This window comes from Rattus norvegicus, chromosome X, assembly GCF_021556685.1.
Source record: "Rattus norvegicus strain SHRSP/BbbUtx chromosome X, alternate assembly SHRSP_T2T, whole genome shotgun sequence".
In the NCBI taxonomy this organism is placed as follows: Eukaryota; Metazoa; Chordata; class Mammalia; order Rodentia; family Muridae; genus Rattus; species Rattus norvegicus.
This window is the reverse complement of record NC_141554.1, coordinates 19,910,653-20,199,010: the sequence shown is the minus strand read 5'-3', so window position 1 is coordinate 20,199,010 and position 288,358 is coordinate 19,910,653. Positions and strand designations below refer to the sequence as shown.

Genomic DNA, 288,358 nt, shown 5'->3' with positions numbered 1-288,358 from the left:
GGATTATGGATTTACAGAACTTTAGGGTGTCTTTCTCCTCCAATTTATGGTTGGTTGTTTCAGAAAGACAGATTGTACAAGGATGAAAGGTCCATGAGTGTGGGTAACGCATCCTGTTATGGCCATGAACGTGTGACACAAGTCCATAGCCAGGGGTCCACACTGTGGAATGAAAAGCCTACAGATGTTTACCTATTAAGTTTTCAAGCTGTACCAGCTTGCAATCGCAACAACAATGAAGGAGTGTTCCTCGTTCTCCACATCCTCAACAGCATCTGCTGTTACCTGAGATTTTTATCTTAGCCATTCTGACTGGGGTGAGGGAGAATCTCAGGGTTGTTTTGATTTGCATTTCCCTCATGACTAAGGATGTTGAACATTTCTTTAGGTGCTTCTCAGCCATTCAATATTCCTCAGCCGAGAATTCTTTGTTTAGCTCTGAACCCCATTTTTCATAGGGTTATTTGATTCTCTGGAGTCTAATGTCTTGAGTTCTTTGTATATATTGGATATTAGCCCTCTATCAGATGTAGGATTGGTGAAGAACTTTTCTCAATCTGTTGGTTGCCAGTTCACCCTAATGACAGTATCCTTTGCCATATAGAAACCTTCCAATTTTATGAATTTTATGTGTGTTTATGATTAGTGAAGAAACTTGTCATCTTGTGTACTTTACCCAGATTGTTTCAGCAAGTGAAGAAAGTGTCTTATTAATGTTGAGGAAACATAGATATACAAAGTAGAGAAGGGACTCAAGAAGAGTTGAATCTTGTTCTTATAGCATAAGCCATTGGTTTTCTGGTCAGGAAATTTTCCCCTGTGTCCATGTGTTTGATGCCCTTCCCCACTTTCTCTTCTATTATTTTCAGAGTATCTGGTTTTATGTGGAGGTCCTGGATCCACCTGGTCTTGAGATTTGTTTAGAGTGATAAGAATGGATCAATTTGCATTCTTCCACATGCTGGCTGCCAGTTGAACCAGTACCATTTGTTGAAAATTCTGTCTTTTTCCCACTGGATGGTTTTAGCTTCTTTGTCAAAGATCAAGTGACTATAGGTGTGTGGGTTCATTTCTGGGTCTTCAGTTCTATTCCATTAATCTACTTGTTGGTGGGATTGTAAGCTAGTAAACCACTCTGGAAATCAGTCTAGCAGTTCCTCAGAAAAATGGACGTAGTACTACTTGAGGACCCAGCTATACCACTCCTGGGCATATATGCAAAAGATGCTCCAACATATAACAAGGACATATGCTCCTCTGTGTTCATAGCAGCCTTATTTATAACAGCCAGAAGTTGGAAAGAACCCAGATGTCCTTCAATAGAGGAATGGATACAGAAAATGTGATTCATTTACACAGTGGAATACTACACAGCTGTTAAAAACAATGATTTCATGAAATTCTTGGGTATATAGATGGAACTAGAAATTATCATCCTGAATGAGGTAGCTCAATCACAAAAGAATACACTTGGTATGTACTCACCGATAAGTGGATATTAGCCCAAAAATTTGGAATAGCCAAGATTCAATTCACAGACCACATGAAGCTCAGGATGAAAGAAGATCAAAGTTGGATCATTCAGTCCTTAGAAGGGGGAACAATATACTCACAGGAGAAAATATGGAGACAAAGAGCAGCATAGAGACTGAAGGAAAGGCCATCCAGAGATTGCCTGACCTGGGGAATCCTTCCCATATACAGCCACCAAACCCAAGCAATATTGTGTATGACAAGAAGGTCATGCTCCCAGGAGCCTGTCTCCTGAGAGGCTCTGACAGAACATGACAAATACAGAAGCAGATGCTCTTAGCTAACCATCAGACTGAGAACAGATTCCCCAATGTATGAGTTAGGGAAAGGACTGAAAGAGCTGAAAGGATTTGCATCCCCAAAGAAAGAACAACAGTATCAACCAACCAGACCCCGTAGAGCTTTTAGGGACTAAACCACCAACCAAAGAGGACACATGTAGCAAGCCATGGCTCCATCTGCACCTGTAGCAGATGATGGCCTTATTTAGCATCCATGGAAAGAGAGGCCCTTGATCCTGTGAAGGCTTGATGCCCCAGTGTAGGTGAAAGCCAGGGTGGGGAGTTGGGAGAGAGTGGGTTGTTGGGGGAGCACCCTCATAGAAGCAGGAGGAAGGGGGTGGGATATGTGGTTTCCTGAGGGGAAACTGGGAAAGGGATAAGATTTGAAATGTAAATTTTAAAAATTCAATAAAAGAAAAAAATTCCATGCCTTTGTTTCTGATGAGGAGGGTGAAGACGATGCCAGAGATCTTGGAATTTCAGCATCTTTGTTATCTACTGATGCTCTCCTCCTCATCTGGGTGCCTATCAGAAAATCTGTCTCACTCTTAGTTCTTGTTCTGCCTTCTCACAGGTCACCATAACTGCTGTTAGGGGTCTTGCAGCTTGTAGGCTACTCTAGTTTCAAATTGGTAAAGTATGGTGAGGTACAAGAGACAACAGCTAGAGTTCCTTGTGAGGAGGGTCTATGCAAGAGGTCATGGTAAAACTTAACAGATCTAGACAACGATCCAGAATATAAGAAGGTCTGCATCCATGGAGCATGCTCTGGGAGTGACGTAGGATCTATAACATACAACTTCTGTTTCACCTTACTAAGCAAGTTTTGTATTCATCATCCTGTTGAGAACTTCCCTCATTAGCAGACAGATTTTAAGGTACCAGTTTTCCCACAATGCTTGTCTTTGTCAAGTGCATACAGTTATTGTTGGGGTGTTGGGCTAGATGATGTTTGCTTTCCTCCTGGACACACAGTTTTCCTTATAGATCTATATGTAGCATCAGTTATGGTCAATGTTCCATCCAGAGAAACTTTGCTTACTCAGGGTATAATCTGAAACTTCAGCAGACTTGTACCCATATCACCATAGATCTCTGACCCGAAGGGTCTACCTCTGACTTATAACATTTTTTTTTAGGTTATGGAAGAATATTAGGGCAACTTAGGTGGTGGGCCAGGAAATGTCAGTATGATGATGACATTTGGGGAAGGAGCTTTGTGGAGGTGATTATGTCATGAGGGTCTCTATAAGACAGGAAAGAACTTAATTCCTTTTGCTTTATTTTCTGATATGCAAAGATAAAGCAACAGCGCTTTCTTCATCCGTCCAGGAAACAGTCTGTCTAAAAACTAAGCACCATGGCACCCTGATCTCTGACTTTTACCTTGCAGAAATGGGAACAATGATTTTCTGTTATTTAAGCCACTTATTCTATGGTAATTGGTTAGGACGTCCCTTCCCCCACATATATTCAAATGAACTGCTTTGGGCTGCCTTGTCTGCCCTCAGTGGGAAAGGATGTGCCTAGTACCACATAGAATTAATGTGCCAGGTTAGGGGTGGCACCCTCTCAGAGGAAAAGGGGAGAGGGATGAGGAAGAGGATTGTAGGAAGGGTGATGGGGATGGGGCAGTAAGCAGCATGTAAAGTGAATAAACAAAAATTTAAAAATATAAGCTACTTATATCCAAATCCTTTTCTCGATACCTATTTTTAGGATAGCTCACACTATCACATCACCCTCAGGTCTAGCAGACTCATTTTTTCTCAGGAAATGGGAAGAGCAACTGAGTCAGAGAGATAACAGACAGAAAGTCAATGTGGAGTTGAGCCATAAACTGTGGAGGTTTAGGGTGAAAAGACAGAAAGTAATAGAAATGACTTGCTCTAGGCAAGTTTTTGATAAAGGACTCCTTTCTAGCTCAAACCCCTATGAGGCCCAAGTCTTTATTTCATCTGTGAGCTCCAGTTCCACATACACAAGCTCACTCATTGCCAGTTCAAGTATGTTACTGTTGCTTGCTTTCCAACTAACTTCTATGGACTCAACCAGAAGAATGTGTTCTATAAGAATACTCTAATTTCTAATTGAGAAACTAAAGCAGCTAGTGGGTTGTTCATTAATAAAAGTCTCTTCCAATCATGACATTCTAAACTGTGTGAGGCACTCTATACCCAACAGTAATTCATCACTAAATCCCCATGAAGTTTGGAAAGCTGACCTGGAAATATTTGTAAACAGACTGCTTCCTATAATTTTACCCTATTATTCTTAGCTTTGGACCAGTTCCAAACCATCTGGAATTTCCCATTTGTTCTTATTCCCAAGGCTTTGTATGTTTTATGACTTGACCTTTCTTTTTATATTCTAGTGTTTAAAAATGAATATTCCCACCAAATCAAAGAAACTTCAAATGAACAAACAAACAAACAAACAAACAAACCTGTATTCCAGATTGGTTGGAGAAGGATCAGAGGGAAGGGGCACATGCATAGCAAGGAAGAACTCCATCGGAACAGGATGAGTTCTCTGAGGCAGAGAGCTATAGCACTGTATTTTACTTATTTGTGGTACTGGATATTGAACTCAAGACTGAGGTCAAGGAATCTAATACTAAACTATAACCCTAGTTTTATTTTAAGAAAATGTCTCACTGAGTTGCTCGCGCTGGCTTTGAACTCATTCTATAGTCCAGGCAGGACTGGAACTTGTGACCCTTCTACCTAAACCTTTCTACTAGGTGTCATTACAAGTCTGCCCATCGAGTACAACCTTGTCTTTCAACTTAAGACCTCATCTACTTAGTTACCTCAACATTAGAAAGGCCAAGACAGTGGAACCAGAGACAAAGCCTTTGGAAATAGATTCCTGGCAGTCACTATTATTGCCTGTCATATATGTTGTTGTAAAATTATAAAGAAGATTGTCTTTCCCCCCCACTAGATCCGGCACTGCAGTGGCCCAAGATATCTAGTAGATATCTTGCCAGAAGTATACATCCCAGTTCTGTGGCGGCCCAGTGTTTTTAACTGCCGCATAGTCTCTTAAACTTAAATTTCTACACGAAAGAACACACAACACAATAACTTTTGATCCAATTGATAAGATATAATAGCCCACCTAAACATACAAAGCCGTGTACACATCCATCCCTTAAGAACATTCATAACAACCTGTAAGGTACAGCGTGGAATCTTAACATCAGCCTCCATGTTCTTCTATCTCAGCAGCTATTCTGCCACCTTCTGCTGTCTTCCGTTCCTGTCTCTTCCTCTTCCTTCAAAATTTTCTCCCATCCATCCTTCCAATGACAGGCCTCGTTCTATCCTGTACCTGCCTCACCTGTTTGATGACATCATCCCACACATATAAGCAAATACCTTTGAACTTGGTAACCAACCATCCTTGAAACTTATCAATAATTATCTCTGGTTCTGATGTCATCCAACTTATGTGATTTAGTTTTTGATCTGTGAATCTTTGTAGGGGAAAGAATAACTGCATAATAATTACTTACTAAAAAAGAGAATTAGGCTCCTTCAAAAATTTATTTCATATAAATATTGCATAGTATGATATCTGAAGAGAAAAAGAGGTCTAAAGAAACTTCAAAAGCTGAGAACTAAATTACATTACATTCTATCAAAATTTTAAGCACAGTTTATGTCCAGGGTCTAGGTAGATCAGGTCCACAATAGTTGAAGCAGTCTCCATCCATATAGAATTCTTTACTTTTCATGTTCACCTGAAATTATTGTACAAAAACACCTGGAAGAGCCTACTTATACAAATGTTAAAACTATCATTACAGCTTCTAGGCAAACCAGCATGGCGCACCACCCAATGTGATGCTCTGAGACAGACACAAAGACATTTGTATCATAATTATGTCAGAAGAGTACATAATGCAAATTGAATCACAGTAAAATATAATGCAATCATACAAGAGATAGTCTACAAAACAATTGGTCTGTACTCAACAAGAACATCTATGCTACAAAAACAACAAAAAACAAAACAAAACAAAAACAAAACAACAACAACAACAAAAACCAGAAAGAAAAGAAAAAAACAGGCCAAGAACTAATCCTTATTAGAGTTGGCTAGAGAAACGTGATTACTAAGTATAATTCTTAAACATTATTTGGATCTAGGAAAAAATTCCAGAAAAAAATCCATTTTTGTGACCATTGATCCCTCAAAGTTGCTCAGTGTTCCTAGACTGTCTCTCCTTTTCTGTTAAAAATAACCTGAGTCCAGTTAGTGCTGCCCACACGTGTGGGGTCATCCACTTGGGCATGTGTAACCTACCAGCAGCCGGAGTCCCCAAATGAGAAGGACTGTCCCTATCTTGGCACCCAGCAACTGCCCATAGCTGCCCTTCCAAGGGTGGGGTTTTGAAGGTCTATCCCCACTACATGCAGGGATTTCCTTGATCTGGTGCAGACAGCCATGGATGCAGCGACTAAATGTTTACAGCTCTCACACTCGTGCCTCCCTTTTCTCAGTGTTCTCTGATCCTTGGATGACCAAGAGGAGTATAGATGATTCGCTACAGGTAAGGGCACTCACTGTTACTGTCCTAAGCACTCTGACCAGTTCTAAATCTCTGCATTAACTACAACCTGCTGTACGAAAGAAGCTTCTCTGAACAAAGTTGCGACAATGGAAACCTATGATTATAAACACAACTATTTAGAAGGCAGCTGGACAGCAAAACCATTTAGCAAAACAGCAGGAGGTTTCTCACTAGGTCTGTTACTAGTTTACAGACAATTCCACTAGGCTCCTCCCAGAAACTCTGCAAGAGCTACCTAGCAACAGCTTACATAGGAACCTGCCACTAGGTGCTAGCCAGGTGCTGAGGCAGCCTATAAAGACTGCTCTCTCTCTCTCTCTCTCTCTCTCTCTCTCTCTCTCTCTCTCTCTCTCTCTCTCTCTCTCCCTCCCCCCCCTCTCCCTCCCCCTCTCTGTCTCTCTCTGTCTCTGTGTCTCTGTGCTGCCCCCCCACCTCTCTCTCTGATATTCTGAATCTCCTTTTTTTTCTCTCTTCCTACTTGTTCCCAGATGAACTCTCTTCCTCTCTTCCTGTGCTCTCTCACCTTTCTCTGCCTGTACTCCTTATAGGCCCCACTCCACTCCTTTCCTTCATAATAAAAGTATTTTTTAAAGGTATCCTTTCTTTCTTTCTTTCTTTTTTTTCCGGAGCTGGGGATCGAACCCAGGGCCTTGCATTGCTACTAGGCAAGCGCTCTACCACTGAGCTAAATCCCCAACCCCATAAAAGTATTTTTTATACTATGTCTACCTCATGTCATGATTCTACAGGGGGACACTTGGCATAGGCCACCAGGTACCTCCTTATCTGCCTCTGCCACATTACTCTGCATTGCAAAACCTAACATTGGTGCCTAAAGACTCCACAGACTTTTCCTGTGTGGGTCTAATTCACACACACAGGAGCCCTGGGACCCTAACTCTGCCTGCCTATGACAGGATGTCTTTTTTTCCTGCTTTATGATTCCTGGGTGTCTGTTTTCTACCAACTGTCTGCTTTTCTACAACCTTGCATTTTTATTTCTATCACCACTCTCCCCTCTCCCTTCCCTCTCTCCTCTCCCTCCCCTCTCCATCCCTCTTCTCCTTCCTCTCTCCCCCTCCTTCCCCTCTCCCATGACCCTCCCCTCTCCCATCTTCCTCCAAGCTTCCCTCCCCTCTCCCCTCTCTTCCCCTCCCTTCACACTCCCTCTTCTTTCCTTTCTTCTCCTCTCCCCTCTCCCTCCTCTCTCCGCACTTTCCTTTCTCCTCTCTCCCCTCCCTGTCTTCTCTTCCTTCTCCCTCTGCTCTCTCCATTTACCTCCTTTCTCTGCACTCTCCCTCATCTCTTCCCTTTTCCCTTTCTCTTCTCTCTCCTCTCTTCCTCCACTCTCCCTCCTCTCTCTGCACTCTCTCCTCTTCCTCCTCTATCTTTACTCTCTCCCCTCTCATCTTTCCCTACTCTCTCCTCCATTCCTCCCCTTTCCCCTCTCCCTCCTCTCTCCCCTACCCCTTGCTCTGCATTCTCCTCTCTCTCCTCTCTCCCTCTTTCCCTCTACCCATCCCCTCTCCCATTTCGCTCTTTTCCCCCTCCTCTCCCTCTCCTCTCTCCTACCCATTGCTCTGCACTCTCCTCTCCTCTCTCTCCTCTACTCTCTCTGCCTTCTTCCCTTTCCCTCCCCTCACTCTCTCCTCTCTTTCCCTCTCTCCCTTCCCTCTCCCCTCTTTATCTCCTCTCCCATCTCTCTCTTTTTCCTCTCTCTCTCCTCTCTCTCCCTCTCCTCTCCCTTTCCTCTCTCTACTCTCTCTCTCTCCCTCCACTTTCCCCTCTCCATTTCCTCTCCCATCTCCCTCCCCTTTTTCCTCTCCCTCCTCTGTATACTCTCTGTCTTCTCTTCCTCACCTCTCTCTACCCCTCCCTTCCCTCTTCCTTCTATTTACCCTCCCCTCTCCCATCTCCTCCTACTCTTCCTGCCCTCTCCCCTTTCCCTCCTCTCTTCCCTCCCCTTCCTCTGCCCCATCCCTCCTCTCTTTTTTCCCCTGGCTCCCTTTGGTTTTCTCCCTCCCTCCCTCCCCCCTCTGTCTCTACCTGGTACTAGATAAATTGTCTGTGCAGGAGTCTGCCCTTGGTCCTCCCTCCACTCTAAAGAATGCCTGATTTGCAGAGCTTGCACTGCTGGCTCTAGCCACACCTGAGTCTTTCAGATGCCACAGGCATAGGCTGCTGACTCTGCTTCCAGCCCAGGGGAACTGTGGGCAATGGTTGCCATTGGACAGATAAATAAAAGTCTTTTCCCATATCCCTTTTCTCCTCACATCTATATAAGTTCTGAGCTGAGCCGCTGATCTAAGTTTTTTGGATCATTTGTCTGTGAATTCGTTCCAAATTCTAGTTAAAATCCACTCTCTCGGGCTGGGGATTTAGCTCAGTGGTAGAGCGCTTACCTAGGAAGCGCAAGGCCCGGGGTTCGGTCCCCAGCTCCGAAAAAAAGAACCAAAAAAAAAAAAATCCACTCTCTCCACAAGGCACTTGCTCTTGGTCATCCCATGTGGACCCATGTATCCCTCCCACTTCTGAAGCTCTGCAGTAGAAGGTACTTTCCAGACTTTCTGATACCAGCTTCTCACCACCACACACAAATGATTCCCAAACACCTTTTGTACTTAAATGTGCTCTGCCCTACACTTAAACATCTACCTCTCCACTCTTAAAAGTCTTTTGTCTCTGATTTCTTTATGTTCTTCTCTCCAACGAACAAACAATTTACAAAATTACTCCCATCTAAACATTTATAAGTTGCTTATTGGATAACGTCAATATAATCTGCAACAGTATTTGGCTTTATTCAGTTCTTGTTATATATATATATATATATATATATATATATATATATATATATATATATATATGGAAGAGAGCTGAACACCCAGGAATGCAGACATCCTGAGACCACAGGACAGACTGCCACCTCTGCACACCTCTGCCTACATCCCTGGTCCAAGTGAAAACTGCACAGTACCTCTTGACAGAGGGATATAGGAAGAGACAGTCGACAGTACCCGTGGAACTGGTCTGTGCCCAGGACCAAACTGAATTGGCCAAACAGCTCCCTGCAACCAAATTCCATGGGGGAGAGAGCTGGACCCTCAGAAGTGTGGATACTCCTGAGAAGTCAGAGGAGACTACCCTCTGCCCACAGTCCAGACCCAAGAGGGAATCACATAGTGCCAACTGTGCCCATGGGGTGCAAGGACTTACACAAGCAATCATGGGCAGGAGCGTTTGATTCCTGCCCGCACCTAGAGCTGTAAGACAGTCTCCAGAAGCACCTACACATCTGAAATCAGAGCACCTGTTCTCAGGAAAGGCTGACAGAAAACAGGAAAACAGTTCTACAGCAGTGCTGACGCAGAGGCCTACAGCAGGGTCAAGTCACTCTCAGAAACAGCAAGACAAGCAAACACCAGAGATAACCCAATGGCTAGAGGCAAGCGCAGGAAACTAAGCAACAGAAAGCAAGACTACATGGCATCATCAGTGCCCAGTTCTCCTACCAAAGAAAATACTGGATATCCAAACACACTAGAAAAGCAAGCTCTAGATTTAAAATCACAATTTTGATAATGATTGAGGACTTTAAGAAGGACATAAAGAAGTAAAATAAAGGAAAACACAAATAAACAGGTAGAAGCCCTTAGAGAAGAAACACAAAAATCCCTGAAAGAATTACAGGAAAACACAACCAAACAGGTGAAGGAATTGAAAATGAAAATAGAAAAAATAAAGAAAGCACAAAGGGAGACCACCCTGGAAATAGAAAACCTAAGAAAGAGACAAGGAGCTGTAGATATAAGCATCACCAACAGAATACAAGAGGTAGAAGAGAGAATCTCAGGGGCAGAGGATATCATAGAAATCATCGACTCAACTGTCAAAGATAATGTAAAATGCAAAAAGCTACTGGTCCAAAACATACAGGAAATCCAGGACACAATGAGAAGATCAAACCTAACAATAATAGGTATAGAAGAGAGTGAAGCCAGACTCCGCCCGGATCTGAAGGGACCCAATCAAACAGCTCCTTGCACCCAAATCCCGTGGGAGGGAGAGCTAGACCTTCAGAGGGGCAGACACGCCTGGGAAGCCAGAGGAGACTACTCTCTGTCCACATTTCTGACTCTAGAGGAAAACACCTAGTGCTATCTGGGCCCCCTTGCACAGAGTACCAAGAGAAGGCAGGGCAGGCACTTCTGGTTGCTACCCTCATGGAGAGCTGAGACCTGGCTGTGAGGAGCAACTTCAGGCCCGAGACCAGAAGTAAGACGAACTTTTCTATTCCTGCCTGGTGGACTCAGGACACACAAATGCAAAATTCCTCTGGGACCAGGCACTTCCGGTTTCTAGCTGGGGCCCGAACCTTGCTGATTCCGGCCTTCCGGCCTACAGCTCCCCAATCCCAAATCCCATGGTAGAGAGAGCTCATCACCAAGACAGGAGGGCACTCCTGAGACTGTAGGGCAGGAGAGACCTCCAGTACTGCCCACCCTTGCCCACATCCCTGACCGAAGAGGAAACTGTACAGAGACTCTGGGAACAGGAAGATAGGGGCACTCAAACTGCATAAACGCCGCCGTGGTCCAGACTCCACCCAGATCAGAAGGGACCCAGTCAACAGCACCCTGCACCCAAGTCCTGTGGGAGGGAGAGCTAGACCTTCAGAGGGGCAGACACGCCTGGGAAGCTAGAGGAGACTACTCTCTGCCCACATTTCTGAATCTAGAGGGAAACACCTAGCGCCATCTGGGCCCCCTGTGCACAGGGCCCCAAGAGAAGGTGGGACAGGCCCTTCTGGTTGCTGCCCTCACAGAGAGCTTGAATCTATGGCTCCTTGTCTCTTCCTTTGTTCTCTATATCCAGGGTTGTTTCCCTGGTTCCTTTCTTTATTGCTTCTATTTCCATTTTTTTTTCTTTTTTTCGGAGCTGGGGACCGAACCCAGGGCCTTGAGCTTGCTAGGCAAGCGCTCTACCACTGAGCTAAATCCCCAGCCCTTCTATTTCCATTTTTAACTCCTTCACCTGTTTTTTTTTAAATGTTTATTTTATGTTTATGAGTACACTGTAGCTGTCTTCAGACACACCAGAAGAGGGCATCGGATCCCATTACAGATGGTTGTGAGCCACCATGTGGTTGCTGGGATTTGAACTCAGGACCTCTGGAAGAGCAGTTGGTGCTCTTAACCACTGAGCCATCTCTCCAGCCCCTCCTTCACCTGTTTGATTATGTTTTCCTGGAATTCTTTCAGGGATTTTTGCGATTCCTCTCTGTAGGCTTCTACTTGTTTATTAATGTTTTCCTGTGTTTCTCTAAGGGTGTTCTTCATGTCTTTCTTGAAGTCCTCCATCATCATGATCAAATGTGATTTTAAATCTAGATCTTGCTTTTCTGGTGTGTTTGGATATTCAGTGTTTGCTTTGGTGGGAGAATTGGGCTCCGATGATGCCATGTAGTCTTGGTTTCTGTTGCTTGGGTTCCTGCACTTGCCTGTCGCCATCAGATTATCTCTAGTGTTACTTTGTTCTGCTATTTCTGACAGTGGCTAGACTGTCCTATAAGCCTGTGTGTCAGGAGTGCTGTAGACCTGTTTTCCTCTCTTTCAGCTAGTTATGGGGACAGAGTGTTCTGCTTTCAGGCGTGTAATCTTTCCTGTCTACTGGTCTTCAACTGTTCCTGTGGGCCTGTGTCCTGAGTCCATCAGGCAGGTCGCTTGGAGCAGAAAAGTTGGTCTTACCTGTGGTCCCACGGCTCAAGTTGCTAGTTGGGGGCTGCTTTTGAGCTCTCGGTGAGGGCCGCAACCAGGAGGGTCTGCACTGCCTTTTGCCGGAGCCCCCGTGCACCAGGGTCCCAGATGGGGTTAGGTGTTTTCCTCTGGATTCAGAAATGTGTGCAGAGTGTAGTCTCTTCTGGCTTCCCAGGCATGTCTGCCCCTCTGAAGTTTTAGCTCTCCCTCCCACAGGATTTGGGTGCAGAGAACTGTTGACTGTGTCCCTTCAGGTCCAGGGGTCTGCTGCGGAACTTAAATTTTAACTCTATGTAAATTTCCATGTAACTTGGGTGCAACTCTCATTTAGAAAAAAATATAAATATAGATCAACTAGAAACAATATTTTAAATATTAATAACCATGCCTTTCCCATGACTTCTAACCTGTCATGTGAATTTATCATCTTAAGATGACCCCATGGTATGAAACAACAATTATAAAAGTTGCTAATCCTAATTAACTACCTGTTTATTAGTAAAGTCTCCTTTTAGACTAAGAAAATCTGTCACCTGGCATGATTTCTTGGGGGAAGGGAGACACCTTGACATGGACCCGCCAGGTATCTTCTAACTCCCACTGCCGCTGCAATTATACTGCCTTATAAAACAACACCTATGATCTCCCCAGTTGTGAACTTTTGATCAAGTTTATAATACCAGGTATGAAATCACTTTTGTGGAGTAGGCCTTATATTTAAGCAGAAAACAGCTGTCTCCTGAGAGGCTCTGCCAGAGCCTGACAAATACAGAGAGGCAAATGCTAGCAGTCATCCATTGATCTGAGAAAGGGGTCCTCATTAGAGGAGTTAGAGAAAGGATTCAGAGCCTAAGGGGTTTGCAACCCCATAAGAACAACAATACCAACCAACCAGAGCTCCCAGGGACTAAACCACCACCTAAAGCCTACATACATGGACAGACCCATGGCTCCAGCTGCATATGTAGCAGAGGATGGCCTTTTTGGCATCAGTGGGAGGAGAGGTCCTGTTCCTGCCAAGGCTTGACACCCCCCCCAGTGTAGGAGAATGTCAGGGCTGGGAGGTGGGAAGGGGAGGTGGTTAGGGAAGGAGAGCACTCTTATAGAAGAAGAGGGAGGCTCGGGAGGGGATAGAGGGCTTATGGACAGGAAACCTGGAAAGGAAATAACATTTGGAATGTAAATAAAAAAAATAGCCAATAAAAAAAGTAAAACTAAAAACTAACTAACTAAGTAACTAAATATATAGTAGAATTGGATGAATAGAAAGCATAATTATGTCCAAAGTATTCTTTTAAATTAATCACAGCACAATGGATACAGTTTCATAAGGGACCACTGGATTATGTACCCAACAAATAAAAGGCAAAAAAAAATCACAATGAACAGTTTCAACAACAATTGTGCATAGGCTTACTTCTAGTCAAGCCCAAAAGGCTGACAGCTAGCAATGAGAATCTGATGGTGAACTGTTTTTAACTTAAACTCGGAGTCACTATCACACTGACCTAGGAGAGGTCCATGCAATAAATCACTTCAGAAGGCACAGGAATCCAGGAAAAAAAAAACCTGCTTTTAAAGGGAAAAGCATCATTTCTATTCTAAGACCTATTTTCAAATGCTAAATTAAAGATTAGATGCCCTCAGCTTTTGTTCTTTCTGTCTCTACAAGAACTAACTCACAAATTTGTCTTGCCTCTTGTTTCCTAAAGCTGGCACAGGTTATCTTCTCAGATGTATTCCAAGGCTCCGTTCAGCTTGGTTGGCTAATTATAGTCATTATCATGAAAAATACTAGGTCATATTAGTCCCCCTTTTGCAGAAGAGAATAATGTGTGAATGTTTCATCAGGTCGTTTTATATTTTGCTCTTATCACTTGGCAATGACATTGATAGAGGTCACCTGAAAAGCTGTAGGCAGGCAGGATACAATAACTTGTATCAGAATTGTAACAAGTGCATAGTGTTACAGACGTTTGCTTGTATTTCCTTCAGATACTCTAAGCTATTTTCAGTTACTAATTTTGTCATCTTGAAAAGATAACTTGGTTTCTCCCATTTCAAATAGTCTATCTGTGAAATGGGGATATAATTTTATTTCTTGAAGACCAGTGGCTAAACAAAGAGAACAAAAGGATAAGATAACACAGGAGAACACAAAGTTCCAACTTCAAAAGAAATTGTGAAGCAGGAAAGGAATGGCTTGTTTTGTTTGATTTGGTTTTATCTTTTCCAAGCTTCCTCTGAATGACAGAAAGGGTTTTTCTTTGAGATAGAAGCTTGAAAGGATAAGGAACATGAGAGATGAGGCAAAAACAACAGGATTTGGAAAGTAGAAAGCAGCAAGTAGACCAGAGGAAAAGTCACAGAATGAAAGCTGAGAAATAATCTGATGTGCATGGCAACAGGCTGGCAAGGTTTTGGAATTTTTGTCACCATGAACCTAGAAGTTGGGACGAGGGGGGAAATTGAAAGCAGAAAACATTGGTTGAAATGTAGTGTCTGAAGTCTTTACAACAACCCAGACCTCTTACCTCACTATGTTCACTGTTAGATGTTGGCTTAGATTTTTCAAATCCTATTTTGATAAGGGTTCTTAAGTGCTTCAACCTCCCCTCTAGCCCACCACCCATCAGAGATTGTGGAAAAGAAAGCAAATGGGGGTTGTGGACCTGTGTAGAAATAGTTCTTTGGGGGCTATTCTGATCTTCATTGTCTGCAATCCAGTCCTCTATCAAAATATCAATATGAATCAGCAGCTGCAGTGTGGTCCCCTTGGCAAACACCACTCATGGACCAGCAACAACAGTTCAATCCAGAAGAAAGCACAAGACTAGAATAATCAGCCCAAGTCTGTGGAGGTGGTGACAAGCCACTGGAATATCATGAGAAGGTCTTTGGCGAATTACTCCTAATGAAGTCACGAGAAGTAAAAATCAGCAATTCACTATAAGGCCAACCAATACGTGTGCATTGTCAGGGAAGACCAGCAAAACAGAGCAAGGCAAACCAATGCCAGAGCCTCTTCCCGCTGTTTGTGGGTCATATTTTTATTCTTTCTAAACACAAGTCTGCTCATGTGTCTGCTTCAGCAAAACATCCTCTCACCTGTCTGACCCAGCAACACATCGTATGACACAAATGAGTTTCTAAAGAAATCAGAAATTTCCACTTCAGTAATATTGTCCCACTATTAAAAATTGAGCATAGATCTTGGACTAAAGTAAGAGTGGGATTCTAGCAGAAAAACACCAAGCACTGTTGTGGAAAAACTACATTAAAAACAAGGGATTAGACAACATTTGAGATGATAGAGCAGCCTCTTCTTCTAATGGCCTCCTACAGAAATGTCACACTTGATTCCCGTAAACAAGGACAATCTTTCTTTTTTTTTCTTTTTGTTTCTTTTTTTTTATTAACTTGAGTATTTCTTATATACATTTCGAGTGTTATTCCCTTTCCCGGTTTCCAAGCAAACATCCCCCTCCCCCCTCCCCTTCCTTATGGGTGTTCCCCTCCCCACCCTCCCCCCATTGCCGCCCTCCCCCCAACAATCACATTCACTGGGGGTTCAGTCTTAGCAGGACCCAGGGCTTCCTCTTCCACTGGTGCTCTTACTAGGATATTCATTGCTACCTATGAGGTCAGAGTCCAGGGTCAGTCCATGTATAGTCTTTAGGTAGTGGGTTAGTCCTGGAAGCTCTGGTTGCTTGGCATTGTTGTACATATGGGGTCTCGAGCCCCTTCAAGCTCTTCCAGTCCTTTCTCTGATTCCTTCAACGGGGGCCTATTCTCAGTTCAGTGGTTTGCTGCTGGCATTCGCCTCTGTATTTGCTGTATTCTGGCTGTGTCTCTCAAGAGCGATCTACATCTGGTTCCTGTCGGCCTGCACTTCTTTGCTTCATCCATCTTGTCTAATTGGATGGCTGTATATGTATGGGCCACATGTGGGGCAGGCTCTGAATGGGTGTTCCTTCTGTGTCTGTTTTAATCTTTGCCTCTCTCTTCCCTGCCAAGGGTATTCTTGTTCCCCTTTTAAAGAAGGACTGAAGCATTAGCATTTTGGTCATCCGTCTTGAGTTTCATTTGTTCTAGGCATTTAGGGTAATTCAAGCATTTGGGCTAATAGCCACTTATCAATGAGTCCATACCATGTGAAGGACAATCTTTCTATGTGGATGCTAACATCACAGGTGAACCCTAAGGAATATGCTAGTTACATAATCACATTGCCACGTCCCCTACGCTCAACAAAACCTACCTACTCCCATATGTCATCTAGTCATATTTTAATCGCTTCTTAAATGTAGATAGACAAAGCAAAGACAGTGATCTTTTGAGGAAAGTCTGTATCTTAAAAGATAGAGACCAACACAATAACATATAAACATGCAAGGGTTGGGAAGAAAATAAAACAAGATTGTAAGGCCAAGAAAATTTTAAAGAAGAGAATTTCATTAAGATTCTCTGAGAAAAGAGAATATTTTATTTATGAAATTAGAAGATCAGAAAACGAAGGGATCAATTAACATCCAATTAAGATCTGAGGATACTAATCAGTGGTTAAGAGCACTTGAACTGCAAGCAGAAGGATCCAAGTTCAAACCCCCAGCACTCAGATAAAAAAGTGTATGTGGCAGAAAAACACACATTGATAAGTGGCTATTAGCCCAAATGCTTGAATTACCCTAGATGCCTAGAACAAATGAAACTCAAGACGGATGACCAAAATGTGAATGCTTCACTCCTTCTCTAAAAGGGGAACAAGAATACCCTTGGCAGGGAATAGGGAGGCAAAGATTAAAACAGAGACTGAAGGAACACCCATTCAGAGCCTGCCCCACATGTGGCCCATACATATACAGCCACCCAATTAGACAAGATGGATGAAGCAAAGAAGTGCAGACCGACAGGAGCCGGATGTAGATCTCTCCTGAGAGACACAGCCAGAATACAGCAAATACAGAGGCGAATGCCAGCAGCAAACCACTGAACTGAGAATAGGACCCCCGTTGAAGGAATCAGAGAAAGAACTGGAAGAGCTTGAAGGGGCCCGAGACCCCATATGTACAACAATGCCAAGCAACCAGAGCTTCCAGGGACTAAGCCACTACCTAAAGACTATTCATGGACTGACCCTGGACTCTGACCTCATAGGTAGTAATGAATAGCCTAGTAAGAGCACCAGTGGAAGGGGAAGCCCTTGGTCCTGCCAAGGCTGAACCCCCAGTGAACTAGACTATGGGGGGAGGGCGGTAATGGGGGGAGGATGGGGAGGGGAACACCCATAAGGAAGGGGAGGGGGAGGAATTAGGGGGATGTTTACCTGGAAACCGGGAAAGGGAATAACACTCGAAATGTAAATAAGAAATACCCAAGTTAATAAAGATGGAGAAAAAGTGTGTGTGGTTGTGCATCCCTGCAGCCTCCCCGCTAGGAGCTCACTGGCCAGCTAGTGTAATTGAAAGGTCAAGTCCCAGGTACAGTGAGAAACTTTATCCCAAGGGAATAAAGTGAAGATTAATTGAGGAACACAACCTTGTCTTTTTCTAGCCTCTGCTTGTACACATAGGCTCGCACTCTTACACACCCACTCACTCCCCCCACCGTATGCACACGAATGCTCATACATGTGCATACACAGAGACATACACACACACCACAAATACAAATAATACATACATCGAATTAATAAGTATAAAATGCATAATAATGAAAACATTGAGGAAGAGATTATTAAAGAATGATGAGTTTTATGTCCCATGGCTGAAGGACATGCAGTTCCAAATAGCCTACATCAAGGCATGTTATTACTAAATTTCAGAACCTTGGGAACAGACATTTGATGCACTCTAATTCTGGAGAGAGGAATAAAATGTTCATATTCAAAGGCCAGGATCTGAATGCCATCAATGCTTTTAACTGCAACCCCATAGGTCAAAGGCAATGGAATAAAGTGTTCAAAATTGCTAAGGGTAAATAAGCCCCAAGATAGACTTCTATTCAATGATAAGCTGAGGACAGGAATGGAATGAAAATGTTCTCATGCAAATTTCAAAACTTGATTTCCTTCATGTTCTTTCTCAAGTATATACAGTATGTCCTTCATCAAAATGAGGAAACAAACCAAAAAGGAAGGGGGTGAGAAGGCTAGGGATTAATATATGTTACTAAAAAGGCAACAGAAACTCATAGCCTACCACATAAGGGAAACCATAGAATGGTACTCTTATACCAAAAGACTGTGTTGTATATAGTTTGAAGACGTCAGAAAGCTTATTTAAAATTTCAAATGGTGATGACATTATACAGTACATTTCTTAAGAAGAGATGTATATAATCAATGGGGAGTTGAACATAGAGGTAATAATAAGTAGAAAATTGAGATTTAAAAAAACTCCCGTGACAAGTATGAACTCCATGTAAAATAGGAGCTAAGCAAAAATAGAATAAATAGACATAGAAATGGATGAAATTGACTTGTAAAAGATTTGAATTTGTGCTTTTGATGAGGAAAGGGAAACTTATTTGACTATGTTACGGCCTAGGTAATGTTTCTTAGCTAGTCTGCCATTATAAGAAAATTTCTCATATGTTTCTGCTGTTACTAGGAAACTTTCTAATGCCAAGATTGTTTACATATTCTGTTATGTTCTGTGCCCTTGGAAACCAATTACAATCAAAGTCAAGAGTACTGCTTTACAGTTACCCACAATAAGTTTGGACCCTGACCAACCACCCAACAGCAATTCCCACACCAGTGTATACACTTTTATGGCATAAGCTCCCCTGGAATAGACCCCAACATAAGGGACGCATGCATCAATATAAGAAACGATTTGGAATAAGACTTCCATTTTGAGTAGTGGTCCAGTAAAGTTTGAGTTCCTAAGACCTACCTAGAAATTAACAGCCTACTCGGCAGAAAGAGACATGTACATGGGAAACTGACATCCTGGTTGACAAGTTAAGCCATGAATGTTAGACAAGTCCTATCCTGGTAAACAAGTTAGGGCACAAATATTAGACAAGGCAAGTCCCCTGCCACAGCTGAACATCCTAACCAATGGGAACAGGATGAATGTACAACAAAGACATGTTCCCAAGGAAATTACTTATCCCTAGATCATGACCGATAAAATGACTTGGCACAGAGGTTGTGAATTTGAGGCTTAAAACCTCTGTAGGATCTTAACTCGGGGTCATGGTTCAGTTCCTGAATCTGGACCATGGTCTTGGTTGACCAATCCTGGTGTGTACTCTCAATAAACCATCCCTGTCTGACTGAGATCGGTGTTTGTGTGGTTTGTGAGACAATTCCTGGACCCCAGCAGACTATATTCTGTGTAAACATTGGTTTAAAATATATTTAATTATAAAATATGGTTAAATACCAATAATAACAAGTTATAACACATCAAAAATTTAAATAGCTCCCCCCCAAAACAACTAACATTTATCAAAGGCAGTGAAAGTGTTAATGAATGAAGTATTTGTCCTGACTTTGTATGTCCAAGTAGTCCAGGAAGGATTGTTAGTGTATATTGTTAGAGCTACTCCAGGACTACATAGAGAATGAATGAGTTAGAGTTCTACTATTCTTTGACCTCCCAATGGTGTAATGGATAAGATAGCAGTCATCAGGGTCATATAACTATTACAAAGGACAAGAAGGTTAGATATGATGGGTCTTGTGATGAAAACACAGGAACTATTCAAACGTACTGTTGTGGCTACAAACAGAAAGGATGACAGTTTAATAAATAGTATCTGGCAGTTGCTTAGCAACATCAGAAACAGTGACCTTTATATTATACCTCATACCATATGTTGATGCAATTTTGTCCATTCTGACTTCTAAATGTGTAAGTACAAAATTTGCCAAGTCTAGAAGTCGCCTAGAAGGTGCTCATTCCTTTCCATTCTCTTCATGATTTGAGGCCAAAAAGATGTTCTTAAAGGACTCAAGATGTTAAAGGGTGGAGCATGATACAAAAGACTGGCAAATTTAACTACAAAAGTATTAGAAGATTTGCATATCAAAAGATACCATGGAAACACCAAGACGAGATGGAGAAGATTATTGCAATACATAAAACCACCAAGGTTAATTATCAAACTATATTAAAACTTAGTATAAACCAATATAAAAACATGCAGTCAAGACCTGCAAAAAGGCAGAAAAAAGCAGTTAGTTAATGTGTGTTTTTAATAGCTATCTTAGCAACTAACTATAAGGTACTGTTTTACATCAAGCAGATTTACACAAATTGACAAGGATGTAAAGTAACTCAATCACTCTGTTACTGGTAATTAATTGTTCATTTTTTGTTAATATTGGGCATTCTATAGGAAAATGGTGTCCTTATCCTATGACCCAACATTTCTGACTTTCCCTATTTGGATCTTTTTCTTCTATAAATGTGTGTGTGTGTGTGTGTGTGTGTGTGTGTGTGTGTGTGTGTGTGTGTGTTGTATATATAAGTTCGTACATGTTTTCATGTGTGTAAGTGAGGATGTTTGCTACGGTTTGTTTGTGGAGGTCAGAGGACAACCTCAGGTGTTGGTCCTTACTTTCTCCCTTCTTTGAGGCAGTGTCTTTTGGTTTCCTTTTGCATATGCTGGATCATTAGCTTCCAGGCCTTCTCCTATCTGCCTCCAGTGTCTGCAAAGGAACACTAGAGACTAAGTTACAGCAATTTACATGAGTTCTGGGATAGGTTTAAATCTTGATCTCTAATGCAACTGTTAAAAAGTGGGAAATTCGGATCATGAATGATTGCCCTCATCAATATATTAATCTGTGAATTAATAATTTTTTCACCTGGCTCACCATCCCACCATTTATTAATTGTATATTTTTAATTTACATTTCAAATGTTATCCTGATTTCCCATCCATAAACCCCCTATCCCATCCCCCTTCCCCTTCTTCTAGGAAGGTGTTCTCCCACCCAAACACCCACCCCTTACCACCTCCCTGCCCTGACATTCCCCTACACTGGGGGTTCAAGCCTTGGCAGGACCAAGGTCTTCTCCTCCCATTGGTGTCCAACAAGGCCATCCTCTGTTTCATATACAGCTGGAGCCATGGTTCTGTCCATGTGTACTTTTTGGATGGTGGTTTAGTCCCTAGGAGCTCTGGTTGGTTGGTATTGTTGTTTTTATGGGGTTGCAAACCCCCTTCAGCAACTTGAATCCTTTCTCTAACTCCTCCAATGGGGACCCCGTTCTCAGTTCAATGGTTGGCTGCTAGCATTCACCTCTGTATTTGTCATGCTCTGGCAAAGCCTCTCAGGAGACAGCTATATCAGGCTCCAGTTAGCATGCACTTCTTGGCATCAGCAATATTGTCTGGGTTTAGTAGCTGTATGTATATGGGCTGGGTGCCCAGGTGGGGCAGGCTCTGAATGGCCATTCCTTCAGTTTCTGCTCCAAACTTTGTCTCCATATCTCCTACTATAAGTATTTTTGTTCCCCATTCTAAGAAGGACTGAAGCATCTGCATTTTGGTCATTCTTCTTCTTGAGTAATCTTGGGAAATCTGAGGTTTTGGGCTAATATTAACTTATCAGTGAGTGCATACCATGTGTTGTTTTTTTGTGATTGGATTACCTCACTCAGGATGATATTTTCTAGTTCATTCCATTTGCCTATGAATTTTATGAAGTCATTGTTTTTAATAGTTGAGTAGCACTCCATTGTGTAGATGTACCACATTTTCTGTATCCATTCCTCTGTTGAAGGGCATCTGGGTTCTTTCCAGCTTCTGGCTATTATAAATAAGGATGCTATGAACAGAGTGATGCATGTGTCCTTCTTGGAGCATCATTTAAGTATTGCTTCTTTTTGTTCTAGAGCTTTTAGGTGTGCTGTCAAGCTGGTGACATATGCTCTCTCCTGTTTCTTTCTGCAGGCACTCAGCGCTATGAGTTTTCCTCTTAGCACAGCTTTCATTGTGTCCCATAAGTTTGGGTATGTTGTACCTTCATTTTCATTAAATTCTAAAAAGTTTTTAATTTATTTCTTTATTTCTTCCTTGACCAGGTTATCATTGAGTAGAGCATTGTTTAATTTCCACGTATATGTGGGCATTCTTCCCTTATTGTTATTGAAGACCAGTTTTAGGCCGTGGTGATCTGATAGCACGCATGGGATTATTTCTATCTTTCTGTACCTGTTGAGGCCCGTTTTTTGACCAATTATATGGTCAATTTTGGAGAAAGTACCATGAGGAGCTGAGAAGAAGGTATATCCTTTTGCTTTAGGATAGAATGTTCTATAAATATCCGTTAAGTCCATTTGGCTCATGACTTCTCTTAGTCTGTCTATGTCTCTGTTTAATTTCTGTTTCCATTTTCTGTCCATTGATGAGAGTGGGGTGTTGAAATCTCCCACTATTATTGTGTGAGGTGCAATGTGTGCTTTGAGCTTTAGTAAAGTTTCTTTTATGAATGTAGGTGCCCTTGCATTTGGAGCATAGATATTCAGGATTGAGAGTTCATTTTGGTGGATTTTTCTTTTTATGAATATGAAGTGTCCTTCCTTATCTTTTTTTGATAACTTTTGGTTGTATTTTCCTGTAATTCCTTAAGGGATTTTGTATTTCCTCTTTAAGGGCGTCTACCTGTGATGTTCTGTATTTTTTTAAAGGGAGTTATTTATGTCCTTCTTAAAGTCCTCTATCACCATCAGGAGATGTGATTTTAAATCTATATCTTGCTTTTCCGGTGGGTTTGGATATCCAGTATTTGCTTTGGTGGGAGAACTGGTGTCTGATGATGCCAAGTTGTCTTGGTTTCTGTTGCTTAGGCTCCTGCGCTTGCTTCTCGTCATCCGTCTGTCTCTGATGTTAGCTGGTCTTGCTGTCTCTGACAGTGGCTTGACCCTCCTGTAAGCCTGTGTGTCAGCACTCCTGGAGACTGGCTTTTCCCAGGGGGATCTGAGTATAGAGATCTGTGTCACAGTGTCAGCTCTGGTTGCAGGCAGAGACTGGAAGGATCCTGTCCCAGACTGCTCCTCTGTTCCTGTGTCCAGAAGGTTCCAGGTGGGTCTCTTAGAGCAGAAGTGGTGGTCTTACCTCTGCTTTCAAGTGTGTCAGCACTCCTGGAGACTAGCTTTCAGCTCCATGCAAAGGCCGAGAATTAATAATTTAATGGGCTATCTGAAGACAGCAGACTCTCTCCTTCTCTTTCCTCTGTCCTCTCTCTCCTTGGATCAGCTATCACCATGTGGTGAGAAGCATCACCTTACTAACACGATGTTCTGCCTACCACAGGCAAAAATGTCTCTGAAACTTGAAACCTTTAAAGACTTAAGCCAAAAATATAACTTTCCTTTAAATTTATTTTCTCAATTTGCAAAGCTCATTAACACAGTACCTCAAGAATTTTCATGTGTAAAAATTGAGTCCATTCAGTATGAGAATAACTGCACATCTATAATATGTATCAATGTAAAATAAGTAAGTTTATTGTAGCATCATAATCTGCATATAATAACATTAGTATAATATATATGCATACTATATGAATGAATGATTTGGATCAACACATATCATTATAGATTGATCTAAAAACCTACATTGATAGAATGTACCTTGAAGAAGTTATGAACAGTATAATATAGGTTATCAACAGCAAAAATGGAGTGAGATGCAATTTTATATGTTAATGTAAATAAAGAAGCATGAAATATAGGTCAGAGCAATCTCTTGAAAGCATACAGGATATCTAATAATGTATAATTTTCAAGTTATCAAGTAAAGACCATAAATAGTAAGTGAACTATCATGCCATTTTCCCAATCTTAGCACAGATTACTTTACGCACATGAAGTATTAAGGGAGTTTTAATGAAATCGTAAAGCCACCAACTGCTATCCTGGGCACATTTTAAAAAGATGTCTCTAGGCCATCAAACTAAATAATGAAAGTCACTACTTAATTACTGCTGGCAATGAAGACTCCTTCAGACAACTTAGAGCAAGGCTGTCTGCGCTCTTCGAAAGACTCTTTTCATGGTGTGGCATAGCTATTTTTAAGAATCTGTCATGTATTGAACAATTTCTATATATCTTTTATGCATTTTGTCATATTCCAAATTAGCACCTAGATGTTTGAATAGCCAAGAAAGACATGGAATGGTTGTGTGTCTTCACTCTAAACCTCCTTTGCACAAATGAGAAGGAAAACAACCCACTACCATTTACAAAAATGTTTTAATTATAACACATTTGTAGATTCACTCAGTTTTCATCCTGAGGCTTCATCTTGAATCTTTACTTTTGTAAATGAAAAAGGTCAGCAGCGTAGAAAATGTTTGAAGTACTTTATCTGCTGTGACTTGTACTGTGATGGATCACTTCGTCAATAAATGGTGTTGGATGTTATGTACCATGGTGACTTATTAAAAGATAAAATAATTAAATTATTTTATAGCTAAATAAAAGTAATAGTATGTGACAAAATCAGTCCTCGTGGTGAAGTGTTAATTGTACAGTAGTGAACACAGCTGCCTTCCAAAATTATACCTTGAGCTATTTGTAAGAAAAAAATACAACTAGTCATAATTCAACAAAATTGAAGCAGCCTGTACAAATGTTTGGAAGAAAATATGCAAAATTGTTGATTTCTCTACGTATTGAAATTATTAACATTTTCAAACTTTTACAGTGTATGCAGATCATTTTAATACATCAAGAAGCTTCTGCTAAAGTAATATACTAACTTTTGGAAAACATACAAATCCTAATAAAACTATTAATGAAAATCCTGTGTTATTTACTATTGCAATATGAAACAGCATTAGTATGCTTTGATAATTTTCGTGAAAATCTCTTAAGTATCCTGTCTCAATCAGAAGTGATAGTTTTCCCATTTTCAAAAGTCATCTCATCAACTCCTGTCACCTTTGCCTATTTGTCATTGAGAGATACCTTTGGTCTTTTACCTCTTATTTATATCAAACCTTATTGATCCTTAATATTTGGTGCTTAACATAGTTATCTGGGGAAGTCTTTTTAAGCCCCATGTTCATGACACATCGTGATGTTAAATGAGATTTTATATGAACGGGGTCCAGGCATCAGTTTTTGAAACAGTTTCTTTAATAGGTGTGGTGTGACTTTAGTACCGAGAACTGGTGGACAGGCTTATGGGTCCTGGTGTGGCTCACATACCTGAAGCATTGACGTCATCATTCAAGAATGTATTAGAAATACAGCTTCTTTTTTTTTTTTAGTCTTTTTTTCTTTCTTTCTTTTTTTTTGGGGGGGGGGGGGGAGCTGAGAACCGAACCCAGGGCCTTGTGCTTGCTAGGCAAACGCTCTACCACTGAGCTAAATCCCCAACCCCCAAATTATTTACTTATTTATTTTATGTATATGAGTGTATCTTCAGAGGGCATCAGACCCCATTACAGATGGTTGTGAGCCACCATGTGGTTGCTGGGATTTGAACTCAGAACCTCTGGAAGAGCCGTCAGTGCTCTTAACCACTGAGCCATCTCTCCAGCCCAGAAATACAGCTTCTTAAGCCTCACTCTAAAACTCTAAATTAGAATATATATTTTAACCACATCCAAATGATTTGCCTGCATTTATAGGTTAAAAAATCACTATCTACCAAGTGTTTTTCAGATGAGTCATTAAGGTTCAACCAGTAGCTTTGCTGCCTTTGGGGCAGCACTTGATTTAATAGGACCTGGTCTTTAGGTCAGATATATGGGTAGCCTTTTGTGTGCACTGGTAGATGTGTGCTCATGATCTCCCAAAGGTAAAGGGGGCTCTGTTACTCGTTAGCAGCTCCGCATTATCCCAGGGAAGCAATCAGTTAATGTATTCATTATTAAAACACCATTTATGAACTTTAATCCCCCAAGGATTTTTACAAATTCTTTTCACAATCATAGGTTAAACCTCAGAGTTAAACCCTGTCCATGTTCATTTATAATTTGCACAGCACAGTCAGAGGAAGCCCTCTCCAGATACTAGATAGTGGATAGTATTTAAATTTGAGTGCTAGGCATTGAATCCTGGGCCTCATATATGCTGGCCATCTGCTCTATCACTAAGCTCCACTCACAGCCCAAGATTCCTGTCTGTAAATGAGAAAGCCTGGGAGTGAGAAGTCCTTTCTGTTCCTTTTTCACCTAGCAAATACAAATTTACCCTCCAAACACTGCACCCCGCTATACCCTCACTCACCCAGTGCATTCTCACACCAGAGGACCATCCTGTTTATCACCGTGTCTCACTGAAGTTCATCTTCTAGGGCAGTGTTGCTGAGTCTTTGCAACGTATTAGTCCAGGCAAGGAAAGAAATGTCTCAGAACTCCTAGGAGTTCCCATAGCCTCTGTTGTACATATGGATAAAATAAAACTTTAAAACAATGAACCATATCCTCTTGTGGATATTTGCCAGGTGCACGACAGAGGTTCTACCCAGCCAGAAGAGTAAAACCACCAGAAATAATCTGATTTTGAAAATGAAAGGGTTCATTCTGGTCAGGGAAACAGGCAGGCTAACTCCAGATTTTCACCTGTTCTACAGCTCTCTTGAACCCATCTCCCAGGCCCATCACCAGCTTTGCAGAGACCACCTGCTGAGGCCTCCCTTTCCCTCTGACCTGAAGCCTAGTGGACTACACAGATCTCCTCCTAGTCTCCTTCTGCCCACTCATTGCTTTCTCCCATCTCCCAGCTTCAGCAGGTACTACCTACTATCTACACAGGCCACTCCCATCAGGTAACTAGATAGGTGAACTATAGACCTTCCACAAGTCTCACCTCTTGTGTCTTATAGAATAGCAGCATGGGGAGGGGGTGCCTTAGCAGGCCCTGTGAAGATGTCACCCTGAACAATCAAGCCATGTGACAGGCCTAATATAAAAGGGAATTTATTTGGGACCTGGGAGAGGGGATAGATGATAGGTTATTTCTCTGAGCTGGTGAAATGATCCAATTCAAGCCAGATTAGATTATATTAAAGGCAGGTTTCTGGGGAAGCTGCTCTTGGATGGGCAAGTTTACTGGTCCCAAGGACCTAGCCCTTGGAAGTCGCCATGTGGGAAGAGGGGTAGGGGAGTAAGGAGAGAGAGAAAGAGAAAGAGTCTGCATGCAGAGATAGAAGAGGAAAAGAGATGGAGAGACCAAAATGCCTGGATGAGATAGAGAAGAGCCTCTAGGGGAAGGGGAGCCCAGCCCCTGGGCTGGAAATTCAGCGTTGGGGACAGGGTATGCCAGGCAGGGACTGAGGGCTGCTGGGAGAACCTGGAGGCCAGTTCTGCTTTGGCATGCAAAATATGCATCTCAGTCCCTCTTAGAAGTAGAGGAGGGAGGGGGACAGGAGGACAGAGAAGGTGTGTGTGTGTGTGTGTGTGTGTGTGTATGTGTGTGAGAGAGAGAGAGAGAAAGAGAGAGAGAGAGAGAGAGAGAGAGAGAGAGAGAGAGAGAGAGAGAGAGACTGAACAGTCCTTATGGATGTTGCTAGGTAAGTGTTAGGCAGAGCCTAGAGTAAATGCTAACACCACCCTATGCAGATCTTCCCCCTCCTACCTCCCTTCTCTTACTCTTTGCTCTCCTTGGACAGTCAATAGAGAAAAAGTGGGGTCGCACTTGTGGGCTGTGGGCTTAGGACTGAGAGTGTTCCTGGCAGACCAGCCTCTGCAGGCAGGTTTTGGGTCTGAGAGCTGTGGGACAGCCCCAGCTCTGGGTACAGATGGAGACCCGATTATAGTCTTCCTCATCCCAGATGCCTAGACATCAACAATAAAACACAGTAACAGCCAGGAAAATGTCCCCATTAAAGTCCAGTTTTCCTACCACAGCAGGCCCTGAGTATTCCAACATAGCAGAAGCACAAGAAAAAGATGTTAATGTAGGCTTTATGAATATGATAGAATTCATTAAAAAGGAAATAAGTCCCTTAAAGAAGTCTATGAAAATATAAAAAATGGAAGGAAATGAATGAAACCATTCAAGACCTGAAATAGGACCTAGAATCAACAGAGAAATCCCAAACTTAGGGAAATCTAGAAATGAAATTTATTTTAAATAAAGCAACTAGAAATACATGCTGGACAAAAGAAAGCGTCTTCAACAAATTGTGCTGGTTTAAATGAATGTCCGAATGGCAAAGAATGCAAATACGCCATATCTATCACCCTGAATAAACTCAAGTCCAAGTGGATCAAAGACCAACATAAATTAATACATTGAACCAGATTAGAGAAAGTGGAGAACAGCTTCGAAGGCACTGGAACAGGAGATGAATTTCTGAACCAGTGTTAACACCAATAGTGCCAGCACCAATGTCAACAATCAATAAATGGGACCTCGTGAAACTTAAAAGCTTCTGTATGGCAAAGGACACTGTCAATAGTACAAAATGGCAGCCTACAGAATGGGAAAAGATTTTGACTGACTCCATATCCTATAGGGTTAATAAATATCTAAAGTACCTTCCTTAAACCTGCTCAGCAAGACAGTTCCCAGAAGAAAAGCAGTGGTCCTTGCTGGGTCTGTTTGCTTTTACTCATGTTATCTCCAATACTTTCAGTGTTCTTCCCATTAGGCTGCTGTCTAATCAATTTCAGAAGTCAACCATAAGAGATGAAACTGATCTCCACCATCAACCAATTTCCATGCAAATTAAATTTGCTAAACACATAGCCCGGAAAAGGAAAGAAACAAGCTGTCATAAAACTTGGGAAGACCTAAAGTATTTTTCATCCCTTATAACAGAAAGAATAGTCATTTCCCCACGACCTCTGTATTATGATCTCATGCCAATCCTTCACGAAAGTGCACAGTTGGTCAATTCTTATGTTCATTCCACAGTTGCTCACTTACTGTCATGACTGGCTTATGTTGCCAATGAAGCAGGAAGTATTACTAGAGAAAAACACTTGTCCTAGCATAAGGGCATGTGTAAAGGTCTGGCTTCTTAAGTCAACGTCAAAGTATCATGATACCTGTGTGTACAGAGAAGTGCTTTTTTCCATTTTTTAAAAGAATCTTTTAAGTTAGAACCACTTTGGAAGGGCTTGTTGAAATGCAAGTTCTAGGATGTATCCTGTGAATCTACATACATGGAGATATGATCCACCTTCATATCAAGTGTCACATGATCACTGTGGACTGGCTCAGAAAGAGGCCATTTCTTAAAAATGGCCGCTGAAAGTTCGTCAAAATTTTTTTTTATAATAATTATTAGATATATTTAAATGTCATATAAATCATATATAGTATATTTATAATTATTAAATATTTTACATTTTTTTTTAGTTTTTTTTTTAATTAACTTGAGTATTTCTTATATACATTTCAAGTGTTATTCCCTTTCCCGGTTTCCGGGCAAAATCCCCCTCCCCCCTCCCCTTCCTTATGGGTGTTCCCCTCCCAACCCTCCCCCCATTGCCGCCCTCCCCCCATAGTCTAGTTCACTGGGGGTTCAGTCTTAGCAGGACCCAGGGCTTCCCCTTCCACTGGTGCTCTTACTAGGATATTCATTGCTACCTATGGGGTCAGAGTCCAGGGTCAGTCCATGTATAGTCTTTAGGTAGTGGCTTAGTCCCTGGAAGCTCTGGTTGCTTGACATTGTTGTACTTTTGGGGTCTCGAGCCCCTTCAAGCTCTTCCAGTTCTTTCTCTGATTCCTTCAACGGGGTCCTGTTCTCAGTTCAGTGGTTTGCTGCTGGCATTCGCCTCTGTATTTGCTGTATTCTGGCTGTGTCTCTCAGGAGCGATCTACATCCGGCTCCTGTCGGTCTGCACTTCTTTGCTTCATCCATCTTGTCTAATTGGGTGGCTGTATATGTATGGGCCACATGTGGGGCAGGCTCTGAATGGGTGTTCCTTCAGTCTCTGTTTTAATCTTTGCCTCTCCCTTCCCTGCCAAGGGTATTCTTTTTCCTCATTTAAAGAAGGAGTGAAGCATTCACATTTTGATCATCCGTCTTGAGTTTCCTTTGTTCTAGGGATCTAGGGTAATTCAAGCATTTGGGCTAATAGCCACTTATCAATGAGTGCATACCATGTATGTCTTTCTGTGATTGGGTTAGCTCACTCAGGATGATATTTTCCAGTTCCAACCATTTGCCTACGAATTTCATAAACTCGTTGTTTTTGATAGCTGAGTAATATTCCATTGTGTAGATGTACCACATTTTCTGTATCCATTCCTCTGTTGAAGGGCATCTGGGCTCTTTCCATTTTCTGGCTATTATAAATAAGGCTGGGATGAACATAGTGGAGCACGTGTCTCTTTTATATGTTGAGGCATCTTTTGGGTATATGCCCAAGAGAGGTATAGCTGGATCCTCAGGCAGTTCAATGTCCAATTTTCTGAGGAACCTCCAGACTGATTTCCAGAATGGTTTTACCAGTCTGCAATCCCACCAACAATGGAGGAGTGTTCCTCTTTCTCCACATCCTCGCCAGCATCTGCTGTCACCTGAGTTTTTGATCTTAGCCATTCTCACTGGTGGGAGGTGAAATCTCAGGGTTGTTTTGATTTGCATTTCCCTTATGACTAAAGATGTTGAACATTTCTTTAGGTGTTTCTCAGCCATTCGGCATTCCTCAGCTGTGAATTCTTTGTTTAGCTCTGAACCCCATTTTTTAATAGGGTTATTTGTTTCCCTGCGGTCTAACTTCTTGAGTTCTTTGTATATTTTGGATATAAGGCCTCTATCTGTTGTAGGATTGGTAAAGATCTTTTCCCAATCTGTTGGTTGCCGTTTTGTCCTAACCACCGTGTCCTTTGCCTTACAGAAGCTTTGCAGTTTTATGAGATCCCATTTGTCGATTCTTGATCTTAGAGCATAAGCCATTGGTGTTTTGTTCAGGAAATTTTTTCCAGTGCCCATGTGTTCCAGATGCTTCCCTAGTTTTTCTTCTATTAGTTTGAGTGTGTCTGGTTTGATGTGGAGGTCCTTGATCTACTTGGACTTAAGCTTTGTACAGGGTGATAAGCATGGATCGATCTGCATTCTTCTACATGTTGCCCTCCAGTTGAACCAGCACCACTTGCTGAAAATGCTATCTTTTTTCCATTGGATGGTTTTGGCTCCTTTGTCAAAAATCAAGTGACCATAGGTGTGTGGGTTCATTTCTGGGTCTTCAATTCTATTCCATTGGTCTATCTGTCTGTCTCTGTACCAATACCATGCAGTTTTTATCACTATTGCTCTGTAATACTGCTTGAGTTCAGGGATAGTGATTCCCCCTGAAGTCCTTTTATTGTTGAGGATAGCTTTAGCTATCCTGGGTTTTTTGTTATTCCAGATGAATTTGCAAATTGTTCTGTCTAACTCTTTGAAGAATTGGATTGGTATTTTGATGGGGATTGCATTGAATCTGTAGATTGCTTTTGGTAAAAGGGCCATTTTTACTATATTAATCCTGCCAATCCATGAGCATGGGAGATCTTTCCATCTTCTGAGGTCTTCTTCAATTTCTTTCCTCAGTGTCTTGAAGTTCTTATTGTACAGATCTTTTACTTGCTTGGTTAAAGTCACACCGAGGTACTTTATATTATTTGGGTCTATTATGAAGGGTGTCGTTTCCCTAATTTCTTTCTCGGCTTGTTTCTCTTTTGTATAGAGGAAGGCAACTGATTTATTTGAGTTAATTTTATACCCAGCCACTTTGCTGAAGTTGTTTATCAGCTTTAGTAGTTCTCTGGTGGAACTTTTGGGATCACTTAAATATACTATCATGTCATCTGCAAATAGTGATATTTTGACCTCTTCTTTTCCGATCTGTATCCCCTTGATCTCCTTTTGTTGTCTGATTGCTCTGGCTAGAACTTCAAGAACTATATTGAATAAGTAGGGAGAGAGTGGGCAGCCTTGTCTAGTCCCTGATTTTAGTGGGATTACTTCAAGTTTCTCTCCATTTAGTTTAATGTTAGCAACTGGTTTGCTGTATATGGCTTTTACTATGTTTAGGTATGGGCCTTGAATTCCTATTCTTTCCAGGACTTTTATCATGAAGGGGTGTTGAATTTTGTCAAATGCTTTCTCAGCGTCTAATGAAATGATCATGTGGTTTTGTTCTTTCAGTTTGTTTATATGATGGATCACGTTGATGGTTTTCCGTATATTAAACCATCCCTGCATGCCTGGCATGAAGCCTACTTGATCATGGTGGATGATTGTTTTGATGTGCTCTTGGATTCGGTTTGCCAGAATTTTATTGAGTATTTTTGCGTCGATATTCATAAGGGAAATTGGTCTGAAGTTCTCTTTCTTTGTTGTGTCTTTGTGTGATTTAGGTATAAGAGTAATTGTGGCTTCGTAGAAGGAATTCGGTAGGGCTCCATCTGTTTCAATTTTGTGGAATAGTTTGGATAATATTGGTATGAGGTCTTCTATGAAGGTTTGATAGAATTCTGCACTAAACCCGTCTGGACCTGGGCTCTTTTTGGTTGGGAGACCTTTAATGACTGCTTCTATTTCCTTAGGAGTTATGGGGTTGTTTAACTGGTTTATCTGTTCCTGATTTAACTTCGATACCTGGTAACTGTCTAGGAAATTGTCCATTTCCTGAAGATTTTCAAATTTTGTTGAATATAGGTTTTTATAGTAAGATCTGATGATTTTTTGAATTTCCTCTGAATCTGTAGTTATGTCTCCCTTTTCATTTCTAATTTTGTTAATTTGGACGCACTCTCTGTGTCCTCTCGTTAGTCTGGCTAAGGGTTTATCTATCTTGTTGATTTTCTCAAAGAACCAACTTTTGGTTCTGTTGATTCTTTCTATGGTCCTTTTTGTTTCTACTTGGTTGATTTCAGCTCTGAGTTTGATTATTTCCTGCCTTCTACTCCTCCTGGGTGTATTTGCTTCTTTTTGTTCTAGAGCTTTTAGGTGTGCTGTCAAGCTGCTGACATATGCTCTTTCCTGTTTCTTTCTGCAGGCACTCAGCGCTATGAGTTTTCCTCTTAGCACAGCTTTCATTGTGTCCCATAAGTTTGGGTATGTTGTATCTTCATTTTCATTAAATTCTAAAAAGTTTTTAATTGCTTTTTTTATTTCTTCCTTGACCAGGTTATCATTGAGTAGAGCATTGTTCAATTTCCACGTATATGTGGGCATTCTTCCCTTATTGTTATTGAAGACCAGTTTTAGGCCGTGGTGGTCCGATAGAACGCATGGGATTATCTCTATCTTTCTGTACCTGTTGAGGCCCATTTTTTGACCAATTATATGGTCAATTTTGGAGAAAGTACCATGAGGAGCTGAGAAGAAGGTATATCCTTTTGCTTTAGGATAGAATGTTCTATAAATATCCGTTAAGTCCATTTGGCTCATGACTTCTCTTAGTCTGTCGACATCACTGTTTAATTTCTGTTTCCATGATCTGTCCATTGATGAGAGTGGTGTGTTGAAATCTCCCACTATTATTGTGTGAGGTGCAATGTGTGTTTTGAGCTTTAGTAAGGTTTCTTTTACGTATGTAGGTGCCCTTGTATTTGGGGCATAGATATTTAGGATTGAGAGTTCATCTTGGTGGATTTTTCCTTTGATGAATATGAAGTGTCCTTCCTTATTTTTTTGATGACTTTTAGTTGGAAATTGATTTTATTTGATATTAGAATGGCTACTCCAGCTTGCTTCTTCTGACCATTTGCTTGGAAAGTTGTTTTCCAGCCTTTCACTCTGAGGTAGTGTCTGTCTTTGTCTCTGAGGTGTGTTTCCTGTAGGCAGCAGAATGCAGGGTCCTCATTGCGTATCCAGTTTGTTAATCTATGTCTTTTTATTGGGCAGTTGAGGACATTGATATTGAGAGATATTAAGGAATAGTGATTATTGCTTCCCTTTATATTCATATTTGGATGTGAGGTTATGTTTGTGTGCTTTCATTCTCTTTGTTTTGTTGCCAAGACGATTAGTTTCTTGCTTCTTCTAGGGTATAGCTTGCCTCCTTATGTTGGGCTTTACCATTTATTATCCTTTGTAGTGCTGGATTTGTAGAAAGATATTGTGTAAATTTGGTTTTGTCATGGAATATCTTGGTTTCTCCATCAATGTTAATTGAGAGTTTTGCTGGATACAGTAACCTGGGCTGGCATTTGTGTTCTCTTAGGGTCTGTATGACATCAGTCCAGGATCTTCTGGCCTTCATAGTTTCTGGCGAGAAGTCTGGTGTGATTCTGATAGGTCTGCCTTTATATGTTACTTGACCTTTTTCCCTTACTGCTTTTAATATTCTTTCTTTATTTTGTGCGTTTGGTGTTTTGACAATTATGTGACGGGAGGTGTTTCTTTTCTGGTCCAATCTATTTGGAGTTCTGTAGGCTTCTTGTATGTCTATGGGTATCTCTTTTTTTAGGTTAGGGAAGTTTTCTTCTATGATTTTGTTGAAGATATTTACTGGTCCTTTGAGCTGGGAGTCTTCACTCTCTTCTATACCTATTATCATTAGGTTTGATCTTCTCATTGAGTCCTGGATTTCCTGTATGTTTTGGACCAGTAGCTTTTTCCGCTTTACATTATCTTTGACAGTTGAGTCAATGATTTCTATGGAATCTTCTGCTCCTGAGATTCTCTCTTCCATCTCTTGAATTCTGTTGGTGAGGCTTGTATCTACAGCTCCTTGTCTCTTCTTTTGGTTTTCTATATCCAGGGTTGTTTCCATGTGTTCTTTCTTGATTGCTTCTATTTCCATTTTTAATTCCTTCAACTGTTTGATTGTGTTTTCCTGGAATTCTTTCAGGGATTTTTGCGATTCCTCTCTGTAGGCTTCTACTTGTTCTCTAAGGGAGTTCTTCATGTCTTTCTTGAAGTCCTCCAGCATCATGATCAAATATGATTTTGAAAATAGATCTTGCTTTTCTGGTGTGTTTGGATATTCCATGTTTGTTTTGATGGGAGAATTGGGCTCCGATGGTGCCATGTGGTCTTGGTTTCTGTTGCTTGGGTTCCTGCGCTTGCCTCTCGCCATCAGATTATCTCTAGTGTTACTTTGTTCTGCTATTTCTGACAGTGGCTAGACTGTCCTATAAGCCTGTGTGACAGGAGTGCTGTAGACCTGTTTTCCTCTCTTTCAGTCAGTTATGGGGACAGAGTGTTCTGCTTTCTGGCGTGTAGTTTTTCCTCTCTACAGGTATTCAGCTGTTCCTGTGGGCCTGTGTCTTGAGTTCACCAGGCAGCTTTCTTGCAGCAGAAAATTTGGTCTTACCTGTGGTCCCGAGGCTCAGGTTCGCTCGTGGGGTGCTGCCCACGGGCTCTCTGCAGCGGCAGCAACCAGGAAGACCTGTGCTGCCCCTTCCGGGAGCTTCAGTGCACCAGGGTTCCAGATGGTCTTTGGCTTTTTCCTCTGGCGTCTGAGATGTGTGTGCAGAGTGCAGTCACCTCTGGTTTCCCAGGCTTGTCTGCCTCTCTGAAGGTTTAGCTCTCCCTCCCACGGGATTTGGGTGCAGAGAACTGTTTATCCTGTCTGTTTCTTTCAGGTTCCGGCGGTGTCTCAGGCACAGGGGTCCTGCCGCTCCTGGGCCCTCCCCCACGGGAGCCCAGAGGCCTTATACAGTTTCCTCTTGGGCCAGGGATTTTGGCAGGGGTGAGCAGAGTTGGTGGTCTCCTCCGCTCTGCAGCCTCAGGAGTGCCCACCTGACCAGGCGGTTGGGTCTCTCTCTCACCGGAAGTTCTTCAAATTTTAAAGGCACGGCCCTTTAACTAGAAGCTACAGTAGGATCAGGAACTGTCTTTCAGAGCTCAAATAAGGATGTCTACATCGAGTTTCTGTAACTGACCTAATCTCCTGTGGGCAGAGAATCAAAAACTATGAGAAAACCCCATTCCCTTTTGTTTGGAGGAAGAATAGGATCAGGAGGCTATTCTAATAACACCCAAACCCAATTCTACTTATCTCTGAGAATTTAGCTATCTCCTCTCTGTCATGCTCTTGTTTTTGTTTTTTGTTTGTTTGGTTTTTTTTTGTTTTAAATTTAACGAATTGCCTGGATTTAATTCCTCTGATTTAGTATCTGTCCCTTGAAACTTACAGAATTCTTATAAAAACAGCCAGAATTGTATGAAATATTATTTTTAAATTATTTTCCTACCTTTATGGTCTGTTAGTCTACAACCTAACTTTTGAACTAAATTGGAAAATGAAACGTGTGCTGTGAAGAGGAAGACTTTCTGCTAACATCATACACCAGTGCTTGTAAGGACACAGACTCAATGTTCTTGATGTTTCCTTCTTAATGGAAAACATTTTCTCCTTAACAGGAAAATAAAGGATGCAACTTGCCACAGACTGAAATGCTCAAATTGTCTTTTTTTTTCCTGTTATGCTTTCTGATCAGCTTGGCCTTCGCAAAAGTGGATCAGGAGTGTGATATTTAAGCCACAAACACCTGCAGAAATCTTATTCTATTAAAGAAAGAATTATCTGCTGAAGCCTTGTCTGGCTCCAGTGAAGGAATCATCTATCAACAGAGAGGGTGGATAACAAGGGGAGCTGCTGCAGTTGACTTAAATACAGCCACAAGGGAGACTTGTGTGGTCATGAGGCTGACTCAGAAATGTTAGGGATCTGAAGGGATAATTCATTGCAATAAATATTGTCTGACTTTTACCTTGCATGCATCAAAACTCAAAATGATTTCTTTGAAATTTGGCTTAGGCATGGAAATGAGAAATAGAAAAGTCAGAAATATTTTGTTTTCCCAACATCTGTCACCTTTTACCTTGGAGTGAATCCAGTAATTTCCAATGGAGAATTATTTCTCATTCCAAAAAATATAATCAAGCATGTGCGTGTGATGAAAAGTGTGGAGGATTAGGTTAGTTTTCTAATTAGCCTGTGATTAAATCCAGGCCAAATTATCAAAATCTTCAGAGTGCCTTTTTCTTAAGATTATTAAGCTATATATAAAGCCAGCTTTGAAATGGATCAGTTGTGCCCGAGAGTGAAGAGGAGCGTGGCTGTGTGCCTACAGATTTCCCTTTAGCAAAACTCGCCTTCATGGGGGAATTTTGTTTATTATAAGAGTATCCAAAAAATTCAGTGAAATTTTAGAGAGAATTTACCAAATGACAAATGTTTTTCTTTAAAAAAAAACCATAAAGACAAGATGGGGACAACTGACAAAGTATGAATGGACAGGAATAACAAGAACTCCTGGGGTTGGGGATTTAGGTCAGGGGTAGAGCGCTTGCCTAGCAAGTGCAAAGCCCTGGGTTCGGTCCTCAGCTCCGGAAAAAAAAAAGAACTAATAGCATCAGAGGGAGCTTGGGAAAAGGCTCAGTGGGTTAAGTGCTTCCTGCAATGTAGAGTAAAAGTCAAGCACAGCAGCACATATGTGTGGCAGCAGCCCTGGTGTGTCAGGAGCCTTAATAGGACAAACTGAATACTATCAGGTGATCTTCTGAGATGGTGTGCTTGGGATTATTATGTAATCTGCGATAGATTCACTCTTATTGGGTAATGCCATAAGAGAAAGATTCCTGCTATTAAGATGCTTTCCTGTTATCAATAAGCACATATAACAATCACTAGGTATTAGCCCAGCCCTTTGGAGCAGATCTCTGCAGATCTCTGGAGATGTACTGTCTCGTAATGATGCTGTATAGACAAATAGATGACTTTTTAAGTCTTAATGATGATCCATAAGAATTCCTAACATTATATCAGTGCTTATTAAGCTCTGTTATAGTGGACTGCTATTAGTTCCTTTTCTGATGATCTAAACAGTGAGAACTCTGCCAGTCTCCCAAGTGTCACCAGTTAATTGCTCTTAGATGGTAACCAGACTTTCTCCTACTCGGAGCACATTCCAAGGGGTTGTAAAACAATTAACCAAAGGTCATAAAAAGGGAACTAATGATTTATTATAGGAGCTAGGATAGAAGATAAAATATTGACTGGGTTTATCTATACAAACTTCACTAATAACTTAGTTATGGTTTTAAACCTTCGGTGAGCCCGTGACAGGTGATGGATGTTTAGCCAGATAATTACTCCTGATGGATATGCATGTAAACTTCTATTTCAATCTATGATTTGATTTTTTTGTGTGAACGTGTGATGAACTTTTAAGCTGTAATCATGTATTTTGAAAGGTGTATGCATACTGAAGACAAAGAGATGAGAAGAAGAGAAGAAAATTTTCCCTGTCCCCACTTAGGATCTGTCTGCTTTCCCCTTAGATAGCTTTCATAGGAAACTTTTCACAACTTAGTAATAAATGCTGTAATCACTTTTCTAAGTGTCCCCTTTTCTTCCTCTGACTTCCTTCCCACTAGCAGACTGAAAGTCAGAGCAGAGCAGTTCCCGCTGAGATAGAACTAAGGTCACATTATTTAATCCCTGCTATTAGGCTACAGGTGTCAATCACCTAAGCCAGCAGCAGCCTCTGAAAGAGCAAGAAAGTTTTTAGGATTTTTTTTAGGCATTATCATCAGCATTTCAGTACAGTTACAGAGTTAGAACATCTTTCCAGAGACCCCAAGACTCTAAAGCCATCACCAGAGTCCTACTCTGTGCCCCAACACTATCCTCTCTGAACTGGGAAGCTCCTGGCACTGGTTGGAGTTTACTGAAAAGGGCAGACTTTAAATTCAATGAGAGACCCTGTCTTACAGTAAAAAGTAATAGAGCCTTGGTCTCTCCATGAGTGGACACATGGATGAACACACACACACACACACACACACACACACACACACACACACACACACAGAGAGAGAGAGAGAGAGAGAGAGAGAGAGAGAGAGAGAGAGAGAGAGAAAGAGGATCATGTCTAAAGCTCAGAGTATTTTAAATGTTAAGTAAACGGACAGCAACAAGAAATAATTTGGTTTTAGTTCATTTTATGAGAAAGAGGATATTAAAAATTATAGAAATAGTAGTTGAGCCACAACAGCTGCTTATAGTAAAGTAAAACTATTCCATGAATCACGTGTTTGTCTACTTTTGCATCGAGGAATATTGATTTTAAATAGAAAACAGTATAGCAATAAAGGTCAGAAACAGAATATTTATAGAGATCGGAGGTTATGTCAACACAAAAAACTAAGATCAACTAGAAAAGCAGAAAAAAGTAATTAGCAGGAAACTGGGTAGCTTATAGCAAGCTTGGGAGGTCTAGAATTCTGAGCATAGGCTAAGAGCCAAGAGAAATGTTCAAAATCATCTAACAGAATCATCCAATGAAGATTCAACTTCCGCTATTGAAATTAGTGCAAAACTCCCATTGTACTGGACATTATGGATACTGCCACTAAGATCCCAATTTTCCTACACTGGGAACACAATTTTGACAAAATCACCATTATCACCTATGGTGCTGTGGTAGTGTCAGTAGGAAAGGCCTCCATAAGTTCATGGATTTGAATGGTTGCTCCTTAGGGAATGGTGCCACTTGATAGGAATTAGGGGGTGTGGCCTTTCTGAAGGAAGTGTGTCACTGGTAGTAGGCTTTGAGGTTTCAAATACTCAAGCCAGGACCAGTGTTGCTCTCTCTTACTACTGCCAGTGATCCAGATGTAGAACTCTTGGTTCTTCCTGTCGCACCCTGTCTGCTTGCATGCTGCCACACTATTTGCCATGCTGATAATTGACTAGACCTCAGAACCTGCATGCGAACTCCAATTAAATGCTTTCCTTCATAAGTGTTGCTGTGGTTATGGTTTGTCTTCTCTAAGACAGAAATAGGCATCAGGGACTGGGACCTAGCTGTGACAGGATCGATGATGGTTCTTGTTTCCAAAATGTGGTCACTGGACTTTCCACTAGGCAAGGAGTTGAAAGAACTCTTTAAGTGGGGATTAGTGGGTGGTTCTAGTAGGAGTAGGGAAGACAGTGGTGCTGAGAGCAACGTAGATTATGATGACGCTGCTCAAGAGCCGTCGGAGGAGAAGAATATTAGTAAGTGGCTGAGAGATTGTTCTTGTAGTTTGAGGAAGACTGGCTGTATTTTGCTCCTGTCTGAAAAATCTGCCTGAGGCTAAATTGAAGAGTTTTTGGATTGATGGCACAGGCAGAAATAATTTTAGAGCAGTCTAGTATTGATTCTGTTGTGTGGCCATTAGTGGTGACTCCCAATGCAGATCTATAAGGAAAAGGAGCAAGCTAAGCAAGGAAAACTACAAAATGTTTGAGAAGAAAAGGAGCACAAGGAAGTGTCATAGTTCGGTGCTGAAGGAGATAAAACATTAAAGAAAAACTGAATCCTAAATGGAAAACAAAGTGTGGTTACCTTAGGGCAAGAACACACCCAGCTAAGCTTCCAGCTTATGAAGAGGAATTGAAGCAAAGCTTATGGCAGCGCGTAGTGGCACATGCCTCCAATCCCACCCCAGGTGCAGGCAGGTGGATCTCTGAGTTTGAGGCCAGGATGATCTACAGTGAGTTCTAAGACAGACAAGCTTAGCAGCCAAGGAAAGCTTATAGAAAATGTATTTGAATGAGGGGCCCTTGTTCCAGCTCTAGCAAGCAAAAGACCTTGTCAACTTTGGCCACAAGATTCTGGTTTTAGAGTCAAGGATTCAAGAAAGGCTTCTATGTGGAATCTCCCTCTACTGCTAAGGATAGCTGCTGAGGCAAGGCGACTGTCAAGGGTGTCCTTGCACAGGGGCCAAGAGAGCCCTTTGCCTGAGGCTGTGAAGGTGAGGACTGGATTGCCTTGGGAACCTCAGGATCCTGCCAATATCAGAGTCATGGGGGTTACCTGCTGTGGAAGGCTTCTAATAGAAAGCGGAAGCAGCCCAAGAGAGAAATGTGCTGTGGTCAACAAAGCTGAAAGGAATTAGAGATATAAAAAATGCTTTGACATGAGACAGACATGCAGAATTGGAGTCTGAGACCTGCTGGTTTTGGTCTTGCTTTGGTCCAGTATTTCTTCACTATGTTTCCATTCCTCCATTTTGGAATGGTAACAGATATCTTGTGCCATTATATGTTGAAAGGTATGAGATCTGCCTTTTGAATTTGGTCTTACAGGGGATTTCAGTTAAGAGATTGTATGAATCTCAGAAGACACTTTGAGCTTTGTACTTTTAAACAGTGTGGACACTGTAATAGAATAAGGGACTTTGAAGTTGGACCGAATGCATTTTTGCATTATGATATGGCTAAAAGCCTGTGGAGGCCAGGGAGTGGAAGGTGGTGGTTTCAATAGAATTGGCTTCCATGCGCTTATAGTTTTGAATGCTTTGCCATTAGGGAGCTACACTACTTGACAGAGAATAGGGGGTGTGGCCTTGCTGAAGGAGGTGTATTGCTTTATATAGATTTTAGTTTCAAGTCTCTTACCTCCTTGTTTAAATGCATTTCTAAATATATAATTATTTTTGATGCTCTTCTACATGGGATTGCTTTGATAATTTTCTCTTCAGACAGCTCAGTATTAGTATACAAAAACATAACTAATTTGCATAATTGTTTCCTGAACATTGCTGAAGTTATTAGTTTTTTTCCCCCAGTTTTGCGGAGTTTAGGTTTTTTTCTACAGATAAAATTACAAGTTCAGCAATAGTGTCTGGGTTTGATGTCTGCAGATGGGATGGATCCCTTGGTGAAGCAGTTTCTGGATGGCCTTTCCTTCAGTCTCTGCTCCACACTTTGTCCTCATCCTTCCTTTAGACAGGAGCCATTCTGGGCTAAAAATTTAGAGATATGTAGTGACCCCATCCCCCAATTGGGGGCCTTGCCTAAAGGTCTCAACATCTTCTCTCCCCTTTCTTAGATATTTCAGTTAATGTCATCCATGTTGGGTCAAACCCAGACACTATTGCTGGTGCCAAGAAGCGCTTGCTGACTGGAGTATTCTGGTATAGCTGTCCTGAGAAACTCAGCCAGAGCCTAACTGATACAGATGTGGATGCTTGTAGCTAACCATTAGACTGAGCATGGGGGGGCCCCAATGGAGGGGTTTTATATATATATATATATTTATATATATGTAGTTATATATATATTTATATATATGTAGTTATATATATATATATGTAGTTATATATATAGTTATATATACCTAAATGCTTATTTCTACATGAATGCAAGAATTAATTGAGTTGATGTGTTTGGAACCAAACTCAGGCCCCTTGCAATAGCAGTAAGCACTATTAACCATTGAGCCACCTCTCTAGCCCCTCTTTGTTTTTTGTTTTTTATTTGTTTTGAGAGAGGTTTGTTTGCCCAAGACTGGCCTTGAACTTTTCTTATAACAAAGGATTGTTGAGGGTTGGGGATTTAGCTCAGTGGTAGAGCAGAGCGCTTGCCTAGCCAGTGCAAGGCCCTGGGTCCAGTCCCCAGCTCAGATAAAAAAGAAAAGAAAAGAAAAAAAAACAAAACAAAAAAAAACCCCAAAACAAAGGATTGTTGAGGTTTGCCCTGGAGTTATCTGTATTTTGATGCTAATTCCACTGCCCCAAGGACAGCTGCCTTGTCAGTACTCAGGACTCAGGTGACTTCATCAGAACCTTCTCCCCCATTGAATTTGTAAAGTACAGGTGAGGGGCAGGTACAGGATAGAAGGAGGCCTGTCACTGGAGGAGAAGGAAGGATGGGCGGGAGAGAAGTTTGAAGGAAGAGAAGGAAACTGGAACTGAACGGAAAGGAAGAGACAGGAGATAGGAGAGAGAGAAGCCATCGCAGGACGATGGAGGCTGACATAAAGATCTTGCTCTGTGTATTTACAGGTTGTTATTAATGTTCCTAAGGGATGGATGGTTACCGGGCTTTGTATGTTTAAGTGGGCAATTATATCTTACCAATTGGGTCAAAGGTTATCGTGTTGTGTGTTCTTTTATGTGATGGTTGTGAAAGACCCCCTGAGCAGGGAGACCCTCACTCAAGTCTCGGGATGATGCGACCCCCCCAAGAACTCACGTGAGACCATCCTTGCTGTAATAAACATGAGGTTTATTGATAGGAACCAGTGCACTGGGGTCGAGACTCATATCCCACGCAGGGGCAGTGGAGTTCGACCCCCAGAAATTAAGACAAGGGGAAATTAAAGGAAGAAATCTCAACCCCAGTGGGTAGGGAGGGTGTCATTGGAAAGTGTCCAGAATACCAGTGAAAAATCACAAGGAGGAGCTTCCTGCTTCTCAAGATTGTTTACTTTATGGCCCATCAGTTCCTGGGAGAAGCTTCCTGCTTCTCAAGATTATTCTCTAAGATTTTAATCTAACTTTATGGTCAGCTAGTACAGGTAGAGGGCAGGGTCTGGAATTTGAGGTATTTAGGGCTTTTTTAAACTTCTGACTTCTTAGCTGCATTTTTTATTCTTTCAGTTGGAGTGTAGGAAAGTGTGTGGCGGCAAGAGACACTGGGCCGCCACGTAATTGGGATGTGTTTCTGCCAAGATATCTAGCAGATATCTTGGGACACTGTGGTGCGGACCTAGCGGGGTGGGGGGAAGAGACAACAATAAATCTTTTTTATTTTTATATTTTTACAACAACAAGGATAACCTTGAATTCCTAATCTTCCCGCCTCCACTTCCCAAGTGCTATGACTACAGGCCAGCATTACCATAGCAAACTGAATTCTTGTTGTATGCATGATCTTAGAGGAAAAGGTTCAGGTTTTTAACTGTTTTGTCTGACTTTAGATATGAGATTTTCGTGTATAGCTTTTTTTTTTCAGTTTAAGGACTGACTTTCCTTCTTGTCTTCATTTATTGTGTTATTATCTTGCAAAGGCATTGAATTGTGTTGTCTTCAGATTAACTGGGCTGGTTAGTTTTTGTCAACTTGATACAAGCTAGGGTCATCTGGAAAAAAGAAACATCAACTGAAGAATCACTTCTGTCACATTGAAAAATCCCACGCAGAGAGACCCTTACTCAAGTCTTGGGAAATCGTGGACCCCAGACACAGAGAGACCATTTTGGATGTAATAAGCAAAGGCGAGGTTTATTACGGAGACCTATTACAGAGATCTCTGGGCCGACACGTATCCCGTGCAGGAGACAGAGGTGTCGACCCCGAGAGGCTGGGAAAAAGAGTATTTAAAGGCAGAGGCTGTGAGCACCAGGGGATGGGGGATGTCAAAGGGGAATGCACCACAAGTTACAAGATTGTTTTATGGCTCCAGGAGATAAGGGGACGCCAGAAGGTTTTATGGCCCCCTGGTTCCTGGAACAGAGCTACTAAATCAGGAGAAGGGTAGGGTCTTCAGGTCCTCATTATTTTTAAAAGTTTGTCAAAATTGATGAAGCATCTGTATTTGAAACACCTCTGGTTAGGCTTGGGCTGCCCGGTTTCCTGGAATGCTCTCTGCAGGACACAATGGCTGAAAAGCACAAGTAGGGGCTTATCAGGGTCTGGAGGACATCTGGTTAAAGTATGACTCTGAGTAAGCTGGGGGGATGTCTTTGGATGGTTTATGGCTCAGTCCTCGATAGCCTGAGCTGGTTTTTGCATTCCTTTTCTTTATCTTTATGGCCTGTTATTTTTGGCGGCAGGGCTTAGCCCTGAGTTTGTGGCTTTTGGGGCTAACTCTTTTAATTTTATATTTCTAAACCTAGAATTCGTATAATTTTCTTTTCAACATTAGCATATAGGCAAGCGTGTGGGGACTTCTCCTTGACTGAGGATTTATGTGGGAGGGCCCAGCCCACTGTGGGTGATACAACCCCTAGCAAGGAGGTCCCGGGTTGTGTAAGAAAGCATGAGGAACAAAGCAGAGCAGGCAAATCTGTAAGCAGCATTCCTCCACGACTCCTGCCTCTATTTCTCCTTGAATTTGTCCCCTGACTTCCCACAACAATGGACTGTGATTAACATATGTAAGACAAAGAAACCCTTTTCTCCCCAAGTTGCTTTTTCCCCTCCATCTTTATTAACTTGGGTATTTCTTATTTACATTTCAATTGTTATTCCCTTTCCCGGTTTCCAGGCCAACAGCCCCCTAACCCCTTCCCCTCCCCTTCTATATGGGTGTTCCCTTCCCCATCCTTCCCCCATTACTGTCCATCCCCCAACAATCCCGTTCACTGGGGGTTCAGTCTTGGCAGGACCAAAGGCTTCTTCCCCTTCCACTGGTGCTCTTATTAGGCTGTGTTTGTAACAGCAATAGAAGCTAAACCAGGACAGTGAATTTAGCTTTTTTTCACCAATGGCTGTGGTGTAGTATTGATTAAATTGCACATGATGGACCATCTTTACACCTCAAGAATAAATCTCATTTGTCAGTGATATGTCTTCTTAATGTGTTGATTTTTAGTTTGCTATTCCTTCACTTTATGTTTTTGTATGTATTTTTCAGGAATATTCACCAGTAAATTTTCTTTTCTTTTCTTTTTTTTCTTTCTTTTTTTTTTTTTTTTTTTTTTTGGAGCTGGGGACTGAACCCAGGGCCTAGGCAAGCGCTCTACCACTGAGCTAAATCCCCAACCCCAAATTTTCTTTTCTTGTAGTGTGTTTTTTCACCTTTTCCATCAGGGTAATGTCATCCTCATAATGTTGTCCTCAGGGGTTTTTGAAGTATATAGTCAGACGTTTTATTGCTGCAACAAAATGCTCGACGGTACAAACAACTTAGGAAAGGAAAAACTGTATTTTGGTTCAGTGGTTTCAGTCCATGATCTTTGGCACTGTTGATTCTAGGTCAGCAGATTATTATGGTAGTAGGAGGCTTCTTCCCTCTTGATGGACAGGAAGGGGGAGAAATGCCTGTGCGTGGTGGGCCCAGGTATCTTTAAATACATACCTCTTATGACCTACTTCTCGCAGCTAGAACCCATTCTCTAAAGTTTTACCTTTTTCCAGAAGTTCCAGCAGCTGGCGACTAAGCATTCCACCCAAGAGCCTGTGGGGTACTTGGTCGACTTAAACTGTAACAAGGAGTTTTTTTTCAACTTCTTTTTTCAAGATTTAGGGGATCGGATTAATTCCTTTTAAATGTTTACTAGGATCAAATACAACACAATCCTCAAATGCCATAATTGTTGAAGGCCTCAAAGGTCAAAATCTCAAATAGTTTGAAATCCCAAGAGGTCAAAACCACAGTCTTCAGTGGTGGGGGCACATAATAGAAGAAAGGCAAGCTTTAAGGAAGGGAGTAGTGAGCTTTGCTTACACACCAGACAATTGCACCATGTCAGGTGGGAGGCATACCTAGAAACCTGGGAAACTATTGTTTTGTGTTTGGCTGTGAAAGCAGTTAGAATCTGAATGAACTAGTTGGAGAAAAAACATCTGCTGTGAGTTGAGGTAGGCCCCTCAGGTCAGAGGCCAGAGCAGACGATATTTGATTTAACAAAAATACATTGTCATGTTATTGACTTTACGTGTAAGAAAAATTCATGCGTGTAAACATGTTTAAGCTTTCCTAATAATTAAAGAGGTGCTCTTTCACACACCTGTATTTAGGAAAGATAAAATTTCTTTTGACTTTGATTCCTTGGCAGATGCATATGCTGTGGTAATTTATCATGGCTTTTTATTAATCTCATCAAAAGTATTTGATTTGCTCATTCCAGTATGTCAGATAACTATAGTTATACATTTAAATGTACAAAGGTATATCTGTGTTGGACACATTCACTCTTTAAAAATATTTATGAATATGCTTCATCTACTCGCAACTGTTATGTCCGTGCAACTGTCATCAAGAAACAATCGCTAGACATTAGGTGGAGTTCATGAAATCCTGTAGAAGAGGGGGAAGAAGGAGTGTAGGTGCCAGAGGGGTCAATGACTCCAGGAGAAAACCACAGGAAAATGAAATTGGGTTCACAGGGGTTCAGTGAGACTGAACCAACGATCAGGGAGTCTCTGTGGGTCTAACCTAGGTCCTCTACATAGATGATATAATTGTGTAGCTCGGTGTTCTTGTGGGATTCCTAGTACTGGGAGTGGGGGGCGGGTGTCTTCCTTTGGCCTGCTCTTGGAACTCCTTTTCTTCTACTGGGTTGCCTCATCCAAACTTAAAATGAAAGGAGGTAACTGATTTTATCACAGGTTGAAAAAACATGTTTGGTTGATATCCCTGAAAGGCCCACCCTTTTCTGAAGGGAAATGGAGGGGGAGTGGATGGGGAGGCAGGTGGTGGAGGATGAAGGGAAAAGGGGGACTGAGGTCAGGGTATAATATATGAAAGATTAACTGATAAATAAAAATGAGTGAAAACGAAACCTGAGTGTTATATAGAAACATATGTGCTTTTCAGTTTTCTTTATTTTGCAAATATTCAGTCACATTTTTATTTCTCAAATAAATACCTATTTGCAAATGCAAATATGTGCTTTGAAAGTATTGAAAAAGTATTTTTCAAGAGTAACATTTTTATACTCCCAGTCAGTACTCATGCTTTGAGCTTTCCAGAACTTTGATTTTAGGAATTTTGATGTTTCAACATTTATGAGGATAGCATCCAGGATTTTTCTTTTCAGAATTATGATCCCAGTGCAGTAGAATTCATTTCCAAAGCCATCTGGTCCTGGGCTTTACTTTGTGGGGAGAGTTTTGATTGCTTATTTAATCTCCTTAACTATTATAAATCTGGTCATATTTTATATTTCTTTGTAATTCACTCAGTGGCCTTTGTGTTTCTAGGAATTTATTCATTTCTTCCCCTTCGTGGTTTATTTTTATGAATTTTTTTTGTAGTCCCTTGTACTCTTTCACTTTTTGTGGCGTCAGTAGTAATTTATCTCCCGAATTCTTGATTTTATCTATTTTAGTCTTCTCTTTTTGTAGCCAAAAGTTTGTGCATCTATAAAAAGCAAATCTAACCCCACTGACTTATCTGCTAACTTTCACTTGTACATGCCACGTGTACCATTTCTAATCTTGAGTTTTCCTTCACATCAGCTAACTTTGGGCTTGGCTTCTCCTCTGCCTCCACCTTTTGTTGACATAGGACCTCAGGTGGTCCAGGTTAATCCAGGACTCACAAAACTCAGAATCCTCTGCCTCGGACTCCCAAACACTGGGAATATAAGCATATGTTGCCATATCGAGTTCTTCGGGGTTGAAGATTATTGTTCTCTGAGTATTTGGTTGTTTGCTATTGTGTCAATTAATCCCCACATGTTTGTTCACTTTCTTTCTACAGTTTATTTTTAATTTCCTCCTTGTGGTTTGAAAAGAGAACTTGGTGTGATTTCCAGCTCCTTAAACATTTTAAGACTTTTTCTGTGACATAGTGCATAATATATCGTACAAAACGTTCCATATGTGCCTAAGAAGAATGTATATTTTGCTATGCTTAGGTGCACTGTTCTGCAGGTTAGGCCTATTTGTTCTGTAATGTTGTTCCGGTCTTCGGTTTCCTATTGATATTCCGAAGTCTCCTGACATCCCTTATTATTATGGTATTACTGTTACTTCTTTCTTCCTTTCTTAACAAATTTAGATGCTCTGACTGTCATGCATGCATATTTATCATTGTTCAGTTTTCCTGGTTAATTCATACTGTTACTGTTGCATAACATCCTTACTCATCTATTGTGACAGCTGTGACAGCTTTTACGTCTACTCTGCTTTCCCAAATATGACCATTTCTTCTCTTTTTTCGTTGTAATTCCAATATTATTTATCTAGCCTTTTACTGCCTGTCTTTGAGTCTGAATTGGGTCTCTTGTAGACAGTCTGTAATTGGATATTGATTTTTAGAATCCATTTAGACAGCTTCTGTCACTTGATTGGCAAGCTTAATCCATTATCACTTAATGTAATTGTTGCTAGGGAACGTATTTGTTCATTATTTTCTGATTTGTAGATCTTGCCATTCTTTCCCCATGTTACTATATTCCTTCTGTTTTGTTTTGTAGTGATGTGCTTTTGGAATGTGATTTTTTTTTCATTTTATCCTAGATACATTTTCTTTGCGGTTACCATGGACTTAAATTAAACACCCATAATTATAAAAAGCTATTTTAAGCAGACTACAACTTAACTTTTATCACACACAAAATCCTCACTTTTCCATCTTGACCTCCAGACACTTTCAATGTTATTCATATTCCAAATTAAATCTGTTATATTCCTGACCATTCAGCATATTTTCTAGTTTAGATTTTTGTCTTTTAACTTCTATGCAATGGCCAAATTTGGCTTGAGCAGAACTATTATAGAATCACAGAATTATGTATTTGTCTATATAGTTTTCCTGACCATAAAACTTTGTATTCTTATGCACTCCATTTTGCTACACTCATCTTCTGTTCCTTTCAAGTCAAAGAATTCAATTTTGTGTGTCTTATCAGGAAAATGATGGTGCATGCCGCAAATTTTAATGCTTGGGATTATCCTTGTCTTCATTTCAGAATAAAAGTTCTGCCAGATATTGAATCTTGGTTAGCAGGTTTTTGTCTGTAGTGATGTCTCTGTGCGTGCGTGTGTGTGTGTGTGTGTGTGTGTGTGTGTGTGTGTGTGTGTGTATTTTTAGTCTTTTCAATTTTTTCTCATCTAAAACTACCGTGAAACATATATTTTTTCCACTTGATGGTATCACATAAGCCATTTAGACTTATTTAAAAACATTTTATTTGTTGAGAATTTCATATGTGAATGCTGTATTTACATTATTCCCTCACCCCCACATCCTTTCATCCTCCCATATGTCCTCATTTCTTCACAAATTCATGGCCTTTTATCCTTTAGTTATTATGGTTACATATTTACATAGAAATTTGTAGATATAACCTGAGATCATTTAGTGTAGCTCATATCGTGCCCATATGATGTTGCTTAGAATTGGATAACCTTTCAGGGAACTTGTTCCTGTGAAGACTGAGTCTCCTACAAGGAAAGAAATTGAGATCCTTACTTCCTACCAACAACGAAGGTATATCCTTTGATTTAGGTGCCTGCAGTCAGACACCCAGAGAAGACATATTTACACAAACATATGAAGCCTCTAGAATGTTTTACTCATGATTATTGGTTAAATTTTTGCATGCGTGAACCATGTTCATAATGACTGCGAGATGACAAAATCGTTTAGATATGTGGAGGAATATTGAAGAAAGAAGTTATTAATCGGCTGTTATAGGCATATACTTTTCACAGCCTATTTTAATAAGTGTTCAACTTCCCCTCTATCCCACCATGCACCAGAGGTGGTGGGAAAGAAAGGTTATTAGGATACAGGAGAAGCGAGCCCGTTTAGAAGTAGTTCTTTGGAGTGATTCCAATCTCCATTGTTCTCTGTCCAGTCCACTAACCAACACCAAACACAAATCAGCAGCTGCAACCCAGTCGACTAGTCAGACACCACACAGGAATCAGCAACAAGAAACCATGAGGCTCACCAAGCAGTTGGTGGTATCATTACATATATATATATATATATATATATATATATATATATATATATGTGTGTGTGTGTGTGTGTGTGTGTGTATGTGTGTGTGTGTGTGTGGTGTATATGTATGTATATATATGTACATATGTATGTGTATATATGTATGTATATATTGTATGTATGTATATATATATGTTTGTGTGTGTGGTGTGTATATGTATGTGTATATATGTACATATGTATGTGTATATATGTATGTATATATTGTATGTATGTATATATATATATATGTGTGTGTGTGTGTGTGTGTGTGTGTGTGTGTGTACACACACACACATATGGTCTCTTCCCCCCCATATAATGTTTCCTAAGCTTTCTGTGTAAGGATTATATTGTAGATGTTTTAATTAGGAGCTTTTGCATTTTGATCAGTGCATCTTTCTGTAACACTTCCTGTCTGCTACAGAAAGACTTTTCCTTGAGGAGGAGGAATAGAGAGCCATAGTTATATGTACATTTAGGTTCTGTTCACTCATTTTCATTCTCTTTTCATTTTGTTCTTATGAGACCATTTCAGAAGAGATGCATTCATCTTCAAGTTCAGAAATTCTTTGTTCTACTTGATTAAATCTGCTGACAAACTTCTTTAGTTAATTAATTTATATATTTCATATTTTGGCTATAAAATCTTTCTTTGGTTCTTTAATGTATAAATATATTTATATATATTTAATATTGCTAATTTTATGAACTCATAGATTATTTTTATGTCAGGTATAACCTTTTCATAGTTCATATACTTCTATTTTCTTTAGATTCAGGTTTCAGCATTTTGTAAAACTCCTTTTCTCAACCCTTCTACCCCTCATCTGTACATATAAGATTTTGACGATTCTGTGTTATTATTTATGTTTTGAACAGTACAGTCATCTCTCTCAGTCATTATGAACGGGGCTACAAGGATTAAAATCTTAGCCAATCATCATGGCCAAAAGATTCTAGAGGCTTCAAATCTTTGTGTGTATGAATATGTCTTCTCTAGATGTACACGTGTAAGCACCTAAGTAAAGGATTTGCCAGTTTGCTGCTGGCAGGATGTAATAATCTCAGATTCTCTTTGTGCTATATTACAGTTCATTTTAAGGTGTGCAGTATGTCTTCTAAGCCTTTTGTCTTCAGAAGCTCAAAGAATCTAAATATTGCCGGGTCCTGTCCGCTCCCAAGTCGAGCTTGGTACAAGCTCAGTTGTATCACGATATTCTTCTTTTCCCCTTGAAGGGAAAGGCCGCTTCTGAGTGTTGTTCTGTGAGTCCTATATGGCAACAGCATAATAGTTTGCTCGTTTTTGTTCTTAAGGGTGAACAGCAATTCTCCAGATCGTGATGACTTCTATCAGTGTTCTTGGTAGTCAAGAACAAGCACGTGTCCTCAGTTAAAGCCATAGAAAGTCGAAACTTTGTGTTTACAGTTCAGCCATTTCTTTCTATCTATAGGGATAAGCATGCAACTATGCTGGGGCCAGCATACCATGACAGGGACTGCCAGCAGTAGGCTGAGGCGGAGACATTTCAAAAGCCAGCTCTTTGTAAAAAGAAAAGGTTGCTCCCATTTCTCCTAACCTTAGCCCTGGACAACGGCTGTATAGAGTTCATTTGTGTGTGACTGCCTTTCAGTTGGCCTTGGTGTGCATAATTATTCTATTATATCTGACTTTCCTACTTCTTTCTTCTGCTGTGGTGAATTCTGTGAAACTAGATGTTCCTTGATGTAATGATTCTTAAACAATTGGAAATTGAGGCATAGGGGCACAGCACAGCACAGCCCTAATGGTCCAGGTATATGTTGTGTGTTCTCATCTCGGAAACAATGTAATAACTGCACAACCATAGTTCCAGATTAATGCTTGACTTGCAAAGAACGTTTGAAGAAATTATTAGACAATGAAATAGAGCCAACCCCAAGAAACAAAAAAGTTATTAAAGTTTTGAAGTAGGTTTTGCACAACATTCGAGAGTGGTTCCTGGATAAGGAAGTATAGAATCCATAAAATTATATATAGTAAAACTAAGTCAAAACACTGGAATTCTTAGGAGAATCATTGTGTGCAATATACAGAAGCAGAAAGCTAACGGAGCTGCTGAGTTAAGAGTTAACGTGACTCTTTCTGGCCACTGCCTGAAGTTTTGCCCATGTCATTTATCATTAGAGCTTCACAGGAAAAAGCAAGAAGTTGACCCTTAGAGCTCCAAGCTCCAAAGTGTAATAAGTTAAAAATTAAAGTTCAAATAATGATAAGTTTGCAATTATCATTATTTTGGCTACAGGCCTAGAAATAGGGGAAGCTTGAAACTTTGGGGGAACAATTGTAATTCTTGATTCTTTGTGTGATATGGTTATTCTTTTGAATTCGATTTGGCAATGATTATACAATGTCTTTTTTCTACCTGCTTTTGGAGTATCAATAAAAGACTGGGGCAAGAGGAAGGCAAGAGAGCAAATGAAGAGCGAGTGGAGAGCACGTGAGGTGGACGTGGGAAGAATGAGAAAGCATGAGAGGGGCATGTGAAGAGCGAGCGAAGAGAGAATGTGAGGTGTGTGTGGAGAGAGTGTGTGAGTGAAAGGAGAGTGCATGTGGTGTGTGTGAGATGTGTGTGAGGTGTGTGTGAAGAGTGTGTATGTGAAAGGGAAGTGCACAGAGGTGTGTAGGAGTGTGGGAGTTCAAGAAAAGAAAAGCAAAAAGCAAGGGGCTCCCAGACCAAACAGGGATGAGATCAGCTGAAACTCCCCACAAAGGGGAAGGAGAACCTGTAGAGACCATATCCATAGGTTAGGCAGGGCCCCCTGTTGGGGAATGGGTCTACCCACCCTTCTCAAAATTTTGACCCAGAATTGCTCCTGTCTAAAGGAAATACAGGAACAGAGAGTAGAACAGAGACTGAAGGAAAGGTCACCCAGAGACTGCCCCACCTGGGGATCCATCCCATATGCAGCCACCAAACTCAGACACTATTGCTCTTGCCAAGAAGTACTTGCTGATGGGAGCTTGATATGGTTGTCTCCTAAGAGACAGACACACAGACAGAGACAGAGACACACAGAGAGAGACAGAGACAGAGACAGAGGGAGAGAAACAGAGACAGAGACAGAGGGAGAGAAACAGAGAAACAGAGACAGAGAAAGGAGAGCAACTTTAAGCCTCACTGACACAGATGGGGATGCTTGCAGCTAACCATCAGACTGAGCATGGGGACCCCAATAGAGGAGTTAGAGAAAGGACTGTAAGAGCTGAAGGGGTTTGCAATTCATAGGAAGAACAACAGTATCAACCAACAAGACCCCTAAGAGCTCCCAGGGAGTAATCCATCAACCAAGGAGTACACTTGGAGGGACCCATGGCTCCAGGCGCATATGTAGCCGAGGATGGTCTTGTTGGGCATCAGTGGGAGGAGAAGCCCTTGGTCCTCTGAAGGCTCTTTTCCTAAGTGTAGGGGAATGCCAGGGTGTTGAGGTGGGAGTGCAATGGGTTGACGTGGGAGCATCCTCATAGAAGCAGAGGGATGGGTATGGGAGATAAGGGAAAGGGGATAACATTCCAAATGTGAATACATAAAATATCCAATAAAAATGGTCACAGGAGAAAAGCAGAGTATGCAATGTGCAGCCTCAAGTTGAGAGAGAGAGAGAGAGAGAGAGAGAGAGAGAGAGAGAGAAACAGAGAAACAGAGAAACAGAGAAACAGAGAAACAGAGAAACAGAGACAGAGAGAAGAGAGTAACTTTAAGCCTTGAAAATTTTCCTGTCCATTTGTACCAGAAAAGTAGTCTGTTTTTATTTATTATGCGCCTTCCAGATATCCTTGCTTCCAGTTGAGAATTCTGAACCTGTGTTGAGGCTGGACCCTGACAGGACTAAGAGAAATTTTCTCCCAATAGCACTGCATTGTACTGGACAGAGAGACTATGCAGTGAGGGTACCATAAAATCTCCATAGGCTTTTAATGAGGTTGGATTCAAGTTTGTAGGTCATAAAGTTAATATATCACTAATTTCAAGATGTCTCACAGATCAATATGTATCTGAATCTGTGTCTCCATATAATAACGGGTGACCCTACCAATCTGATAAATGTATTCTGTGACTTGGGGCTTCTTTAAAACAGAGCAAAATAAAATAATATTATGCTTGTGAAGTTTTGAGGATTTATTTATTTATTTAATTTATTTATATCTGAGGCAGGGTTTCACTCTGTATTCCTGACTGTCCTGGAACTCACAGAGATCCATCTGTCTCTGCCTCCTGAGTACTGGGATTAAAGTCAGGGGCACTACACCTGGCTGGAATTTTTACTTTTTTATGCTGTTGCTTCTGTCTCCGACCCGCAGAAAAGAGCGACAACACAGCGTTCTTCTCAAAGCAGTTTATTCAGGAACCTTACAGCATGCAAGCAAGAATCTTTCTTTTTTCTTTTCTTCTCTCTCCACACCCGCTCCCCACATTATGCAGCAAAACCTTATCCTAATGGTTAAAAAGAGAAGCTTTCTTTGTATAGTAGATAAAACCACAAAGTCCTTAAAACTTTACAAATCTCAAATATATAAATCCAATATTCAACGTTTTCTTCTTCAAATGTTTTGCAAGGGAAAATTTTCAAATCATATTCTTGACCAAAATGGGGAACTAAATGATATTTTTATTATGAGAGTATATAAAATACGATTCTTAGGAAAGCAAACCCTACTATTATTTATTAATTTATTTATTTACCCATAGCAAAACCATGTTTTTTTCTCTTTTATTTTGCGAAAAAGGACAAATGAGAGATCCAGGTGTTGATTCATTAGTCTACCTCAAATTGTATATCTTCCTTTGGGCTGCATACGAGTCCACAGCAGAAACTAGAATTATCTTGTAGTAAATAAATGGTCTGATCTTATTTACATTGAGCGATTGGGTAAATGAGATAAGATAAACATATCCAAGTTTCCAAGAAATTTATCTGGCATCAAAAAAGTCATTATGTTATCACTACGTTGTTTAGAAGGCCGAATGTATTAAAGGCCTTTCCATAGACTACTGGCATTCAATTACCTGCACAGTTCATCTGAATCTGGTTATCCACCATTTCTGAATTCTGATTTAATTACCTCATGCAAGATATAAGTCAAAATTCTCTATTCTTGACAAAAATAGGGAGCTAAATTATGCTTTATATATATTCATATTATTTATATTTATATAATATATTTATATTCTAAGATATTTTGTGGTTTACAATATATATTAGTTCTTGTGGTTGTGAATTTTTACTAAATATGAGGCATTGGACTGTATCTTAAGACTGGATTAATATTAATGATTTTTCTGGAGTATTTTTGTTGAAGGAGAAAATATAATTATTTAAGAAATATAAAGCCTGGATTGTATTCTCTCTCTCTCTCTCTCTCTCTCTCTCTCTCTCTCTCTCTCTCTCTCTCTCTCTCTCTCGTTTTCAAGAAGGACTTCAATTTACAGAGATCCAAAGACATTTTCAGGACTGTTTTTTAATTATGAGATATTAGTAAAGTAAGTGGAAATGATTGAATTCTCCCCTGATATTTAAAGGACTGGAAAGAACGGAGCAAGAATGTTCATTCACTCGTGCACTCTTCAATCTGTCTTTACAGAGCTGCCCACACACATGGCTTTCTGTCACACACTTTTAGCTTCCCCACTGCAGAGCGAGATAGCCTTGCAAAAAGATTAATTTTATTCTGTCTCATGCACAACAAGGAAATTTCTCATCTTGAATCTTTATTATCAGCATGGTTTCTCCTTTCACATTAGATGAGTCTCTCTCTCTCTCTCTCTCTCTCTCTCTCTCTCTCTCTCTCTCTCTCATGTGCACACACACCTCTACACACACACACACACACACACACACACACACACACACACACACTTTAGGCTTGTGAGTGGGAAACACTTGGTTTAAGAATCATTGAGGAAGAATAAATAAAACAAAATGCCCAATCTCTATGACTCCTTTCTCTGATGAAGTGATTTAGGAAGATTAAATCGGTTGATAAATGGGCAACAGTAATCCATTTATTGAAGCAAGTGCACACAGAACAAGAAGGTTTGGAGGCCAATGCTTAACATCTATGCAGAGCCACATAAAAAGTTTAAGCCTTTGTAGATGTTAGGCCATCCTATGAGAAAGAATCTGTTTTAATTGTCCATTTACAAATGAAAGAACTAAATCTTAGGAAATAGAAGCATTTTCAAGGTCATAGAGCTAGGTTTGGTGAAGCAGGAATGTGCTATCAGGCTGTATTTTAATACTTCCATTCATTCACTGTTCAAGAATTTAGGAATAGTCTATTCTCTGTCATTCTTTCAAATTTCACTTTGGTAGCATACTCATTCTCTCTCTCTCTCTCTCTCTCTCTCTCTCTCTCTCTCTCTCTCTCTCTCTCTCTCTCTCTCTTCTGCAGCTATCTAGTTTCTCCAAAAAAGCACAGTGACCTACCTCAATTAAACAGAACCTGTGGGCTGGAGATACGGCTCAACAGTTACGGGAACTTGCTGGGCAATCATGCAAACTGAAGTTCATATCCCTCCACACATGTAATGAGCTTTACATCTCACAAACATCAGCCCCTCTAACTCTGAGGACTATGACACACTTTTTTTTTACCTCCGTTTGCACAGATGCATGTATCTGCAAACATATGTGCAGGTGCACACACACAAATTAATTGATTAATTATATCTTTAAAAAAAAAGAAAAATGCTAGGTATTGTAGCATGCACTAACAGTTCGAGGCAGAAGAAAGCAGATCTCTGGACTGTGAGCCCAACCTGGTCTATGTAAAAGTTTCCAGGTCCAAACAGGACAACATAGCAAGACCTTGATTCAAAAATAAGAAGAAAGCAAAAGTCAAACCCTGCAAATATCCGGACCTCTTTCTTTTGCGTCAGATACATATATGAGCAAAAGAATCATTTACAGGGCTCTATGAGGGACAAGACCTTTAAGTAAGCCCAGGTATGGGCACTCTAGCAAGAGCAGGGTGTACTTGTATTATATTTCTTTTCACGTTTGTGCGGGTTTATCCTTAAGCATACTTTCTTCTTGCAGTCATATGAAGACTTGCAGTGGCTACAGGTTAAGTCTCTTACGTTAGCAATACAGAGTTCCTAATGATTCTAGATAATGAAGCTCATAATTGTTTCTGGTTGGGCAGGCTTCTCTCTCTCTCTCTCTCTCTCTCACACACACACACACACACACACACACACACACACACACACACACACACACCGACCCTTTAATACACATGACTGTTTTAGCTACTGTTACATCATATGTTTTGGGAATGAGGGATGGTGTTTCTTGAGGAAACATATGGTGGCACCATTGGGAAAAGGAACTAGACTAGAAACTGGTTCGGCCAATCTTCTTCATTCTGAACTGCTCACCATGTAGTGCTTCATTTCCAAAGCTCGTCTCCATCAACACCAGTGTACCCTGAGCTTTTGTTTTTTTCTTCTAACATATTTATTGGGATTCTATAATTAAATACATGTGCACACACATAATATTATAAGGGTCCATGATCCACGAATGATGATACCCCAGACTTAAATAGTATGTCGCAGCAAAGAGCTTTTTATTCTGCAGAGGAATACCATCCATTGGGATGGAAGACGACCAAGGTGTGGACTTTGCATGGTCAACTTAAATCCTGTTAGGGTGGGAATTAATGACTAGTGCCTTTCTTTCACTTGATTGACTGGCTCTATCTTCAAGGGTATGGGTGTCTGTGATTGGTTAAAGCTCTGGCGGATTTGCATACTTGGCTCAAGCTAGGTGGTGGGGCAGCTTCTACAGCTCCTGATGGGCTGCTCCTGAGCTGGGCTCAGGCTAGGTGGTAAGGGAGCTTCCTGGATGGCTGCCTGTAAGGGGTGGTTTTTTCCTAGAATTGACTCGTTTGGGAACTTTCTTGGAAACAAAACTAGGCTTAGTCTCCCAAACTGCACGTTTGCAGCCTGTCATGGAGTCAGCCTGGCTGACTCGGTCCTCCCAGTGATTTCAAGTGGTTTTTATGGACTTAATCTGCTTTTCTCTGTGTTGCTTTACTTTTAGTTTGCTTTCTTCTTGCAGTTAAATGATAGTCCCTTGATGATTATATGTGTTCTACATATATGTATAATAATATGTGCAATTTATTTCTCTACCATAATAATGTAGTTTTCAGGTTTGAAAATTGAATTACCACTGTTCTTCTGACTGTCCTCCATTCCTCTCCTGCTTCGTATGTTGCTTTGCTTGGTGGGCATTACCTCCATTGACCCACTTGCTCAGAGTGGAAAGAAGAATTAAGCCTTCATTCTTTTCCCTTACTCCCCCATTTGGTCACCACATTCTGTATAGTTCCTTACTTATTTCTTTTGATACTTTACAAATCTCTCCATTCTTTCTATTATTATCCTAATCCAGTGTCCTGGTTGAAGGTTTTTGTTAACTTGAAAGGTTTTGTTAACATGCTAGAATTATCTGAGAAGCAGGAATCTAGCATTTTCTTAGTGGTCAGTGGGGAAGTGTGTCCAGCATGGTGGGTGGTGTCATGCCTGGGCTGATGGTTGTGGGTTCTATAAAAAAGCAAGCTGAGCAAGCCAGGGGAACTCAGCCAGTAGGCTGAACCCCTCCATGATTTGTTCAGCTCCTGCCTTGAGATCCTGCCTGACTTCCCACAGGGATAGAGTGTCACATGAGAGTTGTAAACCTGAATAAGCACATTTTTCCTGAAGTTGCTTTCTGGCTATGGTATTTTATCACAGCAATAGAGGGCCTAAGAAAGACATCCAAATTTTTTCACTTGCGATTTTACTTCCCACCTCACAAATCTCCTTTCAAAAATGGTTTCTGATTTTTCAGAAAAGTAATCTTCAAAATCACATATGTAAAATCGTATGACTTGCCTCGTTATAGTCACTGATTATTTCATGCTGGATGATTGTCATGGTTGCAAGTTTTTTACTCTTGAAGAAAAGGCCTAAGGTGATAATTTCTTGGATCTTTCCAGCTCCATGACTCTGTTAATCCTTGCCAACCTAATGCCATCAGTTCAGCTTGATTTTCTGATAATGGACTGTTCTTTATTTTAGATTATGGATTGAGACTCACATTCCTTACAAATATCAGTCTTCATTTGGTAGGCATTCTGGTCAAGACATTCTGAGCAATCATCTCATATTGAGAAGACATGAGAAAATGTTTGCATAGGGGTTTAATAATCATACTTAATAACAGCTATTAAGGAATATTTGCTCTTTTAATTCACTTCTTATATTAATGAAAATTCCTAAGAATGGGATATACAAAAAATAAAATTATCCTTTTACTCATAACCATGGGCTTCAAAGATACCAAATAGAAACATTGTCTTGCCATATTGTTAATACATAGTATCACTATTATGTTATTAACAGCTGTTGAACCACACACAAATATTTTTAAAGTTTTCAGCAAATATGTATATTTAATCAGAAAATCAAGATCTATTACATTGGGAAAATACATTTTAGTCAGACTTTTTGCTGGTGTAACAAAATACCTGACGGACAACCTTATAGCAAGACATTTGTTTTTGGCTCACAGTTTCAGAGACATCAGTCTGTGGTTAACTCACTCTGCTGTTTCTTGGCTGTGATAAAGGAGAGCATGATTGCAGGGAGGTTATACTGAGGTTAGTCACTTCAACATGGCCAAAATAAGAAAGAGATGACAGAAAGAAAGTAACCAGGGGACAAAACTTATCCTTTAAAATCATCCCCCCAGCAACCCCCAGCAGTCTACTTTCTCCAAGCAGGTGCACACTATAGGAATTCTTAACTGTTACTTTCCTTTTAGAATTCTAACTGCTGGAATAAACCTAAGAAATACTCATTTGTAGAAAGCTTTTGTAGTTTTCAGTTTAAAATATTACTGTAACTAAGGAACAGTCCCCAACCCCACTTGCCAATTTAGCATATCGTATTTAGATTCATCACTTTAAAAGAGAGCTTTTAGCCCTGGTAAAACATGCATCTATGTTTAATCAGAGTGCAGTCCAGTTGCATACATCATAGTATCCTATGGTATAATATAATTGACATATTCTTCTTATATCTAATAAGTAAAGGTACAGATCATTGCTGACCAATATGACCAATGAAACACTGCTGTTCTTTTCCAGATAATGTGGTGTCAGTTGTTTGCTGGTTGTGCCTGGCTTTAATAATATAAGGTGACTATGAATAGTACATAATGGTTAACAAAAAAGGTTAAAGTTGATAATACTGGACATAGAGAAAAAAACAACAAAAAAGAAAAAATATCTGTTTAAATTATACAATTTTATGACTGTCCAAGGCAGAGATTTACAAGTAAGTCATTGGTCAAGAAAGTAGGTAAAAAGGGCCAGCCATCGGTGGGTAGGATATTTTAACATTGGGAGGGATCAGGGAGATGGTTCAGTGGATAAAAGCGTTTGCTATGCAAGCCCAGTGACCCAGAATCTACCTAAGGATGGAAGTAAGAAGTGACACTCCACAGTCATCCTGTGATCTTTGCACTCACACTGTGGCCTGTATGTGGCCACACACACAAATAACAAAAAATGATTTAAGCATTTTCTTACTTTGCTTTTTTTGCTATCATAAGATGCTATGACCAAAAGTAACGTGAGAAAGAAAGGGATTATTTGGCTTACAGGCTACATACAGTCCATCACCAGGGGAATTTAAGGCAGGATCTCAAGGCAGAACTGGACCTGTAGGCAGAAACCAGAGCAGACCTCCTCTGGTGGCTGATAGGCTAGAAGGGAGGATAAAACCTTTAAGAAGCCATATTAAAGTAGGTTTTGAAAAATCTAAGCTGGGGCTGGAGAGATGGCTCAGCGGTTAAGAGCACTGACTGCTCTTCCACAGGTCCTGAGTTCAAATCCCAGCAACCACATGGTGGCTCACAACCATCTGTAATGGGATCCGATGCCCTCTTCTGGTGTGTCTGAAGACAGCTACAGTGTACTCATATACATAAAATAAATAAATCTTAAAGAAAAGAGAAGAATAATCTAAGCGTACAAAGATGCTCCAGAGACTTACACATGGGTCATTCTTATGGAAACAGTTTTCTCAACTGAAGCTTCCTCCTGAATAATACCAGTTTGTGTCAAGTTGACAAAAAAAATGAACCAGTACACGAATTTTAAACAGAGTCACAGAGATCCATAAGTAGACATTGACCATGAATTGCACATTGAATACTCAGACTACAACAGAAATCAACACAGAAAAGAATCCTGCTGAGATTTCAGTCTAGTGGCAGGATACAGGTGAGAGAGAAAATAAGTAAAAAAAATTGATAAGTGATAATATTTGAAAAAGTAATAAGTTGGGCAGTGTTTCACGAGAGTCAAGCCATGCACCATCCTTTACTCAAAGAATAGGAAACTGTTATGGAAACAGTCCAAATTAATTTTCTGAGCTAGTATATTTGAGAAACATTAAGGTATACAAGATGGTAGGAGCTGAAGGAGCGAGATGGGGGCATAATAGAAATAGGAGAGATGTTTTAGAAGACCTAAGAACCACGTAGGCAGTCCTATGGACTATGGCCTTTCTTTTGAGGGGTAGAATCCAACATATGATGGCTGCTGTTTTGAGAAGAAATGGAAGTGTGTATATTGGCTGGTTTTGTGTATCAACTTGACACAAGCTAGAGTCATCAGAAAGGAAGGAGCCTCAATTGAGGAAACTTGTCCTTGAGACCCAGCTGTAGGGCATTTTCTTAATTAGTGACTAAAGGGGGAGGACCCCGTCCATTGTGTTTGGGGACACCCCTGGGGTGGTAGTCCTGAGTGCTGTAAGAAAGCAGGTTGAGCAAGTCATGGGAAGCAAGCCAGTAAGCAGCACCCTTCATGGCCTCTGCATAAGTTTCTGCCTTCAGGTTCCTGCCGAGCTTGAGTTCCTCTTCTGATTTCCTCCAATGATGAACTACAACGTGTAAGCCAAAGAAATCCTTTCCTCCCCAACTAGCTTTATGGTTATGGTGCTTCTCTGAAGCAAGAGAAAGGCTGAGAATGGAAAAGAAACACTAAGTGTCCAGTTATTTTAATCTAACCAATCATGTTCATTTAAACTGCTAATCTAACAAATTATGTTAAGCTAATAAGTCAAGGATGAATTTTCACACAGGACAGGGTGTAAAGACTGGATATAGTACAATTCAGTTACTTTAACCATTTTGAAGATGAATCCTTGCAGAGAAAGTTGGATATATTTTTGAAAGTTGTTTTTAAGATGACATATGTACCCATAACATAAAGTGTCTAGGTTTATGAGACACAAATTTACTTATGTTTTTTACATTTGTCCTAAGATATCAGTGGATTCCACAAAGAACGTTTTATTTTAATACTCTTTTTCTTGCAAATTTGTGCATAATTTTATGTGATTTTCTTGGTAAAAGCACAGATACTGCTTCCTACCCATAGTTTTAAACAATTTACATAATAAGGAAAAACAGAGGAAGAACTAGAACTGAGCAGTTCAGCAAAATTGCAAAAACCATGTGCTGGGAGTTCTGTGTCAGCAAATGCTGCTGGAAATTCTGTGACTATCAGGGCAAATCTTGCAGATGAGAGTAAAAGAAATGGCCATGGTAAGATTTTATACAGGCTACACACTTTTTTGTTGAGTAATCCCTACTTCTAAAAGAAAGGAATTTTTCAGGCATAATTTTCTGAATATCTCCATGCTTCTATTTCTTCTAGATTCCTCTGAGATAATTATTTTCCTGTCTACTTTTCTTCCCTGTTAAGTAGATGCTGTTGATAAGAAGGGACTTCTCTGGAGCTGGAGAAATGGCTCACTTGTTAGAGAGCACTGGATGTTCACTAATAGGACCGAGGTTCAATTCCCAGCACTCACATGGCAGTTCACAGCTGTCTGTAATCTGGCTCCAAGTGATTTACCACTCTTACACAAACATACATGCAAGCACAACACCAATGCACATACAATAAAAATTAACAAATCATTGAATGATAGGAAGCTAGCAGAATATTTAATCTTTGTTGAATAACAAATTACCCTGAAAAGGAGTACCTTAATCCTTAATTTATTTTGCTCATAGTTTTGTGGCTGGGTAATTCTAGATGGGCTTGGGAGAGTGATGCTTGTTTGGAATTTCAGTAAGTTCACTGGACTGGATCTCCAAAGAGGCTCATTGATATGCCTGCCAGTTGATGTTATCAGCTGTCTGGGCTTTCCCGCAATATGGAAACTTCAAGGTAGTCAGCCTTTCACAAAAGCACTTGAGTCTCCAAATGTGAATGGTCTGGCATGTGATTCAGAAGCTGACTCACCTTTTGTCACTTTGCCTTGGATATCATGTTATGACATTCCCATTGCAGTCTATTGATTGAGAGCCGCAAGCCTATCCAAATTCAAGGGGATGTGGCACATGCCTATTTCTTAGAGAGAGGAATGCCGAAGTCATGTACACTGTTGCCGGGTGGGGAGGATATAGTATAGGACATACTGTGACCATATTTGGAAAGTATATCTGTCACACAGGGTTATTTAGTAAAATAGAATTTGTAAAGTCACTGAATCAAAGTACAGTATAGGGGTCACCAGATTTTGGGGAGAAACTGACAAAAAAGAGGCAGAAATTATAAAATGTTGACTTTCTCACCTTTACAAGAACAAAGGGATTCAAGACTGACATAAGCATTTAAGTAAATCAAGTTAACGGTATTACAATGTTTCCACATTACTTCTTGTACTTCAGGGCACTTTAATAATGACATTCTTACTTTAGTGCATTCATTTGAAAAAATTTAATCAGATCCTGTTATCAGATACTACTTTAAGACTGTTCTAGATGTTTTTGTGCATATCAGTAAATAACTCCCTTGCCTTCAGGAAGATTACATTCTTACGGAGTAATGGTATTAAAATAAGTAACACTACCTGCAAATTAAATGACAGCCAGAAGTGGGACTTTGGGTGGATTAAAGAACTTGCTCTACCTATGAGGGTATTTGGCGCTTGTATTTTGCCATGTGACTGTGCATCAGCCTTTCCCGAAGCAGTTTGTAGACTAGGGGGCTCAAGCAGGCTTCTGGACATTGCCAACTTCTTGCTTCTCCCAAATCATCTGTTCTTATCTTCCTTATGGCCAGGGATTTATTTGTGAGGATCAATGTTCAAAAGAGCTCTTTAGGAAACTCCACCTTCAAACTCCGGCCTTTATTCACTGGACTCTGGAGGTTCCACAAAGTTTATATTTTCTTACGTCATTCCTCGCCAATGAGGCAAGACAGAAGAGTTCGTCAGCACTGAGATGAAATCCTTGGAAATCTTGCCATCTAAACATGTTTGATGGACTTGCTGGAGGACAAGGACATATGAGCCAGCGACCAGTTTCCTCAGTCTTCCCAAGAAAGAGCCATTCCACCTCTGGCTGAGTGAATCTGATCACGATTCTTCCCAGTGCGAGATCGTTATACCACACTGAAGCTGCAGGATTGCAAGTGGAAGGTAGCACAGAAGCAGCTTTTTCTCTTGACAGCATGTTTACAGCTCTAATTTGAAGTCTTTTATCGCAGGTCTTTTCTTTGTGGCTTGTGTGTCTGGAGTGTGGAAGTACAGCCAGAATCAGAATTCACAGAAATGGCTCTAGAATCATTAAAGGTTGGGGTGTGGAGGCATAGGGCTCCATTTCCCCCTGTTAAGCCTTGTATTTTAGTGTCTCCATAAGGAAGATAAGGAAGGAAGCTTCGAGATTATAGCAAATATTTTAGTTTCTTTAAGTTATTAAGATCTCTGTTTAAAGGTGAACTTACCTTTATATTACTATTATTATTATTATTATTATTGCTACTACTACTACTACTACTACTACTACTACTACTACTATTGCTACTACTACCACTACTGCTGCTGCTGCTACTACTACTATTATTTTAAAAATCCAGTTTATTATAGGAAGATAGAGGCTACTCTTTCCCTGTGTGGATGCATCAGTCCTGGAAATGATCTTGGCGAGCTGAGGTCCTTTCTCAAATTGGATCCATCAAGATGGGAGGTTGGAGGACAAGCTATTTATTCTTCAAACTTATGGTTGTGAGAATCAATGAGCCCACTTCAAATAAGTATACTACAGACTCACAGTAGCCAAAGCAAAGCACATCATGTTTGACCTTGCAAAGTCAGGCATCAGCATCGAGAACAGACCAACATGGCTAGCACAGCATTTTGGCCCCAAACAGTATATTTTTTATATCCAGAAATGCATTTCTGTGTCGCTGAATTCATCAGCAGCTAAGTTCTTCAGGCAAGAACAGCAGTGTCTAGCATTGCCCCCACCTCATCATTTTCAGTATACGAAGCTAATGTACATTTAAGATTCCCTCCTTTTCTGATACATGTGATTGGTTATGTAGGCGATTTCTTCTAATGTTTCAACCCTAAGATGAACTGAGAGCACTTAGACAGGCAAGTATCAGGTCCCAGCTAGGGAAGACATGAGGCCTACTGTATACCCTGTTTAATCTGTGATTTTCTGAAGAGCTATAAATACATCCATATTGAAATTGGGTCATAATGATTTATTTTTTTAAATTTCTTCCATTTTGTTCTTACTCTTCTTGATCATATTTCTGGGTTTATTTGAACTTTTAAAATTGCTCTAGCATCCTTTGACTCCTTTGACATCCTTTGACTTTATTAAAGGACCAGTCAGTCATCTGATCTAGTATCAAAAAGCATTAGCTCACGTTGATGTGTTGTGGGCATTGGCTTGTTGACAGTTCAAGGAGTTTTGGAGTTAGCTTTCTTACACATGGATATAATGCAATACCCCACTGCAGTTAATTCTCCTGTTTTAATTACAAAGGAATTTAGGACCAAAACTACCAATCCTTTCTGTTTTCTAAACTACTCTTTAAGTCAGTCTATAAATGGATCAATACTTTCTGAATTTTCCGCTAGGGTACTCTATGAGAGACCTTGGGAACTGTGATTTCAGGAACTATACTATTGGGAGCAAAGGTGCAACATCTTCTGAGAATAACACATCATTCTGGTAGACATTGAGGGCAGAATAATTTCTATTTGCACATGTAATACTGGAGACATCCAGGACATAAGTTCAGGCTCCATGATCCCTCAGTGGGTGAGAGGATCTATCCTGATGTCCCAAGAGGCACAAAGAGTAATTTATCCTCCTTATGGAGAACAGAGGAATTCAAGTGGGCCAGCTACCAAACGGACAGACTCTGACAAGTCTCATTTTTAAGGACTTCATATCCTGAAACACGATCAGCATAAACTGTATGCTAGTTGCGTCTGTGTACCATACAAGGGGAAAGAATATTACTACTTAAGCCTTGGGACATTCTGCTACACAAGCATAAAAATCACTGTCATTGAGCACAAGTACCACCAATGTAACCCATCCTACACAAGTATTCCATCTCCCGCACCTGGTTTCTACTTTTTAAGGTCTATCTCATGTCCTTGTCCTTAATTATCGTTCCTTTGTTGTTCTTGAAATTTGAGATTCCTATTCTGTACATTCACTTTGGAAATCAATTTGGTGGTTTTTTTCAGGAAGCTGGAAATAATTTTACTTCAAGACCCAGCTATACTACTCTGGGGCATACATGCAAAGATGCCCCTTTATACCATAGAGACACTTGCTCAACTGTATTCATAGCAGCTTTATTAGTTATAGATAGAAACAACCTCTTCAACTGGAGAATGGATAAAGAAAATGTTGTACATCTACACAGTGAAATACTACTCAGTTATTAAAAACAAAGACATCATGAATTTTGCAGGCAAATGGATGGAGCATGAGAATAACATCCTGAGTGAGGTAACCCAGAGCTTGAAAGAAGGATATAGTATGTATTCACCTATAAGTGGACATCAGAGATGAAGTGCGGAATAGCCATGCTACAATCCACAGACCCATAGAGGCTGGGTAGTAAGGAGCTCCAAGGGAGGATACACAATTCACTCAGAAGGGAAGCTAAATAGTCATCGGAGGTGGATGGGGAAAGGGAATTTGCTGGGATGGGGATGAGAATAGGAACAGTGATGGCTATCAGGTGAGATAAAAATTGTTGGGGGTATCTCTGGGACTAGCTGGAGGCCTGGGATGCCGGAGGATGCTGGGAGTCTATGGAGGTGACGCTAGCCTGGATTCCTACCAGAGGGGTGGGTATAGAAACAGTAGTGGTCACTTCCTGTAGCCACATAGGACTTCCAGAGTAGGGAAGGGGACATCAATATATCAATCAAACCTTCATCCCAAAATGTATCTTGCTTGTAAGACGTGCAGGGTTAAAGATAGAGCAGAGACTGAAGAAACAGCCAGCCAGTGACTGCCCCAATTTGAGACCCATCTTATGGCAAGCACCTATCCCTGACACTACTAATGATACTCTGCTATGCTTGCAGACAGGAACCTAGAGTAACTGTCTCCTGACAGGTTTCATCCAGCAGCCAAGGGAAACAGGTGGAGAGACCCATAGCCAAGCATCAGGTGCAGATCAGGCAGTCTTGTGGAAGAGTAGGGGTTAGAATTGAGCTAGCCAGAGGGGCCAAGGACACCACAAGTAGACCTCCAGAGTCGACTAACCTGGGACTATGGGGGCTCGCAGAGACTGAACCACCAACCAGGGAGCATGCAGGGGCTGGACCTAGGCCCCCTCCACATTTGCACCAAATATATGCAGCTTGGTCTTCATGTGGGATCCCTAACAAGTGCAGCAGAGGCTGTCTCAAATTTTGTTTGCAGCTATTGGAAAAGAGATTCTTTTCTCATACAATATATCCTGATTATAGTTTTCTTTGCCCTACTCCCCCCACCCCTCCCAGTTTCTCCCAACCTCCCATCCCTTCTGGATCTACTACCTTACTGTCTCTAGAAACAGACTTCTAAGGGATATATGACAAAATAAAATATAATAAGATGAAGCAAAAACTATCGAAGTTGAGCATAGCAGCCCAGCAGGAGAAGAGTCTCAAGACGCCGGCAAGAGACTCAGAGACCCACTTGCTCTAACAGCCAGACTTTCTATAAAAATACTAAGCGAGTAGCATACATAGCATATATATCCTATAATATAACTACAGATGACCTTGTATAGACCCATGTAGGCCCCCTGCAGGCCCCCTGCTTGCTGCTTCAGTCTCTGTGAGCACAGATGCACCTTGCTCAATTGATTAGAGAGCCTTATTCTCTTGGTTTCCTCCATCTCTGCTGGCTCTGACACTTTCTGCCTCCTCTTGGGATCCCCTGAGCTCTAAGGGGAGGGGTTTAATGTATATCTCCAATTTAGACTCTCTTTTTGCATGAATCTGGCTGTGGGCCTCTGAATCTGCTCCCATCTGGTCTTTAAGCTTTCTTGTTTTTGGTCCTCATCTATTGGTTTTCAGTCCTAGGAGAAAATATTTTTTGATAATACAAAATACATACATGTAGAAAATTCTCTTTTCTCTTTAACCATTTTACCAAAATTATAGCCTCATATTTGTATCACTTCAAATAAATTTTTCTCTCTAATACTGTTTATTTCATTTCGTTAAAGAATAATTGAATCTAAATTACATATATGGCATATTGCAAAAAAATAATACTCTATAGGATCTTAAAAATAAACCTCTTGCTAGAGTGGTAGCACATATCTTTAATCCCAGAGCAATGAAGGCAGAAGCCAGTCTGGTCTATCTAGTAACTTCCAGGACAACTAGGGCTACAGAAGGAGCAAGAAGAGGAGGAAGCAGAGGAGGAAGAAACAGAGAAGAAAAGGAGGAAGTGGAGGAAGAAGAGGAGTAATCATACTTCATTTTTCTTGTTGTGCATCTCGAGTCTCAGGCAAATTATCTTTCAACTTTAATTTTTACATTTTCGCCATTTTGGTCTAATACAGCCTGAGCGTTAGGCTCTCTTGCAAGAGCCTTTGGGGATATCGATGACCTTGAGAAGTGAGAAACTCCTTGTAAACGGTAAAGGCAAGCCGAACAGAAATTACACAAAGAGCCAGAAATTCTTACACTAATCCTGTAATTGCAGTTTTAGATAGCAGAAGCCATTTATTACTGTTGTTCTAGCTACAATACAGAGGAGGGCACTCAACATCTTTGAAGAGAAGAAGAGGAGACAAGGGTTCTTAGAGTTAGAAATTGGGTCCCACCGGGAACCCTTGAGAGAATTAGGGATGGAAGTGGAAGAAAACGAAGTAACTTCTTTTGTTTGCCAATTATGGGGTTATGCCTACTCTGTATTCTAGCTAGAACCAGGGGAATACGCATGCTCTGTCACCTAAACCTTTGTTTTGTACCTCTGGTCTTATCTAAACTGTTGGGAGAGATCAAGGTCTGCCAAAGCAGGACACACAAAGTGGGGCAAGATATGTCTCCCACTCTCCAGAGACCCAGGCCTTAGCTTAACAAATACAGAAACTCCCTGAGTGTCCCCTCTAAATTGTAAGAAACAATGATTCTTACTTTTAACATGCATACTGGAGACTCAGCAAAAATGAAGACTTTTATTTCGTGACCTTGCAAAGTCAGGCAAAAGTAGCTGGTGCACCCATTTGGTGTAAAAAAAAAAATTTTTATTACTACTAACTTTTCCCTGTCCCCTGAATCCTTCAATGGCTGAGATCTTTAGGGAGGTATTGTCTTCTGGCTATCTAGTATTTTTCCGCTCCCTAATTTTCCTTCCTATGGATTCAAGATGCAAAGCCTTGTCTAAATTATTTCTGGGCTCTAGATCGCATCCTTTTTATTTGCTTAATATATCTTTTTAAAATTTTATTGTGTGTGTGTGTGTGTGTGTGTGTGTTTGCCTACCTGTAGATAAGTATATTGTGTGTGTGCCCAGTATTCTCAAAGGCCAGAAGAGGGTCTTGGGTGCTCTGGACCTGGACTAAGACAGTTGTGGGTCACTATGTGGGTGCTGGGAAAAGAACCTGGAGCCTTCAAAGGAACAGCGAGTGCTCTTAGCGCTGACTCCACTACAGTCCTGAGTCCCTCCTTTTCTGACCTATAGGCTCAGTCATACAAACTTCCTGTAACTTTTCAACCTTAGGATGAACTGAGAGCATTTAGCACCAGCTGCCACCTGAAAAGGACAGGGACCTAGTGCCTCCTGCTGATCTGGAATTCTCTCTCATTTTTAATTTTATTTTTCTTGGATGTTTTATGTATCTACATTTCAAATGTTATCCCCTTTCCCTCCACTCCCATACCCCTCCTCCTTCCCCCTGCTTCTATGAAGATGCTCCCACTCCCACCCACCCACTCCTACCTCAATGTCCTGGCATTCCCATACATTGGGGAAATGAGCCTTCACAGGACCAAGGACTTTGCCTCCTATTGATTCTGGACAATGCCATCCTCTGAGACATATGTGGCTGGAGTCATGGGTCCCTCCATGTCTACTCTTTGGTTGGTAGTTAAGTCCCTGGGAGCTCTGGTAGGGTCTGGTAGAGATATTTTTATTCTTCCTATGGGATGGAAATCCCTTTCAGATCCTTCAGTCTTTTTTCTAACTCCGCCATTGGGGTCCCCTTGTTCATTCCAGTGGTTAACTGCAAGCATCGTTATCTGGATCAGTAAGGCTCTGGCAGAGCCTCTCAGGAGACAGCTATATTAGGCTCCTGTCAGCAAGCACTTCTTGGCATCAGCAATAGCGGCTGGGTTTGGTGGCTGCATGTGGGATGGATCCCCAGGTAGCACTATGTCCAATTTTCTGAGGAACCTCGAGCCTGATTTCTGGAGTGGTTGCACGAGCTTGCAATCTCATTAACAATCTCTAAAGAGCTCTAAACACCTCAGATTGAAAATGGATCATTAGGATTTATTTCAAACATGGCAGCCATTGACACTTTTGAGGTAAATGTGCTTCCAACAGAAGTGATCTTTAAAGTAAGGGAAGCAGTTGTTTTTTTGTTTGTTTTGTTTTGTTTTTTTTTTTTGTACCGAGTGCCAAAAACTTTCCTATGAGCAACTTACACCTGTGTCTTCACTCTCTCTGAAAACACAAGTACCTCTTTAGCCTTCAATGGGCAATACTTGTGGAAGAATTATCTTAAAAGAGCTGAACATAGAAAAAAATAGCATCTGTGTTTTGTTTTCTGTCTTTTCCACTCAACTAAAACTTGGAGCAGTCTTGGAACATGTGTACTTACTCTATGATTATGTTTTAAAGTGCATAGGAGAGCAGATCGGGAATAATCCCTCTGAAGGTTGAACAGGAGGGCCCAGAAAGCCCTAATAGTAAGCTAAGGACATGGGGTTGGTCAAAGGATGGGTTAAATTCTTACTTAAGCTTAAGTATTAACTAGCTAATGATCTAAAGACATTTATTGAACTCTTTCTAATTCCATGAAGGATCAGGGGAAGAAGTGAGCAGAGGTAGGCGGAGGTAGGGGAGTTTCCACTCCTCCCTTCCAAAATCTAGTGTGGTTCTATGGGTTTTTAATTCCTGTGCATGCCAAGCAAAATAACAGAGTAGGAGACAAACACCGAGTACTTCTCATTCTTCCTTTGAAAACATGAAACATGCTACACACCACCCCTCACATAGTGCTGCTGCTCTCGGGACTGAGACATTCTGAATGAGAAAGCCACTGTGACCTAGCTTGAAAGATGACGCCCAGTTGTCAATTCTCTAGGACTTTAGTCTAGTTCAGAGGTGTCATAAACTTAACTGTGGATGCTTATAACCTAGGGCTCTTGGTATATACTCTGACTTTTTATTCAATTAAGTCTGAGGCGATGCTTTCGGTGATACATTTTCTGTTTTTTTGACTTTCCTTTTAATCGCACTCCCAGGTGCTGCTGAGGCTGAACCAAAGCAAACATTTTGAGGACACAGGGGACTGGAAGTCATCACCTCTGCTGCCAGGTGTATGCTAATGGCCAGCCTCAGCATTCCGGATCTGTGCCCTGCAAGTCCCAGGCCTTCTGCAGGGAGGGGAGGAGCCGAGGGCGGAGCGGGAGGAGTGGCGCGGGCCCCGCGTGGGTCCTGCCTGAAGAGATCACCTCGGCCCCTTGGAGAGCCATAGAGCTGCGGCGGCGCAGGAGGGGGCGGTTTGGCGAGGGCGCGGCCTCTGGGAGGGGGACGTGCGACACGCATTCCCAGAGCTGCCTGGGACCACTCCGGAGCCTCGCAGCAGCTCGTTGTCCCACTTGGCCACTGGCTCCGCGATCCCTCCTTTTGCCAGCCTCGTCTTGTCACCTCCCGTCTCACCCTCCTCGCTCCATCCCCCGCCACCTCATCCACAGCCATCTGAGCGAGCGCGCCTCTGAGAGCAGGAGGTACTGGTCCTGGCTGCAGGGCGCGCCCTCCAAAGGTCCCCAGCTCGACATTGGGGTCCCGCGGGCGACAGCATGGACACCAAGCGCTGCTTCGCCAACCGCTTCGATGACTACCAGGGCAGCCTGCTGGCGGGCCAGTGCGAGGAGGCAGTGGCGCCCTTGGTCACCTCCACCATCGAACGCATCCTTCAGGAGCTGCCCCCGCTGGGTGGCGGCGCTGAGGCTCGGGGAGCGACGGCCGCGGGCAGCAGCTGCCAGGGGGGTCTGTACAGCGGTGTGGCTGGGGTGGCCTACATGCTCTACCACGTCTCGCAGAGCCCGCTTTTCGCCGCCGCCCGGGAGCGCTACCTGCGCTCCGCCAAGCGCCTCATCGACGCGTGCTCACGCGCCGAGGAGTGGGGCGAGACGGACGCGGACACCCGCGCCGCCTTTCTGCTCGGGGGCGCGGGCGTGTACGCGGTGGCCACACTTGTCTACCACGCCCTGGGCCGCTCCGACTATGTGCAGCCCCTCAGCAAGTTCCGGGCTCTGTGCGCCGTCTGCGCTCCTGTCTCCTTCCTGGAGTGCGGCTCCGACGAGCTGTTCGTGGGCCGCGCTGGCTACCTGTGCGCTGCGCTCGTGCTCAAGCAGAAGCTTGCCCAGGAGGTAAGACGCAGCCCTGGCCGCCGGAGGGCGCTCGCCCCTTGCCCGCGCCCGCGGGGTCCTGCTTTCCTGGACTCCTGGAAGCTCTCAGCACTACCCCTGCTCCTGCACCCTTGGCTCTTTGTTGCTTCTTTGTCTGGGCACTGTGCTTGTTCCCATGTTCTTTCTCTCTCCCTCCCTCTCTCTCTGTGTCTCTGCCCCCCCCCCCCGTGTCTGTCTGTCTCTCTATCTCTGTCTGTCTCAGTCTCTTTGTCTCTCAGTCTCACTTCCTCCCTCTTCTCTTTCTCTGCGTGTCTCTGTCTCTCATCTCTGTGTGTCTCTGTCTCTTTGTCTCTGTTGCTCCCTCCTCTCCTCCCTCCTCTTTCCCTCCCTCCCTCTTTTGTTGGATTACCTGGCCTTGTGCCTTACTCCTGTTTTTTCTTTTTTCTTTTTTTGCAGTGAAGTTTGTGGCATCATTCCAGATCCCTCTTTGTTCCATAGTTTTTAGGGGTTGACCTTGTGGCTCTTAAAATTGAGTGTTTAAAAAGGGGGGGGGGCGAATGAAGGAGTTATTTTCTTTCCATTGAGCTGTGTTAGCAAGAATGCCCTTGAATGTTAGAGACTTAAAAAGTAATGAAACTTTTAGGAAGTGATGGGCAGGAAAGTTGCTTTTGGACTCCTGTGCCTGTAACCAATAGTAAGCTGGCCAGCTGTAGGTCTGATGTGTATACTGTAATATTTACTATTAAATTCACTGTGTGACTCATAATACATGCGTTTCTGATGCGAGTATGGTCTTTTAAAATAACTAAGTGTAGACAGAAATATTCTCAGCTTGATCATGTGTGTTTTTTAAATCCGACTCAAATTCAGTACTTAAGATGACCCTATGGTTGTCACAGCATTTGTGACCAGGCAGCTCTGGATGGATAGCTTTTTCAGGGGCTCCTTGAAGGTAGTTCAGTCTGTCAGTCAGCCAGTCTGTCTGTCTGTCTCTCTCTCTGTCTCTTTCTCTCTGTCTCTCTGTCTCTGTCTCTCTGTCTCTCTCTCTCTCTCTCTCTCTCACACACACACACACACACACGCACACAGGCACACACGCAAACACGCACATACACACGCACAAGCACAACGTTTTATTTCTGAATTTCCTTTGAATATACGATGTTGATATTAGAAAAAAAATGTGCCGATTCCCGTGGCGTTGAGGGAATTTAAAAGAAATAAAACTACGAAGCATCATAGTATCTAGAAATGAGAGAGGCACTTTCATTCATAATCTACTGGAACAATGTAGGGAGGAAGTGACACATTTAACTTGGCTTGATATGGTGACAAAGACATTTGAAGGGAAAAATAAAGGCATACAAAGTACCTGAAATGCTTAGATAAACTTGATTTTTTTAAAAAAAAATTTACGGCAGGTGAAGTTGATTCAAGTTAAGAAAAAAAATTGCTAAAGGATGCATTAAGCTAGCAAAGCAGCAAAGGGCCATGTGACAAAGTTGTCTTAAAATAGTTTGCTCTGCTTCTGAGTCATTGGTTATCTGCTAGCTGTTTCCCTAGGGCCCTTCCCATATACAACCATTTAGAAGGCCACCAAGAGATTTACATATCATTTGCATTATATTTGCAACGGCTTCCCAAACCTTGTAGTCAGACGGAAGTCAATTAAAAAACAACACAACAACAACAACAAAAAACAAAACAAAACAAAAAATCCCACATTTTTCTCTCAGTGGCTTTCCTTAAGTCAGTTTCTTCTTTTGCCTTTGAGTCTTTTCTCCGCAATAGAGTGGTCCAAAAGACCAGTTAGACTCTGCAGAGAATCTGGTGGTCCAAAACCAGTCCCGATGTAGCCTGGCACCACAAAAACATTTAAGACCTTATTACTGCCCTCCTGGCAAACTCTTATCTTTTTGTACTAATCAAATTGAGGTTGTCTGGCTGTTCCCAGGAGATGGAGCAAGAGAACATGCTCCTAAGATTTTAAAAGAACAGTTTTTAATTTGTTAGATGCCTTACTACTAGTGCTGGCCTCAGTTTCAACAATCCAAGAAATTTGGGCTTTGAATGTATAGGGCAGGGATTGGCACATCTTCCTTCCCTAACTCCTTGCCAGCACATAGCTTTTCTCTCGGTAGATGATCCATGAACCTTGATTAAATCGAATTTCTAACTCGGGTGTCATTTTTCTATAAATAATCTGTCATTGTGTCTCAGCATCTTTTTTATTTCATTCAATGTCATTTTCCTTCACCTTCCTCTGTCATCTCCCATAGTTATCACCCTAGTTTAGATCCTTCTCACATTATTTGACACATCTGTGCCATGTAATAAGTAATGGAATGAGTGAATCACTCTGAGCTAGGGCGTTTTTTTTTTCTCCACTAAGCCATTTATCCACCTTTTTAAACTAGCTTCTTAAAGACACTTTTCATTACGACATTTTCCTGCTCAGCATCCTTCAGTGGCTCCCCATTGCCTTCTCTCCAGTGGCTTCCCATCTCAGACTTAAAACCGTGACACTTAAAATGTCCGAGAAAGCCTCACATGATCAGGCCCACTCTGATTCTTCCTCTGTGTTCAGGAGCTATACGTACGGCCTTCTGTTGTTTTAGACACTCTCTTGTCTCGGGGTTTTTGTACTCTCTGTTCTTCCTGCCTGGAACACTTCCTCCAGATATTTTTATAGCTAGCTCCATGACCTTGGCTAGGTCTTTACCTCCTTACGGAGGCATTTCCTGCCAACCCTATTTAGAATTGCCCTCCTTCCTTCTTTATTTTACTCAGTATGTTTATTTATATCTTCACTAATTAGACTATAAATTCCATAGCATGGGCATATTTTTGTCTTGCTGGCACAACAATATTAACACAGTGCCCAACACATGTATACCTAACTTTTCTTCTCTATTGTTGCAAATTTTGTCTGTGAACTACATGGCTTGCATTGGCAACTAACCTTTCAAGTTTATCAATATTTCCCCTTATGCGAGTGTTCCTGGCGCTGTGTTTAAAGAAGCATTTCCTACTTCTGGAGTCACAGTAAATATCTGTCGAATGACTGAATTGGATAAATTATAGGTTCTTACACATTTTCCTTCAAATCCAACTGACCCGTGAGATTAGGACTTTTGAAAAATTAATTTGCATGTGAGCCACCTGAAGATCTCGTCAGGAAATTCTCATAATTATTATGATTATATAGTGAAATATGGGCAAATTTCCGATTCGGCCTTGGGATACCGTCTGATAGCTGGCACATCTGACAAGCCCCCAGGTGTATTCATGTGGTTGACTCGAAGATCACAATTTCGATTATAATATGATTCGGTTTGGTTCTGAATTTCTCACCGGCCACGTCTGTTTACTCATGCTGCAGCACTTCATTGTCTGGAGCTCGATGTGTTCATTCATGGGACTGCAATTTAGAATGTTCATTACAATATAACACTGCACACTTACTATAAAGTCCCACAGAGGAATCCGGCTCAGCAGGTGGAAACAAATAGTTGTGTTCTTCCTCAAAATTGGTAGAAATAATTTAGTCTTTGAAATATGTCTTGTGACTGATGCATTTCTCACTCTCTGTTGGCTACTAGAAAGCATAAGGCCCCAGTTCTGGATCGCATGCCCGGGAATACAGTGCTTCACATATTTTCATACATCGGCACTTACCTCGAGGTGAATTTAATTGGTTCCATCTGTAGATTACTCTTCCACCTTTCGTTTCCATTTGTGTTGACTTAATTGAGAAACGATTAAAATTTGTCATATGAAATGAACATAGACATCTACATGACATGTTCCAATGAATCCAGCCCTCCAAGAAACACTAAAGGAAAGTGACTTCGAAGTGTATAAGGCATATAGCCTTACACAGTGGGTCACTGAAGCCCCAAGAAACCATGCCATAAATACTTGCAGTCAGCCTGTTTGCCTTCTACTGAATGGTGGAGAATAAGGAGGGGATGGTAGAGGGGTTAAGGGAGATCTAGGATGCCAATCAAAATAACTTTGTCACTTGATGATCCTGGACGACACATAATTTCAAATGTATGAGCCTTGTCTTCCACATTTACGATTGGATTAATAAGAAATCTTAAAAGATCAAATTCTCCCAGCCTTACAAAACAATTCTTCATTGAACTTTTCTGCATTTTATTCATTCATCCAATGAGTCTCAGGTTTTTCTGTCATTATACCAAGCACCGTGGTAGATTCTGGGATTTCAGAGTGAACAAAAACAACAAACTGATTTGATTGTTAGAAATGATCTGAAGGAAGTAGCTAGGCACAAAGGGGAAGGAGTGGTCAAGCTGGAGATGGCAGAACTGCTCTTTGGGAATGGATGGGAGGAAGGCTCCTTTGGGAAGGCATATTAGGCCTCAAAACTGGAGCATGAAAATCAAGCAGCTATCCTAAGAGCAACCATTCTGGCAGAAGGACCAATCAGGACCAAACCATCCCTCCAGGTTTCGAGGTCTCAAAGAAACAAGAGCAGGAGATGAGGAAGCTCAAAGGCTTGGAGGCTCCCAACTGGAAAGGAACTAAAATCAGATTCCCTTGGGGCCAAATAAGCCAAAGTTAGGAGCGTGCGTTTGTTTTGTGCTTAAACAAGGGAGTACATTGTTCTTATTTACCTTTTGAAAAAAATCACTGAGTTTTTCTGTGTTGATTAGATTGTCAATATTAAGACTGGTAAGGGGATAGGTTTGTAGGCCTGGTAGAAGTATGTGTGTTAGCATGTGAGAAGCCCTGAATTTGCTCTGTAGTGTTAGTGTGTGCACATGTACTTGCACGCATGTGTGTACACTCCCCCACCCCAGACACAGAGACGCACCCCTGCAAGAGGTATTTTTGTGACTCTTTTAAAACCCTTTTTGCAACAAGAACCCCATGTCAGTCTGGTGAGCTTTCAAGACTTTCCGGGATAACATTTACAAATTAAAGCTCAGAACTACAAAAACCCCCAAGGAAACAAACAAAGAAAAGAAGTCAAACCAAAGTCAAAAGCATTGTATTTAATTCAAAGATGAAAACGCTAACAAAATGTAATGAACGCATTAGCGTTTTTACAGTGAATCTTATGATTATGGTATTGTTGAAACAGGAGTCAGTGATATCTTCAAGAACTTCAGGATACTACACACGTACCTGTGACTTCTTTGGGTGAAAGTTACAAGTATTACTGGTGGTTGTAGTCTGCGTTTTTAAACATATATTTTTTTGAGACAGAGTCTATATAGGCGTAGATGGCCTAGAACTTGTTATGTATATGAAGCTGGCTTTGACTTCCATAGATATGTCTGCCTCCGTCTTAAGTGCTGAGGTAAAAGATGTGTACCCTGATACTGGGACCAACATTTGGGTTTGGGTTTTGTTTTGCTGTTTTGGTGGTTCCTTTGAGACTGAGCCTTGCTGGCTTTTAACTCACTGTGTAGCCTAGGCTGGCTTGACACTCATAGCCCTTTTCCTGCCTCAGCCTCCCAAGTTCTGGCGATTATAGGCATAAGCCATCATATCCAGCTTAGATTCGTAGGAAAAGCAAATGGTCAGTGAACTAGTGAACAGATGCGATTTTATTTTCCCAGCCAAAGGTACTGTTTAGGAAGCTGCTGTGATAGACTAGACAAAGTGCTTGGCACATAGTGGCTGTTTAAAAAGAGTAATGCTAGCCCTCTCTGCTCCTACTAACAGATAATCCAGCGTAATTCTGAATATCCAGGAGAAAAATCATATTGCCTACAAGATTTGATCTTTCTGCTGTGATTTAAAAATTGCAAAGATCTCGGATGTATCCTCAGCATATTCATAAAGCAACTTCTAGTGAACAGCTAGGATATGCTGAAAAGGCAGAAGCATGAGGATCACGAATTCCAGGCCAGACTGGGCCTTTGAAATCTCCAAGCCTGCCTCCAGTAACAAACCTCCTCTATCAAGGCCATACCCCTAATCCTTCATAAACAGTTCTACTAACTGGGGACCAATAATTCAAACATATGAGCCTATGGTTGTCATCCCCATGCACACTACCACATCTGGATGGTTTTTATCTGAGAATAACAGAATGACCAAGAAATTATGATTGAAGCCATATGTGCTGGTACACAGCCACAGTCCTACCAACCACAGCTAAGGCAGGAGACCCACTTGATCCCAAAAATTGGAGGCCAGCTTTTGTAGCACAGTGAGACTCCTACCTTAAAAAGGAGGGAAAAATCATATATTTACAAGAAACACTAAATTGACTAATCAGGTTGTATTCAAATATTTATATTATTGTACATAGTAAAAGTAGCTATTAATGGAAAATATGGTTGGACTGAGGAGAGCATTCATGAACTCCTTAAAGAAGAAGTACAGATCCTAAACCATTCCAGGTTGTTTAGGCAACCGAAGAGACTTAAGAGAACCCACACCCTTCCTAGATATTTGCACCTTTATAGTCAAGATGGGCTATGCCCATTCTAAGCATCGTGCTCTTTAATAACTTAAGTAGAGGCTTGGGTGGGGGTGTCTGTGGGTTTCCCAGCATCTCTTTTTTTAAATCATGGAGAATGTTCTATACAGAAGACTTTCCTTTCTGACTCATTGCCCATCACTTGGTCCCCAGCCAGTTCTAGATTTAGGGAAGATAGAGAGGGCTAATTGTCTTTCAGGTCTAACCTTTAAAATTGGACAGAGTTTCTGACAAGGAAGGAGAGGGAATGAAATGGCTTTTGGCAGGTTACCAAATGGTCTGCCCTTTGGCTTCCCTTGGCATTATCTGGCTGTGACTACTCACCTTTACCCACTTATATTTCCTGTTGTTGGTGTTCCCCTTCCCTTTCCAGGTCACCTCTATGTGCCATGGCTAATGTAGAGTGTTTTAATTTTGCTGTTGGCTAGCTATTAATCAAACATAAGCTGTGATATTAACTTAATTAAAATGTGTACTATAAATATTGGGAATGTATTTTATAGCAAAAACTATTCACATCCCTCCCTCCCTTCCTTCCTTTCTTTCTTTCTTTTTTCTCTCTTCTTCAGGTTACATGTAAAGCTTTATTATTATTACTTTTTAATTGGAAACAGATTCTAGCCTCATACAATCCATCTCAATCACTTTCCCTTCCCTCCACTCCTCCCACTTCTCCTCTTCCTCAGATCCACTCCCCATCCATTTCCCTTCAGAAAAGAGAAGACCTCTCCAGGAGACAACAACCAAACAGGACAAAGCACAATGCAATAAGACAAGCCAAAAAGTCTCATCTTGAGACCAGGAACCAGAGGTCCAGGGACCTAGTACCAAACACGACTCACAAAAAGAAAAAAAGAAAGAAAAAAACTCAGTGAAATAATTCTTAATTCTATTCTGCTGTACTCATAGATTGCTGCCTTGTCCACTTATCATTAGAGAGCCTTCCTTGTTAGCAGATGGGAGCAGGCCAGAGACCCACAGCATTGAAGATCTTCATCAGACACCTATTTTCTTAATAATTATTATTGTTACATTAATAAGACAAGCTCAATGAGATAATATAAAATGAGCTTTCTGAGAACCAGTAATTGTTAAAAATTTCTCTTTTTTACTAAAGTATATTTCATAAATGTGTTTTATTCACTTGCACAGATAATACTTTTAAGATCCGCTTTATTTCCAATTGTGTGTGTATGTGTGTGTATATGTGTGTGTGGGGTGTGTGTGTATGTGTGAGTGGGGTGTGTGTGTATGTGTGTGTATGTGTGTGTATGTGTGTGTGTTTGTGTGTGTTTGTGTGTGTTTGTGTGTGTATGTGTGTGTGTTTGTGTTTGTGTGTGTATGTGTGTGTACATGTGCGTGTGTGTGTGTGGTGTGTGTGTGTATCTGTGTGTGTATGTGTGTATGTGCGTGTGTGTTTGTGTGTGTGTGTGTGATGTGTGTGTATGCCATAGGTGTCATAGGAGGACATAGCAGTTAGATACCCCTTGAGCTGGAGTTACCGGAAGTTGGGAACTGAAATGTGGATGGTGGGAATGGAAGTCAGGCCCCCTGCAAAGGCAGTATATACTTTCAGGCATCTCCTCATTCCACAATGATCATATTATATATGTCCTCTGTAACTTGTTTCTTTTGTATAATATACTTTCTACATATTTGTTAATCTATACAAAACTCTCTATTTTTTGGTTCTATTTATCTGTTTGTTTTGCTTCCATTTGGCTGTAACATAACTTAACCTTATTGATGGACAGTTAAATTTCCTAGTTTCTCTTTTCCTTTTTTCTTCCATCACAAATGATGCTAAAAAGAACACACACATATGTAAAGACATATATAAAATACATACCTACTTTTGCAAGTGTGCATGCAGGGAACACTTTTTAAGTTTGAGTCAAAGTTTACATGAGTTTTTTTGTTTGCTATAGATGATCAGATTGTTTTTCAAAACTGTGACAGCAAGGAAGGCTGAGGCAGGAGGATTACTTCAAGTTGAAAGCTAGCCTGGGTTAGTGAGTTCTAAACCAACTAGAGCTTTATGGAGCTTTAAGAGACTGTACAAAGCAAGCAACAAGAAAGCCATAGCGTCATTTTTCATTCCCACCACTGGTATCTGGAGACATTTCTGTTCTCACATTCTTTCCAGTAGATGACTTAATCGAATCCGATGGGCATCTAACTAATGAGGATAAAGTGAGGATGGGCATGTCTGTGGTAGAAAATGAGTTCTGTGAGTGTTATTTATTTATTGCAGAAAATGTGTCCTATTATTGTTACTGCTTAACCAAACAACACACAGGCGAAGGATATGAGGAATCAACATTTTATTAAAAGCGGATGTGTGTTGCACACTCCCTGTGTGACAGCAGTATTGGGGAAGCTGTATTATTATAAGTCAGGCCCAGGTACTAACTGCTTGATTATAGACCTGCCAAAAAAGTGGGATGAGCCTATGGGTTACAGTTTGATCATGTGTCACTTACAATTGAGTCCCCTCTGAAGGGTAAAAGGCATAAAAGAAACTAAAGTGCATAATCACTTATTTCCATACACTGATGTAAGCCATTTGAAGATATTGTGTTTCTATTCCTTGTGTAGTAAATTATAACTTTATCTACTTTAATTTTTTGCCTCTATTTCTAAATATTTATATGTATTGGGTACTATGTAATATTTCAGTACATTGTGAGGTGAGCACATGGGGGTAATTAACACGTCTATACCCCAGTCACTCATGTTTCATTGGGAGCGCATTTTAAATCCATTTTAAGCAACTTTGAAATGTCAAATACATTAGTATCAATACTGTATATTTGCTGTATTATATTACCAAGCTTCTTCTTCTTCTGAGTAAACTTATTTTCCTTTTTTCCCTCTGGTAACCACTAGTGACCATATTCTATATATCTATGAGCTTTGACTTTCTTGGAATATGTGAGTGAGTGAGTGTGTGTGTGTGTGTGTGTGTGTGTGTGTGTGTGTGTGTGTGCGCACATGCGCACATGCTCATGTTGTACTATGAACAGTCTAACACCATGGACGCCATTACTATTTTCCTAATACCCAGTGAGGAAAGTGAGGCCAAGGGAGAGTGAAGAACGCACAGTTGGGCAGTGGTAGGAATGAAACTTGAGGCTCCACTATTGGTGGTTGAGTTGGTGTTTCTTCCACTTTAGCATGCGCACAAGCGGAGACTGTTGTTCAAAGTCAGGTTCGGGATTGATGGGTTTATTGTGAGGCCTATCTCTGTCTTTTGAGAAAGTCTAGTGTAATGCTGCCACTGTTGCTCTGTTGAGCAGTTGTGGACACAGAATCCCCGTTTCATAGCATTTCCTATCAAGTTTTGCCGACTTTCCCCCACTGTTGTGGTTTTCATCCTTTGTCCTTTATTTAAGAATCACCCTTAAGGCACACAAATTTGAAAGGAAGAAGTCAAAATATCACTATTTGTAGATGATGTGATAGTATACTTAAGTAACCCACAAAAATTCCAGCAGAGAACCACTTAACCGGATAAACAACTTCAGTAAAGTGGCTGGGCATAAAATTAACTCAAATCAGTAGCCTTCCTCTACTCAAAGGATAAACAGGCTGAGAAAGAAATTAGGGAAATGAGACCCTTCATAATAGTCACAAATAATATAAAATACCTCATGTGACTCTAACCAAGCAAGATGAACAATAGATGCTGGCGAGGATGTGGAGAAAGAGGAACACTCCTCCATTGTTGGTGGGGTTGCAGACTGGTACAACCATTCTGGAAATCAGTCTGGAGGTTCCTCAGAAAATTGGACATTGAACTACCTGAGGACCCAGCTATACCTCTCTTGGGCATATACCCAAAAGATGCCCCAACATATAACAAAGACACGTGCTCCACTATGTTCATAGCAGCCTTATTTATAATAGCCAGAAGCTGGAAAGAACCCAGATGCCCTTCAGCAGAGGAATGGATACAGAAAATGTGGTACATCTACACAATGGAGTGCTACTCAGCTATTAAAAACAATGACTTCGTGAAAATCTTAAGCAAATGGATGGAACTAGAAAATATCCTGAGTGAGGTAACCCAATCACAAAACACATGCACACACACACACACACACACACACACACACACACACACACACACACACACGGTATGCACTCACTGATAAGTGGATATTAGCCCCAAAGCTTGAAATAGCTAAGATACAGTCCACAGACCACATGAAGCTCAAGAAGGATGACCAAAGTGAGGATGCTTTGGTCCTTCTTAGAAGGGGGAAACTACTCACAGGAGAAAATACCAAGACAAAGTTTTGAGCAGAGACTGAAGGTATGGTCATCCAGAGCCTGCCCCACCTGGGGATCCAGCATATATATATATACACAGCCATCAAACCCAGACAATATTGTGGATGCCAAGTAGTGCATGCTGACAGGAGCCTGATATAGCTGTCTCCTGAGAGGCTCTGCCAGAGCATGACAAACACAGAGGGGAATGCTCACAGTAAACCATTGAACTGAGAACAGGGTCTCTATTGGAGGAGTTAGGGAAAGGACTGAAAGAGCTTGAAGGGGGTTGGGACACCATATGAACAACAATGCCAACCAACCAGAGCTTCTAGGGACTAAACCACTACCCAAAGACTATACATGGACAGACCCATGGCTCCAGCTGCATAGGTAGCAGAGGATGGTCTTTTTGGGCAACAATGGGAGGAGAAGCCCTTGGTCCTGCCAAGGCTGAACCCCCCCAGTACAGGGAAAGGAGGCAGGAAGGGGTGGGTGGATAGGTGGGGGAACACCCTCATAGAAGAAGGAGGAGGGGGAGGAGATAAGGGGTTTCTGGACGGGAAACCTGGAAAGGGGATAACATTTGAAATGTAAATAAATAAAAAATCCAGTAAAAAAGAAATACCCTCTTCCTTCGGTGCCATTATATGAGCTTTCTACTTTTCAGATTCGGCTGAAGGGAAGATCACTGAATAGCAGGTCACCTGTCAAGTTTAGCCATTCTACTAACAGGTTGAATGGACAGATGGAAGCTTGCACTTCTTCCTATAAAAAATGCCATTTTCCGTTGGTTACAGAATGTTTTTTTTCCCCTTTCTTAGTTAAATTGTATGTGGTGAAGGGAACTGTGTAGTTGTGTGTGGTGCATGGATGTGAGTGAGTGAGGGCGTGCACACACAGAGACCACAGCATTACATCATGCTGCTAAGCTTCTCTTTATTCCCCCGAGGGCCTCTCACTGAACTGGAAGCTTGCTGTTTCAGTTAGATCGGCTGGCCAGTGGGTCCCCCAGACCACCTGTCCACAAGCCCCAAAGCTGGCTTATAAGCACATAGCTTTTCTGTGGAGCCATGGATTCAGATTTGGGTCCTTTAAGAAAACCTTCTGGGGTAAATACTATTCATTATTCACTAAGCCCCAGAAGGTTTTGTTCTTAAAGGGCCCAATTAACCACATTCTAGAAAATTTGCATTATTTAATAAAACCAAAAGAATCTCTTTACTATAACATCCCACATTAAATAGAGAACATGTGCTCAATACCACTTTCCCTTAGAATCACACAGCTAGTTTTACCTGTTTCACAGAAATCACCATGTCTCCCTCAATAAAAACTGAAAGTTTTCATTTTTAAAATTTTTCTGATGAAATAATTTAGCAAACATGCTAAAGTCAAAATACTAAACCAAACAACCCATTTGGGTTTAGATAAAATTTATAGTATATATGTATGTATATACATGTATATATATATATATAATTAAATCTCAAAAGTATTTTTTAATTGTGATTAATTCAAGAGATCTTGGTTAATTTTGGTTTGTTACTATGTTTGGAAAGTAAACACAGTAAAACATTTTAAATATATTAAATTTTAAAAGTACCAAATTTTGCCAATAACAAAGGGCCCGTGTGGTATAAGAAGATGGTTTTTAATGAAACTGTAGTAGATTTGTCAATCTCTGCATGTGAAAATGATTAATTATATTAATTTCTCATCAACTTTTTGGCTAATTTTACTTATGTTGGTTAATATAATGACTGGTATTGGTCATGAGACTGGCCGATACACAATACAGAGAGGATTTTGTCCAAGTGTAAGAGACATTTTTAGTATCTGTCAGAGAGTAGAAATGATCCCTTGGTTAAATGGAATCAGATATGTCCAGTTGTGTTTTATCATGACTCAGTTGTACAAACTGATCTCTGCTCTCTATTCTTTAAGTACACAAAGCCTTGAATATGTGGTTTGTTTCAGAAAAACAAACAAAAAAAGATATTTCATGGTTTCATGAAATATCTATCTATCTATCTATCCATTCATCCATCTATAATTGTACAATTAATTTTACCTGTACGACAGAAAGTACCATTTCTCCCCCAATGAAACCTGAAATTGAAGGTGATTGAACATGTTCCTTTTAATTTTAAAAACATTTATCTCTCTTTATATAGTATAATCTTCATATATAATTTTAAAACTATATACATAGGTGTATAGGCATCTCAGTGCTATTTATCTCATCCTAATTCTTTTCTTTGTGGACTTAGTTACTAGGGAAGCCTTCAAAGCTAACGGACCACTCATACTTAGGGTGTCAGCCACTAGGGCAAACTCAGCTTTCAGGAAATCAGCTAATCCGTTCGTTTTGTATTAGCCCAGACTTTCCTTTATGAATAGCTTCAACCATTCAACAACTCTGACAATGAATGACTTTGACATGTTGAATGTGAGTATTGTTATTGGAGTCATAACAAAACTGTCTCCAGGTAACAGATAAAGTCTTCCAAGACTTCACTGGTGAGAACATCGTCTAAATGAGAGGTGGCAAAACAAATATTGGCCTTGGCATTAATGTGCAGTTAGATGTTACTGTGTCTATCTGCTGGCTGGTTTCTTTGCACAGAATAGATTCCAGTGCTCAGTGGTGTGTTGAAATCTGGTGTCCATGGCAACCAAATCATCTCTGCTCTCCAAGCAAGCACTGTGGAGACCCGCTGAATCTCCCTCTGCTCATACAAGGTTCAAGAAGGAACCACATTCTTAGCAGATTTTGCAGGTATCTGACTAAGTTCAAAGAGGTCCAAAAGAAAGAAAGTCTTATCCTCCACTTACAAAGTTGCTTTGTTGTTTAAATTTTTGCCTATTTCGAGACAGAACTACATTATTCATGCTGGTGTTGAACTGTGTTGGCCCAGGCTGTCCTCCAACCCACAATCTTCCTTCCTCAGCTTTCCAAGAGCTGTGGTTGCAGGCCTGCGTCACCACTCCTGATAAATCTTGCTTTTAAAAGCTTTTTTCTTTCTCAGTCGCCTGTGAAAGCAAAGGAGTCGCACATGTATTTGCAAATTACAGATGTTGAAATAGTTTGGAGTCTCAGCAAAGGTGCTTAAATGGGGTAGTTAAAAACAGGGCTTTTGGACTCGATAGCTTTGGGATTGAATCCTTGCTCCAGCGCATCCATTTATTGACTTTAGGTAAGCTACTTAGCATTTTTGAGGCTTAATTTTCTCATTTGTGGAGTGTAATCCAAATAGCACTGACCTCTTAGGGTGCTGGGCTCAGCCACTGAGGATATGCTCATGGGTTTAAACAGGATCCTCTAAGTATAGAGAAGGACCTTGTATGGCAAGCATTCTTTTCTGGTTGTTTTGAATCTCATCTCTAGTGTGAAGGGAAACTCTGTTGTTCAAATAGTACAGGTATGGTTTTTTTGGACTTTCAGGCAGTGTGCCTGATACTCCTTGAGGTGGTTTTTGAAAGCTGTTGTGTCCTGAAAGGCGACAGCAGAGCTTTGAGATTTTTTTCCCCACAGTGGATGCAAAGGGTTAGAGGGAAATATCCTGTGCTCTGCCTCACAGGAGATTAGGCTGAGCTGCTCAGACAGATTATGTGTCAAAATAAATTGAGTGCCTGGGCATCACCTCTGAAATATGAACCTATATGAGTTACTCTTCCCTCTGGGGGAAAAGACTCTTCCTTTTTGTTTAAAAGAAAACAGGTTACTTCCAAATTTAATATAGACACTGGATTTGCTGTGTCCCTAGAGGAAATCATCTCATTGACATAAAGCTACTGTAATATGCTAAGAAAATGATGTTGGAATATTAATTTCTTGTTCTCCCCATCCCTTGATTTTTTTCCTTCTGAAACTCATTTATTTATATAGCATTAACGAAGGATTTCAGAGTAATTTTAATAGTTGTGATTTGTTGAAGTGGCATCTTCAAATAACCATTAGCAAATGATGCAGACCAGTATGTCCAGTAGCCTGCTTGGGGGAAGGATGACTACAATTAATTATTCTTGCAAGGTGTGTCTTCAGCCTCTAAAGAGTGAAGTTAATTGTTTTTGTATTAATTCACATTCTGGTTTGTGTCGATAAACCATAGTGTGGTTCACTGTTGATTTTACAGACAAAATCTGCGTTTATTCTTTAGCTTCTATGTACATAGTTATCAATAATCATGCGTTTCGCACTAACAACTACTCTACTCTTGATTTGCAAATGCAGCTTTCTTTATTCATAATCAGTGACGTCCTATAGCTATATTCATTAATTCTGCTTATGACGTTCAGCATCACACCAATTAAGTCTAGGTCTTGGCTTTAATACCTGTGTTGACCTGTTATATCTTTTTCTCCAAGTCTACTGCTTCGCACAGTTGAGCGCACATCAGAATCACTGGCGGGTCTGTGAAACATACCTGGCTGGCTCTCTCCCCACTCTTTTGACATACTAGGAATGGAACTGGGCCTGAGAGTTTGTACATTTATGCTCCTATTGCTTCTAGCGGTTTGTAGAATACGTTCTGAGATCCCTAGCCTAAGCTTGTGTAAACATCTCTGAGATGTGGGAAGTAGATGAACACCTATGAGCATAGTGCTATAAACTTCGTATAACCACCAGTAGATTCGTCAAATCCTAGGGATTACTATATGCTAACCACTATGATATATGTATTGCTTCTCTTACAAGTAGAAGTTAGATCATAAAATAATCCCAGCATGACATGCAAATGTTCATGCAGAATTAATTGTGAGGACCCTGTGACACACAAACGTTCAGGCATACTTAGTTCTTTTGTCAGGTTAGCTCCCACCACACTGTCAGCCATGCTCTGACTCAAACAGGAAGTTAAATAATATGTATGGCATTCAGAATGGAGAAAAAAGAGCCCCAGATACTGATATTTGGAAGAATATTCTACCCCAATGTAACTATAGTTACACTGCCTTGTCACCCAATACTAAAAGCTGCCAACAGCACATTCCGTGCCCAATTCCCTTTTGAGGTTTTAACCATGAACTGAAAGAGCAACTGTCCTCTAAAGACATTTGAAGAAAACATTTGATCTCAGACGCACTTATCTTAATGAAATAAACAAAGGAATGGAAAACTTGGAGGAACCAGGTAACCCTGGGAACGTACTATAGTTTAGGCCTCCAGTGTCCTCCAGTGCTCATTTCTAAAGGCTTTGTCCTCAACTGGTGCTATTGGAAGGTGATAAATCTTTAAGAGGCAGGGCCTAATCAGAGAATTTGGTTGTTAGTGGGGGCAAAGGTGTTTGAGGGCCAGCTTCTTTCCCTCCTTAGTCTGGCTCTGAGGTGAGGAATTCATCTGTCATATGATTCCAACACGATGTGCTACCTCACAACTGGTTCAAAAGCATCAGACCCTCAGCGGCATGAAACCTCTGAAAGTGAGGTCAAGTCACTTTTGATATTTTGTTACAGTGACAGAAAGCTCACTAATATCAAGGAGTATAAGAAAACCCTCAAATGTCTACCAGTCTCCAATGTGCAAATTGATATTGTCAGAGGGGAAGGTGACCACATGTACAGAACACAACAGGGTATTATTGAGAACACACATCACAGAAAAGAACTCTTGAGAAATTAACAGTCTTAGTAGTAAAAACAAACATGCTTCCATTGAAGGGTTAGAATATTGTTGAGTAAATGCCCCCAGAAGTTCAACAAAAAGGCAATAAACTAATTAAAATGTCAACTTTGATGGAAGAAACTTCACAAGTCCTCGTCCTAGCTGCTGAGAGAGGGAGAACTAATTTTTTTCAGTAAGTCAGCTCTAAAAGCATATGTACATATATGTAAACTAAATGGATCCAGTAGATTATACACACACACACACACACACACACACACACACACACACACACACACACACACACACATATATATATATATGAGATATAAAAGAGGTCATGAACTCAAGAGGGAATGGGGTCATAGGGGAGTTATATGAGGCAAAAGGAAGGGTGGAAAGGACAAAAATCCAATTTTAAAATATGGAGGAAAGACATTAGAAAGAATCCATGGTTTGTAGAAGTCGTTTAGATTTTTACCTCAAATGAGTTAGAATATGAGTGGAGAGAGGTAGAACAGGGACCTGTACTATTTTGGAATCCTGCTGTTTGTCTTAGATTAGCTGTGTCTGATTTTTTTTTTGAGACAGAGGATTATCGGGGACATTTTTCTTTACTGGCCTCACCTATATGGTGTGCTGAAATCTTTCCACAATGTATTCTGTACTTCACCTTTATCCTTTTTGTACTAAGAAGTTTTTAAAATAAATTTTGTTATGTACAACTAAGATACCCAAACAATGCTAAGGGATACATATAGATAGTTAAAAGTTTGTTATCAGTAAGCAAATTGGCTGATCCACTGTGTTAACGTGATTACCTTTATTTTATTTTTAATTTTTATTAATTTTTGTACAATATATTTTGATTATATAGCCTTCACCCAGTGCTCCTAGACCCACCCTGCCTCCCTACTCACCCACTTTAATGTTCTTTACTATTTTTTGTGGCAATAGCAGTAGCAGTTAAACTGTCATCTAGCGCAGATCCCAAACAGTATAATTGGATCATCATGTACGTTAGCTCTTTAGGCTTTGGATTCTAAACATCCACAGCTCTGTATCTGCCCAATACTGAACCAATAGTCTCGGAGTGCATATGTTAAATAATGAAGCCATTTATAAAAGAATGTTTTCGGGGCTGGGGATTTAGCTCAGTGGTAGAGCGCTTACCTAGGAAGCGCAAGGCCCTGGGTTCGGTCCCCAGCTCCGAAAAAAAGAACCAAAAAAAAAAAAAAAAGAATGTTTTCGATCCACATTTAACATCAGAACTAAGGTTTCTTATAACCCTTATATTCTTAAAAGTCACACTCAATTAAGATTTAATTAAAACAATGACATTCCAACATTTTGAATTACTTTGAACTAGTAGCCCTGTACCAAGTTAACCCTTAATATGCTTTAACATAAGATTATGTCTTAGAGAGGTACTAAGTAAAATCATAGCAATCAACTTAGTAAGCGTTTACATGGGGATGACAAGGTTTTTGTTAAAATAGTTAAATGTGAACGGACAGATGATTAGGGTACAACGTTCCTTGAAGCATTTATATGATACTCAATGAAATGAAAAGTTTCCCATATCCATCAAAATCTAAACTGCTTCCAACCCATTCTATTGGAAGTAGCTAATAACTGCATAAGTAATATGCTGCCAGAAACCCTTTGTTACTTAAGCTGTCCTATGTAATTCTCAGGAAATCTCATGATGTCTCATGTTTTAGATTGGAAAATATAAAATATTTGAAAGAGCTTAAGAAATGTTGCCAGGATATGTGACATAAGAAATAGGATAATTATAACACTTATGGGCTAAGTAGGATTATTTTCTTCAATTTCTTACACACACACACACACACACACACACACACACACGAGTCAATTGGATCATATTCACCCCATTATCCGTCTTTCATTCCTCTAATCCCCTCACCAACTCTTTTCTTTTACCACAAAATCCTTCTTAGGATAATTTTGATAGAATCCTACAAACAAGACTGACCTCTGTGCTTTATGGTCTCCCATCGAGAAGGCGTTGACTCAAGTCTAGGACCCAATTCTTCTCCAATGTTGCGATCATTTATCTACGTTAACATAAATGTTAAATACAATTCTTATTCTCTCACTATGTCAAGAAGTACTGACTAAATGGTAAACAATAGATTTTCTATTTATTCAGAAACCCCTTCAAGAGACCATTTAGAGCCATTAAACCAATCTGTGGATTTAGGATCAAATTAGTTGTCTACAAAAAATTATTCAGACCCAAATGTAAAGCATTTTGGTACAAGAGAGAAGTTTCTGACTAGAACACATAAAAGTAATTGGCAGTAGTCTGGTGGAGAGAAGCATCATGCCTACATAAGTCATTGTAAGGTGGTTAAGTCATTAGGCAGAACGCTTCCAACATTATGTTTCTTCCCTCATTTTCTTTTACCATTTTTCTTATATCATTTTTTATTTCTCAATAACTTGCCATAATGTACTTAGGTGTCTTTTGTGTGTACTATTTACTGCACATATCACATTTGCGTTCATGCTATATGTCTCCTAGGGAGCCTTTCCTGTATCATACATGGGACGGCTCCATACTCTTTTCTGCCATCAGTGTTTGACTGCAAATAGAGTAGTCTCTGTACATAGAGGAAATATGGCAGGTGAAATGCCTTTACTTGAATGAAACCTAATAATGCCTTTGAGAATGAGTTATCCAGTGTCCAGAAGGGAGAGACATATTTTGAATCGTGTTCTTCCCCAGATCTTTTCCTAATTGTGTTTTTACTTTTAGGGATCTGACCGCAGAGACACTTAGGGTTCAGTATTTGATGGACACAATTATTGGTTAGTCATGAATGCTGTCATATTTTCCCTTATGATCAGCCTTTGACAGTCACAGGATGGTAAATTTTACTTTTTTTCATTATTAAATGGGATATATGCTAGCTTGTAACCGGTCAAAATGGTCCACTCATGCCATTCTGTACTAACCAATAGAGCTCTGTGATTGTTAACACAAAGGACCCCAATTTTTTTTCTTTTCTTTTTTCTTTTTTCCGGAGCTGGGGACCGAACCCATGGCCTTGCGCTTGCTAGGCAAGCGCTCTACCACTGAGCTAAATCCCCAACCCCCAAAGGACCCCATTTTACAAAAGTATAATTTTGGATTGCACAATGCCTTGCATCTAAAAAGATTTTAATTTTCATTTGTGCTTAGGTTCATGCAGGTGATAAAATCCTATATGATTCTGGGCCTTTTTCATTCACTGTTTTGAGGTTTGCATTTTTTTCTGACACAATGAACACTGACAGAAAAGTGATTAGAGTTTCTCCTTTTTGTTTTATTTAACAAATTTTCCTGAGAGAGAGAGAGAGAGAGAGAGAGAGAGAGAGAGAGAGAGAGAGAGAGAAGGGGGAGGAGGAGGAGGAGGAGGAGGGAGGAGGAGGAGCATAAACTCAATGTAGAAAATGGTGGATGTAGAAAATGGTGGATGAAGAAAATGGTGGATGAAGAAAATGGTGGATGTAGAAAATGGTGGATGTAGAAAATGGTGGATGAAGAAAATGGTGGATGAAGAAAATGGTGGATGTAGAAAATGGTGGATGTAGAAAATGGTGATTTTAATTTTATATTAAAGCACCAAGTCCCTAAATGGTTGTTAAATATGAATCATACCTCACAGGTTTAAAATTGATTTCTAGTAATTTTCCTTGCACGGCAGCCAAGAAATGAGTATATAATCACACCCTGGCAGCAGCGAATAAACAAAGACCTGAGCAAATGCTTAAACCAGATGGTGAAAGAAAACTGGACATTCAGAATGTTTCTTGGGCATACGCTGACTTAATATTCCTATAATTCAATAACTTGAGCTTTTAATTAATGAGGTGACAGCCTATATGGCACAACTGTTGCTTTTTTGGGTAACTACAGTTTGACGGACAGATAATTCACCATCAGTCATATGAAGTATTCAGCTCTTCCCTTTGGTACAGGTAATTTCTTAGAGGTTCTAATACCCAAGTGGTTTTCGAGCTTTGGGGATCTTAGAGTTTACATTTGGCAAGGTGCCTGCCTGTCCTGACACACCAGATGAAAGCCAAGGGCAGAAGAATATCGCTCTATTTGTTAATATTATTTTATTAAAGAGATACTATTATAGTTAGCTGCAGCTGTCACCTTGACACACATCAAAAGGCACCTGGCAAGTGATGAACTGCCTTAGTCACATTAGCCTATGGGCTTGTCTGCAAGGTCTTGTCTAAATTCTCAGACTTCCCAGCCAACTGCTTGTGTTACTTTCCCTAGGCAAGTAGGTCTGGGCTGTATAAATTTATTTCAGAAATAGGTTTTATGAATATAATATTCTCTGTACAAAATCCAGATTTGCAGTCAGTAAATGAATATTTGAAGCGCGCGTGCGCGCACACACACACACACACACACACACACACACACACGTTCAAGGCTGGAGGAGAAAGCCAGTAAGCACGTAACTATTCTCCCACAGTTTGTTTCAAGTCCCTGTCTTGAGCTCCTGTCCTGGCTTCCCTCAATGATGAACTGCACCTGTAAGCGGAATGACACTCTCTCCTCCCTCAAGTTGCTTCTGGTCATAGCAACAGAGAACAAACTAAGACAGATACCTTTTGGGTACCATCTTGTTATGAAAGTCTGTCACTTGGAATTAAGATGCTGTGAACCACCACAGGTTTCTTTGTGTTGGCTCTCCCAGCCTCGGTATGCTTAATATACATTTAATTGAAAACCCCCTTTGTTATGTGTCATGCTTTTTGTATCTACAGATTTATTTCTTTAATTAGTTTCTTCAGACATTGCCTCTCTCCCACTTTAACAGTTACTTTGAGACAATCATTTACATGTGTCAATATGATTCACTCACAAAAACATATGACTTTAATATATTCATAGTTGTATAGTCATCTATCCAGTGAATTCAGAGGCTTCCCATCCCCTTAAAGGAGAAGGAAGCTTGAGGTTATTATCAGGGTCTCCTTTAGTTCCCTACTCCATTATCTGCCCCTACTGTGCTAGGCACCACTAATCTAGTTTATTTTCTACTTTGCTAAAGGTTTTCCACAAAATATCACCCTTTGTGACATAAAAAGCATTGGTAATTCAGCATTTCTTTTTCTTAAAAAGCAAATAACACCCTGTCCTCTGTCATTTTATTGTACCAGTGATTTGACATCACTTAGAGTTTGGGAGCACTAATGCAAGCTGTGAGAGCTATGTCTGCTACCTTCTGGCCCAATACTTACCTTACAAATGTTACAGTGTGAAAAAAAGAAGTACATCTTGGAATTGAGAAAATTACAGAGTGTTAAGGGAAGGTCACTATGGCTGTAAAGAGCAGTGCTATTCAGAGTGTACCTTGATGGTCGATGCCATTCTGTGAATATGTTATTGATTTACAAGGATGCAATCACACAGAAAAAAATGACAGTAAGCATTGAACTTTTTGAACAATTAAACTGTGCAAGTTTTTGCCATTTGAGTCTAGTAATACAAAACTGGAACTGGAATTTTGTATGTCTCTTTTATTTCATTTTTCTGTATCGATGAATCAATATGTTATTTTAGGAAAAGTCGCAATCCTTGATGCATTAGAAATAAAATGAACAGAATAAGACTAGTCACATACCAGTGACAGTTTCTATGGTATGGATCCTAATGCTTCTCAAATGTTGACATTCATTGAATCACCTGGAATGCTCAATAAAATATAGGATACTGGTCTTTACTTAGGGGTGGAGGTAGGGAGTGGGAAAATTTGCTTTTTTAACAAGTTCCCAGATGGTGTTCATATTTCTGGTCCACGGATGCTTTGAAAATTGTTACCTTAGGTCACCATCTTGCTGGTGGCAGAAACATGGGTGCCAAAGATTTCCAGGCTGGTGTGTTGTACAGAAGCTCCTGATGTTCATTTGCAAGCGTTTCTTCTTCCAGTGATCATGCCTGTTTAGTGGCGTTAGCCTAAACCTTAGTGTGAATCTTTTCGTGGTGACTGGTAGAAAATCACTGACTATTCGAGTTTGACAACCTCAGGAGAGGCTACAGAATATATTTCGTTTTGTTTGATAAGATGTTGACACTCTTATTAGAAGGGTAAGATGCATGTTTTACTTCTCAGGTGAATGGGGGCCATGACTGGGTGCAAATCAGCTCTTTTTTTGTTTGTTTTCTGAAAAGGGTTTTAGACATACTGTTGACAACACTGTAGAATTTCTGACTGTTCAAGCAGCACAAATGCCTGAGGCAGCCCTTCCTTGTGCTTTAAAAGGCACAGCATATTACACTTGGAGATCTTTGCATGGGTCTTACGGAAGTGGCATAGGCAACTTATTAGTGAAAATTTGCATTGCATATCCACAGCATGCTCTCCAGTAATAACTATTATCACATGTCATCTTGAAGAGTGTGTACTGACCTTAAAAGCTTTTATCAAATGACCTTCAGGGGAACATCAACTTAGGACTTGTCAAATACATCAATTGCTGGTGCTGCAGGCAGAGCAACTTTCCTTCCGGTCCCTCTAACAAATCTGCAAATCTTTGCACTGTCCACAGCCACTCTACATATTAGATGCTGTCTGCCCTTCACTAAAGCTGCAGGAACGAGCCTCCCATGATTCTGGGTTTTATAAATTGTGAGAAAATTTCTTCTCAAGCTCCTTGCATTCGACTAATCTAAGGAACACATGTGAAGTGGAAGGGTGCTAAGTGGATTTGAACCTCTTCTTTCCTAGAGGAACCCCTCTTCTGAATTAGTTAGATCCTCCACTAGAAGCTTACCCTGACTGTCAAGAGTAATCTTCACTTGAACCCTTATATTCATAGAAAAATAATATGTAATTCCTAATATGTAATTTATTTCACATTACTTTAGTCGTCAAAATTTCCAAGTTCAGGAGCTCAGGGTACAACACAATGACAGAACGTACATATATCATGTGTAAATCCTTGGGAAAAAAATCCTCATGGAAAATTTGTCAGGTTTATTTCTAACAGAAAATGCTGTTGAAGGGAAAGGGTACCATGAATGTCAATCTGAAGGTAATTCTAAAACGTGTTATCAGAGAAGATGTCCTGCATCTAAGAAAAGACAAAATGAGGTCTTTGGAATACATTACTTGATGATGTCCGCAGCTTTCATTCATTACCCTTTCCTAGCCACCTGTGGCCAGTTGCACACGAGACAAGTACTGCTGGAACACATGAACATCTCATTTCATTGGTCTTGAGTGAAATAGGACTAATGAAAAAATGATTATTTTTGTACTGACTGGTTTTGTGAGTCAACTTGACCCAAGCTAGAGTCATTAGAGAAGAAGGATCCTCAGTTGAGGAAATAACCTTCCTGAGATCCAGCTGTAAGACACTTTCTTAATTAGTGATTGATGGGAGACAGGTCAGCCCACTGTGGGTGGTGCCTTTGCTGGGTGGTGGTCCTGGGTTCTATAAGAAAGCAGGCTGAACAAGCCTCAGGGAGCAAGTCAGTAAGCAGCACCCCTCCATGGTCTCTGCATCAGCTCCTGCCTTCAGGTTCCTGCCCTCAGGTTCCTGCTCGAGTTCCTGTCCTGACTTCCTTCAGTGAACAGTGATATGGAAGTGTATGGCAAATAAGCCCTTTCCTCCCCAACTTGCTTTTTGGTCATGGTGTTTCATTGCAGTAAGAGAAACCTTGACTACGACAGCTATCTTACAAACTTCTCTTCCCAAATGTTATCTTCTAAAGAAACAGGGATTTCTTTAGACAATGAAACTCCGATCTGAAGATGCAAGCTGTTTTCTTTTTCTGACCACATGTACCAGTGAGGAAAGTTTTCGGTTGAAAGTGGTAGGAAACCTGAATTGCAGTGGCTCGAGATAGGGTGACTTTCCTAATGCATACGGAAGTCTGGAAATAGAGAACTGTTGGCCATTGTTCAGTGAGTGAGTGGCAGAAGTGCCCTTGTACAGTTCTTTTCCCTTCCTGCAGCATGGTTTTGGGATGTATACCAGAGCTGGCGATACCATGTCTGTGTGGAAGTAATGTGGAAGGCACTCAGTTACCTGGAGAGAGGAAGCGTTCCAATAAATCTGTAGCTAATTTCCCCTCCAAAGCTGCGCATATACCAGAGCATGGTCTTGTTGGACATAAGTGGGAGGAGAGGTCCTTGGTTCTGTGAAGGCTCAATGCCCCAGTGTAGGGGAATGCTAAGGTGGTGAGGTAGGAATGGGCGGATGGGTTGGGGAGCACCCTCACAGAAGCAGGAGGAGGGGGATGCAATGGGGGTGTTGAGGAGGGGAAATCAGAAAGGGAGACAACATTTGAAATGTAAATAAATAAAATAACTAATAAAAAGAAAACACCCTAAACAAAACAAAACAAAACACCACCACCACCAACAACAACAACCATGAAACAAAAAAAAAACAAAGCGAGACTACAATTATCACATGGCCACACAAGGATATCAGGAAAAGCTTGCATTGGTCTGGATTGCCTTGAAACATATTTGCAAACAGGAAAAAATAGCTTTCTTTACATTTTAAAAAGTAGATTTATTTATTTATTTATTTATTTATTAATCAGAGTGTTTTGGGGTGTCATGCCATGTGGCAAGTTGCAAAAGTTAGTTCTGTCTTTCTACTATGTGGGACCTGAGTACTGAACTCAAATCTTCAACCTTGGTGGCAGTTGCTTCAACCAACTGAGCCATCTCCATAGCCCCCCCCAAATGAAGACTGACTCTGCAGCTGTGTGCCTACTTTGAGATTTCCTCCTCCTGCTATGGCACAGCATTGTTCTTTTCTTTGCAAAATGCACTTTTCAGTGCTGGTTATGAAGTGTATATCAGAATGATTTGGTAGCAGAGAGAAGCAAAGGTCAAACAGGTTTTCAGTAGCTTTGTCTTTAAGACACACACACACACACACACACACACATGCACACACACACACACACATGCACAGTTCTCAAGGCACAAACTCTGTCTGGATTCCCATAAATGGTCCTGACATCCTGCACAATAGCAGAATTGTCAAAGTCACAATCCTGGTGGCCTCTCCTTATCCGGCCATCTTTTTAGAAAGTCAAGTATTAAACAGCTTGTGTTGTCAGCCTAATGAATCCCTAATGATTCGGAAAGAAAACCTTGCATTATTAATTATAATTAGAATGCCTCTTGGGATGCTTCAAGATTCAGCTGTTGATAAAGAGCAATCAGTAAGTTTTGTTTTTCTAATGAAGCAGTGTGGAACATGAAAATCTTGAACTCATGTATAGTTTCTTTTTAAAAAATGTTCTTTGAAGATTGATTTCTTTTATTCTAGTACTTTTGGTGTATTTTCACTTTAGGTTTTAGGTAATCTTGTTCACTTTATCAGCGAGTCCTAATTAGATTTGTATTTGATTTTTGCTAACTCTTGAATTTAGCCACTTGTCTCCCTTTATTTACTCTTACTAAAATAATTTAGTTGTAACCACAACTTAATTCTTTGTTTGCAATTGAAAATTTCAAGTTTTGTAGTTTTTTTTTTTTATGTTCTCAGTAAAAAAAAAAAACATTTTTTTTTACAGTTAGAAATCACATTTCCAGTGTGGCATTATAGAATTTCAAAGGGAATTACCTTTTTTAATCATCTCTATATTTTTGGCTTAGAATTATCTCATACATTTTTATCTATGGCATAGTCAATGAATAAGAGGAATGATTTCCATATTGCACATATTCTAGAATTTCTGGAGAACAATGAAATGAAAGACAAATTAATTTTGCTACACTTATCTAAAGAAAATAGATGTGTTTCCCATATAAAGTTCTTCAGGGAATAATGAAGATGAAACGAGAAGGTGGTCTTCTTTTGAATCAGGTTGGTTCTTTCTAGAGAGTTTCCTTTCGTGCTTTCAAAAAGTAGTGCAAAATATTATGTGCCTAGACTAAATGAAGGGCATAGTGCTGGTGGGACAGTTGGGTCAGAGGTATCGGAATTAGGGTGTCAGAGAAATGTGTGTAGATTTCAGAGTGCATGACTGGAAGTTTCAGCTTCTGGCTGTTGTGTGCATGTAAAGAAATGCTGTTCTTTAATTTCATATGGCTTCCACTTTTTTGGTTGACATATAACTGTAGGCTTTGTCCCCTCTTTTTTGTTCGGCACCTGAAACTTGTTTGGGTTGATGCTTTGTGTCAAGAGCTCTTTAAATGCTGACTAATGACCCCAAGCTCCAGAGGTCAAGGACTATGGTATGTTGTTGTTATTGTTTAAATCACATTCACCACTATATTTGGTGCCCACTAAATGGATGAATGAATGAAAAATATCTTGCTGCAATACTTAGAGTTGATGTCACATTGTGCCTGCTTTCTTAATCAGCCTGTATTAAAAGATTTTTCCTTAATGACTTTGAAAAGTTCTAGAAATATTCTGAACTTTTCTTTTTAGGGCACAATACTTAAAAGGGACTTTGGATGCTAGTAATGAGGGAGTGGAAGTGAATGGGGTGAGAAAAATGGGAAAAATGTTGAATTTGATCATCATAGACACATTCTGGTTTTAAATTACCTTTACATATGGTTGCCTAAGAAATTGACAATAAAATGTGGGACTTGGCTGTTCTTGGGAGATGAAAATATTACCTCAGCTCTCTTCAGTGAGGTTGCAATGTTGAAGAGATGCCAGTTCCCAACAGCCTGCTGATGTTTCACCTAGGCACCGAGTTTTCTATTGCTCTGCCTGTGACCTTTCTGCTGTTCCGACTTGGCCAAAGGCTCGCCCTCCTTCCACCATGTGAGAATATGCCCTTTGTTGCACTGGAGCAGAGAATAATGCCAACCTTTCCGTTGCTCTTTTCCTGGTGTTTTAGGAAGACACGGAGTGTAAAGCCTTATCACAGCTCTTGGACTCTCTAGCCCGAAGATAATGACTTTCCAAAAGCTAAGCAGCACATCTTTGAAGTCGGTGGCCCACCCATAGGCCCTTCTGTCTTTGAAGTTCGATTCAGATCTGCTTTTGACCATAGAAGTGCTGTGGGTATTTCACAGATGTTTCAGCTTTGAAAGTCCTATTGTGAGTTAACTAGAGAACGTTTTCAAAGCAGTCAATCCTGGATGATGTGGGTCAGTTACTGGTGGCCATACAGTAAAGTAACCTCAACATTTGTGGACTACGGGTTATTTTCACTATTACTCACAAGTCTGCAGGTCATCTGGTGGTTTTCTTAAGTGACAGATGCGACTGTTCTGGGCTGGATTTCCTTATGCATCTGTAGTTAGCTTCAAGGTCAGCTAATGCTGGCAGATCTGGAGTGAATGGTCTTCCTTATGTCTTTCAGTTAGCCAGTTTTGGGGTACAATGCTAGGATGGGGACGGTTGAATTCCAAGGGTAGGGAAGAAAGCATGTAAGCTTTCTTGGATAGCATTTTATTGAAGCACTCAAGTCATATGGCCAGTCTAATTTCAAAAGGCGACAACTGTGCTCTCTTTCTCTGTATGGGAGTAACTACAAAGTCAAATTACAAGGCGATGGATTCCTAGAGGGAAAGACATTAAGATGGGGCTTGGAATATGCTGGAGTGGGTGATTCCGCAGGATAGAGTTTATTAGGAATTAATAGATGGATGTGTGTTCTCAGAGTTGTAGAGTATAGGAAGGCATGGCTCACCAGGAAGATGTGCAAGGCAGGTCCTGAGTAGTATTTCATACTTGATTAGTCCATTTGTACCCATCATGTCTTCTTGGGGCTGGTATAAAGAATCCCAGCCTGCTGTCTTTACTTCACAGGCATCATGAACCACTTACCACTGCTTTCTCAGACCCAGTACCAGGTATTCAATGTCTATTAAGCCAGAGTGAAGCCAGATGGAAATGGCGTAGTGCTCACTAATGCCTACTTGTTATTTATTGTTTATATGCAAAGCAAAAAGAAAAAAAACAACAGATGTTGCTTCTTCAATCCGGTGGTTAAGCTATAACGTTGTTGTCTCTGTTTTCCTAGCCTTAAGGTTGAAATACCATGGTATTATTTAATAGCTGTGAGTAACCCTTGCTGTCAATACAGATACAAACCATGATGACTGCGATCATTAGTAGAGACTGTCTTTGGGTTTTCACCGCATATGTCACATTCTCTTAGTCAGTCTATTCTTTGTGCTTAGTTCAGTTTATCCCCTTGATAACCTGCAAGGGTCTAAATGATGAATAACACTTCCTGTTCCTACTTGTATTGCCTCAACTCTTGTTTATCCTTGCCCCATCTCCCATTTGGTTCAAATGGCTCCAGACACATTTTCCTTTTTAGTGAACCATGAACAGGTGCGCTCTACCTTAGGGCGGTTGCACAAACCATTTTCTCTGCCTAAGAAACTTCCTTCACAGATCACCTTAAATCTCCTCATCTTCTTTACTTATTTGGTCAGATAACAAGGCCTTTGCTTGCTTGCTTGCTTCCTTCCTTCCTTCCTTCCTTCCTTCCTTCCTTCCTTCCTTCCTTCCTTCCTCCCTTCTTACAGCACATGACAACCCTTTCACTCCAGTACCCCCAGCTGTCTTTTATGCTACAGTGTCTATTTTTCTTAACACTGATGCAAGCTAGCATGTAAGAGGATTTACTCACTTATAAACTACATAGTGTCTGATCCTCCTTCGAGTGGAAAGTCTCTATGACAACTTCAGGGTCCATATGCCTCGGTGGGAGAGCTCAGAAGACCTAGTACATAGTCACAATCACTACTATGATTCTCTTTTGTTGGGAGCTAGAAAGCAGAATGAATAAAGGCAGAAAGTACATGGAGTGAAGTCCAAGGGGGACTAGATATAGTCTTCCTAGAGTCTTCTTCTAGCAAAATAAAAATGGGCACATAATTCCCTCAGGAAGAATTAGTGACAACACATGTGAAACATCGTTTACCAGGGAAGGGAATTGGACACTCAGTGCCTGAAGATCTTATTGGAGTCTGTAAGGGCCCTTTCCCAGCATATACCCAAATTCCAGATTCTCAAACTGAAAACAAGTATTGAACATGTGCCACATTATTTAGTCGAACAGCTGACATACAGTGAGAAATTCTTTTATTTTGCTTCTTTTTAAAAATCTTTTATTGTTTTTCATTTACATTTTAAATGTTACTCATTTCCCAGTTTCTTCTCCAGAAATCCTCTTTTTCACCTCCCTGCTTCTATGAGGGTGCTCACCCACCCACTCCTTCCTGCCCCACCCCCAGACATTCCCCTACACTGGGGCATCGGACCTTCACAGGACTAAGGGCCTCTCCTCCCATTGATTTATGACAAAGCCATCCTCTGCTATATAAAGCAAGACTTTCTTACCGGTCCTGGGGATGGTTGCTCCCAAATCCAGGTTTTCAAATTCCAATCAAAGGCCAACTTTCTAAGCAGGATTTTCTAAGAAAAGTGGTTTCCAGGATTACTACATTAACCATTTTATCTACACCATGCAAGAGTATAAAGTTTTTGAGCACAGAGATCTTCTCTTTTTATTCCACGGTATATCCCTGAGAACCATGCCTAGTGTGTCATGGGTTATCAATAAGTGCTGTTTGAATGAATGAAATGCAGCTTGTATTGAATTCTCTGTGATAGAAATATCATGCTCAGGAACACCTTGACTGGAGTAATCTAGTTATCTCTCGTGTGACCTTCCAAGTCTCTTGGTATGTTTTTCTTCCCATCTTCTTTTGGTTTTCCTGGTAGTAAACTGTCCTCTTGCCTTTAGACACTTCATCACTAATGAGGAATTAAGGAGTGGCCCAGGTGTGCCTGTGACTTCTCCTGATTCTGGTTGTGGCTTTTATGTCAAAAATGTCTGTCTTCGTTTAATGACTATTCTTATTTTATATTAATCATTTCATTAGTTTAGATTTCAAATGTTGTCCCCCTTTCCGGTTTCCCTTCCACAAACCTCTCCTCCTCTTTGCTTCTGTGAGGGTGCTCCTCTGCCTACCCCCCAACTCCTGCCTCAGTGCCCTAGCATTCCCCTATGCTGGGTCATCAAGCCGCCACAGGACCAAGGGCCTCCCTCCCAGTGATGTTAGATAAGGTCATCCTCTGTTACTTATGCAGCTGGAGCCATGGATCGCTCCATGTATACTCTTTGATTGGTGGTTTAGTTCCTTGGAACTCTGGGTGGTGTGGTTGGTTGATATTTTTCTTCTTATGGGGTTGCAAGACCCTTCAGCTCCTTTAGTCCTTTAACTCCTCCATTGGGAACCCCATTCTCAGTTCAGTGGTTGCTTCAAGCATCTACTTCTACATTTGTCCTGCTCTGGCAGAGCCTCTCAGAAGACAGTTATATCAGGCTCCTGTCAGCATGCACTTCTTGAGATCAGCAATATTGTTTGGGTTTGGTGGCTGTATGTATATGGGCTGGATCCCTAGGTGGGGTAGGCTCTGATTGGCCATTCCTTCAGTCTCTGCTCCAAACTTTGTCCCCATATTTCCTTCTGTGATATTTTTGTTCCCCCATTTAAGAAGGAGTGAAGCATCTGTACTTTGGTTGTCCTTCTTCTTGATATTCATGTAGTTTGTCAATTGTATCTTGGGTATTCTGAGCATTTGGGCTAATAACCCCTTATCAGTGAGTGCATATACCGTGTGTGTTTTTCTGTGATTGGGTTACCTCACTCAGGATGATATTTTCTGGTTCCATCCATTTGCCTATGAATTTCTTGTAGTCATTGTGTTTAATAGCTGAGTAAATAACTCCATTGTGTAGATGTACCACATTTTCTGTATCCATTCCTCTATTGAAGGACATCTGGGTTCTTTCCAGCTTCTGGCTATTATAAATAAGGCTGCGATGAACATAGTGGAGCACGTGTCTTTTTTATATGTTGGGGCATCTTTTGGGTATATGCCCAAGAGAGGTATAGCTGGATCCTCAGGTAGTGTAATGTCCAATTTTCTGAGGAACCTCCAGACTGATTTTCAGAGTTGGTTGCTGTTTTGTCCTATTTACAGTGTCTTTTGCCTTACAGAAGCTTTGCAATTTTATGAGGTCCCATTTGTCGATTCTTGATCTTAGAGCATAAGCCCATCCTTTTCTGTTCAGGAAACTTTCCCCTGTGCCTATGTGTTAGAGACTCCTCCCTACTTTCAATTCTATTAGTTTGAGTGTATCTGGTTTTATGTGGAGATCCTTGATTCACTTGGACTTGAGCTTTGTACAAGGTGATAAGAATGGATCATATTAATAAGCCAATATTAATTCAAAAGCTCAGGAATAAGCAAGATACAATTCACAAACCATATGAATATCAAGAAGGAAGACCAAAGTGTGGATGCTTCAGATCTTCTTAAAAAGGGGAACAAAAATACTCACAGGAAGAAATACAAAGACAAAGTGTGGAGGAGAGTCTGAAAGGCTATCCAGAGACTGCCCCACGTGGGGATGCATCCCATATACAGACACCAAACCCAGACAAGATTGTGTATGCCAAGAAGTGCTTGTTGACAGGAACCTGATATGGATGTCTCCTGAGAGGCTTTGCAGAGCATGACAAATACAGAGGCAGATGCTCACAGTCAAGCATTGAACTTAGAATACAGTCCCCAATGGAGTAGTTAGAGAAAGGACTGAGGTTCCTGGTTGCTGCCGCCGCAGAGAGCTCATGGGCAGCACCCCGCGAGCAAACTTGAGCCTCGGGACCACAGGTAAGACCAACTTTTCTGCTGCAAGAGACCTGCCTGGTGAACTCGGGACACACAGAGGCAGAATTCCTCTAGGACCGGGCACTCCCTGTCTTTACCGGGAGTCCCACACCCGCGGATCCCGGCCCGCAGCAGCTCTCTGCTCCCAGACCCCGTGGGAGAGAGACCCCACCGCCTAGTCAGGTGGGCACTCCTGAGGCTGCAGAGCAGAAGAGACCACCAACACTGCCCACCCCTGCCCACATCCCTGGCCCAAGAGGAAACTGTATAAGGCCTCTGGGTTCCCGTGGGGGAGGGCCCAGGAGCTTCAGGACCTCTGCGCCTGAGACACCGCCAGAACCTGAAGGAACAGACCGGATAAACAGTTCTCTGCACCCAAATCCCGTGGGAGGGAGAGTTAAACCTTCAGAGAGGCAGACACGCCTGGGAAACCAGAAGAGACTGCACTCTGAACACATCTCGGACGCCAGAGGAAAACACCAAACGCCATCTGGAACCCTGGTGCACTGAAGCTCCCGGAAACGGTGGCGCAGATCTTCCTGGTTGCTGCCGCCGCAGAGAGCTCGAGGGCAGCACCCCGCGAGCGAACTTGAGCCTCGGGACCACAGGTAAGACCAACTTTTCTGCTGCAAGTGACCTGCCTGGTGAACTCAAGACACAGGCCCACAGGAACAGCTGAAGACCTGTAGATAGGAAAAACTACACGCCCGAAATCAGAACACTCTGTCCCCATAACAGGCTGAAAGAAAACAGGAAAACAGGTCTACAGCACTCCTGACACACAGGCTTATAGGGCAGTCTGGCCACTGTCAGAAATAGCAGAACAAAGTAACACTAGAGATAATCTGATGGCGAGAGGCAAGTGCAGGAACCCAAGCAACAGAAACCAAGACTACATGGCACCATCGGAGCCCAATTCTCCCATCAAAACAAACATGGAATATCCAAACACACCAGAAAAGCAAGATCTAGTTTCAAAATCATATTTGATCATGATGCTGGAGGACTTCAAGAAAGACGTGAAGAACTCCCTTAGAGAACAAGTAGAAGCCCATAGAGAGGAGACACAAAAATCCCTGAAAGAATTCCAGGAAAACATAAATAAACAAGTAGAAGCCCATAGAGAGGAGACACAAAAATCCCTGAAAGAATTCCAGGAAAACACAATCAAACAGTTGAAGGAATTAAAAATGGAAATAGAAGCAATCAAGAAAGAACACATGGAAACAACCCTGGATATAGAAAACCAAAAGAAGATACAAGGAGCTGTAGATACAAGCTTCACCAACAGAATACAAGAGATGGAAGAGAGAATCTCAGGAGCAGAAGATTCCATAGAAATCATTGACTCAACTGTCAAAGATAATGTAAAGCGGAAAAAGCTACTGGTCCAAAACATACAGGAAATCCAGGACTCAATGAGAAGATCAAACCTAAGGATAATAGGTATAGAAGAGAGTGAAGACTCCCAGCTCAAAGGACCAGTAAATATCTTCAACAAAATCATAGAAGAAAACTTCCCTAACCTAAAAAAAGAGATACCCATAGGCATACAAGAAGCCTACAGAACTCCAAATAGATTGGACCAGAAAAGAAACACCTCCCGTCACATAATAGTCAAAACACCAAACGCACAAAATAAAGAAAAAATATTAAAAGCAGTAAGGGAAAAAGGTCAAGTAACATATAAAGGCAGACCTATCAGAATCACACCAGACTTTTTGCCAGAAACTATGAAGGCCAGAAGATCCTGGACTGATGTCATACAGATCCTAAGAGAACACAAATGCCAGCCCAGGTTACTGTATCCTGCAAAACTCTCAATTAACATAGATGGAGAAACCAAGATATTCAATGACAAAACCAAATTTACACAATATCTTTCTACAAATCCAGCACTACAAAGGATAATAAATGGTAAAGCCCAACATAAGGAGGCAAGCTATACCCTAGAAGAAGCAAGAAACTAATCGTCTTGGCAACAAAACAAAGAGAAGAAAAGCACACAAACATAACCTCAAATCCAAATATGAATATAACAGGAACACTATTCCTTAATATCTCTCAACATCAATGGCCTCAACTCCCCAATAAAAAGACATAGATTAACAAACTGGATATGCAACGAGGACCCTGCATTCTGCTGCCTACAGGAAACACACCTCAGAGACAAAGACAGGCACTACCTCAGAGTGAAAGGCTGGAAAACAACTTTCCAAGCAAATGGTCGGAAGAAGCAAGCTGGAGTAGCCATTCTAATGTCAAATAAAATCAATTTTCAACTAAAACTCATCAAAAAAGATAAGGAAGGACACTTCATATTCATCAAAGGAAAAATCCACCAAGATGAACTCTCAATCCTAAATATCTATGCCCCAAATACAAGGGCACCTACATATGTAAAAGAAACCTTACTAAAGCTCAAAACACACATTGCACCTCACACAATAATAGTGGGAGATTTCAACACACCACTCTCATCAATGGACAGATCATGGAAACAGAAATTAAACAGAGACGTAGACAGACTAAGAGAAGTCATGAGCCAAATGGACTTAACAGATATTTATAGAACATTCTATCCTAAAGCAAAAGGATATACCTTCTTCTCAGCTCCTCATGGTACTTTCTCTAAAATTGACCATATAATTGGTCAAAAAACGGGCCTCAACATGTACAGAAAGATAGAAACAATCCCATGTGTGCTATCAGACCACCACGGCCTAAAACTGGTCTTCAATAACAATAAGGGAAGAATGCCCACATACACGTGGAAATTGAACAATGCTCTACTCAATGATAACCTGGTCAAGGAAGAAATAAAGAAAGAAATTAAAAACTTTTTAGAATTTATTGAAAATGAAGGTACAACATACCCAAACTTATGGCACACAATGAAAGCTGTGCTAAGAGGAAAACTCATAGCGCTGAGTGCCTGCAGAAAGAAACAGGAAAGAGCATATGTCAGCAGCTTGACAGCACACCTAAAAGCTCTAGAACAAAAAGAAGCAAATACACCCAGGAGGAGTAGAAGGCAGGAAATAATCAAACTCAGAGCTGAAATCAACCAAGTAGAAACAAAAAGGACCATAGAAAGAATCAACAGAACCAAAAGTTGATTCTTTGAGAAAATCAACAAGATAGATAAACCCATAGCCAGACTAACCAGAGGACACAGAGAGTGTGTCCAAATTAACAAAACAGAAATGAAAAGGGAGACATAACTACAGATTCAGAGGAAATTCAAAAAATCATCAGATCTTACTATAAAAGCCTATATTCAACAAAACTTGAAAATCTACAGGAAATGGACAATTTCCTAGACAGATACCAGGTACCGAAGTTAAATCAGGAACAGATAAACCAATTAAACAACCCCATAACTCCTAAGGAAATAGAAGCAGTCATTAAAGGTCTCCCAACCAAAAAGAGCCCAGGTCCAGACAGGTTTAGTGCAGAATTCTATCAAACCTTCATAGAAGACCTCATACCAATATTATCCAAACTATTCCACAAAATTGAAACAGATGGATCAATACCGAATTCCTTCTATGAAGCCACAATTACTCTTATACCTAAACCACACAAAGACCCAACAAAGAAAGAGAACTTCAGACCAATTTCCCTTATGAATATCGACGCAAAAATACTCAATAACATTCTGGCAAACCGAATCCAAGAGCACATCAAAACAATCATCCACCATGATCAAGTAGGCTTCATCCCAGGCATGCAGGGATGGTTTAATATACAGAAAACCATCAACGTGATCCATTATATAAACAAACTGAAAGAACAAAACCACATGATCATTTCATTAGATGCTGAGAAAGCATTTGACAAAATTCAACACCCCTTCATGATAAAAGTCCTGGAAAGAATAGGAATTCAAGGCCCATACCTAAACATAGTAAAAGCCATATACAGCAAACCAGTTGCTAACATTAAACTAAATGGAGAGAAACTTGAAGCAATCCCACTAAAATCAGGGACTAGACAAGGCTGCCCACTCTCTCCCTACTTATTCAATATAGTTCTTGAAGTTCTAGCCAGAGCAATCAGACAACAAAAGGAGGTCAAGGGGATACAGATCGGAAAAGAAGAAGTCAAAATATCACTATTTGCAGATGATATGATAGTATATTTAAGTGATCCCAAAAGTTCCACCAGAGAACTACTAAAGCTGATAAACAACTTCAGCAAAGTGGCTGGGTATAAAATTAGCTCAAATAAATCAGTAGCCTTCCTCTACAGAAAAGAGAAAAAAGCCGAGAAAGAAATTAGGGAAACGACACCTTCATAATAGTCCCATATAATATAAAGTACCTCGGTGTGACTTTAACCAAGCAAGTAAAAGATTTGTACAATAAGAACTTCAAGAGTGTGAAGAAAGAAATTGAAGAAGACCTCAGAAGATGGAATGATCTTCTATGCTCATGGATTGGCAGGATTAATATAGTAAAAATGGCCATTTTACCAAAAGCGATCTACAGATTCAGTGCAATCCCCATCAAAATACCAATCCAATTCTTCAAAGAGTTAGACAGAACAATTTGCAAATTCATCTGGAATAACAAAAAACCCAGGATAGCTAAAACTATCCTCAACAATAAAAGGACTTCAGGGGGAATCACTATCCCTGAACTCAAGCAGTATTACAGAGCAATAGTGATAAAAACTGCATGGTATTGGTACAGAGACAGACAGATAGACCAATGGAATAGAACTGAAGACCCAGAAATGAACCCACACACCTATGGTCACTTGATTTTTGACAAAGGAGCCAAAACCATCCAATGGAAAAAAGATAGCATTTTCAGCAAATGGTGCTGGTTCAACTGGAGTTCAACATGTAGAAGAATGCAGATCGATCCATGCTTATCACCCTGTACAAAGCTTAAGTCCAAGTGGATCAAGGACCTCCACATCAAACCAGACACACTCAAACTAATAGAAGAAAAACTAGGGAAGCATCTGGAACACATGGGCACTGGAAAAAAATTTCCTGAACAAAACACCAATGGCTTATGCTCTAAGATCAAGAATCGACAAATGGGATCTCATAAAACTTCAAAGCCTCTGTAAGGCAAAGGACACTGTGGTTAGGACAAAACGGTAACCAACAGATCGGGAAAAGATCTTTACCAATCCTACAACAGATAGAGGCCTTATATCCAAAATATACAAAGAACTCAAGAAGTTAGACCGCAGGGAGACAAATAACCCTATTAAAAAATGGGGTTCAGAGCTAAACAAAGAATTCACAGCTGAGGAATGCCGAATGGCTGAGAAACACCTAAAGAAATGTTCAACATCTTTAGTCATAAGGGAAATGCAAATCAAAACAACCCTGAGATTTCACCTCCCACCAGTGAGAATGGCTAAGATCAAAAACTCAGGTGACAGCAGATGCTGGTGAGGATGCGGAGAAAGAGGAACACTCCTCCATTGTTGTTGGGATTGCAGACTGGTACAACCATTCTGGAAATCAGTCTGGAGGTTCCTCAGAAAATTGGACATTGAACTGCCTGAGGATCCAGCTATACCTCTCTTGGGCATATACCCAAAAGATGCCCCAACATATAAAAAAGACACGTGCTCCACTATGTTCATCGCAGCCTTATTTATAATAGCCAGAAGCTGGAAAGAACCCAGATGCCCTTCAACAGAGGAATGGATACAGAAAATGTGGTACATCTACACAATGGAATATTACTCAGCTATCAAAAACAATGACTTTATGAAATTCGTAGGCAAATGGTTGGAACTGGAAAATATCATCCTGAGTGAGCTAACCCAATCACAGAAAGACATACATGGTATGCCCTCATTGATAAGTGGCTATTAGCCCAAATGCTTGAATTACCCTAGATGCCTAGAACAAGTGAAACTCAAGACGGATGATCAAAATGTGAATGCTTCACTCCTTCTTTAAAAGGGGAACAAGAATACCCTTGGCAGAGAAGAGAGAGGCAAAGATTAAAACAGAGACTGAAGGAACACCCATTCAGAGCCTGCCCCACATGTGGCCCATACATATACAGCCACCCAATTAGACAAGATGGATGAAGCAAAGAAGTGCAGACCGACAGGAGCCTGATGTAGATCGCTTCTGAGAGACACAGGCAGAATACAGCAAATACAGAGGCGAATGCCAGCAGCAAACCACTGAACTGAGAATAGGTCCCCTATTGAAGGAATCAGAGAAAGAACTGGAAGAGCTTGAAGGGGCTCGAGACCCCATATGTACAACAATGCCAAGCAACCAGAGCTTCCAGGGACTAAGCCACTACCTAAAGACTATACATGGACTGACCCTGGACTCTGACCTCATAGGTAGCAATGAATATCCTAGTAAGAGCACCAGTGGAACGGGAAGCCCTTGGTCCTGGTAAGACTGTACCCCCAGTGAACTAGACTGTTGGGGGGAGGGCGGCAATGGGGGGAGGGTTGGGAGGGGAACACCCATAAGGAAGGGGAGGGGGGAGGGGGATGTTTGCCCGGAAACCGGGAAAGAGAATAACACTCGAAATGTATATAAGAAATACTCAAGTTAATAAAAAAAAAAGGAAAAAAAAAAAAGGACTGAAGTACCTGACCCAGTTTGCATCCCCATAAGAACACAATATCAACCAATCTGTCCCCTGCCCCAGAGCTCCCAGGGCCTAAACCACCAGTCAAGGAGTACACATGGAATTACCCATGGCTGAAGTATGGCCTTGTCAGGCATCATTGGGAGGAGAGGTCCTTGGTCATGTGAAGGCTCGATGCCCAGTGTAGAAGAATGTCAGGGCGGGAATTTGGGAGGGAGTGGGTGGATGGGTGAGGGAGCACCCTCATAGAACCAGGGGGTTGGGATAGAGGGTTTCTGGAGGGGAAACCTGGAAATGGGATAACATTTAAAATGTAAATAAAAATGCAATTTAAAAAAATGAATGGTTTGAATTGCATTCTTCTACAAGCTGACCACCAGTTGATCTGGTACCATTTGCCGAAAATGTTATCTTTTTTCCATTGGATGGTTTTGGCTCCTATGTCAAAGATCAAGTGTCCTTAGGTGTGTGGGTTCATTTCTGGGTCTTCAATTCTATTCCATTGATCTATCTGCCTATCTCTGTACCAATACCATACAGTTTTTTTTATCACTATTGCACTGCAATACTGCTTGGGGTCAGGGATGTTGATTTCCCCAGGAGTTCTTTTATTGTTGAGGATATTTTTTGCTATCCTGAGTTTTTTGTTATTCCAAATGAATTTGCAGATTCCTTTTTTTAACTCTATGAAGAATTGAGTTGGAATTTTGATGGGGATTGCGTTGAATCTGTAGATTGCTTTCAGCAAGATGTCCATTTATACTGTATTAATCCTGCCTATCCATGAGCATGGGAGGTCTTTCCATCTTTTGAGATCTTCAATTTCTTTCTTCAGAAACTTGAAGTTCTTTTCATACAGATCTTTCACTTGCTTGGTGAGAGTCACACTGAGGTATTATATATATATAAAATAATGTATATACAATATATATAATAATATATATTATGACTATTGTGAAGGTGTCATTTCCCTAATTTGTTTCTCAGCCTGTTTATCCTTTGGGCAGAGGATGGTTACTGATTTATTAGAGTTAATTTTGTATCCAGCCACTTTGCTTAAGTTGTTTATCTAGTTTAGGAGTTCTCTGGTGGAATTTTGGGGGGTCACTTAAATATACTATTATGTCATCTGCAAATAGTGATATTTTGACTTCTTCCTTTCCAATTCGTATTTTTTGAACCCCTTTTCTTGTCTGATTGCTCCAGCTAGGACTTCAAGAACTATATTGAATAAATATATAGGGTGAAAAATAATAGGGTGAGAAGTGGGCAGACTTGTCTTGCCCCTGATTTTAGTGGGATTGCTTCAAGTTTCTCTCCATTTAGTTTGATATTGGCTACTGGTTTGCTGTATATGGCTTTTACTATGTTTAGGTATGGGCCTTGAATTCCTGATCTTTCCAGGACTTTTACCATGAAGGGGTGTTGAATATTGTCAGATATTTTTTGGCATCTAATGAGATGTTCATGTGGTTTTTTCTTTTAGTTTGTTTACACAATGGATTATGTTGGTAGATTTCTGTATATTAAACCATCCCTGCATCTCTGGGATGAAGGTAACTTGATCATGATGGATGATTGTTTTGATGTGTTCTTGGATTTGGTTTGCAAGAATTTTATTGAGTATTTTTGCGTCGATATTCATAAGGGAAATTGGTCTGAAGTTCTCTTTCTTTGTTGGGTCTTTGTGTGGTTTAGGTATAAGAGTAATTGTGGCTTCATAGAAGGAATTCGGTAGTGCTCCATCTGTTTCAATTTTGTGGAATAGTTTGGATAATATTGGTATGAAGTCTTCTATGAAGGTCTGATAGAATTCTGCACTGAACCCATCTGGTCCTTGGCTTTTCTTGGTTGGGAGATTTTTTTTTTGAGATTTGAGAAACATTTTTATTTTCTAGAAACACATTTGTAACCACCTTTAAATACATTTTGCAAGATGTTTAACTTTTACAAATAGTACTATGGAGGGCTGTGCCTTTAGTGCATACTAAGAGGTTAGAAGGAATTTAGGAAAGAGCTAAATATATTTGCTTAGTAGTAAGGTAAACATATGAACTGATCAAATAATATAACTTGTCATGAATTTTTATTACATTTTTAATATTTGTATTACTTTTGACATCATAGATTATTCTTTCACTGCTACATAATCACTTACATATGTAAAATAATAAGTGAATTATTAATTTTAAACATTTTAAGTTAGATAAACTGAAACAGCTCTAGTGTTACTTTAAGGCGGTAGCTCACAACTTAGGGGTCACAAATCTATTGGTCAAGAGATCTTTTTACATAGGTTATATAGTTATATGTCCCTTTTTTCCTCCATCTTTATTAAATTGGGTATTTCTTATTTACATTTCAATTGTTATTCCCTTTCCCGGTTTCTAGGCCGACATCCCCCCAACCCCTCCCGCTCCCCTTCTATATGGGTGTTCCCCTTCCCATCCTCCCCCAATTACCGCCCTCCCCCCAACAATCACGTTCACTGGGGGATTTTTATTGACTGCTTCTATTTCTTTGGGGGTTATGGGACTATTTAAATTGTTTATCTGATTCTGATTTAACTGTGGTACCTGGTATCTGTCTGAAAAATTGTCCATTTCCTCTAGATTTTACAGTTTTGTTGACCATAGGCTTTTGTAGTAGGATCTGATAATTTTTTTTAAATTTCCTCAGATGCTGTTGTTAGGTCTCCCTTTTCATTTCTGATTTTGTTAATTTGCATAGTATCTCTGTGTCTTCTGGGTAGTCTGGCTAAGGGTTTATCTATCTTGTTAATTTTCTCAAAGAACCAGCTTTTGGTTCTGTTGACTCTTTGTATCGTCCTTTTTGTTTCTACTTGGTTGATTTCAGCTCTGAGTTTGATTATTTCCTGCCTTCTACTCCTCCTGGGTGTATTTGCTTCTTTTTGCTCTAGAGCTTTTAGGTGTGTTGTCAAGCTGCAAGTATATGCTTTCTCCTGTTTCTCTTTGGAGGCACTCACAGCTATGAGCTTTCCCCTTAGCACTGCTTTCATTGTGTCCCATAAGTTTGGGTATGTTGTGCCTTCATTTTTATTAAATTGTACAAAGTCTTTCATTTCTTTCTTTATTTCTTCCTTGACCAATTATCATTGAGTAGAACTTTGTTCAGCTTCCATGTGTATGTGGGCTTTCAGATGTTTTTGTTGTTATTGAATACAAGCCTTGGTCCACTGTGGTCTGATAAGATGCATGGGATTATTTTAATCTTCTTGTATCTTTTAAGGCCTGTTTTGTGATCCATTATATTGTCAGTTTTGGAGAAGGTATGAGGTGCTGAGAGAAGAAGGTATATTCTTTTGTTTTAAGATGAAGTGTTCTATAAATATCTGTTAAGTCCATTTGGCTCATAAGGTCTGTTAGTCTCACTGAATCTGTTTATTTTCTGTTTCCATGATGTGTCCATTAATGAGAGTGGGGTGTTGAAATCTACTATTATTGTGTGAGGTGCAATGTGTGCTTTGAGCTTTAGGAAAGCTTTTTTTTTTCCCGGAGCTGGGGACCGAACCCAGGGCCTTGTGCTCGCTAGGCAAGCACTCTACCGCTGAGCTAAATCCCCAACCCCAGGAAAGCTTTTCTTTTATGAAAGTAGTTGCCCTTGCATTTGGAGCACAGATATTCAGAACTGAGAATTAATCTTTTTCCTTTGATGAATATGAAGTGTCCTTCCTTATCTTTTTTGATAACTTTTGGTTGAAAGTCTATTTTATTCGATATTAGAATAGCTACTCCAGCTTGTTTCTTCGGACTATTTCTTGGAAATTTTTTCCCAGCCTTTTACTCTGAAGTACTGTCTGTCTATGTCACTGAGGTGTGTTTCCTGTTTGCAGCCAAGTGCTGGGTCCTCTTTATGTATCCAGTTTGTTAGTCTATGTCTTTTTATTGGGGAATTGAGTCCATTGATGTTAATCAATATTAAGGAATAGCGATTATTGTTTCCTGTTATTTTTGTTGTTAGAGGTGGGATTATGTTTGTGTGTCTCTCTTCTTTTGGGTTAGTTGAAATTAGATTACTTTCTTGCTTTTTCTAGGGTGTAGTTTCCCTCCTTGTGTTGGAATTTTCCATCTATTAATCCTATATCCTTCTTAAAGTCCTCTAATATCATCAGGAGATGTGATTTTAAATCAGAATCTTGCTTTTCCAATGTGTTTGAGTATCCAGGACTTGCTCTGGTGGGAAAATTGGGTTCTGAAGATGACAAGTGGCCTTGGTTTCTGTTGCTTATGTTCTTCCAATTCCCTCTCCTCATCTGGTTATCTCTGCTATTAGCTGGTCTTGCTGTTTCTGACAGTGGCTTGACCCTCCTGTAAGCCTGTGTGTCAGCACTCCTGGGAGACCAGCTCTCTCCTGTTGGGATTTGGGTACAGAGAGATGTGGCACAGGATCAGCTCCGGGCACAGACTGAAACTGTAAGGATCCTGTTCCAGATTGCTCCTCAGTTCTTGTGTCCTGAGGGCTCCAGGAGGGTCCCTCTGAGCAGAAGTGGTGGTCTCAACTGTGCTCTCAAGTGTGTCAGCGCTCCTGGTAGACCAGCTCTGTCCCTACTGGATCTGGGTACAGAGAGCTATAGCACAGGGTCAGCTCTAGGCTCATCCAGAAACCAGAAGGATCATGTTTAAATCTTAGTAACATTTCTAACTAATATTGAGTTATTTTGTCTAGGGAAAATTATTTTTTGTATTGAAGGGTAATTATGAATTTGTTGAAGCAAGGCTCCCTAATAGATGAGATGCAACACAATAAATTCCAGAAGAGATAAACTGCCAAAAAAGCATTCAAAGGCCACTTATACAAATTACTTGACTTTAGGAGAAATGTTTTAATATTTTCTTTTTTTTCTCCATCTTTATTAACTTGGGTATTTCTTATTTACATTTCAATTGTTATTCCCCTTCCCGGTTTCCGGGCCAACATCCCCCTAACCCCTCCCACTCCCCTTCTCTATGGGTGTTCCCCTCCCCATCCTCCCCTCATTACCGCCCTTCCCCCAACAATCACGTTCACTGGAGGTTCAGTCTTGGCAGGACCAAGGGCTTCCCCTTCCACTGGTGCTCTTACTAGGCTATTCATTGCTACCTATGAGGCTGGAGCCCAGGATCAGTCCATGTATAGTCTTTGGGTAGTGGCACAGCCAGAATACAGCAAACACAGAGGCAAATGCCAGCAGCAAACCACTGAACTGAGAACGGGACCCCCGTTGAAGGAATCAGAGAAAGGACTGGAAGAGCTTGAAGGGGCTCTAGACCCCATATCAACAACAGTGCCAGCCAACCAGAGCTTCTAGGGACTATGACACTACCCAAAGAGAAATGTTTTAAATACAGCTTCTAGTTATTTGAGGTAGTCATTTGGAGAAGTTTGGGTTAGCCTTTCTTGAAACATTAAAAAACAATGGAGATGAGCTAGGTATTGTGATTTATACTTGTCTTAGTCAGGGTTCCTATTCTTGTACAAACACCATGAACAAGAAGCAAGTTGGGGAGGAAAGGGTTTATTCAGCTTACACTTCCACATTCTGTTCATCACTAAAGGAAGTCAGGACAGGAACTCAAGCGGGTCAGGAAGCAGGAGCTGATGCAGATGCCATGGAGGGATGTTTCTTACTGGCTTGCTTCCCCTGGCTTGCTCAGCTTGCTCTCTTATAGAACCCAGGACTACCAGCCCAGGGACGGCACCACCCACAATGGGCTGGGTCCTCCCCCTTGATCATTAATTGAGAAAAATGCCTTACAGCTGGGTCTCATGGAGGCATTTCTTTAAGGGAAACTCTTTTCTCTGTGATAACCCCAGCTCCTGTCAAGTTGACACACGGAACCAGCCAGTGCAGTTCCTGTAATACAAATGTTTAGGAGGAGAGGAGGCAGAGGAGTTTAAAGCCAGAGTCAGATACAGAGAGAGTTGAAAGTCCACCTGAGCTACACGAGACTTTATGTAACAATAACCCCCCAAATAGAATCACATATCAGAATATTACAGTACTCAGCTGGAGCTCTTGGATGTGGTGATTTTATGGCTTTTTGCAATGTGTACTTCAGCCCAAGTCCTTCATTTATTAGTTAAAATAACTGGGTCCAAGAAGTTATTTGAATTTGGTACAGTAAACTATTAGGAGAGCACAGAAGTAAACTCATGGTCTTTTGCATTTTAGGTCACTATATCACTTTGGTTCATTTTTACATTCTAAGGCAATGGTTTTCACAACCCAGCAGACATTCAAGTCACCTGAAGTCTTAATATAGACTGCCTGGTTCTATACTATAGTTCCTGTTTCCAAATGTGTGGGATAGGGCCAGAGGATTTAGGTTTTTATATATTTCCCAAGTGCTAGGAACAATTAGTCTAGTTGAATGTAGAGAGGACAGCAAGGAAACAGAATTGGCTGTGGAATTTCTTGTAGGGTAACAGAAAATGGTAGTGTGTTGCATGAGTGGATTGGTGAATGGATGAATGGATGGATGGATGGATGGATGGATGGATGGATGGATGGATGGATAGATGGAGTGGAGGAAGTCCTGGACACCTTAGTACTGAGAGACTGGAAGAGTCTACTGGTACATGAGACTTGTTTAATTACTACTATGGGTGAGGTCTCACAAATTTCTTTGTTAGACCTACTTCGTGTGTGTGTGTGTGTGTGTGTGTGTGTGTGTGTGCTATGTTTGAATGTATTTTGTATTTATATGTATGTGTACCACATCCATGCATGGTGCCCACAGAGGTCAGTAGAGGGCACTGGCGCCCCTAGAACTGGACTTAAGGGCCAGTCACCAGGTGGGTGTTGGAAATCAAGCCTGAGTCCTCTGGAAGCAAGTGCTGTAAGCCACTGCACCATCTCTCCAGCTCCCACAAATTTCTTTTATATTTCTAAACCATCCCCCACCAAGGAAATCCTTGAGAAAAGACCTTGGCAAATTAATGCCAATGAGGAGAAATCCACACCTAAGAAATTCTTTATGATATAAAGTGATGAGTGGTTGTATATAGTTGTTTAGAGTCCAAATCTTTACCCGGAGGTTAATTCTTTTTTCATTTTGAATTTGCACATTAACATATAAAAAAGGGAAATGGGCAAATGAGTTGACAGCAGAAATTCCACTTAAAATAAAAATGTAATTTTCTGAAACTGTGTTTGTCACTGCCACTTAACAAATTAGTTGTCCGCAACAGTCTTCCACTCTTCCTGGATACTAACTACAGAATGGGAAAGTTCCCTGATAATAGAATTATATTTGAACACCGAACTCTTCCAGTGGAGTGTAAGTAACACATCATGCATTGCTGTGCTAAAACGCCACAACTAAAATCAACTTGAAGAGGAGATGATTCATTAGATTTTACAGTTTATAGTCCCTCTTCTAGGAAGTCAACACCAAAGCTCAAGGTAAGACTTGGAGGCAGGAAGTGATGCAAGGTCATGGAACAGGGCTACTTACTGAATTGTTCTCCATGGCTTTCCTGTTCAGCCTGCTTTCTTACAGCACCCAGGACCTGATAAATACCAGGTCAGGAGTGGCAGCACCCACAGAGCTGGTTCCTCCCAATTCGAACATCAGTAAAAATAAATGCTCTACTGGCTTGCCCACCAGCCAGTCTGGTGCAGGCATTTTTGCAACTGTGGTCTCCTCTTCCCAAATGACTCTAGCTTGTGTAAAGTTGACCTGAAACCAGCCAGTGCAGATGAAATATGGACTAGAGATAAAATGATAACAGCTGTGTTAGTCAAGACTTTTGATCCCTGTGGCAAAGTACCTGAGAAAGCGGTTGAGCGCAGAAAGGGTGTCATTTAGCTCATAGGACTTTCTGTTCGTAGTTGCTTAACTCTATTACTTCAGGGCCCATGCATGGGATATTGCGATGATAGACACATCTATGTCCTGAAATAAAGTAGCTCAGCTCATAGCAGCCTGGAAGCAGAGTCAGACTGACACAAAGGCCTGAGAGAAGATGTAATCTGCAAAGGCGCCCTAGAAACCCATTCCTTTCATAGTCCTGACGTCCTATAGTTTCCAGAACCTGTCACTATTGAGTGAATGAGTTCATTGATTGGATCAGAGAACTCATGATTCAATTTCTTCCCAAAGTAATTTGGCTCACAGTCAAACTTTTTAGGGATAAAACTTTGGGGTGACGGTGAACACTTCACATTCAAACTATAGCAACATTTGTCCCCTCCACCTCTCTCCAGCATTTTTTTACCTTCTAAATATAGGCTTATATGTTCTTTTATGCATTCTCTGTTTTTAAGTTTTATAATTTAATTACAACATTTCTCCCTTTCCTCCCTCCAAACCCTTCCATATACCCAAAGACCTCCCTCAAATTCATGGTCTTCTTTCTAAATAATTGTTAATGAATGCATTTATGCATCTGTAAACATACACACAGTTACATATTCCTAAATATAACCTATTCAGTCTGTCTAATGTTACCTGTATGTATGTTTTCAGGACTAACTCTTTGGCACCAGAAAAACAATTGGTGTGTTCTTCGCTGGGGAAGACCACCTCTCCTGCTCTCAGGTTTCCTTAGTTGCCTATAGTTCTTTGTGTGGGGTTGAGGCCTCTGGGGCTTCTGTCTATCCAGTTGGGTACAATCATTGGGTAGACCCATATTTTCTTGCTGAAATCCCACTTTATGGCCCCTTTCACCGTCCCAAAGAAACAAAATGTATTCTTGTTGACATAGAGACTAATTCATGGTTATGTGAGGAGAGAAGACGCAATAGAGAAGAGGACAAAAACAACACAGATGGATTCTGGGACTTGAGAAAACATGGAAGTGTGAAAGATTGTTTTAATAGCTGGGAAGGACAAAGAAGTTGCAAAATGGGAAAGGGTTTGCTGAATGTTATTGTGGACTATTAATGGATTTCTATTATAATGTATCGAAAGAGAAGCACATAAAAGGAGCCGCTTTGTTAATTATCCGTGGTTGATAAAGGAAACGTCACCCCAAGATTGACCAAGTTTGCCTCAAGTACCTAAAGCTTTGTCTCTATTGTAATAAAATTTGTTTTTCAGAGAGAAGCGTGGGAATCCATAAAAATTAAGTTTCCAAGGAAACCAGGGTAGATGGCTTAGAAAGAGCATTACAAGTTAGCAAATACTTACAGTCACCTGAAAGCTCTTGCTGTTGGTGACTCAGGAAATTCTCCCCATTGGTGTAGTAGAATTAGAGAGAGAGTAAAACATGGAGATACAGGAGAAGACTTGACATTACAGTCTTTGCAAACTGAGAAAATGCACTGTGTCTTAAAGGGTCGATAAAAACTTTGAAGTCTGCTTCCTGTTCCCCGGGAACCAAGTATATTTATTATCTGTAGCTGTATTTTGAAAATGACTCCAAAATTTAACGGTTCAAAATAACAACAAACATTTAATTTGCTCAAAAGTGCAAATTTGCTCAGTATGGGTAGGATTCAGCAGGATGGCTAACCTCTCCTCTTTCTGCAGGAACCATAAAGGAGCGCTGATTGCTGGCTCCATCGTTGACTCATGCTCAGCTAGATTTCTTGTATAGCTCCAGACTAACTGCTTACCAGTGATACTACCCATAGTAGTCTGGGCCCTCCTGCCTTAATAAATAATCAAGAAAATTCCATAGAGACCCACCCACAGGCCAGTCTCATGGAAGGTTATTCTTCAATTGAGGCTTCCTTTTTTCAAGATGATGCTAGGTTGTGTCAAGTTGACAATGAAAACTAGGAAGAAAATCACACAGTTTAAACAGTGCTTCTCTGGATGGAATAGGAGGGAAATAGCTCAGATGTAATCAAGGCAGAATCAGTTCATGTAGCTGTACCTCATGTCTCCAGCATGGTTGAGAGTAGTTTACTGTAAGAGAGTTCTCTAGATAAATGAGGCTCTCTTCTTGTTTTAAATACTCAATGTGAAAAGAGAAAAATAGGTGTGTTATTCATCCTTAACTCTGCATGGTCCTGTATTGTTCAGCAGACAGTTAAGGAAATGATCATCTATCAATGTCTGGTGTCATCAGATAGCCATGTAGATAGTAAAGGTTTATTCACTGCTTCTCTAGGTCTTCTCATTCTGGTAGTGCTGAGTATTTGAGAAAATTAAAAGGACCACACCCCTGTATTTGTGAGGCTCACTATCAAATTCACCAGAGACCAAGAAAATTCGATAAGATATAAAAGAGATAGCAGGACAGGTTTTTAGTTTTATCACAGGATGCTCTAAAGAGTATTCAAGTGCTTGACCCCTTAAGTGTCTCAGTCTGCTAGACTGTAGCTCACGTAGCTGCCTACACTTGTTGTCAGCTGGTACTCCTGACCTTTTCTGACTTCAGGTGACATTGACATTTTTCATACAAGGTGATGCTTCTAATCTTTTGTAGGTTGGAAACCTGAGATATTAACTTTCTGAATGAACGTGCTGTCAAAAAGGCTTTCTCTGAACATGCCATATAAAATACACACCATGCCCCCCACGAACTCAGTACGCCTCATGCTACTTTGCTTTGTGGCACTTATTTTCCTGACCTCATGGGACATCCATTTGCTTCAGTCCTATAGTCTATCTTCTATAATACAACGCAAGAGTTAGGAGGACAGAGGCTCTGTCCCTTTAGGAAACTGCTGTGTCCTACAACCACAACACCAACGGTCTCAGAGTAAGCTCTTAGGATTTATGGGATGAGTCATAATCATGGCAAATAAGAGAGGCTGGAGAGACTCGGCGAGTTTCGCTCCTGACACCCAATGGCAGCTCAGAACCATCTGTAAGTCCATTCCCAGGGAATCCAGTACCCTCTTCTGGGCTCTGTAGTCACCCAGAACCCATGTGGTGCTCAGATGTCCATGTATGCAGAACATTCATATACATCAAAATCAATACATAATATACAATAAATTTTAAAAATTAGAAAGTCAGTTTTCTTTTTTATTGCTGTATACCCTGCGTATGGTAAAGCACACTTATTAATCTATTTACATCCCAAATGCTGCCCCCTCCTCATTCCTTCACAGAGTCCTCCCCCACTCCCTCTCCCCTTCCCATTGGAGGAGATTGTGGCACCCCCTGCATATTTCCCCACCATGGTGCGGTGGGTCAAGTCTCTGCAGGATTAGGTAATCCTCTCCTACTGAGGCCAGACAAGGCAACCCTGTTGGGGAACAGATACCACAGACAGGCAACAGCTTTAGGGGAGAGCCTCCACTCTAGTTTTTTGGGGGAGCTACATGGAGACTGAGCTGCATGTCTGCTACATATGTGCAGAGGGCCTATGCCCAGCCTGTGTATGTTCTTTGGTTGGTGGAACAGTCACTGAGAGAACCAACTTGTCCAGTTTAATTGACTCTGTTGCTCTTCTTGTGGGGTCCCTATCCCCTCGAGGGACTTTAATCCTTCCCCCAACTCTTCCATAAGGTTCCCTGACCTCCACCCAATGTTTAGCTGTGGGTCTCTGCATCTGTTTCAGTCAGCTTCTGGGTAGAGTCTCTCAGAGAACAGTTATGCTAGGCTCCTGTCTGCAAGCAGAACAGAGGATCATTACCAGAAGCCCACTTATCTTAAATAGTTTGATTCACTGAGTGTTGTGGTATGTGTATGCATTGGAACCCGCCCCAATCAGCAAGCTCCTTCATGTGCTTCCGGGTCAGGACCTCTCCCAAAGACACCCACTCATCCAAACTGCACCTACTTTTCACTCACTTTTCCAACTCTTCAATTTTCATTTAAGTTGATTTGTGTTTCTCATGCTCATGTGTCTTAGCCTTGCGAACACTGTGTCAGGGAAGTTCATCGTGCTCTAAGCTGTAGAAGTTCGCGCCTTTTTACTCCCTGTAATCTCACTGGGTGAACGCTATGCATTCATTCAGTCCACTCCACTAATATGTAGACTAGACTCAGGTTTTGCTCTTATGGTGAATGAATTTTGAGATCGATTTGATGGCAACTGTATTATGTGGTGGATTTTTTTTGATACTTCATTTTGTCAGCTTTGCATTTCTGTAGCTTTCCCTTTTTCTCATATAGCATTTTTAATTTGTCCTTGGCCTTGTGTGTTGTGATAGAATCATGACTCCAGTCCGGACACACCAGATCAGGCCAATGCAGTTCCATGGGAGAGAGGTTTATTTTGGGGTAAGGGGACAAAAGGGGGCGATGGAGACAAAGGGGGAAAAGAGAGAGAAAAAGGAGGGGCGAAGGTCAGGAAGGCTCTGACTTTTATTTAGGCTGTGATGTAACTACTCATTGGTAAAGGTGGGAGGGAAAGTAAATGGACACTGGGAATGTATGGCCATTGCCATGGCAACAGCTGTGCCGGTTCCTGTCACCTATGTGTGATGTCATCTTCATTGCTGGGTTCAGGGGCGATCTGCAACCAACCCTGAAGCCAGTTCTTGATACCAACACTGTGATGTTGTCCAGAACTTTATAAAACTACTAGGGTACTGGTGGTAGGAAAACCCTACATTCATTCCGGTTCATCTCAGGACATAAAAGCCAAATATTTGCCCACGTGATCCTCCATCTGAACCCCTTTTCTCCAATCCCTCTTCTGCCCTTGGTTCTTTTTTTTTTTTATTAACTTGAGTATTTCTTATATACATTTCGAGTGTTATTCCCTTTCCTGGTTTCCGGGCAAACATCCCCCTCCCCCCTCCCCTTCCTTATGGGTGTTCCCCTCCCAACCCTCCCCCCATTGCCGCCCTCCCCCCATAGACTAGTTCACTGGGGGTTCAGTCTTAGCAGGACCCAGGGCTTCCCCTTCCACTGGTGCTCTTACTAGGATATTCATTGCTACCTATGGGGTCAGAGTCCAGGGTCAGTCCATGTATAGTCTTTAGTTAGTGGCTTAGTCCCTGGAAGCTCTGGTTGCTTGGCATTGTTGTACTTTTGCTGCCCTTGGTTCTTGCTCGTTTTATGCTAACTTCTTTCACTTCATCACTAAGTCAAAGTTTGGCATTTAGTCACTTACCCACTAAAACTTAGTGTGCATCTCCTCTGGGCCTACTGTGTTTTATAGCCGTAGTTCTCAATCATGGCTACACAGTATAATCATGTGGGAAACTTGAAAAATTCTCATGCCTAGGCCCTAGTCTGAAACGGTTAAATTGCTATCTTTTGGAGTAGTACCCACTTATCAGTATTTTTGAAAAGCTCTCTAGCAATTCTAATGGGTAGCCAAATTAGAGAGCTGTTGTGTGACCCACATTATCCGAGGAAATTGTGCAGACATGTAGGACTCTGGTAACCCCTCACCCCCATCAGGCAGAATCAATTTGTTTCCACACAGCTTGCCAGATGGGACTCTTTTCAATGCTGTCAGCTTTATCAGTCTCAGACAGTAATTTATATGAGATGTGTATTAAAATAGAGTTAAGGAATGTGGTTTTATATTCCAACATATTTGTCTTTCTGGGATGTCTAGGGCAGCATTAGTTAAAACTGTGACTGGTGAGTTGTAATCTAAGCTCCAGGCTCTTGGTAGAGAAGCCTTGACTGACTGTCTCAGTGGGTACTTAGGAGACTATGGTGGCTTTCCCTTTTTCCAATGGGGACCACATGGAAGCAGAATGAGGTCCAAGTAGAAATGCTCTAAGGTAAGAATCTGTTGTTTTATGGTGTTTTGTGTTGCTTTGTTTTGAGATAGGATCTCCAGGATTTAGCCCAGGCTGGCCTCACAATTGTTACCTCCTTGCCCAAGCCTCCTTTCCAGAGTGCTTACTTACATCACAGGCATCTGCTATTGTAGCTGGCTTTCCTTTCTTTCCGCTTCCTTCTTCCCTTCCTTTTCTTTCTTTATTCATTCTTACTAGTTCTCTGAGTATTTAGTACAATGTTTTTCGATCGTATTCAACTTGCTTCCTTCTCCCAGTTTCTCTTAGATCCACTTACCCTTCTCCACCCACCCAACTATGTGTACTCTTTTTTTTAAAACCATCTACCTGGCAGCACTCAATGATATTCTGTCCACTGCAAGCCAGTGTTCCTTGTCTGTTCTGAAGACAATGGTCTTGTGCACTGGATGTTAGCCTTCAACTCCCAATCCTTCTCTTTCTCAGTCACTGGATTACAGGCTTAAGACAGCACACCCAGATTTTATTTAATACTTTCTGCTTTTGACATTTATTTTCCATGGTTGCAACTCCAGTCAGTCCTCGCTGGAACGGCTACACTCTGAATGAATACGTTTGAGTGTTATGCCCTGTTCTAAGCTTTGTATAGGTATCAATATAGTAAATCATCTACTTCTCTCAGTAGCACTTAGCCTGTTAGACATCCTGTTAGACATTCAACATCCTGGGCTATCCAACATCCTATCTAGTATGTAGATGGTGCTGCTGCAGCTGCAGATTTGTGAACCCCTTTTTACATCATCCCCATTTTCTGGTGAATACTGTGTGGCTCAATGAAGACAATACTTTCTCTAGCTTCCTGCAGAAAATACAGTGATCTATACTTAGGATTCTTCTAATTGCAGCTCAAACGTGATTACTTAACAACTATGATTTTGGGCCTTGTAATTGACTGTTAAATGAATAATTCAACTGTCATTTAGTATTGGGGCCAATAGTCTAGCACTGTATATTGAAAAGTTGAAAAGAAATTAATGAAATCCAAGCAATATGGTGTACTCTTTCATCTTGACTCCTCTAACCTTGGAAATAAATTTAGTATCAGCCATTACCTTTGTCACAGTTTCTTCTAATGGTTTAAACACGTTGTTTGATCCATGTTATTAGCCAAGAATCAAAAGGACATAGCTCAGCAAGTTTTATTGATAGTATTACTCCATTATTGACAGTATTGCTCCATTATTGACAGTGTTACTCCGTAATTGACAGTATTAATCCGTTATTGACAGTATTACTCTGTTATTGACAGTATTACTCCATTATTGACAGCATTACTCTGTTATTGACAGTATTACTCCATTTTTGACAGCATTACTCCGTTATTGACAGCATTACTCCATTATTGACAGCATTACTCCATTATTGACAGCATTACTCTGTTATTGACAGTATTACTCCATTATTGACAGTATTACTCTGCGGGTCTTTTTACTACTGCCTTCACTTTAGAAAAAGTAGCACTTTTAAAGTACCCTGATGCTATGGATATTTCTTGTTAAATCTTCCGAGCAGTCCCAGCAGATACAGAAGCAATATATTTGTTCACAGATACTGCCACTACTTAAGGTTTGGTCATTGGCAAAGAGTGATTATTTTCCATTTCAGGATGAAGGCAAATATTTCGGTCAGTAGCCTAGACTCACATTCATTAGGCTTGTATGATGTATGCAGTTTAGGGCTACACTCCCACAATTGTGTCCTCAGACCACAATTTTCCCTCATGAGGGGCCTTTCAAGAAAAAGACCCTTCAACATAAGAATAAAAATTCTATTGGGATGTGAAGTGAATAAATAAATATATTAATAAAAAAGAATCAAACTTCATGTTCCTGACAGTACGTCGTCCATTAATGTTCCAGGAAGGAATCTTTACTCACTTGCACCATGCAGGATAATGATTTGCAACCAAATAACACAAATAAGTGTCAGAGCCTTTGCCTGGGAGGAAATCGATTTACTTATTTGATTATTTCAAGATGCACTTCTTGGCTCAGAGAAATAGAGGGAATGAAGTGTGTAATATAAAATATGTGACCCATAAAACACGTGACTCCATCCAACAGAAACCAAGGGTGAAAGCTTCTGTCAGTCAAGTACAGGTCTCTTTCATTTATTAATGCTAGAAATAATAACTCTGGTTTGCACATCAGTATCTGCACTCACTCACTCACTCACTCACTCACTCACTCACTCACTGACTCACTCAGCTTGGGAATACTATTTAGCACGTGCCAAGTCCTCAGGTCTGCTCCCTAAAACTGCAAAAATAAGGTAACCTCAAATTAATTCGTTGGAACCTTTTATTCATTTGGAATCACAGGTTGAAGCTCAGTTTACAAAGGAATTGAAAGCACAGGGTAGTCAGAAGTAGAGTGAGATGCCTATGGCTGCCCCACTAGGTCATAGCAAAGGAAGATAGAAACAGTAAATGTGGACAGAAGAAAGAAAATAAAAATGAAAAGCCACCATCCAAGGGAGATCGGGACATTTACAGACACGCATGGGCTTTAAATCTAACTGAGCCGATTTGTTTTGAGGTCATACGATCCTAATGCAGGAATCTTAGCAGAAAACTTTGAAAGCTGCTAATTGGACATTCTGTTTTAATGCCATGATCTGTTCCTGATTACAGAAGGGAAAAGAAGTCTGCAGGCTTCCCTGTCTCATATGCAGTTCTGTTGTCAGGAAGGAGGACTGCTCACCATGGAAACTGCTTCTGATCCCATTTTCCCCAGAAATGAAAGGCAGCTCCAAAGAATCCCCATTCAGCTCTGTATGGTCAGACCCTGGCTTCCATCACCCCCTTTCCTTGTTATCTCCACCTATCAACGGCCTCCACTCATCTCTCCTCTAGAGAAGTTTCCTCTCTTAACTCAGAATCCCCATTGTCACAGAAGCATGACAGCAGTTGCTCACTCCTGACTAACATGATTTTCCCTCTTAATCTTTTGCCCAAATGTATTCTTCCTTCAAGACTTACCCAGGGAGAGTTCTGAAGCATGTTTGTGAAGAAACCAAGGAAACCCCCAAAAGGCCAATAAACAGCCTCATGTGACATGGCTTCTCTCAGACTTGTCCGCCATGCCTGAGGTGCTCGGCATTCTTGACATGTTAAGCAGTAATATAAACTATGCCTTTATAAGACCCAACTGGCCTCTAGGGGAAGCTAAAGAACATAGCGGTCTGTAGTAAATGAATGGTCAAGGTGTGGAAAAGGTAGTTTTCAAGTCTTGGGTCTTGGACCTAGAAAGGCACTTGGCAGCACTTGGCTCCTAGCTGATGAAATCTTTCCTAAACCAACGAAATTCAAATACTGACTTCTCCTTGGTTTTGGGGAAATAGGAACCCATTCCTCTGTCCATGTGGTTTTACATTCTGGGCCAATTTGCTGAGACGTAACAAAGATGTAAATTAAATGGGATCTGTATTAGCACAGCCCTTCAATACAAAATTTTCCTTGTATCATATACTTCTAGAGCCAAGAATTCCAGCACTTCTGTGGCTCTCTTAGTTCCCAAAGCTGTGCAGAATTAAAAATATGGTCAATGTTGTAGTGTTAACCATGAGATCAGGGCCTAGACTGAGGGGTCAGCTAATTTCCTTACTCCTTTCCATCTAGAAGAGGAGATTTTTGTACTGAGTAATAACGCACTGTTTCCAAGGGCTAGAAAGATGATGCCGAAGTTAAGAGCACTAGCTGCTTTCTGAAAGGACCCAGATTCAATTCCCCGCACCGACAAGGCAGCTTACAGCCAGTTCCAGGAGATCTGAAGGCCTCTCGTGGCCTCTGTGGGCACTAGACCCAAAAGCTATACATAAGCTTACATGAAGACAAGCATCCATATACATAAAAATAGAATAAAATTTAATGAGACTGTAGCCAGGATCATTTTCCACTTGCTCCTTATTAATACAACCCCAGAAATAACACAAAAGGCTGGGGAACCATCAGTATATTCTCAGCTTACAACTTTCCTACACAGATCTCTACAAAGTAGTCTTGCTTCTGACATAGTGATACCTTGTCTAACTTATATCCAAGAAATCCTTAATACTGGGCTGGAGAGATGGTTCTGGTTAAGATTGACTGCTCTACCAGAGGTCCTGAGTTCAATTCCCAGTAACCACATGGGGGCTCACAACGATCTCTAATGGGATCTGATGTCCTCTTCTGGCATGCAGGCAGGCATACATGCAGATATAACATTCATACATTAAAAACCCCTTAATATAAATTTTCATTTTTTTCCAACACTGTGCCATGCTGGTTTTGGATCTCTGAAGACTCAGGCTTCATGTCTTCCTGCCATTATCTCGCTCCTTGGGAAGCCTATTCTATCCGAACGACCTTTCCTCTGTTGTCCCATTTTTCAAGTCTTCACATCATGCACCATCTGTGATTATCTTTTCAGACAGCACAGAATAGGACACAGCACCTGCAGAGCACATAGGAACTGTTGCTTGACCATTGCATGTGAATTCAAGAGGTTTTGTTGCTTCTGAAGGACACTGACTCTGTTAGCATTCTGTGCCCACATGTATTATGTTCCAGAAAACTCCTTTGCTAAGGAAAATTTTAGTTGAAGGTCACCTTTATGGTGGAAATAAGTGTTGGTGGATCAATGGCAACCCATTACGATTACTTTCTCATTTACGGAATTAGAACATTAAAAGCAGCATTAAATGGAATATTGATAACATTTTGCCACCTTAAATTAATAATGATCTTTTTTCCAATTTCCTTCAGCTCGCTGAAAAAGTATGTCTTTCCACACTATTTTAATTAAACCGTTTGCTTTGTTGTGGCAATTATTAATGGATTAAATGGTAACTGTGGTCTATGTCTGGCCTTGCATCTAAATGCTTTTTCATTTCATGGCATAAAATAGTTGACCCTGACTCCACCTTCATGAACCGTGTATCCCAAGGTCAGGAAGACATGCTCAATCTTGAGATTAAAAAAAATTACTATTCTAATTTTGACTCAGCCCAGTCCCTGCTTCTTTGTACTTAATAGCAGTGCCCTCTTGTCCCAGCTTCTACAGCTTGGGCAAACTACCCACGTGCAGCTCCTGTCACGTGACTCCCAGAAGTCTCTCCCAAGATCCCATTTATCACACCCTTCCTCCTCTTTACCATCTATTTAATCCCTTAGTTCTCAGCTTCCCTTTTCCTCAAGAGTTCCCAGAGCACAAAATTACCATCCCAGTTTGGCATTTTCTGGAATTCTAATTCTTATAGAGAAAACAAGGTTTCAAATATGTATATAATGAGAAGAACTCTAGCGGAGAAGCAACTCAAGTCCTCGTAATAGAGAATTTATGATGCTTTCATGCTCCTTTCAGGTTTAGGATTATTTTGACATTAATTGTTGTCACACACACACAGACACACACAGACACAGACACACACACACACACACACACACACACACACACAAAGAGTCTGTACAGTGATACTTGAATGTATGTTTTCAGGACTGACCATTTGATATTCAGTAACCACTTGAGGTGCTTGGATGGCGGGTTCCCAGGGAATTCCTACTGGAGCTGGGCTGAGACAATAGGGGTGAATAGAGGTGAGGAAAGGTTGGAAGGAAAGGTCTGTGGGATCCACTGGACACAGAGGTAGGGAAGACAGGGGGAGCTGCAGCGTTGATCTGCTTCAGAGCTGGGGACGGGATTGGGCAACTGAATTTGGAGGAGAGGAGGGACAGGTGAAGGATTGCAGTTAGTTTTTCTGCTTCTCTGGCCAAAGTAGCCTGTGAGTTCACAGGAAGTGCCTAGCAGGGCTGGGGCTGGGGTAGTGTTCATGGTAGGGTTCTGTCACAGCTTTTACGTTTGTGTTTATTCTTCATTTGACATTTAAAAACACGACTATAGTTGAATATTAAAACAAATACAACAGCCAAGTAGTGAGCATATTCTGATTACAGTCCTGCTCACATCCACTGCTGCGTACAGAATGTCAAAGAATGACTGGCCCATTAAGAGGTCTGACACTGAATGCTACCTCTGGGGTGACGGCCATCATCCTCATATGCTTCTCCATTACAATGACGCCGTCTTTCCTAATTTGGATTAAAATCCACCAATTCTACCTGATGCATTTCATCGTCTCTTCCACTTCTTTCCTTTCAGGAAGGAATTTTCCAGCAGAGAGAGTTTATCAGGAGAGAGAAAGCCATTTCCAGGAAAGTTTACCTTAAACTCAATGATTAGACATCCCTTTTCATATGGCCAATGGTATATTGGCATACCTTCATTTAGCACACAGTTTATATCCCTGTGCTTGACAATCTGACTTGGGTGAGAGGTGATGACTATGGTTCGGTTGTCAAGAGTAGATATTGGCTTTTTGAAGCCTCACAATGCTTCAACCAGCTGTATGTCCACACACATGAAAAGGTCTTCTCCTCACCTTGTAAAAACAGCGTGATCTTTCTGATCTAACACAATGATAATATCTCCTTATCTCCTGGCTCCAGTCATGGCTCTTGGTCTCCTTCACCGCGGGATGTTATCTTCTGATCATCTTTCATGCCTTTATCAATGAACTGCTAAAATTTTCTTCTCTCCAACTGTCTTTCTTCCATTGCAGCTTTTATATCGGTCTTTAGGACTGATGCGTTCTCCATGACCCTGGCACTCCATGCACACTGACTGAATTTGCTGAACCATTCCTGGTCCAGTCTGATGAATCCTGATCTGCATGCCCATTCCCCAGCAGTTGGGACAACACTCTCCTGCTCCTTTCTTACCACCTAGGCCTTCACACTTGTCACAAATCACATTCTTTTACAAAACCAGTTTTCTTGTTGCACCATTATATAAGTCTTCTAAGGTCACTGAGAGCTGATGCAGAACATTTTTACCTCTCCTTTCTCTCTGCCCTCTCCTCCTCCTCCTCCTTCTCTTCTTCCTCCTCTTCTTCTTCCTCCTCCTCCCCCCCCTCCAAAAAACATCAAAGATATCCATGGGCAAACCAAAACCACCACCTGCTCCACCCTCTTTAATTGCCTGCTTGCCTCCTTTGTCACATAATTCTCTTTTTTGGAATCAGCAAGAACTTCATAACATTGAGAAACCTGTTTAAACTTTTCTCCTTCATTTGGATTCTTATCAGGGTCTAAATACCCCTTTCAGTTCTTCCTGGGTGTCATTAGGTTTGACCCCCAAAACACCATAGTAAGTGCTTTCTTTCACCATTTTTTACAGCTGGTGAGCGGGCCAGTGGCAGAGAGCAACCATGTTAGGGATGGTCTTTGAATCTTGGAGGGAGTATTGGTAATCCAGACAATTTTATTTATAATGTATATTTATAGACAGAATTATGTACACCATATAGTACTTCATAATAGATACTTAATTATATGATCCCTATGTATTGTTTTCTGGAAATCCTTATGGTTATTTTACTTTCTCCTTCTGTATCTTTATTTACTTTATCTCCCAACCCTGTCTAGTGTGAGATTCTCCCATTTGTCCCATCCCCCATCAGATTCCTTGTGCCCTGTTAGTCCATTCTGCACCGCTTCCCCACCACAGCACTGGTCCTTTACTCATTTCCCTGGCATCTGCAGTTTGGGGCTATGCTTTATGTATGTGGGTGTTTTGCTGCATGTACGTCTGTTCCACATGCATGCAGTACCCACAGTTGTCAGAAGAGGGCATCAGATTCCCTGGATCTGAAGTTACAGATGGTTGTTAGCCACAAAGTGAGTTGTAGAAATCCATCCCGGCTCCTTTGGAAGAGCAACCCAAACCCCGAGTCATTTCTCCTGTCCCGTGTAGCTCTTGAAGACTCTCACTGCTCCAAGAAGACCAATATTTTTTTTTAGTAAGAATATCCATCTATTATTTCCCAAGTATTTACTCATTAGAGTTTCCAGGTCCTCTTCTCCCTCTATTGATTTTATGTTCTTATCTGGGAAGCACAATTTTATAAGCTAACACACTAGTCTTACACTTCCTCCTGCCTTCTAAGCCTGCTGCCAACTAGAAGTTTCTTCATTCAACCAGAACACTCTCTCCTTTCTTTACAGCAGAGGATGCTGTTACCCTGGTGTCTGCTTCCTCGAGTTTGCCAGTGACCTTACCAACAGGCTTTTGCCTACATGGACATTTAGGCACAGTTTATGTTACAAATCCTGTGTGAAGCCTCCAGTCTGTCCTTCATCCAATTGCACAGAACGCATTCTGAACTGCATAAGATTAAATTCCAATGTTTTAGGTGGGATTGGTCACACATGACTTCTGGAGGCAGAGGTAGACAGGTCTCTATGAATCCGAGGTTAGTCTGGCCTACATAGAGAGCACCAGACCAGCCAGAGCTACACAGTGAGGCCTTGTCTCAAAAACAAACAAACAAACAAACAAACAAACAAACAACAACTACAAAAAACCCATGTTGTCCTAGGCATAATTAGACATTCCTATAAGGGATTATGGTCATATCCCATCAACTGGACTGCTTCTTAGCTCCTTTCAGGAATATAAAAGCCAGCGAGCTCCGTGAATTTCCCTGTTTTGGTAGCCCTAGCACTAGAATTACATGCAGGCGTGCTCACACTCAAGTTTTGTTTTCAGTGGGGTACTGGGATTTGAACTCTGGTCCCCATGTTTGAGCGCTCTCCACAGCCCCGAAGCAGTAGCTCTTGCTGAATGCTTTTCTGCACTGAGTGCAGTTTCTTCAGCCACGTGTAGTTCAGGTCTTCTCTGAAATGTGTTGTACTCTTTGTCCACCCTGATGAAAGCCTTTCTACTTGTGGGTAACATGAATAATGTGGTTGCATTTTTTAACTCAGTTGCAAATTACTCTATCGATGTTTCATCAAGGCTCAGTGCTTGGAAAACACTTTAATTGCCACCAAACAATCATAGAATAGGTTTAAATGAGGGTATTAAGCTTTCATTCTCTTTCCAATAGAAGATAAGCCTTGAGAATAAAGTCAACATCTTTTCCATATTCTCAAAGCTATGTAAATAATCCCACTTCCTCCACTAACTGAAAAAAAAACTATCATTAGTTTGCAGGCCAATCTCTGACTACTGAGTAATCAAATCGATAGCCTGAAAAATACAACCTTCTACAGTCTCATCATAGATTATTGTTTGAAAAAACTTACTCGTTCAAAAGCATTAATTTCTTTTAGCAGTAATAGAAATAGTATATTAGAGTTTTGTTTCTGTTTGCTGCACACTATTTGGCTAGTTCAGTCATTCGTTTAGTATACTTTTTTTTGTTATAGCCTCTCACTGTATAGCCTTGGCTGGTCTAGAACTTGCTATGTAAAACAAACTGGCCTCAAATCAGAGATCCATCATCCTCTACCACCCCAGTGCTAGGCTTGAAGGTGTGAGCCTAATGCCCAACCTATTGCTTCCTTTATACTAACTGGGATTTCTTTTTGAAAGCATTCGTGCACTTGGTAAGACAAAACAAACACAAACAACCAAACAAAGCAAACAAAGCCAGATGTGTTCAAGGTTATAAAATGGATCTTCCTCCCACTTTAGACTCCATTTCCGGGTTTCATCCCTATGTCTCTAAAGGAAACTAATTTTACATACTTCTTCTGAAGCTATCCAGAATCCTTCTAAAAGTATCTATGAACAGGCATACAACACACATTGTATGTGGCGTGTTCATTCAGTGGACACAATGTATTAGGAAAATTTTCACATCTACTTATGTACTGCTACTGTATTCCTCACCTAGCTAAGCAGTACTTCACTGTACAGCAACGCACCGTGCTTTGTTTAACGACTGCTTCACTGTTTATATTTTGTATGCTAGCACACAACACTGCACACCACAGCAGATACTTATTTGGATATTGGCAAAAAAGAAAAGTCATTGCAATTATTAAGGTCATTTTTTATCAGTGTTGCCAAATCCATTCAAATTAATTTGGCAGCAAATGTTGGCCTTCTCCCTCAACAGAATATGAAAGTTGCCGCTCCCCACCAATGCCCCGTGCTGTCAGTTTGCCTCCTAATTTATGCTACTCTGCTAGATCGAAAATGGTATCTCATTTTAATTTGCATATTTCTAATTACGAAGATAAGCTTTGCACATGTCTTAAGCCTTTTGCACACCATTATATGTGATACTGCATGTTGATTTTCCACTTATTCCTTAGATTTTTTTTGCTCTTGTTTATAAAATCTAACTATTAATATAATCTGTTATATAGGTCCCAAAGCAAATGAGGTCATTCATCTGGCTTTTTTGTTTTGTTTTGTTTTTCTATACCACATTTACGATTACTCTTTTGTTCTGGCTTAACATGTTTTATTTTACTAAATAATTGTAAAGACAATACTATGGAACGTGCTTTAAGTTGGAAAAGAATGAGGGCCAATTTTACTTTAGTAACCATTGGACGCAGTGTCTGGTGCATTTGTTTGGTATCAACTGTGACCCAATGTGTACTGAGTATCACTTTCTGGTATTTGCTATTCCATTTCATGGCTTCCTTTTAGAATGATCTTTTGGCCTGACTTTGGGGGTAAAATGAGCAATCCCATTACATTTGCCTACAGCAGCAGGCAGACAGCAATGCTAGAGGACCAGCACCTCCATCAGGTATCCCGGGAGTCGGTCTTCACCCCATTCTCCAGCACTTCCTCCCCAGCACACTTAAGAGCATTGGGGAACCCCCAGGCAGGGTGTGGATCAGTTTCTGTTCACCACCTCTGTGTGAAGCCCTTTCCTGTGTGAGATTTGGTCTTTTTTCACATGCCTCTATATGGCGAAAACCTACACCATTATTCACAAGGAAGACTGAAGGTATTGGAAAGGAAGAAATGTTTTGTAAACCTTTTGGAGAACTCTCAGGTATGGTAGCTACCTCGCTATCCTTCTGAGTGTTTGGAAATAGGCATTAGCCTATACTGTTTGTTTGTAGAGCGCAGTTGATCATCAGACAGGAGAACTACAGAATAGCGTGTTCATTATTATTTTTTGTTTCGGAGCTGGGGACCGAACCCAGGGCCTTGCGCTTGCTAGGCAAGTGCTCTACCGCTGAGCTAAATCCCCAACTCCGTGTTCATTATTTCTTTTTTTTCGTGTTCATTATTTTTAAACATTTGACTAACACCCCCAAGACTTAGTGACTTCTAAGCATTTACCTTTTTTCCTACCTCATTGGGAAACTGTAGGGATTGACGTTACTTCCTTGTGTCTCTTGGTTCTTCTTACATCATCATTACCTGCATTATGTTCTTCTTGTGGCTAATACAGAAACTCTTCAGGACAAACAAAGCTACCGTACCATATTGAATTCACCAAGGCCAGGTTGAAGGAACTTCCGAGTTGCTTTTGAATACTTGCAATAAAACATGGCACCCACACAAGTAAAATAAAGTTCATGCACCCCAGAACCTGACAACACTGGCCAAGCAGATACTATTAGACACTCCATAGCAAGCTAGCTCCATTCCCTTTGATGGCGATGGATCTTACCATCTCCAGTAGAAGTTTACAATACCAAATCCTTTTCTCACCACCGTAGGGAGTCATATCACACAGTTCTGGTGAGTAAAGCAGTAGGATGTACTCTGCTGGGTGTCCCTGGGAATTTCCCTGTTTCGTTGGAACAACACTTTCTTAGTCCTTCATAATTTAATCTGCATATTGGAGCTGCTCACAATGCTGTTGTGTTAGTCAAATTTCACATCATAAAAATTAATGGTTTAGAATAAGAATTTATTTTATGAGTAGGTTTATGAATCATTTAGTGTATAACTCTGCTTCAGGCATGGGGCTGTGAGCTGTTTCAGTGGAAGCCCATGTGTTTCATATACCAGAAGCTATGCAAGGCATTTTCAAATTTCAGTCATGTCACTAACATACCTTTGATCAGAGCAATGGTTGAGACTGCCAGGAGCAGACAGACATGCTGTAGCTACAATGGGACACTCTGATATTATGACAAAGATGAGAACATGCCGTTCTATCCCACTATAGTGAAGATGAAAAAAATCAAAACTAGTACTATCAAGATGGAGCCTTTCTCCTTGGGTTGACATGAACACTAATCATGTCAGCATTGGTTTTCAGAGACCTTAGATAAAAGGTAGTGCTTCACCCCCCTCTAAAGCATGGTTGCTTACTAGGTACATTTTTTCCAGAAGACAGGGATGTGATTTAATGCTGACATTTAATGAGGTTGATGAGTGCATGGAAATAACCCAGACAAAAGAGTTTGTTCACTAAGCAAGTAGCAATTATCTGAAGTCATTAAGTTTTTACGCACCCTCCGATAATCTATAATCATTTTTCTGTTTTTTTGTTTTGTTTTGTTCTGTTTTGTTTGTCTTTGACAAATGACCCTTAATCCTTTCTGACAAGATCACTTCATTTTACGGTTGATTTGGGCTGTTTCAAAGGCTCCCTCTGCTGGAGCAAAACAGCATTTTGTTCTCAAGAAGTAAAGATACCTTCCCTTAAGAGCCTAGCCTGGCAGAGACTTGAAGTGCCAGGGTGTGTGTGTCGGCAGGGGGAGGGGGATACACTCAGAAGAAAGGGGAACGGGAAGTAGGGAATGAACTGTGGGAGGGGATGGTCGGGGGGCAGTGAGTGGGAGGTAAACAAGTAAAATTATTAAATTAAAAAATATACTGTTCCTTTAGTGGAAAACAAGCCCTAATAAACAATTTACCCCATCTCTAGGCAACCTTTTCATACAGTGCGTCTGGAAGCATGGCTTGAATTTGCCTGTCACAGCAGTGTGTACAATTGGTACTGATTATTTTTCCCAAATAGAGCCTTTACAAAAGAACCTGATTTTTAAAGAATTTTTTAAAGAAATGTGAATTGTTAATAATAAGCAGGTCCCATTTCCTGTGAGTAATGAATGCCCTTGTTACTTCATTTCTAACAGCTGTGGTTTTAGAACATCTGTGAGTATTATGGGAAGCTTGTGACAGGCCTATTTAGAGGTGCTTGCTAAGAGGAAATTATCCTGAGTCACCAGGTTTGTTATGTTTTGTAGGTAGACTATAATTTTCCATAGAGAAGAAGTGAGCACAGATCCAAAGCCAATGTGTCCCCTCCCAAGAGGTGCTACTTCTTTGGGCAGGGGGAGGGGGACGCACACATTCTTAATGCCATCAAAAGGTGATGTTTTAGGGGTTTTTTTTAAATGAAGTTACTTTTCATTGCCTAACTTCTATGGTACTTCATTTCTGCCTTGGCAACATGCCATGTATGTCTTGTTCTGTTTCCTTACTACTGTACTTTGTTGGGGATATATATATATATTCGGTGAGTTCTGAGTTAGCTGATTCGAAGAAGCTTCTATACAGGGAAGTAGAGAGTGGTTTCATAGTAACATTGACCCTTGTATTAGGTGGGTATTTATAATACCAGCCTTCCGCTCCTAGCCAAGTTACGGATTTGAAAGTCGAAGGAGGGTTGGAAGAAGCCCCACTGGCATCCTCTGTGGACTTGTAAGAGACACACAATCTTACACTACACACGGATCCTGCTGGCTTTGGAGGCTGAACTTCTAGCAGACGGCCAGGGAACTGGCACACTCTTTACAGTTTCCACAACCTTGGTTTAGACAAAGGGGAAAATGTGGTAATGCCAATAGTGAGGCCTATGACATAGTGCTGGCTTACCAGACCCCAGTGGAATCAGGAACACCTTACTTTGCATTCCACTGGAGCCTATGACTAACACCCACTGGCTCAGAGCCAGTTTGCCCATTAGCTTGATAACCCTGGCAATTTATAACACACTTGGAAGTGTGCCCAAAACCCATGCCCTGAAATCAGAGGTTATGACAGTTTTTCTTTTGGACTGGTGCACAGTGACCAGTGACTTTGTGGACTCTGACTTCCCATCTCTCTACCCCATCCATTGACTTTACTGATATATCTGACTTCCACTGTACATTGTACTTCTTGGCTGGTCACCTTTGGTTCAGAGTCTGACATTCTGAACCTTTTCAGTTGGGAAGTAGCCAGGTTTAAGCAATGACACACCTTACTGTCGAACCAGTGGGGGGGGGGCTGACTGATTAACAATGAAATTGTATAGTCGGCCTGATTTTTAAACTCTAGAGAAATAGAAAGTCACCACATAGTAACTTACTTTTAAAAGCAAAAGAACCAATATGTGGGCTAAATACTGCATCTTCCTCAATGCTTTGTTCTGTAAGAGCAGCATATCACTTCTGGGTCTTCCTGCCTCACATGCACTAGCTGGATGTCATACTGAGAATCACTCAAATTAACAAACAGCCTATTAAATAAAGTTCTTATACTCTCTTTAGAAAAAGTAAAATCAAGAGGGGAAAAAAGAAAAGGGCTTAAGATGCCTTCCGCATTAGTAAAGTAAGGGGGTATGACAAATAATATCCCTTTTAAAGTAAAGGACAATGTGTGGTCAATTCTAGATTAACTCCTGTATTAGAAAATGAAATAGCTTTAACAGACATTGGTATTGTCAGAAAAATTTAAAAGTGGGCTGTGTTGATGTTCTACCAGTGTTCAAATTTCCAATTTTTATAATTATACTGTGGTTTGGTTGGGAAATGTCTATGATTATATGATGTATATACTGAAGTATTTCTAGACAAGTGGGTATTATATCTACAATTTATAGTCTGTAATGCCTCTTTACAGGAACTAGATTGTAAAAGAAAATGTGTCAAAGTGTAAATAAGAGATAAATAACTGTGGGTAAGTGAGTAATACATGGAAAACTTATTGTATTGGAATAATATAGTTAAATGCATAAAATTAAAATAGAATGGAGAATCAATAGCAGAATATCAGGAAAGCTCAGAGAATTAATGGAAGGGATGTAAGACCCAGAACAGTACTGCAGACAATGGTAGGAGCTGGAGGTAAGGGCTCAGACCACCCCAACAAACTGCTCCAGATCAACTTCTTGGAGAGTAACCTAGAGAAACCTAGAACCTTAGAACAACTACATGTTTACGGTCCTTGACGGTAACCCAGATGGCAAAATTGTCAAGAGTTCCTACGTAGCTAATAAATATAGCATCCAACTGCAGGCATTAAGGCTTCATTATATGCTGTTTTTGTTGTTGTTGTTGTTGTTTGTTTGTTTTTGTTTGTTTTATTTTGCTGTAGCCTCACTGGCTCTGTGGCTCTCTTTTTACCATGGCATCAGCAAATCTACTGCCTCAGGCTTCAAATGAGTCTCTGCCTTAGTCAGCGTTCTAGTGTTGTGAATAGGCAATTCTTATGACAGAAAGCGTTTAATTGGGGCTTGCGTACAGTTTCCGAGGTCTAGTACATTATCCTCATGGTGGGGACCATGGTAGTTCCCAAGTGGATATGGTGCTGGAAAAGGAACTGAGAATTCTACATCTAGATACTCAGGAAGCAGGGAGACGCTCGGCCTGGCTTGAGCATTTGAAACCCCAAACTCTCACCCCAGGGACATACTTCTTCCAACAAGGCCACATCTGCCCCAACTAAACTACATCTACTCCAACAAGGCCACACCTTCTAATGCTACTCCCTAAGCATATATGTGAGCCTATGAGATCCATTATTTTTTGTAAATTTATTTTTTATTGGCTATTTTTATTTACATTTCAAATGTTATCCCCTTTCCCAGTTTCGTGTCCATAAGCCCCCTATCCCATCCTCCTCCCCTTTCTTCTATAAGAGTGTTCCCCCTCCCCAAACAGATGACAAAATTAATTGCCAAGGGTTCATACATAGCCAATAAACACATTTTTCCAACTGCAGGCAGTAGGACTTCATTATATGCTGCTTTTTCAATGTTTCCCCCCCAAAGTCCAGTGGAAGCCAGTTGACGAATGCATGACTATTTAACAAATGTCTGATGTTTGCTCTTTTCTGTATATTTTTAAAGAATATGACTTGAAAGAACAAAATCACCATGAGAAGTAAACTGAAATAAATAGCTATATGTTCAGTGAACAAATACTTAAACATCTCCTCCCTATTTTCACACTCACCATTTTTTATATCCAAAGGTGTTTAGATTAAGTTAAAAAATTTAAACAGATGATAACTGCTAATATTTTTCAAAGTGGTATCTTAGTGACACCATTGATGAAAAAATGTAGCACATCTGACAGTGCATTGTGGGCGTGCAGGGGGCCTTAGGTTTGATCTTCAGCATCAGCAACACGTAAGCAAGACCCTGTAGTAGAAGGTAGTGTAGGGGGATAACAAATTCAATGCCACCCTGGCCAAATAATAATTTTTTTCTTTCTTTTTTTCGGAGCTGAGGACCGAACCCAGGGCCTTGCGCTTTCTAGGCAAGCGCTCTACCACTGAGCTAAATCCCCAACCCCCACATAATAATTTTAAGGTAGCTTGGGCACCATGACACCTCATCTCAAAAGAAAGTAATCCCCACAATCTTATTCATACGCAAATGTCGACTAGACTTTCATTTCTCCTTTTACAGTTTGAATGGATACACTCTAACTTTTTCCATGCCACTTTCTCACGTAGTAGAGTGCAGTGATGCTCTGTTGAAAACTAATCGGGAGCAGTTTCTAGAAATACCCTTCACGATTTGGAGAGACTTCAATTGCAGCTCATTTAAAAACTGTCACATCGGATGGCGAAGGATGCAGAGGAGTGATCCTGTCCCACAGATCCATCTGTCAACAATTTCTATTACGTGCTTATTTATCTTGTGTGTGAGAGAGGGATAAGGAGGGAGGGAGGGCACGCATGTGCATGAGCATGCGTGTACAGGGGTGTCACAGTGTATTTGTGGAGGCGGAAGGGTAACTTGCTAGAGTCAGCTCTCTCCTTCAATCATGTGTATCCTGGGGACTGGGATGAGGTCATTGGGTTGGCAGCAGGCATCTTTATCTACTGAACTATCTCTCTGTTTCCTACCACCCACTCTTCTTAAAGGCAAAGGCGACTGTAGTTGGTTAGTTGGTGAATTAAAACATCCTCCCTCTTCTTCTGCACCTGTTTCAAACTGGCCAAAATGTAAAGGAAATACTATTTATCTTCATGTGTCGAAATAATTATCATTAGGTCTTTCTGAAATGATAATATATTTATTTAGAGAAGCCGAAGCATTCTTTATGCATGCTTCCTGGAGTCCTTTGTTATTTCGGTAGAAAAGGTATTTGTATCCTGCTTGGTTATGCTGGAAGCTGAGGACTAAGACTTGACCAATACCTGCACCACGGCTTCTGAAATGCAGTGCAAAATGTAGCTGAAGCATCAAAGGTGTTAGAATACTAAATTCAGTAGATAACAGCTTACTATTCTGAGAGAAGCAATGACATTTTTCAATTTCTAATTAATTAATTAATTTTTATTTAATTCCAGGAAGCATGCATAAAGAATGCTTCGGTTTCTCTAAATAAATATACTGTCATTTCAGAAATGCCTAATGATAATTATTTCAACACATGAAGATAAATAGTATTTCCTTTACATCCCAATCACAGCCCGCTTCTCCTACTCCCTGTCCCACTCTCATAAATCCCTCCCCCATTTTCCCCTCTCCTTGTCATCAGAGAAAGGGGAGCTCCCCTTGGATTCCTCCCCACCATGGGATAGTCCCAGCAGACTGGACACATATTCTCCCACTGAGGCCCAACCAGCCAGTCCGTGTAGGAGAAGGGGATCCAGTGGCAGGGAACAGAGATGGAAACAACCCCTGCTCCATTTGTTAGGGAACCCACACAAAGACCAAGTCATATATTTGCTGTAAATGTATAGGGGGCCTAGGTCCAGCCCCTGCATGCTCTTTGGTTGGTGGTTCAGTCTTTGTGAGTCCCTATAGTCCTAGGTTAGCTGACTATGTAGGACTTGTGGTGTCCTTGTCACCTCCAGCTTGCTTACTTCTATTCCCCTCTCTTCCACAAGACTCCCTGAGCTCCACCTGATGTTTGGCCGTGGGTTTCTGAGTTTGGTTCCATTGGCTGTTGGATGAAGCCTCTCGGAAGACTAGGGTCCTGTCTGCAAGAATAGCACAGTGTCATTAATAGTGTCAGGGGTTGGCTCTCTCTCACAGGGTAGGTCTCAAGCTGGGCCGATCATTGTTTAGCCATTCCCTAACTCTCGGCTCCATCTTTATCCCTGCACATCTTGTAGGCGGGACAAATTTTGGGTTGAAGGTTGTGGGTGAGTTGATGTCCTTATTACTCTACCAAAAGTCCTGCCTGGCTACAGGAGGTGCCCACTTTAGTCTCTATATCCTTCTCTGGTAGGAATCGCAGCTAGAGTCACCCCATAGACTTCCCTATCCTCCCCTGTCCCTAGCCTCTGTCTAGTCACCTGAGATGCCCTCCCTACCATCTCCCTTTCACTCCCAGCCCTCTCCCTTCCTTTCTTTCCCCACACCTGATCACTGTCCCTCAATGAATTTTTAAAGGAATCAAATGTGCCTTTCATCACTTCTGTTCAGGCATGATCACGAATAGCTATCAAGTTTCCAGATAAAATGGATTCCTAGAATTCAGTGGGGTTGTGGACATGTTGTAACCTAGCTGACCTCCATTCCACATTGCCTCACTGAAGGGACCCAAGCCTTGATTGGCATGGTAATTCTCTGATCATTACTTGAGTTTCTCATCTTTAACCTTCAACATGGATGGGCATGTTAAGCAAAACTCCTAGTGTCATACTAGTGACCCTTCTTTGTTTCTTTTGGCTTTGGATAGATACAGTGTCTAGAGTCATAACAGACATTTTGTGCCCGTGAGTCCAAATGAAGGAAGAAAGAGGAAGTTTCATCATCCTGGCTCTGCTACCACAAGTCACTGAATAATATCAGTGGTGGCAGCTGTAGACTTTTGCAAGAAAAATGAAATGTTATGTGATTTAGCCTCTGACTGTTGGAGTTTTTTATTTTCTCTTTTTTTGTTCATTCTATGTTGTGTGTGTGTGTGTGTGTGTGTGTGTGTGTGTGTGTGTGTGTGACATGAAAATGTATACCATGGTGTGGTAGGAGGTCAGCTTGAAAGAAATGGAGAAAACAGGCTTGTATAAAGGGAAAAGGAGAGACAGAGACAGTGTTACCAAGAGAGAGCTCTGTCTTCAGCTTGGCAATTCTCCTGGTCCAAGTAATAGTTCCTTCTTAGACCTGACTGCCCCCAGGTCTCATGAGCTTTCCCAGTTTCCTTCTGGATAGTAGGGCAGGTCTTAAGTAGTTACAAGGTTACATTCTGTATGACAGCCAGTAGGACAAAGGAAGTGAAACCCTACCTCCATGGGTTGGTTGGTCACTAAGCCATGACACACTCTACAGTAGATCTTAGGTGGGTTTTTGTTGTTGTTGTTTAAATGTAATAATCCATCTACTTAGAAGGGAGCATGGCTTTTGCTATCCCACATAAAGGTGTAGGAAGGCTCTACTTGCAATCAGCTAGTGAAGGTACCCACTATTGCTTAATAGCTAAAGGACTTTAGCAATTACACAAAATGTATTAATAGACAGTGAAAAGAGTAAATATGTTTTGCACTATTTGATGGATATACTGTCCAATAGAGCAACCTATTTTTACTTGTTTAAAATTGAAGTAAAATTTACTTATAACAAAATATATTTAAGAATCTTAAAATGTAGCCCAATGACTTAACCGCATAATTCACATATAGATGATCTGTTATCAAAATATTCTCAGGAGGCAGAGGCAGGCAGATCTCTGAGTTTGAGGCTAGCTTGGTCTACAGAGTGAGTCCCAGGGCAGCCAGGGACTCTATCTCAAAGACCTCAAACAAACCAATGAAACAGAAACACAATGTTTCTACTAGTATAGTTATCCCGGTAACTATAATCATTGCCCCTCTCCCTCACTACATACAAACAGATACAAAAAGTAAAGCAGTTTTCTGCCCTGTATCACCATCCTTGAATTTTGCCTATTCTTGAACTTTCTATGAATGGAATAAATACAGCAAATACTTTGAGTATGTCCTCTTTTCTCCAAATGTGTATAGGATCTGGTTATATATGACTATGCCATAATTTATCCATCTGTTATCAGATGGATAGTGAGGTTTGTGAGTTTTAATTGTTATGAATAAAGTTGTTTTGAAACATCAACATTTTGTTGCTGGGGATTGAGCTAGAGTCTAAGTAAGTGCTACTCTTAACATTTCTGTATGGGTAAATGTAAGTACTTATTTCCTGTGTACACTGATGTACTGTAGTAGAAGTCTGAATTATAAATATTGCATTATACATAATATATGTGCAAATATACTTAAGCACATTCACATCCTTAGGTAAATTTTGATTTAGTTATTGCTTCTTAGTATAAATTGGGGATTGACTGTTTTCATTTTAGCGTACCTGTATCCTTTACACATTAAGCACGAGGCTCCTCTCTGCATTATCATGGAGTGGCATGGTTTTGTTTATTTGAGAGCTAGTGAACGATCGGGACAGCTAATGAGGCAAATGTATCCAGAGGGTACCTATCATTAAGCCGGTAATGAAGAGTCTAGCATGTGACCAAGCATAAATCTCATCAAGCTATGTGGACCACATGATACTAACCTGTGCTCCTTGTTGCAGCCACCTGTGTCACTTGCAATAATCAATAGCACCAGCTTTGCCGTGCAAAGCTCCGGGAATCAGGATATGTGGCTCCAGCATCCCAAGTGGATTTGTGAAATGGGTTTGATCCTACCATTACCCTGAAAAAATCAATTTTAAGGAACTGGGATTTATCCTGCAGCCTCGGCTTCTCAAGAGTGCCCATGTAAAATTATGCATTGTAGAAGTTGGCCACTTTTCCCCCATGTGCATAGTTATAGTTCTAATGGTCTTAGCTAGATGGGCACTGGCTCACTAGCGACATCATGGATTTCTTTTCCTGTTAAATTTTTCCCATGAACAGCATACAATGAGATCCTCTGTACCTTTACTGACACTGTAAAAACAGCCCTCTTAAAACAGTACATCTTTTTGGAGACTGACAAGATGAGACACATTTGTGGAATAGAATGTGGAACAGGATATGGGTTTATTTAGGCTGTCCGCCAGATCTCCATGGTAGCGAAGATTCTTCTCCCTTTATGTTCATTGTCCTCCTAGTGAATCATACTAGGGCTACATCAATGTTTACACAGTAAGCATTTGTCTAGGACAAGGACTTTTAGGTGCCAATGTACAAGGCTATAAATCCTGCCTTGTTCGTATGAGCTATATTTCCTAGCTGCTTGCTCTTACCTTTCTGAGGACCAGGCACATGCTTGAGTCCTTTATTCAGTGCTAACCATTTGGACTCTGTCAAAGCTCAAAACAAGGATTCCTCAAGGAGAAATTTCTTGCCCTTTAAAGAGTAAAAGTATTTACTCTTCTCTCTTCTTCAGCCATAGAGTGGGCTCCTCCTGAAGTTTTCAGTTCCCCCCTTTCCCCAGAGGCATAAAAATTAAAATTAAAACCAGTTTCCGAAATGTTTCTGTTCACTGTGACTAAGGGCTACCTAGTCAACCTTCCATGTCATCAGGCAGTGGTGACAGTAGGTCCCCTTATCACACCTGTTTTCAGGGTACCTCCAGTCTCCTTTTTCAATATGTCATTTATATAGAAAGGAATTCTATTTAAACTTTAAACTCTATCTTTTCTAAAGATCTCTTGGCAAAGCTTTTTCTTAAAAGAAATCAGGAAAACAACAAAAGGAGCCAGAATCGTTTTATTAGCTGCTAAGCCAGAAAGGCACCTTCAAGGAAAATCTCTCATATTAAACTCACCTTCAAGGTATCCTTTCTATTTGTTTATTAAAGCTTTATGATAAAAGTTCTGAGCATGTCCAGATGGGTTCCTGACCACCTCTTTTATGATGCCAACTATGAAGATCATCAAGTGTTCCTAGCTACCATTAACCTTTGAAACATGTCTTCTATAACCTTGAGATAAACATGCACAAAAATAGGACTGCCATTTCTCCTTCTTCAACTGTGACTTTAAACTAAGCGTGCTCAAAAATACAACTCTTAACTGAGTGTGATCAGAAGGGTGCCTGCCCTGTATGAATAACTATAGCTTCCCTGGTGAATAAAATTCTCCTACTTCCTGTGTTCCAAAGGAATCATTTTAGAAATAACTCTCCTTCCATGAGCCAAGTAATAGATCTTTCTCCGTGCTTTAAAATGTTCTCTGCTATGATTGCTTTGGATTTTCAGTACCAAGTTATAAACCTGCTGCATTTGGTAATTTCTTTGAGTTTTAAGCTATTGGAAAATATAATGCCGATACAACAAAATTGCTTTGGATATGGACAAAAAAGACCTTACGTAGGTATTATTATAACCAAGAAAAGACCAGAGCAAAGTCGATAGATCAGCCACCTCATTTTACACACAAGGAAAATGAAGTCAGAAAGATTATATAAATTATTTAGGGTAATATAATGACTAAATCCGGAGTTCTGATTTTCCAACTACAGTTACCCTCCTCCTTTATACTTTCCTCCTAGCCAATAATAGCTTTAGCTATTCGCACATGCAGAAGGTACCGTTCATGACCAACTCACCTCTCTATCACCTTAAATAAATGCGTTTTAAGGTAGTAGGGGAAAGGTAGAAAGATGTAAGCAGTCCAAACAACCCTCCACTTTCCCTCCCCCAATCGCCAATCTTATGGACAAAAGCAACTCTTTTAGCTACTCCAGTGGAAAGCCTCTAGGAGGAAGAATAGCTTCTGAATGCTGCAAGTTTTTCAAGTATTGTTTGTCAAGAATCATTTTCATGAATAGTTCTCTAAGGTGTCAAGAGTGGGCAATACAAAACACAGTCACTTCAACTGAGAGAACATAAACTTCTCAGAAAGGAGATAATTGCTCCAGAGCACTTGCTGCTGTGGCTCCCAAGGGCTTCCTCTCCTCACCAAGGCAGTCTTGGGGATTTGAAGATCAACTCTCATGACGACACATTGGAGGCATCATCTAGGACAGTGGTAGGAAATGTGACAGTTTGTTTTCCATTACTTGTCCCTAAACTCTAGGATAGAACTTAATGAGAAAAGTTTATTACAGTGCTGACAGAGTTGGACATAGCATTTGAATTTGCCTGCTTAGGCAGTTGGCCCCACACTAAAAATCTCCAGCAGTACATGATTCTGCACAGACAGATATACACGGGCAAATTGCTTTACAGGGAGATGAATGTTTGTAATGTTGGATTGGCAAGTGGCTACCCAGCTGACAAGTTTGTAATTAAGTCTATGAAGAATAACTTTTCAAAAGAGATTACATTTCTCATAACAGGAGTCTGGAGTTTGGTGGTCCTGGTTCTGCTAGACATGCTGTAATGATGTTCACAAGCTTCCCAGAGTTTCCTCTATCCCTGATAATTTTCTTTAGTATTTGCTCTTCACACACATGCAAATTGCCACGGATATAAGATGCATGTCTCTCCAGACCTCATGTACTAGACAAAACAGCAATAACACCAAAATGAAAGTCATAACAGTCAATTTCATCCATTTTATTTTTATCTATTATGAAGAAAAATGTAAAATAAAGTTCCAGCAGATTTACACATTGATGAAAATGTGTTGCCAACCCTAGATATACAGAATACCGTGTTTCTTTCAAGGAACAATGGGACTGTAACGTTTGGCTAAGGTTATACCCCATCACTTGTGGCTGAACAAGCCTTCATTTGAACAAAATTGGAATGTGTTTATCAAAACTTAAGATGTGACTGAATGCTGAGACGGGAACTTGAAGAGGAAGTCACAGATACAGACTAGAATTAGCCTTTTCACACAGGGAAGGCTTTGTTTGTTTATATGACTATAAGCAACTACATATTTCTGTATTTCTAACTTTCTAGCACACTCTCATGTGCTCCCATCTGATGGTGCTCTAAATCACCTGAGGTTATTCTTTTCCAAACATAGTCTTCCCTTCTTCCTGTCTGCTGTCCTTCCATCCAATACCTTTAGCATTGACATCTTGCAGGAGTCAGTTCTCTCCTACCATGCGGGCTCCCAGAATCAAACTCATTTGGCTTGCTTGACAGCAGGTGCCTTTATTTGAAAAGATTGGCCATGGCTTTAGAATGCTGCAATGACATCCTCATTTAACACTGACCCACAGGGGAGGAACTAGTGTGCAATATGCATTAGGTGTCAATTTTAATGATATTACTATGGTTTGAATGCAAACTATCCTCCATGGGCGTGTATTGATATCTTGGTTCTTAGCTGGTGCAACTGTTTAGAGAGATGCTGGAGAGTTTAGGAGTTTAGGCATATCTTGAGAAAGTAGGACACTGAGAGGTATGCTTTTGAAGCATACCTGGCCCCAATCCTTTCCTCACCCCTCTGCTTCCTGCCCACTGTTGGAAAATAACCTACTTATAATGTAAACTCTGTTGATGTGATAGACCATGACAAAAAGCAACGTGGGGAGGAAAAGGTTTATTTGGCTTACGTGCCATCATCACAGTTTAATATTACCTAGGAATTCCAGACAGGAACTCAAGCAGGACAGGAACCTGGAGGCAGGAACTGAAGCAGAGTCCATGGAGGACTGTGCTTAATGGCTTGCTCTTCCTGGCTCACTCAATTTGATTTCTTGCTTCTAAATTTTATTTTATTTGTATGAGTATCATGCTTACATGTATGTCTATGTACCTCATATAGAGTACCTGATACTCGAGAAGACTAGAAGAGGGTATCAAATCCTCTATGACTAGAGTTACAGATAGTTGTGAACTTCCATATAGGTGCTGGGAATTAAACTTGTGTCCTCTGGAAGAGTAAATGCTTTCTTAACTGTTGAGCCATCTTTCCAACCTATGATTTTATTTTCTTATACACCCCAGGACCACCTGCCCAGGAATGGCCCTACCTACAATGGGCTGGGCCCTTCCACAACAATCTTCAATTAAAATTAGGCCCAACAGGCTTACTCACAGGCAATTCTGATGGGGGCATCTTCTCAGTGGAGGTTCCTTCTCAGATGACTTGATACTGTTTCAGGTTAGTCGACAAAAACATAAACAACACACCTTCTTTGACACATGCTCCCATAACCATGTTCTGCCTTACTGTGAGTCCAAAATCAATGGAATCGAGGACTGTGAACTGAAAGTTCTGCATGTATGAGCCAAAATAAATCTTTTCCAAAACATGTTGTTTTTGCTTGGTATTTTGTCACAGTGACACAAAGTTCAACTTACCCAATTATAGTCAGTTATTTTAGGGATCTTGGGTGACTGAGGAATCCAGATATTCAAGCAACTGATGTAAAAAGAATTGTAGGGACAGCAGGTGGCTCAGCATGTAAAGACAACTGCTGCCAACCATGCCTAATGAGTTCGATCTTGGGAGTCCACATGGTTGGGGAGAACCAATTTCTGTAAACTGTTTTCTTATTACACCCAAAGTCAATAGACATTTAAAAAAGTATTCTAATCCATTAAGTGTTCTACTAGAAAGGAAGTACAAAACAATATAGGCTTCTTGTTGAAATAAAATGTCTACTATATGACTTTATGCCTACTTTAAGAAATTAAGTAACTGTAGTATACCTTCACACCCGCATTCTGAAACTAATCATATAAGTACAGGTTGTCAATATTTGTCATAAAGTATTGAATCACAAAATTGCAAAGTAGTGTAGCTGAAGTCGTATTAATGATGACTTTCTGTAATGTCCACCTTTCCAGAATTGCTTGTTGTTGTTTTCTTCAGATGAGTAAACTCAGGTCCAGAGAGATTGTTTGGTTTGTTTAATTACTTAGGTAATGACAACAATTTTTTTCTAGAAAGAGATGAACCTGAGAGGTATTGTGAAAGAGGAAAGGAATGAGGTTTTGCAAAAAGAGTGGCAGTGAAATCTTGGTTATGAGGAAATATAATAAATGCAGATACAAAGGCCCATAATGACTTATATATCACAACAACTTAGGGATGATGGCATCCCGTAAGCATGGCTTGGATGGGAGAGAAGGTATTGGGGATAGGCAGCAGCAGGATTACTTTGTGAGAAATCTTCTGAAGCTTATGTTGCTGGAGGGCCTGAATTGAGTCACTGTTGGACCTTAGATTACACATTTTGATAGTTTTCATGTGCTTCATGCCAGGAACCATTTAGCATATGTCTTTGGTAATGTCTTAGTTAGGGTTTTATTACTGTGAACAGACACCATGACCAAGGCAAGTCTTATAAAAGACAACATTGAATTGGGGCTGGCTTACAGGTTCAGAAGTCCAGTCCATTATCATCAAGCACAAACATGGAAGCATCCAGGCAGGCCTGGTGCAGGAGGAGCTGGGAGTTACGTCATCTGAAGGCTGCTAGTGGAAGTCTGGCTTCCAGGCACGAGAAACTTATAACCCACATCCATAGTGACACGCCTACTCCAACAGGGCCACACCTCCAAATAGTGCCACTCCCTGGCCCAGCATATGCAAATCATCACAGGTAGAATCTTAACAAGCTGGTGAGCTAGGCTTTATTATGACTCCTTTTTTGGCAAGGGAGAAAACTGAAGCCTAAAAAGGTGTGTTAATCAGAATTCTTGCTGCAGTTACAAGATCCCCAAGTAAACAGTGAGAATTCATTCTGGCTGTTTGACTCGGGGGTTTCAGTCCATAGTTGTGGCTTCATTGTTTCTGGGACTGTAGTAGAGCAGAAGAACAAGGCTGAACAAAGCTACTCTCTTCATAGCAGCCAGAAGCAGAGGCAGGTAAGGAGAAGGAGGAAACCATATTATATTTCTAATCTCCCTAGCACTGTATCACGTGCCCATCAGAAACTTCAAAAGATGGGCTATGGTTTAAGAACACTACAATGACATATTCTTCTAACAATGGCTTATGAGGAGAATCTAGCTTGCGGTGGTCAACTGAACATTTATGCTTAATGATATTGTTATGGTGTGGGTCTAAAAGGTTCTTGACAGGGTTATACACTTAAATTTGGGCCGCTAACTAGTTATCAGTGCTCAAAAGTTTAAGGATTTGGGCTGAGTTGGAGAAAGTTGGTTAGTGAAAGGTATGGCACCAACAAGAGTTTAGCTTGGCTCCATTTGAGCATGGCTGGAGTGGTTTCTTAGGGACTACATTGTTGACTATTAGTACCTTTCTCCAAAGCCCCATTTGAGGACCCTACCAATCTCCTTTTTAAGGCAGTCTTTCAAAATGACTATTCTTTCAGACCCTTGAACCTGCAGTGGGTAGGATTAGGCCAATTCATGAGATGTCCTCAAGTTATCTCTGCTGTTTCTCTGAGGCAAAGAGTCTGACTTATTTAAAACATTTTATTCACTTATCTTTGGAGGGCCCAGGTGAAAGAACGTGTTTACCAAAGCATGTGGAGGCCAGAGGGCAACTTGGAAGAGTCAACTCCCTTCCTTGTAACATGTAGGGGAATCAAACTCGGGTTGTCAAGCTTGATGCCAAGGGCATCCCCTTCATCCCATAAGGACTAACTTTCTAGGATCCTACCAGTTCTAAAGGCTTCTGAAAATGTTTTAAATAAGGCCTGGTTATGTTTATCTACAGCAACAATCCCACTCCTCTGGTATCAGTATGTCATACGCTCACTGATGTGTCAAAATATCTGACCATATATCGTATAAGGAAAAGATACTTATTTTGACTCATTGTTTCAGTTTTTAATGTATGGTTGAATAGCTAACTCTCCTGTTACCTGACTGGAGCCTGAGAGGAACATACAGAAAGCACAGAGATAGAGAGTTCCCCGGGAGAAGAAGCAGCCCTTAAGTTCAAGTGCTCCTTCCTCCCCCTGACCTACTTCTTCTATGCAAGGCTCACTTCCCAATTTTTCCAGGGCTTCCAAAATAGAAACACCAGTCCTTTATTATGAAAGCTTCTTTCAGGGATACTTTCTAGGTAAACCAATAAACAAACAAACAAACAATCCCCCTAAATCCAAGCTACTAGCATGTAATAAATTGACGGTTAGGATACAGGTCTTGGTCTAACTCTGAGCGCCATGTTTATGTTTCTGTCTTTGCTTTGTTTTGGCTTTGTTGAGTATCTTAGGGTTTCCATTGCAATAAAGATACAACATGACCGTAGCAACTCATAAACATTTAATTAAAACATTTAATTGCGGTTGGCTTACAGGTTTCAAGGCTCAGTACATTATCATCAAGGCAGGAGCACAGCAGCATCCAGGCAGACATGATGCTGGAGGAGCTGACAGTTTCATATTAATATATATAATATATAGTATATATATTATATATACACATACATATTTTTTGGATTTTTTATTTACTTTTCAAATATTTTTCAAATATTATTCCCAGACATAAGCCCCCTATTCCATCCCTCTCCCCTTCTTCTGTAACCTCCCCAAACAACCACACCTTCCAGCCTTCTAGCTCTGACATTACACTACACTGGGGAATCCTGCTACATATGTAGTTGGAGCCCTGGGTCAGTTCATGTGTATTCTTTGGGTAGTGGTTTAGTCCCTGGAAGCTCTGGTTGGTTGGTATTGTTGTTCTTATGGGGTTGCAAGCCTCTTCAGCTCCTTCAATCCTTTCTCTAATTCCTCCAATGGGGACCCCATTCCCAGTTCAATGGTTTGCTACTAGCATTCACCTTTTTTTTTTTGTCATGCTCTGGCTGAGCCTCTCAGGGGACAGCTATATCAGGCTCCTGTCAGCATGCACTTCATGGCCTCATCAATATTTTCTAGGTTTGGTGGCTGTATATATATGCGGGGATCCCCAGGTGGGGCAGGCTCCAAATGGCCATTCCTTCAGTTTCTGACTCAAACTTTGTATTCACATCCCCTGCTGTGAATATTTTTGTTCCCCCTTCTAAGAATGACTGAAGCATCTGCACTTTGGTCATCCTTCTTCTTGAGCTTCATGTGGTCTGTGGATTGTATCTTGGGTAATCCAAGCTTTTGGGCTAATATCCACTTATTAGTGAGTGTATACCATGTATTTTTTTATGATTGGGTTACCTCACTCAGGATAATAATTCCAAGTTCCATCCATTTGCACATGAATTTCATGAAGTCATTGTTTTTGATAGCGGATACCATTGTTTTTGATACCATTGTGTAGATGTACCACATTTTCTGAATCCATTCCTCTGTTGAAGGGCATCTGGCTTCTTTCGAGCTTCTGGCTATTATAAATAAGGCTGCTATGAACATAGTGGAGCATGTGTCTTTGTTATATGTTGGGGCATCTTTTGGGTATATGCCCAAGAGAGGTATAGCTGGGTCCTCAGGCAGTTCAATGTCCAATTTTCTGAGGAACCTCCAGACTGATTTCCAGAATGGTTTTACCAGTCTGCAATCACACCAACAATGGAGGAGTGTTCCTCTTTCTCCACATCCTCGCCAGCATTTGCTGTCACCTGAGTTTTTGATCTTAGCCATTCTCAATGGTGTGAGGTGAAATCTCAGGGTTGTTTTGATTTGCATTTCCCTTATGACTAAAGATGTTGAACATTTCTTTAGGTGCATTTGGCCATTCGATAATCCTCAGGTGAGAATGTTTTGTTTAGCTCTGTACCCCATTTTTAATAGGGTTATTTGGCTCTCTGGAGTTTAACTTCTTGAGTACTTTGTATATTTTGGATATTAGCCCTCTATTGGATGTAGGATTGGTAAAGGTTTTTCCCAATCTGTTGGTTGCCTTTTTGACCTATTGACAGTGTCCTTTGCCTTACGGAAGCTTTGCAATTTTATGAGGTCCAATTTGTCAATTCTTGACCTTAGAGCATAAGCCATTGGTGTTTTGTTCAGGAAACTTTCCCCAGTGCCCATGTGTTCCACACACTTCCCCACTTTTTCTTCTATTAGTTTGAGTGTATCTGGTTTGATGTGGAGGTCCTTGATACATTTGGACTTAAGATTTGTACAGGGCGATAAGAATGGGTCAATTGGCCTTCTTCTACATGCTGACCTCCAGTTGAACCAGCACCATTTGTTGAAAATGCTATCCTTTTTCCAATGTATGGTTTTAGCTCTGTTGTAGAAGATCAAGTGACCATAGGTGTGAGGTTTCATTTCTGGGTCTACAATTCTTTTTTTCTTTTTTTCTTTTTTTTTTTTTTTGGTTCTTTTTTTCGGAGCTGGGGACCGAACCCAGGGCCTTGCGCTTCCTAGGTAAGCGCTCTACCACTGAGCTAAATCCCCAGCCCCACTGGGTCTACAATTCTATCCCATTGATCTACCTGCCTGTCTCTATACCAATATCATGCCATTTTTATCATAATTGCTCTGTAACACAGCTTGAGGTCAGGGATGGTGGTTTCCCCAGAGCTTCTTTTATTGTTGAGAATAGATTTCCCTATCCTGGGTATTTTGTGATTCCAAATAAATTTGCAAATTGTTCTTTCTAACTCGATGAAGAACTGAGTTGGACTTGTGATGGGAATGGCATTGAATCTGTAGATCGCTATTAGTAAGATGGCCATTTTTACTATATTAATCCTGCCAATCCAAGAGCATGGGAGATCTTTCCATCTTCTGAGATCTTCTTCAATTTCTTTCTTCAGAGACTTGAAGTTCTTGTCCTATAGATCTTTCACTTACTTGGTGAGAGTCACACTAAGGTATTTTATGTTGTTTTTGACTATTGTGAAGGGTGTTATTTCCCTAATTTCTTTCTTAGCCTGTTTATCCTTTGAGTAGAGGAAAGCTACTGGTTTGAGTTAATTTTGTACCCAGCCACTTTGGCATAGTAGTTCTGTGGTGGAACTTTTGGGGTCATCTGCAAATAGTGACATTTTGACTTCTTCCTTCCCAATTTTTACCCATTTGACCTCTTGTTGTCTGATTGCTCTCGCTAGAACTTCAAGAACTATATTGAGTAAGTAGGGAGAGAGTGGGCAGCCTTGTCTAGGCCCTGATTTTAGTGGGATTGCTTCAAGTTTCTCTCCATTTAGATTGATGTTGACTACTGGTTTGCTGTATATTGTTTTTAATATGTTCATGTAAGGATCTTGAATTCCCGATCCTTCCAAGACTTTTACCATGAAAGGGTGTTGAACTTTGCCAAATGCTCTCTCAGCATCTAATGAGATGATTGTGTGGTTTTTTTCTTTGAATTTCTTTACATAGTGGATTATGTTGATGGATTTCTGTATATTGTACCATCCCTGTATCCCTGGGATGAAGCCTACTCGATCATGATGGGTGATCATTTAGCAGTGTTCTTGGATTTGGTTTGTGAGAATTTTATTGAGTATTTTTATGTCGATATTCATAAGGGAAATAAGTCTGAAGTTGTCTTTCTTTGTTGGTCTTTGTATGGTTTAGGTATAATTATAGCTTCATAGAAGAAATTGGGTAATGCTCCTTCTGTTTCTATTTTGTGGAATAATTTGGACAGTATTGGTATGAGATCTTTTATGAAGGTCTGGTAGAATTCTACACTAAACCAATATGGTCCTGGGGACTTTTTTGTTTGGGAGACTTTTAATGACTGCTTCTAATTCTTTAGGAGTTATGGGGTTGTTTAAATGGTTATCTGATCCTGATTTAACTTCAGTACCTGGTATCTGTTTAGAAAATTGTCCATTTCCTCTGGACTTTCCAGTTTTGTTGAGTATAGGCTTTGTAGTAGGATCTGATGATTTTTTGAATTTCCTCTGGCTCTGTTATGTCTCCCTTTTCATTTCTAATTTTGTTAATTTGGACACACTCTCTGTGTCCTCTGGTTAGTCTGGCTAAGGGTTTATCTATCTTGTTGATTTTCTCAAAGAACCAACTTTTGGTTCTGTTGATTCTTTCTATGGTCCTTTTTGTTTCTACTTGGTTGATTTCTGCCGTGAGTTTGATTATTTCCTGCTTTCTACTCCTCCTGGGTGTATTTGCTTCTTTTTGTTCTAGAGCTTTTAGGTGTGCTGTCAAGCTGCTGACATATGCTCTCCTGTTTCTTTCTGCAGGCACTCAGAACTATTTTTTTTCCTCTTAGCCCTGCTTTTATTGTGTCCTATAAGTTTCGGTATGTTGTGGCTTCATTTTCATTAAATTCTAAAAAGTCTTTAATTTCTTTATTTCTTCCTTTACCCTGTTATCATTGAGCAGAGTGTTGTTCTGCTTCTGTGTATATGTGGGCTTTCTGTTGTGTTTTTTTTTGTTTGTTTGTTTGTGTGTTGGTTTTTTGTTGTTATTGAATACCAGCATTAGTCCCTGGTGATCTGATAGGATGCATAGTATTATTTTAACTTCTTATTGAGGCCTGTCCTTTGACTGATTATATGGTCAATTTTTGAGACGCTACCATGAGGTGCTGAGAAGAAGGTATATTTGTTTTAAGATGAAATGTTCTATAAATATTTGTTAAATCCATTTGATTCATAACTTCTGTTAGTTTCTCTATGTCTCTGTTTAGATTCATGAGTGTATGGGGCCATGCTTAAGGATAGCATAACACAAAATACATTTAGTTCTACTTCAGATGTTCTATAGTCTACAGCAGTCTCTCCAACGTTAAAAGTCCAAAGTTCAGTCTCTTCTGAGATTTATGCACTCTCTAAACTCTAATCCTTTAAGAAATCAAAATCAAAAAGCATATCGCATACATCCAGCATCATGCAGATTATTCAATACCATTGCAAAATGTCATAGTGAGAAAATACTGGAGCAAAAAGACAGCAAACCATCTAGGTAAGTTCCAAACTGCGCATCTCTAGGTTCAATGTCAAATCTCTCTTGAGATCTCCAGTTCCTTTCAGCTTTGTTGACTGCAGCACAGGTCTTTCTCTTTGGCTGCTTCTACTCCCTGTTAGCAGCTTTCCTTTGCAGGTGTCCCATGGCTCTGGCATCTCTAACACCTTGCGGTTCCCAAGACAACTTCAACTTCAGAGTTTCTTGTTCCAACATCTGGAATCCTCACAGAATCTTCTGGCCTTCTCCAAAGGGCTTGGGTAACTTCTCCAGCTCTGCCTTCTGTAGCACTCTAGGCTCTGGTTGACTCCACTCCACTGCTGCTGCTGTTCTACGTGGTCATCCCATGGTACTGACACCTCCAATACACTGGGATCTTCCACTGCAACTAGGCCTCTCATAGGCTCTCTTCATGGTGCCAAGCCTCAACTTCTTTGCATGACTCCTTCAACCCTCGGCTGTCAATTGCAACTGAAGCTCCACCATCACCAATGTCCTTTCCTGGCCTTTCACAGTACCAAGCCTCAGCTGCTCTCCATGACCCTTTTATGCCTTCAAAACCAATACCACCTGGGTGACTCTTACACATTACCAAGTCCAGCTGCAGCACAGGTACAACCTTGGCTATCTCTGGAACACAGCTTCTTTGTGCTTTCAGAAAATACTTCCCAGGGGATTTCACCTCAGTGATGCTTGTCTTTTCTTAATCACCACAAATTTCTTAGCTCCCACTAACAAGTATCAGTTGTACCCATAGTCCCTTCTATTCTGGACTATAAAGCCAGAGCCGTATGACTGAAGCTGCCATGTTCTGCTGCTTGCTGGATCTGAAACATGATCCTCTTGGTCTATTACACTATCACCAGCTTTCTGTTTTCCAACTCCTTCACTGCCTAAACTTGCTTGTCACAAACTTATTCTGTAGACTGACCTTGAACTCAGGGATTTGCATGTCTCTGTGTCCTGAGTTCTTGGATTAAAGGTATGTGTAACCATACTTGAATCTAAGCCTTTCTTTTAACCTTAGCCTCAGGTAGACTTTTCAGACATGGGCAAAAATCAGCAACATTCTTAAGTAAAGCATCATAAGAACAATCTCTCAACCATATACTAAAATTCTTCTCCACTGAAACCACTTGGGCGAGGTCTGAAGAGTTCAAATCACCCTCAGTACTAATGTTTTCCACATTCCTACTAGGATGGTATATTATACCCCACTTAAAGAATTCCACATATTTCCAAGTCCAAAGTCCCCAAGTCCACATTCCTTCCAACAGAAACATAGTAAGGACTATCAAAGCAATACTCCAGTCCTGGTACCAGCTGCTTTCTTAGTTAGGGTTTCCATTACTGTGAAGAACCACTATGACCAAGGTAACTCTTATAAAGGACATTTAATTGGGGCTGGCTTTCAAGTTCAAAAGTTCAGTCCATTACCATCAAGGTGGGAGCATGGTGGCATCCAGACAGCCATAGTACAGGATAAGCTGAGAGTTCTACATCTCCATCCAAAGGAAGCCATATGCAGACTGGCTCCCATGTGGTTAGGAGGAAAGTCTCAAAGCCCATCCCCACAGTGACACACTTCGTCCAACAAGGCCATACTTTCTAGAATTGCCACTTTCTGGGCCAAGAATATTCAAACCATCACAGTTGAGGGTTTTTTGTTTGTTTGTTTGTTTGTTTGTTTTTGTTTGTTTGTTTGTTTGAGACTGTAGCAGAGGTTTTCCTTATTTTACTGCATTGTCAAGGCTGTCCTTAACTCCTGATCTGTTTTTAAACTACTTTGGAAAAGTTGAGGTTATAGGTCTGTGTCATCAGGCCTAGCTTCAACACTATAATTTTTTTGTATCATTAGGCTGTATTCATTATATTTAGAAAAACAGACTCCTCTGATACCTTAGAAAATAAGGAACTGTAGGTGGGCATCAACTACAAAATAACTCAGAGAATGCTTCCTTATCAACAACAACACTGTCATTCAAAATATTATTACAAATACAGTATCTTGGGTCTCATTCTGTAGCCATTGACTCAGTCACTGGCCCAGAAAGCTGTGTTTTAGCAAACTTATACAGATTTTCTTTTAATGTTTTATTGGTTCTTTGTGAATTTTACATCATACATCCCAATCTCATTGATCTCCCTGTCCCTCCATATCTGCCCTAAACCCTTGCATCCTGCCCCCCCCACAAAGAAAACAAAAAACAGAACAAAATATCTTATGGTGGAACCTGTGTTGTGTCTCAGTGTGTCACACAGTACACCCTTTTGCCCAAATAGCTTTACTGCCAAGTTTTTAGGCAAAAATTATAAATGTTTTTAGTTAAAGTAGAATTATATCGCTACCCTTCCCTTTCCTTTCTCTAGCTCCTTCCTGTTACTCTCCTTTGACCTCCTCCCATGCCTCCAACTCTCAAATCGATAGCATCTTTTTCTTTGTGTGTTCATATATGTGTGTGTGTGTGTGTGTGTGTGTGTGTATACAGATCAAAGATATATATTTGAATATAGATATCCTACATATCTATATACATACACACATGTATATGTAGCAGTATGTAGCAATATTAGTGGGCATATTAAGGTGGAAAGGGAAATTTTTCATATGTTTTTCACCCTTAGACAAAAAACTCTAGGCATTAATGACTGCAGAGAGGAAATTAATCAGCCTTTCCCAAGGCTGAGCCACCTTAATAATTGTCCAATGCAGTGTAGTCATCCATGAACCCATATATACCTGGCAACAAAATGGACTCAACAGCTTGTATTCATATATATGTAGGAATTTTTGTTAATAACTGTTTTTGACAACTTCATACATGTATGAAATACATTCAGAACAGGGTCCTCACATCGTTTTTGATGTCACTCCTCCCTTTGTTAGCTCCGTTTCTTTCCTGAAAATCTTTTTCCTACATTCACTTTTGGTTTGTTTTGTGACCTGCAGAATTTCATTCAGGCTGTGTGTGCATCTGATTATGTGTTTGGAACTATTCCTTAGAGCCTGGTAGGCTCATAACTGAAAACACAGCTGGTTATTATGGCTTTGTCTTTCCCACAATCTGTCATTTTCCAATAGTTAATCAATATAATGATAAGTTCCCCTGAACATTTTTCCATCCATGTTGGGCGATTCTGACTTATGGAAGTTGAGTAGTCAAAAAAAAATTGGGGAACACTTAGTGGACAGATTGTAACTTTACTCCTGTATTTTACAAAAGAGGAAACTGAAGTGTGATCACTTAACCACAAATATGATTCCAACATTGGTTATTAAGTCCAATATCTCCTGATTCCTAGTCCAGTGCACTGTCTGCTGTGTTTTGCTTTGTTATTAACCTCCAACAAGTGGTATACTGCTAGCAGGCTGGGGAACACCAGGTAGTGTTTGGAGGACCTCCAGTTGGACCCAGCATATCCATTTATGTTTACATCAGTGTCTCTTTTCTATTTGTTTGTCTCACACTAAAAGCTGTTTCTCCATACCTATGCCGCCTATTGCTTGTCTTCCATTTAACGTTTCTCCTTTTCCTCCTCTTCTTTTTCATATTATCTTTATAAGTTTTTTAGTAATGGCAATACTTTCCAACATTAATCTTTCATAATCTTTAGGAGAACTTGAACAATATATACATGCTGGAGTGCCCTACCCAGGAACTACAATGCTGTCAGTTGGGCCTTAAGTCAGGGCATCAAGAATTTAAAAGGCCGATGCCTGCTCATATTCCTGACCCAAGAGGAACCTGCCTAATGGCCTCTGGATACAGGAATATAGAAGTCAGTGGCAGGAACCTGCTTGTATCTGCCTGCACACGGAACTGAACTGAACTGGTCACACAGCTCCCTGCCCTCAAATCCTGTGGGAGAGAGAGCTGGACCCACAGAAGTGTGGATAATCCTGAGACCTCAGGGAAGACAACTACTTCTGCACACATTCCTGACCCAAGAGAAACCTGCCTAGTGCCCTCTGTGCCCTCTGAGCACAGGGACCTAGGAGCAGTCAGGGTCAGGACCCTTTGGGTTTCTGCCTGCCCCAAGAGCTGAAAGCCAGTCGCTGGGAGCACCTACAAACCTGAGAGCAGAGGTAAGACCAACTCTTCTGCACAAAGCAACCGGCCTGGAGCCTTCAGGTCACACAAACCCAGGAGCAGCTCTCTGTTCCCAGATCTGGCTGAAAGAAAAGAGGTCTACAGGAGTGATGACACAAAGGCCTACAGGAGGGTCAAGCAACTGTCAGAGAAAGCAAAACAAGCTAACACCAGAGACAACCTGATGGTAAGAGGCAAGCACAAGAACCTAAGCAACAGAAACCAAGACAACTTGGTATCATCAGAGCCCAGTTCTCCCACCAAAGCAAATACTGAATATACCAACACAACAGAAAAGCAAGATTTGGATTTAAAATCACATCTTATGATGATGATAGGGGACTTTAAGAAAGACATAAATAACTCCCTTAAAGAAATACAGGACAACACAGGTAAACAAGTAGAAGCCTTTGAAGAGGAAACACAAACTCCCTTAAAGAATTACAAGAAAACACAACCAAACAGGTGAAAGAATTGAACAACACCATCAAGGATTTAAAAATGGGAATAGAAACAATAAAGAAAGCACAAAGGGAGATAAAAAAAACTAGGAAAGAGATCAGGAATCATAGATACAAGCATCACCAACAGAATACAAGAGATAAAAGAGAGAATCTCAGCGGCAGAAGATACCAAAAAAATCATCGACACAACCTTCAAAGATAATGTAAAATGCAAAAGGCTCCTAATCCAAAACATCCAGGAAGTCCAGGACACAATGAGAAGATCAAACCTAAGGATAATAGGTATAGAAGAGAGTGAAGATTGCCAACTTAAAGGGCCAGTAAATATCTTCAACAAAATTATAGAAGAAAATTTCCCTATACTAAAGAACGCGATGTCCATAAACATAGGAGAAGCCTACAGAACTCCAAACAGATTGGATCAGAAAAGAAATTCTTCCAGTCATGTAATAGTCAAAAAACCAAATGCATAAAACAAAGAAATGATATTAAAAAGAGTAAGGGAAAATGGTCAAGTAACATATAAAGGCAGACCTATCAGAATTACACCAACCTTCTCACAAGAGATTATGGAAGCCAGAAGACCCTGGGAAGATATCATACAGACTCTCAGAGAACACAAATGCCAGCCCAGGTTACTATACCCAGCAAAACTCTCAATTAAAATAGATGGAGAAACCAAGATATTCCATGACAAAATCAAATTTACACAATATCTTTCTACAAATCCAGCTCTACAAAGGATAATTGATGGAAAACTCCAACACAAGGAAGGAAACTACAGCTAATAAAAAGCAATAAAATAATTTCCTTGCAAGGAAACCTAAGGAAGAGAGCCACAAAAACATATATTCACCTTTAAAAACAAAAATAACAGGAAGCAACAATCACTATTCCTTAATATTTCTCAACATCAATGGACTCAATTCTCTAATAAAAAGATAGACTCACAGACTGGAGAGGTAAAGAGGACCCAGCATTTTGCTGCCTGCAGGAAACTTACCTCAGAGACAAAGACAGACACTACCTCAGAGTAAAAGGCTGGAAAACAAATTTCCAAGCAAATGTTCCAAAGGAAAAAGATGGAGTAGCCATTCTAATATCGAATAAAATAGAATTTCAACCAAATGTCATCAAAAAAGATAAGGAAGGACACTTCATATCCATCAAAGGAAAACTCCACCAAGATGAACTCTCAATCCTAAATATCTATGCTCCAAATGTGAGGGCACTTCACACAATAATAGTAGGAGATTTCAACACTCCACTCTCATCAATGGACAGATCATGGAAACAGAAAATAAATACAGAAACAGTGAAACTAACAGAAGTTATGAAGCAAATTGATATTTATAGAACCATTCATCCTAAAACAAAAAGAATATAACTTCTCAGCACCTCATGGTACTTTCTCCAAAATTCACCACATAATTGGTCACAAAACAGGCCTCAACAGATTCAAGGATATTGAAATAACCCCATGCATCTTATCGGATAACCACAGACTTCAATAACAATAATAATGACAGAATTGTTCCACATATACATGGAAATTGGACAATGCTCTACTCAATGATAATTTCTCAAGAAATAAAGAAAGAATTTAAAGACTTTTTAGAATTTAATAAAAATGAAGGCACAGCATACCCAAACTTATGGGACACAATGAAAGCAGTGCTAAGAGGAAAACTCATAGCTCTGAGTGCCCCCAAAGAGAAACTGGAGACAGCATACATTAGCAGATTGACAGCTCTAGAACAAAAAGAAGCAAATACACCCAGAAAATAATCAAACTCAGGGCTGAAATTAACCAAGTAGACACAAAAAAGACTATACAAAGAATCAAGAAAACCAGGAGCTGGTTCTTTGAGAAAATCAACAACACAAATAAACCCTTAGCCAGACTAACCAGAGGGCACAGAGAGTGTATCCAAATTAAAAAAAATCATAAATGAAAAGGGAGACAAAACAACACAATCTGAGGACATTCAACAAATCATCAGATCCTACTACGAAAGCCTATATTCAACAAAACTGGAAAATCTTGAGGAAATGAACATTTTTCTAGACAAATACCTGGTACCAAATATAAATCAGGAACAGATAAACCATTTAAACATCCCCATAACTCCTAAGGAAATAGAAGAAGTTATTAAAAGTCTCCAAATCAAAAAGAGCTCAGGACCAGATGGGTTTAGTGCAGAATTCTATCAGACCTTCATAAAAGACCTCATACCAATACTATCCAAACTATTCCACAAAATAGAAACAGACGGAGCACTACCAAATTCCTTCTATGAAGCCACAATTATGCTTATACCCAAAGTACACAAAGATCCAACAAAGAAAAAGAACTTCAGACAATTTCTCCTACGACACAAAACTACTCAATAAAATTCTCGCAAACTGAATTTAAGAACACATCAAAACAATCATTCATCATGATCAAGTAGGCTTCATCCCATGGATGCAGGAATGGTTCAATATACAAAAATCCATCAACATAATCCACTATGTAAACAAACTCAAAGATAAAAACCACATGATCATTTCATTATATGCTGAGAAAGCATTCAACACCCCTTCATGAAAGATCAGTAATTCAAGGCCAATACATAAACATAGTAAAAGCCATATACAGTAAACCTGTAGCCAACATTAAAATAAATGGAGAGAAACTTGAAGCAATCCCACTAAAATCAGGGAGTAGATAAGGCTGCGCACTCTTTCCCTAATTTTACAATAAAGTACTTGAAGTCCTAGGCAGAGCAATCTGACAACAAAAAAAGGTCAAAGGGATTCAAATTGGAAAGGAAGAAGTCAAGATATCACTATTTGCAGATGATATGATTTTATACTTAAGTGACCCCAAAAGTTCCACCACAAAACTACTAAGCCTCATAAACACCTTCAACAAGTTGGCTTGGTATAAAACTAACTCCAACAAATCAGTAGCCTTCCTCTATTCAAAGGATAAACAGGCTGAGAAAGAAATTAGGGAAATGACACCCTTCAGAATAGTCAAAAATATCATAAAATACCTCTGTGTGACTCTAACCAAGCAAGTAAAACAATCTATATGACAAGAACTTCAAGTCTCTGAAGAAAGAAGAAGAAAATCTCAGAAGATGGAAAGACCTCCCATGCTCATGGATTGGCAGGATTAATGTACTAAAAATGGCCATTTTGCCAAAAGAAATCTGCAGATTCAAGGCAATCCTCATCAAATTTCTAACTCAACTCTTCATAGAGTCAGAAAGAACAATTTGCATATTCATTTGGAATAACAAAAAACCCAGGATAGTGAAAACTATCCTCAACAATAAAAGAACTTCTGGGACAATCAACATCCTGGACCTCAAGCAGTATTACAGAGCAATAGTGATAAAAACTGTATGGTATTTGTACAGAAACAGGCTGGTAGATCAATGGAATAGAATTGAAGACCCAGAAATGAACCCACACACTTGATCTTTGACAAGGGAGGAAACCCTTGTCAAACCCTCCAGGGGGGAAAAGCCGTTTTAACAAACAGTGCATGTAGAAGAATGCAAATTGACCCATTCTTATTGCCCTGTACAAAGTTTAATTCCAAGTGGATCAAGGACCTCCACCTAAAATCAGATACACTCAAACTAATAGAAGAAAAAGTGAGGAAAAGCCTTGGGCACTGGGGAAAATTTCCTGAACAAAACACCAATGGCTTATGCTCTAAGATCAAGAATCGACAAATGGGACCTCATAAAATTGCAAAGCTTCTGTAAGGCAAAGGACACTGTCAATAGGACAAAAAGGCAACCAACAGATTGGGAAAACCTTTACAATTCCTACAGCCAATAGAGGGCTAATATCCAAAATATACAAAGTATCCAAGAAGTTAAACTCCAGAGAGCCAAATAATCTATTAAAAATGGGGTACAGGGATCAGCAAAGCATTCTCAGCTGAGAGAATATCGAATGGCTGAGAAGCACCTAAAGAAATGTTCAACATCCTTAGTCATCAGGGAAATGCAAATCAAAACAACCCTGAGATTCCACCTCACACCAGTGAGAATGGCTAAGATCAAAAACTCAGGTGACAACAGATGCTGGCGAGGATGCGGAGAAAGAGGAACACTCCTCCATTGTTGGTGGGATTGCAGACTGGTACAACCATTCTGGAAATCAGTCTGGAGGTTCCTCAGAAAATTGGACATTGAACTACCTGAGGACCCAGCTATACCTCTCTTGGGCATATACCCAAAAGATGCACTAACATATAACAAGGACACATTCTCCACTATGTTCATAGCAGCCTTATTTTTAATAGCCAGAAGCTGGAAAGAACCCAGATGCCCTTCAACAGAGGAATGGATACAGAAAATGTGGTACATCTACACAATGGAATACTACTCAGCTATCAAAAACAATGACTTCCTGAAATTCATAGGCAATTGGATGGAGCTAGAAAATATCATCCTGAGTGAGGTAACCCAATCACACACACACACACACACACACACACACACACACACAAAGCACACATGGTATGCACTCACTGATAAGTGTATATTAGCCCCAAAACTCGAATTACCCATGATAAAATCCACAGATCACATGAAGCTCAAGAAGAAGGATGACCAAAGTGCAGATGCTTCACTCCTTCTTAAAAGGGAGAACAAAAATATTCATAGGTGGGCATATGGAGGCAAAGTTTGGAGCAAAGCCTGAAGGAACTGTCATTCAGAGCCTGCCCCACATGTGACATATACATATATATATATATATATATATACACATATACATACACACACACACACACACACACACACACACACACACACATATATATATATATATATATATATATATATATATATATATATCCACCAAAACTAGATAAGATTAATGAAGCTAAGAAATGCATGCTGACAGGAGGTAGGTATAGCTGTCTTCTGAGAGGCACAGCCAGAGCATGTCCAATACAGAGGCGAATGCCAGCAACAAACCACTAAACTGAGAACAAGACCCCCGTTGGAGGAACTAGACGAAGGACTGAAAAAGCTGAAGGGGCCTACAACCCCATAAGAACAACAATGCCAACAACCAGAGCTCCCAGGGACTAAACCACTACCCAAAGACTGCACATGGACAGACCCATGGCTCCAGCTGCATATGTAGCAGAGGATGGCCTTATTGGGCACCAGTGGGAGGAGAAGCCCTTGGTTCTGCCAAGGCTGGAGTCCCTAGTGCAGGGGACTGTCTGAAGTGGTCATAAGGGGGCATGTTTAGGAAGGGGAAATACCATCATGGAAGAGTGTAGGGGGATGAGATAGGGGACTTATGGCCGGGAAACTGGGAAAGGGAATAACATTGGAAATTTAAATAAAAAATCTCCAATAAAATAGAAAACTCCATCAAAACCAAAATAAAACAAAATAAAATAAAATAAAAAAGAATTTAAAAGGCCAGCAGTGGTGGCCCATGTCTTGAATCCCAGTACTAGGGACACAGTGGCAGGCAGATCTCTGCATGCAAGGGTGGCCTGGTCTACAGAGTGAATTCCAGTGCACTCAGAGGTACACAGAGAAACCTTGTCTCAAAAAAACAAAACAAGAGACCCGGTGAGAGAGAGACCCAACCGCCTGGTCAGGTGGGCACTCCTGAGGCTGCAGAGCGGAAGAGACCACCAACACTGCTCACCCCTGCCCACATCCCTGGCCCAAGAGGAAACTGTATAAGGCCTCTGGGCTCCCGTGGGGGAGGGCCCAGGAGCGGCAGGACTTCTGCGCCTGAGACACAGCCGCCGGAACCTGAAAGAAACAGACCGGATAAACAGTTCTCTGCACCCAAATCCCGTGGGAGGGAGAGCTAAACCTTCAGAGAGGCAGACAAGCCTGGGAAACCAGAAGAGACTGCTCCCTGCACACACATCTCGGACGCCAGAGGAAAAAGCCAAAGACCATCTGGAACCCTGGTGCACTGAAGCTCCCGGAAGGGGCGGCACAGGTCTTCCTGGTTGCTGCCGCTGCAGAGAGCCCCTGGGCAGCAACCCACGAGCGAACCTGAGCCTCGGGACCACAGGTAAGACCAAATTTTCTGCTGCAAGAAAGCTGCCTGGTGAACTCAAGACACAGGCCCACAAGAACAGCTGAAGACCTGTAGAGAGGAAAAACTACACGCCGGAAAGCAGAACACACTGTCCCCATAACTGACTGAAAGAGAGGAAAACAGGTCTACAGCACTCCTGACACACAGGCTTATAGGTCAGTCTAGCCACTGTCAGAAATAGCAGAACAAAGTAACACTAGAGATAATCTGATGGCGAGAGGCAAGCGCAGGAACCCAAGCAACAGAAACCAAGACTGCATGCCATCATCGGAGCCCAATTCTCCCGCCAAAACAAACATGGAATATCCAAACACACCAGAAAAGCAAGATCTAGTTTCAAAATCATATTTGATCATGATGCTGGAGGACTTCAAGAAAGACATGAACACACTTAGGGAAACACAGGAAATCATTAATAAACAAGTAGAGGCCTACAGAGAGGAATGGCAAAAATCCCTGAAAGAATTCCAGGAAAACACAATCAAACAGATGAAGGAATTAAAAATGGAAATAGAAGCAATCAAGAAAGAACACATGGAAACAACCCTGGATATAGAAAACCAAAAGAAGAGACAAGGAGCTGTAGATACAAGCTTCACCAACAGAATACAAGAGATGGAAGAGAGAATCTCAGGAGCGGAAGATTCCATAGAAATCATTGACTCAACTGTCAAAGATAATGTAAAGCGGAAAAAGCTACTGGTCCAAAACATACAGGAAATCCAGGACTCAATGAGAAGATCAAACCTAAGGATAATAGGTATAGAAGAGAGTGAAGACTCCCAGCTCAAAGGACCAGTAAATATCTTCAACAAAATCATAGAAGAAAACTTCCCTAACCTAAAAAAAGAGATACCCATAGGCATACAAGAAGCCTACAGAACTCCAAATAGATTGGACCAGAAAAGAAACACCTCCCGTCACATAATTGTCAAAACACCAAACGCACAAAATAAAGAAAGAATATTAAAAGCAGTAAGGGAAAAAGGTCAAGTAACATATAAAGGGAGACCTATCAGAATCACACCAGACTTCTCGCCAGAAACTATGAAGGCCAGAAGATCCTGGACTGATGTCATACAGACCCTAAGAGAACACAAATGCCAGCCCAGGTTACTGTATCCAGCAAAACTCTCAATTAACATTGATGGAGAAACCAAGATATTCCATGACAAAACCAAATTTACACAATATCTTTCTACAAATCCAGCACTACAAAGGATAATAAATGGTAAAGCCCACCATAAGGAGGCAAGCTATACCCTAGAAGAAGCAAGAAACTAATCGTCTTGGCAACAAAACAAAGAGAATGAAAGCACACAAACATAACCTCACATCCAAATATGAATATAAAGGGGAACAATAATCACTATTCCTTAATATCTCTCAATATCAATGGCCTCAACTCCCCAATAAAAAGACATAGATAAACAAACTGGATACGCAACGAGGACCCTGCATTCTGCTGCCTACAGGAAACACACCTCAGAGACAAAGACAGACACTACCTCAGAGTGAAAGGCTGGAAAACAACTTTCCAAGCAAATGGTCAGAAGAAGCAAGCTGGAGTAGCCATTCTAATATCAAATAAAATCAATTTCCAACTAAAAGTCATCAAAAAAGATAAGGAAGGACACTTCATATTCATCAAAGGAAAAATCCACCAAGATGAACTCTCAATCCTAAATATCTATGCCCCAAATACAAGGGCACCTACATACGTAAAAGAAACCTTACTAAAGCTCAAAACACACATTGCACCTCACACAATAATAGTGGGAGATTTCAACACCCCACTCTCATCAATGGACAGATCATGGAAACAGAAATTAAACAGTGATGTAGACAGACTAAGAGAAGTCATGAGCCAAATGGACTTAACGGATATTTATAGAACATTCTATCCTAAAGCAAAAGGATATACCTTCTTCTCAGCTCCTCATGGTACTTTCTCCAAAATTGACCATATAATTGGTCAAAAAACGGGCCTCAACAGGTACAGAAAGATAGAAATAATCCCATGCGTGCTATCGGACCACCACGGCCTAAAACTGGTCTTCAATAACAATAAGGGAAGAATGCCCACATATATGTGGAAATTGAACAATGCTCTACTCAATGATAACCTGGTCAAGGAAGAAATAAAGAAAGAAATTAAAAACTTCTTAGAATTTAATGAAAATGAAGATACAACATACTCAAACTTATGGGACACAATGAAAGCTGTGCTAAGAGGAAAACTCATAGCGCTGAGTGCCTGCAGAAAGAAACAGGAAAGAGCATATGTCAGCAGCTTGACAGCACACCTAAAAGCTCTAGAACAAAAAGAAGCAAATACACCCAGGAGGAGTAGAAGGCAGGAAATAATCAAACTCAGAGCTGAAATCAACCAAGTAGAAACAAAAAGGACCATAGAAAGAATCAACAGGACCAAAAGTTGGTTCTTTGAGAAAATCAACAAGATAGATAAACCCTTAGCCAGACTAACGAGAGGACACAGAGAGTGCGTCCAAATTAACAAAATCAGAAATGAAAAGGGAGACATAACTACAGATTCAGAGGAAATTCAAAAAATCATCAGATCTTACTATAAAAACCTATATTCAACAAAATTTGAAAATCTTCAGGAAATGGACTATTTCCTAGACAGATACCAGGTATCAAAGTTAAATCAGGAACAGATAAACCAGTTAAACAACCCCATAACTCCTAAGGAAATAGAAGCAGTCATTAAAGGTCTCTTAACCAAAAAGAGCCCAGGTCCAGATGGGTTTAGTGCAGAATTCTATCAAACCTTCATAGAAGACCTCATACCAATATTATCCAAACTATTCCACAAAATTGAAACAGATGGAGCCCTACCGAATTCCTTCTACGAATCTACAATTACTCTTATACCTAAACCACACAAAGACACAACAAAGAAAGAGAACTTCAGACCAATTTCCCTTATGAATATCGACGCAAAAATACTCAATAAAATTCTGGCAAACCGAATTCAAGAGCACATCAAAACAATCATCCACCATGATCAAGTAGGCTTCATCCCAGGCATGCAGGGATGGTTTAATATACGGAAAACCATCAACGTGATCCATTATATAAACAAACTGAAAGAACAGAACCACATGATCATTTCATTAGATGCTGAGAAAGCATTTGACAAAATTCAACACCCCTTCATGATAAAAGTCCTGGAAAGAATAGGAATTCAAGGCCCATACCTAAACATAGTAAAAGCCATATACAGCAAACCAGTTGCTAACATTAAACTAAATGGAGAGAAACTTGAAGCAATCCCACTAAAATCAGGGACTAGACAAGGCTGCCCACTCTCTCCCTACTTATTCAATATAGTTCTTGAAGTTCTAGCCAGAGCAATCAGACAACAAAAGGAGATCAAAGGGATACAGATCGGAAAAGAAGAGGTCAAAATATCACTATTTGCAGATGATATGATAGTATATTTAAGTGATCCCAAAAGTTCCACCAGAGAACTACTAAAGCTGATAAACAACTTCAGCAAAGTGGCTGGGTATAAAATTAACTCAAATAAATCAGTTGCCTTCCTCTATACAAAAGAGAAACAAGCCGAGAAAGAAATTAGGGAAACGACACCCTTCATAATAGACCCAAATAATATAAAGTACCTCGGTGTGACTTTAACCAAGCAAGTAAAAGATCTGTACAATAAGAACTTCAAGTCACTGAAGAAAGAAATTGAAGAAGACCTCAGAAGATGGAAAGATCTCCCATGCTCATGGATTGGCAGGATTAATATAGTAAAAATGGCCATTTTACCAAAAGCAATCTACAGATTCAATGCAATCCCCATCAAAATACCAATCCAATTCTTCAAAGAGTTAGACAGAACAATTTGCAAATTCATCTGGAATAACAAAAAACCCAGGATAGCTAAAGCTATCCTCAACAATAAAAGGACTTCAGGGGGAATCACTATCCCTGAACTCAAGCAGTATTACAGAGCAATAGTGATAAAAACTGCATGGTATTGGTACAGAGACAGACAGATAGACCAATGGAATAGAATTGAAGACCCAGAAATGAACCCACACACCTATGGTCACTTGATTTTTGACAAAGGAGCCAAAACCATCCAATGGAAAAAAGATAGCATTTTCAGCAAATGGTGCTGGTTCAACTGGAGGGCAACATGTAGAAGAATGCAGATCGATCCATGCTTATCACCCTGTACAAAGCTTAAGTCGAAGTGGATCAAGGACCTCCACATCAAACCAGACACACTCAAACTAATAGAAGAAAAACTAGGGAAGCATCTGGAACACATGGGCACTGGAAAAAATTTCCTGAACAAAACACCAATGGCTTATGCTCTAAGATCAAGAATTGACAAATGGGATCTCATAAAACTGCAAAGCTTCTGTAAGGCAAAGGACACTGTGGTTAGGACAAAACGGCAACCAACAGATTGGGAAAAGATCTTTACCAACCCTACAACAGATAGAGGCCTTATATCCAAAATATACAAAGAACTCAAGAAGTTAGACCGCAGGGAAACAAATAACCCTATTAAAAAATGGGGTTCAGAGCTAAACAAAGAATTCACAGCTGAGGAATGCCGAATGGCTGAGAAACACCTAAAGAAATGTTCAACATCTTTAGTCATAAGGGAAATGCAAATCAAAACAACCCTGAGATTTCACCTCACACCAGTGCGATTGGCTAAGATCAAAAACTCAGGTGACAGCAGATGCTGGCGAGGTTGTGGAGAAAGAGGAACACTCCTCCATTGTTGGTGGGATTGCAGACTGGTAAAACCATTCTGGAAATCAGTCTGGAGGTTCCTCAGAAAATTGGACATTGAACTGCCTGAGGATCCAGCTATACCTCTCTTGGGCATATACCCAAAAGATGCCTCAACATATAAAAGAGACACGTGCTCCACTATGTTCATCGCAGCCTTATTTATAATAGCCAGAAAATGGAAAGAACCCAGATGCCCTTCAACAGAGGAATGGATACAGAAAATGTGGTACATCTACACAATGGAATACTACTCAGCTATCAAAAACAACGAGTTTATGAAATTCGTAGGCAAATGGTTGGAACTGGAAAATATCATCCTGAGTGAACTAACCCAATCACAGAAAGACATACATGGTATGCACTCATTGATAAGTGGCTATTAGCCCAAATGCTTGAATTACCCTAGATCCCTAGAACAAACGAAACTCAAGACGGATGATCAAAATGTGAATGCTTCACTCCTTCTTTAAATGAGGAAAAAGAATACCCTTGGCAGGGAAGGGAGAGGCAAAGATTAAAACAGAGACTGAAGGAACACCCATTCAGAGCCTGTCCCACATTTGGCCCATACATATACAGCCACCCAATTGGACTAGATGGATGAAGCAAAGAAGTGCAGACCGACAGGAGCCGGATGTAGATCGCTCCTGAGAGACACAGCCAGAATACAGCAAATACAGAGGCGAATGCCAGCAGCAAACCACTGAACCGAGAATAGGTCCCCTATTGAAGGAATCAGAGAAAGAACTGGAAGAGCTTGAAGGGGCTCGAGACCCCAAAAGTACAACAATGCCAAGCAACCAGAGCTTCCAGGGACTAAGCCACTACCTAAAGACTATACATGGACTGACCCTGGACTCTGACCTCATAGGTAGCAATGAATATCCTAGTAAGAGCACCAGTGGAAGGGGAAGCCCTGGGTCCTGCTAAGACTGAACCCCCAGTGAACTAGTCTATGGGGGGAGGGCGGCAATGGTGGGAGGGTTGGGAGGGGAACACCCATAAGGAAGGGGAGGGGGGAGGGGGATGTTTGCCCGGAAACCGGGAAAGGGAATAACACTCGAAATGTATATAAGAAATACTCAAGTTAATAAAAAAAAAAAAAAAAAAAACAAAACAAGGAAAAAAGGATCTTTTAAATTTCCCCCAGTGACTGCAGTCTATAAGCATATATGAAGCACTACCTTGTGTAGGAGTCTGGAGATTACTCGAGGAGATAGGTGTGGTAAGTGCCTTGATTTCCTTCTCCTCCAGGCTCTGAGTCATCCATCTAGTGACACTGGATCCTGACCGGGTGACCACTACCTCTGAGTCATCAAAGTCAGCAGTCCACAAAAATGAAGTCAAACCTGTTTTTCTTTTCTGGCTTTCAGTGTTTTGTTAGTTCTTGCTTCTTGCCAGGAGAAAGGAATAGAGACAACAGTAAAATGGTATTGGACCAAATGTTTACAACTGGAATCCCCTGCTGAGTTCCTTTGATGACTGGAGAATAATCATTGCTCTAGCAACCTGCCTCTCATTCCTCATTGCCCAGCATAATAATAGTCAGGGAACATCAGGAAACCAGATGGAAGGAGCTTGCTCATTCCGCACCAGCATGCATGCCCCATTTGGAGGCTAATTAAGAAAATAACAAACCTGCCCACACTGGCTAAGAGAGCTCCCTACCGGCCTTTGTAAATTTGGACATGTGTTTTTTTCCCCTGCACCCAGCATATTGATAGACAATGCTCCATTATTGCTTTGTCTTTCTGAGTAATCTAATGATTGCATAACGTCATGCTTGGCTCTCTCTCGCTTCCCTTACTGTTCTTTCAAACTTCCCATAGTTCCTTTATTCTAGTTTCTCCCCTTTCCCAAGAGAAATCCCTTGCAATAAAACTAGTCTCTGTGCTCCCGTCATCCTTTGCCAGTTCAGATGTGGTCCACAGGCAACAGCACCAGCCTCAACATCATCTGGCGACTGTTAGAAATGGAGAACCCCAGCCTTACCCTAGACCTAAGAGACGTAAAATCTTTGAATTTATCAAGAGCTTCAGGTTGATTTTTGTATACATTGTTGTCCAAGTTTCTGTATTCTCACTACCTTATGTAAATACTCATCCACCAAAGAGAAAGACTTAGCTTTTCTAAGTAACCCAGAGAACCCCAAGTGGACTAGAGACAGCAAAAGTGCAAATCTGACCACATGTACATATTGTTCTCATAGAAAATCTCCCCAACATTTAAAAATTAACATTGTTTAGATTGATAATTTTTAAACAGTTTACAATGGGGAATAGTTTGCTATTCTGGTCTTCACTGGCACCTACTGGAAACTCAGAATGTCCCATTCTCTGTCATGTTGACATGCCACACATTGATATCTCCGTTACTGGTACCATACTCTGAAACAAGAGATAAACCTGGAAGCTCCCATGTTCCTGAGTATCAGGAAGGAGGGAGTTATTTAACTACTTTAAATAACCTTGTCCCCCCACCCCAAATGTTGACCTTTACCAAAAGGTATAGGTAGGAACCTGGCATAGGGGCACACTCCTTTAATCCCAGCACTCCAGAGGCAGAGGCAGGCTGATCTCTATAAGTTTGACACCAGCCTGCTGTACAAAATGAGTTCATGTCGGCCAAGATTACATAATGAGACTGTCTCAAAAGTCCAAAATATGTAAGTATGAAATGAAGAATTCCGGGCTGACTTTCAATTTTATGTTACCTGGCATGCAATGTTTAAGACAAAATTTTTATTGTCCCTCTATAATAATATCAAAACTTATCAATTTGGTAGGTTTCTTCAGTAGAGTATGAAGGAGCTTTATAGGGAGCCGATCAAGTCTTCTATGTACTATCTTTGAGACCTGTTTGCAAAAACTTGTCAATTTCCTTTCTTTCATACAGAAGCCAAGGATTCGGTAGTTATAGTTGGGGGTGGAGGTCTGGGAGCTTGAGAAATGGCTCAGCAGTTAAAAGAACTGACTGCTCTTCTGGAGGTTCAGGCTTTGATTCCCAAACGCACATGGCAGCTCACAAGTGTCTATAGCTGTAGGCCCAGCAGAGCCAATCCTGATCCTGGCTTCCTTGGGCACTGCTTACACATGGCACATCATAGACATAGATTCAAGTACACACTCATACACATAACATTAAAAACAAGTAAAATATTTTAAAAAGCATTCCTAAAATACAGGAAGTCATACTTATGCAATTTAAATGTACCCTGTTATTGGGCCCTCATCTAGTATCAGGGACTTTAGGAAGTCATGGAGAATATCTTACATTAAAGCTTGTGCTTCTCAAGTCTTAATGTTACTGCCTGCCACCTGGTGATCTTGTTAGAAATCAGTTGCTGCTGGGGTTGGGGATTTAGCTCAGTGGTTCGGTCCCCAGCTCCGAAAAAAAAAAAAAAAAAAGAAAAAAGAAAAAGAAAAAAAAAAGAAATCAGTTGCTGCTAGTGTGGGGTTTGGACTGGAGCCTGGGAATCTTTATTTCTAAAGGTTCTTAGTGATGGCAAAACTTCTGCTCTGTGGATCACTTTGAGGAGCTGATACATCTGAGATGTCAGATGTTTAAAGTGACTCTTTGACATCGTCAAAGGACAGAGCAAGACTGACATCTCTCCTATGTGTGTCTTAGATTCAGGCGTCCGTCTTGCTTTGTCTGAGGAATTTAGATTGGTTGGCAGCAGAGTTGATATGGAGATGTGAATTTTTTTTTAAAAAAAAGGAGTTTGCTTTATGTCCATGCTGCTCCAGTTAGGGTTGCTGGAGGACGGAGAGACTGGAGGATGGAGAGACTGGAGGATGGAGAGACAAGCCTGAGGCATCTTAAAGGAACTCAAGCTGGGCAGATGGATGAGAGCATGTGTCTGCTGTGTAGAACTTGGCAGGACGCCCTTAAGGGGATTTGCTTAAACTGTCAGGAATTATGAGGTAGTCAGACCAGCCATCTTTCTCTATGTTTCTTTGCACATCATTGTTTTGGCTGATGAACCTGCCCCAGCCTCCTTTCAGCCTCACTTCCGGTGGCTTACCCAGTCTTCTTTCTCATAGCTCCTGCCTGTTTTCATGAAGTCTCAGCTTGTGCATGGGCCCATCTCTGCCACCTGGCATTCTGTCAGCATCAGCTGTGATTGCTGATGGCTTCGCTTCTTTCACAATATGCATTTCAAATCATTGAGAAGAGGAATCTGATAGCGTAGGATCCCTTACCATGCTGATAAACCTAGGATTTCGCTGCTGCTATTTGGGAATCCAATTACTGCTGATGGCGGATAGGCCATTGGTATTTGATACCCAGGCAAAGTGATATAGCTAGCAAAGATTGCCGTTTCATGGGGCTGTGTGCCAGGACAGAGTCTGTGGGGTAGGGCAAGCATCTTGCACCTTGTGCATTTTATTTGTTTGCTTAATGGAGGTCATCTCTGCAGGGATGTGGTTCAGTCGTAGCCTTCAGGCAGGACCCAGAAACATAGTGTTTGTTTTATTGCCCTTTCATGTCCTCGTACTCAGAGGGCAGCCTAATATGAAGATGTTTCAGGGTCAGGGAAGTGAGTCACTTAACTAATGAAAGTATTTAAAGCAAACCATCACAGACCTGCTTCTGTATCTTTGCCATGTCTTCATTTGAATGCAATGTAGGCAAAGGAGGTGGAAAAAACCCTCATTAATCCAAAGTACCAACACAGTGTTAGGCACTCTGTGTTAAAAATACAGGAGAAGGCATATCAGGTTTGTTTTAGGAAAGAACTGATGGACAGACAGCTTCTGGTCCTTTTCCACATTAGAAATGCTACTTCCTCATTTCAGAATGTCTGAGTGTACCCTGAGGGTATCTCCACAGAAGGCAAGCAGGTTTGCCATCCTGAGTGCTCCAAACAGGAAATGAAGGGATACTTGAGAAAGCAGATGCATAGAGAGAACCAGAGCTAGCCCTTACCCTTAAAATTCACCCCTGCTTTGGCTCTGTACTGTTTGTTCTGGGTGGGGGTGGTGGAGAGGGGGCACATCTTTCTCACTATTCTTTCCCACATGCAGACTTTTGAGGAGAACTATTTTCAGTTTTTATTTGCTAATCAATAAACTCAAGGGTAGGTCTTGTCTGTTCCCAGAGATAAAGAACTGCGTGCATAAGTACTCTCTATCCAGTCGAACAAGCAGCGGGGTTCTCTTTGTTTTTCACGGTGTTTCTGTGAGATAAGAAGAAACCGCCCAGACATGATGCGTGACCAGGCAAGGTTTTGAAAGACTATTTTATCAATTCATTCCCTATTTTGAACTGTGGATGAAGAGAATGGGGGAGGGGCACCGTCCACAGGACAAGCCGGTTTCCTCCCCGTGGCTCCAGAACAAATAGGAGACTATGGATACATGTTTAACAGAGGAGAGAATATGACAGTTTGCAGAGTTATGAATATGAAAAGCAAATATCGAAAATTATACCAATTTAGTAATTCAGCTGAGTGCAGCACTAAAAATTCAATGCTCTCTCTCTCTCTCTCTCTCTCTCTCTCTCTCTCTCTCTCTCACACACACACACACACACACACACACACACATCACATACACACACACAATTGTCTGTCATGTGGACTGAGAATCAATACAGAGAAGCCATGTAGATAGCCAAGAAGGAAGATTTGTTCCTAGGAAAACAGAGGCTGGGTAGAACTGGGATAGAAGACCATTAGAAGAACACTTCAAGGATCTTACCGGGATGGAGGGGCTGACTTTAGACTAATGATGTATGGCTATTTTTGTTTTCAATACATGTCCTCTATCTACTCCTCCCAGTCCCCCACATCTCTTCCTTCTTGTGTACACTCCTCCTCTGTTTCCCTTCAGAAAGGAGCAGACCTCCCAGGGATATCACCCAGACCCAGCATAACAAGTTGCAATTGGACTAGGCTGTCAGGAGTTCCAGAAGAATAAATACCAAACTATTGCAAATCATAACGTATATGCAGAGGACCTAGCAAAGATTTCTATAGGCTCTGGGATTGCTGCCTAAGTTTCTGTGAACCCCTATGTGAGTTTGAGGCCAGCCTGGTCTACAGAGTGAGTTCCAGGACATCCAGGAATGCACAGAGAAGACATCCGACCTTGACACCGCCCCCAGAGGAAATACGATGTGAACAATAAGATTCAGTGTAAATTCAGTAGTTCTTACTAAAGTGCAGAGAAGGTTTTCATATGGCAGATGAATGAGGGTGGGCTGCATCTTACATGAGTTTAGAGTTGGAAAATCACTTAGGAGAACTGTGGTCAATGCCGAGGAAGATCTGAGTGTGAGTGGGTGTGGCAGCGGTGATCCCCAGGAAGACGGGGTTTTCATCAGTAGGCATAAAAGAGAGATGCCATTAAGAGACAAGGACAGGCAGTTAATAAAAGGAAAATTGAAGTTCAAAGCCATGAGGTAATTGCTTCTGAGAAAGTGGAACTGAGGATCAAGTAAAATCTTAGAGAGGCTGAATAGCAGCAGGCCATTATCCATCTCTAGGCCCATGAGCTTTGCATGTTGTGTCTTGTCTCTGTCAACAGACAGTGCATTCCCTATAGGGCAAAGCAGATCCCGTGCTCTCAAGAATTTCCCCCATGATATCTACTGAAGGCCTTACTAGAAAAGGAACTCAATAAATGCTACTTTTTCCCCTTAAATATATTTTGAAATGGGATATTGGTATATAGGCCAGGCAAATCTTGAACTTGAGAGTCTGCTGCCTCAGAGTCCCAAGTGCTTGAATTATAGGATGTGCCATGCTTAAAAACACTTTTCTCTTGAAGTAATTACTTTTCAAGATAAGCTTTCAATTTGACAAACTCAGAAACTGGATTGTATTTTTTTCCCTAATTTTGGGCAAAACAGGAAAGTTACAGCTTCAATCATTAGTGTATTATTTGAAATATAATTGGTCTAATTACAGGTATAAAGAAATGAACTGTGTATACTGCAGGAGAGAGTCCAAAAATCAGTGAACTTTTTCCTGATCCTAGATTCCTTCAGTCAGGCTGGACTGTAGATACATTTCTTCCAGGTCAACCTAACCAGTTCTTTTCTATTCTCATTTGTCATTTGAGAAGCTTGGCGTCCCCAGAGCAAATGCCATGTCAATCATGTTCACTGTCTTAGTGCCAGCACCTACAGTAAGCATGCACGGAGCAGAGAACGAGCTTAAGAAGTGATACAGACCCCAGTGAACTAGACTGTGGGGGGGAGGGCGGCAATGGGGGGAGGGTTGGGAGGGGAACACCCATAAGGAAGGGGAGGGGGGAGGGGGATGTTTGCCCGGAAACCGGGAAAGGGAATAACACTCGAAATGTATATAAGAAATACTCAAGTTAATAAAAAAAAAAAAGAAGTGATACTGAAAGAAGGCAAAGAGGGAGAAGGGGATTAAGGGAGGGAGGACTGTATTTTATTCTTCATGTAAAACTTGCTTATCTGTTTCCAAAACCCCCTCTTCCCCCAATTGCAATTTCTGTGTTTGACACCAACACATGATGACATGTCACAATCTTTGCTCTCATTGGTCTGATAGTCTAGCATAATCCAGAACTAAGGCAGCAGGAGGGCAAGCATTTCATCTTAACAGGGAGCCTGGTGATAGGGGATACAAACCAAAGGAAGCATCCAGTTGGCCCCTGAGGGAAGGCAGGTCACCGAACATGGTGCAAGCCAGAGGAGATTCTTTTTTTTTCTTTTTCTTTTCTTTTTTTTTTTTTATTAACTTGAGTATTTCTTATATACATTTCGAGTGTTATTCCCTTTCCCGGTTTCCGGGCAAACATCCCCCTCCCCCCTCCCCTTCCTTATGGGTGTTTCCCTCCCAACCCTCCCCCCATTGTCGCCCTCCCCCCAACAATCTCGTTCACTGGGGGTTCAGTCTTAGCAGGACCCAGGGCTTCCCCTTCCACTGGTGCTCTTACTAGGATACTCATTGCTACCTATGAGGTCAGAGTTCAGGGTCAGTCCATGTATAGTCTTTAGGTAGTGGCTTAGTCCCTGTAAACTCTGGTTGCTTGGCATTGTTGTACATATGGGGTCTCGAGCTCCTTCAAGCTCTTCCAGTTCTTTCTCTGATTGCTTCAACGGGGGTCCTATTCTCAATTCAGTGGTTTGCTGCTGGCATATGCCTGCCAGAGGAGATTCTTAAGAAAGTTCCCGATGCTTTGGAAACTTGAACAACATTTAATTGTCCTCCCCAATCCTGAAACTGATTATGGACAGTTTGAACAAAATGGCAAAGACCCCAAGTCCTTGCACTTAAGCGTTTCTCTAGTCAGAGTCCTTCTGACGTTTACGTGATTTTTGTCTTGGCACAACTGGACTTTGCTTTCATCCTGGGAATGCAAGTGGCTGCTCTGAATTCGTCATGCAGGAGCTTGTGGAAATGTGGTTTTAGAAGCACAGTCTAGCCACCTCAAACTCAAGGCCTGCTGTCTGGGCCCGACCTGCAGCATCTGTTGTATTAGGGGCAGTGGCTTTCTTAACAACATCCATCAGCCTCACCATTTGTTCTTTCCTGAGCAAATTCTTGTCCCGGTGACAGAGATTAATGATAGAACATCAGTATGGTAGGCTTGGCATTTTATAACAACCCTACCACAGCAAAGGTGCCTGTTTCAAGTGTTGTGAAGAGGGCAGATAAACTCCAATTAAAGGAAGGAGAAACGCTGGCAAAATAAAATTTTGTACATATAGGAGAGGATTGTGACAATATAGTGTTGGTCTTTTTAATGTTTGAGGGGACAGAGATAAAGGTCCTGCTTTGACGTTGGCTCCTTGGTTTCTTTCTTTTCTCAGGTATTGACTCCAGCACAAATTAAAGCAATATGCCAGGCAATTCTGGACTCCGGAAAGCAGTATGCTCTGAAGAAGAGAAAACCATTCCCCCTGATGTATTCTTACTATGGAACGGAATACCTGGGTGAGTGACACTCACTCTAGGCTGCAGAGAGTCTCTCATGGTGAACTGAGTAAAGCAGGAGTGCTTTCAGTTTGGCCATAGGCCATCATTATTCAGGAATAAGAATGACGTTAACCCATTTGAAAACAAAAATTGACATGTAACTGAATATTGTTTCATAACCTGAAGAACAGAAATGTATTTTAATATTTATGTTCATTAAAGACTAAAATCTTTACTTATTTAGTTTATTTAGTTGAGATAGGAATCTCAATACATTGCCTCAGATATCAGATATCCTGCCTCACCCTCGCAAGGAACTGCGACTGTGGGCATATGTCACCACACATAGCTCACTTAGTTTTGTTGACACACGGTGAACAGTTGTCACACTGATACTAAGTAATGCTTTTGTATAGGGGGATAAGATTAATCTGCTAAGGCTTTAGTGACAGCAGATTCATAACTGGCAACTAAGCTACAATCAATAACTTTGAGCCCTGGTTCACGTAAGGAAAAACAGAAAAGGAAATGGGGAGTTCCTTCCAGTTCGCATCCTTACATGCCTGGGCAAGATCTGTAAGGCCCTCTGAAAGCCACAGTTAAACTGTGTCTCTTTCCTCTAGGTTCTGTGTAGTGAGGTTTGTCACACACAAAGCAACCTTTTCCCTTTAAACCATTATTTATGTTCCTTTCTGACTAGAACGTTTCCCTTCCCCCAAGCCCTTTATCTGTTTTTAATACACAGTCTTTAAAACTCTGTGCAAAGGGATATACTAAGACACTTTCTGTGTCTTGGGGAAAAGGTTGTCGAAGGCTATCTTGAGAATCATTGACATGTTTCAGGTATGTTTCCCTGAAGCGAATAGGGTGACATCATGGCATCATGCCCACACTGTTAATGAAGTCCTCACCGTATCATAGTATAATCTGTGACTCACTTGTACAACCGCCCTGTCAGGTTTTGTGTACATTCAGGATGAGGGTTCATTCATTTAGCTTTGTGATCCTTGGACCTTTGCCACAGAGCCTGCATTTAATGAGGGCACCCAAAGGAAGCAGTGAATGGCTAGTGAGCAACATTAATGAGAGTTTTCTCGAAGAAGTTTTGCATTCTTTCCTAAGGCTTAGAAGGACAAGACCGTGAAACAGGATTTGAATACAAAAATTCATTTGGAATGTAATCCTAGAAAGCATTGATTGAGAAGGGGGTGGGGAAATGAGACAAAGAAGAGGAAAAATTTCATCTACTGTTATATAACGAGCAGTTCTGGATAACAGAGGCTCTACATTAGACTTTTGAATCGCCTTTACAGAATGCCTACAGTAACAACTTAAGGGTGGAAAGACATTTTTTTGGATCATGGTTTCAGAAGGTCAATTCTGTTGTCCCTTGGCTGCATTTATTCTGAGCTCATAATAGGGAAGAAGGTTCTGGTAGGAGAAGCATTTAAATACCCCTCTCATTGTAGGTAAGAGTCAGAGGAAAGAAGGGCTGGAAGACCCTCGAATATACTGGCCTCACATTCTAAAGTTTCCTCAATCTCCCCCAAATAACTCCACTTAGCAGAGAACAAACATCCACTCTATAATTTGATAGGAAACATTTCATATTCAAACTGGAACAGGCTCAGTGCCACTGGGGATTCTTTGAGGCCATAAGGAACACGCCTCAGAATTATCTAACTCAAAGGCTGAGGAAATTCACTTGCTGGCCGCTCCATGAGGTATTAATTCTGCCTTGTCTCTGTATATTAACCATGTTCTTGTGGCCAGAGTAAAACTCAGGCCAAAGAATAAACATATAAGGTACAAAGTACAGAGCATAGGTACAAAGGGTGTAAGGGTCTAAAGTTCTTTTATTGATAGTCGTTTGTTTAAAAGAGAAATTAACATCCTGGGCATTGACATGCATATTGCAAACCAAATTCCTGGTAAATGTGGAAATACTTTCCAGAAAACTCATGCTTCCTCCTAAGACTAAATAGTATGTATCATATATAGTCTAGGTTTCTATGTCATGTACTATATAAATATTTATATGAATGTTGTTTGTTTGTATAAATAATGAAGAACTAATAAAGGAATTGGCCTAAAGGATTATAAGGCTCAAAAATCCAGATCAAAAATAGTCAATGCTGTAAGTTCCAGGCCAAGTCCAAGTCCACAGGGAGAATTAATTCTTAGTGTTTTTATTCCAATCAGGCCTTAGCAGAGTAGATGAGGGTCCTGGGACTGACAAAGGGAGTCTTCTCTTATCAGTCTAAAGGTTGAATCTTCATTGTCTCCACAAGCACTCAAAAAGTCATTCCTAGAAACAATGTTTAACAAAATCTCGTAGGCCCACTCTGCCCATTTAAAGTGCCACATACACTCACTTATTCATTATGCTCTGGATGCAGATCTGTTACAGAGCACTCCACTGCTTACGTTCTAATAGTTGGTTTCTCTCAAATACGACTCACTGTTTGACCTGAATGGAGAGGTCTTCAGGAGTATGTGCAAACTCATCTTCCCCTTCATATCTCCATGGTGAGATAATGTTCAAAACAGAAGTGATAATCTATTTAAAGCTTACAGCTTTATTTAGTGTTTGTGGACCATGTGGTTTCAGTCATAAACACAAGTCTGCTGCATGACAGGAAGGAAGCAGAGAACAATGTGCAGATGGATGACTATTACTATGTTCCAATAAAACTTTATTTACAAAAGAAATCCATGAGCCACATTTGGACTGCAAGCTGTGTTTGGCTGGTGATTTAGGTAAATTGGGTTTTTTTTTTCAACTCAATTGTTACAATACTATATGTGCTTTCAAGTAATGTTTTAATTGAAAAAAATATCATGGATTTCTTCTCACTAAATCAAACCATGACTTCCCTTGTTGGATAAGTGATGCTTGTTTGTCCACGCAGGGGCAGCTCATGGCCTGTCGTCCATTCTCCAAATGCTCCTTTCTTACCACGAGCATCTCAAACCTTCAGACCGGGAGCTGGTGTGGCAGAGTGTGGACTTCCTCATGGAACAGGAACAGAATTGCAACTGGCCACCAGAGCTCGGAGAGACCATCGAGAGAGAGAATGAACTCGTCCACTGGTGCCATGGCGCTCCAGGTCTCCCACACACTGTTGTCTGCAAACAGGGCCCTTCATTCAGCTTACACAAAGGAAGGGGGATTCGTTGTTATAATATCTGAGAGTATTTCTCACCATAGGTCATAGGTATCAAGTTGAAATTTGGGAAAACTAAACATGCCTTAATCTTTAAGGTATTTCTGAAAAGGATTCCATAGGTTGAAAAAGTACATCTATTTATCCATAATGTTAAACAAGTGATCTCTTAAAATGCAATGTGAATTGCACATGTAGGGCAACCTTTTAGGGTATCTGAGTGGTAAGACTGAGAGTCTCAGAAGACTGGCCTTGATTCTCTCAAAAAGAATGGGTAGCCCCATACTCAAAAGCAAAAAGAAATGGGTAGAATTTATTTTAATAATACATAACCTAAATATTATAATGTCAATAGGATTCTAGTTGAAAAATAGAGATGGCTGGGCTAGGGGCAAAAGTACCTGAGTTCAATCAGAGCATTGAAAAATAGTAGTGCACATTCTTTAAAATATGGAAGTATTTAAAATTCATTGATGATTTTACACTTATTTAACATGCTAATAAAATGGTACATTTCAAAGCCCTTTTCACTACAGTGAAGGTGTATCTGCAGCCTGATCATTTTATGTGGTAGCCCTTGGCCTACTAGCATGAAAACTTGTAAATTTCTAATCTCAGGCCCCATCATAGCCAGTGAAACCCAATGTGGATTTAATCAGTACCCTTGTGAAATGTGTGTGAGCCTTTAAGTATGAGATGCAATGTTTTGAAATTCGTGTTCAGTTGAGTCTTTCCAGTAAAAACTAATCAATTTTCTCAAGAAATGAAAATCAATCCCCAGTGAATTATGAAATTGAGCCTTGATACTTAGACCTTATTAATTACCTCTCCTTAGCCTACCTTTCCCAAATACCATTACACAGCCAATGAGTGAGTCTTTTGTAGAAAGGATAATTTAAAAGAAGTTACAAACAAATTCTGGCAAGCGAGATAGAGATTGAAATATCAAATAACACAACTATTAAATTTCTTTTGAAATTTAAAAATGTTATTGACAATTCCATGTATATATAATGGTTTATAATTACTTTCACCTTCCAGAATTTTTTCATTTTTATCAGTTATTTTATTTATTTACATTTCTTTTTTATCAGATATTTTATGTATTTACATTTCAAATGTTAACCTCTTTCTTCCCTTTTCCATCCCCCTCCCCCTGCTTCTATGAGGATGCTCCCACTCCCACCCACCCACTCCCACCTAACCACCCTGGCATTCCCCTACATTGGGGAAATGATCCTTCACAGGACCAAGGGCTTTTCCTCATATTGATGCTGGACAATGACATCCTCTGCTACATATGCATCTGGAGCCATTGGTCCCTCCATGTGTACTCTTTGGTTGGTGGTTTAGTCCTGGGGAGCTCTGGGGGGTCTGATTGGTTGATATTGTTGTTCTTCCTATGGTGTTGCAAACCCCTTCAGCTCCTTCAGTCCTTTCTCTAACTCCTCCATTGGGGTCCCCATGCTCAGTTTGATGTTTAGCTGCAAGCATTTTAATCTGTAACAGTAATACTCTGCATTTCAAATGTTAACCCTCTTCCCAGATTTCCCTCCACAACTTCCCATCCCCTCTTCTCTCCCCCTGTCTCTATGAGGGTGCTCCCCCACCTGCCAACCCACTCCTGCCTCAGCAGCCTAGCATTCCCCTATGCTGGGTCATCAAGCCTCCACAGGACCAAGGGTGTCTCCTCCCAGTGATGCCCAACAAGGCCATTCTCTGCTACATATGCAGCTGGAGCCATTGGACCCTCCATGTATACTCTTTGGTTGGGGATTTAGTCCCTGGGAGCTTGGTGGAGTCTGGTCAGTTGACACTGTTGTTCAGTTTTGCAAGGCTGCTTCAAACCGAAGAGCCTAAGTTTAGATTACATTTGATTTATCTTTGCCTTGTTTCCTGATTTTTATTGCCTTCCTTCCATCTTTAATTAATGTTCTTTAATTGAACTAGAGTTCTGTTTTCTCCTTGATACAGTTTGAAGTGATGAATAATACAAGTCAATGCCTATTGCAATATTTTCTCTGCCTGCCACATTTAACTAAGGAAGGAATGGCAAATTGTATTTATGAAAGTACCAGGACGTAGTACATTATGTTCAGGCTAACTGCGGCCAGGTATAATTTGTGCCCATTATTTCTTGCTTTGACCTTTTTTTGGGGAAAAACAGCACTTATTTACTGTCCTGGAAATAATGTTTCTTGTTAGGCTCAATAATTCTATTTCCTGTTCCTCTTAATCTTTTTTGGTGATGGTCTCTAGATATTCTCCAAGCATCCTGGCATCCTTGAAGTTTGGAGAGGTCCCAAATTAAATGTAGAATATTTTAAAAGGACTCAGTGTGCTAGTAAAAACCCTTACAAGACTATGAAGAGCATCTCCTAAAATGAGTAGACAAGTCATTCTTGATTGGCAGTTATTTTCTTTTTCTATCTTTCTATGTACTAGCTGTTTCAGCAGTCATGAACTTAGATATCATAGATTAGGATTCATGACATTGGTTTATCCTTGAGAAGAGTAACATAAATACATGGCTTCAAAACAAAAGACCATGAAGTCAATGTCATCACTGAAGTATCAAAACAAAACAAAGCAAAACGATTCCCTAAGGAAATGAGGCCCATTATTTCTGTTAACGTCAGCCCTCACCTAAGCGTGATTATAAAAGTGGTAATTGCCGGTCAAAGGCAGTTGTGTTCTTGCTGAAGTTGACGACAGTAAAATGTCCCCCAAATCCAACAGGAAGTGGGCTAGAAATATAATTGTGTTCGAGAAGAAATATTTTGAGAAATAGACTTATGAGCAGCACAGATGGTTAGGGATGATAGGTTATTTTTGTGATTAAAAACCTGCCAGAGATAATCTACAATGTGGAACTTCATTAATGCTACCTAATCCATGCCTCTGTTTCCAGTGACTTTCCTTCAGCCCACCCCATATATGCCCAAGTTATTATGTATGAAATGTATTACTAGGTTTTGACTATAGCTTAACAGTTCTGGGGTCTAATTGTAGCTCTATCAATGGCCAGCTAAGTGACCTTGAGAAAAGTCAATTTTAAAAAAATCTGAAATGAGCTCAATATTTTTGTCATTGTTGACATATTTTTACACCTGGACCTTTTCATTCTCAAGGGATGTATCTCAGATGCTTTTAGAAACACCCACATTTATAAATACCATAGTGACATAGAGCTTTTTCTCACTAAATGCAGTAAAGTATTACAGGAAGATGCATGTGATCCCTTCATAACCTTGAGCACTCCGAAATACAGGAGAGAAGTCATTTGCAAAATCATTAAAACAAATGCTGTGGCTAAAATAACCTTCCTGAGTGCATCCGGTTACAGCGTTACTCTAACACTGACAGCATGCTTCCTGTACTCCGTGTGAAACACAGGTGTGAGCAGTTTTAACAATTTGTTCCACAAAGGCTCTTGGGGAGGTGACTTTGAATAAAGAAGCAGAGCTTCAGTAGTGCAGCTTGGTAACTAAATTTTGTAATGTTGTAATGACTCTGCAAAATTATACATCCTAGTATGAACCTGGGTGCCGATGCTCCAGTGTGTTAAGAATTTATTCTACCTGTAACAAGACTCTGGAGATCCTACATTTCAATGATTTAGCCTCTCAAACTATCTCTATTAAATTAAAATTAAAAAATAATCCTGGGCTTGAGAGATGGCTCCTGGGTTAAGAGCACTGGCTGCTCTTCCAGAGGTCCTGAGTTCAATTCCCAGCAACCACATGGTGGCTCACAACCATCTGTAATTGGATCTAGTGCCCTCTTCACATAAAATAAAACTAAAAAATAGAATCAAAATATAATATAAAATAAAATTGTAATAACATTTAAATCTTCCTTAAATTATAATCAAATTTCCTGGTTGTATTTGACCAAGTCATATACTATCACTGACTTGTGTTCAGATCATTGAATGATAGTTAGTGATACTTTGAGAATTTTCTGGTAGTTCCCATCACTGTCAAAGAAATCTGACAACCTTCCCCTTAAGAGTCAGAATCCTTAGGCTGGTTTCTTCTAGGTCAGAGTAGGAGCTAACAAATTTAGAACTTTTCAAGGTCACTACACATACTATTCAGTGATCCCAGGCTTCAAGACAAGGACTTTTTACTCTGGCCAGAATCTTAGGATCTATATGTTGTCCGAGACTACTGGGTTAGTATAACAATTAAACCATCTCGGTTTATCTTCTTTTCTACATCTCTGTTCTGCTTCCAGTGCCAGCTTCTGCTAAGTAATAAATGAGGTGTCACGGGGCCAGTGGACATTTGTGGGATGATTTGGTGGCAAAACACCAAACCAAAAAACGAGGAGAAAAGAGACAAATATGACAAAGCCCCTGCCCTTTGGTGGCGTGCCTTATAGTAGTGGAGGCAGATGCGGAAACAGATCGTTTTGATTTGGTTATGTATAAGTGTTCCATTATGTATGCGTGAGATAGGATCCAAGAGGAGAGATTTCTCATGCTGCCTCCAGATCGAGTGAAGGCTTCCTAAGAAAGTGATTCCTGGCTTAAGTTGTGCCAAGAAAAACAGGAGGCTTCTTCCAAGAATAACATGGGCACTGAGAAGTATGGAGGCAGTGCAGGTAGCTTGGTTACCAACGTGAAAAGCTTCAGTCAGAAAATGGAGAAGAGACTAGCAAACACAGCAGGATGTTGATCATGAAGGGCCTTCTGTATCATGGTAAGGCACCCGTGGAATAGGGAGCTCTCTAGCTTTTCCTTGGCTGAAACACTTCTCACTTAGCACACTATTTTCTGAGTGTCTGGAAGCAGAGCATGCTCTTAGGCAAACCTAGGAGGCCAAAGGGTTGTAGGACAGAGAAACAAAGAGAAACCAGAATAATGTGCCGTTCAATTTACTCTGATACCAAGGGATGCTGATAAGCACAAGATATACCAAAAATCTGGTTCTGTCTTGAGCCAAGGGGGCAGGCTGCTTGTAACCATCTATGATAGTAAACTTTGGGGGGTTGAGTACATGCTTTCGGTTTGCCTGTGAGGAAATCCAAAGATGGGAGTGCAGGAGGGTGGTTAGCAGCCAGCGGTTACAAGAACTCAGATGTTTCATACTTGCTGGTAAGATAGAGGAGAGGTAAGCCAGGTACCCCACGGATCCCCGCTCATATTCCAGTGCTCAGGTAGATGATGATGGTGCAATAGCCCAGCAGGCGTAGGGCATAGACCCTCCTGTGTGTTCCCATAGCTCTAAAAACCATTAAAGATGGTGGCATTTTGAAATTGTCATCTGCCTTATAGTTCATGCTCAGTTGGTATCTAAACAGCCACCATGTCCTATGAGATTACTCTTTGACAAATTTTATTTCCACATTTTTGCCAACAAAACCAGCTCAGAAGAGCTATCCTGGCTTCCTTTATGCCTTTCCTTACAATACCATGCAGGAAGAATCACACTGTTATGCAAAAACCAAAGCCAACCAATAATAGACTTTTAGTAGGTCCCTATTACGCACAGTATACAGTGTAAAATGCCTCACAGAAGCTAGCATACCAGCTATAATCTGAACTCATTCTTCTACCCTATTGGCCAATGCTTTCACATTGATCTGTGCTTTAGGCTTCACGTCTCTGAACCTCGTAGCCTGAGATCTTGGTACCTAATATGCTTTCCTTGCCTCATCTTGGGCCTGGAGTTTCCTCTGCAGATTACAAAACCCCTCAGTAGGATTCCACTTTGTCTGGTCTCTCTCATTTCACTGATAGCACCATTCACTGAATGTCCCAGCAGCAAGACACATGCCTTATTTTATATTAGTCACAGTGTCGACCCGAAGGGCATATGCCATAATTAGCATTTATTTTAGATTCCTCAGTGCCAGGACTAACTATGCAATTTGGAAGACCAAGTATAAAAAAGAACTAATTTAAGAAAATTATTAATAATCTCAAGATAGCAACGGTAGAAACATGGGACACTTGAGGGGCAAGCTCCTTTGCCCTTAATGCTTGCCTTATATTATAGCCACACAGAAATTCTTCTCTAGAAAGTTGTATATAAATGCCTTGTTCAAAGGCAACAAAAGGTAGAGAGAATCTTAGTGGATGAGCTCATCAAGATATCTACTCCATTCAAAGCCTTTGCGCCCTCTTTTTATAGAAATTTGGAGGGGGCTGAACACGAATCCCAGTACCACTCAGTGAGTTTCTTAGCCCTTTTCTGCTTTCTATGTAGGCGGGAGGTAGGCTCTGCAGGAGGAGGCAGAGCCATCCCAGATTACTAATCTCTTTTACCATGAGCATCCAGACGTAGCATCTTGGAGAAGATAATTTCAATAAATAGTCATCACTTCTCGTGCTTCTGCTCTGGCTTCTGTAGTGGCGTATCGCCTTTTGTTGACAAGTTTTGATGGAATGTTTCTTTCCATAGAACACTGACCTTGCGAAGGGCTCACTTCAAAGCAAGAGGAGACCTCTTATTGAGGGGATTTGATTGTTTTTGCACTATTAATCTTGGAAAGACTCCTAGTTTTGCTCTTAAGGAAAAGGGTATTGTTATAAATACATAAACATTGCAAATTCTGAACTTCCAGGGGGTAATTAAAAAGCTGTGTAAATGGCCCTTTCAAATAGTCCTATTTATGTGTATGTTTACCAGCATGTATGTATTATTGAATATATAATGGATCCTATTAGTTGATGTACTTCAGTTAAAATGATTGTCTTTCTCCAGAAGCCAACTCCAAAAAAAAAACAAAACAAAACAAAACAGGAAAAAACACACTTTCAGGGAGAACATTGTATAGTCTTGCTACCAAAAGCAAAGTGCCTAGAAGCCCACTTATTGGAGATGTAACTAGGGATGTAAAAACAAAAGAAAACAAAAGGAAATACAGTGTTTCAGGCCAGACTTTAGACACTATGGAGATCCATGTGGTGTCTACCTTTGAGAAACGGTATCTTATTAAATCCTGAAAGTCACCTTTATGTCTTTGATGTTTTGACAGGAATTGCTTATCTGTTTGCCAAAGCTTATCTCATTTCCAAGAAGCCGCAGTATCTGGACACATGTATCCGGTGTGGGGAGCTAACATGGCAGAAAGGCCTGTTGAAGAAGGGGCCGGGGATCTGCCACGGTGTAGCTGGCAGTGCATATGTCTTCCTTCTTCTCTACCGTCTTACAGGAAACTCGAAGTACATCTACCGTGCCCAAAGGTCAGCTGTCTTCATGTGCATGCTCTTAGAAATCTTTTTATTTTCTTTATTTGACACAAGACTTCACACATCCTAGGCTGGCCTCAAATTCACCACATAGTGAACCATGACCTTGAATCTCTGATCCTTCCTACTTACATCTTCCAAGTTCTAGGATTACAGGTGGACACCACCACAGCACTTGATGTGGTGCTAGGGATTAAAACCTGAGCTTCTCATGGGCTAGGCGAGTACTCTGCCCATCTTAACTGCAGTCTAAGTCCTAATTTTGAAATCTTAATCTAATTAACTTTCTAAGTGGGTAATATGGTCACCTGATTTCAAATGTGTAAAACAGGAGCAGGGCAACCAGTTCCTACAGCCGTTTAATCGACTTTCCTGGAGGCATTGTCTAGGTTTGTCTTCCCAAGAATAATCTGTGTAAAAAAATCGAGCATATGGGAATATATATATATATATATATATATATATATATATAACTTATCCTTCTTACACAAGTGTTAGTGCCTTGTTATCTTGAAGATCACACTACATTAATACATAAAGGGCCTCTTATCATTCTTGTTTAACATTCTTATTAAAACAAGAATATTTTGCTCCATTTGTTTCTAATATTTAAATTATAAAATATGTTAGCTTTTTAGACCCTTGTGGTTGTATTCTCCTTTCCTGCCTTCTGTCTAGGAGGAAAGTAGGCTACGGAGGAGGAGGCAGAGTTGTCCTGATAACAAGTAAATTCCTAGAAGTGGAATTTTTGAGCTAAAGGATATATATATATATATATATATATATATATATGTATATATATATATGTGTGTGTGTGTGTGTGTACACATATGGATATATAATTTCTAATTTGGATTAAAAATGCTAAATTAATCTCTGTAGTTTATTCCCTGAAGCCCTGAGAAAGATAGAAAATCAGATGTGGAACACACAGCATTGTTTTGAATACAAATCCCCCCATACTGATTCACTCTATATACTGTGCCAGAAAGACTATGAGTGGCCCATGGTGGACAGCTGAGCAGCATGAAATCAGTATTCCCTTTGAGGGCACTTGAAAGTTGTCCATGTAGTTGTTACAAGAGGTCTGGAGTTCTCTGTGTGGCACTTATGTCTTTTAAGCTAGAAAATGAATGGTCCTCCATTATGGTTGTGAGAATTTCCTTTAAAGGGAAATGCTCAGAATCATATTGGCTATGTGACCATAACTAGTCATTTAACTTCCTTATTTGTAACATATGGGAAATAATGTTCATTTCTCAGGGCTATTGGATGGTTTAAATAAGTTAACACATGAAAATAGTTTTTTTAATTTTATAAACTTTATTACAAAAAGAAACTTGCAATAAATACAAGGAAATCATTTTAAAGAGTGCCTAGAGTATAGTAAATTTATGTAAAGGTTAACTGTTGTTAGAACTATAAATTTGAGCTTTATCATTCCTAAGTTTTGTCCATGCATATATAATACATATTCATACATGTGTATCTGCATATATCTGCATAGACTCTCAATCCTGTGTGTGTTTGTGTGTGTGTGTGTGTGTGTGTGTGTGTGTGTCTGGGTGTGGGTGTGGGTGTGGGTGTGTGGGTGTGTGTCTAACTTTTGGTTCTAGAATTAAACCCAAGGCTTCACACATGCTAAAGGCATACTTTATCATTACATCATACCTCAGCTTTCTGTCTATTTTCAATTGGCCCCTATGACTATTACACATATATAAAGGTACTGTATGTACTATTTTAACTTACAATTGGAAATGAGTAATTTTAGTTTGTATGCATTTATGTCATTGTTTTAAGCTGTTAAGTATGATTCAATGAAGCTGTACCATAATTAATTCAATTTCTAAATTATAGAAACTTGGTATGTGTTCAGTACTTATTAATATAGGCAAAATTGCCTCAAATATCATATACATATAATACAATCAAAATATACAATATATGTACATTATAGTCATAGAGGCATTTATGTAAGAAATATATTTAAATTATCATATACCCTTTTTTACACTCAGTAATGGGAGGTAGAACCAGAGGCTCATTCATGCATGCTATCTGGGCAATCATTGAGTACTTGATCCCTGCCCTAAAATTATAGAATTGAAACCTTCACATTTATCACAGTTTCTTAGTCTAAAATGAACCTACCTTTATCTTTTCCCTTCTTCCCCTCCCCTTTCTTCCTATTGCGGTGGTTATATTAATGATTATAACTCTTCCTCAAAATGTGCTGGAAGTATTTTTCCCTTTACTGCTATTTCTTTCTCTGTTATCTCGTGATCTTTCCTTCCACTTTGTTTGTACTGCTGTTTTGCCTACATGCATGCATAGCATGTCTGTGCACCATGTGGAATCCTGATGCCTGTGGAGGCCAGAAAAGCAAACCGGATTTGCTAGGACTGGAATTACAGACAGTTGTGAACTGCCATGTGGGTGCTGGGAATCAAACCCTAGTTCTGTGGAAGAGCAGCCAGTGCTCTTAGCTGCAGAGCCATCTGTCTAACCTCTTTCTTTACCATTTCTCTGCACTGTTCCTAACCTTTTTATGTCATATGAAATATTAGGTATTGTTCTTGTGCCATTTTGTTACTTCCACACTTTATTGTTTACTTCTAATTTTTCTCAACTACTCACCCTCATTTTATTTCTCAACTTAAACTTTAGGACTCGTTTGTCAGCTTTAAAACCAGTCCCTAGGAGATGTGGCTGGAATTTCACTGTTACAGGTTATTTCCGTGAGAATTATTAAAAGCAAGGTTGCCTATTCAAGATCAGGGGATACCTTTTCATTGATTTACATTTTTAAGTGTCACCTGGCCGATTCTTGATTTTATAAAAAATATCTTTACAGTTTTCATTAGCATTAAAATTTTTGTTTTATTTCTAGCTTTATTATAAATGATTTTTTTCTCAAGGTGTCATATTTCAGGCTATTTATTACTGGTGTTTATTAAAATTAAAGAAATCATGTATTAGTACATTTTATCATTGGTTTCTATTTTTCATGTAACTCTGCATTGTACCTTATAAGTATCTAAGTTTTCATAAATACTATCATAGTAGACTTCATAGAATTTACTGAGTTCATTCTTGTCCTACCAGTTCTTTAAGTCCATTGGATTTTCTAAATATACATGCACATTATGTGTAACTGATTATGATTGTAACTTCCTTGCTCACAGGCAGTCACACTCCTTCTGGTTTTCTGTTGCACGAGTTCCCTCCAGCAGTGCATCCCCATAACAACCTTTAGTAATAAGAGGGACAGAAAACATCATTGCCTTCATGCTGATTACACTAGGAACCTTCCATTTCACCATGATCTTTTATGTTTACTTTAGATAATGTCTATCATGTTAGAACAGTACTCCCATGATTAAGGCAATCCATTAGATTCCCACTGTGACTGAAGGCGAAGACCAAAGACTACCCTTTGATTAAGAAGTCCTATAGCACCCAGGTTCCCTTTATCTTTGATTTCATTTCCTATTCTCTTTCTTACAGCTCTCTCCACTAGATTGATGTTCTTGTGATTCCTTTAGTATGTCATATATGGCAGACCACAAGCCCTTTTAAGTTTTGGTCCTCTCCATTTATAATTTTCAATTTCTACCTATGTCTCCTTATTCCATAGCCTGGCTACGTTTAGCTCCTACACCTCTCTACCTATAATGTTCACTTTATCTGTATATTTCCTAACTGTTTCAATATTTAAATGACCCAGAAAGGTCTTCCAGTATTCAGTGTTAAAAAATAAAATACAAAATATCTTTGATATTTGCATATATGCTCTGAAGAGACCTGCGAGGCTTCTGTTTGCTTTGTGTAATGGTGCAGGCCCGTAATTCATAGCTAATTAAGAGGCTTATGTGGGAGGACCATAAACTCGAAACCTTCCTGTACTACAAAAGCGAAGAGAAGGGCAATGTGGGCAACTAGTGAGACCCTGTCACCAAACAGTAAGATTGACAGGTGGTGACATGGCTCAGTAGTACAGTGCTTGCTTAGGACACAAATGACCCAGCTCTCTAACGCGTTTCACCAAAATCCGACTTGTTGTTTTCTAAAGGAATCACAAGAAATTCATTAGGGCATAATCTAGAATAACGGGTTTCATACCTTGGACAAGTTTTATCAGAGGTCCCTATGCCCTAAAACATCTACTTGAAAAGATTGGGTGAACCTCCCTGTTGCCCGGCATGCCAGTCTGAGTGTTTAGTACTATAATTATAACATTTTGAATCCAAGAGTTCTCTATAAAATGTAAACTTATTCACAGGTGGAAGATTATAAAATGCAGGTAATAATTTGGTATTGGTTTGGCGATGAATTTTGTTGCTTTCTCTGAGTAGCGAACTTTACATCTAATTATATTTCAAAGTTAAGTATGATATGAATTGAAGAGGCTTTCAGTTCTAGGAAGAATAATATTAAAAAAATATGTACCTCTCCAGAAGAAACATTATTGGGTCATCAAAGATTTCTCTTTTAGCAGTGACTCAAGGAATGGCCATTCAGAGGCTGACACACATGTGGCCTGTATATGTACAGCCACCAAACTAGATAAGATGGATGAAGCTAGAAAATGCATGTGGAAAGGGACTGGATATAGATCTCTCCTGAGATCCAGAGCATGTCCAATACAGAGGCGAATGCTAGCAGCAAACCACTGAACTGAGAACAGGACCCCCTTGGGGGGAATTAGAGGAAGGATTGAAAGAGTTGAAGGAGCTTGCAACCCCATAGGAACAAAAATGCCAACCAACCAGAGCTTCCAGGGACTAAACCACTACCTAAAGACTATATACATGGACTGACCCTGGACTCTGACCTCATAGGTAGCAGAGAATAGCCTTGTTGGGGCACCAAGGGAAGGGGAAGTCCTTGGTCCTGCCAAGGTTGAACTCCAGTGCAGGGGAATATGGGGGAGGGCAACAAGGGGGATGTATAGGGGGAATACCCGTATGGGGGAAGGGAGGAGAGGGGAGGAAATGGGGGCTGATGGACAGAAAATCGGGAAGGGGAATAACCTTTGAAATGTAAGTAAAGAAGTATATAATAAAATATTTTAAAAAAGCCCGTGGGAAAGAGACCTCACCGCCTGGTCAGGTGGGCACTCCTGAGGCTGCAGAGCGGAAGAGACCACCAACACTGCCCACCCCTGCCCACATCCCTGGCCCAAGAGGAAACTGGATAAGGCCTCTGGGCTCCTGTGGGGGAGGGCCCAGGAGCGGCAGGACCCCTGCCTGAGACACCGCCAGAACCTGAAGGAAACAGACCTGATAAACAGTTCTCTGCACCCAAATCCCATGGGAGGGAGAGCTTAACCTTCAGAGAGGCAGACAAGCCTGGGAAACCAGAAGAGACTGCTCTCTGCACACACATCTCGGACTCCAGAGGAAAACACCAAAGGCCATCTGGAACCCTGGTGCACTGAAGCTCCCAGAAGGGGCGGCGCAGGTCTTCCTGGTTGCTGCCGCCGCAGAGAGCCCTTGGGCAGCACCCCGCAAGCGAACTTGAGCCTCGGGACCACAGGTAAGACCAACTTGTATGCTGCAAGTGACCTGCCTGGTGAACTCAAGACACAGGCCCACAGGAACAGCTGAAGACCTGTACAGAGGAAAAACTACACGCACGAAAGCAGAACACTCTGTCCCCATAACTGGCTGAAAGAAAACAGTAAAACAGGTCTACAGCACTCCTGACACACAGGCTTATAGGACAGTCTAGCCACTGTCAGAAATAGCAGAACAAAGTAACACTAGAGATAATCTGATGGTGAGAGGCAAGCGCAGGAATCCAAGCAACAGAAACCAAGACTACATGGCATCATCGGAGCCCAATTCTCCCACCAAAGCAAACACGGAATGTCCAAACACACCAGAAAAGCAAGATCTAGTTTCAAAATCATTTTTGATCATGATGCTGGAGGACTTCAAGAAAGACGTGAAGAACTCCCTTAGAGAAACACAGGAAAACATTAATAAACAAGTAGAAGCCTACAGAGAGGAATCGCAAAAATGCCTGAAAGAATTCCAGGAAAACATAAATAAACAAGTAGAAGCCCATAGAGAGGAGACACAAAAATCCCTGAAAGAATATCAGGAAATCATAAATAAACAAGTAGAAGCCCATAGAGAGGAGTCACAAAAATCCCTGAAAGAATTCCAGGAAAACACAATCAAACAGTTGAAGGAATTAAAAATGGAAATAGAAGCAATCAAGAAAGAACACATGGAAACAACCCTGGATATAGAAAACCAAAAGAAGAGACAAGGAGCTGTAGATACAAGCTTCACCAACAGAATACAAGAGATGGAAGAGAGAATCTCAGGAGCAGAAGATTCCATAGAAATCATTGACTCAACTGTCAAAGATAATGTAAAGCGGAAAAAGCTACTGGTCCAAAACATACAGGAAATCCAGGACTCAATGAGAAGATCAAACCTAAGGATAATAGGTATAGAAGAGAGTGAAGACTCCCAGCTCAAAGGACCAGTAAATATCTTCAACAAAATCATAGAAGAAAACTTCCCTAACCTAAAAAAAGAGATACCCATAGGCATACAAGAAGCCTACAGAACTCCAAATAGATTGGACCAGAAAAGAAACACCTCCTGTCACATAATAGTCAAAACACCAAACGCACAAAATAAAGAAAGAATATTAAAAGCAGTAAGGGAAAAAGGTCAAGTAACATATAAAGGCAGACCTATCAGAATCACACCAGACTTCTCGTCAGAAACTATGAAGGCCAGAAGATCCTGGACTGATGTCATACAGACCCTAAGAGAACACAAATGCCAGCCCAGGTTACTGTATCCTGCAAAACTCTCAATTAACATAGATGGAGAAACCAAGATATTCCATGACAAAACCAAATTTACACAATATCTTTCTACAAATCCAGCACTACAAAGGATAATAAATGGGAAAGCCCAACATAAGGAGGCAAGCTATACCCTAGAAGAAGCAAGAAACTAATCGTCTTGGCAACAAAACAAAGAGAATGAAAGCACACAAACATAACCTCACATCCAAATATGAATATAACGGGAAGCAATAATCACTATTCCTTAATATCTCTCAACATCAATGGCCTCAACTCCCCAATAAAAAGACATAGATTAACAAACTGGATACGCACCGAGGACCCTGCATTCTGCTGCGTACAGGAAACAAACCTCAGAGACAAAGACAGACATTACCTCAGAGTGAAAGGCTGGAAAACAATTTTCCAAGCAAATGGTCAGAAGAAGCAAGCTGGAGTAGCCATTCTAATATCAAATAAAATCAATTTTCAACTGAACGTCATCAAAAAAGATAAGGAAGGACACTTCATATTCATCAAAGGAAAAATCCACCAAAATGAACTCTCAATCGTAAATATCTATGCCCCAAATACAAGGGCACCTACATATGTAAAAGAAACCTTACTAAAGCTCAAAACACACATTGCACCTCACACAATAATAGTGGGAGATTTCAACACCCCACTCTCATCAATGGACAGATCATGGAAACAGAAATTAAACAGAGATGTAGACAGACTAAGAGAAGTCATGAGCCAAATGGACTTAATGGATATTTATAGAACATTCTATCCTAAAGCAAAAGGATATACCTTCTTCTCAGCTCCTCATGGTACTTTCTCCAAAATTGACCATATAATTGGTCAAAAAACGGGCCTCAACAGGTACAGAAAGATAGAAATAATCCCATGCGTGCTATCGGACCACCACGGCCTAAAACTGGTCTTCAATAACAATAAGGGAAGAATGCCCACATATACTTGGAAATTGAACAATGCTCTACTCAATGATAACCTGGTCAAGGAAGAAATAAAGAAAGAAATTAAAAACTTTTTAGAATTTAATGAAAATGAAGGTACAACATACCCAAACTTATGGGACACAATGAAAGCTGTGCTAAGAGGAAAACTCATAGCACTGAGTGCCTGCAGAAAGAAACAGGAGAGAGCATATGTCAGCAGCTTGACAGCACACCTAAAAGCTCTAGAACAAAAAGAAGCCAATACACCCAGGAGGAGTAGAAGGCAGGAAATAATCAAACTCAGAGCGGAAATCAACCAAGTAGAAACAAAAAGGACCATAGAAAGAATCAACAGAACCAAAAGTTGGTTCTTTGAGAAAATCAACAAGATAGATAAACCCTTAGCCAGACTAACGAGAGGACACAGAGAGTGCGTCCAAATTAACAAAATCAGAAATGAAAAGGGAGACATAACAACAGATTCAGAGGAAATTCAAAAAATCATCAGATCTTACTATAAAAACCTATATTCAACAAAACTTGAAAATCTTCAGGAAATGGACAATTTCCTAGACAGATACCAGGTACCGAAGTTAAATCAGGAACAGATAAACCAGTTAAACAACCCCATAATTCCTAAGGAAATAGAAGCAGTCATTAAAGGTCTCCCAACCAAAAAGAGCACAGGTCCAGACAGGTTTAGTGCAGAATTCTATCAAACTTTCATAGAAGGCCTCATACCAATATTATCCAAACTATTCCACAAAATTGAAACAGATGGATCACTACCGAATACCTTCTACGAAGCCACAATTACTCTTATACCTAAACCACACAAAGACACAACAAAGAAAGAGAACTTCAGACCAATTTCCCTTATGAATATCGAAGCAAAAATACTCCACAAAATTCTGGCAAACCGAATCCAAGAGCACATCAAAACAATCATCCACCATGACCAAGTAGGCTTCATCCCAGGCATGCAGGGATGGGTTAATGTACGGAAAACCATCAACGTGATCCATTATATAAACAAACTGAAAGAACAGAACCACATGATCATTTCATTAGATGCTGAGAAAGCATTTGACAAAATTCAACACCCCTTCATGATAAAAGTCCTGGAAAGAATAGGAATTCAAGGCCCATACCTAAACATAGTAAAAGCCATATACAGCAAACCAGTTGCTAACATTAAACTACATGGAGAGAAACTTGAATCAATCCCACTAAAATCAGGGACTAGACAAGGCTGCCCACTCTCTCCCTACTTATTCAATATAGTTCTTGAAGTTCTAGCCAGAGCAATCAGACAACAAAAGGAGGTCAAGGGGATACAGATCAGAAAAGAAGAAGTCAAAATATCACTATTTGCAGATGATATGATAGTATATTTAAGTGATCCCAAAAGTTCCACCAGAGAAGTACTAAAGCTGATAAACAACTTCAGCAAAGTGGCTGGGTATAAAATTAACTCAAATAAATCAGTTGCCTTCCTCTATACAAAAGAGAAACAAGCCGAGACAGAAATTAGGGAAATGACACCCTTCATAATAGACCCAAATAATATAAAGTACCTCGGTGTGACTTAACAAAGCAAGTAAAAGGTCTGTACAGTAAGAACTTCAAGACACTGAAGAAGGAAATTGAAGAAGACCTCAGAAGATGGAAAGATCTCCCATGCTCATGGATTGGCAGGATTAATATAGTAAAAATGGCCATTTTACCAAAAGCAATCTACAGATTCAATGCAATCCCCATCAAAATACCAATCCAATTCTTCAAAGAGTTAGACAGAACAATTTGCAAATTCATCTGGAATAACAAAAAACCCAGGATAGCTAAAGCTATCCTCAACAATAAAAGGACTTCAGGGGGAATCACTATCCCTGAACTCAAGCAGTATTACAGAGCAATAGTGATAAAAACTGCATGGTATTGGTACAGAGACAGACAGATAGACCAATGGAATAGAATTGAAGACCCAGAAATGAACCCACACACCTATGTTCACTTGATTTTTGACAAAGGAGCCAAAACCATCAAATGGAAAAAAGACAGCATTTTCAGCAAATGGTGCTGGTTCAACTGGAGGTCAACATGTAGAAGAATGCAGATTGATCCATGCTTATCACCCTGTACAAAGCTTAAGTCCAAGTGGATCAAGGACCTCCACATCAAACCAGATACACTCAAACTAATAGAAGAAAAACTAGGGAAGCATCTGGAACACATGGGCACTGGAAAAAATTTCCTAAACAAAACACCTCTAAGATCAAGAATCGACAAATGGGATCTCATAAAACTGCAAAGCTTCTGTAAGGCAAAGGACACTGTGGTTAGGACAAAACGGCAACCAACAGATTGGGAAAAGATCTTTACCAATCCTACAACAGATAGAGGCCTTATATCCAAAATATACAAAGAACTCAAGAAATTATACCGCAGGGAAACAAATAACCCTATTAAAAATGGGGTTCAGAGCTAAACAAAGAATTCACAGCTGAGGAATGCCGAATGGCTGAGAAACACCTAAAGAAATGTTCAACATCTTTAGTTATAAGGGAAATGCAAATCAAAACAACCCTGAGATTTCACCTCAGACCAGTGAGAATGGCTAAGATCAAAAACTCAGGTGACAGCAGATGCTGGCGAGGATGTGGAGAAAGAGAAACACTCCTCCATTGTTGGTGGGATTGCAGACTGGTACAACCATTCTGGAAATCAGTCTGGAGTTTCCTCAGAAAACTGGACATTGAACTGCCTGAGGATCCAGCTATACCTCTCTTGGGCATATACCCAAAAGATGCCCCCAACATATAAAAAAGACACGTGCTCCACTATGTTCATTGCAGCCTTATTTATAATAGCCAGAAGCTGGAAAGAACCCAGATGCCCTTCAACAGAGGAATGGATACAGAAAATGTGGTACATCTACACAATGGAATATTACTCAGCTATCAAAAACAACGACTTTATGAAATTCGTAGGCAAATGGTTGGAACTGGAAAATATCATCCTGAGTGAGCTAACCCAATCACAGAAAGACATACATGGTATGCACTCATTGATAAGTGGCTATTAGCCCAAATGCTTGAATTACCCTAGATCCCTAGAACAAACGAAACTCAAGACGGATGATCAAAATGTGAATGCTTCACTCCTTCTTTAAATGAGGAAAAAGAATACCCTTGGCAGGGAAGGGAGAGACAAAGATTAAAACAGAGACTGAAGGAACACCCATTCAGAGCCTGCCCCACATGTGGCCCATACATATACAGCCACCCAATTAGACAAGATGGATGAAGCAAAGAAGTGCAGACCGACAGGAGCCGGATGTAGATCGCTCCTGAGAGACACAGCCAGAATACAGCAGACACAGAGGCGAATGCCAGCAGGAAACCACTGAACTGAGAATAGGACCCCCGTTGAAGGAATCAGAGAAAGAACTGGAAGAGCTTGAAGGGGCTCGAGACCCCATATGAACAACAATGCCAACCAACCAGAGCTTCCAGGGACTAAGCCACTACACAAAGACTATACATGGACTGACCCTGGACTCTGACCTCATAGGTAGCAATGAATATCCTAGTAAGAGCACCAGTGGAAGGGGAAGCCCTGGGTCCTGCTAAGACTGAACCCCCAGTGAACTAGACTGTGGGGGGGAGGGCGGCAATGGGGGGAGGGTTGGGAGGGGAACACCCATAAGGAAGGGGAGGGGAGAGGGGGATGTTTGCCCGGATACCGGGAAAGGGAATAACACTCAAAATGTATACAAGAAATACTCAAGTTAATAAAAAAAGAAAAAAATATTAAAAAAAAGAAGAAAGAATGACAGTAGAAAAAAGGATTGCTCTTTTAGCATGCACTTTGGAAATTGTGGCTATGGAAAAACTTCTGGGAATCTTCTATTTCCATTTTTTCTCGCAATGCCATTTCTGTAAAACCAACTAGTTCATTGTTTTTTGATTTCTTTTCAATAGAGCGTCTTATCTGTTGGTGGCCCACAAACTCACCCAATGGCTCAAGTTAACATGTAGGTCACTTTAGATGGCTTTCCGGTGGCCATCCATAGTGAGAAGGGTTTTTCAATTGTTGGTATATTTGACATAGTGCTCCGGTACCACATTGCTGTGATGTCTGTGATTTCCCATGTATGTGATGGTCTTCCTAGTGCTCTTTGTTGTTGTCAAGGGGCACTGACATTCTTCCCTTTTCTTGTTTGTCCTTTCAAGGAAAAGATTCTTGATTTTGTTCATTAGTTCTAGTTAGTTTTCTCTCTTACTTCCTACTTCATCCATCTCTGCCTGGTTTCCCAACATTCCTTTTCTGTTGTAACTGTTGGATGACTGTAAAGTTAACATATGAAACAACGGGTTTCATTATGACATATTCACGCGCACATATCATGATACATTTTTCTAACTCACTACTCCTGTACTGTCCTCCAATATGCCCAGTCTCCATGGCTAGCTAGCTTCCTTCCCACACTCGTCCTTGTGTTATTGTCTAAAGCTTAAGATGTCTAAGTAGATAGCCTCTCATTATCAATTAATAATAATTTATAAATGATAACTTTTCTAGTTCAGGTTTTAAAAAAAACCTTTAGATTTTTTATAGTACTATGGCCAATATTGGCCATTCTTTTTGGCTCTATAATTATCATTCAGGCTTCTGTTTTGACTGAGAATTGTTTCAAAAATTATTTGGCTAATTTGATTTGGAGAACACTGGGTACAGTTTTCGGACAATAGTTTTCACTTTACTATTGACAACATTTTTCCAAAATATACAATACTATGTATATTAGAAATTATTTTTTAAAACATGGAAAATGTTCATTGTATCATTTGTAGGAAAGAAGTGTGGGAAACCAGGGTTTTAGTAATAAGTTATCTTTTACAGTATGATGGACTGCTTTTCTGCTATACAAAGATTCTGTCAATGCATTTACACATTAAGTAAAGTGTAGTTTTCATTTGTCTCGTGCTTACTCATTTGTGAAAGCCTGTTATATGTCATATAACATACAGTCAAATACCTTACCTCAAAGCTCTTTATTTTTAAGGGGTTTTAAGGCTGGGGTTTATGACCATGTTCAAACTGGATTATAATCATTTGATGTTATAATCTTTAGATGTCCAGGGAACAGAATGCTTCACAGAAGGTTTTCACAGCTACAGCTTTGCAGCCGGAGAAGTCCTCTCATACTCAACACATTTGGTGCAGATTTGCGAAGTATAGTCTCTATCCTTCAGTACTTAGCAATGTCAGGACTTACTGAGCCGCCACTAGGTAGTGTTATTTACTGTGCGGACAAAGGATGCATGTAACTATACCACATGTTAGGGTTGCTTTTAATTTTTTAACTGGTATTGGGCTTGTAGCTCAGTAATAGCACATTCCTAAGGCCCCGGTTTTAATCTCCAGCATCTAAAAACAAAAAGGTCAAAATAAAACAAGAGCAAACAACAACAACAAAAACCAAATCCACTAACTGTGCTTTACTATAGTTAAGTTCTTTTAGAATTCTACAGAATGCATTTTATACACTTGAGGACAATTTTGATATATCCAGACTGCCAAATAAGCCATCACATTCAAAAGATGCAGAGTCCCCAAAGTCATTTCTTAATTCCTATTTATCACATAATTATAAACACTGAATTGATTCTTAAAACACCTTATTTGGGGGCTGTTTAAAAGTGTAAAATGTTATTTAAATGGTTACACATTCAAGAAAGCAGTTGATAGAACATCGGTGACAAATGGAATTGCAATTTAGTTCCTCCCTAATATTTTCAGGTGCCTGCAATAATTCCAAGTGCTCCACAAAAGATTAAATAAGTAATTACTCTTTATAGGACCCCTGTGTGGCAGCAGTAATCTAAATTTATGACAGTACCGACTCTCAGGTAGACATCAGTGTCAGAATTGGTGATACGTTTGTTGCTGATGAAAAAAGTAAAATCAGTTAAAAACCAATGACATAGGCATGAGTGCTTGAAAGGCTATCAAATGTTTTTCATCGAGCTTGTACGTGTCAGAAGTCAGTGTTTTAAAGGTAGTTGTCTTAACAATGCCACATAGTTCAATTTGCTATTTGTCATCATCATATGAAAAGATGCTTCCGTTCTTCCATTCATTTTATTCCTTTATTGCCCAAAGCAGACTGTAAAATCCTGCATATTTATTTTCAGCCTCTGCTATCTGTCACATATAAATGAAACCTAGTTCAGAAACAATATGTCTCCAGAAACATAGTATATTTAGTTTTTCTTTTCTTAAAGGAACAGTGCAGTATCAGTTTGCTTCAGTTCAAGATAAATAAAAGTAGGAAGATTTATGTTAACCTTTTTTCCTCTAATTATTGGACCATGGAAGGAATAGAATTTCAGAAAATATCGATGTGCTTTGATTAGCAACTCCTAAAAATAGTTGGATTTGTTTGCCAACAAAACCTGTTGCAAAATATAAACACTTACATAACTAACATTTTTCTCCAGAGAATGGAGTTTTCTTTAATTAGTTATATAACTTTGATAAGAAAATGACATTAAAACCTTTAACTTCACAAAAGAAGTACAGCCTCCTGTGGCTGTTCATATAGACACATTCGTACTGAAACCGTTCACATTTTTTTCTTCTTCTTCTCAGGTTTGCTCAGTTCTTATTCACTGAAGAATTCAAAGCCGGTTCACGGGTCCTTGAAAGCATATACAGCTTGTATGAAGGCTTCTCTGGGACTGTTTGCTTTCTCATTGATCTTCTACAGCCCAATCAGGCTGAATTTCCTCTCTTCAGCGTCTTTGTTTAAAAGGTTCCATCTCCCCTTGCAGTCGGTGGAAGTCCCCTGAGATTTCCTGAGCCTGCTCTAGGCCGTTTTCCACATAATCCCCATCTAATGGTCTCACGACTGTGAGCCTTCCCATTGCTGCCAGATGGATGAGCTGAGTCTGATGAGGACAGCGTGATACCAGACTGCAGAGAGAGCCTGCCAAACCGAGATGCTGCAACTCATCTAAAACCCACCGATCTACCGTTTCAGGGGAGAGATGTCCCAGCCAAGATCAGAGAGAAAAGGGGAAAACACTTAATGTTTTTCAGTTTGTGACACAAAAGGCAAAAGTGAACTGGAGATGATGGCGATCAAATACCAACACTTTCAAAACTGAACAGCAAATGGGATCATTCGTGTGTATGCCCAATATCCCTAAATTCAGAATAAAGACAACCACAATGTAAAAGAATTTTGTCCTGTTAAGAACTCTTTGCAGGAATCAAGTGTAAGGATGAAGGAAGGACATGAAAAGAAATCATTGGTTGTCCTAGGACTTGACTTACTGAAATTCTTAATTCTTTTCTGAGTGAAGATGTGTGCATATGTATGCAAGGTTTTATTTTAACTTATGTTTTTGGCCACTATTCTGAACATTGTAAAAAACATCATATCATAACTTATTTTGAACACGGAATTTTGAAGCTGCCTTAGGCCTTAGGATATCTCTTTTCCTACTTCCTTTTTCTTTCCTAGAGCTCAGAATAGCAAGATTCCGGGCAGGAAAGAGTGTAGCTTAGTGACAGGGCTTAAGCTTACTAGCTTAGTGTGTAGCTTGTTTAATGTGCATAAGGCCCCTGGTCCATGCCTAGCACCACAAGCAAACAAAGAAACAAACCAACAACAAAAAAGAGAGGAAATTTTATATCTAGCAAATAAGTGTCACTGTCATGTGTTTGTCTCAATTGAAAGTGTGACCCGTATATTGTGTATGCCAGTAATTTTTCAAATGCCTTTATCTTTGTAATGCTTATGAAGCTATTACACTGTAAAATATGCTTTCAGTGGAAATCAATCATCTCAAACATCAGGGTAACTTACCACAAAGGTAAGTCATTTCTGTATTCCATAGAATTCTGTGAAAGACATGGGGCGAGAAAACTTGAAAGTGGTTCTAGAAAGAATGTTGCTCCATTTCATCCTGTTAGGTTAAGAGTGGACTGAACTACCTGCCTTGTCGCCTCACCTTGTAAAAACACCAAGCACACTAGACATTGACTCTTATGCCAGTTGATTCTAGTTGTCACATCTACTTTACTTCTGCTATCAACACAAGTTCTAAAAATGTTTCAAGTCCATCGTGGATTGCTGAATCAGAGCAACTGTCAATATGCAGAACATGAGATTTCCACAGTCCTCATATTTAACCACCGAAGTGTGGGCATCATATTAAGAAGACAGTTGTGTGATACACAGTGTCGTCATTTGTAGTCATTAGCTATTTGGATGTTTCCATACATAAGTATCTCTGTGTATATGCTACATCTATCCCCATAGAAACTGAAGCACTATTCGAACTGTAGATAAACTGCCTGGAAACATGTTGTATGCGTGCTGGCTTATGGAGCTGTATGAACCAATGGATTTGTATGGGTTTGGATGCATGCTGTATGTGTGATCCTATTTTGGAAAAGAGGACCTCTTGTATTCATAAGATTCTCAAAGAATCTTACCAAAGAACAGAACAGTCTTTTTATATTTTATGGCTCTTCGTATGTTTACAATCATCAACATGAGCTGGGACAAAATAATTTTTGTAAAATATCTACCTTGTTGGCTTATTGTCCCATTTTCATACCCTTGGATTTCAACCTAGAAAATTGTCTCCAATTGCTTATCTGTGAGAAGAGCGTTTAGGACAAACTTAGACTCCAGAAGTTCTTTCTTGAGGAGGGCAAGCACCTTTTGGAAAGCCTTAAGGAAGATGCTATCCACAGAATGGTCTTCTTTCTGAAAGGACAATGACATCTCCTTCACAATCTCATTTTAAATGCATTTTGCATGGGCCCTACAGGTTACAGACATCAACCAACCGAAATTACGGCATCGGATGCGTAGATGTGTTGTATCTGTTATATTTCTAGGAGCTCTGGGGACAACTGACTCTACTTTTTGAAGTTGTTATTATAGAGTGATTAAAGCTTTGTGCTGATCACTGTGAAAAGGTCACTCTTTATATATTACACCAAAAAAATGGTCATGTTTGAGTGTGGTCTTTCTGTAAGCACCACCTCAGTAAATTTGAAACAAGAATCCACTCTTTTTGGCTGTTAAACCTATCATTGAAATTTCATTCTCCTGAAAGAAAAGCACTGTTGATTTGGAAGGGTCCTCTTCTGTCATATTCTCCCAAGAGAGGGAGGAAGGACACATATTTTCAGTAGGAAAGTACATCATGTCATTTGGCAACATTCTTAATATTAAAGCTTGCTCCCTATTGAAGGCCACTGTGGCATTTTAAAAAGATCCATTTATTTTTAGTATTTCTAGTCACATGTGTGTGTAGATACGTGCATGAGAGTGCTGGTGCCTGTTGATGCCAGAGCTGTAATGTCTTCTTGAAGCTGTAGTTATAGGCAGCTCTGGGCCACTTGATGTGAATTCTGGGAATGGAAATCCAACTTGGGTTTCCAGCAAGATGGAGACCTGTGCTCTTAACTGCCAAGTCATCCCCCCAGCTCTTACAACCTTATTTCCATCACTATCCAAGCTTTAATACTATTAACTCAGAAGAACAAAAACAACTGTGAATGCTGAGTGGAGATGTTGGAGGGTAAAAGCATCTGAACAATAAGACAGGAGACTTCATCATACTTCAATAGCAATACATTTTGTATAACATTGCGGTTTCACGGCATGAACACAGTCACATACCTTGGCCTCTACACATTATCTCTATTTATTTTACCTAATCTCATGGCCATTGTACTTCTTTTCAACTTGTAACCTGATAATTGAAGAGAATAGAAATTTTACAGCGTGAATTTCCCACTGCTTTTTTTTTCCTTCCAGGCAATTGACTATGTTAAGATAATAGTCTTCATGTGTGACAATTCATTACATAGACAGAACAATTTACTTGGTGTGTAGTGAATCCCGTCTCTTCCCCTCACGACTTATTTTTTAGCATTCTTTGGGATTTTAATCAAAGTGTTATGTAAATTGTTTTGGTTTCCGTAGAGAGTACATCTCAGTAATTTCGGTGCAAGGAATAAGAGTTGGGGATGTGTAACTAGGCTAAGAAAGTATGTACAGGCTAAGCTCTAACTCAGTAGACTTAACTAGCATGCTTGCAGCCTTAGGCCCTAGGCCCAGGAACAAACGAAGAGAAGAGAAGAGGAAAGAAAAAGAAAAGAAAAAGAAAGTACACAATTAGAAGGAAGCAGCAATGCCCAGAAACCCATGTTAGACATTCCAAAGCCTTGTTCTGCAGCTTTCTTGGGGGCACTCTAGGTGCCTTGTGTACATCACAGGGTTGACATAGAGTTAGTTGTACTATCTGGGCTCTTTGTTATTTAAAAGGCTTCTATATTTTAAGTTCCTACTATGTGCACAGAAATTATGCTCATTTAATATAAAAAGCAACCACATGTCATATGTCGATGGCGTGCTTAAGGTCCAGCTCACTAGATGGGTCAAATCCAAGTGTGTATACATTTTCTATTCTACAACCAATTCTGACTGTGGTGTTTGTGCCTCAGAAGTTTCTGAATTTACCCAAGAAGGATGGCTGCTGTGGCCTAGAAGCTCTTTTTAAAACAAATGGCCTCAAGCTCAGGAGCCGGAAGACTTGGGACTATTCTGTTGTCAGATCGCAAGTTCAGGGCAAGCCGCCACAACAGTGCCTGTACAATGAGAATAAGGTAGTGGCTGCGTGTATCTCGCTTCCACTCCATAAAAGGGGTTGTTCATATTGTTTTCAGTGGCATAAAAGACAAAAAGTGAAGTAGCTCCTATATGGACTTTGCCTGTGGTCATAAGTCCTTGATTGGAAGGGCAATCTTCCTCCTTACTTTGTGAACTGAAAATATTAATGAATTGGGACTTTAGGGTCTTGCATACAGACATAGATCTTTCAAAAGATACACTCCCTCTCATCATGCTTTCAGAAATGACTAATATTAAAAAAGAATGAAGGCGGGGGAGAAATATCCCGGTGTGTTTATGTGTAAACAGAATTCATACATATAGAATAATGCAATTCTGCTGAAATTTTCTTGGTATTTTTTGTGTGTTCTATGTTACTCAATGCATAATCTTGTTTGTGTGTGAATTAGTTGTGACTTAGCAATCAGTTAAAAGAAGACACAGATTCTATAGCTGTGTGCTGTCTTTACCAATATCCTTATCACAACATATTTTAATGGGATGTCTGATGCCATCCCCTGATGTTTCAATATCTGTGTGTAAGTGGCAATTATCAGTAAAATACATTATGCCACTGAATTTGGTTCAAGTTGAATGTAATAATACTTACATATGGATATATTCAAATAAGCAGACTGATTCAAATTATCGGTCTTGTCTTTGTCTATTTTAGGACTTTAGTATTTTAATAGAGCTGTCTTCTGAAGACTGTAGCAGCAGTAGACTCCTTTCGCTCTTGAAAATTCAGTATTATTTGTAAGATAGAGATGTTTCATAAGTAAAAGTGGAGTACTCTTAGTGAAATAGTGTGCTCTCAGAATCTGGGAAAGGACAATCTAGTCTCTAACAACATAAGAGCTTCTCCAACTAGAAACTTCTTGGGGAGCTCTTGGAAGATGGGTCTGAATTTTAACCTCTTGGATGCAGTGGAACTGAACAGGTTTTTGAAAAAGGATTTTGTAGACTTCAGTGACAGATGTTGAAAAGCCATATATAAGTGGGGAATGGTCAAGCATTATATACTAGAGTGGATAGAATGTACTACACCGAAAGGGTTTTCATTTCTGCACACTTCACATTATTTATAAAAATATGATTGTATCATTACTGGGTTAAAAAGCTCATCTTCCTAATGGTACATTTCATAAGCAGCAAACCAGTGCAATTCCATAATCTTTTGGGGGCAGTACCAAATAGTAAATTGGCATTATAGCATAACAGCTTACTCTTAATTGTACCTAAGAGTAACCAAGCACCATAGTTTAATGAATTTTGAAGACTGCTCAGTAAATGAGTATTGTTAATAAAGTTGTGCTCTTTGCTGTATTTCTCTGCATAATTACAAGTAAAACACAAATTATAAAAAAATAAACCAAATAATAGGAGTTAGTTATTAGTACTTTTGAAATCCTTTAAATTTTTACTAACATCAAATTCAACTTGTTATCTGTTGTAGCTAACAAGAATTTTGAGATACACACCAGTTGAGGGGCATTGTAAAAACGCCCCTTTTTGCCAAAATCAAGTTCTTTAAGGTCTTGCTAATTATTCTGTTTCCTTAGGGGTACTTTGCAGTATTTAAAAAAATTATCAGTAGCAGTTACTTCTAAACTCAGTGCAGAATATTTTGCTAAGCATTTTACTATATTACAACATGTCCTACTATGGTATTTTATAATAAAACCAAATTTGCAAGTATTCTCGCATATTACATATGGTTATACCCAAACACCACTTTCTATCAGTCTATTACTATATAGGAATATTTTTTAAAAAATACTACGTGTTTTGGTCCTAATGAGGAAGCATATTGCAATATATGACATTGATCTTTTTTTTTTAATGAAAATCCACTTAAGTGTTGGGCAGGGAAACTAAGCTATGATTGTATATGTTCTTCTCAAAGAAACAATGGCAAATGACAATTCAGAAAGACGCAGTCTTTGTGATAAGTTAGTGTGCAGACCATGACCAGGAAGGATCAACTTAGAAATGCTCATCGGAATGTAGCTTCTGTTATCTGTTGTTCCACAGGCAGGAAGGACAGCTGTTTTGGCTTCACAGAGGGGGTTGTTAACCGTCTACTGCATGGTGTAAGGAAATCTCTTCAGAAGCAAAACAGACTCAGAAACTTCGTGATGCACCTTATTATTTTTTTTACCCGCTGTTACAATATCCCTGAACCCTGTGATCTTTCCAGCGTGTTTTCTGTAGTAGTTTTATACTGTAGAAAATAATCTGCCATGAACTGGACTTTATTGTGTTGCAAGTGATGTCTGTGGCTTACTGCCCTCCTGCTCCACATGGTCCACTTAATTATGTAAAAACCTGTGATAATCCTTTGCCTTAAAGTCAGATGCTAAGTAATTTCTGTGTTCTAATTAATAATTCTTAGCTTCACTCTTAATTTTCCTTTAAAGCTAACTCTGGTGTCAAATAAAATATTACACAAATCCTCCTTGGAGTGCTTCTGTCCTTTCTGTTTGTGACTGTGTGTATCTGGATCCAGGACATGGTGGCCTGCTGGGTTCTATAAATAGGCCTTCATAATCCTTTTGGAGAAAGGGCCTGGTACTTCTCAGTCCTTGGCTGAATTTTCCCTTCAGCTCTTATAAATAGATTTCCCCATGTCACTCTATCAACCAAGCAAAACAGCCCACTCCCTCTAGGATTACTCTTATCTTGATATCTTAGGAATCTTCACATTTGTTCATTCATTTTATTTGTACTTCTATCAGTTTGCAAAGGAGAAAAACTCCCAAGATGCCTGACAATTAAAATCACCCAATTTCTTCATGAAAAATGACCTCAGAAGGGGTGTGTGTGTGTGTGTGTGTGTGTGTGTGTGTGTGTTGGGGGTGAGGGTGCGGGGGCGGGGGTGAGTCCATCTTGCTGTCCAAAAGGTTGTCAAATATTTGGTGAATGTACACAGGACACGCATATGTTACAACCAGACAAAATGTCAGCAGTGTAATAAGGAACTGGACACAAAGTCCAATTCCTAAGGAGGAAGGCATTTACAATTGAGACGTGCTTGGAAGGTGGATTTCTCTTTGTTCTTGTTCTTATTATAATTATTCCAATCGAGTTTCAGTGAGTTTCTCAGTCAGGAGTAGTGGGCCAACTCAAAGTGGACTCTGTGTTTGTTTTTGTCTGCACTTGTTGTTTCATTTTGTTGTCTTTGACAATTTTTTGTCTCACCGTTTGCCTTTTTAGGTATTGTTGTTGTTGTTTTGTTGTTGTTGTTCTGAGACCGAGCATGAAGTTGGTGTGTAGGAAGGTGAGAAGGATCTGGGATAGTGGAAAGAATATATTCAGAATATATTGTATTAAAACTTTAAAAATAAACAGTGATTAAAAAAAAAGAATGTGTTAGTCGTTGTGTTGGCACACCAACAGAGGTATTCACTGGACTAGAAAACTGTTTCCTTATTAGGCTCTGGTCTTTGACCTGTCGAGTTAGTCACAGTAATACAGCAATATATTCTATAAGCAGCTTTATCAGGGAGACAAAACTTTGGCTCCCACAACTCCTGATGCTCCTTCCCAGTCTGTATTAGAAAGACAAAGGTCATGTTCAAGAGTTTTCAGTGGAAAGTTAACCTTAGTTCCCAGTATGTTGAATGCATGACAATACATTTGCTCTTTGAAAAGCATCTCAGTGGCTCTTGCTATTTTGGAATGGCAGGACAAGCTCAACTTTTCATCAGGCTTTTCAGAAAACAGTGGACCCAGAGCTCAGAATCTCCCACCCCCAATTCTGGTTTCTACTGGTTGCTGTTTATTGAATTGACTGCCACGGGGCTCCCAACATGGCCCAGAACAAACGGACTCTAGGACCCAGAAGCTGCAGGCGGGCCAGCTCGGTTGGCGGCTTCCTCGGGATTTTGGCCCAGCGTGCGGTCGGGGAGGTGCTGTCAGAAGCTGCAGGTTCGCGGCCCGCCCGGAACAGTCCCTAAAGACACTCCCGCGAGCTGTGTAGGGCGCGCTGGCGGCTGCGCACGGTGCGCGTGGGCGTGTCCGAGCCGGGCCACGCTGCCCGCCCCACCCCCTGTTTCGGTTGCCCCCAGGCCCGGCTCCTGCGAGCGCCGGGGCCCGCGTGCCCTCAGCGGGCTGTGCTGCGCGCGAGCCGCTCGGGGCTGGGCATGCTGGGAGCCGCTCTGGAAACCGCCACTGCCGCCGCCGCCGCCGCCACCACCCGCCGCCACCCGCGGTGCGAGTCCCTGAGGCGCGGAGATGAAATTCCCGGCCTCAGTGTTAGCGTCCGTGTTCCTGTTCGTGGCCGAGACAATGGCCGCGCTCTACCTGAGCAGCACCTACCGCTCTGCCGGGGACCGCATGTGGCAGGCGCTGACGCTGTTCTTCTCCTTGATGCCCTGCACCCTGGTGCAGCTCACGCTCCTCTTCGTCCACCGCGACCTCAGCCGCGATCGCCCACTGGTGTTGCTTATGCACCTGCTCCAGCTGGGGCCCCTGTACAGGTGCGTGCCGGGTGTACACGGGTGCCGTTAGGCCCCGGTCCCCTGGGTGTCCCCACCTCTACTGTCTCAGCTGAAGGAAGGGGGGCTTGCCTGAAAGGGATAGACAAGTGGCCCGAACCACGGCTGACCTGCCCTGGCTTCCCAAGCCTCGCCAGTCCAGTCTTGGAAATGAAACTGGATCCTTGCGTGTCGCTTAAACTGAGATGCCCCGGATTTTGGGAACCATCACAGACAGTTGCCACTGTTTATTTCAGTTTGACCCAAGACAGCAGTTTTTGCCTTTTTTGGGTCTCCTGAAAATATGTGGCTTTCTGTGTGGTCAAGGGGACTTCCGTAGGATTGGCTTGGGTGGTCCTGGTACAAAGGTTTGGAAGTTACCTGGTACAAAAGTTTGGAAGTGCGGTTCAAGTCAGAGCCCTTGTGGGTCATTTAATTTAGTTTATCAAGCACGTGTCACTTAACTGTGTACCAGGCACTATCCTAAATGCTTTGTGGAAATGTACTTATTTCATCTACTGAAGTCTAGAAGTCCATGCACTCACTCCACCTTTCTCTTGGTGTGATGAAAGTTGTCTAGAGTGAAGATACGCACACCGGAGATGTCTTCTGAGTGTGCCCAATTTTAAGCATAGTCACGAAGTCTAGTACACAAGGTGCCTTGAAGACAGGAACGTGCTTGGTATTAAGAAAAACTATTAATGCCATTTCTGGAAAAAAGACTGTTTTTCTTTTGTTATTGCTCTTTGTGGTGCTGTGGATGAAATCCAGGCCCTGGTACGGGCTAGGTAAATGCTCTACTGCCAAGCTACATCCTTAGCCCTGGAAATTAATCTTTATAAACATAAGCAAGAAGAAACGTACACTGAGGCAACTGACGACGTTAATTTCAGAACAGGAGGGGAATTTAAATGTGTTGTTTTCATATCTTTTATCTTATCATAGGAAAAACCAAAGTAAAAGTTTATGTTCAGGTTTTTTAAAAAAAACATTCAGAATATTAAAACGTTGCATGTCATTTTAAACACAACCTCTCCAGCTTACTGTGTACTGACTTACAGTTTAACTGTTATGGCAAACAGGTTTCTCGTTGTTGAAGTGCCAGGGAATCCTAGAAAGGACAAGAAACACGCTGGCAGTAGTATGAAGAAACTACTGGGGAAGTCCTGACAGTCAGGGGGACTCAGAAAATAGGACTGAGGGCTACTTACAAAGCCTTGTCATTAAGTAGATGGCAGAGAACCTTTGTCCTTAAGTGAGCTGCATGGTCCTGCTAGTGCCCCTGCTTGGTGAGATTTGACAAGGCACTGGTCACCTGTGGGGTGGGAAGTCGTATTTGGGTGGGGTGACTTGGGGAAGGAACCGCGACGTCTCAAAAGTTCCTTGTGCTAAGGGGTTTGTTTCATACCTACATGCCTTAGCCTATGGACTCCTTGAGTGAAGTAGAAGCAGTCCTTTGTGTGCTTATTATTTGGAGGCTAGAGGTGGGGCCTAGGGCCTTGGGCATACTAAAGCAGTGTTCCAACATGGGCTCCAGGCTCCCTCAGTTCCTGTCCTCATTTTATACACAGGGCAAAGGAGGATCTGGAGCCTGTTCCCAAGGCTTTCTTTCAAAATGCAATCAGGTTCACGATGTTCTCTGCGCGCCTTAAAAGAAAGTGGAGTGTGCAGTATTACGTTTTATCATTAAAGGTTTAAATGTTTCATCATTTGTGGGCAACATTAAACAAGCAAAATAACCAGGTAAGCAAGACTCCTCTACCATTGCAGTCATTTACAAGTGTCTGTCAATGTTCACAGTCACCTAGGGCAAAGTTAATAGAACATTACATAGAAAAATGGCACAGCCACTACAAACTAGAGGACATGGAAACGTACTAAGATCTTAAGGACAGTATTACTGAGCGGCACACTGGGAATGTAGCTTTTTCCTCCTAAACATGAATGCATACAATTCTCTCCTTTATTAGAAACTCTTTACTAGCCTTCAGTTATCACACAAATTTTTAAGAAGTCTCAGATTCTAACACAGTTGGTTTATGTCAAGAAAGTACTGGACCCATGGTCTTTGAACTTAACACACACAAAAGGCCAAGACTCTTAGCTTTCCAATGAAAGGGAAAACAATGTTTTCTGTTTGGTTTTTGTTTTTAATTTTTTTATTTTGGTTAACAGGCCTTAAAAAAAACCTGGGTGGGATTTCTTCCTACTGACTGGCTCTAATTTGAACTCTAAAATCATCCGCTTTTCAGAAAGAACAAATTATCCCCCCAAACAAGGGAATCACAATGCTTCTCACTTTTATCCCTAGAAATGGTTTTTAGTCATACTTTAAGGTTGTTTGGGGGGACAATTTACTTCTATTTACAAAAGCCCAACTACCACTTTTAGCTACCTAAACTGATGGCATTTTTGAGTTCCTAAGATAGGATGACCCAATTCAAGTGACATACAGCTCTTTACTGCATCTAATGCTTGAAGCCCTATGTCAGATCCCCAGTATTGGGAAATGGACACTTACAATACGCTCCACCAATGATTGTGGGCTAAAAGTGTTAACGCCTGTGCCTTCTTTCCCTCAGGGAGGCATTGGTAGAACTCCTTTTTTCATTTATGTACTATAATTTTAGTCTTCTATTTAAAAATATAGCTTTAATTTCTACGCTTCTTTCTACTTAAGCCTGGGTTTAAATATGAATTTTGCATATTGTCTTGAATTATCTTTGTTTCTAATTTGAAGGAAAAAATCTCACTGTAAATTATACAGAAATACTGGAAAAACTAAGGGGAGAATATTTTTTACCCTCTTTTTCATATTATTGTAGCAGTTAACTTTTCATAAATTAATTGAGATGAATAAATATCCATGAATGACGACTTCAAGAAATCCCCTCATTTTTATTACTAACACAATTCAGCAAACAAAACGAGAGGTAAAAAAAAAAAACAACCTAGGTTTATAATATGTAGGTTAAAACAGTCCAAAATTGTTAGAGAATATTGCAAAGCAATGCACAGTAGTAGCATTTCTCTATAGGGAATTTTAAAAATAATTTAAAATAGGAACAGTCCACATTTGTAAAGCAAAGCTTACCCAATTTATTTAATTCCATCTCCAGTAAAACCCTGTGAGCTAAGTGACATGATCTTATTTCTATAGTCCAGGAGATTAAGCAAGTGGCTTGTCAAAGGTTTCCCAATATTTTCTATTTAACCCGCATAGTTCTCTAGTACAGCTTCTCTGAGCATGCGCCTCACATGAACATAAGGTGGCTGATTAGAAATGATAGTATTTCTTTGGAAAAAGTATTTTTCAAAATAATTTATTTATTTTTATTTTATGCACATTTATTTTATTTTATTTTATTTTATGCACATTGTTTTATGTATGTTTTTGCCTGGGCATATGTATGTTGGAGTTACAGACAGTTGTGAACCCCCATGTGGGTGCTGGGAATTAAACCAGGGTCATCTGGAAGAGCAGTCAGGATTCCTAACTGCTGAGCCATGTATCCAGCTCCTGGAAAAAAATATTTTCACTAGGGCCCTTGGTCCCTCAAGTTATTTGTGCTGTCATCAACATGCCGGCTTTCTGCTAGGGAACAAACTGCTGTTATGGTTGACAATTGAGTTATATTGGTCTTGAAAATGGAACCAAATGAAAAAGAAGTTGGGTCAGCAGGGATCGCCATGGGGTCTACAGACTATGTTCCACTGACCAAATCATACCACCATCTGTTTCTGTAAAGAAAGCTTTGTTGGAACACAACTATAGTCATTCCTTTATAGACTCTTCCTTTTAGCAAGGCAGAGGCAGAGTTGAGCAGAGGCCTGTGTACTTGTACATACATTACACAAAAGCTTTCTGAGCCATGGAGTACAAGAACTACCTTGACTAATTTTTTATGAAAGATGCTGCTCTTCTACCACTGAGCTACACGCTTAGCCCTTACCCTGGGTGATTTTAGTCAGGTAGCTCATGCAGAGAATCAACCATGACAACAAACTATAAACAAAATTGGAATAATTGGATAAGTCTTGTCAGAATTTCAGGAGAACAGTAGTAGTTTGTTTCTTAGTTTTCTTAAGTACTAGTAGGAAGAGGTGTTGGGATGAGTCACAAACTTATAAGATATGAAGTAGGAAGCTATGTTAAGATATCCCAAGTGTGGTGGCGCACACCTTTAATCTCAGTGTTCAGAAGACAGAGGCAGGTAGATCGCTGTGAGTTTAAAGCCAGTGTAGTCTACATACTGAGGTCTAGGCCAGCCAGGGGCTACACAGAGAGACCCTGTCTCAAAGCGGGGGAAAAGAGACCAATGTATCACTTAAGAAAAGCAGTGGATCGTGAGACCAACAGCTGTTCCATTAATTTTGGTTTGGTTTGGTTTGGTTTGGTTTGGTTTGGTTTGGTTTGGTTTCTCTCCTGGAATCCTTTTTCATTTGGATGGTTGATCTCTGAAGTTTCATTCAAGAATTCTATAAATGATCTCTCTTTTACATAGTTCCCTTAAGCAGCAATAGAATTACATTATTCTACAAACTCTTATTTCCTTCTTTCATTTCATTCAGCAGCTTTTAGCATGCTCTACACTTTTGATTGTTTATTTTGGTCTTTAAAAGTTCTAAAAAGTTTGACTTTTATATTACAACTAAAGAATATTTATTAAAATAACAGAGAAACTAAAAATATTTGCTCAGTGAAGAAAATAAAACCTTTGACTGACTGAAGAGAATAATTTTTAATGATTTTGTTGTATATACTTGCTAATATATACACATATATATTATATATGCATATATACATATGGTTATTATTGTAAACTGTCAGGGAAAATGAGCTTGGACTTCAAGAGTTTGCTAATTTCCAAAATATGTTTATCCCCATCAAGTTTAACTAAGGTACTAGTTGTTTAATAACTTGGTTATACAATTGTTACTTAACAGTTGGCACTTTTGACTCAGTATAATTTTGTTGTCATTCTATTGTTTGTATGTATGTATTTATGTATGTATGTATGTCATTATGTATGTATAGTTTGTATACATTTATAGGTGTAAAATTTTCTTATAATTTGCTTCCCTTATAAAATATGATAAACTATTTTATAAAATACAATAAATGTTTATTTATTTTTATTTTAATTAGTTAAATGTGTTGGGGATCGAGTCCAGGGCCTAACACATGCTAAGCAGACTGTTATTAAGCCCAGTATTTTCATTTAATTTTTAAAATGTTTATTGATTGATTGATTGTGTGTTTGTGTGCATGTACACATACATGTCTTGGTGTTTGTGTGGAGGTCAGAGGACAATTTGGGAGTCAGTCTTCCCTTTTCACCATGTGAGAGAGACCCCGGTATTTAACTCACGTGCTCAGGTTTGGCAGTAAGCCCCTTTACCCACCAAGCCATTTCACCAGCCCAAAAGTCTCGTATTTTTCTAACCTGTCCATTTTGATAACTGCATAGTATTTAACTGAGTGGATGTGCTTTGATACATTTAATTACCCTTTCATTTTGAGGACCTCTAAAATAATCCCATTATTTTCTATTACAAATAATGCTGGTTTAAAATCTTTTGGTAGATTTCTTTGTGGGCTGGTATATCAGAAGCTATCATGTGATCCAAAAGTACAACATAAATGTTTTGCTACATATTATACTTTTTCTGTCTATGTCCCCATGACCCCATCTCGATGGTGAACCCCTCTGAGTGAATGGAGTCAGAGTCTTTAAGATCTCTTAGAAAAGTACATTTGCTATCATCACCTCTTTGAGAATAGATACCATAACCATTTAATTCTCTCTTCTATACTTTGCTTCTTTCAATGGTCCGACATTGCTGGGGGGCGGGCGTTCAGTAGTCAGCTAAAGGTTTACATTTTCAGGAGATGGGTTTGAACTCATGAACTACACTTTATTATCATTTTCTTCCAAACAAAGTAGACTATTACACTGTCATGTCCTGGTGTAATATATTAAAATATATTTGATTGCATATATGCTACAAGGGAGTAGACAGATTTCTCTCACACACAAACCACAACCCCCCAGAAAAACCAAATGAACAAAGGTAATAATTATAAAATCTGTTCACTTTGTGCTCACCAGAAAGTTTCTTACATTTCTTTTTGTGCATCAAGGGCTTTACTATTTCAAATTACAAATGTACTGAGGTTGTCGTAGATATCTCCAGGTGATATTATAAAGTTAACAACATTCAATAAACCTGATAAAACTGTAAAATCTAGCAGCATTGTAAGGTTGTTATGAAAGTGCCTGTTTCAGGGAATAAAAGTCTTTCAGTGTTAAAACCCGAGGCCAGGAACATTGTTTCTGGCTCTTAGGGAAAATGTTTTTCCCAGTACGTCATTATGTAAGTTTCTAAACACACAGAAGAAAAATCTTACTGATTTATACACTCAAGGACCCACAAACTAAATTCTGCAATTAACATTTTGTTTCATCTTTCCATCTCTCCATACATCAACTCAAACTCACTCTTTCTCTCTCCCCATTTCTCTCTCTCTCTCTCTCTCTCTCTCTCTCTCTCTCTCTCCCCCTCCCCCCTCTCTCTGCATTTGTGTATACTTCAAAGTAAATCATAGGCATCAGACCTTTTTATTTCTGTCAGTATCTATTATCTAGAGAGGAAAATTTTAATCACTAATAAAGGATCTGTCCCTAGAACTGGTTTGGGATTCCTGAGCAAGTTAAAATTTAGCTGTGGCCTGTATGGGCTTATTAAGGCTAAGAAATAGGTAATATGTCAACTTTATTCATCTTATTATCCTACCCTGCCCGTGCCCCTTCACCCCTTACTATAGCCCAGCTTACCATGTAGTCCATGCTGGCCTTGAACTCTTGACATAGTTCTGCCCCAGTCTCTAGACTCTTGACTATAGAAAGTGCTGAGTCTGCGCACTCGCACACACACACACACACACACACACACACACACACACACACACACACACTAAACTAGGATGGTTTGTGGCATTGGTTTTATGTGGAACTGTGGAACATTTACACACAAACAGCATTACACCCTTTTCGTCCTCTTACAGAAGGATGACAAGGTATGTTCTCTCTATTTTATGGTTGAGGGGAAAAGTTCAGGTAAGTGAACAGTTAATGTTGCACAGTTAATGTTTCTGGAAGAAAACCAAGCTTTATCGAGGGTCTCTAGAGTGTGACGTACTTCCCGTTCTCTTATTTTCTTTGCTTTGGTAGCTTTCAACGTCACCTTTCCTTGATTCTCAATTCTTATTGGTCTACTGGAGGGCTTGCAGAAAACCAACTCCTTAGAACTGATTCTGAGAGTGAATGATTTGGAAAGATTTATAATAGCCAGGCAAGGGTTTGAGAATCAGGCTAAGTGAAAACAGGATGACTGGGAGAGAGAGCACAGAATTCTGCCAGTCATTATTGTCTCTGACTCATTGATTTATTTCTAGGTGTTGTGAAGTCTTTTGTATCTACTGTCAGTCTGACCAGAATGAAGAACCTTATGTGAGCATCACTAAGAAACGACAGATGCCAAAAGATGGCCTTTCAGAAGAGGTCGAGAAAGAGGTTGGCCAGTCAGAAGGCAAGCTGTTTACCCACCGTTCTGCATTCAGTCGGGCATCAGTGATACAGGCTTTCCTAGGTTCTGCCCCGCAACTGACCCTACAACTGTATATAACTGTCTTGGAACAGAACATTACTACTGGAAGATGTATGTATGCATGCTTTTGTTGTTAAAATTTCTGCTTACGTTTAGGGTTCAAACTGAGAAGCAAAATGATTTTTATTCAGGTAAAAGCAGTTTACATGTTCATTTGTTCTGAGTCTATGCTCTGTTTACTAACCTAAACTCCCAGTGAGTTAAAATAATAACTTTTTTGGGAGGAGGGGATTAAAAATCTGTATTTTGGCCAGAGCTCCAAAGGAAAAGTTCACTTACTCTAGTGTAGACCAGCTGAGGGGGCTCAAATATGTCAGAGCTTTAAATCATTGGTGACTGATTTACTGATATGTTTTTGGACTCTCACGTCTTTTCTGTGGGGGAAGAGTTTAGACTTCCTGATAGCATGGTACTGCTTCCCAGTGTGAAACTGTGTCCTCTTTTGTGACCTTGACTTAGGAATCATGGGAGCCAGTTACATGATAACTGGAAGGTTATTTTCCTTCCTTCCTTCCTTCCTTCCTTCCTTCCTTCCTTCCTTCCTTCCTTCCTTCCTTCTATCCCTCCTTCTTTAAATGCAGTCTAATTCATAGAACAAAATTCAATAGTTTTAATATATTTAGTGTTATATCATAACCATTACCTATCTCATTAGATCTAAAATCTAGAAAAATTTAATCCTATCAAGAAACCATGAACACATAGATCGTGTCAGACTATAAAAAATCAAATAGAAAGAGTTCCCACAAGAGGAGGATGTAAACAGGTGGGCTTGTGGCTTGTCTAATTCCATTTGTGGGAGGCTAAGGCAGACTCTTCAGAGCAAGGTGGCTAGTGAGACTATTGGTAAGCTCTGGCTTGGGTTGAAAGATCTCGTCTCAGTAAATAAGCTAGAAGTGTGATCAAGAGTGACTCGACATCAGGTCTTTATGTGTGTGTCCACAAAAGAGCACATGCGAACACGCACTCACACACATGCAAATGAGAAAAGATAAAAAAGTCTATCTATATTCAGTAAGGTGAGCTATTTCCTAATATGGGCATTTCTGCACTGAACACCAGAGTTCAGTGGCTACCAGTGACATCATAAAGTATGTTGTAACAAAGCCCCCTCAAGGATAAATGCTTGGGTGGGTGAGCAGGTTGGTTATTTGGAGAGACTCAGGCCAGCAGAGAGGTGCATAACCATCACGGGCACCATGGCCGGGAAAAGGCGAAGACGGAACATATCCCGCTCAAGAAGAGCTGAGCTTCAGTTTCCAGTCAGCCGTGTAGACCGCTTCCTCCGGGAGGGAAACTATTCTAGACGGCTGAGTTCCTCTGCACCCGTGTTCCTTGCGGGTGTTCTCGAGTACCTGACATCCAACATCCTTGAACTGGCTGGTGAAGAGGCCCACACCAGTGGCAGGAAGCGCATATCTCCAGAACATTTGTGCCGGGTGGTACAGAACAACGACCAGCTCCACCAACTCTTCAAAGAAGGCACCAAGTCTGTGTTTGAGTCAGCAGATCCTGATGAGAACTGATAATGCCTGGGTCTCAAGACTCTGGAGGCCCACCACACCTTCAGCCTCAGCCAGCCCCAGTGTCCTACTAGCTGGGGAAGCTAATCAAACATGCTATTAAAGCATCTAAACCGAAGCCAGTGGTCCTGACTCCTTTTGTTTTTGGGCTAGAGGTGGCCATGAGCAGCCACCCAGGTGGGGGATGGTGCGTTCGAAGCTGTGGTTAATATGGGGAACTTGATTTTCAGGGGACATTTCTAATAGGGACCATGTGGACAGTGGTCTTGGTGGGAGGAGGTGGCGAGGTGTACGCACTGTTGACCCTGGTCGGGTGGGAGGATTTGGCTAAGGTAGAGGGCAGAGAAGCTGTCCTGGTAGTCTGTGAGCTCACAAGGCCTTGGGAGGCCAGGGATTTGGCTAAATGGAGATGGGTGGATGAAGACATGGACTGTGATAGGGAAGGCTTCCTTGGTGGTTAGGTCTCAGGTTAAAACATGATGGCAGTGGGGTGGGGGAAACCATCTAAGCCACAATGTTGGCTTGAGGTTCAAGGGTCAGGAGCCTTCCCACAGCACTGAGCAATGATGGTGAAACCAGAAGTAAAGAGAAAAGCTGGAAGAAACTGAAGAGAGCAACCCCATGGGAAGACCAGCAGTCTGACTAACCTGGACCCCTGAGATCTCTCAGACACTGAACCACTAACCAGGCAGCATACACTAGCTGGTCCGAGGCCCCTGACACATACAGAACAGAGGACTGCCTGGTCTGGCCCCAGTGAGAGATGACTTACCTAACCCATGAGAGACTTGGAGCCCCAGGGAGTGGGGAGGTCTGGTGTCGTGGGGGTGGGAGAGAAGGGGCATCCACTTGGAGACAAGGGAGGAGGGTATGGGATGAGAAACAGTCAGAGGTCAGTCCGTGAGGGGGATAACGACTGGACTGTAAAAAAAGATTTAATAATATAATAATATATGCAAAATAGAAAATATAGGTGGTTTCCCTTTTAAATTTTTAGAATTTCTGCCTCATTTTAAAAGGATTTACACAAGGATTAGTAGGTATCTAGTGCTATAATGCTGTGTAGAATATATGCTTCTATAGTCTTTTCTGTTTTCTTTCTTCCTCTTCCTCCTCCTCCCTTTTCTCCTATTTTTTGAAACCGGTTCTCTCTACACAGTCCTGGCTGTCCTGAACCTCACTCCATAGACCAGGCTGACCTTGAACTCACAGATATCTGACCACCCCTGTCTTTCAAGTGCTAGAATGCACCATCTGACTGGGGCACACTGCTGAACTAAATAGCAATGGTATAGAAACGCCACTGTTTAACTGCCATGTAATTCAAGCAGGCCTAAATAGTTACAGAGCATTAACAAACTATGTATGAACATCGTCAGTTATGGATACAGTTGTCAGTGTCATTCTCAGAAGGAAGCTCTGGGTTTTCAGTGATAGTGTATGTCATAGCACCTGTCATCAGAAGCTGAGCCTGTGTTTTGGAGAGTTGTCATGTATTATGTGCAAACTCTGCCACTAGTGTTTCATGAACATGCATGGGATAACTAAGACTCAGGGACTGCGCGCACTTAGCACTGGGGCCCCTGACTGTAAATTTCCACATTTGAAGTGTTCACCTCTCATTAGCTCCTGCTAGCCCTCTGTTGCTGCTGCTGGCCTTTTAGACAGAACTTCTTTTCAGAGTCTGTCCAGTCCGCTTTCACAACAGAATCAGAAGATTTTAGTTTCAGGTCCTAGTGTACCACTTTGTTTTCATGTGGCCTCGAACACTCCCTGTTTTCTCTGAACTGTAGCATTTTTATAGCTTGGAGGGTACGAAGACCACTCCATCTTTGATTTCCTATAAATGGCTGCATCTTTCTCCTTCCCTGTCCACACATGCTCAGGCTACTTTTCTGCAGAGCAGTTAGCTCTGCCAGACGCTCAGGGGACTGTTGGGTACTAGGACTACCAGCTATGCGCACTACCATCTCCTGTCCTAGAGGTGGGATGAGAAAGTGCTCAACAGGGCTGGAGGGATGGCTCAGCAGTTAAGAGCGCAGACTGCTCTTCCAGAGGTCCTGAGTTCAAGTCCCAGCACCCACATGGTGGCTCACAACCATCTATAATGGGATCTGATGCCCTCTTCTGGTGTCACGAAGACAGCTACAGTGTATTCATATACGTAAAATAAATAAAAAAAAATAAAAATCCCAAGCTGGAGAGATGGTTCAGTGGGTAAGAGCACTGACTGTTCTTCCAGAGGTCCTGAGTTCAAATCCCAGCAACCACATGGTGGCTCACAACCATCTGTAATGAGATCTGATGCCCTCTTCTGGTGTGTCTGAAGACAGCTACAGTGTACTCACATACATAAAATAAAAAAATCTTTAGAAAAAAGAAAGTACTCAACAACTCACTTTTAAGAACAACCACTTATATGGGGTAGGCCATACAGGTTAGGAAACTAAGACTTGAGTTGGGCTTTTTTGTTTTAAAGATTTATTTATTTTATTTATGAGTACACTATAGCTGTCTTCAGACACACCAGAAGAGGGCATCAGATCCCATTACAGATGGTTGTGAGCCACCATGTGGTTGCTGGGATTTGAACTCAGGACTTCTGGAAGAGCAGTCAGTGCTGTCAACCACTGAGCCATCTCTCCATCCCCAAGGTGGTCTGAAAAGCACTTACATTATGACATGAGGAGCTTTTGCCCAAGATCCTATTCTCCAGAGTCACTGAAGTCCATTTTCACTGGACTCTGAAACACTTGTTGGATCATTATAGATAAAAAATTAGCCAGAGAAGATTGAAACTTCAGTCCTTATAGTTCACTTGTGACTTCTAATAATTTTTACAAGTGAACAATCAGGTGAGCGTGCATAATAAATATAATACAACTGGATATAATACTCAAAGTAGGAATAGAAAATTGATATGCAAAATAAGATAATAAAACTAATATAGAAAGATTATTTTGGCCAAAATAGCTCTAATAATGACTAATCACATTTCAAAGACACATGTAGTAATTTGTGGGTATGTATGTATTAATAAAGCTACATAGAAAAGTATAATAGGCAACCTTATTCAAAAATTACTGTTATAAGACACCTAACAAATATTCAAAAGAGAAGATCCAAAGTCTTTTTTTAATTTACAGAAATAACAACTGCTTACACCATAATTTTATTACCTAATATAATGAGGGAAGGCACCTATAGGTCCCTAATAATTAAAAGTAGGGCTATAGAAATTTCCCATATAACGTGGAACTTGTAAAATAAAATACTTCTGTCCCCCAGTATCCAGTATTGGTTTCTGGAACCTTCTTGATAGGAAGATCTGATTCATGCTTAGAGTGGTGTTATATTTACTTATAATATACACCCATTTGTCTATATTTTGTCTCAAAATTTTGTTTGAACAGAAATTTGCTATATCGCCTAGGATGGTCTCAGATTTGGGAGTTCAAGTGGTTCTCCTACGTCAGCTTCCTAAGTATGTGGGATGCCAGGCGTGTACCACTATTCTTGACTCTTCCCATAATTCATGGCAGCTACAGGTCACTTATAAACGACAAAATGTAAATGGAATGGAAATAGCTTTTATTCTTGATTGTTTGGGGAAGGATGATAAAGAATTCTACTTCTTCAGTACTAACAGATTTTTCTAACATTTTCAGCCTGCAGTTGGTTGACTTGTAGGTGGAGAACATGCGCGTAAAAACCCTAACCATTCTTATGGTAACATCAGTACTGATGGAGCGATGTTAATTCTTCTAACATTGTCTCTGACAAGTGGAAAGAACAAATGTCTTCTTTCCAAGGCTTCTTTGGAAATCTTTAACAAGTTTAACCATGAATTTTTTAACTTCACGTCATAGAAACGCAATATAATGTTTTGGAACTTCATGGTAAGAGCAGATTACTACCCCCAAAACTGTCATTTTCACAGAAATAAAATCAGTTTTAAGGTTTGTTTTGATAAAATAACCAAATGTGTCTTTTGACTGTCTTACTAATAAACCCAATAAGAGATAGTATTGCAACTTTGAACTCTTAGCAGCTGGTATACAAGACCTGTACAAGATTAGGTCATCACCATCTCTTCGTGGAGAGAGCAAGAAGCCTGACCCCTCCCTGAGCTCTTACAGGCAGTTCATAGGCAGTTGGTGAAAGATCCCCCCTCCCTGAAGAAATACTGGCAGTTAACTGTTGCTCGGGAGGGGGAAGTCTGTTACCTCAGTAGTTTAGACACTGTCGGTTAACCTGTGGTACCACAAATAACTCCTCATTCTTTTGTTCACACACACAGACACACTAAGACAGATTTGGCAAAATGTCCATGCCTATCTGTGTTCCTGTTTTAGATTCTTTTTCTATAGACCTTTTACGGTTTTCTAAATGCTCAAATTTGTCATTTACCATTCTTCCCTTTTCGCATCTTAGAGCAGCAAATCGCTGTACTTTAGGGCAGACACATTATCTTTTCTGCACTTAAGAAATCTCCCTAGTACTTAGGAGGTTGAATGAAGCAAAATTGCCACAATTTCAAGGCCAGTCTGGAAGGCAGAAGTCCAGTATGAGGCTGTTTCAAAAATAATAAGCCTTATCATCTTTAAATTCCTAGTACAATTTCATTCACATAACTTTTAAGAAGCTTCTTGTGGTTCCTGAGGAAGAGAGTGTAGGTGTTTCTTAGTCCATTCTCAATATCCTATCTTACTTAGGAATTATCTTTAAAAAATACACTGAATATTTGATCTTTAGTTTTCTAAAATCCTCAGAAATACTGATCAAAAATAACAGACTAGAGTATTTTATCATAATTCAACAGAACAAGGATTCCTTTTCTTTCAATATAAATTTAGGCCTTTTATAATCTTCAATATTTGTTATGAGTAATTCTTAGCTCATTTGGTCATGAATATGCATGTTTTTAGGAAAACATTTCTAAGAAACTCAAAGCATATGTTTTATTATATATAATATTAACAAATTAGAGATGACATGCTTATTTTTGTTAAACATGTAAATCGAGTCCTACTTATTGAATATTTTTAAAATCAGAAATGTTCTCATGTATGCCCTGAAATTTTTAGTAGTTTGAAATTTAAGTGTATTAACTGACCCACTTATGAATATAAAAACTGACAGGCCAAATTGCTCTGCTGGTTTTGAACCTAATGGCTCTATTCTGTGTAATTAGAAAATGCCCAACTCCTTAAGTCAAATCCTTAGCTCTTTCTACCAGTCATAGGAAATCATTTAATAGCTATGGCAGTGTATATATGTCTGTAATCCCAGCACTAGGGACTTGGAGGCCGGAGGATAAGGACTGTCCATAGCTACGTGGTAAGTTTGAGGCCAGCATGAGCTATGTAAGACTCTGGAAAACAAAAAGCTGTCCCCTACCAAACAAGCAGAAACATAAAGGTAGCATAAAGGCATACAAATAGAAAATTCCAGGGCAGGCTGTCACTGCGTAATGTATTCTTGTCTACAAGATCTTCCTTCTATGTGATTCTATATTATGTGAGTCTATGGTCATCTTTTCCTGTGTTGTAAAGTGTTTAAAAGGTACCTTTTTTAGAAAGGGAAAAATCATGTTACCTATATATATGCTAATTATCTATTCATGAGAGAAATGGCTGGTATAGCCAGTTCAGAAGAAGAATGTTGGCCGGAAATACTAACATAAATGTATTATTAGATATAATTTTGTTTTATTATATTGTTGAAGGGAAAACTATTACAACCTGAATATTCATTGCATTCCCTGTTTAGATCAGTGACCTGACAGTATAGCCCAGAATTGGTAAGCAGCAGGGCCTTAGACAATCACAGGAGATGACTTGCCCCACAATGTGGAGATGGCAGCAAGTAAATGTAAGGACCACCTCTTATTTTAGACAGAGCCAGTACAATTGATGATATGTCCCAATGTAGTAAAAAAAAAACATGCTGATGCTTGGGCATTTAGAGGTTGGCCAGGGCCATTCTAGCCCCATCCTTTGGCAAAAGCACAACACAGCTCAGAAAATTGGTGATGCCATCATCAAATGTTGTCACAGACTTTAAATCTGTTGATGTGCTTCAGAGGTCTGTCATATTATGGCAGTCTTTTGATGGTGGTGTCTGTGAGACATCTAAGTAAATGCAGCCTAGGATTATGAGCATTCTGTGTAGAGTTGGGACTGGATGTATAGACTGGAGAGATAAAATGGGAAGTGTGGCAGATTCTTGGATGCCCTGAACCACATAACCTAGCAAGAAAAGATTCAGTGCAGATTGCCAATATCCTACTATGAGTGCGTACCCTGACACACACTACGGTGTTTTCTTTCCTTTCTTAGGGCTTTTACCTGTGCCAGAGAATGTAGCTTGTGTACTGCTTGATGGTGTGTGGAAGCTAACAGTCATTGGATCAATTCAAAACTGAGAGAGGTGGCAGTTAACAGGCAAGGCCTCAGACTCTATCCTGGATAACGAGGATCTAGTCTAGACGAATCTCTGGGTCCCCAGTAGACAGGAATAGCATGCAGTATCCTAGAGTAGTAACCAGCTTAACGATGCTTCTGTTGGTCTTGTGTCTTTCCCTTCTTCTGCCTCCCCCAACTTTGTTCTGCTTTCTTGGCAATGCCTCCCAAATGAACTTTTTTGTCTTCACCCGTGGTATTTGAGAGTGGTCATCTGAGTAGATGATAACGTGAGCCATGGCATGTACAACTGTGGAAAAGGAAGGTAATTTCATCCAGGGACAAATTTTGTAAGACTGACAAAGTCTGTGAAAAAAATGAGTACTTTAGGTTTACAAGGAGACTGAATGAAGTTTCGCACTAAGCTGTACGGTAATGAACTTATTTTCCTGGAGAGTTTAATAAGCATTAACTACACCACAGTTGTAGTGTTTTTCTCCAAGTGCTTTGGATGGATGGATGGATGGATGGATGGATGGATGGATGGATGGATGGAAAGAGGCTGGCTAGTATGGGGTACTTAAATTAGTGCTTTTAGAGGTATTGTTGGAAATCATGATTAATAATTTCCTCCCACTGTGTCACCTCCTACTACATCTGTATGAAAGATGAATAAACTAGGACTCATAGGTCTAGCTTCATTATACAGTTTTTGAACTTCGGTGACTTGACAAGTCCATCTGTATGATCAGGTCATACTCTAGAGCTCTGTAGTAGTCAAATACATTCTGTAGCTTCTGGGCACACACAAACAAACACAACTTTATTATGTTGCTTGTTTTCAGCATTGACTGCATTTCATGAATTCATTAAGTGTAATAGCTCCAGTTTCTACGTTTTAGAGACAAATGAGGAGGATTCAGAGGACAGCCTTTTGTGTGTATATGTAGTTTTTACATGAGCTAGGCTTACACATTTCAGTTATACTGTCTGTCTCAGGTTTTGACATGCTTACTCACACGTACACACATATACAAAGATCTTCCAAATTCTAAAATGTCTAAAATACATCGAAATGGTGACATAGTGAGAGTATGTGTTTTTGAAATATGTTTATGTGCTATGCCTTTACATTAAGTGTAATGCTTTTAGAGGGTGGCAGGAGGGTGAACCCACGTGAGCTCCTGGAGGTGGATGTTGGAGGATGTTTCATTTATCATGGTTGGATCGAAAATTACCGTCTTCTGTGTGGTTTCTACTTCCCCACTAGGCTACTGTGGTGATCCAGGGCTCTGAAACAGTCCGAGGATAGAAACCTGCAAACTATCTGTCTAGCCATAAGCCAAGGATTCTGCCAGTTCTATAGACCATGTTTTCACAAACCAGATTGACAGGAGCTTGAGAGACAGACAGATGTAAATATTTCCCATGGTAATCTGCCTGCTGAATTAGCACTACCAAGTAGAATGTTTTCACTTTAAATGCACAGAAAGCAGCCTTCTCTAATCACTAGCCTGCTTTTTTCTACCCAAGCAATGCTGCATCTTCTCTCCCTTTTTACGACTTCTCTCTATATATATCCACAATTAGCCTATCTTCCTTTCCAGTTAATTCTTTAGATCCTTTAGTCCTCTCTCTAATGTCATTTTTGTCATCTTTTAACTATCAGCGCTTCTTCAAATGATTGCCTGGAGTGGCTAAGAACACTTGCTCTTGCAGAGGACCTAGGTTTGGTTTCGAGCATCCCCGTCTTGTCTTACAGCCATCTGTGACAGCAGTTCCAGGTGATTCAATACCCTCTTCTGACTTCTGCTGCTACCAAGCACAATAACCAAATGATTCAACACAATGTCTTTTATTTTCGGAAGTATATATTATGATTATAATTACTGTGCTGTCTAACAGCATGTGAGAATTTACCAGTCCCATCTGATTATAGCTTGGTGCTCATCCTTTGACACATCAGTTCCACTCACCCTCACTGCTATGCCCCATTATTCTCCACAGCCTATTGTCCTATTCTCCACATATGAATGATACCTTCCAGTACTTTTCTTTGAGTGTAAGGGTTTCGTCATTTGCTGTAACTACCTAAAGTTTCATCTGTTGCTACAAATGACAAGATTTAATCCTTTGTATAGCTAAATAGAATTCCACTTTATGTGTACATTTATAGATATGTATATTCACCGGTTAGACATTTATGTTGTTTTCCCCTGCACCCCTTTTTGGCTCTTTTGAATAGTGCTGCCTTAAGCCAGGGTGAGCAGATAATATTTAAGATTTGGATCTTATTGCCTTTGGGTCTGTAACCAGGAGTAGAGATTGCTGGATCATCCAGAAGTTTTCTTTTCATCGTTTGAGTAACTTTCTTTCTGCTTTCCAAAATAGTTGTACTCACTTATGGTGTAATTTTACATATTTAAAGGACAGGCTTGAAATTCTTCTTGTTATATTTCCTTTTGTTGGTTTCATTCTCAAGGTAACATGTTGCTAAAATAAAAGTTTGAATCACAATATTCTTAGGTTTTCTAAAAGTTGGGTGTTTTTGGATAACTTCCAAGTTTTATCTCAGCTATCAGTCTGTCTTCATCCAGAAGTTGACAACTTTGATATTGTGAAGGGGCAATGTGGAAAACCCAGCAACTTTAGAAACATCTTAACTGAAAAATATTGCTTAACTAGTTGTGAACTCACACAACTGTGCTTAGATTTAACAGTTTTCCAGTTTCTTAACTTTGCCATAAAGTTATGGTGAGAAGATAATTTGTTTGTTTTTGCTGTTTCATTTTAAAAAGTTTTGGAACATTTTGGACACAGGGTCTTCCTTTGCAGTCCAATCTGTCCCAGAACTCCCTGCAATCCTCCTGCCTCTGCATTTCAGAATCCTGGAATTGCAATCTCAAGCTTCAATGCCCAGTTTTCTGTTTGTTTGTTTCCTGGAGGCCTTGCTGATAATGATACGCTGATGTCTATAGTGTTGATTCACTTACTAAGTCTAGGTACCTTTTTGGACTTTAATTCAAAACATCAATAATGGATTATTAAATAGGATTAGAAAATAATATAATTACCTACCTCTTTGTCTGACTAATCAAATCTTCACATGACGTGTTTGCTTTAGATACATGTTTCTTTTTCCTTTTTGAAAATAACATTTCTGTGAAGGCCATTTCTGTGAGCTCTCCCTGTCATGGTTTTAGTGTTTGTCACCCTAGTGGATGTATGAGTGCACTGTAGAGACACTATAGAGACATATATACAGAAGGATATATGCTTGCTTTGTAAGTGTTTGAACTTTGTGACATTCTTAGCTCTTGAGTCATATACAGATAGGACACAGTCTGACGACTTCTGTTCTCCTCTGTGACTACAACACCATCATTTCTCCTTGATTTGTGTGACTTCCTTGGCACAAGTTCTTTTAGAGCAAAAGTGGTAATGGTTTTTCTCATCTATTTCCTTAAAATGTTAGAAAAGTGTCTTGGTTTCCCATAACATTGACAAAAACTACTTAGGGAGAAAGGGCTTATTAGAGCTCACAGTTCAAGTGTATGATCCTTCACGATAGGAAAGTCAAGGCAGCAGCAAGTTGAAGCAACTGGCACACTATATTCAGTCAAGAAACAGAGAGCAGTCAATGAATGCTGCATGTTGCAGTTCTGTTCCCTTTCTCCATTTATATAATCCTGCATCCTAGCTAGAGAATGGTGTCACCTACAGTGTATGAATCTGCCCACACCATTGACAAGGTCAAGATAATCTCCTAACCACAGACATGGCCAGATGCCCCTCTCCCACATCACTCTAGATTCTGTAAGGTGGCAGTTACACAAACCATCTTAAAGCTTAAGTAGATAATAGTTGGTTGTAAAAATGACTTAAATATTGTAAATGTTTGTTTTACATTTTCTTTTTATATTCATTCTCATTCTCTCTCTCTCTCTCTCTCTCTCTCTCTCTCTCTCTCTCTCTCTCTCTCTCTCTTTCTGACCTGAAGAGTCTCAGAATTAAATTTCAATTAAAATATAAAGGAGGTTATTGAGAAACCTAGGTTGGCATTTGGATATCTGGGAGTTGCAGATGTCTAGACACACAGCGCAGGGTTTGCATTCTTGCTTAGAGCCTTCTTCTCGATGTGGTGCAATGATGATGATAAATTCAGGAGGCTTGCATGTGGGCAGCCTCTTCCCAGTATCAGCTGTTACTTTGCTGAAAACCTTTGGCTCTAAGATCAGGAACTTAGTCTGAGGTGGCCTGCTTTTCTCCCAAATACCTGTGCTGCCACACTAATGTCATAGATAATTTTGTAATATGCAAACTGCACTTATCTGCATAAATTGTGCAGAAATGTTGAAGAAATTAAGGGAGAGATTCTGGCAACATTAGAATATCGTTTCTCAGTTGCTTGCACTAATTGAGCATGTTTAAGTGAAGTAATCTTTTTGAGGAAGTGTATCACTACGGTCAGGCTTTGAGGCTATATAGATCCCTGCTTTGTGCTTGTATTTGAAGAGGTGACGACTCTGCTTTCTGCTCTGGCCACCATTCCTGCTGCTATTGTGCTTACCTGCCATGATGGACTTTTTCCCTTTCTGTTTTTCTTTTTCGGTATTCTTCTCTCATAAAATATATCTTGACTGCAGCCACTCCTTCCTCCACTCCTCCCAGTTCCCCACCCCCTCTTCCCCAGATCCACTCCTCTGTTTCCCTTCAGAAAGTGCAGGCCTCCCAGTTGATTATCAACTGAATATGGCATATTAAGATGCAATAAGGGGAGGGCGGCAATGGGGGAAGGATGGGGAGGGGAACACCCATAAAGAAGGGGAGGGGGAGGGGTTAGGGGGATGTTGGCCCGGAAACCGGAAAAGGCAATAACACTCGAAATGTAAATAAGAAATACTCAAGTTAATAAAAAAATTAAAAAAAAAAAGATACAATAAGGCCAGGCACAGACCCTCATATCAAGGCTGGGCAGGCAACCCAGTAGGAGGGAAAGGGTCCCAAGATCAGGCAAAAGAGTCCGAGACACCTCCACTTCCGTTGTTGAGAATCCCACAAGAACACCATAAGGTATGCAGAGGACCTCGCTCAGACCAATACAGGGCCTGTGCTTGATTCAGTCTCTGTGAGTTCCCATGAGCCCTACTTACTTGATTCTTTGGGCTGTGTTCTCCTGTTGTCCTCGACCTCTCTGGCTCCTACAGTCCTTCCTCCCTGATGAACTTTTACCCCTCTGGATCTGTAAGGCAAAATAACTCTTCTGTAGGTTGTCTTTCTTATGATGTTGTACCACAGAAATAGAAAAGTCACTAGTGAGTACAATCCCCTTATACATGCAATATCTTTATGCCTATAATGATCTTAGTCTTTCTTATGTTGATAATTCATGCCTTTGCCCTCGTTGACCAATCTTTATAGGTGTTTCTCAATTTTGTTGCTGTCAATTCTATGTTAAAATAACTTTAATGATACATTGCATTAGAATTACTGTCCTAATATAGGAACTTGAGTTTGAAAAAAAAATCTATATATAACAACACACTTCTCCTATGTTACCCTAAGCATCTTGTCAATGCCTAGAGCACATCTCTTATAGTCCCTTGCCTAATAATGAGTACTTGTATATATTATGGTTTTCTCTGAAGGTGAATTGCATGTATTCTGTAGTCACTCTGTGTGCTATGTGAGAAAACGAAAAGTTGACTGTATATTCATAAAGAAATAAGGTGACTATATGGAAAGAGTTAGACTGACTCACATGGCAGCACATTTTTGCAATGCTGTGAATGGGTTCCAGGGTAGCCCTCATAGAGATGTTTTTGTATGGATAGGAATCATTGGTGTTAGTGACCTTTTCTTATTAAGGTTGGTTCTTTGGTTAATTATTATGTGGGAAACTGAAAAAGCTGGTTTAAAGTATTTCCATGTATAAGTAGCTTTTGTGGCCTACTACATATTGGAAGCTATTTCTGGCATCTCTAATTGTACTTCAAGAGACCTATCGATGATTTAGACTCAGAATAGAATTGACCCTTCTCTAGGAAAAATAATATGAAACAAATTTAATAAGCCTCACACCAGGGTTAGTGCAAAGACACAAGGTAGTCATTATATTGCAGAAAATTAGGACAATAGGTTCATGCCTTAAGGATCTTTGAGAATTAGTTTCCTTTGGGTGGCACTTCCAGACATGGAGTTAAGTACCTGCTTCTGAACATTTTCTGTGTCATGGTGTACATGTAGATCAGGATCCAGATATTAACATTAATTAGAGGAAGTGTTTCTGTGCATACATCCATACATTGATGATGGACTAGTAAATGAAGAGGATTACTTCTCTTTTGTCTATAGTATTTACTGGCTTACTAATAAATCTTTGTTATTGATTATAATTATTGAATGTCTACAACTAGTTTGGAAAATACGTTAGGTACAGTTTTCAACCTGTGGCATTATTGGGAAAGTTATATTCCACTCTGCCCCGTCTCCCAATTTGTATCATGGGTGAAGGCCCTCGAATGAGATACTGGATCCTTGGTCCTCTCCCTCTCTTTGCTCTCTGACTGTCACGAGGAAAGTTGTCGTTATTACCACATATTCTCATATTGCCACAGCTCCAAAATAAACCTTTTATCTTTTAAAGTTGATTACTTCAGGTACTTCATTGTAGCCATACAAAGTTTATGCCAGATGTCTGTGAATAATACAAGACCTTTGTCCACTAATAACCTATCAAGTATATCAATTTAACATATGTCTTTTTATCTAAAAGGAGAGTATTGGTAGAATGCTAAAATAAGAGCTAATTAAAGGCTGTTGTTATTGAAAATTTTCAATTAACAAAAGCCTTTTTTAACCATAGCGAGCATTTGAAAACAAAAAGAGGTGGGAGAGGGTTACTGAGAAATATTGCCACTGAGATGATCAATAGAGGTTCGAATGTCTGACTTGTTAGCAAAGAGAAAATGCACTAGCTTATTTTCACCACAGGGGTCCAATGGCCATAGCTGATTGTTTGTGATGTTTACTGTCCCTGAAACACTGCATTCATGAGGGCTTGTCATGCCTTAACCTAGCTGTGCATGTGCAGCTGAGTGGAGAACCTCTGCATTGCATTCTGGATGGCTGTGGGACAGCATATTCAGGAGCCCCACAGGGGAATGCAGGGACTTCTTCCTTCATCTGACTATCGCAACCAGCGTTTGCTTGTTCAGCTAAACTCACTGATGCTTCTTCTCTCTGCCTGAGACAGGATGATAAGAAAGGAGGGAGACAAGTTGGTAGGGCAGATAGAGGAATATGTCCCTGCCCTATTTCTCTGTGAGCATTGCTTGTATCCTCAGAGGTGATCCCTAGAAATGAGCTTAGTGAAGTAAGGCTTATCTGTTTTCTGGGCATAGGCAGTGTAATTTCGAAAGGTCTTTAGATATGGGTTACTCATAGAGTAGAAAATAGTTGGAAATGTGGGCTCAGTGGAAACAAGTGTGATGCACTTGACAAGAGTCAGGGAAGATTCTCTGGTCCCTGTGGGGCTTGAGATAGTTGTAAGGATGACAGTTTTCCTTGTCAATGATAGAGATTAAGAAGGAGAAACTGAGAAATACACCCAGATCTGTTTATTTAGGTAGAAAAGCCTAGTGGTTGAGACCAAACTTCTAGAATGAGACTGCTTAGATTTCAATACTGTTCATTACTGTTCAATACAGTTCAGAACTGTTCATTGAGCTAAATGATACCAGGGAGGTTACCGAACATTGGTATATGAAGATCATAACACTATATACTCTATATTTGTATTATAAAAGTGATAGAATTAAGTGATTATGTCTTTGGCATGGAACAAGTAAAATAAAAGCATAAAGAGGTGGGGAGGGTTACTTTTGGAATACAAAAATCCTGTCAGGAGACAGTGTTATGGGAATCAAGAAATTGAAGTTTGTCTGGCGGGAGGAAAAGAGCAAAATAGTTCAGTATCTCTAGGGAATGAAGAGTTACTCAACCATGTGAGTTGTAACTGATGGGCCAAAATATTTTTTCTGGTAATCGATCAACTCAATAAAATGTAAGTTTGGAATTTAAGAAAAGTCTCAGTTTCTGAGTAAACATCTGCTAAAGCAGCTTATGTTCAAGAGCAAAGGTGGTAAAGGTCATTTCTTTGTCACTGAGAGTTGAAGATCTTGACAGACTAGAGTCCCTAGAACTGGTTAAATCTGTATGACAAGTTCCGCTGCAGTAATATATGTTGACCTTGCTACTGAATTTAGTTTCTGTTTGCATTTGTCATGACAGAGGCCTCAGAAAATGCCTCTGCGCCAGCTTCGTAGTGGCAGTGACATAACTGTCTTAAATTGCAATTTAATAAACATTTATTATAACGCATACATGTGAGAGTTATCATGTAGTATTTGTCTTTCTGAGTCTGCCTTAGTTTGCTTAATAAAACGATGTCCAGTCCCATCCCTTTCTCTGCAAATGTTATGATTTTATTCTTTTTGTACAATTTAGTGATGATGTATAGTCTGATAGTTTGAATCTTCATTTCCTGTTGACTAAACAATTTGGTTTTATTTTCACATTTTTAGTTGCCAGTGGTGTGTGTGTGTGTGTGTGTGTGTGTGTGTGTGTGTGTGTGTGTAGTGTGTGTGTAGTGTGTAGTGTGACTTTAGACTTTTTTGCCTTTTTAAATTTGAATTTTATAGCCAGAGAAATATTTTAGTGATTTGATGCTTTTAGAGAAGACCCAAATTTGGGTCCCAGCACCCACATAGCAATACTCAACTCCTTGTAATTCTAGCTCAAGGGGGTCCAGTGCCCTCTTCTGAACTCTACAGACACCAGGCATTCACACATATACATAAAAAATAAATAAACACAAAGAACTCCGGGTAATTAAGGCTGAGATAGGGAGAAATATCCACTACCAAATGGTCAGCTTTGAAAACATATGTATGAGTAACACCTGAGAGATACATATGCACACTCACGTGTGCACACACACACACACACACACACACACACACACACAAATAACTATTAGCGAGGCCAGGAATTTGAAATAGAAGTTATATGTGGGAATGTTAGGGAAGGGGGAAATGCTATAATCAAAACATAATATAAAAATAAAGGAAATAATGTTTTACGATTGGACTGTATTTATCCTTCTTGGTTTGAAGCCTTGAATAAGTTATTTTACTCAAAGTAGCAAATGAACCTGGGTGAATCTCAACCTCAGGTCAATTGAAATCCATCCTTCAGTCTTTGTGAGGGCTCAGTCCATTTTTCAGTTACATTTATACCTAATATCCTTTGTGTTGCTGCCAGGAACCTTGTGATATTTTGAGGCTGAATGTCAATATTTACTTACACACCTAGCAGGTTTTGAGACTGCTAAAAGTTTTTAATCTCTTAGTATGTACTTTCATTTGAGTAAATATTTTGCGGGGGAAAAAAGCTTCAAAATTTCCCGAAGGGATCTTTCTTCTTTCTAATATGTTAAACCCCTGAAGTATTCATTACTTTGGTCAGTTTCTGATGTATTTGGACACATGATTAATCAGTTGTTCTTGGCAGGAATATTGGAGTAATAAATTTAATCTGCTTTTTGTCATCATGGAAATCCTTTCTGGTTTTTGCTTCCCCCCTTTCTCCTTCCATTACAAGTGCTTATTGACAGGTATGTATAAATGTAAGGTTTATTCTGTAGTAAGATCTGTTTACTGGTGAGTGTAGAGGAATATCTTTATGACAAAATAAAATCTGAGTTTGATCAGAAACTAAAGCAACCAAAGAAGATAAATTGTCCAGTTAGCACATAAAAATACCATTAAGTCACCTAGAAAATGAAAATTCTAAGAAAATCCCTCACATTCTGTAGAGTGGTTAAAATAAAAAGTTAGATAATAAACAATGCTAGAAAGAATATAGAGAAATTGGAATCTTTCCTCTGCTTATTGTGGTATAAAATGTTGAAACTGATTTGGAAAACAGGTTGACAGTTCTGCACAAAATTACATATAAAATACTGTACCATCTGATAATTCCACTTCAATTGAGTCAAGGGAGAAATTTGTGTATTGAAAGACTCATCCATGATTGTCCAAAGCAGTATTCAGATAGTTCAAAGCTACTATTTACAGTAGCTTGGAACTGGAAACAGACCAGATGTTACTTGGCCATAAAAAGAGATGAAGAGGTGATATATGCTACAGCATGGATGAACCTTAAAACCATTAGTTAAGTCAAAAAAAGTCTTTCAGTGCCAGCATATTATATTATTATATTATTCCACTAATATGAAACTCCAACTTAAGGAAATCTATAGAGACAGAAAGCTTATTGCTTAAAGCTGGTAAGGAGTTGGTTTGTAATGGGCAGACTAAAGAACCCAAAGAACAATTTGCAATAAAACTAGGGGGAATCGTGGCAAAGGTTTATACAAGCTTACAATGATAGTAATCCCTCATTTTCAACCCTGGCTTCCTCAGTTTGCTCAGGGCTTTCAGGGTCTGGCTGAGAATTAGATCAGAACAGGACTGAACTCTAGAATAAGTATTCAAAGCTAACCCCAAAGTGCAAGTCGTATAATGCATCAGAAACCTTAACCAGTTATCTGACCAGGAAACCACAACACTACCAACAAAATTCACACTTGTTTTAGCCCTTATCTGGGCCCCATATCCTGAGTCAACACTTATTTAGCTTCTTTAATTAAGCTTGCAGTCAGAAAGCACTACTTTGTTCCTATATACTCCTGTGTAGCGGGACTCTGATTCACTTCAAATAGCATCTTTTGACTGTTGGCTTACACCTTAACTAGCTTTTCCAATTTGGATTCTAATTGTGTGGAAATGTTGGAGAAAAGTACAACTTTTAAACTTAGGAAAATACATGGAGGCAGACAGATTGACCTAAGTCCATAAACCCATAAGTTAGCACAAGGTAAAAAAGTTTGAGAGCTCTTATTATTTTCTCCAAGTGTTTCTTTGGTAGTGTTGAAGCTGAAGGCTCTTACCAGCAGTGAAAAGAGATGATTTGTCCTATTTGCCATTAGTCAATCACTTATTATGCTCATACAGGTTTTTGGCCTTTCTGTGTTAGCCACTGTTGTTGGTGTTGGTGACGAGTCCATATGAAAGAGTGACCTTGATGAGATTGCATTCTAATAGGAAAGAAAGTAACTTACACAAATCAGGTACTGAGATAAAAGGTGGCTGTGGATGCTCGAAACATGAGCAGTTATCTGAGCTTGGGAAATCCTTAAAAGCACATGTACAGCTGAACATGAATGAAGGCTGAGGAAGGCAACATTGATAAGCAACTGAACCTTAAGGAATAAATGAAGCAAACCATGCATGGTGGCATACTTCTGTAATCCCAGCATTAGCGAAGTAGTCACAGAAGAAATTTGTTGTCGTCCATGACCATATTACGTGGTCAATGCTAGCTGGGCCTACATGAGACACTGACTCCAACAAAAAAGGATACAAAGGTTTAGTTAGGCAGCCAGAAGGGGTAGAATATGACTCGTGGTATAGCGCACCTGGCAAGAGACATAGGATGCTCAGACAGGATAAAGTGAGACAAGGAGAGAAAAATCTGAGAGTCAGACATCTTAAACTTGAATGTTCCTACAGATCACTTAGAAGATGCTGTGAAGATTGTAATTCAGTGACATGAGCTGGGATGCTCCCCATGCTAAAGCTGTTGCTCATAGTTATACTGAATAGCACGAACTCACGAGATCTATTCGAGTATAACGAGGGAGGGAGATAAAAGAGTTCCAGCTAACACATGGATATATGAATAGGGTGATGCATGATGGTGGTATGTAAGTGATTGTTGGGGAAATATTGGTTTTGCTCTATATGTTTGGGGGGTATTTTTTGAGGCACCTACAGCATCTATAGCAAGAGAAATATGACAGACATAGGAGGAGAAAATGAAACTGTTTCCTGAGTAAAAGAAGAAAGATGTGCCCATGAAGGCCCTGAGTCAGGGCTGCCACGAAAGTGAGAGGGTGATCAATACGAAATACTGTGGCTAATGTTGCAGGCAGAATTTGATGAAGAGGATAGTGAACATCAAAAGGTATACTGGATGGAATGCAAAGTTGTGATTCAGAGAGCAAGGAGTGGAGGATTAGGAAGTGTTTGATTAGAAACAGCTCAAGGGGATTGCCTGGAAAGTCTCAGTCTGTCTGTCTGTCTGTCTGTCTGTCTGTCTGTCTCTCTCTCTCTCTCTCTCTGTGGTGTGTGTGTGTGTGTGTGTGTGTGTGTGTGTGTGTGTGTGTGTGTGTGTGTGTGTGCAGACTAAAGAAAATACAGGATAAAAGGGGCATCCTGTCTTCCTTTATCAGCCTATCATTGTTCTGTTCCTCTGCATTTTCCTTTCTGTTCTCCCCTCCCATTCCTTATTATTACAGAAATCTCCTAAAATATTTTTGTTGTTTTTTCAGTTGTTTTAGATATAACTGACTCAATTAGATTCATATGCTCAGTGAAAAGAGCCAACATTGAAGGAGCAGTTGAGAACTTGGAGGAGAAAGATAATACTTGATACAATAAAGGTTTTGAAAAGAAAACTAGTCATAGAGGGTGGTACCGGCAACAGTCAGGGCTCCAGCTAAGTGATACTTTGTTTACTGAATCGATAGAAATAAAAGATGAGATCCAGTGCATCTCAGAAGCAGCCTTGAAACTTGAATTTCTAGCTGCTTACTGTGTCTATCAGCTCTTTCCAATTTCCCTTACCCTTACACTCCATATCCCCTTGAGTTTTCTCAATTCTTGCCCATCCCCATAACATGGTCTATGATCGTTTGGAGACAGGATCTAGTTAGGTTCATGAAGATGCCTTTGAATTTACAATCTTTCTGCCTTAGTCTCCTGGGATTACTGACATATATGAACATGTTCAGCTAGTTAATTTTATTAAAGTCTGTCTGACCGAAGCATTTCATGAGTTCCATGGTTTTCTTGTCTTGAACGATGGTGTCTTCAGATAGCAATTACATAACAGAGAGCCATCATCTCCCATCCTCTATCTTACTGGCAGCCTTTGGTGTGAAATGACCCCACATAGAGAATGCCCTCCTGTCCAACAACTAGAATTCCTTCTCCAAACAGAACTCTTTAGAAAATAATCTTCATTTTTTTGCATAAAGATTAAGGTTTTGGTGTCAAGAAATTAGAAAATACATGCCTAGTGACAGCTTCTCCAAGTTCACAGAATTCGTGCAGAACTTTGCTGGACTAGAATTAGGAAAGAGGAAGCAAGATTGTGGCAAGGATTTAGAATCTACTGAAGCCTTTGCAGTTCACTTTTTAACCTAAAATTGTGTTTTGCTTGTGGTAGAAGATGAGGCTAGTTTTATGAAAGGGTATTAGACTTTGCTAAAGAACCACTTAAATAAACAGGATTGCCAAGTGTCCCCCTTCTGTGTTTACTATGGTAGCTAGGTTTAGGAGATGATGTCAGAGAGCCCCTAAAGACGTGTTCTCTGTAAGTGTAAGAAGATGAAGACACGGACAGGAAAATTCATGGCTGAGGAGTACCAGGTAGGGTCTGGATCTTTGTGGACGTAGAGAATATTTTTTTTGCCAATCTTCAGGGTTCTTTTTTGACTCTCGTGTACTTTTCTCCATTTAAGTCTATATAAGTTTGTGTTTACATGACCAACATCCTAGTCATTTCCTAGGTAACAATTCACCTCCAGAGGCAGACAGTGAATTATAAGCGTTTTGTGTTAGCTTTTTGCTTCCTTAGGACACTGATTCTCAACCTGCAGGTTGTGTCCCCTTTGTGACAGTGAGGGGTAACCGGGTGGGGGATGAAGGTGAATGGAGAATGACCTTTTCACAGGAGTCACATAAGACCATTGGAAAATACAGATGTAAATTGTAACTTATAGTGCAATTTATAACAATATTAAAGTTACAGTTATGAAGTCACAACAAAAATAATGTTATGGTTGAGGTCACTACAGTATGAAGAATGATACTAAAGGATTACAGCATTAGGAAGATTGAGAAGCACCCCCCTTAGGGTATTATCTTTCTTGGCCCAATTTCTATATTTTACAATAGGCATTCACCATTTATAGTTGTTAGGCTAAAGTATATGATTTTAAGATAACTTCTTTGTATTTTCAGAATTCTGTGCTTGATTTCTCAGCACCAAGTGGGTAATAATTGTTTAATTCTCTTAATGGAGAAAAGGATATTACTTGTGAATAGTTGGCCTTACAAGAAATACATTAGTAGATTCTGGGAATTGTTGTAATTCTTATATTATTTAATGCAACATACATTTTCAGGTTAAATATCGTGTGTGTGTGTGTGTGTGTGTGTGTGTGTGTGTGTGTGTGTGTGTGATTGAATGATTTACATTCCAACAATGCATGAGTAGGTTTTTTAGCTTATGAAGCATTTTTTGTAGTAAAACTTAAGTACTGAAAGAAAGTGCTTCAATACAAGGTCCTTAGGATGTGAGCACCTATAGCCACACATAAAAACCACCACACAAATATTCTGCATACAGCGTTCGCCGAATCCGTCTCAAGGAAAAGAACCCAGTAGAGCTGCTTCCCAGTCTGTTCTGATGTTTGTAGCTTTTAGATATTATTAGTAGATGCCAGTCTTGACAATGAATAATACTGCTTCTAAAACCAGTGTCAAAAGCTGAGTAAAGTTGATACCTCCAGTAAAATTGAGCTTCCCGTGGGCAAAGATAAAATGAATGCATGTGAATATTCAGGCCCATCAAATAGGTTTTTCTATTGAATTTAAGGGGAAAAACTTACTTCTCATGTATTATTTTAATTAATTAATTTTTGTGGGGGTCATGGTGTGTATATGTAGGTTAAGGACAACTTGAACTAAGTTGCTTCTCTCCTTCTAGTACGTGGGTCCCAGGAATTAAACTCAGGTTTTCAGAATCAGCGGTATGCACTCGTACTAACTGAGAGATCTTGCTACCTTCCTTTGTTATATTATTTAGATACAGTTTTAGTACATGGATTAGGATTTTAAGAGGCAGGCATGGATAGAGAGACTGTACTTAAGGTAGTATTGTATTGACAAAGCAGACTAATAGATCAGTTGAACAGAATGTATTATGCAGAAATAGATTCCTTTACAGTCAACATTATTTGATCTTCAACAAGAGAGTGAAGGCTACATAATTGTAAAAAATGCTTTCAACAGTTGGTGCTAGAATAACCACATATCCCCTGTAGAATATCTGTAACACATGAGTAAACACACAGCTCTCACCATTTAGATAAAGTTGAACTCAAAATACACAACAACCCAAATATTAAGTACAAAATGATACAAATGCTGGGATATAATATGTGAGAATCTCCAAGGTCTGAAGTTTGGTGATGGTTTTGTACGTGTAACATTACAAAAAAGGAAAAGGAAAAAAATTGAAGTAATGATAGACAGAGTCTTGATTCTGAAGAAACTGATAGACCAGCTGAGAAAACAAAACACACCATGTTAGAGACCCTTCATGTTCTCACTGACCAAGATTGGCATCAGGGATGAGTTTCAGTCTGAGTTGCCTCTGAAGCAGGCTCTGAGAAAATTTGAGGCCATGCATTTAAAAGGAGTGTATAACAAACGTGAGAGAAAACTGAGGAATGGAAGGCATGAATGGAGTCATTTTTAGACAAAAATCACCATAGGTGACTAGAAGTGAACACTGGGAAATAGCATAGAACACGTGTCTCAAAGTTAGTCCACACAACCGGTGATGAAACAAGCTCTTACTATGGCTAGAATTGAGTTATTGAGGGTTTCCCCCATGGCTCTCAAACCCCTGGTGCTTCAGCCTGCCAGGAATATGTGTATAGCAGTCTTGTGTAATTCTGTGAGAGTCCTCGGGCAGTCTCAGATGTCACCAGGTGGAACTTAGGAATCCAGAAGAGCCCGACGTCTGTGGGTTGGGGAGGAGAGCAATGGCCAGAGGATTCTTGGAGGAGGTGAAATTTCACAGTGCTCTTTCTCTTCTCTCTTAGGCGTCATCATGGTCTTGTCCCTGCTGTCTATCGTCTACGGTGCCTTACGTTGCAACATCTTAGCCATCAAAATCAAGTATGATGAGTACGAGGTCAAAGTCAAACCCCTGGCCTATGTCTGTATCTTCCTCTGGAGAAGCTTTGAGATTGCCACTCGGGTCATCGTCCTGGTCCTCTTTACCTCTGTCCTGAAGATCTGGGTGGTGGTGGTCATACTTGTCAACTTCTTCAGCTTCTTCTTGTACCCGTGGATCCTTTTCTGGAACAGTGGCTCCCCATTCCCTGAGAACATAGAGAAGGCCCTAACTAGGGTAGGTACCACCATCGTGCTCGGTTTCCTCACTTTACTCTACGCCGGTATCAACATGTTCTGCTGGTCAGCCGTACAGCTGAAAATCGACAATCCAGAACTCATCAGCAAGTCCCAGAATTGGTACCGGCTGCTGATTTACTACATGATGAGATTCGTCGAGAATTCTGTCCTCCTGCTCCTGTGGTATTTTTTTAAAACTGACATATACATGTATGTGTGTGCACCGCTGTTGATTTTGCAGCTGCTCATTGGGTACTGCACCAGCATTCTTTTCATGCTTGTGTTCTATCAGTTTTTCCACCCTTGCAAAAAGCTCTTTTCTTCTAGTGTTTCTGAAAGCTTTAGCGCATGTCTCAGGTGTGTCTGTTGGTCCTCCGCGAGGAGAAAATCCACTGAGCCAGTAGGAAGGATAGACACAGACTTAAAGGCATGCACAGATCAAGGTGCACAGCCTTCTACCAGTAAACTAACTCCCGAGGCCACTGAGATTTGGACCGCTGTGGACCTGTGCTCCACTTAATGGAACCTGAGGATTCTTACAAGGAATGAAACTTCATACACGTCACTAGCCCTGCACAGGCACTAAGGCAGGGAGTTAGCTCTTAGCTCTTAGTTCTCTGTGAGCTGCTCCCTTTTATGAAGCTCTTGGATTTGAAGCAGCTTTGGGAACACTAGGGAAGCCTACTACCCCACAGTTTGTTTCACACTTGACTCTGTTATGTCCTCACTGGCCTCGCTGGCCATTTCATTGATTGACACAGTTTCCCTGACGTTTCAAGTTGAGCTGGTCCTATTCATCAGGTAGAATGAGGAGAAATGCTTGTTTTCTAGCTTTCTAGCCTGTTGTCTCAGTAGCCTGATGCTTTACTACTACTGAATATAGCTTTACATAGAAGTCCCCATGATGCGTGGACTAGGTTACTAGGGATTTTACAACTCTGTTCCAATTACAAGTTACAGGAGAGCTATTTAAGTTTGTTTTATCAGTATGTTCATTTTCACCCCATTAAGACTTTTATACACAACCAACTGTAGCCACTCTGGCATGCAATGTGCATTTTGCTTCAAACCCTAGATTTGGGGACTTTATTTCCTAGGATCCATTGATCCAGTTACTTAGGAAAGCCATGTTTCATTCCACGTGCTGAAGAAAGTAGTGATGAGGATGGATTGTTAGAACATCAAAATGACAGAAGCTTATACAAATATCCAAATGTTTAAAGATAGGAATTGGTTAGAAGGTAGGCTCAATTCACCTCATAACTCAGTCTTGTCCTATAATTCTGCAAAATTTCTAGTAGAATTTTCTAAAATTAATATTTTAAGAAAGAAAAAAATAAAACTAATAGTCTTCATACCTATCTCCCCCTTCCTCACTTGTCAGGAAAGTTTTAAACAAGGCTTACCTCAGTTCATTTGCTGTTGTTTCTAGAAAGCCCTATTGAAATCTTCTCCCTGATGCAAGTGTATAGGACAGTTTACTTTTCATGATTTTAAGAAAAAGAAGTGTTTTCCTCACTACCACCCTTAGTTAGAAATGTTGACCTTAGAAACTTTCTAAATTATAGAAAGTAATGAAATGATCAGAAGTTTTTGTTCCTCATAAAATCCATTTTGACTTGATTTGAGTTCATTTTACTGAGATCTTAGTTTTGTCCTCCACACCATTTCATCTAATGAATAATTTTTCTCTGATCTATTTATTTTAATTTAAAATGGTTGGATAGAATATTGTCAATAGTCTGACGAAAGTGCCAGCAACCAGTGCTACGATTTCTACCACTAAATGTAGATAGATGGTAAAATGTCTAGAAAGAAGTGACCATAAAATCCGCACCAACTTAACATGAGAATTGTACCATAATTTAGTACATTTTCAAAGGCAACATTATTTGTTATTCTATGGGATAGAATAGATATTTAATTTTCTGGCCACATAAATTCATAAAACACATTCATCTGACCATCATACTCATAGTTTCTTTTTTAAAACTCTTTTTGGTATCAAATTGATGAGTGATTTCATAAACAAATGGAAATTCAGTTTGGCAAATGTTTTACTATACTAGAGGTTTCATAAAATAATGACTATTCTTTGATGTGTCATTCCCACTATTAATCTTTATATCATTTTGTATTCACACACTTAGTAAGGTTCTGAACCTTAGAGCGTCCATTTGCCTTTCCTGAGGTGTTTGCTCTCATTTGTAATTCTTCTGGCTTGTCAGGATTTGTGGTTTACTTGTATGAGAATGCATAGGCAGTACATCCTTCTTGACCACTTTTAACATAGAAAAGTCAAATAGGTGTTTGTCTCTGTTTTCTGTTGACCTGTGTATCACCTTTCCTGTTTTTAATAGCTCTAGATACAGTGTACATCATCAGAATGATACTTTATATGACAGATACTTCTTTGTAGTTTCCTTGCTCACAGGTATAAACCTGTTGAGCATGTGTAACAAGTCCAGGGAAAACAAGCTTAAGAAGCTAAAGCACTCCTGTTTTGCTTATTTCCTAGTTTAAGGAGTCCACAATGATTGCAAGAGTAGGAAGAGCCTTCCCAGGCCATTCCAAAGTGTTTTCCTCTATGAATTCATTTTCTAATGTTTACAGACACTAGGTCTTTTCAGTCTTTAATGTGAAGGACATCCTCTCCTTGAAGCTTTCCGGTGACTGAAGGTAGAGTAGTATGCATTTCCAATTTCAAGTCATGCCTTGAAAGTGAGACTAGCATCACTTTGACACTTCCTGGGCAAGTTCAGAATTAGACAAGGGTAAGGACACTTGTATGTTTCTGGCCTTGCTTTAGAAGCATGACTCAAAAATACTTTGAAACTCTTAGTTTTCAAATATATTGTAAGCCCTTTTACCTTAGACAGTTGGGAAGCATCTCGAATGACCTCAAACCCAAGTAGCAGTGCTAAGCAAACTATCAGACACCAAAGGTCACACTTTATAAAGACAGGTGGTTTTTTTTAACTTTTTATTTTTAGCTAATTAGATATTATTTCAGTCTCTTGGCATGTAGGCATTTTCCTTGTGTTGTCCCACAAGCTTACTTAATTATTCTATGCCTCAGTTTCCTAACATATGAAATTTACATGATACACTGTTCCAACTTACCTCACAAACTCGTTGGAAATATTTCATTAAATAATACACACAAAAATATTTCAAAATACCATAAAAAGTTATTATATTCTTCAAGTCCATAAACTGGTTATTGTTTTTTTGTTTTGTTTTGTTTTCTGGACTGAAATGACGTAAGTAGTTTCATCCACATCCTATCTTCAGGGAACATACTGGTCTTTGGTCTTCTCTGCAGTTGCCCACTCTTACCATCAGTTGATTACAACATTTAGCAGGGCGTGCATGATGGCTCAGTGGGGGAAGGTTTGTGCCACCAAACCCAACAACCCAAGTTCCACCCTTGGGGCCTATCTGGTGGAAGGAAACAGTTCCCACAGCTCTCTGATTTCCAAAAGCATACGACGGTGTGCGTGTACACACAGATGCACAGAACACACACACACACACACACATGCGCACACACACACACACACACACACACTCACACTCACTCACAAAACAAAGACTTTAGAAATAGCCTCTAAGCCCTTAGCACTTACTTGGTGGGAAAAAAAGACCAGTGGATCTCAGCAAGTGCTTCTGGTAGCAAATAAGTTTATTGTCTTGATATTATCTTTTATAAAGAATGTAGCAGCATCTTTTGATGATTGTACATTACAACTTAAATGGCCGATTTGAAGCATTAATTAAATGTGAATGTAATCTGTTCAATTTTGTAAACGGGGAAATAAGCGTAGTATTGATTGTCTTGCAAACACAGCATTTCCTTGGGATCTATCTTACATTAGTATGGTCGTATGTGCCAGTGCATCTCAGCCAGTGGCTTGTGGGCACTTTTGTGGACTGCTTCTTGGAGTCATTGACTCAAATGTTGTTTATGTTTCTTCATATAATAAATTAATTTTTTTCAATTTTCTCTTGCATTTTATTTCTTGTATAATCTTCAAATGACTTCTTTTTAAATTTAAGGCCCATTTGAAAGCAAATTTGAAAATGTTTTTTGTGATTACTTATGTTTTAAAATGTAAAATGGAAATCCCAGTAATCGGATGAGAAGTTCACGAATGCAAGGATTCAGGCTTACAGTGCAACAGCTCTCCAGGAAAACACTGCTGTCCTGTGAGAACTTGCTCTCTTTATTCTTTATTCAAGTCATGGTGCTGGATACTGCTACTGAGATTCTGCTGAGTTATCTCAGGTATTGTGTATGACACAAGGACAGATGTGAGATATATATATATATACATATATATATATATTCATTCTAGATAACATGAATATAAAATACCAGGATGACAGACTTTGGCTTAGTGTGAACATCATAAACATACTACAAAATGAATTGCTTCTGTGACTAGAAAAAATATCACTCATTGGAAGGGGTCACTGGGGTCACACAGCATGGGCTAGGTGCGACTTGTTTTAACAGTTTGTTTCTAAAGGTGTCCTTTTGCTTTGCAAAGATATAACTATAGGATATCTTCCTATTAAAAATAACTTTGTTGGAGCATAATTGCTGCATAAAAACACACATGTTGAATGTGTACAGTTTACTGAGTTTAGACATTTGTATACTCCCAAGATGTCATCACCGCAAACAAGGTGCTACACCTCAAAAACGTTCATTTTTTTTGATTTGGGTTCTTTTTTAGAAGAATGGGACAAAAGAGTGACCCTATTAAAGATCATACCACTGTCTTTGCAGCTTTGAGGTACTGTGTTACATGGCAGATCTCTAGAACATACGTGGTTTACCGTTGAGCTTTCATATGCATCCAGTAACAACTGCTTTACCCTCGAGCCGTTGGCAACTACTATCTGTCTGTATTATGAATTTGATAATTTTAGACACCTCATTTAAGTAGAGCCACAAAGTATTCTTCTGTGTCTGGCTTATTGTGATTAATATAATGTCCTCCAAATGTATGTGTATTGACAGGAATAGCAGTTTCCTTCCTTGGAAGTTAATAGTCCAGTGTATGCATATACTGTGTTTTCTTTATTCATTTGGATCCCTTTCCTGGGGTGGCTGTTGGGAATGCTATTGTGATGAATATGGAAGTGCACTTGTCTCTTAGACATCTTGATTTGATCTATTTTGACTGTACTCCCAAAAGGATCATATGGTAGTTCTATTTTTTTTTTTTAATTTTAAGGGCCATGATGATGAGACTCCAAGCCAAGAAGTTGCCATCTTATGGCATTTCAACTGTGCCCCTTGCTGGCCTTGTTGACAGTTTGTACCCCCACCCCCAACTGAGAATTCCACTACTCCCTCCCAACTGGCAACTTGGCATGTGGCGTGGGGGAGGGAGTAGAATATATGTGCATATATTTATAGTGTGTGTGTGTGTGTGTGTGTGTGTGTGTGTGTGTGTGTGTTGTGAAAGACTGAATCAGGGCTCCATATGTTCAGTTAAGAAGAAGCCCTCATCCCTGCTGGATAAGATAATGCCTTCCGGGCACAGCAGGTTGAGGGAGGAGTGTCTACACTCCTCTCGGTAATCCCCCACCTATGCTCTGTAGATGACCAAGACAAACTCAATGATATTTTTGCAGACATTTGTTTTATATGCCTTTGCTTGGGCATTTTGTTTTTGTTTTTTCTTTTATCGGCCTTTTGCTTGTGTATTATGGCTTCCAGTTTTGTGTTTTTATAGGTTCTGTGCGTGTGCACATGTGTGTAAATAGATCTTGTATTTTTATTCTATCTTTTTGTCTAAAGAGAAAGGAAGTGGATGGACTTGGGAGGGCGGGGAAATGGGGAGGATCTGGGAGGGAATTGGGGAAGGAGAATCTGTGATCAGAATATACTGTATGAAAACAAGTTTATTTTCAATGAAAATATGGTTTTCTTTAAATATTAGGAATGAGGTGAGGGCAATGAGCTATTGTAGATATTTCTCTGACCATATTACTTCATGTCCCTCTTACAAGGGATAATGTTTTTCTTTTTTAAAATTAGTTATTTTATTAACATTTCTAATGTTATCCCCCTTCCTGGTTTCTCCTCTCAAACCGCCTATCCCACCCCCTCCTGCCCCCTGCTTCTATCAGGGTGCTCCCCCACCCCACCCACCCACCCACTCCTACCTCACCAACCTACCATTCACCTATGCTGGGGTATCAAGCATTCACAGAACCAATAAAATACCAAAAATTTAATAGACTTCTGAGTGTGGTGGCTCATGTCATTGACCTAAGCACTCAGGAGACAGGGATACATAGTGAGACAAAATATTATATATTCTTGTGGGGAGGTGTATATATATATACATATATATATATATATGTATATATATATCCATCTCCATTGTGCAGTATTTAGAAGTAATCAGGTCTGTCTCTTCAAACATTTGTCATTTCCTTATGGTGAAAGTATTCATAATCTTTTTTCTAGGTATTTCAAAAACTCATAGTCACCACCTATGGTTATGTACTGTGCAATAGAACACTAGAAATTACGATTCATATCTAACTATAACTTAAGGAACATAGCTATTTTATGAATGTCTTTGCAATGGAAAAAGCATGCCAATTATACATTATAATTAAATGAATAACATTCTCAGCAGGTTTTCTTTTGCAGGAAAAGATCCTTTTTAGCAGTGAAACTTGGTATGAAATTCAGAAACCCTTAGCCCCTTCTTTCCAGGTACACAACAAGGCCTGGCAGAGGAGCCCTGATATGCCAAGATGGCGAGTTTCTGCAGAACCATGCTCTAGACTGTAGGTGTGTCCACCTGCTCGTCACATACAGCAAAGATACCAATGCAGGAGACCCAGCACACAATCATAAACTTACTTAAGGGATTATGATGTGGGTTTCTGAAATCCTTTTAATTCAATTGCAGGACTAAAGCATGGGCATTGTAGATGATCCTGTTGTTCTACAATGTCAGAAGGCGGGGTTGAACTGTTAGGAAATGCCCTATTATATTTTCTCTGCAAATCATTAGATTTCCAGCAGTGGTGGTTTCAGCAAGGTTCAGACCGAAGAACATCGTCGAGGCATGTATAACTAGCTACACACAGCAGCCTCTCCACAGCAGATGATGAGAGGAAGCTTTCATTAATGACTGTAGTGACAGCATCTTGTACAGGGGAGGAATTCCAGGCTTTGCTGCCCTCCGAAGAGGAAAGGTTCGTGCAGACAGATTTGAAGATCCTGTGTGTGCTTATTCTTGCCTGTCTCCCATCCTGAATTAATTTTCTCTCCTAGTGATGAGTTTTTGATTGAAACCTGATTAGCCTACTTCCTAGAATCCTGGTAATACCATCCTCTTTACATATCTGCATTATGCAAACTGGCTTAATTTCTTATCAGTTCCCTTCTGATCCTAATTACCTCATCTACAGTTAATGAGTCAGCTTTAGAAGTGGTAGAACTCGAGAAACAAGACAGGATGGACAGTTTATATTTCAGAGCAATGCTTGAAGACCATCCCCTACTCGGCTCTGCAGCACAGAGAAGAGTACCCTGCTGTCACCATCTCCACCAAGAGGACTTCCTTTTTTTTTTTTGGTATAACAAAACATACTACTATATTTCACAGATTACAAAAGGCAATAAAATTCTGATGCCCGATTCATAAGGAAAAGATTGTAATGAGAATAGAAAATGGCGCAACATTATTTCATTGTGTGACAAAGAATATAATGAGAATGGGATATAGTACAAACACAAGTCATTCCGGTTACAGTTTTAAGATTGTAATGTCATGGTTCATATCACATACTTAGGAAGAAGGTGGTACCCAAAGTGTTGCAATATTCAATGACTAGTCTGAATTTGGTGAGAACATTATCACATATAGCTCTGTAGAAATTATACTAAATAGATTAAAAACTCTTACTCATCAGAAAGGACAGATAGGCTTAAAAATTAAACAATGCCTCTAAAGTTTCATTTGTAAACATAGCGTGAGTGCAAATGAAATATGAAGCCTTCCAAGTCTGATAGGAAGGTGAAGGTAGGAAAACTACGGTGTGCTGGTGAATACACCAAAGTAAATATTTTCTCCATCTTTATTAACTTGGGTATTTCTTATTTACATTTCAAATGTTATTCCCTTTCCAGGTTTCTAGGCCAACATCCCCCTAACCCCTCCCCTTCCCCTTCTATATGGGTGTTCCCCTCCCCATCCTCCCCCCATTACCTCCCTCCCCCCAACAATCAGGATCACTGGCAGTCTTGGCAGGACCAAGGGCTTCCCCTTCCACTGGTGCCCTTACTAGGCTATTCATTGTTACCTATGAGGTCAGAGTCCAGGGTCAGTCCATGTATAGTCTTTAGGTAGTGGCTTAGTCCCTGGAAGCTCTGGTTGCTTGGCATTGTTGTTCATATGGGGTCTCTTCAAGCTCTTTCAGTCCTTTCTCTGATTCCTTCAACGGGGGTCCTATTCTCAGTTCAGTGGTTTGCTGCTGGCATTCGCCTCTGTATTTGCCATATTCTGGGTGTGTCTCTCAGGAGCGATCTACATCCGGTTCCTGTCACCCTGCACTTCTTTGCTTCATCCATCTTATCTAGTTTGGTGGCTGTATATGTATGGGCCACATGTGGGGCAGGCTCTGAGTGGGTGTTCCTTCTGTCTCTGTTTTACTCTTTGTCTCCCTATTCCCTGCCAAGGGTATTCTTGTTCCCCTTTTAAAGAAGGAGTGAAGCATTCACATTTTGATCATCTGTCTTGAGTTTCATGTGTTCTGTGCATCTAGGGTAATTCAAGCATTTGGGCTAATAGCCACTTATCAATGAGTGCATACCATGTGTGTTTTTCTGTGATTGGGTTACCTCACTCAGGATGATATTTTTCAGTTCCATCCACTTGCCTATGAATTTCATAAAGTCATTGTTTTTGATAGCTGTTCCTTAAATGGATTGGCAGAATTACCATCCTGTCTAGGAATGAGTAGTATCTAGCACACATTTGGACAGTTATTTTCAAGCCAATGGGGATGCTGTTGTGAGTGGTAGGAGGAAACAAATGAAAACTCTCATTGTGGTCAAAGCAGTCATCAAAGTCCTCCCAGCACACACCATAAACAAGAAATAAAACCTGAAAATGGAAGCACTATCATGTCCAGTAAACCTAAGGACACTTACTGTGCTTGAAACTACAGGGCTACTATTCTGGGAGGTAGTTTCTCAGTGGGGATAGTTTCTCCTGTCCACTAAGAGTCCCCACTGTGGACAAACACAGTTTACTTAGGCAGATGGCCGTATCAGCTCACCAGCCCCCAGATAATTCAGTACCCACCTAGACCATCAATTTCTTCCTTTAGTGTTCTCAAGAACTAATGACTGCAAGAGAGAAGCAATAGTTTTGTTTCCTCCGAACTCCATGTGGATCTCCAGTTAGGTGGTTGGATGCACGTGGAAGGATTCTTTCCCATGGTTTAGAAAGTTTCTGGGTTTAATGACCTGCACTGATATATTTTTTCAATTTATGAATATATTTCCTTTTTAAATGTTTTTATTATTTTATCACATCCCAATAGCCGTCCTACCTCCTCCCCCTCCCCATAGAGTCTGTCCCTTCATCCCCCCTCTCCTTCTCCTCTAGAGAGTATAGGGCCCATCCTGGGTATCCACAGCCTGATGTCTCTACAAGGTTAGGCACTTCCTCTCCTACTGAGGCCAGACATGCACTTACATTAAAAGTATTGCATGTATGTGTTTCTTCTGTCAATAAATGGACTTACAAGATTAGTGGGGGAAAAGGTTCGGCCACTTCTATCTGAGGGCAAATCTTTCGCCTGTAAAAGGCTTAATGCTGCCTAATCCTGTACTCCAAATCTGACCGTGACTCTGGACTTTTCTTTATTGAAGTAGGGCTAAGGTGTTGGCATAGCAGAAGTGACACCATGATCATGAAGTTGGTTTCCACACGGTGAGGCTTATTCATTCACTCCAGTTGTGCTGATTCCTGACTCCTGTGGTGCCTCCCCCACCCATGTGGGAAAGTCAACTGCATTAATTTCTGACAGTGGGAGAATGTTCGCTCTCTTTCCCCAACTAAATGTATTTTAAAAGAAAATTAAATAAGAAGAGAAAGGGCTTAGGGGGTGCATTGCATCGCAGTGATCTTCATGGAACCAGGGTCCTACTTCTCACCCAGTACCATGTGTTATTGCAAGCAAATTCCTAAGTCCTCTGCCTGAATGTTGACCTCATTTCCTAGGTCTTAGAACACCTTTGAATTTCTTTATATCACATGTTCTACCTTTCACACTGAATTCATTTTCTCCTTTCTCTGGAGAACTGATTCTGAAGAAAAAAGATAAGCAAGGTTTCTATTAAGCCCCAAAGAACTATTTAGGTATGCAGGGCTGTTTGTATCCTGACAGAGCTGCCTGGAATTATAGAACAAAACAAATATTATTAAGGCCTGGATATTATCTACACAGTTCCAAAGGGAAATTAATTAGATGCTAGAATGTCATGTCCTTAAATAGCATTCATATTCAGCATCTAATATTAATGAATGCTCTTATGTATACACCAGTACTCACACATGTGGTGGCCATTAACCACTTATGATTACTAAGTATATGAAATATGTCTACTTCAAATTGAAATGTGTAAATACAAAACATGAATATCTTAAAACTTCAGTAACAAAATAAATTAATGGATATATTAATCATGATTACCTTTACATCAGATGACATGATGAAGTCAAATATTTGGAGTTTACTGGCCTAAATAAGAGAGAAATAAAGTTAAATTTACCTCATTTAATAAAATTAAATTTTACCTCTTCCAAGTCACTGTTTCCTGTGACGACTGGGACATTTAGAATCAATCACTAGGCTCCCTTCTGTGGTCTGTGTTGAATTAAACAGGGCAACTTCAAACATGTGGTCTGGTGAATACTTTCATGAAAACCTGTATTTATTTCTCTTTTCAATTTTTTTTTATCTGGGAAAGGGAATTTAATACATGATTGTAAGGTGTTTTGGTCAAATGTATCCCTCACTTCCTCCCCTCCAGTGCCTCTGTCTCATAACCACTACTACTTTCCCTCATCCATTCTGAAATGTTGACTGACTTGGTCATCTACAGGCCCTGTGCACGCACTTACAGCAACTGCCAGTCCCTATGTGAAGCCCTGTTATTTTCAAACAACATTGTTGCAGCCGCCACAATTTCTGGCTCTGTCTTAATGCTGTTGCTTTTGCAATGATCCCTGAGCCTTTGGAGGAAGGTTTATGAAAAGATAAACCATTTAGAACTGAACACTCCATATTGCTTTATTCTCAACACTGATCCATTGTGTATCTCTGTGTTAATGGTCATCTACTGCAAAAACAAATCTCTAACAACTGGGACTGTGAAAGACCCTGGTTCTAGTCGAGGGGGTTTGAAACCCTGGTGACCCTGAGGAACCATAGGCGTTTCGCCTGACTCCCAGGAAACCAGGCTGGTCATTAGCCTGCAGCCCTCCATAGATTTGAGACCATCAGTCACATAAGGGCAAGCACCTTCACAGGTAGAGGACATGACCTTAGGTCACGTAGGCTCAAGACAGATCCCATTATAATGAGGTGCCTAAAGGCCTGGAGACTTAGCCAATGAATTTCTCTTCCCAGACACTGCTCCCAGCTAAAGGTATTTTTTTCTCCATTTTTATTAAATTGGGTATTTCTTATTTACATTTCAAATGTTATTCCCTTTCCCGGTTTCTGGGCCAACATCCCCCTAACCTCTCCCCCTCCCCCTCTATGCCTCCCCCCATTACCTCCCTCCCCCCAACAATCACGATCACTGGGGGTTCAGTCTTAGCAGGACCCAGGGCTTCCCCTTCCACTGGTGCTCTTACTAGGCTATTCATTGCTACCTATGAGGTCAGAGTCCAGGGTCAGTCCATGTATAGTCTTTAGGTAGTGGCTTAGTCCCTGGAAGCTCTGGTTGGTTGGCATTGTTGTACATATGGGGTCTCAAGCCCCTTCAAGCTCTTTCAGTCCTGCGAAAGGTATTTTTAATCTCCGGCCCACTCTGAGAAGTAGGATATGATTTTATTCATCCAATTTCTGCCATGACAATAAACCCCTTAAAGCCACCACTGTCTCTTTTTATCAGGATCCACCATAGGGAGCTGTAGAAAACCCCTTCACCTACAAAGCTGCCTTCTAATCTCCCTAAGAAAGCCTCCCTGGGACCACAGGAAGCTCAAGAAGAAGGATGACCAAAATGTAGATGCTCCCACTCCTTCTTAAAAGGGGAAAAAATATCCATAGGAGGGGATATGGAAGCAAAATTTAGAGCATTGAGTCAAGGAATGGCCATTCAGAGCCTGCCCCACATGTGGCCCATATATATACAGACACCAAAACTAGATAAGATTGATGAAACTAAAAAAAAAAATGCATGCTGAATGGGACCGGATATAGATCTCTCCTGAGAGACACACCCAGAGCATGTCAAATACAGAGGTCAATGCTAACAGCAAACCACTGAGGTCTATGACCTCTTCTTGACCTGTAGGTTCTTGATTAGATTTACAATACTGAACATGTGGAGTTTAGACCTGTGGAGTAGATCTTAAATCCAATCAGAACGTGGTTTTGTTACCTCTGTAACATTTATGCCGCTATTACACCTATGGAAAGATTTTACTAGGCTGGTTGTTATTGTAGTTTTCAGGATTCACAACTGGGTAAGACTGTGGATGATTTTCTCCCAAGGCTGCCTGCGTAAGATCTAGTAGGACTGTGAAAGCTAGCCAGTAGTGCTGAAACGTCCAGGTTACTGTACTAGCTTGAATTCTCTGTCTTAGGATTCAAATACGCAGTATCTTCAGCAATACTCTCTTACCTTCAGGTTGTGGTTGGTACCCAAGAGCACTGGCAGCAGCCTGCATTGCTTTGAGAAATAGGGGATTCCTCTGACCAACTGGGAGGGAAATGATACGCATTTGGCACGGGGATGTTTATCTGATAGCCCATGGCATGTAAAAGTGCCATTATCCTAGATAATTACAAATAATTAAATATATATAATTGTCTAATATGTTGGTTTGTCTAATTGCTAGTTTTAGGATCTCTTATATGTTTTAGATATCATTATGTTCTCAGATATCGTCAAGAACCGTGTAGCCTCATGCTGTAGGTTATTTTTGTACTGTGTTGAATGTTTCCTTTGCTGTACTAAAGCGGTTATAGTTGATATAATCCCACTTGTATACTTTGGTTTTCATTGTATGTATTTCAGGGGGATCATATCCCAAAAATCTTGCCAATTTCAATATTGCAAAGCATTTCCTTGTGCTTTATTCTAGTGGTTAGATAAAGTCGTGTCTTATGCTAAGGTCTTAAACATTCATCTGCATGTGGCTGTGCAGTTTTTAACACCATTTGTTAAAGGGGATGTTTCTTCTTCACAGTATATTTTTTGGTGCTTTTGTTCAGAAGTCATTTGGTGATAGATGTGTGTGTGTGTGTGTGTGTGTATGTGTGTGTGTGTGTGTGTGTGTCTACTTTTGGGCTCTCTGTTCTTTCTCTCTCTCTCTCTGTGTTTACTTTTGGGCTCTCTGTTCTCTCTCTCTCTCTCTCTCTCTGTGTGTGTGTGTGTGTGTGTGTGTGTGTGTGTGTGTGTGTGTCTACTTTTGGGCTCTCTGTTCTTTCTCTCTCTCTCTCTGTGTTTACTTTTGGGCTCTCTGTTCTCTCTCTCTCTCTCTCTCTCTCTGTGTGTGTGTGTGTGTGTGTGTGTGTGTGTGTGTGTGTGTGTGTGTGTGTTTATTTCAATCCAATACTGATTTGACTACTATAGCATTATAGTAACCTTTAAAGTAAGGTAGCATAGTCTGGTAGCTTAGTATCTCCTGCTTTGTTCTTGTTGCTCAAAATATCTTTGACAATTGGGAGTTATTATGGTTTAATACAAGTTTTACATTTTTCTACATCTGTGAAGAAAGCCACTATATTTTTTATAGAAACTGTGTTCAATCTATAATTGGTTTTTGAAGTAGGAACCTTTAAACAGTACTGATTATTGTAACCCAGAAATAAGCTTTCTGATCCTTTGGCAGTCTCAGGTGCTTCTTGGGTCAGCCCTAGTATCACACATATTTACTTCTTTAATATTGTCCCTTAAAGTACCAGTAAGCATTTTCTCTCTTTTTCTCTTCTCAAACTATATTTCAAGTGCTTTATATTCTAGGCCACTTACTCTGTTTTTGTCTATTCTATTTAGAGTCCATATCACATTTAAAGTTTTCCTAAATGGATTTTTCATCTTAATAATTTCTATTTGACTTTTAAATTGCTCCTATATTTTTGTTGCTTCTTTGTTATAATAATGACACATTTCTGTTTTCTTCAAGCTTATTGAGTTAAAAGAATTCCTTAAATTCCTTGAAACAATTGTTTTAAGTTCTCTGAGGTTACTATCACATTGGTTACTACCTGGTCAGTTTCTGTCATTTTATGACATGGTTTTCTAAAAGCTCATGCTGCTTGTTACCATATCGTATCATCTGTCTCTGAAGGATCAGGTATTGTCTATGCCTGTCTTTCAAGGGATTTTAAGGAATCTTAGTCACTTGCTTTATCCTAGCACTATATAGTACCAAGGTACAGAGCTGTCAGAAGCCTATCAATGATGTGGTGTCATTGTTTCAGTGCTGCAAGCAAAGTTGAGCTTTTTCCAAATTTTCCACTAAAAATCATGCAGTAGAGTACGTGGAGAGTTGTCTTTCCTGTAGTGGTTGTGCTGGGGGCCTTGTTTACAGTTACTGGCTTGTGGTTAGGCTTTTAAGAATCACAGTCAATGGATCAGCCACAAGCTCCTGCATGCACAAGAGCCAAAAGCTGTGTCTCTCTCTGAGGCCACTGCCCAAGAAGACTGGTACAACAATGGGTTAGGAACAAGAACTGTGCTTCAAAGGGTTGCCAGTTCCTTAGCCCCATAACCCAGGACTGGCAGAGCTAGCTACAAGTGGTGGAATGGGAAGTCCAGTAAACCGAGGCTGCATACCTTCCCTTACAGGAACTGCACCAGAGGCTCTGTCCTCAGGCAGAACTATTTATGCGGGCTGGAAGGCCTGGCCATGTGTGGCTTCAGCAGCTAAACAGGCTCCAGGGCAAAGGCTTATATCCTTTATTACTCTTTTATTACTCTGTGCTACTCATCCTTCAATGGAGCCTTGAACGACACAAGTGGAGCCTTGTATATTGTTGGTGAAGGCAGACTATTGATCATCTTGGCTTCTGGTAAGCTGGGTTGTGTGTATCTCATGAGTTGTGAGAAGCTGTAAAATCATCACAGATAGCAATGATGCAGGCCAAATCACAAATCAGTCCCACATGTTGTACAAATGGTTCTGGGATTAGTACTGTGGAGGTTCAGGAGTCTTGTATACAAGTACTGCTGAATTGGCTGAAGTTGGGGGAGAGTGGTGGAGACAGTCCCCTGGCCCCAAAACTAAGTTGCACCACATCTATGTATCAGCCAGAGGGGCTTGGACTTTCTCAGGGTAGGACAGGTGTTCCCAAGCCTACTTTATGGGTAGAACTGATGCAACTGAAACTCAGGTCTGTCCTACAGGAACACAGATTCCCGTGTGATCATTGGTTTACAAGCTCTGTCTGAGCTTTGAACTACCTATACAACCTTTATTATTATTATTTTTTTTACTTAAATCTTGGTCTCACACTGAGCCTGCTACTGGACTCACAGGAAAATGCCTGTCCTAGATTCTCTATCGTGTTCCTCAGCTGGTTGAATTTGCTTCCTACTCTCAAGCCTGAGGTTAGGTTTGGGGGTGGGGGGTGGGTGATGCTTAGCGGAGTCTTTATTGCCTTCCATACACAGTTACAATGGCTTAGTTTCGTGTACTAACCTAACGAAATAGGCATCATGGAACCGTTTTCTAGTCGAATGTCACTATGACATGCCCAATCCTGGATTTCAAGTCTAAAACCTAGATTTAATTTTCTCTCCCCCCTCCAAGTGGTAAGTATTTCTTTCTGGGGTTTTCTTGGATCCGGAGGAAAGTTGTAAGGGTCTGAATGAGAAGAATCCAACATACACCTCAATAGTAGTAGAACACTTGGCCCCTGGCCCAAGGGAGGAGATTTAAGTGGTGCAGCCTTGCTGGGAAAAGCATGTCACTAAGGCACTGGGGGCCAGACTATGGGATGAAAAGCTCCAAAGCATTTTCTAGTTCATTCTCTCTGCTTCATGCTTGTGTTTGGAGATGTGAGCTCTCAGCTCCCTGCTACTATCGCCATGCCCGCTAGCTACCATGTGTCACCTCTCACCACCTTCACACCTATGATGGACTCATGCCTCTGAAACCAGAAGCTCAAATAAACTCTTTCTTCCATAAGTTTCTTTTGTCATGGCATTTGCTTGAACAAGAAAAAAGTAGCTATGGCAAAGGGAATGATGGGGAGACATTTTTTTCTTCCCATTTTCTTCAGCACTCTTTCGATTTTGTTATACTGTAAGCAGATGTGGCATTCTCTTACCTGATTCCCTTAGCTCCTGTGAAGTTATTGTGGCCTGTAGTAGCTGCTCTGCTTCCTTGGTCTGGGGAGAGATTGCATGAGGATTTACTCAGCCACCATCTTGCTTGGCCCATTAAATGATACATAACTCAGTTTTAAATATAGGCTAATAAATCAAGCAGAGACCTCTCAAAAGTAGAAATGGCCAATGAATATTTTCAAAATGTTTACTTTTCATTATTCAGGAAATGTGAATGAAACCACATAGAGGTCTATCTTAGCCCATGCCATCAAAACAGGAAAACAGCTGTCCACAAATGCTGGCCAGGAGATTGGTTGGTAGAAGTACGAACTTCCGTCAAATGCTATGGAAGTCAGTGTGGATGTTTCTCAAAAAAATAAATCCACTATAACATCCAGCTATACCACTCCTGGGCGTATACAATACTAAAGGACTCTGTATCCTACTGTAGAGAGAGTTGCTCATCTATATTTGCTGTCCAACACCTAATGAGTGGATAATGAAAATGGGGTACATACATAGAAGCCGTAAAGAAAAGGGAAAGGATAAAATTCACAGTCAAAGGATAGAACTGAAACGTATTTTACTGAGTGAGGTAATGTGACCCAGAAAAACCAGCATCACATTTTCTATCTCATATGGGAAGCCTAGCTTCTAAGTTTTAGATATGTGTATAGAACAGTGTTTATGCATGGAGGCCAAGAAAATCAAAGGAGGCCCATGAGAGGGGCAAGACAGGGGCCTCACAGGTAAGGAGAGTAATAGTGTACATACGACATAGAAGTGGAAGGGAACCCCTGGGGGTGGGAAGAATGTAACCAAGGATGGGAACAGGGGGATAGAAAGGAGAGAGAGGGGGAGAGAGAGAGAGAGAGAGAGAGAGAGAGAGAGAGAGAGAGAGGGGGAGGGAGAGAGGGAGAGAGGGAGGGGGAGGGAGGGAAGGAGGGAGGGAGAGAGAGAGGGAGGGAGGGAAGGAAGGAGGGAGGGAGGGAGAGAGAGAGGGAGAGAGGGGGGAGAGAGAGGGGGGGGAGAGAGAGAGAGGGAGGGAGGGAGGGAGAGACAGAGAGAGAGAGAGAGAGGGAGGGAGGGGGAGAGAGAGAGGGAGGGAGGGAGGGAGAGAGAGAGAGAGATCGGGAAGAGTTGAAACTAAGAGCTCATGGAAATGTTATAAGGAAACCTGATACTTTGTATTCTAATTTAGAAACAAACGTTTAAGAAAAAAAGAAGGAACCAGATACCTTTGACTAAAAGTAGGAGGTCTTAGGAGGTCTTGCTGACCATCTTCCCTGGCCTCCTTTCACCTAGGAGACAGTTACCATGAATATGAAAGGCATTGTGACCTCACGCAAAGGAGTTCAGGGAAGTTCATGAGATCATTTCCTGTCTCTCTGTCTCTCTATCTCCCTGTCACTGTCTCTGTTTCTCTCCCTCCCCACATATACACTCCCTCTCTCCTTCTTCTTTTCTTCCACTTCCTCCTCCTCTTCTCCCTCCCTCTTTCCCTTCCTCTATCCCAATCCTTCTGGTAGCGGGTCCTAAAGACAACCACTGGTGAGGCTTCACCACTCTGCTTGCTTGCTTGGTTTTGTTTTGGTTTTTGTTTTTTTTTTTCAACTTTTTAAATTGACTTTACATCCTGATCGATGTCTCCCTCCTGGTTACCCCTCCCACAATCCTTCCCCTCCCCTTCTCCTCTGAGAATGTGGAAGCCCCCTCTGGGTATCTCCCATCCTGATACTTCAAATCTCTGTGAGGCTAGGTGCTTCCTTTCCCACTGAGGCCAGACAGGGCAGCCCAGCTAAAAGAACTATCCCACAGACAGGCAACAGCTTTTGGGATAGGCCCTGCTCCAGTTCTTCGGAACCCACATGAAGACCAAGCTGCACATCTGCATATGTGCAGGGGACCTAGGTCTACCCTGTGTAAGCTCTTTGGTTGGTGATTCAGTCTCTGGGAACCTCAAAGGTCCAGTTTAGTTGATTCTGTTGGTCTACTTGTGGAGTTCCTTATCCCTTTCAGGGCCTTCAGCCCTTCCCCTACCTCTTCCATAAGAGTCCCTGACCTACATCCAGTGTTTGACTGTGGGTCTCTGCATCTGTTTCAGTCAACTGCTGGATGGAGCCTCTCAGAGGACAGTTATGCTAGGCTCCTGTGTGCAAGAATAATAGAGTATCCTTAGTAGTATCAGGGATTGGTGCTTGCCCATGGGATGGGTCTCAAGTTGGTCATTGGTTGGCTGTTGCCTGAGTCTGCTCTAACCCCCATGCCTGCATTTCTTGTAGACAGGCTAAATTTTGTGGGTAGGTTGGTGTCCCTATCGGTCCACTGGGGTTGTTGCCTGGCTACAGGAAGTAGCCTCTTCAAGTTCCATATTCTTAGTACTGTGAGTCTCAGCTAAGGTCACCCGCATTGATATGGGGGCCTCTCCTATCCCAAGTCTTTGGCATTTCCTCCAGATGCCTCCCTCCCCCACCAAATGTATATTCATCCTCACGGCCATCTGGCCATCTCTCCTGTCCCTTCCCATACTTGGTCCTGACCCTCCCATTCTCCTCCCCATCCCCTGTCCCACACATCTCCCTCCCTCCTTCTGCCTCCTATTTTCAGATTTTTATTGGATATTTTTATTTACATTTCAAATGTTAACCCCTTTTCTGGTTTCCCGTACCAAAAAAAAAAGCCCCCAAAAACCCAAAAAACAAAACAAAACAAAAAAAAAAAAACAAAAAGACCCTTATCCCATCCCTCCTCAACATTCTTGTATAAGGGTGTTCCCCCACCCATCCACCCACCCCTTCCTGCTTCCCCACCCTGACATTCCCCTTCAGTGGGGGGGGGGGTGTCGAGCCTTGGCAAGACCAAGGGCTTCTTCTCCCATTGGTGCCCAACATGGCCATCCTCTGTTACATATGAAGCTGGAGCCATGGGTCTGTCCATGTGTACTCTTGGAATGGTGGTTTAGTTCCTGGGAGCTCTGGTGGGTTGGTATTGTTGTTCTTATGGGGTTGCAAACCCCTTCAGCTCCTTCAATCCTTTCTCTAACTCTGTTCTTGATTCAATGGTTGGCTGCAAATATACACCTCTGTATTGGTCATGCTCTGGCAAAGCCTCTCAGGAGACAACTATATCAGGCTCCTGTCAGTATGCACCTCTTGGCATCCCCAATAGTGACTGGTTTGATGGCTGTATATGGACTGGACCATCATGTGGGGCAGTCTCTGGATGGCCTTTCCTTCAGTCTCTGCTCCAAACGTTGTCTCCATATTTTCCTCCTATTAATATTTTTGTTCCCCCTTTTAAGAAGGAGTGAAGCGTCTGCATTTTGGTCATCCTTCTTCTTGAGTTTCATGTGGTCTGTGGATTTTATCTCGGGTAATTCGAGCATTTGGGCTAATATCCACTAATCAGTGAGTGCACACCATGTGTGGTTTTCTGTGATTGGGTTAGCTCACTCAGGATGATATTTTCCAGTTCCACCCATTTGACTATGAATTTCATAAAGTCATTGTTTTTGATAGCTGAGTAGTACTCCATTGTGTAGATGTACCACATTTTCTGTATCCATTCCTCTGTTGAAGGGCATCTGGGTTCTTTCCAGCTTCTGGCAATTATAAATAAGGCTGCCATGAACATAGTGGAGCGTGTGTCTTTGTTATATGTTGGAGCATCTTTTGGGATATGTCCAGGAGTGGTGTAGCAGTATTTCTCTTTCTCCACATCCTTGCCAGCATCTTATATCTTAACCTTATGGTTTGTGTAGATCCTGTAGATCACCGTCCCCTTTTCAGACCTATGGTCTCACCTCTTGCCAGCAGAGGGCAGCACAGAAGATGTTTTTCAGCAGCAGCTTTCCACCTTAGCCTCTCCAGGTAATGCTGGGCTTCTGGGACCCTTATGGCCTGACCAAATTGCTGGGTTACCTTCCTTTGTGAAAAGTAAGGATCTTGAGGGGGGTAGAGAGACATCCAGTCGACAGCCACTAATAGAAAGGGGCACAAAAAATCCCCTAAATTGGATATTGTCTCAGTTAATTTAATAGGCCTCTTCTCAGACACAGTTCTGGGAGAGGCCTTTCCACCAATGTCATGACTTTAATCTGCTTTCATCTTAGATTATTTTTCTTATTTAATTAAATAATTTTAACAATGTTACAGCTTGACAATTTCCTAAGTGTAGTATGATCATATTTGCTCCCCATCCCACTTTCTCATGCTTTTCCCACTACTGTCTATCGTTCTTCCCTATTCCTTCCTACCTTCCTACCTCCATGACCCTCTTCCACTGGGTGAGTTTAATTAGAGTTGCTTGTATCAGCACACATGAGGAGTTTTGTTTTGTTGTTATTTGTTTACCAAAACCATGAAAACCTTACCTGTGACTGTAACACTGAAGAAAACGATACCCTTTCTCTAGGCAATCATTAATTTTTATTAGCTCCAAAGGCATGGGTGGGACCTCATGTGTTCTCCAAACACACACACACACACACACACACACACACACACACACTGACCTTCCTTCTCCTACGTTCTCCTCTCTCTAGGTGGGGAAGTTCCCATACCTTAGGCCTCCCTTGCTAAAGGAGAAGAGTGTCCTCATTGGGGAGCAAGGTGGCCTCGGTCCCAGAGGGTTGCCTTTTGATATGTTCAGTCAGAGTCCAGGGGAATTGGATAAAGGTTCATGCTCACAACAAAGTTGAATCTCAAGATCATGAGGTCCACCCTGAAAATTGTGGGTTTTTTTTCCAGGTCTGAATGGAAGGAGACATTTTACTTTCTTTCAAATATCCTAACCCAATCACTTCTTTCCCCAATCCCAGGTCAATGTTAACTCATGGTGACTAAGAGACAGGATCAAGAGATCTACTCCTCGGATGTTACTTGGAAGGCAATGGGGTCCCCTATTCTTAAGCCAAATGTATAGGGAGACTATGTTAACTGGTTAGTCATCAGTAAGGCTCATCCTCCCTAGATAGTCTTTAACCTGCTGTCGTGAAGTCTTAATCCTCGAGAACCTTTACTTAGTGTTGCTTATAAGAGGATCTGCTGGCTGGAACTCCATTCCTTGCTACCTGGTAATATCCTCGGCTTGTCACCTACCCTGCCCTACACAATCCACCACAGTTCTGTCCACTGCTGTGGTGCCTGCAGATGTTACCACCTATATCTCATCCCCCCAACTAGACTCAGACCTCCTGGAAGACAAGGACCATATCTATTATTGGGTTAGGTCCACATTCCCTAGCACAGTAGGATATACACATAGGAACTGCTTAGTATGTATTTGTGGATTTGATTCAAATGGGAAGATGTAAGTGTTTTCATATTTTCTCTTAATCTCTCTCCTGTCCTTTCCTGCCTACTCTCGTCACCTCTGGAATTTGCATTTAGTCTTTTGCTTTTTTTTTTTGGTTCTTTTTTCAGTGCTGGGGACCAAACCCAGGGCCTTGCGCTTCCTAGGTAAGCGCTCTACCACTGAGCTAAATCCCCAGCCCCGTCTTTTGCTTGTTTTATAGTTTGCATATATTTTTGGCTTGGAACTACACCACATGTGTTGATATCAGACACATCCAGTTGTCTGCTGATCGACTTTGTTTAGGACACATTCTTCCTCTGTGTATTTTTGCACAGATGTAAAATATAGTGAATAGACTCATGACTGGCACATTGTCAATAGTTACGGCTTGTCAGCTACTAAAAATGAGAATGTGACTGCTGGCTGCAGTGTCAATTCTCTTGGGGTCGAAATTTTCTTCAGAAGCTAGGATGTCCGAATTGTTCTGTAACAGGAGATGAAGGCCACCTTGGACAAAGTAGCCAGACCACCACCACCACCACCACCACCACCACCACCACCACCACCACAAAAATAAAAAAAGGATGCACACTGGAAAACGACCTATTAATCCCATTGCCTCTGCTATATGGGTTTGATATGGCAACTACAAGTTTACACACACATGGCAAAACACTACATCTTAAGTATTTTCTTTTTTCTCTTCAGACCAGTTCTGCTTTTCAAGAGTGTGGGGTTTGCAAATGATCCCTCAGCAGCTGTATGCTCCATGGCCAGCAGGCGGCAGTCTTTGCTCATCCAGGCATAGTCTCTTCTGGCATTAGCACTCTGGCCACTGGTCTTCAGACTGTTTTGGAAATTGCCTAGGAGCTAACATTTGTCGATTTTCTTACTCTGTGACTGGAGATTGATTTCCCCCTCTTCTCATCACCCTCACTGCTTTCCCATCTACCCATCCCCCAGAATGTGTGCACTGGATACCGTGGTCTTCCATAAAGGAGTCGGAGATAAATCTGTGTAGTCCTTTACCCACTTAGCTATGAGGCACTAACAAGAAATCAGGGTTTAAAATGAGCTAGTTTGTAGAACATGAAAACATTAAATGTTATGTCCCTAAAGACTAGGAAAGGTAAAGTCTGAGCAAGCCTGCCAACATTCAAGTCCTGAGAATCCAGTGCAGGCTATGATGGTCAGAGCGGATGATATCCCTACACTGCCACTTGCCCGGCCTTACAGCAAATCGATGCCAGAAGCTTATAACTAATATGCAACAAGGCAAAACGTAATGACTTGTGCGGGAAGGACTTGTTTCTGGCTTAGCTTGCACACTCCCAGATGTTCTGTGCTGCATCTCCCCACCAGAAGGCACTGTCTTATTAGCAGCTGCTCTCCCCCGCTGCACGAGCAATGACGATGCTTTAACTGCAGCAGCTGCCAGTAATGAGCACATGCCACTGTGATGAACAGCTACACATTCAGATGCGTCAGCCCATTCAATCTGTAGAGCAGGCAGATACTGTTACCTATGCAGTAAGCACAGTTGGGGTTTAAAAAGTGTCGTGCACAGGGTTGGGGATTTAGCTCAGTGGTAGAGTGCTTGCCTAGCAAGCACAAGGCCCTGGGTTTGATCCCCAGCTCCGGAAAAAAAAAGTGTCATGCACTTCGTAAGAGGAAGAGACAGGATTACATCCAGCCTCTTTCAACATCATTGCCTTTAGTCTCCCACTCCTTGGAGGACCTCCAGGCTATCACATGTTCTCATTTCAGAGCTTAAACTACAGTGATGCTGTCACTGCCTGATGCCTGAACTCCCACAAGCTCCAAATGGCATTACTTCTTGCTCCCACAAGCTAACATTTCTGCAGAGAAATCAGGCCTGCCCACTTGATCAAGCCTCCCAGAAAGGCTGATGTCCTTTACCTTAGGTCCGGCTGCAGGAACACAGGAAAGAGGCCTAACAATACCCAGGCAGTTACTTCTGCTGTGGTGGATGTAGGACCTCATTATCAGACAGGCATAAGAACTGGTAAGGTTGAGGGAGCTCAGACCCCAGGAATCTCAGAGACTTCAGATCAGCAGGAGTTGGGCTAGCCAGCTAGCTGCTCCCTATCCATTCCCGTGCCTCCTCAGAAACAGGAAACTGCAACACCCCCACTGAGAGGACCCTGGCAATCACAAAAGGAAAACCCTTAGGATCCTTTTCCATGCAAATTGAGCATAACTAGCATCTCAAACTGAGCCAATGGGAAGCATTTACCCCTGGACCCCCACCCTACTCCTCAATGTTGATAAAGTCCCTATCCACAGGGAATAAAGTGCTCAAGTTATTTCACCAAAAAATCGTGTGACAGTGACTGTTTTTACTGAGCTGTATCACTTAGGGAAGTGTTCTCGCTCCTGAAGTATCCATCACTGGACCTTAGACCTGCCTGCACTGCTGTGGCCCCTGCCACTGGCACTGGCACTGGTGCCAGCATTTCCTTGGTAGCAGGTCCTCAGCTACTTGCCCTGAGCCCAGACCTCTTCATTTCTCTTCTGTGAGCTGTAATACTTCTAGCTGGATGGGGCCCCATGGAACCTATTTGCCTAGGTTCTCCTTCACCCTTTGGAGGCATAGTGGTCTGCACTCAGCCCAAGGGCAAATGGCCAACAAAATATACACTGTCTACAGGGCATCATGGTGCTGAATGTTTTTGGTGTACATGGAGAAACGGGAAGGGAGCTTAGTAGTGGCTGCTCTCCTGACTCAGGGCTAGGGTGTGTCCCTTCTGGGTCATTGTCATTCTCCCCACTCCCAGGAAGAAAGAACCCTGCAAAGGATCTATGAGGAAGTAAATGGTAATGATAATGACTATGGAGATGAAGAAAGGAACTAGTACCCGTGCAGCTGTAGAGAAGGATGTGGACAAGCTTTGTCTACAGTGTGAAGTTGTCCATACACTGGCCATATTTTCCTGTAGATCACCATGACCAACTGTCTCCATCCTTCTGCTGCCATTGGGCTACAGGAGGAGGAGACAAGAGCAGCCAGGGGTGAACATCTTCACTGTGGGCTTTATCTTAGAAACAAGGTGGCAGAACTTCTATGAAACTGTAACTGTAACTGTAAGTTCTATGAACTTCTATGTACTGTAACTATACATTCATGTAATTCCCTGATGGTTTTATATTGAGCAATTTAGGAACAAGGGACAAAAGCAAAACCAGACAAATGTGACTGCGTCAAAAGACCCTCTGCATACCAAAGGAAACAAACAAACAAACATTAAATGGCGGCAGTTTGTGGAAGTGCTCATCTGTAATGAGCTTCCTCTCGGGGTAGAGCTGGTAGGAAATGGAGAACATTTTACCAGATGGATCCTAGTGAGATAGCCTTAGTTCACTAAGACTGTATCCTCCAAAACAAGCCGAGAAAGAAATTAGGGAAATGACACCCTTCATAATAGACCCAAATAATATAAACTATCTCGGTGTGACTTTAACCAAGCAAGTGAAAGATCTGTATGATAAGAACTTCAAGCCTCTGAAGAAAGAAATTGAAGAAGATCTCAGAAGATGGAAAGATCTCCCATGCTCATGGATTGGCAGGATTAATATAGTAAAAATGGCCAATTTACCAAAAGCGATCTACAGATTCAATGCAATCCCCATCAAATTACCAATCCAATTCTTCAAAGAGTTAGACCGAATAATTTGCAAATTCATCTGGAATAACAAAAAACCCAGGATAGCTAAAACTATCCTCAACAATAAAAGGACTTTTGGGGGGATCACTACCCCTGAGCTCAAGCAGTATTACAGAGCAATAGTGATAAAAACTGCATGGTATTGGTACAGAGACAGACAGATAGACCAGTGGAATAGAATTGAAGACTCAGAAATGAACCCACACACCTATGGTCACTTGATTTTTGACAAAGGAGCCAAAACCATCCAATGGAAAAAAGATAGCATTTTCAGCAAATGGTGCTGGTTCAACTGGAGGTCAACATGTAGAAGAATGCAGATCAATCCATTCTTATCACCCTTTACAAAGCTTAAGTCCAAGTGGATCAAGGTCCTCCACATCAGACAAGATATACTTAAACTAATAGAAGAAAAAGTGGAGGCTGACAGGAACCGGATGTATATCTCTCCTGAGAGACACAGCCAGAATACAGCAAATACATAGGTGAATGCCATCATTAAACCACTGAACTGAGAACGGGACTCCCATTGAAGGAATCTTAGAAAGGACTGGAAGAGCTTGAAGGGGCTTGAGACCCCATATGAACAACAATGTAAACCAACCAGAGCTTCCAGGGACTAAGCCACTACCTAAAGACTATACATGGACTGACTCTGGGCTCCAACCTCATAGGTAGCAATGAATAGTCTAGTAAGAGCACCAGTGGAAGGGGAAGCCCTTGGTCCTGCTAAGACTGAACCCCCAGTGAACTAGATTGTTGAAGGGAGGGCGGTAATGGGGGGAGGTGGAGAGGGGAACACCCATACAGAAGGGGAGAGAGAGGGGTTAAGGGGATGTTGGCCCGGAAACCGGGAAAGGGAATAACATTTGAAATGTAAATAAGAAATACTCAAGTTAATAAAGATGGAGAAAAAAGAATGTATCCTCAAAAAGGATTGTAGAACCTTGGTTTCTTGTAACTTATTATCTTCATATTCGTTCATTCACTCGTTCGTTCATTCTCTTTCTCCTCTTTTCTTCCTCCTCCTTCTCTTTCTTCCTGCATTGAACTTAACATTTTCGTCTACCACATACTGCTACTATGTTTTGCCACCTAAGCATGTGCCAAGAAGCTCTGGTACCAACCAACCAAGGCTAATGCTTCCTTAGTGACGAGCCAAAGCAAAACACTTTTTGAATTGATTTTATCTGAGATATTCATTACAATAATGGAAAATTGACTAACAGAAAATATGAAGTGGGAGGAACATATATCTGATGAACAGTTAATGTTAAAATCTACAGGGAATGGCTATAACTCAATATAAAAGAATAAAACAGATATGAGAGTATGAAGCAGCTACTTATTATATGCAAGGTCCTAGATTGAATCCCCTCGCACTTTAAAACATCCCAGGAATCAAGCTATATAAGTTTTACAAGAAAATAGTTTTTTAAAACTCTGATTAAAAAATGAAAAAGAGACTTGACATTTCTCAAAGACGGCATTCAAATGGCCAACAAATGGATGAGTAGATGCTGAACACTTGTTAGGATTGCTATTACTGAAAAAATTGATACTAAGTGGTATCTAGAATGGGGAGAAATGGGGACCCTAGTACACTGTTGGTGGCAAGTCAAATAATACAGCCACTATGGGAACAGAAATATGACTCCCAGAAAGATTAAATTTAGAATTTCAATATGGGACAATTTTACTGTAGGGTTCTGATGCATTGAAGTTGAGATCTTGAAGAGCTATCTACACTCCCTCTTCATTGCGCCATTATTCACAACAGCCAAGGCCTAGAAAAACAACCATAGTCCACTAACAGACAACTGAATCAAGAAAATGTGGCATACGTAGACATAGCTAGACAGATGTGCATATACAATGGGATATTGTTTCTTTTACAGAGAAGGATGCTCTGCCATTTGGACAATATGGTGAGCCTGGGGTATATTCTACTAAGTAGAGTAAGTACTTACTTAGACACTGGTGGGCAAACACTGACCTCACTTTAATGAGGAATCCTCAGGACCAAAAGTTGCATAGGCTTTGGGTAGACTGCTGATTGCTCTGGCCTGCTGGAAGAAAGAAATGAGAGTGACTGGTCAACAGATACAAAGTTTTAGTTATACAAGGAAAGGAAGTACTAGAGACATGTTATGCAATGTATTGCCTGGAGTTAACAGTGCTATATTGTGTACTTAAAATTTTGTTGGGGCTGTGTCTCAAATGTTATCACTGCAATAAAAAAGACTTTAAAAAATAGTTAAGCATGCATGGTAGGGAATGGCTGCAATCCCAGCACTTGAGGGACTTAGGCAAAAACAGTAAGTTTAAAGGTGCCCCAGGCTACATAGAAAGACTTTGATTCAAAATGTCAAAAAGAAATAAAAGAAGAAAAAATAGATCTCATTAAGAGAGCATGAGTGTAAGCTGTAAAGTGGAGAATACATATCCTCAACTATAATTTTTTTACCCCAAAGTGGTTGAGGTCTACTTAGTATGAAATATAAAATTTCAGCTTTCTATCTTCATTGGTGGCTGCAAAATATCTCACCAATGAAAACGTCAAAGATGCGATTGCACAATTTAACCATGTTGGGAACACTTACTTCTCGATCAACATAACTTTTAGTGATGCCAGCTTGTAGTCTTTGTGCATCCACTAAGCTCATGTTTCCAGTAGGAAGTAAATGCCTCCAAAGCAGCCTTTCTCAGAATTAGAGGAAAAGACCATCCTCCACATTGTGGCTGTTTTCTCATCATCATGGTCATCGTCGTCATCATCATCATCATCATCATCATCAGCAGCAGCAGCAGCAGCAGCAGCAGCAGCAGCAGCAATGATTCTTCAGAGATTCATTCCTTTGTTACAAAGATCACCAATCTCTTGTTATGTTACTGAAGTGCTCTGCATGTTCTCTTCCGCTTTCCAACTTTTGGACCGTTTCTAATGTGTGTTATAATGTGAGAAATGGATGAGCTCTAATGCAGTATGGTTATTGTCTTGATAAGGGACAAGGTCTTGGGACAGGAAAAATACCATGGATGTGTGAGGGGGAGTGAGAAGAAGGTTATCATACAAAAACCATGGAGGAGGGGCTCAGAATGAAACTGTATCAGTTAAACTCTTGATCTTAGACTTTTACCAAGGACCTATGACAAACTAAGTTTCTGTTATGTAAGCCCCACAGCCTGACTGACTTTGGCATGCCAGACAGTCAAAGCTTTGTAGGTCTATGAGGACTTTAATTTACATACACTTGACAGAACAGATACTTTCATCAACTGCTACAACACAATTAATTGTCATAGATTATATAAAAAGTCCATGTAGCTGTAATTGATTGCACACTTCTGTATGAACCAATAAAGTGAGGCAAGTCTTTGAGTGGTAGCACAATTGGTGTGGATTTCACCATTGACTTGTGGTTTCTACAACACAGGAAATCAGAATTTCACTTCGGTATTAGCCAGTCAGATCGTACCTAGAAAATTTTCTTAATTCTATGCTTCCCATCGATTTAGCAAGGTTTATAGTAACCCCATTTTTTAAAGATAAGAAGAGTAAAAAAAAGAGGCTTGTCCAAGATCACAGAGTTGCTAAGTACAGGGCTTGGGGTTCAACCAAGTTATGCCTAACATCATATTATGGAAACAGTGGCCATGACTGTGCACAGGATTGTGTTGAGATAGCAAGACCCACTGTAACTGTAGGTACCATCATTCCATGGAATATGTATGGTTCTAGAATGAATAAAAGGGGGGGGGAGAGAGACAGAGACAGAGACAGAGAGACAGAGAGAGGCAGAGAGAGACACAGAGACAGACAGAGATAGACAGAGACAGAGACAGAGAGACGAGCTAAGAGTAGAGCACCAGGAATCCCCACCACCACCTCCTCCCTGACTATGGATGCACTGTTTGCAGCTGCCTCAATGTCCTGCTACCATGCCATCTTATCTATAACGGATTGTATGTTGTGGAACTGGAAGCCAAATGGTGATGATGATGATGATGATGATGGTGATGGTGATGGTGATGGTGATGATGATGGTGATGATGGTGATGATGGTGATGGGGATGATGATGGTGGTGGTGGTGGTGGTGGTGGTGGTGGTGGTGGTGGTGGTGGTGGTGGTGATGATGAAGGTATGGTAATAATGAGTCCTTCCTTAAATTGATTTTTTTCATGTATTTTGCCACAGCAATAAGAAAATTTACATACTTCACCAACCTAACTGAAATAGGGGAAGCCAGCAGGAAGGTGCTTGGCTTTCGAGCCATCTGGAAACATAGCACTAGCTATTTGTCCAATAGGAAAAGAACAGGACCACTGTCATCATATATTTATTGGGACTCCTGGGGTGACAATGGAATAGGTGGTGTGTCTAGTCAAACCACCTGAACCACCTCCTGTGTGCTCCATGGCTCTCTGGCTTCCCAACCCTCCAAGGTTTTCCACTGTATACCTATACATCATGTGGTGCAGAATTAAAGCTTAAAGTCGTTGTAAATCTACGCAGTATAGAATGCAACTCAGTTACATGAGTGGAGCCCCCTCCCCAAAAGCAATGGCTATACGAGTGGGAATTGGAATTGCGTTTGCTCTAGCAAATTCAGAAATCTGCTCCCCATTCCCAGCTCACATATGAACAGCCTGTCAGGTGACACCCGACTGGTATGCACCCGTCTTCTTCATTTGCATTTGCACATGGCTACTACTGATTGATTGATCTCGAGGCTCAAGTGGGTCCTTAACTCAGCCTGCAAGTCATTTTCTGTTTCTACAGTCAAATCTCCCATTCTGAGCAGCAACTATTGTAGTGAAAGCTATCGTGTATTTTCTGAAATGTCTCCTCACCACTTAGCTTTCAACAGATGACCCTGCCCTTTCTTTCACAAAGGAAATGGGGACCACAAAGAGGAAGAGTCTCATTGCCCCTGCCAGTAGCCTCGAAACCCTCCTGTATCTGTACCCCCACCTTCTCAGCTTTCACCAAACAGGTGCCTCCTTGTATAGAAGACTTTCCATTCCCTTTTGTCCATGTGCTTAGAAACCTTGCACTATCCAAGCTCTCTGTGTTTAGCCTCCTCCTTTTGTCCATGTTCCAGGAACACAGCATTTACAAACTTTGTTTTAAAAAAAGTTAAATCCTTCCGGTGTGCACTCTCCTTTTCCATGCCAAGCTAAGCTCTCTCTTGCCTATCATAGTCTTGGCCACCTAGAAGTGACTCAGTCCCTGACTTCCATCCATACATAGCATCTGGCTCCCATTATGCTCCCTAGTGAAACCTCTTACTAAGGTCACTAATAACTTCCTGTTACTAATCTCAGGCTATCAATTGCTAACCTGTTTAATACTTAACTCTTGGCATCAAATAACTGTTTTGTTGTTGTTTTGTTGTTGTTGTTGTTGTTGTTGTTATTGTTGTTGTTTTCTTAGTCTCCCTTGGCTGTCAAGCCCTGATGCCCCAAGGCTATTCTACCTGCTTTTCCTCCTTTCTTTTCAAAGTCCCCCTCTCTTGTTCTCAACCTAAAACTCCAAGAATATTTCTTTCTGGAGATCCCTCCTTTCTTGCTATGGCATTCTCCCATGTTACCACAACAACACACTATAGATGGTTTGGCTTAAATATGTTTTCCTCACAGTTCTAGAAGCTACAAGTTCCAAACACCAAAATACACTGTTCACCATTACTCTGGTTTGTATTTTTCTTGACTTCTTGATGGCTTGCCTAGGAATGTATTTGGAGGTAATTTCCCATAGAATAGGTGGACCGATTGCATTAATGACCTCAATTCTTAGCCTTTTCACTATATGCATACCCTTTGCTATATGCCTTTCAAGCTTCTCCTATCAGGTGACAGAATACTTTTTCCCGGCCTTTGAAATTATGCTCAGCCTGTTATGTGCTTTGGCTAACGGGATACCATGCGGGTATAGGCTTGAGGGCGTGTGTACATGTTAGGCATTTCCTCTTGTACACCTTCCATTTTATGATAAAGGCTTGCCCATTTTTGTTCACCATTACCAAAGGGAAGGAAAGATAACATGTAGAGGACACGGGGGATCGTCTTCCTCTGCCTTCACCTAATTGGTTGGGTTGAGTTTCCCAGTTGAACCCAGAACTCACTGATTCGGGACAGTCTAGCTAGTCACCTTGCTCCAAGACTCACATCTCCCCTTCCAAGCACTGGAATTATAGGTGGGCAGCCACACCTTCTTGGTACGAATGACAATGGCTGGGTATCCAAACTCCAGTCCTCATTCCTGCCCAGCAAGCACTTCACTGTCTAAATCATCCTCCCAGATCTTTGTAATGCATTTTTAGTGCAGCATAGTGCCTTTCTACCGCACCAAGTTGACCCCTCCTAAGTTATTCCAAGAACTTTCTCTCAATCATACCTTCTGCTTACTCTACCTCCTGCTCATTCATTTGGCGAACCTCAGTGCTTGGCACCAGATGCCTCTCTTTCCTGATTTCACAACCGAGCTGCTTGATTGCTCTGGTTGAACGTCCTCACTCTCACTGCACACCGTTGAACATGTTATTTCCTTTACCAGGCAGCTCAAGTGCTTTCTTTTGGCTCTTTTAACAAACTATCAGAAACTGAGTGGTTTTAAATCACAGAAAAATTGTTTGCTCTGATTGTTAGAAGATAGAAGTCTGGACTCAAGGTGTCAGCGGGGTCACATTCGCTCTGAAGCAAGCACTCATCCTTCCTTCTTTCTAGGTTCTAGAAATTGCTGGCAACCCTGGGTTTGCACTTCAGCTGTGGCCCTCTTGTATAGTTCTTATCTCAGGCTTTCACACCAGCTTCTCATAAGTGTTCTGGATTAGGGCTCCTTCCGACTCCAATATGACCTAACCTTAACTAATTACATCTATTGTTCCATTATTTAAAAATAAGTTCATAGTCTGAGGTGTTGGTATTTAGGACATCAACTTATCTTTCGGGGAGACAATTCAATTCAGAGCGGCATACAATTCTAATCGGCTGTTTCAGGCTGCTAATCCTAGACATTCATCAGGCGGCGTCCTTATTATCAATTCTCCTAGGAAATCTTTCCTTATCTCCTAGACTTGTTTAAAGGTCATTCTGTTGTCTAAACAACATGCTTGCAAAAAAGCAACTTGAAGAAAACTGATTTTGTAGCTTTCAAATGAATGGGATTTTCCTTTGTCATAAATGTACCTGTGACCCACCAACCAAGATGCGATATTGCCTAGTGATTTGTCACTAAACATGCGGCACTAGAAGTTAAAGCGACTCATGCTTTTCTCAGTTTCTCATATCTATTTCTCTTTGTACATCAACGATATTTGCTTTTCCAAAAACAACCAGGATTTCTTTGCTTCTTATCATTTACAAATTTAGGGCCACACCATTACTTCTGTGTTTAAATATTACTGGGTCAGCCACTCTACAGGATTTTCTGAGCATCCAGGACGAACTAATCTAGTTGGCAGAACTTGAGTTAGTGTTATACAATTGACTGATTGGCGGGCCATAGGTGTCTCCTAAAAGATGGGGTTTAACGAATTGTAATTTAAAGGACACCTCAAATGAAAAATGTGCCTAAAGCAGCCACATTCTTTGCCAAAATATTACAAGAATGGTCTGTAGAGTACTTTATCCTTGCACTCTGAAACTTCTTGAACTGGGTTTCAATAGTCGCAATTACAGTCAGCATTACTGACTTCTGTGCTCTTATAAGGATTGCCTTTAAGCCCTGCTTAAAACATTTAACCACTTTTCTAGCACAAAGTTCCAAATTTTTCCACATTCCTCCAAGCAATGTCACAGTCAGTCTTGTTACATCAATACCCGACTCCCCGTCTTACCTACTGACTACAGCTTATAGATAAGAGCATTTCCTTGTGGATTCGCTTGCAGTTTCAGAAGGTTAGCCCATGATCATCATGGCAAGAGACAGGCAGGCGTGACACTGGAGCAGTAACTGAGAACTGTACATCCTGAACTGCTGGCCGCAGACTGGGAAACTGACCGCAGACTGGGAAACTGACCGCAGACTGGGAAACTGACCGCAGACTGGGAAACTGACTGCAGACTGGGAAACACTGGGCCTTGCGTGGGGTTTTGAGACCTCAAAGTCCACCCACCCCCAGGACACATCTCCTCCAAGGCTGTAGCTATTTACAAAAGCTATTACAAGGCTGTAGCTATTTACAAAATTTACCTTCTAATCCTTCTCAAACAGTTCTCACTGGGGACCAAGCATTCAAACCTATGAGCCTATGGGGGCCATTCTCATTCAAATCACCACAAAATTATCTACAGTGTTTTTCTTAACATTTTATTAATTCATTGTGATTTTCAAAAGGTGCACCCCAGTCTCACTCATCTCCTGGTCCCTCTATATACACCCTTCACTCTTGCAACTTCCCCCTCAAAAGAAAACAAGCAACAAAAACAAAAACATGTCTCCATGGAAGCTGTAGTAATGTCACACAGTATACCTTTTTGCCCAAACAACTTTACTTACAAATGTCCACTGCAATGAATCATTGGTCTGGTATAAGGTCTTTGGCTTCTGCTACAATATCAATACTGAATTCTCTCAAGGACACCTCTCCAATATCCTGTTATTGCCCTGTGTCACAAAGATCCTGAAGTTTTGGTTCTTCAGGACCAGCCTCTTTTATACACACCAGCATAGATAGCACCAGTTCATAGATAGGGCAGATGTTGGGATGGGCCAACTCAAAGCCCTAGATCTGGGCCTTGTTGGTAGCTGACTTGTGCCCATGCCACTGGGGCCAGATCTCTTGCTTTTCCCAGGTAAGGGGTGGGGACAGTTCTCCTGCCTACAGCAGTTGGCAAGGAGCAGAACCTCCTGTACTCCATCAGACCTTGTGGTCCAGCACTGCCCTAGCAAGGGGCAGGGCCATTTCTCCCTGGGTCTTACCCTAGGGGGCAGCTCACCTGCACACATTCCCCAGGTTGAGGGAAGAGGTGCTCTCCCAAATGCTGCAGGCAGTGAGGGGCACTCTGTGCAGCCCTTGGACATCAACATGCCCCAGGCGGCAGCCCAGGGATGCCCATCTGTCCTTTGGTGATAACATGGACCACGGACATTGACACAGACCACTGCTGCTGCAGGACCATGGACCCAGACATGGTCCTCAGAGGCACCACGGGCCAGGACATTACCATGGCCTTGGGTGGCAATGCAGGCTTCTCACATCAGGCTACTCCCAGCAGGGTGAGCCTTATCACCTTTACGGCTCCAGTTCTTCCTCTCTTCATAGTGTGCAAACCACTACTCCTCTTCTCTTTGTCGCTCATTTTTTTTTTACCACACACTTGCTCATTGGCACCTTCCCACCTGCCTATATCATATGGCAGCCGGCCTCTGGGTGTCTTCTGCTTGCCCATGTTATATGGTAGTAGGTGGGCCTCTCTATCTATAGATTTGACATTTTATTATTTTGTTCTCTCATCTTCTATTAGAGGACCTAATACACCACCTAAGTGGTTAGAGCACCAAAGTGAGAGAAAAAAAGTAACATTAAAATCTCTGACAATAGGAACTTTGGTTTTCTAATTATTTGTCTCCTGTGAATACACACATTTCTAAAACACTGTTTCTGTAAATAATAGTACTTTAGCTTAAAAATGATAAACATGGTGACCAAAACTTGGGCATTTAGTCTTTCTCTCATTGTTACTATCATGGATATATGTCATTTATTAGCCACCCAATCCACAAGCCCCATTTCTTGAGGAATAGATCATTTTTATTAGTGGATGAAAAGATATATTCCTTTTGATCCTTGTTAGCTGGAGTGAGAGCACAAACAGATGTTGTCCTTTGGCATCGCTTTAGTGAAGCTCCTCTGCCCTTGCCTCTTGTCTTTTTAACATATCAATCCTTCCTCGAGTTCTATAAAGTATTTTATACAGTTTCCATAACTTTTTACTTTTGTGGTACGGAGAATCAAATGCAAGTCCTTCCTCATTCTAGACAAGCGATCTATCAGTAAGCAGCGCCCTAACATTTTGTTGTTGTTTATTAGGAGACAGGAGAAAGCCAAGTTTCCCACCTGGATCTTGAATGTAATACCCCTGTCCTGCAGACTTGCAAAGTATTTGGGATTACAGGTCTATACAACCAGGCCTGGCTGTGAGTTATGTTGTGATGAAGTTAATCAGAGTCGGTTTCTGTTCATTGCAAAACATGTCTGAAACAAGTAGTGTGCTGAGAAGTGCTCGAGGGTGCTTACAGCTGACTTTCACCTAGAGTTATATGTTGTCTGTGATATTAGAGCTCTTCATTTAGGAAATTTGAGTGGAAGCAAACCATGCTACATTTAACATTTGGTCAAGCTGTGGTTGAAAATTCATAAAAATGAGTTAGAAAAATATCTACCTCATCTGTGTCAGTGTTAATGACTACCTCTTTCTCTAAGTTCTTACTGAGTAAATGGAGACTGGTCCTTCCTTCCTTCCTTCCTTCCTTCCTTCCTTCCTTCCTTCCTTCCTTCCTTCCTTCCTTCCTTCCCCTTCTGAGAACTCCATACAAGCTTACTGCATCTACCTCCCTCCCTCCCCTCCATCTCCCCTCAACTCTTGATGTGTCTCCCTCCCAAATTAACTATCTCTTCTTTAATAACAACTGTATACAACTCGTCAAAATGATTCCTTTGATTCCTAAACTCTTAAACAACTTTATATAAAAAGAACTGCTGCAATTGTCCTTTGATCCAGCAAAAAAGTGTGAGATAATGACTATATTTTCTTAATACCCGTGCTTCTAGTAGGAGACTGACCAGATTTGGTTTCCTTGTTATGTTTAGCAGAAAATAGGCCTATTGCTGGTTTTGGTTACTCTGTAGGTTCTTTTTTCTTACACCCTTCTCCTCCTCTTTTCCACCCCTAACTGGATAGGGTAGAGAAAGAGATAGAGGGGGAAAGGGTGATGTTATGTTAGAGTACTTCCTGCTGAATAGGGGCATCAAGTTCCTTGTGGTAAGTTTGAGCTTCACTGTCAGGATAGCTAATTTCTTCATGTTGGTTTCTTCTTTGTGCATGACCTAAAGCAACTACCCAAAACCCCACTAAAAACAACAACTCCTTATTGGGGCCCTAGCATGCAGGCACGCATATATATATATATATATATATATATATATATATATATATATATATACACCCTCTAAAGAGTCCCCAGAATTCCAAATGTCACACAATCACAGAAATTCTCTGCACCTGGCAAAATCACAACCCTGCTGGAGCTCACAGTCAGCCGCTGTGGACAGTGTGAAAAAGCTCCATATCCCACACCTGGGATTAACATGATAGCATATCTTTTAATATTTCTGTGCTCTTTAAAGAAACCATAGTTCCAAAATTGTTATAACACAGGTCTGTTTTTATTCCTTGTGACAAAAACAAAAGAAACTGCATGTGATCTTTGTGGAAAAACAAATAAGGGAAGTGCCATTGTACAGGTCTATTAGTTTCACTTTGACTTTAAGAGATTGTCTTTCAAGTATAAATTTGTATTGTGAGGCAACTGTATAAAAGATTTCATACATTCCAAGTCAAATCCATAAAACAACAAATGATTAGAAAAAAGATCAAGATTTGCTTTAAATCCCTTTCTTAGATAAATGTTAACACATTTAATATCTATATGTGCTTGTGCATGTATTAATGTGTATATATATATGTTTTTCCATTTAACTCACAACTTTCAAATTAATAAATAAAATGAAACTTATTTACTGCTTAAAATCAACTTTAAGCAATAAAAATATGGATCAAACCTATAAAACTTAAGTAATCAATACTCAATTTTATTGATACTTTTTGTTTCTTCATTTCAAATTACATTTAGTAACCTTTCAGTTCAGCCTGAAAGACATGATTCTAGCCATTATTATAAGGTAGGTCTACTGGATTTTCGCTCCTTCAGTTTTCCATTATCTTTCAACGATTTTATTTCTCTATTTTAGATTTGGGGTTTTTTGAAACATGGTTTTACGGAAACCATAAAACTGGCCCGCCTCAAACTCACTATAAACAATTTTTTTTCTTGCATCATTCTACTTGGGGGATGTTGAACCGAAAATCTTCATGACTCTTCCCAAATTTGGAAAGTCCTTTTTACCACTATTTCTTTATGTATTTTTCTTCTGTATTAGTCAGTTTCCTTTTTATATTTTGAACTTTATTTTATTTTATAGACATGAACGTTTTGCCTACAAGTGTATCTGTGCATTACATATGCATCTAGTGCCCTTGGGAGCCAACAGGGTGTATAGGATCCCTTGGAGCTAGAGTGACAGACAGTTGTGAACCATTGTGTGAATGCTGGGAACTGAGTTTGAGTAACAAGTGCTCTGAATTTCTGAGAAATCTCTCCAACCCACATCAGTTGCTTTCTTTGCCGTGATAAAAATATCTCACAGAAGCAGCCTAAGGAAGAGACAGTTTAGCTTGACTCAAAATTTGAGGCTAAAGCCAACCATATCAGGAGATTCCTGGCAGCAGGAGCTGGAAGCATCACAACTCCATTCAGAAGTCAGAGAACAATGCATGTTGACGTTCACCTCTGTTTCCCTTTTCTATTAAGTGTAAGATATATATAAGGGATATAAATGATAATTTTAATATAAATGTATACAGTTAAATTAACATGACGGCTTTTTTTTCTAGCTGGTTCCCAAAGAATAACATAGAGAGAGTAAAATTTATTTCAAGCTTCATCTTGCTACCTGGCCAGTCTATCTCGATCCCCTAAACTATATAGCTACCTCACAGCCGAAATCCCAGTGATGCATTTAAGACCTTGCATGCTTAAGCTGAACTGTAATATACTCCTCTTGTCTCTCCTTGCAGGTCAATCTCCCCCCATCCCTTCTCTCTCCTTTCCCTGGCTGTTGGAAGTCCTGCCCTATTCTCTATTCTGCTTGGCCACTGGGTGATCAACTCTTATTGTCAAGATAGAGGATAAATGGTGAGCATTGTTTACACAAACTTGAGACAGGAGGCTCATGAATAACAATGCTGTGTCTGGATTGAAGCAAAATGTGAGGACAGATAAATCAGCATTTGAATAACACAAGGATGACCATTTCATAGTGCACAAAAATATTATGCCTTCAATGTGCCTTCAACACAGTGTAGACACTCCGTCCCAGACATGCCCAGAGCTTTATCTCCTAGGTGACTCCTCTTCTGTAATTCCCACTTTGTGTGTGTTATGGTTTATGATGTATTACAGGCTCTTCATTTTTCTTCATTCTTTTTTCTCATTATTCTTCCAAGTAAATAGTTTTACTTGACATATATTTTAGTACACTGATTGCCTTGTCTGCTTTTCTGAGCTCTTCTAATACATCTTTATTTCAATTAATATGTTTACCAGACCCCAAATTTCTATTTTTTTAAAAAATAATTTCTTTCTCCTAATTGATAGTGTTGGGGTTTAAATCTCTGCACGCGTCCAGACAGAACACACCAAACCAACATGGTTCTACGCGAAGAAGTTTAATGAGAGAAGAAGAGTACAAGAGGGGAGGAACAAAGGCCGGCCATGAACTCGTGGAGGGAAAGGGGGTGGGGTGGGGAGAGAAGGGACAGAGGGAAGAGCAAGGAAGAGAAGACAGCAAAGAGCAAGAGAAGAGAAGAGTAAGAGAACGAGGAGGAGCCAAGCAGCCCCTTATGTAGTGTCAGGTTTGCCTGGCTGTTGCTAGGCAACTGTGGGGCGGAGCATACCTGCTGTTGCCAGGCAACTGTGGGGCAGAGCATACCTGGCTGTTGCCAGGCAACTGTGGGGCAGAGCATACCTGGCTATTGCCAGGTAGCTGTGGGGGTGGAGCTTAGACAGAATGCCAACAGATAGTCTCTATTTGTAGAAACATTTTCCTGATAGTCATGATTTCTTTTAAATTTATTGTTCATGCTTTCCTTTAACTCCATGACAATATTTTAATACTATTAAAATATTAGACCAATAAATGTCATTTCTTGGGGGTATTTTTTGTTAATTCTTTTCCTATGAATGAGCAATAGTTCATTTTAATCTTTCTATTTCTTGAAATTGTGTGTGAAAAATAGATATTTTTAGTATTGCCATGAAATTATTCACTTTCTCTTCCCTCTTCAAGAATTGTATTGCCTTCCTACTGTTCTCTCTCTCTTTTTAACTGACTTTCAAAACTGCTTCTGTAAAGACTGTATTTCATATCCTTGATGCTATGTGTGCTCTAGTTTACTTTACCTAAAAACCTATCTGGGCATTTGACAGAGATATCCTTAAATGCCTGCTGTCAGTTTTTAAAAAAGAAAATATAAAGTAATAGGACAGGACAGGATGGAAAGGAAAGGAAAAAGAAAGCATTATCTAGGTCCTACAAGACTGGTTTTGGGTCCAGGCAGGGCACTCTTTCAACCCTCAGCCAGGCAATTCCCAATTTGACATTTTCCCTTGTTATGATTAGGGGGATGTCTCCAGTTTCTTCTGGTATTGTCCCAGAAGCATTCTTGATTCTTGTGCTTCAGATGAGGCATGATGGCAGAGGAATCAATCAAGTGTTTAATTAGAGTAAGAAAAAAAAAGCATACATGCATACATTCTTTAGAAATGAATGGGCTGAACTCAGCAAAAAAAGCTTTGCCCCAGGTAAACATGGGGCTTATATTTCTTTTCCTGTGTTATTCCTCCCTCTTTGCCATCCTCCAGAGTGATTACTTCCAGGAAAAGGACATACATATCTCAGAAGCCAAGTTTTACCAAAAATTCATTCTAAGTGGATATATAAGATGCACAAATATGCATAAGTATTGAGGTAAAAAAAATCACTAGGGAAAAGGGCAACTTATGTGTTTTCATGTTAAGTTGCCGAAGCTATTGTGAATGATCCACCCTGCAGTGAGAATGTGCCACCCCCTATTGTTCCTTATGTCCTGCCTCTGAGGTCCTGGGCTGCCCATCTGGAATTAGTAGCACTATATGTTCCATCAGTCCATCCTGGAGTTGCCTTTTTACCTACTACCATCTTCATTTTCTGCTTGGT

At 40.6% G+C, this 288,358-nt stretch overlaps 3 protein-coding genes, 1 long non-coding RNA gene and 1 pseudogene across 6 annotated transcripts; 3 read left to right on the top strand and 2 right to left on the bottom strand.

The window, feature by feature from the left end:
• Nucleotides 1-72,553: 72,553 nt before the first annotated feature.
• Lancl3 (LanC like family member 3) lies at nt 72,554-209,721 on the top strand. Its single transcript, NM_001191728.2, has 5 exons — nt 72,554-73,382; nt 182,398-182,521; nt 185,416-185,613; nt 192,658-192,865; nt 207,308-209,721. Exons 1-5 carry the CDS (start codon nt 72,810-72,812, stop codon nt 207,465-207,467), a joined length of 1,263 nt encoding a protein of 420 aa, NP_001178657.1. The 5' UTR covers nt 72,554-72,809; the 3' UTR covers nt 207,468-209,721.
• Dnaja1-ps1 (DnaJ heat shock protein family (Hsp40) member A1, pseudogene 1) lies at nt 131,583-132,804 on the bottom strand (annotated as a pseudogene).
• LOC102553061 (uncharacterized) lies at nt 148,252-265,648 on the bottom strand. 2 transcript variants are annotated; one of them, XR_015646905.1, is made up of 5 exons: nt 265,571-265,648; nt 264,332-264,392; nt 258,512-258,559; nt 236,585-236,673; nt 148,252-148,490 (listed from the first exon to the last, which is right to left on the bottom strand). It is a non-coding gene; the product is annotated as an uncharacterized LOC102553061 (long non-coding RNA). The 2 variants fall into 2 exon arrangements; XR_015646904.1 differs by lacking the exon at nt 148,252-148,490 and adding an exon at nt 205,693-206,083.
• On the top strand, nt 215,389-251,773 carry Xk (X-linked Kx blood group antigen, Kell and VPS13A binding protein). 2 transcript variants are annotated; one of them, NM_001012227.4, is given in 3 exon segments: nt 215,389-215,836; nt 223,293-223,555; nt 247,456-251,769. In NM_001012227.4, coding segments are annotated over 3 exon segments (1,341 nt in total). In that variant the 5' UTR covers nt 215,389-215,591; the 3' UTR covers nt 248,289-251,769.
• H2al2l (H2A histone family member L2 like) lies at nt 224,654-225,145 on the top strand. Its single transcript, NM_001409118.1, has one exon. It carries the CDS (start codon nt 224,704-224,706, stop codon nt 225,028-225,030), a length of 327 nt encoding a protein of 108 aa, NP_001396047.1. The 5' UTR covers nt 224,654-224,703; the 3' UTR covers nt 225,031-225,145.
• Nucleotides 265,649-288,358: the final 22,710 nt, after the last annotated feature.

What these genes read in the sequence shown, in the direction of transcription:
- Lancl3 (NM_001191728.2), top strand. Translation starts at nt 72,810, where the DNA reads ATGGACACCAAGCGCTGCTTCGCCAACCGCTTCGATGACTACCAGGGC. An exon ending in CTATGGAACGGAATACCTGG is followed by an intron (nt 182,522 to 185,415) that starts GTGAGTGACACT and finishes TTGTCCACGCAG; the next exon opens with GGGCAGCTCATGGCCTGTCG. An exon ending in CTGGTGCCATGGCGCTCCAG is followed by an intron (nt 185,614 to 192,657) that starts GTCTCCCACACA and finishes ATGTTTTGACAG; the next exon opens with GAATTGCTTATCTGTTTGCC.
- Xk (XM_087600502.1), top strand. Translation starts at nt 223,372, where the DNA reads ATGCCAAAAGATGGCCTTTCAGAAGAGGTCGAGAAAGAGGTTGGCCAG. An exon ending in GAACATTACTACTGGAAGAT is followed by an intron (nt 223,556 to 247,455) that starts GTATGTATGCAT and finishes CTTCTCTCTTAG; the next exon opens with GCGTCATCATGGTCTTGTCC.
- H2al2l (NM_001409118.1), top strand. Translation starts at nt 224,704, where the DNA reads ATGGCCGGGAAAAGGCGAAGACGGAACATATCCCGCTCAAGAAGAGCT.